Source organism: Xenopus tropicalis, chromosome 9 (genome assembly GCF_000004195.4).
Source record: "Xenopus tropicalis strain Nigerian chromosome 9, UCB_Xtro_10.0, whole genome shotgun sequence".
Classification (NCBI taxonomy): Eukaryota; Metazoa; Chordata; class Amphibia; order Anura; family Pipidae; genus Xenopus; species Xenopus tropicalis.
In genome coordinates this window covers 27,917,343-28,140,159 of record NC_030685.2, presented here as the reverse complement: position 1 = coordinate 28,140,159, position 222,817 = coordinate 27,917,343, and the positions used below count along the sequence as shown (strand labels likewise).

General features: G+C 39.8%; 4 protein-coding genes across 19 annotated transcripts; 2 read left to right on the top strand and 2 right to left on the bottom strand.

Moving 5' to 3' along the window:
• Window positions 1–4,589: 4,589 nt before the first annotated feature.
• sun1 (Sad1 and UNC84 domain containing 1) lies at window positions 4,590–39,482 on the bottom strand. Of its 15 annotated transcripts, none has more exons than XM_004917970.4 (23): window positions 39,307–39,405; window positions 30,239–30,335; window positions 27,815–27,970; window positions 26,050–26,243; window positions 22,779–22,805; window positions 22,335–22,673; window positions 21,260–21,382; window positions 20,780–20,863; window positions 19,431–19,541; window positions 17,951–18,049; window positions 17,442–17,535; window positions 16,348–16,406; window positions 15,321–15,463; window positions 14,837–15,073; window positions 13,750–13,827; window positions 13,609–13,649; window positions 12,750–12,891; window positions 12,067–12,312; window positions 11,626–11,710; window positions 10,771–10,886; window positions 8,250–8,417; window positions 6,691–6,783; window positions 4,590–6,531 (listed from the first exon to the last, which is right to left on the bottom strand). In XM_004917970.4, the coding sequence occupies exons 2-23, from the start codon at window positions 30,313–30,315 to the stop codon at window positions 6,418–6,420; spliced, it is 2,826 nt and encodes a 941-aa protein (XP_004918027.2). In that variant the 5' UTR covers window positions 30,316–30,335; window positions 39,307–39,405; the 3' UTR covers window positions 4,590–6,417. The 15 variants fall into 15 exon arrangements, with proteins under 15 accessions (XP_004918027.2, XP_004918026.2, XP_002941852.3 ...); XM_004917969.4 differs by lacking the exon at window positions 39,307–39,405 and adding an exon at window positions 33,495–33,758; XM_002941806.5 differs by lacking the exon at window positions 39,307–39,405 and adding an exon at window positions 33,561–33,758.
• A 5,940-nt stretch (window positions 39,483–45,422) lies between these two features.
• On the top strand, window positions 45,423–56,158 carry LOC100494072. Its single transcript, XM_002941808.5, has 6 exons — window positions 45,423–45,490; window positions 45,621–45,730; window positions 52,344–52,379; window positions 52,457–52,603; window positions 52,870–52,988; window positions 55,726–56,158. The coding sequence occupies exons 2-6, from the start codon at window positions 45,646–45,648 to the stop codon at window positions 55,849–55,851; spliced, it is 513 nt and encodes a 170-aa protein (XP_002941854.1). The 5' UTR covers window positions 45,423–45,490; window positions 45,621–45,645; the 3' UTR covers window positions 55,852–56,158.
• A 1,460-nt stretch (window positions 56,159–57,618) lies between these two features.
• dnaaf5 (dynein, axonemal, assembly factor 5) lies at window positions 57,619–85,251 on the bottom strand. The gene is made up of 13 exons (XM_002941809.5): window positions 84,565–85,251; window positions 82,943–83,127; window positions 77,017–77,141; window positions 76,310–76,428; window positions 74,115–74,347; window positions 73,313–73,525; window positions 69,980–70,123; window positions 67,937–68,105; window positions 65,990–66,137; window positions 64,612–64,762; window positions 63,118–63,274; window positions 61,673–61,864; window positions 57,619–58,375 (listed from the first exon to the last, which is right to left on the bottom strand). Exons 1-13 carry the CDS (start codon window positions 85,094–85,096, stop codon window positions 58,224–58,226), a joined length of 2,520 nt encoding a protein of 839 aa, XP_002941855.2. The 5' UTR covers window positions 85,097–85,251; the 3' UTR covers window positions 57,619–58,223.
• A 2,502-nt stretch (window positions 85,252–87,753) lies between these two features.
• On the top strand, window positions 87,754–212,170 carry prkar1b (protein kinase, cAMP-dependent, regulatory subunit type I beta). Of its 2 annotated transcripts, NM_001079454.1 has the most exon segments (11): window positions 87,754–87,807; window positions 91,396–91,580; window positions 108,660–108,830; window positions 112,365–112,456; window positions 157,601–157,662; window positions 162,016–162,062; window positions 179,327–179,485; window positions 184,101–184,161; window positions 190,834–190,955; window positions 207,842–207,923; window positions 208,525–212,170. In NM_001079454.1, coding segments are annotated over 10 exon segments (1,143 nt in total). In that variant the 5' UTR covers window positions 87,754–87,807; window positions 91,396–91,406; the 3' UTR covers window positions 208,698–212,170.
• The last annotated feature ends 10,647 nt before the right edge of the window (window positions 212,171–222,817 follow it).

Here is a 222,817-nt window from a genome sequence, read left to right as displayed (position 1 = left end):
GGCACCCGGCACCACACACATAGTTACATAGTTACATAGGGTTGAAAAAAGACCAGTGTCCATCAAGTTCAACCCATCCAAGTAAACCCAGCACACCTAACCCACACCTACCAATCTATACTCTCACATACATAAACTATATATACAACCACTAGTACTAACTGTAGATATTAGTATCACAATAGCCTTGGATATTCTGATTGATCAAGAACTCACCCAGGCCCCTCTTAAAGGCATTAACAGAATCTGCCATTACCACATCACTAGGAAGGGCATTCCCCAACCTCACTGCCCTCACCGTGAAAAACCACCTACGCTGCTTCAAATGGAAGCTCCTTTCCTCTAATCTAAAGGGGTGACCTCTGGTGTGTTGATTGTTTTTATGGGAAAAAAGAACATCCCCCATCTGCCTATAATCCCCTCTAATGTACTTGTACAGAGTAATCATGTCCCCTCGCAAGCGCCTCTTTTCCAGAGAAAAGAACCCCAACCTCGACAGTCTCACCTCATAGTTTAAATCTTCCATCCCCTTAACCAGTTTAGTTGCACGTCTCTGCACTCTCTCCAGCTCATTAATATCCTTCTTAAGGACTGGAGCCCAAAACTGCACTGCATACTCAAGGTGAGGCCTTACCAGGGACCTATAAAGGGGCAAAATTATGTTCTCATCCCTTGAGTCAATGCCCTTTTTTATACAAGACAGCACTTTATTTGCTTTAGTAGCCACAGAATGACACTGCCTGGAATTAGACAACTTGTTATCAACAAAAAACCCTAGATCCTTCTCCATTAAGGATACCCCCAACACACTACCATTCAGTAGATAGTTTGCGTTTATATTATTTCTACCAAAGTGCATAACTTTGCACTTATCAACATTGAACCTCATTTTCCAGTTTGCTGCCCAGTTATCTAATTTTGTCAAATCGCTCTGCAAAGCGGCAGCATCCTGCATGGAACTTATAGTTTTGCACAATTTTGTGTCATCAGCAAAAATAGAAACAGTACTGTCTATGCCCACCTCCAGGTCATTAATAAACAAGTTAAAAAGCAAAGGCCCAAGGACTGACCCCTGCGGTACTCCACTAACCACACTGGTCCAATTAGAAAATGTTCCATTTACAACCATTCTTTGTACTCTATCCTTCAGCCAGTTCTCTATCCAATTACAAATATTATGTTCTAGGCCAATATTCCTTAATTTGATCATTAACCTTCTGTGAGGTACTGTATCAAACGCTTTAGCAAAGTCCAAGTAGATGACATCAACTGCCATTCCAGCATCAAGGTTCCTGCTCACCTCCTCATAAAAGGCGACTAAATTAGTCTGGCAAGATCTGTTACGCATAAAACCATGCACACACACACACAACTACACACAGGCACAGGCACCCAGAATAGCCCACAGTATAACCCACAGTATAGCCCACAGTAAAACCCACAGTATAGCCCACAGTATCTGGGATCTGCAGAAGCAGCAGCAGAGCTGTGTGCGCTCCTTCATATGTGCGCTGGATGCGCTTCCTTTGCATGAAGCAGGCGAAAATATTGGCCTCTCAACTCTAAAGATGTTCCATATGTGATCTGCAGAGGCAGCAGCTCTGTGTGTGCTGTTTATTCTGAAGGACTTTTATTTTTATTTTTTTTTTTATGTCTTTTTGTGAGTCTGTTCAACTTTTGCTTTATTTGTTTTTTTCCATGTCTGTATCACAACTTTAGAAAAGTTAAGTGCCAGATAATCTGTGAGATATACTGCACAGGAGGTTTGTAGCCTATGGCTAGGACCTCCCTTACCACAGGAGACTCTTGGGAGTAATTTGCTAGTGCTAGTTCTTAATGCATGTGCGCGCTGGATGCCATTCCATTACCTGAAACCGGCGGGGAAGGACAGGCGTGCGTATCGTGAGCGCTTCTGCATATGTGTGCGCTAGATGCCATTCCGTTACCTGAAACCAGCGGGGAAGGACAGGTGCGTATCGTGAGCGCTTCTGCATATGTGTGCGCTAGATGCCATTCCGTTACCTGAAACCAGCGGGGAAGGACAGGCGTGCGTATCTTGAGCGCTTCTGCATATGTGTGCGCGGGATGCCATTCCGTTACCTTAAACTGGCGGTGAAGGACGGGCGTGCGCGCCGTGAGCGCTTCTACTTATGTGCGCGCTGGATAGCATTCCTTTACCTGAAACCAGCGGGGATGGATGGGCATGTGCGCCGTGAGTGCTTCTGCGTATGTGTGCACTGGATGGCATTCGTTTACCTGAAACCAGCGGGGAAGGACAGGTGTGTGTGCTTCTGCATATGTGCGCGCTGGATTGCATTCCTTTACATGAAACCGGTGTGGAAGGACGGACGTGGGGGGTGGGGTGCGTGCACAGTGAATGTCATCTTCAAATCCATATACTCGAGTATAAGCCAAGGGTGACCTTTTCAGCACATTTTTGGTGCTGAAAAACTCGGCTTATACTCGAGTATATACGGTATCTCTCCATGGGACATTAGTCTTCAAGTGGCCATACACATTCGGATATCGGTCCTATGTTTAAATACAATGATCTAAAACTAACATTGAGACTGTAATTGTCAAATAAAGCCCTTAAAACACAAATCAGAGGATGTTCTGTACTTGAAATAGTTGACAGAGACCAATTGTACGAAAGCAGCTTCCACTGTAGGTCCCCCAAGCATATCGTCCGATACACGTGTAGATTTTTTCGTAAGCCAACAGAAATTTCTAACCTGGCAGAACGACTAGATGGCCGATCGGCATGATACGAAATTATTATTACTCTGAGCCCACACACAGTCCAAAATTTCATACAATTTTATCGGTATGTGAATGGTAAGTTTAGAGTTTCACAAGTTATACAGTTACAGTCTTACTAACCAAAATAGGGATGTATTCTGATTGGGTGACAAGATAATAAGGTATCATAATCTTGTTGTGTAAGTCTGGTCATTTCCTTTTACTGTTTTACCATAACAGCCAGTTTACTTTGAAACCCTCTCCATAAGGGCTCTGGCACACGGGGAGATTAGTCGCCCGCAACAAATCTCCCTGTTCGCGGGCGACTAATCTCCCCGAATTGCCATCCCACCGCCAAAAATGTAAGTCGCCGGAGAGATGGCATACGCTGCGCAAGTGATTTCGGCAAATTGCCGAAGTTGCCTCACGAGGAATCGAAATTGCGCCGCCGCGTTTGCCATCCCACCGGCGACTTACATTTTTGCTGGTGGGAGATTAGTCGCCCGCGAACAGGGAGATTTGTCGCGGGCGACTAATCTCCCGTGTACCAGAGCCCTAAAGCATTCCAGAACTTAAGTAACTTAATTATAATTTGACTTACTATTTAAGTCTATGCACTATGTACATTCCTGCAATTAAATTATATTACCCTTATACACTTGCAGGTATGTATGCATCAGCCCAATAAATAGTGAGTGCCTATGGCATCTTACAGCAGCCTCTCTAGCATTGGCCAAAATCCACAGATTGCCCGTCCATGCCTGACAGCCAGTCACACGCTAGTTTTCCAACCTCAACACATGGGGCAATTGAGATATTTTTTTTTTTTTTTTGCAGCAAGTGCGATTTTCAGCGGGTCAGACAATAGCATTAGGGTCCAGGCAGAATTGAGAGCCTTTGCCACTTACCAAGCTGAAAATCATGTGGGCAGCAAAGCACTTGCAATTGCCTTGTTCCCCCAAGAGGAAACAAAAAAATAAATATACATATTTGGATAAAAAAAAAAAGTCACAACAATCATCCATTAAGAAAAATAAAGAGATTAGACCTTGTTGTGCCAGTTTCCATTTTTCAGCCGTTAATCAGGTTGGGAACATTTCCTGGGCACACATCCAAGACAGGCATTGTGTGCTCAATGTGACTTCCACTGAAGGATCCAAAGCATCCTGAACCTAAACTGCTCATATTGGCATCTTCTGTAGAGCTGTGTTTGCACCAACTTCCAAATGGATATTGTGATGCCTTCCTGCTGACAACTTTAAGGGGTTAACAGGCAGTTGGAAACCGCGTGTATGACATGTTCTATAGTGAGCAGGTACAGGTATAGGACCCATTATCCAGAATGCTCGGGACCAAGGGTATTCCGGATAAGGGGTCTTTCCGTAATTTGGATCTCAACACCTTAAGTCTACTAAAAAATCAATAAAACCCAATAGGATTGTTTTGCATCCAATAAGGATTATTTATATCTTAGTTGGGATCAATTCCAAGGTACCGTTTTATTTCTACATAGAAAAAGGAAATCAGTTTTACAATTCTGAATTATTGGATTATAATGGAGTCTATGGGAGACAGGCTTTCCGTAATTCGGAGCTTTCTGGATAATGGGTTTCCGGATAAGGGGTCCGATACCTGTAGTTGTTTCCTCCCACATGCTAAAACATACAGGAGGCTTCTGATTTAATTTGATCCTACTGTGTTCGTGAATATAATAGGCACCCTTAGATTGTAAGCTCCCCTGGGCAGGAATGGATGTGAATCATATATAAACTGCTAAGTAATGGGTCTTATACCTGTAGCTTTATACAGATGGTGCCAGACAGCAAACATTTAAAGGAAACAATAGATTAACAGAAAAGGATATTGTTTATTACTTTTTCAAATATTACATGCACTCAAAAATTAAACTCTTTATTTAAAACATTTCAATTTCTTTCCAGTATGGAGCAAGCAAAGAAAAGTCACTGAAAAACAAATAGCTGGAAAAGCCTTTACAAAAATACATTGCACAAAGTCCTATTTTTCATCTTTAAAAATAAATTAGTGCTCTTGGGAAAAAAAAGCTCCCCCCTCCCCTTTATACCACCTCCCAAAATTTGATTTACATAGAGTATCTGACTTATAATATTTAATTCTATACATCTCATGGGGCGCCATGACTGTTTTCTTATAAGTGGACTCTTGTGCAATATACACAGACTCTATTCAAAAAGCCAGTCAGCGGAATTGGCTCTCTGGTGCAAGGCTTTAACTCTTTAACCCGTTTGCAAAGGTGGTTAACATCTGGGATCATGCTTAAGGGTGCTGATATTATGAAAGAAGTCTATAAATACACATATAAATATGACACTAGACATAAGGTGGGCCCTCAAATAATTTAATATATACGTTTACATGGATAAATAAGACAGTAGATGTAGTAGAACAGTTGGTAAGGTACACTTTCTGGGTATTAAGAGGACATATACCGCCCCATATAACAATGTAACCATGAGCAGGGTGCTCTTCTAAACACTTTTTGCAGAGAAACCAGTCAGGACAAAATAGCAAAAGCTTGATTTAACATTGCAGGAATCGTCTCCTGATGTTGCCCGTCTCATTTCTGTTGTGGCTGTCACATTTAGCAACAGAATGCAGCATTTAAACATCAGGAGACACTTCCTCCTTGTCCGTCCCATAACTAGGCAGGATAGCAAGGGGCGCTCTAGTTAAGCACTCTTGATATAAGTAGCAGAAAAACTCCTAATACCATGAAAACTAAATAAGAAATAGGATTGCATTGTTATACTTAGGGTATATGTTCCCTTAAAAGTTGCACTATAAGTATCCAGCGTACACTTGTAAAGTACCATAAAGCACAGTTGGTATTTCAGCACAGGTCCCCAGAGTAGCCTGGGAATTTTTTTCATACCTGTTGCTTACTGTGGCATTTTTTTTTTTTTTTTTTTTTTAAACTTTGAGAGCAACCAAATTTGTATTCTGAAAAGAAATGCCTTTTCTCCCATTCTGTAGAAACAGTATCAAAATATTCTTATATTAAACGGGAACATGAACAAAGAAAGATATCCTACAATCTGTAGCTGTTCTTTAATTTGCAGTTTCAGTCATTAAACAGCCATAACAGGACCTGACAATGACTGGGACAGCTGAAATGTAAATGCCTAGGCCACTGGTTTACACCACCACCAATCAATGACAGATGGGTAAATCACTACCTGAGGCCAGCTGCCTTTATTAGTGACTGGCTGAGGGATGATATTAAGAACCAAAAGAAAAAAAAAACGTGTCCTAAACCGGACTGTAAAACCGTTTTATATCTGCAAATAGAAGAAAAAAAACCGTTTGCATTAAGTGCCTTTTTAAAACCATATTTTTGTAGCCGTCTTCCACTAACTGGCCTTTCAATCCTGAGTAATTCACATGCAGCATTTTATGGAGATAGGAGCCAAGCTGTAAAGCATACTGATAACAGCTAAGTGCATATCAAACTGGTTTGGTCGAATCTCTCGTTGGCAGGTTTTCCTGGTAGTGGCTAAATGAAGACTGACCGTGCAGCATATAATGCTGCTGCCCATATTTTAAATATTATTTATATATATATATATATATATTTTCCAGTGTTCCAGGATTGTAATATTTACAATACAAATTTACATTTCAGATAAACATTAGGGGTTATTGTACAGGTGTTCCATGTGCCCTAAAGCGATACAGACAGGTAAAGTCTTGGTGGCCCCAATTAGAGAAGATTCGCAGCTCCACAATCTGGAAAGGTTTTTTATATTCTTCCTAAAGAGGGGAAAACAATAAAAAGGTTGTTCAAACTATCAATTATCATAAATAACATTGTAAAGCTCAGATATACTCAAAAGTGTTTAATGTACAAGCTTGCAGCCAGATGAGAAGACTATGTTACATCTAGGACATGCGCTTAATAAAATAACTTACCATTATGTGGAATATTTGCAGGGGTTCCCCTTCTTGATCATACACAGCACGAATTAAAACTTGCCCATCTTCCTGGTACTCATCATCTAGGCCCTGTTTGGTAAGGAAATACAGAAAAATGTGAAGTCTAATGCCAAAAAGAGTAAAGCATCACAAGCAGAGTTTGCTGGATTGGATGCTAGGGAGTGCTATCATGGAGGAGATAATACATGAATACTTGTAATGGGTCCCAATAGAGATTAGTGAAATCATGTGTGCCTACTGTTCAGATGCAGCACCTAGTGAAAAACATGATGAGCTATGTAATAAAAGGCACTACGTTTGCCCAGGAGCAGAAACCCATAGCACGCAATCAGCAGATAGAATTTACTGGCCACCTCTTTAAAGTATTGTTTGGTATGGGTTACTGCTACTGGGCAAACAGTGCTTTTATTTCATATGGGCAACAGAATTTACTTCAGAACACACTGTACAAATGAGTGTTGGCTTCAACTTGGCACAGTCAAATGGGATCAACTGTTACATGGAAAATTGAAGTTATAAAACTTAAATCCTGTAGTGTTTTACAAGAATAATTTAAATGCAACCCACATGCCTGGAAAAGGGTCAGTGATTACCTGGACTCATAAGTAGATAGCCAAACTATGGGGGGGGGGGGGGATTGTGGTAAAAACCGCAAGCATTGTGTAAAATTGTGTAATTGTGTTTTTGCGAATGTTTAGTGCTGCTCGCAAACATTTATTACAATACAAATAATTAATACCTGCTTGAAGATGACGTAAATCTTAACATGAAAAGTTAATACATATACGGTGCACACTAAAAGGTTTCAGGCATATATTTATAAACAGAGAAAATTACTTATTATACCAGTTGCCAGCAACTTATCTTTTAGGCACCAGTGTTCTAGATGTACAAGAAAGAGACACTACAAAATCTATTGCAGATATTACAGGTATGGGATTGGTTATCCAGAAACTCATTATCCACCTTAGATACCATTTTTATCAAATAATTCAAAATGTTTAAAACATATTTCCTTTTTCTCCATAATAATAATAATAATAATAATAATAAAACAGAACCTTGTACTTGATCCCAGCCAAGATACAAAAAAAATTCTTATTGGATACAAAACAATCCTATTGGCTTTGTTTAATATATAAATCCAGCTTTAGTAGATAATGTATGGAGATCAAGGAAAGACCCCTAATCCAGAAACCCCAAGGTTCGGAGCATTCTGGATAACAGGTCCAATATCTGTACTAAACCTATAATTAAAACAGAAAAAAAAAAATTACAAAAGACCCAAGACAATCTACACATGCACATTTCACTTTGGAAAAAACAAAAGCAATGTAATTGATCAGTTACTTAATTTTAACTGTGAACATTTTGGTTCCTGGCACTGCAGAACAAACCATAAAGACTTGGACAACAGGGCATAGGACGTACCAGTTTCTCCATGAAAAATTCCAGCAATTGTAATTTGTAATTATACACAGCACAAGGCAAGACAGGAGCTGATTTTTAATAAAAACAAAACAAAAACCACTTACATAAACTGCAAAGTCTTTAGGTGCGCTTGTTATGTTTCCTAATGGTGAGAGGGACTTTGGTATGTGCTCAATAGAAAAGGCAGTTGGGTAAATCATCCTTGATAGGCGAACAACAAGGTATCCTTGGGTTCCCTTAAAAGCCCAACAGTTTCCTGGGTACATATCCGGCTATGAAAAGTAAAGAGAAAAGTTGTCAACTACAAAGACTTGGGCACACACATAAAAACTTCAACCTTAGTGCAACTCAGAAGCATAATACAAAATGTTATATATATATATATATATATATATATATATATATATATACACACACACACACATACAGTGGAGGAAATAATTATTTGACCCCTCACTAATTTTGTAAGTTTGTCCAATGACAAAGAAATGAAAAGTCTCAGAACAGTATCATTTCAATGGTAGGTTTATTTTAACAGTGGCAGATAGCACATCAAAAGGAAAATCGAAAAAAATAACTTTAAATAAAAGATAGCAACTGATTTGCATTCCATTGAGTGAAAGTGCATTCCATTGAGTGAGAGTTTTTGAACCCCTACCAACCATTAAGAGTTCTGGCTCCCACAGAGTGGTTAGACACTTCTACTCAATTAGTCAACCTCATTAAGGACACCTGTCTTAACTAGTCACCTGTATAAAAGACACCTGTCCACAGAATCAATCAATCAAGCAGACTCCAAACTCTCCAACATGGGAAAGACCAAAGAGCTGTCCAAGGATGTCAGAGACAAAATTGTAGACCTGCACAAGGCTGGAATGGGCTACAAAACCATTAGCAAGAAGCTGGGAGTGAAGGTGACAACTGTTGGTGCGATTGTTCGAAAATGGAAGGAGCACAAAATGACCATCAATCGACCTTGCTCTGGGGCTCCACGCAAGATCTCACCTCGTGGGGTGTCAATGATTCTGAGAAAGGTGAAAAAGCATCCTAGAACTACACGGGAGGAGTTAGTTAATGACCTCAAATTAGCAGGGACCACAGTCACCAGGAAAACCATTGGAAACACATTACACCGCAATGGATTAAAATCCTGCAGGGCTCGCAAGGTCCCCCGGCACATGTGCAGGCCTGTCTGAAGTTTGCCAATGAACACCTGAATGATTCTGTGAGTGACTGGGAGAAGGTGCTGTGGTCTGATGAGACCAAAATAGAGCTCTTTGGCATTAACTCAACTTGCTGTGTTTGGAGGAAGAAAAATGCTGCCTATGACCCCCAAAACACCGTCCCCACCGTCAAGCATGGGGGTGGAAACATTTTGCTTTGGGGGTGTTTTTCTGCTAAGGGCACAGGACAACTTATTCGCATTAACGGGAAAATGGACGGAGCCATGTATCGTGAAATCCTGAACGACAACCTCCTTCCCTCTGCCAGGAAACTGAAAATGGGTCGTGGATGGGTGTTCCAGCACGACAATGACCCAAAACATACAGCAAAGGCAACAAAGGAGTGGCTCAAGAAGAAGCACATTAAGGTCATGGAGTGGCCTAGTCAGTCTCCGGACCTTAATCCAATAGAAAACCTATGGAGGGAGCTCAAGCTCAGAGTTGCACAGAGACAGCCTCGAAACCTTAGGGATTTAGAGATGATCTGCAAAGAGGAGTGGACCAACATTCCTCCTAAAATGTGCGCAAACTTGGTCATCAATTACAAGAAACGTTTGACCTCTGTGCTTGCAAACAAGGGTTTTTCCACTAAGTATTAAGTCTTTTTTTGTTAGAGGGTTCAAAAACTTATTTCACTCAATGAAATGCAAATCAGTTGCTATCTTTTATTTAAAGTTATTTTTTCGATTTTCCTTTTGATGTGCTATCTGCCACTGTTAAAATAAACCTACCATTGAAATGATACTGTTCTGAGACTTTTCATTTCTTTGTCATTGGACAAACTTACAAAATCAGTGAGGGGTCAAATAATTATTTCCTCCACTGTACATACACACACATACACGGGACCCATTATCCAGAATGCTTGGGACCTAGGGTTTTCCGGATAAGGGGTCTTTCCGTAATTCAGATCTCCTACCTAAAGTCTGCTAAAAACATTATTTAAACAGTAATTAAACCCAGTGGGATTGTTTTGCCTCCAATAAGTAATTATAACCTTAGTTGGGATCAAGTACAAAGTACTGTTTTATTATTAGAAAAAAAGGAAATCACTTTTAAAAATGTGAATTATTTGATTAAAATGGAGTCTATAGGAGATGGTCTTTCCGTAATTTCCAGATAAGCGGTCAGATACACACACACACACACACACACACACATAAATGTATTTATTTTGCAGGAATATTAAGAATTCACACACAGTCAAGGTTTAGTGCAGGACTCAAATTCCCTATGCTAGAGGCTGCCTTGCATAGGATGCGCATAAATACTATATTGTACAAAAAAAAAATTTAAATGAATGATAGTAAGTAACTATATTTTATTGCTAAAAAGCAGTGTAAAATTCTGAAAATATCTGCTTTGGAAATATTGCTGGAATATCAGAGAGTTAAAAACTCACCTGTATAACCACTCTAGGGGACTGTGAAAAATACCACAAAGGAATTCCAAACAAGCTCATTAAAGCTGTTTTTGTCCCATAGGTCTCAGAACAACGTGTACCAAGGATACTGCCACCTGAAGAAAGGAAAACACAATCTCAGCACCAGTGAGAAATAAAAATCATTTACCATCATCATATTGTCCTGATAAGTCTCCTGTCCTCTTTCTTTACTCAATAATACAAGCCACTTACATAAGGAAAAAAAAACAAAAAAAAACAGTGTTTTCTTGGCAGGACGCAGCTATGTTTTTTTTATAAATGCCAATTAGGGCCCTTGACTGAAATCCCTTCTGGCCTCGTTGATAGCAGCCCTGCTTGGGAGTGGGTAAGTAGAGCGCACAGAGAAGAGATCAGCTGCAGACTGTAAGAATTACCCTGCTCCCACTTCTACATTCAAACCATTTGCCTATTCCAATCATGTATCTCTATTACTACTTATGGCACAGACCCATTATCCAGAATTCTTTGGTACAATAATATGTAAATCCTGCTAATAGATGCTTCCTGTTCACTTGACCAGAAAATAACAGATTCTACTCCAAGTAGCCATATACAGCTGAAGAATACTCTCTGGGGGAAAACTATACTAGATTAGGGAACACATGCAATGCTTATACAGGCCAAGTAGATTCCAATTTGTAATTCTATTCTGGTAGCAGCCAAAGTCTCAGGCCTGAAGACAAGCAACATCTGTGCAAGCAAAAGACTTCTAAAAATGCTGCATACAACCATATACTGCATGCAAACCCTACGAATGGAAGAACCCCTCCTCTATCCCATTAAACTAGTTAAAACATAAAATAATTCTCTTACCTCCAGATTCCAAAGCAAAATCGGCCATGCCAGTGCGATCTTGGGAGTAGAGTCTCAGAGCATTATTTATCATTGCCTGAGTTTCCTGCATATACATAACAGAACAAATATATCAAAGGGTTTTATATCTGCATCGTGCATACATGGCACACACAAGTATTACTGACTAAACTTTTCCCAGTATGACCCTGAGAAAATGCAGAATAACACAGTGGGACATGGGGCTGCCATGTCTGTCTGCATCTTTTCCTTGTCCTGACTCTTTGGGAGCAGGAGCATGCAGTTGGGATTGGCCTCAGTTGTGCATGGTCTGTGTTGGCAATTGCCACCAAACAGCTAGGCACGGCATGATATGGTCAGAAAGCGGGGCTTCTACAGGGGCCCTATGATGGATAAAACACTTTCTTTAAACCAAAAATCTAAGCAATGTGTTACATTTACCTGTTTAGAAATGCCATCTATTGCCCCAGTGATGGCAGTTTCCACCACTTTTGCAGAAGGGACCTGCTTTGTTAGGATGACATGGTGTGTAATGTTTTGGAGAATTTTCAGCTCTAATTCCTGCAGCCTGCTATTGAAATCTCCTTTATTCACATAATTTGCAGATAGCCATTGCAGTAAGGATTCTGGAATATTTTCCTGGCTGGCAAACATCATATGGATGGACTCTTTAACTCTTGCATCCACCTGTGCATTGAAATGCAGAACATGTAATTAACATGTCAATCAAACATCCAGCACATGAAGGATGTCAGTAACACAAAATGTGAAAGGTAATTAACAGAATTCTTTCCACACATTAACCACTGTTTAAAATATACCTACAATGATACAATTTAATTTTAGCACGTGAACATACATGTATAATTAGACATATCTAAATTAAAATAACTCATCGGTTCAGCATGGCAAGCTCTATGACTCAACTATAAATGACAGCAATCTCCTTCAGCAGAAAACCTAACTCAGACATTAGTATGTAAAAAAAGGACGCCCATAAAATGGCAGGTGCCCAACCAGCTAGAAAGAAAAGCTGAACCTTCCCAACCTGTGCTTTCTGACAAAGAAGGAAACACTTTGCCAACTGTGTGGGGGTGTACATAAATATTTTGCTTATTATATACCTTTTGCAGAAGGCAGTCTGGTAGGTCGCAGCTTGTCTGCGCCGTCTGTCGGTTTGTAAAAGCAGCTTTGTAGGTTTCAAACTCTTCTTCTAGACTCTCAATACGTCTTCGGAGGAGACTTTCATCATGAATTTCGCCACGGCTGAAACAAAATCCAAGTAACTATTGAGCAACAATGCCATTAATACATTTTTATTTACTGAACAGCCTGGCATCCAGGTTGGCATAGGGTCATGCTGGAGAAGAAAGGCACAGCAAGCCATTTGGACTGGACTGACACAGAAGCACAATATGGCTCTTGGGACACCAAGTGCCACAATCAAAAAATATTTGTACATTTTTAGATTGCAAAGCTCTATTGAGCAGGGCTCTTTTTTAAGAGGTAAAAAGAAACAGCACCTCTTGAACATACATTCATGTTGAAAAAAATGTTCTAGGATATTAGTCAGCTAATTCCAGGAAACAAATGAAGAACAAAATGTATATGCAAATAGTACTATGCTTACATATACCATTTACATTTTAGGAAATGAGGAGATTTGCATCAAGGGTTGTGTCAAATACAATATCTTCATGCAGGACTCCAATCAATGGCAGCTCTCAAGTGAAGGTTTTGTAATATCCCTTGCACACAAACAGGAATAGCCAATACAAAAAGTGTGGGCACAAGCAGATACCATACATAGTGTATTCCCGTATTGCTTACATGTAGTAAATTAATAAAAATATTGGCATTAATGTGTTTTAAATAAGCCCACTTTTTACTATATCCCCCCCCCAAAAAAAATATATAATCCAAAAATAAAAAGGTAAAGGTAGATTGCTTTTATCAAGAGTGACACTACATTTAGTTTTATACCTGGTTCTTGACTCTGCTAATTTTCTATCTTCCTCAATCGCCTGAGAATGAAAAAAAAAAAAAAGTGTGCATTAATGCTCTAAAAATAAATTCTATAAATGGAACACCATTCTAGCTGCATCCCCACAGCATTCCTCATACCTGTGATAGCTTTGCAAAGAGTGCCTCCAAATGAACAATACGGGCTTCATGGTTGCTGGCGGTGCTAGAGGACGCATCCTAAAAATAAAGAGGAAAAAGGTTAGCCATGCTGTTAATGCATTCCGTTTCAAAACTGACCTACATTTGTGTAAAATAAAGACACACTTATTGTGCTGGGAGTAAAAATGCTTAGTTAAGCAAGAATGACTATATAATCTTTACCATCTGAAGCATTTTAACAGCCTCCGAGCTTGTGTGTCATTCAGATGATCACATTAGGTAGTGCTGGTAGATGCAGAGGGGCAATATTCCTAGCAACTCCCTATGGCATGTGTTGTGCCCACAGCACTGGACTTGGCAACTGGTCCTAGAATCAGGGCAAGGTGGAAAGTATCGGCTATTCATATCCTTGGGTTACAAGTGCTTCATGGATGGCTCCTAAAGAGAGCAATTTTGTGCCTCTAAGGACACCACCACCTGTGACCATGTGATAAAGCAGCATTTAATGTTTTATATATAAAAATAAATATTTATCCATAGCTGCAATAAATAATTCAGAGGGTTAATTATGCCTGTCTCAAAAACACTCTATGAATCTTTGCCTTTGGCTATGCAGCTGTCGCTTACCTATAATAAGGTTACCAGATGATTTGAAACTGGAGACGCCTCAAGAAAAGGCTAGGAAAGCTGTACATATTGTATTTAATTTATCAGCTAGTTTTCAGCACTGCACTTTTTATTTATTAGAAATGTTCCTGATTTTTCCAATGATCTAGTAACCTTTTCCTACAACACCCAAGCATGCCTGTGTGAATAGAAGAGCAACTGAGAATGCACTGAAATAAATTAGGATATACGTGGAAACAGATTGAGCATAGTATGTTATGGTCTTATTTAACTTGTTAATTTATTAACCTTTCTATACAAAACCAGGAACATACAGTAGGCATGCCAAGCCCACACATCTCTTATATGTAGCGTATGGCGTTGGTGTAAGAGTATATGAACAAATACCTCCCGTTACACGTTAAGCAGGCGGGGTCTTTAAAAGATAAATAGTAAAAAAAAAAAAAAAAAAAATATTTACCACTGAGGGTTCCTTCTTTTCAACCGTGTGTTTAGCAAAATGCTGCTCAAACATGTTTGTAATAATCGATGACAAATGGCTTTCATCGTTCATCTGTTGGACCTGCTCTTGAATTTTCAGGACCAAAACATTTAATTTTTTGTAGTCTTCCATGTGACCATTGTGCTTACGACCCATTAATCCAAACTGCTTTTCCAGCTCTCTTATTCGGTCAGTATCATACGGCAAGCCCTCCTCCTTAAATAAATGTAGATGTACAGACAAATGATAACATGCTTATTAAAATTGTAATAGCACTGCACTTGCATGGTGAAGCTACAATATTATGGACACGGACTTGCTAAGCAATGATGTATTACAGACTCCACTAACACAGGCACATTAAGCTATCGTCACTTGAAGACAGTTCTTGTTATGGAAAAAAGTGCTATGCTATTGCTGAGGTCAAAGGGTAAATTGGAATGTGAGACTTATTCTGTCATACCTTGGTGCCTGGGCTAGATATAGTAGTGCTTTCTGGAGAAGGCTCGAGGCTGTGAGCGGTTTCTTCAAGCACATCGGATGAAAATATTCTTAAACCGCCGAATGCAGGAAGCAGAATGTAATCTGAACCCCATAAGTAAAGACCTAAAATATAAAGTTTTGAATTGCAACATATATTTTAAATAAGAAAGACACACATTGCCAGTTTAACTTTGAGAGGCTAATGCACAGGAGTCTATACGAGAAGCATATAATCAGCTGGGTGGCAAATGTAGGGTTATCTTATCTTTAGTGAAATACATTGGTCTAGCATATCAATGTCACTGACAAAAGGATGTATTTGGACCAATCCAATGATTGCTGCATATATCTTCAGAATACATGCAAGTTAGAAAAAGCAATTTCCAGCAATCTTGCAAAAGTCACCAATCTGGCCCTTGCCTTACAACTACTGCCACACGAGACAGATTTGGGCACAGTAACATGTTAGATAGAGGATTTTGCAACAAAAATACACACTATGTCTGGTGCAGTGTTTCTGGGTGCAGACTCACCATTAAGCAGATCAGAAAGGCGGGAGCTTTTACTGGGCTTAAACGCAGACCAATAAGCCCCCCCCCCCCCCATTTGGCAGTAGCTTAAAGTTATAGTTTATCTTTAAATTACATTTTAGTATGATGTATACCAGAATAATATTGAGTTTCTGCAAGTGGTCTTTTTTAGCTTTTTGTTTAGCCGTTTTGAAATTTCAGTAGCTATCTGGCAGCTAGGGTCCTAACTACCAGGTAACCAAGTGAGACATTGGCATATGAATAACAGAGTGTGAACAGAAAACTTAGAAATAAAAATGTATATTAACAAAATTGTTGCCTCACAGAGCAATAGTTTTTGACTGCTGGGGTCAGTGACCCCTATTTGAGAGCTGAAAATAGGCAGAAGGTGCCAAATAATTAAAAACTACTTGAAAATGAAAAATGAACTAAAAGTAATGAACTCTAGTTTGAAACATTATATTTGAACTAACTTACCAAGCAAAATGAGCAAGGGCAAAAGCAGAAGTAACAATTTAGACAGTTTTGAAAGGCATCTAGGAGCAAAGAGATAAGAAACGTAATTTATTACAAAGAATCCTGTGTATATAACATACATAGTAAGAACACAAAATATGCCTGTAACCCTGAATTTTGCCACACTGTACAAATAAAATGTATTTGCAAAACAAAAAAAAAAAATTATCAAAAAGATGCAATGCAGATAATCTTTACTGAAACCGTAAACTATATAGAAAGTTTAAGGCCTTTTAAACTTAAACCTTGTCTTTTAACATGTAGAACTTTTTCTAACAAACAAACAAAAAAAAAAAAACCAAAAACACTGATGTACCATTTATTATAGCTGCTGACATTCACATGCATGCTAGGCTATTTTACCTAGTAAGGGCACCTCATGCATTTCCTTAAGCAAGAAAATTAAAATCTAAGGAACACATGAAAATATCTAGATAGAGTCTTAATACACTGTTTAACACTTGCCTAGTGCAAGAGTAGAAGAGGATTTCAGGCTGGTTAGGTGATGGGTGATGGTTAGGAAGTAGTGGTTTAGGGTCAGGTTATGCTGATCATCATTAGCAGGGATGCACCAAATCCAAAGGTTTTTGGACCCTGCTTGCACATGTGCAGTTTAAGCAGATTTCCTGCTACCTCCAACTGCACACGCGCAAGCAGGGTCTGTGTCGCCGGTGAGACTCGAAGACTGGTCACTTGCAGGGAAGATGTCTGCAGGTACGCAGCTACGCTACTCTGCTCTTTTAGGTTGTGGTTAGCGATAAAGGCAATTTTAAAAGTTAGAAAATATGCGATAAGGGAGAGGTGGGGGGGGGGGGGGGGGGCAAGGCAGTGCTACTTAAGGGGACATACTTCTCCTTTAACAGTGAAAATTTTCAAACCTGCCCGATTGATTTTCAGCCCAACATTGGATGAAAGATCGCTAAATGTACGATCGTTTGGTGCACACTAACCTTAAGATAATTTGACGGTTTGTCATAAAATTGGACATTAAGGAAGAAAAAATTGTTACGTGTATGGCCAGTTTTCTCTTAATACAATACATGCTTCATACTGACCTGGTAAGGATAAAAACATTTAACAAAGAGACCAAAGTGGCAAGTTGATACCATCCAGTTCCCAGCCACCAAAGTAAGCTGGAGGCTGCTCTACCTGTAAGAGTAAGGGAGAGGTTGGACAAGTTGCATGTTGTTTATACAGAAAGCACAAAGCAATACACTTATAGCCTTACATGCAGAAGACCAGGAGAAATACATATAGCTTGGCTCTAATACTTGCAATGAAATCAAAGCCATGCAGATTAATGGGCAAACAAAAACTGGATATTTGATCCAACGGAGATCCCATTTATATCCATGAAACAAAGTAGCTGGCAAATAGTTTTGCAAACGAGTGTACAGACAACGATTAACCACTGACAGACTGCAATCAATATCGAAATAACAAAAGCAAGCACTGGAAAAGAAGCAAGGCTTTAAAGCACAAGAATGAAATTAACCTGTGCCAGGAAAGTGCACCAAGAACAGCCTTGAGAGCTCATAGCAATGTGCAAAATCAAAATAATAACCTGGTGATACAATGGCCAACCAAAGAAACGACAACATCTTCCGGGATACAAACCATCCTGCAGCTCCAACACTGCGCACTGCTTGTAGTAATAAATAGCCTAAAATACAGGCGAGAGGCAGGTTTACTTGTCTTGTTACACAGGATCAAGGAGAATCAGAAGATGCTACACAGCAGAGAAATCACAAACAGGCAGACCATTGGGAAAAATATATTAATATATCAATTTTCTCAAAGCCAAAAAAGGGTCCCAACAGATCAAGCTCAAGCTTTATGTGCAGTGCTACATTTGTGCAGTATTGTCATAAAACTGCTGTTCATGTCTGGTGGTCCTATAGCAAAACCAATTATTCTCCCAATCATCACCAGTATCTGCATTCAGGCATGACCATCTTTTTTAGGCTGGCATAATGAAAAAAGTTAAGAGGATGGGCGCAATATGTTACAAATAAAGTGAAGCACCTCCCAAGCAGAAGTACAGTAGAAAAACAGACCTTTTGCAGGCAGCCAGTAAAATGTACACTAAAGCATAGTAGCTTATCTCGTACTTGCAAATTAGCAGGAGTTTACCCTGTTTAGCCACCAGCACATCAGGTCATATTGGCATGATCAAGATAGGACTGTAACAGTACACTAATGCAGTCATGGCCCGATGGGATTTTCAAAATCTGCCTGCTAAATATCTGGATGATTTTCAAGTCTGGCAGTACATGGACACCTTTAGATGTCTCTAAAAGAAAATTGCATGTAGGCTGCATTTTATAAAGAGGAAAGAATTAGCCAGCAAAACTTATTTGACAGGACAGGAATGGCACCCCATTTCTCATCCTGCCCTGTACTTTGCACCCGGGGCCCAGGTGTCCCCTGAAATTGCAACCATTGGTGCTCTCAACCTTGCTACAGTGGCATAAGCAAGCAAGCTCTGTGCCAGTGTCTAACTTTCTATTTCTTTTTTATTACCTAGAAAATTGTGGGCAATTTGATGTGTTTGATGCCACATGGGGGATGTTTCTCAGCCTGCAGAAAAATGCCGGCCAAGAATCAACCCCTACGCCGGCAGCATCTTCTTTCTTTTTTGCCTGCATCTGAGACTACAGAGTCAGCCCCGGTGCAGCCACATGCAGCAGATATCAGCACTGAAATGTGAGAGTTTGCATTTTGGAGCAAATATTCGCCACGTATGCCCGCTTCTCGGACAAAGAAGAAAGCAGACGTTAGTTTAGAAGCAGATTAGTGGCCTGCATTTTTCCACAGGTCAAGAATTAGCCCTATTAGGTTCTTGTTTCGTGCAACAATTACCATTTCTTAAAAAGTACAAATATAATTTGATTACGTGTTAAAACCCATTATATGTGCAAAACATTTAATGCAGAAAGAATCACCAAGGAGAATTCACACAGTACATTAGGGTACTCATTAGGATGATTTATGGTTAGTAACCAGATATAAAATGGTGCAAACAAAATAAGGTGCATATAAACCTGTGTAATAAAGGGTGTGCCATAGGGTGCCTGTCACCCCTCTAGCCCATGAAGATTGCGTGTGGATAGTGGTGCGCATTTCATGGTGTTTCGTCCCGTTATAGTCATCACCTGTTGGTTGTTGTAACAAATAATAATGTGATTCTTACACCATAGTAAAGATTGTCACCAGGAGCTTTTTCATAATATTACTTTACATAAGGAGACTGAATGGGACAAACATTCCCATAGGAGTTTCTGACTGCTTGGGGTAATGGTTCTTAATTTGCCTCAGGCAAAATGTTTCAGCCAAAGCAAACAGTATGTTGTATATTAAATTACATATACAGTTGTATACTAAACATTGTGACAATCTTTACAAACAAATAGTGGTTAAAGGAACACTTAGCCTTGAAAATAAGTCGCTCAAAGGAGAACCAAAAATGAAGTTTAAAACTTAGTAGCTCAGTACGTGCTGCTGTACACAGCTCTGTGCAACCACATTTAGGCATCTATAAGGTCTTCTGGGCACTTAAGTCAACCACATACCTTACTGGCAAGATTTTCATGTATTATATGAGAGGAATTGGCAGGGAAACTTTAAGACAACAATGAGGACAGAGACTACGTAAAAGGAGCTAGCTGTGCACTACGGACATTATGGAAGATCCACTTTTAAGACAATATAGTCACGTTCACATATATTTCTAACTTATTGTCTATATATATCTCTATAAGACCCACATTAGACTAAGTATTCCTACATTATGGGATACCAATTACTACCCTTTAGTCTTCCTTTAAAAACGTAAATGTAAATTTACCATGACTATTATTTATCATTTAAGACACATGGCACCCTGAATCTAAACACACCCCCCTACAGACAGTGAATGGAATGTCCTTGTACAAAGCTGCCTTAGACAGCATTACTCGTGAACACTAAATTGCTAAATTATATTGCTGCATCCACATGAGTGTGCCTTGGGCATCAGGTTTCCCATTTCGAGAGGGGTGAGAAGCAACTATCTGCAAAGGAGTGTATATATGATTATTGCTTGGTTTGCTGCTGCTTTGTTGTAAAAAGACAACACCATGTAATAAAGGATAAGGGGAGCTGCAAACAATCATGTGCTAGGACAGTTTAGGCATGGTGCTTTAAGATATGGAAAGTCCCAAGTCCCTTTTGCCTTTCAGAGCACTATTAATATAGGCTGAGCTTCCCCTCTGACAGTTCTTGAAACTGTTGCAAGACTCTCCAGCACCATAAATGTATGTGAATGCCACTATGTGCCATATCCTTGAGCCACTTATTTCTGACATGATGTGTTCCTTCAAGAGCCAAGTGCATGCATGAGCACCATACTTACACAGGGATTTTCCATTTATACGGAGAAGTCCGTCCTCTTTTAGAAAGTCTCTTACATTCACACTTCCACAGTAATTCAAATGAGCTGCAACATACACACGTACACACAAAGGGTCATAAAAAAAAAAAAGCAAACAAGGCCAGTTTTGCATGAACCCTGGGAAACGTGATTGTAGGCAACACATGGCATTTGCTTATTGCTGACATGTCTTTAACACGTTTAACGCCAGGACCAATAAACATTGTTTTACCATTGTCCATGATTCAAAAAAAATGTCAAGATAACATGTAAAGCTGTGATTTGAATAAGTGACTACAGACCCACATATCCCAAAATAATGCATAAATCACACAACAATGGGAGTTTAATCCCACCACAAGGTGCATTACATATTCCAAAGCAGTGTGAGCAAAGCCACCTTTTCCCCACACCGAGAGAGTGAAACAAGTTTGATCCGAGTGGTATGAGAGAACAGGGTACCTTTGAGGTCACAACCAAGCTTCAGCATAACCATATGTAACAGGCGCACAACCACAGTTGCTAGAGATGATGCGGTATTTTTAAACAGCAGCATGGCCTTATGCATGTAAAAAGGAATTTCTCCTATTGGGGAAAATATAGAGTCCAATTATTTGTTAGGAAAAATAGTATACTGCACACTTTTTGTGGTGTCCCAATGTGTAATCCACTTGCAAGTAGCACTGTATACACTATTAGACCAGGCATCTCTGGATACAACTCCAAAAACAAATTGCTGATAATGCTGTAGAAAGTGTAAATCCACCCTCCCAATTTCATACATGCTAAATGAATGAAGCAGAAGCAATGCCCCATCTGTCAGTGCTGCCCCTACAAGGGCACAGGCAATACCAGAAGGCAAGGGTCTGCATTCACAGTGCTCAGGGAGTACTTGTGAGAAAACCAGTGACAAACCTGTTTTATCCTAGATTTGTGTTTATGGATAAATTAAATCAAATGTGTTCACTGGGTGTAGGTAAGCCGTGCTTGCCAAATGTTGCTGAACAACACCCTTCACTGTAAGCCATTGGCAGTGCCAAAAACTATGTTCTTGCAGGTTGCCGAATCCTGCCCTACAGCAAAAAGTTGCCTTGCATTGGCCAATATGCATAAAAGGACTCCTTAAATTAGGCTGATAAAACATCTATTACCACCATTTTCAGCAACACTGGAGGGATTTTATTCATTTTAAACTGTATATTTGCCACTGATTGAATACTTTCCCACTTGCAAAACATCTGCGTGAAAATATTAAAAAACAAATAAAAAAACAAGCTTGGTAATGGATATCAGGCAAGGCAGGAAACATTGTGGCACATGTACCAGTTTTATGCTACAATTACAGTGTGGTAGAACGCCATGTTAGTTAAAGGCAACCACTGCAACACCAGTTCTGAGATTACAACTCCCAGCATGCAGTTTTGCACCAGTTTTTGTCCAAAACTACTAATATTTTAGGACAGAAATCAGCTAATTAGAATTAAAAGAATATGGCCAAACAAAGCGAAGAAAGCAGCTGGCAGAACAGTAATCTTACTCGATTTATTTTTCTGGCTCCGATCTCTGGAGTACACTCGTGTGGATGATGTGTGCATGCTTGATGATGGAGTGTGCGCATTTGCAGAGCCTGCATGCACATTTCCAGAAGCTGCATTTGTGATTGTAGAGCCTGTGTGTAACATTCCACAGGCTGTGTGTGTTCCAGAAGTTGCATGAACCTTTCCAGATGAGGAATAAGATGCAGATAGGGCCGTCAAGGCATCATTTCTCTGAGAGACAATGCTGCAGTCACTGCATGTATAACCATTAACCATTGTTGTCTGTGTTTCAGCTGAATTAAAGTCTCCATTGGACTGAATCACTGTAGTGTTGCCATCTGGTAACCACAAAGAATGGAAGATTACTGACAGATTGTATTAATTTTGAAGAAAAATAGGGGTTAAAAAAAAAAAAAAAAAAAAAAAAAAAAAAATGTACTCACCCTTTATCAATTCTTCGTCATCAAGACCTAGCAAGAAAAAAAAAAAAAAATTTTAGTAAAGAATATTTGAGATATAGATATATCCCCCTGTATTGCAATTTATCTCATTAAAACCTTTGCTTTTGCCTTTTTCAAACAGTAAGCTCTGATAATTTAGCCTGACCAGGCCCAATTAATCATACAGTTAACACCATACTGGCCACAATTATCCATATTATAGAAACCGACATGCATACAGTAAAATGTCATCCTTCATATAAGTACCACTCACTTCACTGTTGCTTGGCAACTGCAAATCAACAAAGGAAATGCTAAAATTGCTTAAAAACAGTCTTTTGTATGAAAGTAGTATTGTAAGGTACATGTCACAAAAGCTCCAATACTACATTTCCCTACAGGATGCAGTCTGCTGAGGAGCCTTTATTGGCATTGTTCTGCAGTAAGTCTTAGCTCATCAGATGTTTAGACATATAACCAACATTATGTCCCTTATGTCACATTCCAGAACAGCATTTTAGCGGTGAGAGGAGCAGTTCAATATATAATGTATTAATCAGGCACTACAACTGCAAAGGACATGCAAGAAGGTCCGGCTGACAAGAGTTGTGTGCATGGAAAGTCATCAGTAGGAAGCCCTACAGCATCTAGGCAAGTCAAAGGCCTATGGAAAACAAATGCTATATAAGTGATAAAGTGAAAATTTGACTTCTTTGGCCACAATCACCAAAGGTTTAGAAAAAAAACAAAAAAAAACCTTGCCAACTGTGGGTTGACTCTATTATGCTTTGGGGTAATGTGTCAGCAAGTGGCACAGGAGCATTTGTAGAGGGAAGAATGGATTCCACTAAATATCAGACAAATAAGGTTGAGGAGACTGCCTCATACAGATAAAAGCAAACAAAAGGAATTCTGGGAATGAATTCCAAACTCTTAAAAAAATCCCATTTACATGGGTTTATCCTACAGGCTACAGCTCACCCACTGGGTTTAAGGGCTCTGGCACATGGGGAGATTAATTGCCCGCGACAAATCTCCCTTGTCACAGGCAACTAATCTCCCCGAACTACCATCCCACCGACGAAAATGTAAGTCGCCGGTGGGATGGCACACACTGTGCAAGCGTTTTTGACAAATCGTCGTAAATGCCTCGCGAAGCAACTTCGGCGATTTGCCGAAATCGCCTGCTCAGCGTGTGCCATCCCACCAGCGACTTACATTTTCGCCGGTGGGATGGTAGTTCGGGGAGATTAGTCATCTAATTGTGACAAGGGAGATTTGTCGCGGGCGATTAATCTCCCCATGTGCCAGAGCCCTAAAGCTGAAGCCAGGATAATAGCTGATCAGATTCTTTTATCTGTATGAGGCAGTCTCCTCAACCGTATTAATTTGTTTGTAGAACCAAAGGGTGACTCTACATAAGCTGATCAGAAAACCCTGCACTACACTGATGAGCCTCAAGAAAGGCCTCAAGAAAGAAACCAGTCTGTAGTTGGGAATCTGATCAGCTATTATCCAGCTTTAAACCCAGTGGGTGAGCTTTAGCCTATAGGATAAACCCATGTAAATGGGATTTTTAAGGAGTTTGGAATTCATTCCCAGAATTCACTAAATATCAGAAAATTCTTGATATGGTCAGCCAAGAAACTGGAAAGATGATCTGCCTCCTACAACAAGAATGAGCCCACATTGGGATTCAAAATAGGCCCTGGCACGTCAATACATAGAGAGCCAAACGTCCCCCAACCAGTCCACTAAATAGCGACTTTCTGTTGCATCTTATCCACAGACTGACAGTCCAGGCTTGGCCCTCCTAGTCCCGTTACTTACACATTATTAAAAATCAGTAGGTAGATATTAAAAGACATGTAAACGCACACACACACACAAAAAAAAAAAAAAAATTAGGGAACAGCCTCTTTGAAATCTTTAAATACCTGCCACTCTGGAAAGTTAAAAGTAAAAGCAACTGCATCCCCTTAATCAGCTAGGATTCCCTCTGCTCCTCTAACCGACATGGCCCCCTCCCTTGGGAACTGACTTTGGCTGTTGGCTACTGTGAATGCTCAGCATTTCTCAATTCAGGTTATCAAACACACCCTACAGTCTAGCAGCCAATGAAGAGATGGCATTGTTAGTTACCATAGAAACTCTGCTCTACCTGTCTGCCCCTATTTTTTTTCTCCTAACCTCCTCTCCTGAACTCAGCCTAACCATTACAGTGCCCAATCCAAGCATAACATACTGCCTGTGTAAGCCTGCATTTTTCATTGCATGAACTTTACAGAGCATATGTGCTGTTTGCAGATGTAAACGTCACTGATGAGGTCAGAGAGAAAATGGCTGCAGGGTGAAAGCTGCTATTTATCTTAGGAAATTGTTATGGTGCTGGCAAATGGAGGGATATATGTAGTACAAATCATGTGGTTTGAGTGGGGTAGATGTGCTATTTAAAATAAAAGATAGCCCAATAAAATCTTGGAAAATAGTAAGAGTTGTTGACCTACTCTTCAAACATGGGCATATTTCAGCTGACAGCTTCTCAACTTATCTGTCTGTGTATGGGCACCCCCAACAAGCCTGCCCTAAATTTGGCCAGATGCCAATCAGGCATGTATGATTTTTCCCTTGGACCGGGGACCACAATGGCTCATTCATTCAACAGCCCATTTACCTGGCAGTTTAATTACCCCAAGATCGCTCCGACCTTGCCAAACAAGCAGATTGCACCATGTATAGCCACCTTTAGCTGGATACAAAAGGTTTTTACAAGCGGTGATTTATGCCAGAGGGGGTGCTACCAAATACAGACTACTAGGGTGTCCTAGCTTTTTCACTATTACTATATTTAACTATATTCTTTTTTCCTAAGTTTTAAAGTTAGTGAAATAAAATGTAACTGGTGTATGAAAATTTACAATTTTTTTGTTAATTAAAACACAGATTCCTGTAGTAGTTGTTGCCAACTTTTCACTTACACAATTGACTAAATATGTAAATTGGCGAAGGGTGGCTAAATGTTTGATTGCAGCTGTAGCTGAAATTATTACAATGTATAAGTGCCTTTTACCAGCTCTGATGGAGTAAATGTTCTTGAATTTTGAAACACAGGTTCATCTCAGGACAAGTAGCAGTGAAAAGAATATCCAAGCAGACAAAGTCTGAGAGACCACGGAACTAGTATGACTGGAGGAATATTATGGGTAGATTTCAGGCTTAATGTTTTAGGAAACAGGCAACTCGACTTAAACGTAAATATTAGACTTGCACTCACCCCATATGGAACTCACTTCAGTCTGTTCCCGAATTACAGATGCATCTAAAACACTGGACAGCACCGAGGTGTCAGCGATCTGCGAGTTAAAGCTGCTTTGGCTCTGGAAGGAGGTATTTGTCACTGATTTCCTTGATGCAGACTGATGGCTGGATGATGACTGCCTGCTGCTGTTATGCTGCTGCCTTACAGATCTGGGAGGGAATAAACAATTCTGTGAGAAGCTATAAGAAAAATGTACACTCGCAGATAGAGGAACAAAAATACTCATTTACTTTTTAACCCAGCACGTAATATACACACAAAGCTGTTCAACATAATGAAATTAATGTTTATGAATGTAAATGTAATTTCAAATACAGTGTAATGTGGAAAACCAGTGCTTTGGTACTGGACTGTTGATCTTTGGCACACAGAGGGATAAACATTCAGTGGTTTTAATACAGTAAATAGGAGGAACTTTTAGATAAACAGTTTGCTCCACTAAACTAAGCTTTAGCATCTTGCAGTAAATGTATTTGCAGCTGCAAAATGAAAGCCTGTGCAGTTAACCTTTGGCATTCAGTGATGACACCTGGGTCATGGGCCGGTCCATGTGTCACTGCTGACCAAATGCCAGCCTCTCTTTATGGTGCCAACAAAGAGGGAAGATGTGCTGACAACCAGATCCCATCCCCACAATACCATTTTTGCTGTAAATATTACTTACATATCTGAAAAAGCATTGTAGAAATAGTTTGCTTCTTCTTTAATTTACTTATAAATCTTTTAAAGGAGAACTAAACCCTAGCCCATAATAAGCCATCCCTCCATTCCCCTTTGCTGTGCCCCCTAAAAGCAACATCTATTCCGTTCAAAAGATTGCTTGTGTGCTTGCCATAAACATGCAGAGCTGTGCAGTGGAGTTTAAAAGCACATCTTTCTCTGTCTTCTGTCAGTTCTACAACACAGATCTTGTGGGAGCATGCATAGTTGAATCTGATTCAGGACTTAGATATAACTGTGCATGCTCCTGCAAGATCCATGCCAGAAAACAGAAGAGGATCAAAAGATAGGGTGCCTCTGAACTCTGCAGGTTTCTGGCAGGTTGGCACACAGTGAATCTTTTGAAGAGAACAAGTACTGTGGGGAGGGAGTTTGGAGAGGGGGCAATTTGTGGACAGGCTAAGGTTTAGCTCTGAGGTGCAAAGAGGTGGAAAATGTCCATTTCTAAAACTATTGTACAGACTCACCTGTAGGATCTCAAATTAAATGAAGAAAGGGTCTGACAGGCAGGGTGATAGTCAGGGCCACATTTACCACTTTAGCCCTACTCATGCCCAGCATTTGTAGCATTACGCCCAGCCAGCTACAAGCAGCAACTACCAGGTTTCCTACATGACAAACAAACACTAGGGCAACAAATGAAACAGGCCAATCTGTAGTGTTCGGACAGCCACATTTCCCAACAAAATGCCATCTGTCACCTCAATGAGCATTTACTTAAAGTTCCAGCACAGATGCTAGTAGCGGAATTCTCACCTAGAATATGCACAGTACATTTGGCAAGACTGCAAAACTGACCAGCTACTGCATTCATATGGGACCTGCAGGTGCCCATACGCTACTGAGGGATCCAACTTTCCCATTCAGGCCTATGGATACACATTAATTCTGCCTGCATATGGATTGCCACAAAAACAACTGAACAAAATGGTCAAACTATAGCATGTTAATGCATAAATGCCACTTACCCAGCATAAATCCCATTTATCCTGCAGCTTACCTGTGAGAGAGCGTGCTGTCATTAAGACTCTCATCAGCATAGTTTCCCATGCTGGTCTTTAAACGAAGACTGCGCCGTGACATTCTTGGAGAATCAAAGACCGGAGCCAATTTATGAATAGTCTCAAAATCGAGGGCTTCTGATGAATAGCTTGAGCTACAAACATGAAAAACCACCAAGTGTTAAACTACTAGACATGCCTATTGGCCTCTTTTCTTTAGTCCTTCAGAAAGTAACATTGGACAAAGACTTCATAATGGGATCAGTTCTGCAGACCACTCCAACAATGGATGTGCATTCCTTAAAGTACAACTTGAACATTTTCAATGCAGAGAACAAAACAGGTTTTTCTCTGTGTATTGTTTTTTGCTCAAGGTCTGATGTTGGAACATACGCATGTGTGACCCACTGCCTTTCTGCAACTATTCATCCAGTCACGATGTACGGCTTATGGCACATGCAACATTTCACTTGGCTTGATATATATTATCGCTTTTATTTTAACATTAAATACCTAAAAACCTTCAAACTAAAACAGCATAAAATGTTATGGTCCTTCCCAACTGTCAGATATGCTGGGCTGAAGGCAGCACAATCCTTTAATAGGCTTGAGTAGTGTTTTCATTTGCAATCAGCCTATGGAAGGATTGCACTGTTCCCAGCACAAAGTGGCCTCTACAGGAGACATTACCCTTCTTAAACATTAGGTACTGCTGGGCTGGAGGCAGCAGAGGGGTATATTTAAGCTAAAAGATATTAATGCCTAAACTCTCCTAGTAAAACAAACACATTCCTTTGGATTTCACTATCATAAGCTTTAAACATGTACAGTGGCAGAGTGCTTCTCTACTGCTGGGCCAGGTGAAACATATCCAAAGCCTGTGTCAATGCCTTTATTATTCTAAGCCATCCTGCTAAACAAGAGCCATTTACATTTACCATTAAACATCTGTTTGCCTTCTCCAAATGGTGAACACATGCGGCTCACAGAGCAGCTGTCTGACACACTGGTACACTTGTAAGCAATTCAGAAAAACACAACTGTGATGGCACAGTCTCGCTCTTTCTTATAAGGGGCCACTGATTCTAGGCAATACAACATAACTACTGTTACAGGAGGTTACAAGTTACTGACACACTGAATATAGAAATACAAATGATGCATCCTACTGGTGCACAACCAACAGACAACTGCAGTCCAGTTGAATCAAAGGTTGTATTAAATGGGTAGTTCACCTTTAAATTACCTTTGTTAGGGCAATTTACTCATTTGCAATTGCAGAAGCTACCTGGTTACTAGGGTCCAATTTAACCTAGCAACCAGGCAGTAGTTTGAACAAGAGACTGGAATATAAACAGGAGAGAGCCTGAGCAAACTAGATAATGTGAACGGAACAATAAAAAATAGTTTGTCTGCCGAGGGGGAGATGCCTCTATTTTGAGATAAAAAGATAAAAAGATGCAGAAAAGAATGCAAATAGTTTAAAACAAAACATCTTAACATGCTAAGCATAGGATGATTTCCTATAAAACTTTAACTGAACCCATTTATGGAATAAGACCTTTACCATAAAAAAAAAAAGTCTCTATAAAAATATATTGCATAAAACAGCTCATATTTAAAACCCAGCTTCATCTAAATAACCATTTTCATAAACTTTTTCAGTACTATGTGCTATTGGGTAATCCTCAAACTGCCATTTTAAAAATTAAGGGACACCCCACTTGGATTGTATGATTCACAGCCAATTAATGGCCAAGGTTAAAAATAAAACACCTATGTGGCATAGGGCTGCCAGCCTAAGGAAGCAAAAAGTTCAATGCCACGAGACGGCTTAAACAGTTTGCCGGTCTGTGTTTGCTCTTTTAAAGGGATTGCACAAGCATATATTTTATATTAACCTCTAGCTATTCAGAGAATTACATGTGTAATACAAAGTGCAAACCCAGTCCACAGTGGAGTATATAAAAAGGCAAACGGATAGAGGGTAAAATTCTAAACATCAAAACCAACAATAACCATGGTAACAAATGTAAAAGCAACACAGGAACATGCGGGCAGTTCTTAGGGAGACTTATAAACAACTTCCTCCCATTAAAAAAAAAAAAAAAAAAAAGAGAATAGAAGCTCTTAAGATGAGATTAAAGATGGACTCAGCAGAAACATCATGCTAGAACAGGTTTCTCAGATAAATGGAATATTCCTCCTGCAGTTTATATAGAGCATACTGGAAATATCACTCACAGGGCTGCATACAATAAGGGTCAAATCATAGCTGCTGCCCATAATATACCAATATACCAGAAATTGCCCATTTGTGGCTACTATTTAATTGTTACATTTTGTTACTTAACTTATTATTATGTTCAATTTACGTCTGATAAATGACAAGATGGTGTTCAGCTGAAAGCATGGATTCTCACCTGAGAGCATAGGTATACCCAGTGTTATCTGGCAGACACTGAGGGGGAGCATAGGTATGAAGATGGGAATAATCCATTCTCACCGTTCTAGATCATACTGCAAGTATAATGGAAAGGAATTATTACTTGATGATGATGAGGATGATGATGATATTGAGTCACTGGAGCATTCTGCATAAAACATTCAAAGCTATTATGGCTTTCTATGCTGGTTGTTTAAATGCTACAGTGCAAATAGGCCTGTCGGAAACCTTTGACAAGATGAGCCTTGTCCTGACAAAGAGCCGATGTTTGAACTATTGTATTAGTGACAAAGGGCACGTACTACACAGCCAACCATACTTCTGTACAGCCTGTATAAAAGCAAACAGAGCTGCTTGATTATTCACACTGTTCGCTCATTGTAGTATCCAGTTTATGTGAAACACAAGCTCCCCGGCAGGAATAAAGTGGCACACCCATCCCAAAACAAAATCTGAGTCACCAAGACGCTGGCAACTTGTCACAAATTTGAAAATAGTGTGTTTCTTTCCTCTTTCCTTTGGGATTGTTTTAGGCACATGTTCAACCTGCTTTTGGCTAATGTAAAAAGAGAGAAAGGTTTTATAAACAAAAAGCCATAAACCTGTAAGCTGCATGCCGCCAGTTTGTAGCTTTCACAAGAACAAGTAAGTCCAGCCTGGGAGGGATGGGTACAGAATGATCATGCAGGCAGCCGCTGCCTTAGTCAATGCCTTAGTCATTAGTCATTAGCATTTCACAACTGAACACTCCTGTTTCCCTCGCTCTGCACAGGCCAAACAAGATAGTATGGAGGACAGCAGACTTAAAGCAAACACAGATAGGCAGGCTTCCCATTACAGGCATGTAGCCCACGTGTGTGTTATAATGGACAAGTGATCCTTATTGCAGTTGCAAACACTCACGTACATTTTTTAACAGCACAAATAGTGCTTTCTAATGCAATTACATTTACCAATAGCTTTAAAACACCTGACATATTTAAAGAAAGTTGCTTAAAATGACAATATTTCCATTATGCAAAATGCAAAAAGAAGAAACTACTTTGCCAGATGCCAACACAGATTTCACCTCTACACCAAACAAAGCAGCACACAGTGGAAAGAAAAGGACAGGAAAGACTGCAGGGCTATAGCAGAATGCACAAGGGATATAAATGTAGCTGATGTATGTTTTTGCTGCCAAGAAACACAGTAAAAATGACTGGACAGAAAGAAACAAGAATGCCCTTGAACCATTGTAAGGTATCTGAAATAGTTTATTTTCTGACTAACCCACCCTTGTACTATGATGCCTCTGACATAAAATGCAGGTAAGACATGCCAGTCCAGTATATAATGGGCAACAAAAATGCATATGAACCATTGTGTGTTTGTAGTAAGGACTGTGTCGGGTGCATTACATGTCTGTTTCGTCGTGCCACCATATACTCATATTCATCCTGTGCAAATTTACTGTAGACTTGGGGTGGCATCAGCTAGCCAATATGGGCAACGGGGTTATGCACACTACAGAATTTAGATCATAGCCCAACTTTCTTTGTACAACAGCATTTGCTTTTGTTGACTTAGAAGACTGTAAAGTCCACTGAAGATGATGGTGATGATGATCAGTAAAGCTACTCTGTGGTAGGCTATTGGTCAGGCGTAACAAAGGGAACTGGCATCTCGCTGCCAACTGCAGGGTTGAAACTATGCACTCTTCCACATTTCTTTTTCTGATTCTTTAGTGCATGTCTGCATTATACTTATTGTATCAATTTGTTACATATACAACAAGTTGCTTCTGCTACAGTACTGCTAAATATACATTATACACTGCTAGAATTCTATCGTCTTCACTATTTATCCAAAACAATAAAATGGGCCACATACCTGCTTATAAATACCTTAGAACTGCTAGATTTACACTGTAAATATGGATAAACTGAAAAATAATCATGAAAAAAGTGTTGAAAAGAAACTGTAAGGCAATTGGTACCCAAGGCATTCCACCATCCAGTGCATTGGTCTCAGTGGGAAAAGAAGGGGGGGGATAAACAAACACAAACTGCACTAACCCTTGAGAGCCTCCCTTGACATTTGTGACATTCAGCCATGCCATACAATAAAGGAACAGCGTGCAATCCCTGACCACATGGCTTGTCTGTTACCTCCCACTTGCTTATTTATACTTAAAACTGATAAAGAACTTGCTCACCAGCTTCCACAAGCTCTGCTAAATAAATCTAAAATCCCCTGCTACAAAATTTTACTGTTTGTATTTTTACACTATTTTCTTGATTTCTGTGCAATTCAATATTTCAGTTACTAATCACCCATGAACAGCACTTAACCTGGCTTAGGCACAGACATGTAACCATCACTGTAGTGTATGGCTGAGACCCAAAATAGAGAATTCCCTTTGCTAAAACACACGTAGACACAATTAACGGTAAATGATCAGCATTGAGTTTTTGTAGCGGTAAAAAGTAGCTGCTACTAGGAGCTCCATGTATCTTCCCCCTTAGGGGCTGCTGATCAAACAGGTTAAGGTAAGAAACACTGTTGCATGAAAAATACAAGCGGGGAACAAACAGGCAAACACAACTACATCCCAAAGTGTAGCACCGACAGGTGTCGTTACAATGTACTGAGGAGCTGGCAGGCAAAGGGTTACTCAGCCTGTGTATCTCCCTGTCACTTCCATTCAGAGGAAGGGGGGGAATCATTGCCCAGAAGGGAATTGCTCCATGCTAAAGTTTACATTGCCCAAGGAACAGTTTAGAAATCATTACAAATGCACCTCTGTAATTCTGTAGGTAGAAGGATCGGTGAATATAACAGGCTCAGGCTTTGGCTGGCATGCCCTGGGCAACAGTAAACCCATGTTTGTGCCAATTAATCCTGCCCTGCTTTGGAGGAGTTTTGGTAAACACCAAATGTTTCCTTGATAAAACTATTGCTAAGGTGGGAGAGAAAAGTGCCACACACACACACACACACACACAAGGACACACTGAGTTATACACACACACACACACACACAATATTGTGTAAAAACAAAACCAAAGCACATACACTGGAGACACAAGGTGCCTATTACTTTAAAGCAGCTGCTGAATGGGCTCCACATGACAGAGGCCACTCTCACTCACACATGGAGCAGCACTAAGGCTCGTATAATGCAAACCCTATAGGGCATTACTATACAACCAGCATAGCAACCGAGGAGCGGGGAACTATTAATAACTTGCTTAGATCAATCTGGACAAACAGCTCGTCACGTCGCTCTGAATGGAAGGGCCAACAAGCAATCAAACCTATGTCTCTAACATCCCGCTGCTGGTCATGTTCCCACAGAGGAGCAGTATCTGCTATATCCCAGGTGCGTTCATGAGGCGCCGGAGCGGTTTCCAATGGAGAAGTTTGGAAGTGGGCAGTGTTATCTATTCCACACTGCTGCAAGATCCCAAAATGGCTTCTTCGCCTCAACAAAGCCTGAAGGATCAGTCTAATCCGATCCACCCACTCCACAGCTCCTGCTGTCAGTCTCAAGCGGGCTTTAAATTCATTGGATAACAGGAATGGGAGCCCGCCCAGTTATTTAACCATGTACATACATTCTACACCAGAGAGAAATATGCCCACAGACAGGCTGCAGCTCTCTGCTATTGTTAGAGTGCACTTTGCTATGCAGAGCCCTGCATTCCTAGCTCTCTCACACACACATATATAGAATAACAGCCAGTGCATTCATTTAACCTCACATCCTGCAGAGCACTCAAAGATTTCTATTAACACATGGAAAATCAAAATACTACCTCCATGAAAGAAAAAGCAGCCTACAAAGTAACACAAAGCCTTTCTATGGAAATACAATATATTAACACAAATTTGCCCATGCAAAAGACAAAGTCATAAAGCTAAGCTACTCGTTTATCCTGTCTGGGAAGCACACAGGGCCAGACTCATAAGGGGACAATGTGGAAAGGCTAAATATAAACCAATGGAGATTATCACAGGGATACACGTGTGTGTAGTTTGAAATGAGAAGGGTTGCAGCAGTATGGCAACACTGCACCAGAGACTTATCTAAACAGCTGGTATTCAGAGATAGCAATGCAAAGGCTTCCGGAGGTTCATCTATACTCTCTCGCTCTGTGGGAAAGCTATTCTGGGGAAAATGAAGCAAATATGGGGAATGCAGGGGAGCACTGAAAATAGGCAAGCAGAAATTGTGCAGGGCAAACAGATCTGGCCAGAAAAAAACCCAGCATCCAGGATGATGTCTGTAAATATATACATATATAATCTATTGAAATTCTTTTCATTTAGTGCTACTTGTATACACACACACACTTTCCATAATGACAATTTTAGCATTTGCACACTAAAGTAAAGGTGGCCATACACACAGAGATCGTTTGGCAACCTTACCTGATATGCCAATCTAAGGTGGACAATTTTGGGCTAATTCAATAGTTCGGCCCTAGGGCCAAACAAGTTAAAACTTGCCCATCCGCACCCCATACACGGACAGATAAACTGCTGAATCTGTCTAAAGGACTCCAATTGGCAACTTAAAGAGATACGGACACCAGAAATTAAACATTTTTTTAATCTTATGTAACACCATCTATGCATGCTATTTATAATTTTGCCTTAATAGTAGTCGCCTATTGCTTTTACATTACATATATGATCCCCCATATTTCTTTATGAGGGGGCTGTCATATTTCTGCAGCAGGAAGTTATAACTGACAGGTTGAGAAGGGACAGTCAGGTTTAGAAACCTTACAAAAGCGGACATGACCTATAGGACCTATAAGTAAAATTTCATGTACATTAATATTTTGAAAGTAGTTTTGGTGCCAGTATCACTTTAAATCTGCCCGTGTATGGCCACCTTAACACACACACAGAGATACTGGCAATAACACCAGACAATTTTTCCTTTAGCAAGATATTAAGGAGTAGGATTTCCATATATCCCTTTTGCCCAACTGCAAGTTCCTTTACCAAGGTAAACAGAAACGTATAATGTTGGTGGTTCTGCATGCTAGCCAGTCACTCACAGACTTAAACTAGCCATACATGATCAGATTTGGCCAGTTTGACCAATTTTGTCTGATCATGTGGGTACATATGGCAAGTCAGGGGAACATCCTGCGATCTCATGATTCTTCTATTACTCATGCACAATTATAAACCTGAAACATGCTGCTAAGCACCAAACTATTACAAACATGATTTCAAATTAAAGTAATTAAAAGGAACGTGCCTTCAGAAATGTAATGAAATACATGTTTATGATGCAGTGCTACCGTGCTTTACTCAGTAATACAAAGGGTATCAATTCACACATTTTTGCATAATGAAGGCCAACCTGTACATAGGTTAAAGGAAAAATAAAATCCTTTTTGACATGAGGTCACTTAGTTGGGCTTATGTAAAATAAGGTGCATAAGAATGTCTGATTTACAGGATGGTAATACATACATATGTACCCTTTATGCCCAGCTGCAAGCACTGTATCTTAGTCATATCCAAGGTGAGCCATCAGCGGCTTGTGGTCCTGGTGCAGCAAGCACGGAGTAGATGGCTACACCAAAAGCTGGTAGCTTTGCAGCAAGACTTTACATGCTTTAGTTATTTAATTGCAGTAAAAAAAAAAAAAAAAAAAAAGCACCAGTAAAATCATCAAAAAGTGAAACCTCCCAAATAATGAAAGACAAACTGTGCGATAAAAGAAAATGTATTTCTAAGCTATTTGTCAATATAAATTAAAAGGATTTAACATTTTTAATTAAGGTTACTTGAAAACGTAATTGCTATTTCAAGCAGCATTTGACTGTCTCTTTCAAATATCTCCATGGCTTGCCCTGATTGTTAAAACAATGTAAGAGTAGGGCTTCTCCTACCAAGACTCCAAATCCCACATTGCTTTGCAGGATTCATTATAAGTCTGCAATTAAGAGAGCTTTGTGGGGATAACATTAATAGATAACTTTAAAACCACTGACAATTTCAGGGCTGTGGAGTCGGAAGCAATTTTGGGTACCTGGAGTCGGAGTTGGAGTCGGTGGTCCCATAAACTAATGAGCCGGAGTTGAAGGATTTATGTACGGACTCCATTGCCCTGCCAGGGCTGTGGAGTTGGATTTGTGGAGATGGTAGTGCCATTGAGTCAGAGTCAAAGTTAAGGATTTATGTACAGACTCCACAGCTCTAGAAAATTTTCAGTTAACATACACACAAGAATGTATTCTTCCCCCATTATTAGGGTATTCGTTTTTGTTTGTTGTTTCAAATCTAGAATACCACGGTATAACTCTGGAGAAGTACTAGGAATTTAAAATTTATATTTATAGGGGCATTTAACAGCAGTGTGGAAACTGTTGCCACTTGATAAATACACAATAACAGTCCCTTGCCCCGATAGAACCTCACATCTTTATACTGCCACTTGCATGTTGTGAGACAAAGTAGGGATCATCTGTTTGCTGACCACTGAATTCAGACAAAAGGAAAAGCCAACAACGCCTGGGGGAAGTGTTAACTTACTTGTTAGACCACCACTAAAAGCATGCAACTGCATTAGAAAATAACAGATTCATAAACTTTGAAAAAATTAATTTTGGAAGAAACGGCAGTGTTGGCAGCAAATCTTGTTTCTTTATTACAAGCAGAGCCTGAGATCTCACTCCAACACACACAAACTTCTGATAAACACACAGTACCATCCAGGATAGAGCAGCGATGGAACCAGCAGTCTCTATTCCTCATTATCCCTAGGAAAATACCTTGTGCAGGGGTCAGGCCATGTTTTGTAATACAGTAAGGCAAAATTGTCTGGTATGTTAGCAGTTGCACTGACTAGTGTAAAACAGATTCCACTGCGTGGATCAGCAGTGGTCCTCTCATTCACTCACTTCTACTGAAGTCACATGTTCTGTATAGGCAAGTAGGCAGGAGTTAGTAACATGACATTTAAGGAATTATGCAGCAGTTCTATTTCTTCAAGTATACCTGACAGCCTAAAAGCCACCAGCCTAAATTGCAGCTATTAAGCTGCAACAAAATAACAAGAACTGCCACCAGACAAGGGTGTGTGCCTTTTAATAACAGAAATCATATAACCAATTCTGGCTGCAGTTTACCAGTTAACCTTCTGTTTCTTTCTGTGCAGAGCAATGCTTGCTCAACTTTGATAAACTAGCATTAATTAACAATTAACCTCTCATTAAGCACATTTTTGCAATTTATTAAAAAAAAAAAAAAAAAAAAAAAAATATATATATATATATATATATATATTTTTTTTTTTTTATTTTTTTATTTTTTTTTTTATTTTTTACCAGCAAATCACCTATAATCCATATGTGCGAGCACTGTTTAACCAACTGTTTTGCCAACCCCACAAACCCCCTCCTATACTTCAGCCTGTACTGCCATTCACCCTTAATCTCCTGGTATTTGTTGGCTGCCTTCCATTTCTATTTACTCACTTCTGCTATATGATGCCAGTGCGCACTCAAGTGACTTGCTGCGGAATGGGAGACCAGCTTTTCTCCTAGGTTCAGATTTAGCATTGACACACTAAGGGAATGAGTGATCCCAAATCTGAATAGAAAGATAAAGTAACAATAACAATATAATTGTAGCCTCAAAGAGTCATCTTTTTTGGCTGCCGGGGTCAGTGACCCACCTTTGAAAGCTGGAAGGTCAGTAAAATCAGAAAGCAAATTCAAAAATAAAAAAAAAATAAATAAAAAATGACCAATTGAAAAGTTGCTAAGAACTGGTAATTCTAGATACTAAAGAGTAACTTAAAGGTGAACCACCCCTTTAAGTCATGCAGCCCTATCCTGGGAAATCAAAAGGAGAGGGCACCTCTTTTACATCCCTATTTTGACTCCCATTTTAAACACCATCAATAATACAAAAGCATAAAAATTCAGGTGTGCAGCTCCTAAGGTATAGGAACCGACATTAGCTGGGGATAATCTTTTGCATGTTACTCTATAATAACTCACATATAGTTAGTTGGCTACAAGAGGGTGTGACTCGTAGCCTGTGCCTATTGTCTGACAAAACACATTCCAAAGGCACTGCCCTCAGGGTACAGGTTTCCAGCACACAAGAGTACCCTGCCAAAAAGCATAACTCTGGCTAGGACTAAGTACTGAGCCAGGTAAATGGAAGTAGTAACTGTAGCCTTATAAGACGTTAAATATAAAGGGAAAAGGGAGTAGGAAACACAAAGTTTGCACAAAAAAAAAAATATGGTTTTGTTGGCCTATTACTTTCCTTTAAGTACTAAATCAAAATAAAAACTGTTCAGCATCCCATGCCTGTGCCATTTAAATGGGGTTTAGTGGAAATACACAGTGATATTGGATAACATTTTCCCATAGTGCCATAAACAGCACCTATACTCTCCCTGCCCCTTCAGCAGTTACTGCAACATCATAAATGGCAGATTCCACCATTATAATACACCCCACTGTAAACATGTTCAATCAACATGGATTTAGTGGTGACTATATTTTCCACAACCCAACAGGGGCCCCTGGCTATACAGGAATTGCATTCTAAGTGTCTGTTGGGAGGAGTCCATAATACAGAAACCCACTAGCTTTGGTGGAACAACTCCCACCATTCCCTCCAACAGTCACAGTTCAAATCTCAGCTGGAAAGCTGCCAACTTCGCCCCTTTCCAATGTACATACCGAAACCAACAAACACCACGTCCTGTTTTCTTTATCCCGGTAACCCCTGTTTTTTGGGATTGCAGGTTGGATATATCGTTAAAATTACCAAATACATAACATAAAAGCACATCCCTATATTGCCACACCTTTAACTAATGTTTGTTTATAACTTACTAGTATACTTAAGGTGGGGGGCTCATAAGAAAATGATATAACTCCTTGTGAAAATAATAGAATAATTCTTATATAAAGAGCCCCCACATAGGCATAGTAGTGCAATACAGCAAACAAAACCAAATGCCCAGAATCAGGCAGGACATTGAAAAATAACAAGCCACTAGGTCATACTCGCCTGCATCTAATAGTGGGGTGGCGTGGTGATGTAGAACCTGACTCACGTTTCGCACTACAATGGCGCTTCTACTGGGGTAAGTATATTGGCGCACAGCCTCTGTTTAAAAAGCTTATCTCACCTTGGCTACAGAAGCCTACATGGGTCACACTGCTGAGAAATGCACAAATCACTCAGTCATTCACAATTAAGTGAAGTGATTAACTGACAGAGACTGATGGGATTAGAATTTCCCACCTTTTCCACAGTGAATCTGAAGTGTTTGCTGTATTGTGCTAGATCCATTTAAGTGGAATTTTCTTCCACGCTCCTTATTTTAGGAATACTCTGTGAAGATGGGATTTTTTATGATACTATGAAATAGTTACTCCACAGATTCTAATAACAAGTCAGAACCACTACTATTAGAGCTTTCTGTTAATGACTGCCACCTGTTCTATGCTTTATACATACCTACCAATAGTCCCTCTGACTTAGTTAGACTGTATGTGTGTGTATATATATATATATATATATATATATATATATACTTCTCAAAATAAAGGGAACACAAAAACAATACATCCTAGATCTGAATGAATGAAATATTCTTATTAAATACTTCGTTCTTTACATAGTTGAATGTGCTGACAACAAAATCACACAAAAATTATCAATGGAAATCAAATTTATCAACCCATGGAGGTCTGGATTTGGGGTCACACTCAAAATTAAAGTGGAAAAAGCACTGCAGGCTGATCAAACTTTGATGTAATGTCTTTAAAACAAGTCAAAATGAGGCTCAGTAGTGTGTGTGGCCTCCACGTGCCTGTATGACCTCCCTATAATGCCTGGGCAAGCACTAACACAAATGGCTCAGGTAGTGCAGCTCATCCAGGATGGCACATCAATGTGAGCTGTAGCAAAAAGGTTTGCTGTGTCTATCAGCGTAGTGTCCAGAGCATGGAGGCGCTACCAGGAGACAGGCCAGTACATCAGGAGACGTGGAGGAGGCCGTAGGAGGGCAACAACCCAGCTGCAGGACCACTACCTCTGCCTTTGTGCAAGGAGGAACAGGGGGAGCACTGCCAGAGCCCTGCAAAATGACCTCCAGCGGGCCACAAATGTGCATGTGTCTGCTCAAACGGTCAGAAACAGACTCCATGAGGGTGGTATGAGGGCCCGACATCCACAGGTGGGGGTTGTGCTTACAGCCCAACACCGTGGAGGACGTTTGGCATTTGCCAGAGAGGACCAAGATTGGCAAATTCACCACTGGCGCCCTGTGCTCTTCACAGATGAAAGCAGGTTCACACTGAGCACATGTGACAGACGTGACAGAGTCTGGAGACGCCGTGGAGAACATTCTGCTGCCTGCAACATCCTCTAGCATGACCGGTTTGGCAGTGGGTCAGTAATGGTGTGGGGTAGCATTTTTTGGGGGGCCGCACAGCCTTCCATGTGCTCACCAGGTAGCCTGACTGCCATTAGTAACCGAGATGAGATCCTCAGACCCCTTGTGAGACCATATGCTGGTGCGGTTGGCCCTGGGTTCCTCCTAATGCAAACAATGCTAGACCTCATGTGGCTGGAGTGTGTCAGCAGTTCCTGCAAGACAAAGGCATTGATGCTATGGACTGTCCTGCCCGTTCCCCAGACCTGAATCCATTCGAGCACATCAGGGACATCATGTCTCGCTCCATCCACCAACGCTACGTTGTACTTCAGACTGTCCAGGAGTTGGTGGATGCTTTAGTCCAGGTCTGGGAGGAGATCCCTCAGGAGATCATCCACCACCTCATCAGGAGCATGCCCAGGCGTTGTAAGGAGGTCATACAGGCACGTGGGGGCCACATACACTACTGAGCCTCATTTTGACTTGCTTTAAGGACATTACATCAAAGTTGGATCAGCCTGTAATGTTTTTTTCCACTTTAATTTTGATTATGACTCCAAATCCAGACCTCCATGGGTTGATAAATTTGATTTCCATTGATAACTTTTGTGTGATTTTGTTGTCAGCACATTCAACTATGTAAAGAACGAAGTATTTAATAAGAATATTTCATTCATTCAGATCTAGGATGTCTTATTTTTGTGTACCCTTTATTTTTTTGAGCAGTGTATATTGTTACAACACTCTGGTTGATACATTAATTGTTGTCTATTATTTTCTCAAGGAGTTATATCATTAATATTACCCAACACTTCTAGTTTATTATATGTCCTGTTTTATTCACATTCTCCCCAGGCATATTTAAATGTGAGTGTCATACCAAAGCCACTAACTGAACCTCCCTCACCTGCGCCACAATATGGAAACCAAACCAGGAAACCACAAACCCAAGCCTTGAGCCCATACGACCATGTGTAAGAATGACGTGCCTCTTAAAGGCATTAGGCCTCTTACAGGTACTTGGGGCATATTCTTCACTGGCTAAGTGTCCATGGCCATAGGCCTTAGCTTGGTAACAGGCTTGCATTTATGTCCTGTTACCAAGCTAAGCTAAACCAGGAAACCACAAACCCAAGCCTTGAGCCCATACAACCATGTGTAAGAATGACGTGCCTCTTAAAGGCATTAGGCCTCTTACAGGTACTTGGGGCATATTCTTCACTGGCTAAGTGTCCATGGCCATAAGCCTTAGCTTGGTAACAGGCTTGCATTTATGTCCTCTCTGCTTTAGAGCAGGAGGGTATCTCCAAAAGCATGACAGTAATGCTAATTTTGTTGCTAGGATTGCCACCTGGCTATTTTACTGGCCTAGCTGGTAAAATTGTTGCTTAATTCCAATGTTATTAATAGGGAAAAAACATAAAAATATAGAAAGGCTGGTATTTTTTGCCACGTGCAGAGAAGTATGGGGCACAGTTGGATATAACCATAGGGTTACTGATGGGTGAATGCCAGAGGGGCTGCTGTGAGATTCCATAGACACTCACTGTTTATCGGACCTGAAGGGGGCTGTTTGCATACCTTAATGCCAGTGCCTGTTTTGACTTTTAGTACAGACATGCCCCCTCCAATCCATTAGTAATAATTCCAAATCCCCTCCTTGCTCCATCACTAACATAGCGCCTGAGTGCTTGAAACACCTTTTTTATTTCTTTGTAGAATCCAGGAGAGAAGAGACTTCAGAAAGTGAGTTTTGCAGTTTCCAGGTTCCTGCTGCAGCAACCCGATTCACCAAGTTCCTTGATAAATATGTAGCCCACTTTAGTTGGCAGTGCTGCTACCTGCTGCTACTTTTGGCGCTAACAGGATCCCTGAGCCCCGCTTACTATGGGGGACAGATGTTACTTTGCTGTTTGGCGTGCCTCCACCCAGGATAGGGACAGATTAAACTGTAACTCCCCTCCCTGAGAACTTGATATTGTACTTCTGCTTAGGGACTTCCAGCACTCCCGGTACCTTGCCCCTTCCCTTTGGGGTAGCTCCTTACCGAGCAGTGAGGATCCTCCTTGGAGTAAGAGACAGCACACTGGTGTGATGATGAACCAGGTGATTATGTTTATTTGCAGACACACAGGCAGGCTCTACAGGATTACAATGGTGAATCAGGTGACACTCAGTTCCTATGGAGATCCCTTCTCCTGCGGCCTACTCTCGGTACTTCCCGCCAGGTGACCCTCCTTGGGAGTTCCCCCCCCCCCGGTACTCCCGCCAGGCAGACACTCCCTTGAGACCTCACCCCGGTACTCTCGCCCGAGCACCCACCAGGAACCTCCTGATCTTAACACTTAGTGCCCTGACTCCAGCTATGAGTGCTGGGGGATCTTAATCCCATTAAATCTCCTGTAGGGGCGATGTCTGCCCAACTAGATGACCTATCTCCCACTCCTAGAGTGAGCTATTTCCTCAATCTGCTGTCTAAGCACCAGCCTGTCATTAACCTCTATCCAGAGGGGGTCCCAGGCAGAAAGACCTGGCAGCACATGGCTGCATTCCCTTATATAATCTAATGCACCACCCAATGGCTGCTAACTAAAACTGCAGGGATACTCCCTGTTAACCAACTACCTCCCAAACCACCCTTGGGAGCCTGTACCAGGGGAACCATCCTAGGGAGCCCAATTTTGGAGATCCCCTACAAATAGGAACCTGAAAACTGAGGGATCTTCTGCTATCAGCATGAGACTGAATACAGGTCTTAAAAGTATAATACAACATAATCCAACAAAGAACTGGATTAGGAATAATATATTATACCTAGTGCTTACCGTGACAGTCAAGAGGCCGAGGTCTAGTAGGCCTATGTCATGGATTCGAAAAATACTTTTTGAGATATGACCAGGACATAACACATGCGGGCAGGATGCACCCAATATATAAAAGTTGCTGCTTGGGTGGGGGCAAATGTTTAACTTTAAAGGGGGAAATTAGACAAAAGAGTTAAACAAAACCAACAGTGTGTGGCATTGTATTTTAATTTTAAAAGTACATTTAATTGAAATAGGCATCACATTTTTCTGTTGATTTGTTTCTTAGTTTTGCATATTCAGTCAAAACAATCACATAAATCCTGTGTTTTTCCCCTTTGTTTGTTGCTCTCTCCTTACACAGCCCTTCACATTCTTTGAATTTTTCCCAGAATGCATGGAAACAGCCTCTCAAGGCAAAGGTTTAAACAGCAGCTCCCACAGCAATAAGCTATTCCTAGCATTCACTGAATCCAACTATTTTGTCTTGTCATGCAGAATGTGTGCCTTCTTCATACAGCCACCAGGTGCTGCACAAGAGGGAGGCAGGCAGTATGTTGTACTTATATAAGGCAGGACACATTTAGTGAATTTTCCAAAATTTGGCACTTGAGCTAAAATGGAAACTTGGAAAGGGGAGGGTTGTGGCTAGGCATGTGCCCCCGATGCCTACCATAATGAAGAGTGCATAGGAGCTGGCCAGTAAGGTCATAATAATTATTAGTTAGTGCTGAATATTTATATTTTCTGTCGTATACAGCAGTGCAAGGTAATAAAGAAGTGCACACACTGCATAGTACAGAAATTATGGAAATTGAGTGGGTAGTGAATAGGGAGGGTTGTGACAAGAGGAAGGGGTGGTGAGTGGGACTGTCGAATATGTAGGCATCTTTGCCTAGGGCACAAGTACCTGTTAGCCTGGCTCTGGTGACCATTAAACACTACAATAAGAGCATCCTGCAAATTGCCTTTGCTTTCTAAAGAGTCCAGATATAGAATATTATAGAATTTGGAGTTTATAACAGAGCTGTTAAAATCACAGGCGGTCATTAACAAAGAGCAAGCAGGGTGGGTAAAGAATGCAGACACAAACTGCTCTGCCGTGCTCTTCTCTGAATTGCCACAGATCTCTGATTTTATTTTTATCTCTGATCTTGTTTTTATTCAACCAAAACTTGCTCCCAAGTCAGGAATTCAAAAATAACTACCTGGTTTGGGGGCACTGAGAGCAACATCCAAGGGGATGGGGAGCAATATGTTGCCCCTGAGCCACTGGTTGGGGATCACTGCTGTACTGACTTGGCAATTCATATGCTGCGAGCATTAGCACATCTAAGGATGCCTCCATCAGTCTGCAAATACTATTTGCAACTTGCACAGTGGTCTGCCACCTCACCCCTTTAATACCAGCAACATATTGAATAAATTTAGATGCATGCCTCAGATTGAACTGATTCATGTGCAGCAATGCAGTATGCAACTAAATTAACCTAACGCTAACCAGGCAAGCAGGATGTGGAATCAATATGTGGCTGATATTAAATGGGTGAGGTGGAAACTCAAGGAGTACATATGTTCTCTCTGTGTTCCCGTGGCTTTCCTCCCACATTTCAAAAACATACAGGCAGGTTCATGGGCTCCTGAAAAAACTGCCCAAAATGTGTGTGAATGTGATAGTGGCATAACCTCTGTAAAGTGCTATGTGCAATATGAATAGTAATAAAATCTTGTGCCAGGTTCATATAAACCAAGCAGATGCAAAAATTTGCATTCCAATCTGGGGGGGGGGGCAGGGGTGGCAAGAGTGGGCACCTTGAACTACTACCCCCCGCCCCACCACCTTGAGAGGATGAATGAGCCCGTATTTAAATTAAATAACCTGTAACCAGGTATGACAAACCAGTTCTAAAAGTGAGCGTTCCTCATTCCATACACTGTCACCCAAGCAATGTTGTTTCTAAGCCCTGTAAGCTGGAGTCACAGTTACCATGGAGAGTTAACTAAGGTGGAGTTCTGTTAGTAGTGTTTGTAGGAGACCTTTAAGAGTGAAAGGTTCAGATTTCGCCATCTCAAACACTAGAAGTTGTCTCTGCAACTTGGAAATTCATTTTTCTTAACAAATTTTTTATTTCTAGGATATAATTTATTTAGTACGGAGCAATGAATGGTGCATTGCTGGCAGTTTTATGGAGCTTTGTCTTTGCAGCCTGGGCAGATGTCGAGCTTCCACCTGGAGTTGATCGCAGTAAGTGACACATTACTTTTCATGTCAAGTCAACGGTTCAAGAAAAAAAAAAGTATGAGTTTTTAAGACTATTATTTGCATCTTTGGTCAAAATTGCCAGGGGCTGAATTTTGAAATTCCCCCACATTGTTCAGACAAGCTCTAAAATATACCAAGAATTTTACTATTAACTACGGTTAATTACTACTTGAAAGGAAACTGCACATCTATGGAGGTCTGCAGCTGAGGGATGGGTTTGCATCTGGCTATAAATTAAGTCGCTATGTTGCTTTGGCCAAGCAGGTTCACTTAAAAAAAAAAGTCACATTACAGGATAGTTTTAGTATGATGCAGACAATGGCATGCTAGGAAGATATTATGCAGTAAGTGTTCATTCTTTTGGAGTTTGAATGATTTCCATTTGATTCTGTAGCCCTGTGGTTAGCCTTTGGGCTATCTGGTAGCACCTAGTCATTTGTTTGAATGTCAGAATGAAGGATGATGGAGAGGGCGGCTAAATAAAATTATATTAACAATAATAATGTAGGCTCACAATTTATCTGGTTTCTGGCATCCTCTTTCCAACACTAGCATTGGGCAAATTCCATTAATGTAAATGACAGGCTGCTGACCATGTTTGGGTGCTTCCTTGCTAGCTGAAAACACCAACGAACAATACACGTTTTGTGTCATGGGGCTTAAGAAGAATACAAAGGTAGTGCCAGGATATGAGTAAAAACACTCAAATGTGTTTTTTTAGGACAAATCGACAACAGGTGAATATAATCAGGGCTGCCATTAGTAATAATACTACTAAGCTAGCAGGGCCCTCTTCCCCCTGTGGGCAACAGTTATTGCCTACTGGTCACCTAATAACTAGATAGCCTTGGAAGTTTTTGCATTAAAAAGAGTCATAATACAAAGGCAAAGATTCTAAAAGAAATGTACAACAATTACATCATCATGTTTCAAAATGTGGGGTTTAAGCATAACCAACCCTAAATGAGCTTTGATAACAATTCTAGGCCACCCAGTGAAATGAATAAAACGACTAGAACTTCTACCTGTTGCAAAACTATTTCTTCACCTCCCCCAGCTACAGCAGAAACAGATTTACAGGAGGAAGATTACAGGAGGTTGTATACAAGATGGGGATTTGAGAATTAGGACAGACATTCTCAGATTTCATGCTACTCCTATTGCCTTGTGAATAGAAAAGTTCTATAGTCATGTGATTTCTTGCTTTGACAAAATATTTATGATTTTGACCCGCACTAAAAATGTTTTTGTCTAACGTGGTCAAGATGTGCAGACTGGTTTAACCTTTAGAAAGGAATAACTTGTTTTTCTCTTGTACACGCCCCACTGAGAAGGCAAGAATTCCAAATATTAAAAAGGAGGAGTGGGCATGTTCCAATGGCGCCTGCCAGAAGCACAATAGGAGGGGGACAGCCAATCACAGCTTTGCAGTCACAAAAGCAAAGACAGGCTTCAGTTCCCTATGAGGTCAGCCTAGCTGGTTTCTATCCTACAGTGCAGTGGCCTGAGTGCTGCCACAGCCTGGGAAAGGAGGCAGCAGGAAGTGGAACAGATGGGTGGAACTAGTGGGGACCCATTATCCAGAATACTCGGGACCAAGCGTATTCCGGATAAGTGGTCTTTCTGTAATTTGGATCGTCATATCTTAAGTCTACTAAAAAATCAATAAAATATTAATTAAACCCAACAGGATTATTTTGCATCCAGTAAGGATTAATTATATCTTAGTTGGGATCAAATACAATGTTTTATTTTTAAAAAGGAAATCAATTTTAAAAATCTGGATTATTTGATTAAAATGGAGTCTATGGGAGACAGGCTTTCCATAATTCAGATCTTTCTGGATAATGGGTTTCCGAATAAGTGATCCCTTACCTGTATATGAACAAAACAATACTTTTTAAAGCACATTCCTTCTAATTTAAGAGAGTATAATGTGCTGGCACATACTTGTTTTTTTTTACACAATATGCCTCCTTTAGTATCTTTAAGATGAGCGCTGTCCAACTTCTGTGGTACCGGGGCCGGAATTTTCCGGCCTACATGGTGGAGGGCTGATAATGGAAGCCAGTTTTGACCACTCCCCTTTTTAATCCACACCCACTTGAAACCACACCCATGTTATTGCATGACCATACCCATATTAATGGTGGTAGTACAGCAAAAACCTGCCATACTCTGCTTTCCCTACCCTGGATGTGTGCCATACTCTGCCTTCCCTACCCTGCCTGCCCTATGCTGCCTGTGTGTGCTATACTCTGCCTTCCCTACCCTGCCTGTGTGTGCCATACTCTGCCTGCCCTATGCTGCCTGTGTGTGCTATACTCTGCCTTCCCTATGCTGTCTGTGTGTGCCATACTCTGCCTGCCCTATGCTGCCTGTGTGCCATACTCTGCCTGCCCTATGCTGCCTGTGTGCCATACTCTGCCTGCCCTATGCTGCCTGTGTGTGCCATACTCTGCCTGTCCTATGCTGCCTGTGTGTATGGCACACACAGGCAGCATAGGTCAGGCAGGGTATGGCACACACAGGTAGCATACAGTGACACAATGCTGGCACTGCTCCTACAGTCTGCACAATAACTATATATTAAGAAACTTTTTAATTGCAGTACCACCTCAGTATATGTTCTTTTTATAGTGTGCAAGGTTTATTTGTGGATTTCTACTGCTGTCTGAGGTGTGAACAGGGGAACAATGTGGGTGATTACAGCCTGAGCCTGAGGTGTGAACAAAGCAGGGGGTGAACAATGCAGAAACTAAAATGTGTGAACAGTACAGGGGATTACATTTTTAAACAATACAGGGGATTATATTTATTACATTAAAGGACATTTAAATTCTCTTTTACTGGAGGTGCAAAATAAGTTAAATAGATCGCTAAGCTTTTTCTTGTGCTGGTACTTCTGTTAGGAGAAAACTGCAACGGCCCATGGAAAAGCTATGTGCTGCGCTCGCATTTTAATCCTTTGGGGCTGGCAATCTGTGCATGTGTATATCTTCCAGGTTTACTTTACTGCGCATGCGCAAACAGGTATTTTCACAAGGGATGCTGGGGCATTAGTAGGATGGTACATAAAATGCCAGCGCAGTGTTTAGTGAGTTTTTTCCACAGACTGTTGCAGTTTTCTCCTAACAGAAGCACCTGATCTGTTTCACTGGGGGGGCCCCTGGCTAGTGCTCCTGTTAGGAGAAAAAGGATCAAGGCTGCATATTTATATAACGCTTCTCTAAAGTAAGGTAAAATATGCTCATATATTAAAGTAGCAGCTACATTATTTAATAATTTTGATTTCAGAAAGCCTAATCTTAGAATCCATATCTGGGTAACCGGCTAGTGAGCAAATAATCTTTTTCAATCATTTCATATATTTCATGACATGGCTGGTACATTCATCTGTGCATCTATAAAACCTGGACATCTGTATACAGGCAGACTAGCCAATGCTATCCAGTGATTGGCTTGGATGATTTACTAGAGCTAAAGAAACGTTGGTACCCTAGTTAGTACTTGCAACAATATAAATTAGGAAAGGAAATCACATTTTATATACACTGATAGGCCCTGAACCAATATACACATAACAACAGATAATTCAGTGAAAATAAAACCACATTTTAATGGCTCAAAGATTCTTTCAAAACATAACACATAACAAATTCAGATATATACTATACCAAACAGTGGCAAGGTGCATCCTAGTGCACCTTGCCACTGTTTGGTATAGTATATATCTGAATTTGTATATTCTTGTTATGACCCTTACTGCTTTTTTTACATGCATTTTGCCATGTGGTGTCTCCCATCACCTAGTATGGTATGTGATCAGTGGTCCTAGTTATCCCTGCTGGTCTGTACCAGGGTGGATAGAGAAGGAAACATACTCTGGGAAATAACAGGTGTTAACCTATTTCTATTCTGAGCCTTCACCTTGGTTTGGTCAGTCGTGCACATACCAACCCATTATCTCCTACAGTAGCTGAAACCTGTCAGCTAAGCTGCACTTGTGTCGTGAAAGCACAAAACTGGCAAGTGCAGAGGGGGTAAAATATATTAACTGCAATGTTCTAGAAATCATTTGTTAAGCTCACTGTGAAGTTGCTCATACATTCTTCCAGTTTAGCATGCACAGAAAAAAAGCATTTTAGCTAATGAGATCAATAGTTCAGACAGATTTACTGGGAACACATGAAATGTTTAGTAATTAGATAGAAACAATGCATTTAGCATATAGAGACACCTTCTGTTTCCATATCTCCCATATATTTGTCTAATGTAAATATTTACTACACATCTATCTATCTATCTATCATCTATCTATCTATCTATCTATCTATCTATCTATCTATCTATCTATCTAATCTATCATCTAACTACCTCTCCATTTTTCTTTTGCTTTATTTCCCTTAGGCTTTTATGAATGGGTTACTGACTCTTCTAATAGTTGTAGCTTTGCCACCTCAAGATCCCCTTCTTCTTCCATGGGCCATCAATTGTGTTATGATTCATTTCACAACCTTTAAAAACCTTGACAAATTACTAAAATAGAGCCATAAAAAATATATTTTTAAAAATGTTTTGCATGTTACGTTGTAGGTCATGCCCAGATCCTTACTGCCCTTGCTCTGTTATGCCCATCTCTCTCTTGCCAAGCTTATTAGATTAACTTTGTCTGCATAGTGACAGCCATGTTGTTTGCTATTCCTGTATTGCCTATATAGTACACATATAGGTGCAGAGCCCTGTATAGCACACAGATAAGTGCAGAGCCCTGTATAGTACACATATAGGTGCAGAGCCCTGTATAGCCCACATATAGGTGCAGAGCCCTGTATAGCACACATATAGGTGCAGATCCCTGTGTCGCACACATATAGGTGCAGAGCCCTGTATAGCACACATATAGGTGCAGAGCCCTGTATAGCACACACATAGGTGCAGAGCCCTGTATAGTACACATATAGGTGCAGAGCCCTGTATAGCCCACATATAGGTGCAGAGCCCTGTATAGCACACACATAGGTGCAGAGCCCTGTATAGCACACACATAGGTGCAGAGCCCTGTATAGCCCACATATAGGTGCAGAGCCCTGTATAGCACACATATAGGTGCAGAGCCCTGTATAGCACACATATATAGGTGCAGAGCCCTGTATAGCACACATATAGGTGCAGAGCCCTGTATAGCACACATATAGGTGCAGAGCCCTGTATATCACACATATATAGGTGCAGAGCCCTGTATAGCACACATATAGGTGCAGAGCCCTGTATAGCCCACATATAGGTGCAGAGCCCTGTATAGCACACACATAGGTGCAGAGCCCTGTATAGCACACACATAGGTGCAGAGCCCTGTATAGCACACACATAGGTGCAGAGCCCTGTATAGCCCACACATAGGTGCAGAGCCCTGTATAGCACACACATAGGTGCAGAGCCCTGTATAGCACACACATAGCTGCAGAGCCCTGTATAGCACACAGATAGGTGCAGAGCCCTGTATAGCACACAGATAGGTGCAGAGCCCTGTATAGCACACACATAGGTGCAGAGCCCTGTATAGCACACATATAGGTGCAGAGCCCTGTATAGCACACACATAGGTGCAGAGCCCTGTATAGCACACATATAGGTGCAGAGCCCTGTATAGCCCACATATAGGTGCAGAGCCCTGTATAGCACACATATAGGTGCAGAGCCCTGTATAGCACACATATATAGGTGCAGAGCCCTGTATAGCACACAGATAGGTGCAGAGCCCTGTATAGCACACATATAGGTGCAGAGCCCTGTATAGCCCACATATAGGTGCAGAGCCCTGTATAGCACACATATAGGTGCAGAGCCCTGTATAATACACATATAGGTGCAGCCATCTTTCTGGAAATCTTGCTACATATGATGCAAATATATAAAATACTGGAAAAAGACATTATAGACATCAGCAAGGAAATGCACAATCTATTTCATAACTAACGTCAATGGCTCATCCCAGTGGACTGCCCGACATAGCAGTTTACAGAAAGTGGGCGAAAATATTTCCAGCTGTTTATAATGTAAACACAGTCTTGTTTTAAAGCACAGAAGTTGTTAAAGGGGACGAATACAGTAGCATTATCCTCCTAATGTAGCATGCACATAATAATAAATACAGTCTCATTTAAATTGGCTAAAAGCAATTAACTTTATTATTACATGCTTAATGGAGCTCCACATTAATTGGCTCGGTCTATGTCACAAATTAGTGATGGACAAGTCCTAATAGTCATCTCCCAAAAGGACAATAGGGTATGGGAAGCCAATCACTGCATTGCTCAGACATAGAAAGAGTTATGTTAGCCCCCCACCATGCTGGAGAAACCATTGGCTGCCCAAGCACAAGATTGAAATTGGGGGGCATCTGTAACTGAGCTAAGATGCAAAATAAGCCGTTGTTTCAGATACAAAAATCCCAAAAAGCCTCAACAGTGAACCTCATTTGCCAGTTTGCTGGCCAGTTTTTTTATTTTAGTATAAATGCTAAACCATTCAAAGGCATTTAATAAATCATTACATTCCAACCTTATTTGCTCTTTTTTTTTCTTCTTCCCAGGAATGTATTGTGAAAGCTGCTTAGCAACAGTTCGAGGTGAGCTTTATCCTTCTTTCATGTACAGCCATTTGCTCCTCAGCACACCTCTCAACCTTGAATTGCGTGTCTTTCAGAACTGAAAAAATCTCTGAGCACTCCGACTAGTGAGAATAGTGGGACAAAGATCAAAAGCCAGGCCACAAAGGTGTGTAATGCTCTCACGTTTGAAAAGGAGAGTATCTCTACTGACAAAGCTGGAGTTGCCTGTAATCATTTACTTGGTGAGTGTACAAAATAAAGGCATGGCCATTTTTTTAAAGCTAGCTACTAATAAGACCAATGCTATATGTATAGCCTATACACCAACCCCTCGGCATTTGCCCAAATCAACAAATTGCCAGTCTGGGCCAGAACCCGCCAAAGTAATGTATCATGTTTTGTTTTTAAAGAAACAACAAAATATAACTGTTGTGAGTGGAAATACAAATGACAGAATGGTGGAGTGTATGCTTGTATCTATAAAATACTTCTCGTGTATCTGTCATAGATACATATGGAGATAAATTTGAAGATGCCTTTCTAAAAGAGAAAGAAGATGCCCTGGAGGGTACCATATGCCACATTTATACAAAGGCTTGCACCGGAATCAAGAGAGAGACATTTAAGGTACAGTCAAATACTGTTATTATGTGTTGGATTCTTTCTTATAGAAGTGTTCGTGACCATGTTACAGCAGCTGCCTGTGTCTCTATATAGGCTTGCAGTCTATTTTCCACAACATTGATGCACAAATGTCCTTATTCACATATGTTGGCAATATACTTATTTACTTTTCTTCCTCCACAAACTCAAACTGCATATACTCTTTACTTTCTCATTGACGCATATTGTTGTTAAAATAACAAGTCTAGAGGTGGTACTGCTGGAAATGGGATCAACCTGAGCTACTATGTCATCCCATGATGCAATGTGATTGAAGTGGATTGCACATTGGATAGCATTGCTGCCTTGTGGTACTGGGTTCCTGAGTTCCTCAGTTTCATCCAGGGCACTGCAAGAGTATGTTCTCCCAGGCAATTCATGGGTTTCCTCACACATTCCAAAACCATACAGGTAGATTACATATTGCTTGATGAAGACCAAAGAAGAGTATGAATGTGACAGGGATATTAGATACACTGTTCCACTGGGCCAGGGACTGATGTGAATGGTGTGTAATCCCTGTAAAGGGCTACAGAATATGCTTATGCAAATTTAAAAGAGAAGTGAACAGATGACTATAGAGTAATTAAATGGACATTATATTAAGTTTTAGTATGTTATAGAATTTCCTATTCCTAGCAACTTTGCAATTCAACTTCATTATTTATTTTTTTGCTGTTTTTTCAATTATTTGCCTTCCTACTTCTACATCTTTCCAGCTTTCAGATGGGGGTCACTGGTCCCAGGAACCAAAAAACTATTGCTCTGTGAGCTTATAATTTTATTATTGTCACTTTTATTCCTATTCATATTCCAGTCTCTTGTTTAAATGGCTGCCTGATTGCTAAGGTAAAGAAGACCATAGCAACCAGATAATTGCTGAAATTCCAAACTGGAGAGCTGCTGAACAAAAAGCTAAATAACTAAAATACCATAATAACCTTTTTAAAAATAAATCCTACCCTGTTTTAACACAAACATCTAATTGTCTGCTATGGGGGCCCCTGTGGGGGGTAAGGGGGTGCAGTGGGGGCCTCTAGAGGGTGTGGGGGACTCGGCCGGCAGGGGCACCTGCAGGGCCCCTGGGTCAGCAGCCCCGGTGGGCCCTGTACCCCCCAGTCCGACCCTGCACACAGTCCAGAAATCATAGTAAACTTGTTTATCGGTGCATGTATGGGCAGCTTTAGAGTTTGTGGTGGGCTTTGCCAGTCCCACCCTGATACTGAGCAGGGGAGTGTATTACAGCACGATTCTGGGGAAATAATGAACGGAGTCTCTGAGTATAATCTGGCAAAAGCGCTGGACATGAGAAGATTAGTACTTGTAATGGCTGTGACATCTGTCTCTTATCCCATCACTTTCAGCTCTCTGTCTGCTCTGTTGGGAGCACAGATTAAGCCTGCAGTCTGAAACATATTCACCGGATTTGTAGTGTAGGGACATGGAACAAATGAAGCCAGATATCTACTGTGAGTGAAGGAATCAGCTTATTAACAGTGAGCTATATTTAGCGCAGGGAACTGGAGCACTCACGCACCCAAATGAACCAAAATATACAGTTCTAGTACACTGCCTGGCTGATTCTTTCAACAGTCATTGCACAAGCAAAGCCTATATTCTACTGGATACTGCAAATCATATCAAATATAACTTGCCCTAACATCACACATAACACTTCATGGGGACAATGAGCTTCATACTCATTACCAAACTCTATACATAGTAGCAACCGAGCCCCTCAGGGACCCCGGTGCATCACACAAGGGACCTGCATTGTCACTATGCAACTACACACTTTTTGGATAATACTTTCCAGAAACCATGGTATCAATAGATGAGAATGCTCACCGTTTCACTGAGCCCTATACTAATACCAGTCAATTCTATCAAAATACCAGCAAAGGATGAGTCCCCTTTAAAGGGGTGGTTCATCTGTAAGTTAACTTTTAATATGTTATAGAATGTCATGTTGTATGATTTTTTTTTTTAAATGATTTGCCTTCTACACCTTTCTAGCTTTCAAATAGAGTTCCCTGACCCTGTTGCTCTGTGAGTTTACAATTTTATTATTATTATTTTTACTTTTTTATTTCTTATCTTTCTATTCAGTCCCTTTCCTATTCATATTCCTGTTTCTCATTCAAACCACTACTTGGTTGTTAAGGTAAACAAGACCCTAGCAACTAGATAGCTGCTGAAATTCCAAACTGGAGAGCTGCTGAACTAAAAGCTAAATAACTTAAAAATCACACATCATATAACTCAGTTGCAAATGTTTTGGAATATCATTGCCTTAATAATCACTTTTGGTATGATGTAGACAAACAACCCCTTTATTATTCACTTTCCAGACTCTCATCAATATACCCCTGGCTACTAGGGTAAGTGACCCTAACATGCTTATCATGTTTTAAACCCAGGGTACCTACCCACATCAAGCAAACTACATATGGTGGTCCTCTGGTCATATAATGTGTAGAATAGCCTACATGTCTGCTTTGCATTTGTCCCACTGGAGAATCCACTTCGGGTTTTTATAAGATTAGAGATGTCCAAGATCAATACGGCTATTAAAACTATAAGAACACATTTAAAGGGGCAGGCAATAAAAATATGGTTCAAGTCCTACTAAAAGTCCAACATTGCAGCTGTATGTGTATTTTAGTGTGTGACATCTTTGTCCCCTATTTGTTTTTAACAGGCACAGCAATTCGATGATGGGGAAGTCGAGGCGTTTCTCCAGAAACATGCCAGCAGCGTGCGTCGCACCAAGCCAGTAGTGCCGGAAGGCATGCCAAGTTCACAAGGCAGAAAAGAAGAGCTGTGAGGCGCTGACTCAGTCTCCTGTTTTATGGCCGGTGTAGCAGTGTCAGACCGTGCCTCATCCTCCTGGCTTTCTATAGTATGTCCTGAACAGCCTGTGTGTTTATGTTGGGCTACCAGGATACCAGGATTAAACCACACCCAGGACCATTACTAGAAAGATAGTCAGAACAGGCTCAAAGGCTGCAACACTGTAGTGTTCCAAACAACTGTGCTGCACTCCAGTAACCAAGTAAACTTGTTCATGGCTTTAGTATTAAACCAATACAGTCAACAAAATAAAACTTTTTTTATCGTGGACCTGGACTTTATCCTGGTGTCATGTTGAGTGAATCTGCATGGAATAAGGGATTTACATTAAATGGATAACCTTCCCTACAGTCCTGAATCTGCTACTACTCCCTGCATCCCTACTCTCTCCATTGATTGGGGGTGTGCCAGGTTCACTAGCATAGAGTGTTGCTGCTCTCTTATTTGGGAGTGATGTCTGATCGGAGGCTTGGCACCCCTACAGCACTGCTGACTAAGGTGAAGTTATTACCTTGCGTCATTCCAAAAGCACCCCTGTGCCTGCCAGCTCCAGCCATCAAAACACCACACTCCTTTGTAAATTAATTCTTAGGTCTTTTATGGGTTGATTTATTACATAACTGCAGTTGCCAATAGCAACCAATCAGCAGTTTGCATGGAACAGTCTACTGCATGTTACAAAATAAAAGCAGCAGTGTGATTGGTTGCTACAGGCAACCACACAGGTGCAGACAAGGTTAACTGAGCATGAATCACAAACAACTCAAAGAAAGAGAAATTATCTATTGAAGGGAAAATATACCCAATTTTACATAGAGGTTTAAATCAGTTAATTTTTATGTGGCATGTGTTGCTCAGCCCAGGCACACATATCAGCATGTATGTATCAGTATACATTTGTTTACTCATGAACATGAGCTTCTATGTCAGAGCCATCCATAGACTTAAACAGTTGCCAAATTTGTAGGAAGAAGGGTAGAACAATTGCCATAGGCAAATGCCCCACAAGGCTATTTCTCTGCCTGTGTTTATACCAACTTATCTGCTTTCATCTGTTCAGACCTGTATCTGCAATGACAGTGGTGTAACTAGATGTTGCTGGGGCCCACAGCAAATTTAATTTAGGGCCCCAAAACATGGTAATTACCTGATCTACTAAGATATATTTAAGCTGCTCAGTAATGTGGGCTTTACTGGCCCCCCTGCAACCGCAGGGTCTGCTTCCTCTGTGGTTACGCCCCTGTGCACTGAGAGGCACTGCATTGGGCTGCGTGCAGACATGGGGAGTAGATATCTGCATGAAAACCCCATTTGTGCACTAACAGGCCAATACCATGCCTGACATCGCCAGTGTTTAGCGGAGGAGGAAGAATACCACAGGGACTGTTTTCCACTCCACTGACCCCCAATGAACTGACCGTTAATTAGTGCATTAATTAATGGAACTCTTTATATGAACTGCTTATTATAGAACAACAGCAGCTGTTTATTTTGCACGCACAAGAGGCATGGCCAAAATTTTGGTACTGCGCACTTGTGTTTATGGGGGCCCATATAAGTCATTTGTATGGGGCCCCAAAGTTTCTGCTATCTAAGCTGATGTATGTTTACTGAGCAAGCACTAACTGGTGGCAACAGTCACATATATGAGGATCTTAACAACAGAAATGTTCTAAAGCTAAATTATATAAAAATAAAGCTAAACATTTTGTTAAGAAAACACAAGCAAATATAAAACTACTAACTGGTTAAAAATATAACATTTTTATTCAGCCCCTTGAGAATTATAGTATTCATTTTTTTAGTTATAGAAAAAATCCATGTGCTACTTATCTGTCAGATCGCTAAAGGATCATGAAGTACAGGCATAGGTTTTAAGTCTGACCATACACTTGAATGCTGGGGCAGGACACCAAATGAGTTTGTTTCAGGGTGATTATTATGCATAACTAATGGTGATCTCCTTGATGTGCAATCTTAATTCCTGCTGCTCTAAAATGCAACTAAAGAGAATGTACAAATCTAAATTTGGGAAAGTAGCTGTGCAACTTGTCGTCTCATCAATCGCATTTCTGTTCTGGGAGATGTCCATTCATATCCTCCTGTATTTCTAGGAAGCAGAAACGCATTATGATTGGCGCATGTGCAGAAACTGTCAGGATCCTTCGGAACAAATCCTCTTCTGTAACCCAATGGCTGTGCTTTCAGGCCACTGAATATGCATTTGGGTATGGGGAAGTTTTCATTATAGACAATGCAAAATAAATATAGGTTTAAAAATAGTACAGGAGGATGGGAAGAGCCAGCTGCTTGAACCTGAGTGACGTATTCCTGTGCTGCTGCAAACTATGTGCATTCTGTAGGCGTACTGCTTGTATACGTCTCAATGTGCTGTAAAAGCTGATCACAGTAAGCCGGAGATCTGTGCTTGTGTCGGACTGCTTCTATTTCTTGCACTAAAAGGGATGGGCAAACAGCACTTCCTTCCTTCAGCAGATCTGCATGATAAAGGGAGAGATCATTATTATTAACATGTATTTATAAAGCTCTTACACATTCTACAAAAGGGTGTATATATCAAACATACAAAATAGATACTGACCGGTACAGTACACTCAGAGTGCTACACAGTGTATACAATGAACCTACAGATCATATTCCAAAAATACAACCTATAACTGATACAAGAGGGAAAAGGGGCTCTGCTAAATATAGCTTACAATCTAAAAGTGTGTGTGCAGCCATTGACAGTAACACTTGGAGGCACAGACACAAATAAGCCTTCTTTGCAGGGCAACAGGGTGGTTGCAGAGGGTTAGTAAATCACAAACAGCATAGGCTTAAAGGCACTAAAAGGATCCACAGGGTCAAAAGAGTAAAAATGTTTTATCCAAAGTTACATTAAAACTGACATCTCCAAGACACCCTATGCGTTTCGTGTCTTATGGAGACTTAGTCATGGGCTGTAGTTGCAGGGGGTTGCCCACTGAGATATCAACCCTGACATGACCATGTCTATGAACAATAGTTTGTTCCCTAATGGAGATACAGTAGGGTCACATAACAAGCAAGTCTATGATTCATTTCTGACTATCCTCAGCAGCAGCTGCCATTTATGCTGGCAATAGCTGCTGTAAAGTCTTTTAAAATACTGCCACCTAGTGTTCATAATAAGAAAACACACAGCACGTTATATGTTCTGCAAACTAGAGGCAAAGCTGCAATGGTACATTTTCCCTGCTGACTTGACTACTCTTTACCAAGGTGGTTGCCTGTTGGCTCATATATTGGTCAATAAACATGGCCTCTACAGCACATATCTCACTGGGGCTCTTCAGATAGTTCTCCGGAAGGCTGCAAAATCTTACTATGCAAGGACTGCATCAGGTCATGGATGTGATTCTTGCCTGACAGGTCTGCATTGGCCCCGCACTTATGTGATCTGGTCATTGTATTATGGCTACTTCCACTTGAGTGCAAACATATAGACATGGAATATTCAACTCATATGGGCAGCTCCCAAAAATATGCAAGAATAACAAACAAATTAAACCCTTTATAAACGACCCTGATCTTCTCTGGCAGTGAAGTATTAAGAAGGTAATTCTCAATAGCCTGACACATGTAATAGGCTTTATGATCAATGGACTATGCCTGCTATCCTCTCAGGACTGTCTTCCTTACAAATAGGTCTATTAGCTTGCTGTTAGCATCCCATAGAAAACGCCACAGTGATTTATAGGCATGCAAAATGGGTCTCACTACATCAATAGATGATTCACAAATGGTACCATTATACAGTAGCTGCAAGTTCTTTTATGTGTAAATAGAGCTAATAAATATCCCAAACATCCAAGGAAAGGATGAAGTCAGCTAGCCTTCTAATGGGCGTTGGTTGCCTTCCCCTACATGCTCTGCAATGGATGTACCAATCTGAACTGTTTAGGGTGTCTGATTGGAAGCCACAGGGTCAGATCTGGCCCTCAGTGATTTTCTTTATGTTATTATTATTATTATCATGTTCTGTTAATGTTTACACTGTTCTTTACAGAGACTGGCCACCATTAATATCATCCCTTTCCCCCAGTAAAGCTTACAATCTCAGGCCCCTATCCCAGTCACATAAGTTACTATGGTTAATTTCACCAAGGGCCAGTGAGCATACAAAAAAACAAAGGCTTGGAATTCACTTTAATGGTAAAAAACATATATAGAGCTTGTAGATAAAGCTGTAGTCAGAACCAAATTCAGGACACTGTGCTGTAAGGCAGGGCTGCTGACACTAGACGGCTTATTTACAAGCCCAGGGGCGCAAGTGCACACCCCTTAGTGCTCATGTAACAACACCGATATCTGAAAATCTGCCACTCTGTTCCGAAAGCAGGGTGAGGAGATGCAGCCCAGCCCTGTGCTTACTATATGCCTTTGGGCAGAAGGTACATTCAGGGCTACAGTGCAGGCTGTGCCTCCTTCTGATCCCTAACTTGTGTGTGCCTATGTGCCTCTCCCTGCCTGCCCTGTCCCAAATGCAGGCTGTGCTAGATTCAAACAGCAGTCCACAAGTCTCTGCACTCTGAAATGGAACGCAAAGGCCTATGGCTATTCATACAATGCCCCATACAGTGGGCAAAGCGCAAAAATAAAATGGCAACTTTTTTTCTGTACTTTGCACACTGCGTGGGTAATTGTACATGGTGTTTTCTGAAGACAACATGTTCTCTCTAGGAACCTGCCTAGGGTCAAAATAGTTTTCATCTTATTTACATTCCACAGTTACTACGCCTTGTCCCTTAAAGGGGACCTGTCACCCTAAGAAATAATTTCAATTTCTTTTCTATTGTGTTTGTTAAGCAAAAATAACTTCACATACTGTATAAATGCTATAAATCTTGTTTCTTTTAGTTTTGGAAATATACAGTCACAGCCAGCAGACAGCTGCCATTTTGTGGGCACTGTTATTAAGGCAAGCTTTGTATCACCCCAAAATCTTGTGTATGTGCCAGAATGGGGGACCTAATGCCCAGGCCCATGCACTGGCTACACAATTAGATGGTGAGAAGGTAGGGTAGAAGGTAGCTAATTGGAAAGTTTAAGTAATTGTCTGCCCCGCCTCTATGCCTAAGGCATAGAGGCGGGGCAGGCAGTGTATGATTGACAGCTGGGATTTTTAAATGCATTTATAATCGGTTTGAATGTGTTAATATAAAAATGAATTTTGGTTTCATGTTTAATTTGAAAAGGACTTTTATTATACAGCTTTTCATGTCTGGGTGACAGGTCCACTTTAAAGGGGTGGTTCACCTTGAATTGTTATGGTTACATTACTTATTTTTCTATTCAGGTCCTCTCTCATTCATATATCAGTCTTTCATTAAAATGCACCCGGGTTGCTATGGTAATTTGGATCCTAGCAACCAAATAGCTGCTGAAACTCCAAGCTGGAAATGTTTTGCCAGACAAATACAGAAATATTTAAAAAAAACTTGAAATAAAAAATGACGACCAATTGCAAATTGTCTGAGAATATTACTCTCTACATCATACTAACAGTTAACTCAAAGATGGACAACCTTCTTTAATGAAGCTATCAACAAAAATAAAGTATTGCAACCTAGGAAACAATATTTAAGCGTATATTTCTGTTTTGAGGCTGCCAAGGTGTTCTTACCAAAGTGTTTGTGAGAACATCCTAGTCAGTGTCCCATGCCTTCAGTTAAACCCACAGAAATGTTGCCACGATTATACCATTGTATACATACTGTAAGATATACCAATAATATGTGTGCTTATCTTACCTAGAACAATAACTTGGAGACTTGCATCTGGATCGTCAAGATGTACCAGCAACCCTCTGTATAAAAACTCAAGATGGCCCTTATATGTAGTCCTATCATACTCATCGCTGATGCATTTAAACCAGTGACTCAGGGTTTTAGCAGCTGCAGCTCTAACCTCGTCGGATGCATCGTCCAGCCTCTTTAAGAGTTCTGTCAATGGAAATATTTGGTTGAAAGAAAAGCTAAAAAATAATGCAATTCGCACCAGCCACATTGAGTTTAACCCTAAAAATGGCCAATCAAGTCTAAATTATTTATTTCTGCCACTTAAATTGAATTGTTCAAAACCGATATTTAACTTTGGCCCAAGCCTTCCATGGATTTAATATGTGAGACCCACAAAAGAACAAGTGTAAAATGTTAAATCCCATATAAATTGTTCATTTTGTGAATGTTCATTTTTTCCATGTTTTTTTTTGCTGTGAATTCCCTTAGTATTAATACTGATCAAGTAAAACCACATACAAAATGTCTCAGGGAAACAATCTGATTCAGGCCTGAATGATTTGTTCTAATCTCAAGCTGTGATCTTCATTACCAAATCCCCCAACTGTAAGGGCAAAACTTAGTAAATCTGCCCTTAGAGGAGTGATTCACGTTCAGGTTAACTTTTAATATGTAGAATGGTCTATTCTTAGCAACTTTTAAATTGGCATTCACTTTTTATTTTTGTACAGTTTTTCAATTATTTGCTTTCCTCTTCTGACTTTCAAATGGGGGTCACTGATCCCAGAAGCCAAAAATCTAATTCCTCTGTGAGGTTACAATTTTATTGCTATTGTTACTTTTAATTACTTATCTTTCTTTTTAGGCCCTCCTCCATTCATATGCATTTCTCTTTCAAAGAAAGACCCTCTCTTTCAAAGAAAGACCCTAGCAACCAGATAAAGGCTGCAATTCCAAACTGGAGAGCTGCTGAACAAAAAGCAAAATAATCCAAAAACTACAAATAAAAAAATGAAGACCAATTGAAAATTATCTCATAATATTACCGTCTACATTATACTTAAGGCAAACTACCCCTTGCAATGTTTGCAGTGCCTCATTAGTGCTGTAGAGTTATTATTATCCAACAAGTTACACAGCACAGTGATTGTTCATAATTCATACCAATTTCTTTCCCAGTGGATCTTATAGTGTAAGGCACTATAAGTATGCACTAGGGTTAGTATCATTAAATGCCAATTCATCTGTATTACTATTTGGAGTTCCCCAAACAGGGGAGAATACTCCATTTTTTGTATTATCCTGTACTTTAACACAAAGCTATTAATTTAAGAAAGAGTAATATAACAGATCAGATTCTGATTGAATTTTTAATATAGTTACAACTGTCTGTCCTTCGATATACAAAGCAGAACTCAGCTGAAACAGAACAATGCAGAGCATATAAACCAATTTACCAGGATAAATCTTGTTCAGTTTATCAGGGTGCAGCTGTCGCTCACAAGCACTCAGAAGGGCTCTGATAATGCGGCAAGACATTAGCCGACACATCTTTGAATCCTCTTCCAATGTCGTGATGACCTGAGGCATCAAATCGTCTTCTACCTGAAGAACCTGTTAACAATAATAATAATAATGAAAAAATAAAAGAGGAAAGCAATTTTGTCTTGTTCCCACAAGGTCTTCTGCTTGCTGTACACAAACTAATGAAAATGTCCAGCGCTATAACAACTGAGCTGTAACATTATTTCCTTACGCTGCATGAAATGTTAATCATATACAGCACGAGTCAGACCTGACTACAGTTAACAACTCTAATCTTTCTTGATTGTTGGTGTGTATATCACAGGACAAGAATGAGCAGCCTTGGGCCAATGGGACATGGTTTACTCCCAAAGGGTTCTGAATATTACAACTTATTGCTCTGAGGTTATTATGTATGTGTGTCAGGCCTGGACTGGCAATCTGTGGATTTTGGCAAATGCCAGAAGGGCAGCTGTAAGATGCCATAGGCAGTCACTATTTAGTGGGCCTGTGCAGGGCTGTCTGGGCCTATTTTGAATCCCAGTTCAGGCCTGCCGCATGTAACCTAAATTTGTCTAAAGAGGAAAGCGTGTACAGTAGCAATAAAAAGTCAATGTATACTTTAGTCAATTATTAGATTCCGAATGCTATAATTCTTACAGCAAATTATCCATTAAACCCTACATTGCAGCTCATGTTGGTAAGTGAACTAAATGTTTTACCAGGGGAGGCCCAAACGACCAGTTGGTTAGGCTCAAAAAGACAATACTAAATGTGGGCCCTATACTAAATATGGATATTGACCTGGAAACAAAACTGTAATGATCTTGCTCTTTAAGTAACAGTCTATTTGACTTCCATTACTTTTTTTGTTTTTGCATGTGAGCAAGCCAGGCTGTAGGCACATTCTCATTGCTAAATAAAGAAGTTTTTTTGATTTGTGCCTGGGGGTCCCTAGGCAACAGCAGGCATGAGCAAACTACGTGCCTGCTGTTGCCTGCACTTCCTGAACCCCCCAGCGCTGCCCCCCAGACTGGATCCAACGGGACCAGCAGTTTCAGTCAGATTCTGCTTACTTTGATTCAGACTTATTCACTATTTACAAGGAGTTTATATGTTCTACCTGTGTTCTGCATGTGTGTTTTTAAATTGAGTGCTGTCTTCCTTAGACACGCCACAAATATACAAGCAGGTTAAATGTGTGCATGGTAGTGTCCTTTGATAGTAAGCTATATAAGGGCACGGAGTGATGTAAATAATAAAGAACCTCTGTGTTGTCCCTAAATAAATATATATATTAAATAATTATAATAGGTGAATAAACCTTGATATAAAAATATCTAACATAACATAAGATAAAGCACAGCATATTTTGTTGCCAAACAATTCCCATTATGTGTGAAGGTGCCCCTTCAGACTGGCTGTACCTCTTGATGTGTTAGAGTTTCACTCTGGAGAAGAACCCACAAGCATGATACTGCGACAGTTCGGATGGCTCCTGCTGTTCTCCCAGCTTGCCACTTGAGGTTTGGCATTATCATATTCTTTATAAAGCTTTCAAAATATCTATGGAGCTGCCTATTGGAAATAAACAAAATTATATTAGCAAATGCCTGCTTCTGGAGTCAGTAAGACTCCAATCCTGCCTTCCGGTTCTCACTAGTAACTTCATCCTGGCAACAAAATTATATTTTTAAGTAGAAAATTAGAAATAGAAAAGACAAATGAATTAAAAAAAAAACTGAATGAAAAGATGCTATTTATACTTAAATTGGTATATTACCATCTGCAACATTACATACACAGGGCAATAGCATACAAAGTAATTATAGACATTCTGCCACCCAAGTGTTTAGATGCTCCACAGGGGAGTGAGAAAATGCCTGGAATCAATCCCTACTGATTTCAAGAAACAATACTCCAAGGTTAGAAGGGACCAGGAAAACTCCCAGTGTGCCCAGGTGGCATTGGGCCCTCTGCTCACCCAACCATTTGCCTTTTATGTCTATCCATGGCCATTACAAAAAAATATATTTTCCAATATATTTTCAGCTATAATAATAAAAAAAAAAAAATAATCCAGAAATTCCAGTAGGGGGCAGTAAAAAACCAATGCCGATATTAAGGAAATATATTTGTGGTACCCTGTGGTGACCTACTGTGGTCTAAACTAAAAGGCCTAACTTATTTTAAGCCCAGAATAATAAAATATTGTTATAATAATACACAGAACTCTTCAAAACAGTGTGGTCCCTGTTCTATCAAATATTAGCACTGTGTGTATTAAACAGTGGAAGAAAAAATAATTCTAAGTAGCTTTCCAATAAATACTCAAAAAAAAAAAAAAAAAAAAAAGCTGCTTAGAATTAAATTTCAATTATGCAAAAGAAGAGAAAGTATCTGAAATGCAGACCCCTTTCAAGAGAAATTGTATAAAGGTTTCAGCTGCTAGGGGAAACACTATAAGACAATATACTTGGGAACACAAGGAAGTATATTCGTTTCAGAAACAAAATGGTTGCTCCATACCATATTGATACAACAGATATTTACTTTTTCTTGGGTTCCAACAAACTGCTTTAGTGGCAGTAAAGCACATAAAGGGTAAAGTTGCAGGGAATTTAGAAGTCATACTTGCACACTGTTGTTTTAATAAGTTAATTAAGTAAAATTTCTGTGTAGGACTGGAGAGAACAATATGCCATTGAAACATTCCTGTTGGTGCAGTTGTGTGCTGAGTGCAGAGATCTGTGAATGAATGTCCATTGTCTGACAGTGGAAAGGCAAGGCACAAGCACGACCTACCCTTGGGAGTTGACTGTTTCGCTTGCTTTCAGCAGCAGTTTTGACAGCATTGTAAAAAGCTTCAGGCGCATCTGTGGTTCTCGTGTTGGTTGAAGGCACGTCTTCAGAATTGGCACGAACAGGTGAAGAGTTTCTCCCATCACAGGACCTGAAAAATAATTCACAGTTTGTAAATAGTGATGGACCAAAAGTCCCCCTTTGGGCTTTGGTTCTGAAGTCCTAGCCAGGTCAAAGCTCTTTACCTATACCTTTATACATATAATACATATAGTACATAATTCTTTACTCAACATATTTGCTGCACCTATTCATGCAGGGTGCTGAGGGAACCTTGGTGTTACTGCCTGGTCCAGAGGTGGCGGTAGCTCCAGGGTTCCCATGTCAATAGGCAAAGTGACTGCTGATTTGGAATAGGAGGCAGTAAGGACTAAATGGTGCCAAGCACAACTATACAGAAGTGCGTAGAGCACTTGGTTTTTGACGCAACACACTGCTAGGAAAAGCACAAGCTGCTCACTGCACTTGAGAATGCAAATAAACCCTACAGATTCACTGTCAATAGTTCTTGTCATTCTAGTAGCTGTCTGGCTTGCCAAGCTACAGTGTAAAGTCTGCAAATATCATGAAATCTACAAAAACAAATGTAAAGTTGTTCACTACTTTTGAGCACATTTGCAATTTAAATTGTTTTAGAGATGGGTGTAAGGCCCCTTTAATTTAAACATGACTTGCTCTTTGTAGTTGTACATCTAGTATTAACATTATTTCCTAGTAGAAAGTAGAGCCACATGAAGGCAATGTGCACATCCCACAGCATGCAGAAATCCTGCTTGCCTAAGCAAGCACCCACAATTGTGATGGTATGACATTGGAAGTGAGTTTCATAAAATTAAACCAGGAGTGAGATACTCACCATCAAACAAACAGGACAGGTTTCCCTCTAAGTAGGCCTATACCTAATATAGGAGGATTGAATCCAATCATAATAGGCTGAATTAAGGCAGTTTGGTTAAGGGGGGTTGGATGTTTCATCTTTTTTATTTCTATCGATATGTTCCTGTACTACAACATAAAATGCACAATTCTGTAAACTAGCTAGTTTAGCCAAAGGCCACTTGAGTATGGGGATGCGCCGAACCCACTTTTTTGGGTTCAGCCAAACCCCCGAACCAACCCCGACAGATTCTGCTGAATCCCGAACTGAATTTGAATCCGAATTAGCATACGCCAATTAGGATTGAAAAGGGTAAAAATTGCCGCAAGAGCAGCGCACGGCGAAAATTCCCCCCCCTACAATTTAACCCTTCTGAATGCTAATTAGCCTATGCTAATTTATATTAATTAGGATTAATCCTTCAAAAAAAAGGCTGGATTCTGCCTGAATCCCGAACCAAATCTGAGGATTCGGTGCATCCCTACTTGAGTACCACATTTAATAAGAGATTTACTGTAAAAGATACGCAACAAAGGACTACAAGCATCACCTTGATGCACTTATAAAGAGAAGATATCAAATTCCTGTGGATTTCAGACAATATTACAATAAGAAATGTGTAACCCATGCTAGAAAGAATGAGCAGTAAAGGAACAAACAGGTTTTGCAGTCAGACCTTAATTAGCAAAAGAAATTCTCTGCTTGTGTCTATGGGGAAATAATTAATGCTGATTGTGGCAGAGGAAGACATTTGCTCCTGGGCACAACGGGCAAAACATTCCAGAATATCATTCAGAAAAATTACATACATATTTGGATGTGATACAGTACAAAGAGAACACTGTGATCCTACGGTAGGATATTAACTCCTTATCTATGAAGAGCAGATATCAGGTTAAAATGTTAAAGTTTAAACAGTTTAAGGCTAGATCTTCAACAAGAGTCTAGGAGAAGACTCCTGTAGAACAGGAAACTATTTTGTGCTCAGATAAAAGTTGGAATACAGTACATACCAGACTCAACAGCAATAACTTCAAACTGTATTTGCTCCACTGAATAACTGGTCCAGTGATTGTGACTTTCTGATACCCAGTCCAACAGCTGTTGCATGTGTTGCCTGTAGAGATCATGGGGCCCATTCAAACCTTGCACTTCTGATAATGACAGTAATGTATCCTGTACCTGTGTTTGTCCAGAAAATACTATTAGAACAGTGGCATACATTTACAGTATTTTTCAAATAGTGAACAATTAAACACTGGAAGGCCATTTAGATCTCCAGTAAAGTGACCAATAACACCAAATAGTTATCATTTCATTTACACTAGCATAACAGTTACTGCATTCCAGTACAAGTAAAAATGGTTTCTTGAAAGGAGAAGCCTGTAATCTTTTGCCAATGGGATTGTTTTTGCTGTGAAATTAATTTTACTATGTTCAGTCATCTTATCTACTGCCTAAACAAGGGTCAACCTCTCTACCAGCCTATTGTCTTTTAGGCTGGACATTCATTCCCATATAAAGGTCCCCATACACGGGGCGATTTCGCCAAGCGAGCGGATCTCAACGTGTATGGGGGCCTTAAGCATCATGGGCACAGCTATTTTTAAATTTTCAAAAAATTGTGGCTAGAAATAATGCAGAATTGCCATAAAGGCTAAGAGGCCAAAAGATACAAGTTATTATATAGCCTTACCTGCAGTCAAATAAACAGTGCTAATGCCCCTAAATGCACCTGAAACTCTTCATTCCAGCCAACCTTTGGAACTAGATTTCATGCCTCCTTATCAGAGCACCACATAGTGGTTCCGCATAAAGGGTAAAGGGCCAATACTAAAAGGCAGCCTAAAAGGTTTAGCTATCCTCCTGGACTACAGATCCCTGTATTAAACCTTTAACAGATGATGTGTCTGACATTTCATAATCTTCAGAAAACTGCTTTGCACCCCTAAAATTTTTTTGGCAACTGCTAATAGTATTGGTAATGCCGAGGTCAGATTCATACACAGCAGATCTTTTCTCAGCCTGTAAAATTGCTTTTCTTTTTGGGCCAATCTTTTTTTTTTTTAGGGGTTGTTTTTTGCCTGATCTTTCCTCTGTGTAGCTGCATTCAGGACGACGCTGGGCCTGTCAGTGCAGTCACATGGAGCTGCAGATGAGTGAATCCAGTTTTCTCGGCCTATGTAGGAAACAGAGGCTGATAAAAGTGGATGATCCTCTGTGTGTGATTTTTTTCCTAAAGAAGGTTCCCAAAGTAGTACCATATTTAATACAAGGGTTCCTCTGCACACCCTTCTAATGCCTAAGGAACTGCTGTGCATTTGAACTCTCATGGAAACTCATGTACCACATCCTACAAGTTGCAGACACTTAAATGTCATTCATATCTGGGTACAAATATTTGAGCCTCCATAAAAGGATCTGTGTCTGACAGCTGGAGGCAAAGATGCAAGGAAACAATGCATTGTGGGTGAAAAACATTTTTCTTAACACTTTATTTTGCCCACTATAAGAAAATGAACCCTTTCCCTGTGTACCAAACATAAATTATTATTATATTATTACATATTAATAAATAGAACCATACAAATACATCACTTTTGGAACCAGGTCCTAACCACATCCAAAACACAACATGCGTACCTAAAATATTCAATCCCAAGGTTTACCTACTTGGCATTGTGGATGACATTATTCACGCATCCTCTATAGAACATTACTGTTTTATGCCAGGAAAACTATCCTCTTTCAATGGATGGCACACTCTCCCCCAACAATTGCCAGTTGGCTCAATTTACTTAAAGCTCTTCTGCCGCTGATACAACTCACCTACATAGCAAGAGGTTGCCCTCAAAAGTATGACAAGGTATGGGGAACATGGGCTGAAGCCATGGAATAACGTCACATCCTGAGTAGGACATTATTGATTATTTAACCTAATGTACCGTTTGTACCCTAGCATGAAAAGAACGCGCTTGCAGAACCAATGTCAAATGTTTTATGTTGTTTTATGTTACAAATGCATGAATAAACACTTTGAATAAATTAAACCATACCTTATTATTAAGGCTTTCAGACGCTGGGCTGGCAAGTATTGCGATAAGAACTTTCATGCACGGTAAGCTAACCTCTGTACAGTCCTGCCGGCACATTCCAATTAAGGACTGGATGCAGCACAGCATCTGCTCTTGGTAGAGAACCTGTTAAGGTATAAGAGGAGACATATTTATCATACCAGGAATATAAAACTATGGGGTAATTCAGCGTTTTTCAACCGCTGTTCCGCGGCACACTAGTGTGCCGCGAGATGGTGCCTGGTGTGCCGCCCCTGGTCCGCCCCTCCACACTTTGCCAGCCTCTCATTTCCGTGCTTCTGCCCACACTTGCTTTGCCGCCTCCCTCACGTCACGCTATCCGGAAGCAAGTTTATCCCTGTCTCCGTAGCGGGGGGGGGGGCGGGGTTCTTTTCAAGTCCCGCCTCCCTGTTTGTGGACTTTGACAGTGACACATGGAGGCTGACGGCGGCTCCCGCTTGGTGCTGGGGATTGATGTAGGCACCAGTTCTGTGAAAGCCATGCTGCTAGATGTGCGCTCCGGGGATGTAGTTGATAGCCAGAGCCGGGACACCCGGGCTGCAGTACAGAGTGAGTGCGGCCCACAGGTGAGAGGGACAGGAGCCCACCCTCGTACCCCATGCGAATCACATCTAACTTGCCCAACTAACAGTGTTGAGTGGAGGAATGTGTGGAGGAATGTGTAGAGAACCCAGGTAGCGTGTAGGTAGAGCAATTGGATAAAATAGTCAGTGAGGGCAGCCAATATATTTCAGTTCATTTGCCTACAATAAAATGATGTGAATTTCTACATTTATGGTTTGCTTCCTAGATGGCCTGATTCCCCAATAGATGTAGAATGGGATGGTGCAGTTCATTCAAGCACTCATTGCTTAGGGGGGCACTGCTCTTGGCACCAATGTACTAGGGGGGCACTGCTGCTGGGCACCAATGTACTAGGGGGGCACTGCTCTTGGCACCAATGTACTAGGGGGGCACTGCTGCTGGGCACAGAGTTAAATTTTTTAACATTTTCTAATGGTGGTGTGCCTCGTGATTTTTTTCATGAAACAAGTGTGCCTTTGCCCAAAAAAGGTTGAAAAACACTGGGGTAATTCACTGCAGTTAATCAGAACCAACGTGCAAGCAGAAATAAGAGCAGGGTGTTATGTGTGCCCACTTGGCATCCTCTATTAATTACAGTCAATAGGACCATATAGGAATGTCTGTCACTTTATTTCTAGGCACTTAGGACCAATGCATATGAATAGTAGTTCTTCTGACATTCAGAAACAAGACTCTTTAGATTTAGCTGGTGCCTAAAGCCAGAATAAATTTCCACCTATGTTCTCTAATGTGTTTATATATAGCTACATAGTTAAGTTGGACTGAAAAAATACCAAAGTCCATCAAGTTAAACCCTTCTAAGTGAACCCTGGCACACACAGACCAATACTGACCTAACCATATATATCATCATCAATACTAATTGTAGATTTTAGTATCACAATAGCTGATATTTGGATATTATATATATTTATCACCATGCCTTGCAGAGCTGCCCTTGCTTACTTTATACCACCCCAGCTGTTGGCTCCCTGCAGTTCATGTGAACTTATAAAAGTGGTTAGCCCGTGTGCATATCACTAAGAAATGGAATGTGACTATTAAATAGAACAAAGAAAACAGACTGCACTAAAATGGCTGCTCAGAATTTTAACTAGGTGTACATATGATTAAGTGTAAAATAGCAGAAAAAAAAGCTAAAATATTTATAATGTGTATTAATGTTAACCAGAGCAATGACTTACACTGAAGAAAATGCTTTTTGTAACATTCATCTTGTTTCTTTCACTACACTACCAGGTGCAGAATTTCTCTTTATCCACCTGGGAATTAACCTTTCCCTATAAAGTGCTGCCTGCTATTAAGCCAGATCAGAGTGATTGCTGCTTGCAATAGGATATTCTGCTGACAGAACATAATTTTAGGCTGACAGACCCAATTCGCCAACATGTCTAGTTTTGTTTATGAAATAGCGTTTCAACACTAGTATAAGCCGCCCGCGTCAATCAGCAGCACCATATTGAAATAGCCAGTGGCCAAGAGGCTAATAATAACCATTATTCAGAAGGATGTTGTGTCTGAGAACAGATGCACAAAAACGTATTGTCATATAATATCTGGTGTATCATCAGCCTGAAAATGACTTTAATTTTAAGGGCACATAACGGCTCAAAGACCTCAGGCATATTTTAATTCTGCACCAATATATCTTATTTACCTTTTTGTAGTGATACCCTTCCCTGACCATCTACTTCCTCCCCAGCTGATCTGAAACTCAACAATTCCAGTACCACAGGGGTCAAACCCTTCTTGCTACCTGTGTGTTTGTGGCTACCCATATTGCCTGCAGCCTATTGCCTAGATGACTTCATTTCTGAACTTGCCCCCACTACCTTAAAGCACTCCATTTGATCTTGTTTCTCCCTTGCTGTTCCATGTTACTAAAAATGTAGGCATTTAGGACATGTTCAAGGACAGTGATTTTCAGATGGCGCACATGTCCCAAACCCTCTATTGCTGCCTTCCATGCATTTGAACAGGTAACATGTTACAGCCTTGGACTGATATTTTATAGCCCAAAAATGATCTAGTGAGCACTAAAAAGAGCCAGTTCCAGCAATGATGCATATTTTCTCTCTTGCTACTGCCCATCCATTTGAATCACGTGTTTGATACTGTGCACCACAAATGACTGCTTTCTAAGCTAAGGTCTGTTGGTCTTAATAAAGTTGTTTGTACATGGATAGGAAACTGGTTACAGGATCTTGTAAAGAAGGTGGTTTTGGTAATGGTACATTCTCTACTACTAGTATTTTTGTGGAGTCCCGTGGGGCTCTGGGTTGAGTCCACTTTTATTTAACTTGTATATTGATGATTTAGGGGAAGGTATTGGAAGCAATGTATCAGTGTTTGCATATGACACAAAACTACACAGCCCAAGTAATTCCATTCAGGATGTGTCATCCCTGCAGCAGAATCTTGAGTAATGTGCATTGCAGCAATTAGTGTATAATTACATTTACGTTATTTTAGCTGCTTTATTGTGCATTTCATTTCCCTCAGCTCATACTTCAAAAAGTAATTTGGGCTGTGCCTATCCAGTACATATGCAAGAAAAACTATAAAAGCTAGTACTGAATGGCAGCCAATCATGCTGCACCTCAGAGTGATAAATTTCTCATATATTTTACAAATAATGCAAATGGATAAAAGTGTATATGGACATCTCAGCGTCCTTTATTAAGCTTCCCTAAAAAGACTGCCTCTTACCTTTTCTGATCCTTGGCAGATCTCTGATTGAGAAATGACACTGGCTATCTTAGTTAAGTGGGTCTTGAGCAATTCCCTTGAACATCCTCTTATACATGCAGCCAGAGTCATTAGATGAGATGCCAGTGGAGATTTTTGAAGTGCAGGCAAAATCAACTTCAGAAACACCTCAGGGTTCACAAATGTTCCAATTAACTCAGCGGATTTTACACTCTGCGTATAAAATGATTTTTTTGTGAAATTCAAAAGAGCACATTTTTCAAAAACAATGTTTTCCTTTTTAAAACTTCATATTTAAAGAGGTAGATGCACACTGAAAGTAAGTGTCATCCATGTGATCCTGTGTTCATGAAAGAATATATTTATTACATAGTTTAATTCTAATTAAACTAGTCTGATTGATTTCCATTGGTTACAGAGGTTATGATCTATATGAGACTGATTGAGTGCAAGGAGAAAGGGGCTTTTTTGATTAAATGCTTACGTATCCTTTAGATATATTAGAGGAATTCTGAGTGACTGAGTATCTTTACAATACTACACATTATAAATGGTAATACGCTATAAATACCAAAACATCCAATTTTTTGAAAGACTTTAGAAAGGAAAAATACCAATACAAAACTTGGTAGAGAAATGTTTGAAGTTGGATTGCACTGAGCTGGTGAGCAATAGGGGACATTAGACTGTAAGCTCCACTGGGGCAGGGTCTGATGTGATTGATATATAATATCTGTAAATAGCTGTAAAACAAAGATTAAATTTAATAATAATATCTGCTTGTACAAAGACTGCTACTCACATTGATCACAACTTGCGGCTCTTCATCCAGGCATGAGCGGTACAGAGTGCTAAGTAAAAGTTCCATGTGCTGAGTAATATGATCTTCTCCGTGTAGCAGCAGCACAGCTAGAAGCTGGGAAGCCTTAATCCTTGTTCCAGCAACCCAGTCTGTTACATCTCGACTGATGGCTGGCAGAATTTTGGAAAGATTTCTGAAAATTAGCTCCCGGCATCCTAATCCAGGTCTTTGTACTGCAAATAAAATTAGAACAAATTAAAACAAAAATAATCAAATGAAAGTGGATCTCCACCCAAAAAAAACAACTATTCTTTGCATACAAGAAAATGTAATATTAAGCAACTTCCCAATATACTGTACATGGATAAAACATTTCCAGTGGTTTAATGGAAGTATATAAATGTACATGGCACTAAAAGCTGTATTTATTTATCATTTGCTGTTGCCTGATTACAACACTTACAACAACATTGCATTTTCTTAAATTGACTAATTTTGGAAAGTTGCTTTAAATTACATTTTCTTTCATTATGCAAAAATCAGTGTTTGGGTGTATGCCTTTACGTATATAAAATATAGGATACATAAAAAACAATAGTGCATGTACTGTACTTAAAGTGAATCTCATCCAGTTCTGTTTGAGCGTGTCAAAAATTTGGGCTAAATGGTTGCATCATGCAATAACTGCACACAGAAGATGTCTAATTCAAATCTGGAAGGCTTATTAATACATTTTTTGTGATTTTGAGGAGCCAAATAGTTCTGAAAAACACATGGTACATATGGAAAACTAAGAAAAAAAGTTGTTACGGCTATTGCAATTGTTGTCATAAGCACTAAAATCAATTTTAAAGGACAATCAATCACTGGGGAAGGGAGTGGGTGGTACTTAATATTTTCGCACCACAGTGCCCTACTTTGGGCAAGGATGCCTTTTCTCCACAAAACACACCTACCCTGGGTACCTTTTATTAGAACTCCAGGAATTCCTTGTACCTCCCTGGTCCAGAGAAAGTGTAGAACAGTACAGCTGGAAAAATGACAGAAAGGGGTGTCTAACAAATTGGCATCCCCAGTGACGTGGGGCTTTGTTGTTTATTGTCTTTTAACAAGTTCTAACAATATTTCCTCTCATTGTATAGAAATGTATGATTCTCCTATCTGCTGACCCCAAAGCATATATACATATCACAGTATGTGAAATATTACAAAAAAAAAACAACAAACCATTGACAAAACTTCATCATGGAAAGTAAAACATTAAGCATTCATTTCTTTAAGATTACCGCTAAGTGTGCTTGATGCTGCAGGAAAAAGTTTAATACCATTGGATTCAAGGTTTGTATTATGCCACAGTTACTGGCATGTTTACGGGGCAAACATCAGTTCAGTGTAAAGCACGTATGCTGCGCAGCACTGGGTTCTGTACTGTAAGGAATTGGTATATTCTTTGTGTGTCCTGTGTGGGTTTTACCTGGGTACTTTTTGTTTTCTAGTACATACAGGTAAGTTACTTAGCACCTAACTGAACGGACACTAGTGTGGAAGGCACCTTAGACTGAAAGCTTAACTGTGGCAGAAACTGATGTGAATAGCAAAAGGCTGTGTAAACGTCACAGCACTAAATAATAAAAGTATCACAAATGTAAAAAAAAATAAATACATAAAAAACACTAATGACAAATCCCATGCTGAGTAAAACAGCAAGCATTTAGCACAAGCATATTAATCACCTTGCTGAAACCCATTCAAATACACACATCCCATATCTGAACAGAACACCTACTAAAAGTGATTCAGATCGTATGCACAAAACATCCCTTCAAAGCAACACCAATGCATAATTAAAGATAATGCACCTGTTCTCTTTCCTGTACATTATATTTCATGCTGATAACTCCATCAGCTACTCCAGCCTGTTACAGATGTAAGCAGGCCCTCTCCTGTGACTTTGATTGGTCACTTTCCCTGACTAATTTACATTACTGGCACGACAGAACATAAGTACCACTACCTGCCTTATGCTGTAACTAATAGAAAGAAGGTTATAGCACTGTAATATCCTACTGTTATAAGAATAAAGAGCTGTGTTGCTATGATAAGCATGATACATTTTAAAATAAACAACCCAACAAAACTCTATCCCATGGATTCAATTTCCTTTATTTCTTAGTATAATTGAAATGATTACTCACCCCCTGCTGGGTAATATAAAGGACATGGAGCACTGAAGTCAAGTTTATCTTTTAAATCCTCTTCGTTCTCCTTTTCCCACTGTGAACCAATTTTCTCCCAATAATCAAGAGCCAATTTTCTAGGTTGAAAAAACACTGTCTATCATAACATTTTAGGGATAGAAAAGAAAATCTAGACACAGAATTGTGTCTTATGTGGAATGTTCATCAAAAATGACAGTTATGGTCTGTTTTAAAGGAACACTACAGTTAAATTCCCAGATATCTGGGTGTAATTATTTTATTGATAAGGCTGCTGTACAAGCAAACACATATACACATATAGTGCCCTGCGCTGGTAAAAGTTGTGTATTTGCTACAGAAACCCTACTATAGTTTATTTACCCAAAGCTGCTGTGTAGCCATGGGGGCAGCCATTCAAAATGAAAAAAGGAGAATAGGTGCAGGTTACCATTGGATTCTACAGAGCTGATCTGTTATCTGTTATGCAATCTATGTCTTTTCTCCTCTTTTCCAGCTTGAATGGCTGCCCCATGGATACATACAGCTTTGCTTACATAAACTATAGTAGGGTTCTAAAGCAAACACCCAACTTTTACCAGTGCAGGGCAACAGTACAATATATTTTAATTACTTTAAAACACTTACATTTTTTGGTGTTACTGTTCCTTTAAAGGCCCTTAGCACAAAACTGACTGTACCCTTACCTGATTTCAGGAATTTCATCTGTAGTGCTGCTCAGCAGAAGAGGTATCAGTTTATGGTAAAAAGAATATCGGTCTCGCAGTTGCAAAAGCCAGTCCCCTACTACAACAGTTACTGCTTGCCTGACCTGCAAAACAAATCTAGATTATTATGTATAAAACAAACACACACTATAAAAACAATAAAACAAATACACACTATAAAACAATATTTACATATGGTGGGGTTATAAGCAATTACTAACTGGTGGCTACATCTTTGCATTCAATTTCTAGTCAATACATAGTGGAAAATGCATTCCATGGCACATTTGGCTCTGGCTACAAATCTCCCTAAAATGCTTTACATTGGGGTTGGTGCAGGTAAAACATATTACAAATGTATGGCAAGGCATTTTCAGGAAAATTTGTAGCCAGCAGAAGCTATTTTTTTAATGCTGGCTGTAATCTCCCCGTTAGTCAGCTATCTGGTTGCTAGGGTCTTTTTTTACCCTAGAATCCAGGCAGTGGTTTATATGAGAGATGGGAATATGGATAGAAGAGGGCCTGCACAGAAAGATAAGTAACAAAAATGAACAATAGTAATAAAAATGTAGCCTTACAGAGCAATAGTTTTTGGCTGTCGGGGTCAGTGACCCCCATTTGAAAGCTGGGAAATGGCAGAAGAGAAAGGTAAATAATTACAATTCTATAAAACAATAATGAAAACTTATTGCAAAGTTGCTAGGAATAGGGCATTCTATAATACAATAAAAGTTAAAGTAAAGGTTAGTTTTAACAGTACATTCTTGTTAAAGGACTTTCTAGTTTATTTGGCCTGCAAGAATGGATGTCATTTTACCTGAAGTAAGAAAATTGTATATAATGATTTCATGCTTGCAATGGGTAGTGCTGCATGTTTATATACAAATAATTTTAATAAACACTGATTTGTATCATATACAAGGAACAGTGCAATAAAAGAATACAACATTGGATAACTTGTTTCCTAGCAACTGTGATTCATTTTGCCGAAGCAACCCTGTTTTAGTTGTTACCTTTTTATTACCTTGGTAACTAATTAGTCATCATTTTGGGTAAAACAAAACAAAAGCTATGCTGCATTATCTTATCCATTTGCTGTTTCCTTTAAATAGGCAGCAAAATATAATGGCTCTAGTAGTGTAGTCTACCCAGAACATTGCTTCCCTGTATATTTGCAGTTATGTCTAGGAGTGGGAGGTTCCATATGGATTGCTTTAATTGAGATAAACCTAAACCCTCTCCATAGATAAACACAGCACAATCTATTTATGGCCACTAGTTTGAAACATTCTGTGCTCATACTTCACTGCTACTTGAAATAAAAAATACAACACAAAATAAACCCTAGGGATAATCACAGTATATTTAAGTGAAATAAAATTGTAAGGCATATTTCCTTTAAGTGGAATGTAGCCCCCCAAGCATTTTAACCACAGACCCACTTGTCCCCTTACCAACAATATGTTCCAGGCCCTTTCTGCAAAAAGCTATTAAAATATGCCCATTCCTTTAACCAAGTAGCTTTCTGAACAGAATGTCCTGTCTGTATGAATGATGTCTTCACATCCTCATTGCTCCCCTGCCTTATATTTCTTGTGTATTTTTAGGGATTAGCAAATCTTCCAATTATCTTATATAAGAGCTGCTTTCAGCTTCTTTTTGTATCTCCTATAATTCTCAGCTCCAATGGATGAGTATAGTAGGTCAGCACTGTAGTGATTTGCAGGTCAGCTTTTGCTTAACCCACACCAGACCCTAACCTGCCTGATCCCAACATGACCCAGTGAGACACCTGTATTTATAGACCCGTTCCCAACCTGTCAATCTTGAACATCACGGTAGAGGCAGAAGCAGAGCATTGTAAGTGGTGGGTGTAACAAAAATTTTAAGTTTTAAGTCTTTCCTGTTTAGTGCAAGAAATAACAAAACCATATATATTTCTTATGTATCTTAATTAAAACCACAGGCAAAAAGCATGTTTAGCAAGAGACCTATTCACCAAACTCATGTTAGAAAAGGGGACATACCATCCCTGTAATGGGAAAAACCAGAATGTATTTTTGTGCATTTTCTAAAATACTACTTTATGTTTATATATAAAGTGGTGTATGTCCCCTTAACTGTCAAAGAAAAGTTTAAGAAAGAAAATTATTGGATGCAAGTTATTTACAGGCATTTAAAACTTGCTATATGAAGCAGCCCACTGATGGCACACAGTAGCACTTCCCCTTTGGCAGGCATTTCACCAGCCTACTCACTTATATTCAACACATGCAGTGTGACTGAGATTTAATCACAGTGGCCCCAGGAGCCCTGGACAGGAATGCATTATGAAACACTGCAAACACAATTAAGCAGATTCCTTAGTCTGGGCAAACAAGGATAGAAAAATAATATGTGAAATAAGTATCAGCTTTGGTATATAGACAGGGTACTCTTGCTAAACTACTGTACCATCATGCAGGATACAATTCCTTATAACTTGCCTGCCCCTACTCTTTTATTAAGTATCAATATAAATATGCTAAAATAGGATACTGTGAAAAGACATTACAAAAAAAACCAAGATGCAGTAGGCCAATCGATCAATAACTACAAAGTTACTTTTAATATACTTGTAGACTTAATTATTGCAATGACAAAAAAGGTGATAAACCAACCCATGTGTGCAGCCATTATGTCTGCCTAGGGGGATAGGTTGGTTTGCAAAGCTCAAATAGATTTGGTTTTAGTGTTTACACTGGTACTACCCTATTAAACTGGTACATATAAGCTGGCAAGCACGAGGGCCACAATCTGACATTTTATGGTATCAGTAGGCAATAGGAAGGTAAAGGAATTCTTATGCCCTGTATGAAAGGACAGATGAAGAGAAACTAAGAAAGTGAAAAGCCTAAGGGACAGATTTGGTCTTGTACAAATATGAAGATGTAGGAGCAAAAAAAGGAACTTTTTTTTTTACACTTTTGCAGGGGTTCTCAAAGCAGTGGCTAGGGAGCACAAAAGGTAGACTAGAATCTACCAGCAGATCTTGATCTGGTGAGCAGATCCCAGCAGAGCGAAATTGGGTATTTGCTTTAGAGTCAACTGACAATCTTATTTTACTATTTTTTACTAGACAAAGGAATTTAAAAATGGATCAGGGAAACTCACCTAAATCAACATGGGGACCCAAATTTAAATACCACACCAAGTTTGGCAGCCCTGCTCTACAATTACTACCAGGCCCGGATTTGTGGAGAGGCCACAAAGGCCCAGGCCTAGGGCGGCAGAAGTTTAGGGGCGGCATGCAGGAAAATTTTTAAATTTGGCTCCCATACGGAGCAGTCGGGACCTCTCCCCACTGCTCCGTATGGGAGTTTAAAGGAGCGTTCCTGCATGCGCACTGGGGAGATGGCGCGTTAGCACATGCGCACTGGGGGGGCACGCGTTCGCGCATGCGCACGGGAGGGACACCACAGGGGCAGCCGCGGGGCGCCCAGGAGAGAAATCCGGCCCTGATTACTACAATAGTTAATATACCTGTTTGCAGCGTAAAAGGAATGCCATCAATTGTAAGAGCTGAATGCATCAATTCAATGTACAGGTATGGGATCTGTTATCCGAAAACCGGTTATCCAGAAAATTCCGAATTACAGAAAGGCCATCTCCCATAGACTCCATTTTAAACAAATTATTCTAATTTTTAGAAATGATTTCCTTTTTCTCTGTAATAATAAAACAGTACCATGTACTTGATCCAAACGAAGATAATATTGATCCCAATCCTATTGGGTTTCTTTAATGTTTAAATGATTTTTTTAGTAATTTTAAAGCATGGAGATCCAAACTATGGAAAGATCCCTTATCCGGAAGTCCCCAGGTCCCGAGCATACTGGATAACAGATCCTATACCTGTACAAGATTTTACTGTGGTAAAGATCCTTTCAGTTCCCTGTCCGTGTTTCAAATGATGGGTGGGGCGTGTCCTAATGGTACCTGCCAGAAGCACAGTAGGAGGGGGATAGCCAATAACAGCCCTGCAGTCGCACAAGCAAATACAGGCTTGAGTTCCCTATCAGGTCAGCCTAGCTGCTGATTAGTTCCTATCCTACAGTGCAGTGTGCTGCTGGCCCCCCTGCACAGCCTGGCAAAGGAGGCAGAAGGAAATGGAACAGATGGGCGGGACTAGTGTGGTTTGAAATAGTCAATAAATCAGCCTAAAACACTACTTTTTAACGCACCTTCTTCTATATTTAGATGAATTGAATTAATTTGCCCAGTATTGTTTTTCATACAGTATGTCCCCTTTAGTAAATTCTTTAGGAAAAAATTAAAAATCCATGCACTTTGGTGCTTAGTGGAAGTAAAGAAAGGAGCAGTAGTGTATGACTAAATCATCTTTCTATCTTTGTTGCAGTTCTGTTCTGTGTAAGTTCTGGGAAAATATGATCAGACATTGTGTGGTTGGAAGTGATGTGTAAAACTGAATTTCCTGAAGATTTCAGGGAAATACTTTTGTACAGGATATCATCACTACTGCTAAATCTGAATCCTACAAAGAGTGCTAAGAGTTAAGATTTACCTAAATTATAAATTCCATGTATCCCTACAAAGGGAAACTATATGTGACTATCTTTGCATATTATTAGTTTTATAAAAGGAATACAGCTTTAATTTTCAGTTTTTCTTTAAGCTTGGATTGGGGCACCAAAAAAAGTTCACCTTCATCAGTCAAAAATGTTACAGGACAAGTGGGTAGCATTTGAGGCTCCACAAAGCCAGTGTCAAATGCACATTCAACTGATGGCAAGTGTAAAAGTGGCTTTAACAAAAGCAGCCAACCTGACAACATAAAGCTGGCCATACACGTGGCGATCTGACGATGTTTCGTGCGACCACGAAACATTGTCAGATCCGCCACACACCATTCAGGGCTGAATCGGCAGGTAAGGAGGTAGAAACAATAGGATTTCTACCTCCTTCTGCCAATTCAGCACTGAAGGGAGATTTTGGTCAGGCGCCTTATCAAAATTTTCAAACTGGTCCGATCGGCGAGTCGGCCGATATCAGCAGCTTCCTGCGATATCGGTCGACTCACCGACATACCATACACGCACCGAATATCGTACGAAACGAGGTTTCGTACGATGTCATTGGTGCGTGTATGGCCACCTTAACTCAATCCGCAAACAGGACAATCAGTGACAACATTACAACAAACCAGACTAATTTAAAAGAACTGCAGAACCTGCCTACTGTGATTTGTGCATCAGATGAAACACAAAGAATGCTTCAAAATAGTGTTAATGCAACACTGGCTTGGAGTTAAAGGAGAACTAAAGCCTAATAAAGAAGTAGGACAGAAATGTTGTACATTATGTTTTGGGTTTCTGTACCAGCCCAATGTGACCACAGCCCTTTAGCAGGGAAGATCTGTGCCTCCAAAGATGCCCCAGTAGCCCCCCATCTTTTTTTTTGCTGCTTCCCTAGACATGCTCTGCGCTGCTGTCAGTTACTAAGCGTAGGGACCGACTGAAAATATACTGCATAAAAAGAGTATAAATGTAACAGTAAAAAGCGGATTAGTAATTCATTCAGATTCACATTACAATTAAATGACATTTGCATCAGAATTTAATAATCAGCCCTGTAGCAAAAGCTTATATGACAGACAACCCTCATTTTCTGCTTGATTTGCAACGACCCCTAAGCTTAGCTTCTCAACAGCTGTCCAGAGCTCACTGCCTCAGCTTTACTCACAAATTTTGGTAATTAAAACTGAATAAAATTAAACAAGAAAAAAATAAAACTCCATCAACCACAGGGGAAGCGCAATTAGATATTGTGACTGAATTTTTCTAATGGAACCAAGAATTTGGCAAAACTAGGCATCAATATAACGGGGATCATGTAAAACACCTACCTGGATTGAGTCATCAAAAAGTCTCTGTGCAAGATGGGACATAACATCATCAACAGATTTCCCACTGCCAAATTGTATAACTGTTCCAGTTGTCTGAATAACAGCGACACGGACTTTAGAATGCTGGTGTGAAATTGTTTGCATCAGGGGCTTAATCAGGGACTCTGCTTGCATGTGAAAGTGCTCTGTGGATAAGAAATGTAAACAGGTTACCGTTTAGTATTACAGCATTTGCAAGATGTAAAGAAAAAAACAATCGATCACAATTACTGACATTTCAGAACAGCGATGTCTCCTTTGGTTATTGGTTACATGCTATTGGGAAAAGCACCCAGTCATTTGTTTTGTCCAGGAGGAGTGGGGGTAATTTAAGATAATTTACAGTTTTAGAGGCACAGATGCACATTTTATGGATGGCAAATGTTCATTATTGGCCTCTTCACACACCAGAACAAACACACAAATATATAGATGAGGGCAGTACCCTCTAAATGCAGCTTGGGTGGTACCAATGTTACTGCAAGTGCATAGACACAGGTACACTGAACCTTTCTGGGCATATTTAGCTCTTTGAGGCAGAGCTAGTTATGTTGTAATTGGAAGTGTCTTACTTCACCTGCAATAACATTTGTACGTACAAAATGTATCTATAAAGTACTGCTTCATATGTGTAATTGTGTCTTTTTTATCACTATCTCTTAATAGAGATATCCCCACGTCCTTTCAGCATGGTTTCAACAGGGAACACACCACAACAAATAACAAATGCTTTCTGTGTTTAAAGGACAATGAAAGGTTAATATAAATTAAAAGTAAGTCTAAAGGCATTCTTTTTAAGTACTTAAATCTAAATTCCCAGATCCCTGCTTGCTTCTCTGAGATATGGTGCTGGCAGCCTACAGCAGTGTGAAGACTACAGTGACATCATTGAAATCTCTCTCCCCTTCCTGTAGGTGCCAGCGGCAGCCTTCCTATTCTCTGAGCATGTGTGTAACTTTATCCTGTCTCCTGTTCTGAGCTACACATGCCCACCAGCCAATCAGAAGCGGATCTGGCAGAGGGGAGGGAATGAAACACATGTGCAGTATGAAGCAAGGAGGGAAAGGAAGGGAGAATACCTTTTTAGAGATGGCTGCCTGTTCTAGAAAATGTGACGTGAGTGTGACTGAGTAAATATTTGATTAGGTGAGCCAAAAGTATGGTGTTTTTACTAAACAATAGGAGGACTATTGGGCAGTATGCTTTTTAAATTTTGACTTGCATTCACCTTAAATGCTACATTTGTACCCATAGCATACAGATCTATAAACAGCAGGGCTGGGTTACAACCAGGGCCGGAACTAGGGGTAGGCAGAAGAGGCAGCTGCCTAGGGCACAATGATTAGGGGGCGCCAGGCAGAAGCCTCTGCTGCCTACCACTAGTTCCCCTACTTTGCCATTGCCCCCGCCGCTAATGACAAGCGGCGGGGGGGCAATGTCCCACGGCATCGCACCCCCCCCCCCGAACTGCTCATGTGCCCCTGGTTACAACAACACTGTAGTGTAAACGCTCTAGGACAGGTAACAAAACTCTGGAGGAAACAACAGTGGTAGAAACGATCCTTGTCATTGTAAATCCCAACCTGGTATACATTGGGCACAGTTTGAGGCACACTTGCAGCTCTCTTTCTTCACATCTGGGAAGGGATCTACAATCGTCCTCTGGAAAATTTTAATCATCTCATCCAGGTAAGGGGCCAACTTCTTCCCACACACCTCCACCACCAGACTCAATAGCTCGACCATGGATAGTCTCAGCTCTTCAGAGGGTTCTACAACTTCCTGTTGGCCCAGACGCTGGGAGAGAGCTGGCATCAAGTAGGGCAGGGAATCCTCTGGCCTGGGCACATTACTAACGCAATGCACTATGATTTGGACAGACAACTCCCGGCACTTCTCCATGGGGTCTGACAGGCACCTGAGTAGGGGTTTAAGCAACTCCAAAAAGACGTCCTGCAGAACAGCACTGGACAGCCGTTCGTTCATGGCTTCTTTCTGAATGGCAGCCAGTGCCCTCTTCCTTGTCATTTTATTCTCATCGTTAAGGCAATTTAGATGCCGGGCAAGGGCCTGAGTCACTTCGGAAGTCGCACGCTGCTCACCGTCCGCCGCCATTGTTGGAACTCTTGGTAACCAAGCACGCAAGCCGCCTGGGCAACGGCGCGTACAAAACAACACAAACTTTATCGACAACGCGCAGCGTCTCAGCAACAGGAAGGGAACTAGCGTGTTGCTAGGCAACAGAAGCGTCAGGACCTCCTCCGGCAAAACTCATGCCTTGTAATAAAATAACGCGAAGGAAGGTCCTTCAGTGGAACTGAAAAACTTGAGCAACTTACAAGATACATTAATTGCACGTTTTCTGTGATTTTAAAAATTGTTCTTGATAGTAGTCAAGGTTTGCAATTTCTAAAATGTCATTTAGATATTGAGGGTAAAAGGTGGGATTGGAATGTCTGTGGTTCTGGGGGTGGGGTGGCATGGATGTTTCAGCAGGACCAGCAAATGGGAGCTGCAGAGTGTTGGAGTGTCCTGCAAATATATAGGCAATATAGATATGTCAACTTGTTCTTTTTTGAATACTTATAGAAGGAAAGGTAAAAACTAAGTAAGCTAAATCAGAAAGATCTATGTAAATAACGCCATAAACACAGAATCCTCTATCAAAAGACACACAGCATTTCTTGTCTTCTTTTGTATACACATGTTCTTCTGTGTCAGACTTCCTTCTATCAGAAAAATCCTTTAGGCCAGGGCACTGCTCAGTTTGCTTCTCTCTCCCTCACCCCTCCCCTTTCCTCCTCCCACTCCCATTATCTCTTGGTCCCTCTCCCAACTGTGCTGTTGTGACAAGTTTTTGGGTAGACTGTCCTGGTCAAAACTGCCTGCCCCTATTTCCAAGTGAGGAAAATAAGACAGGACTCTATTAGGCTGATGCAGCTACCCCCATACTACTGGCATTATATACCATTCCCCAGTTTTTATGATCTCCTCTTCTGAGTAGGATGTATGCATGCACAGTGTGAATTTATTGACATGAGAACGGTCCTCCCAATAGGCCATGTCCCCACACCAAATAGACTTTTTCGGTGAAGTGCTTGGACTACCCCATTAGAAAGTAGATATCTCTGAAACAGGTTGCTTTTGGTTGGCTGACTTTTACCCCCCTAAAAACTTTTGCGTGATACAGAGGCAATAAGCATACAGGCTCAGATAATGCCAATGTGTATCCAATACAGAAACAATGTAGGGAGCTTACAGGCTAAGGTGGTACCACTATGTGGGAGATATAGAGGCAGTGAACTGGAAGCTTACAGGCTAAGGTATTGTCAGTGTGTGTAATAGAAAGGCAGTGAGCTGGGAGTGATGATGAAAAAGAAACAATTCTGCAGCTCTTAGGAAGGATGGAGGAAAGCTGAGGCATGACGTGGAATGGAGGAGGGCCCATGGATGATGTTGTATGGAGGTAGACCCAGGGATGACATCTCTGGGAGAAGGATGAATTGGAAACTGGGACCTGTCAGGGAAAAGTAAGAGCAGATCACATAACTGTTACAAGCAGTGGGGGAGGTGCAATAAAGATTTCTTAGCAGTACAGAGATTTTAATGGGGGCACAGGACAGAATCCACCTGGAATTAGTGCACAAAAAACCATAGCTGTCCTAAGACAGACAAAGTAAATGTGCTGGCTGGGAGCTGACAGACTCAGCTAGTGCCATTATATGCAATAGAGATGCAATTATCTGGGATCTGATAGGCTTAGGTAGTGCCAGTGTGTGTAATACAGAGGCAGGGAGCTGACAGGATCAGGTAGTGCCAGTGTGTGTAATACAGAGGGAGGGAGCTAGCAGGATCAGGTAGTGTCAATGTGTGTAATACAGAGGGAGGGAGCTGACAGGATCAGGTAGTGCCAGCGTGTGTAATACAGAGGGAGGGAGCTGACAGGATCAGGTAGTGCCAGTGTGTGTAATACAGAGGCAGGGAGCTGACAGGATCAGGTAGTGCCAGTGTGTGTAATACAGAGGCAGGGAGCTAGCAGGATCAGGTAGTGCCAGTGTGTGTAATACAGAGGCAGGGAGCTGACAGGATCAGGTAGTGCCAGTGTGTGTAATACAGAGGCAGGGAGCTAGCAGGATCAGGTAGTGTCAATGTGTGTAATACAGAGGCAGGGAGCTGACAGGATCAGGTAGTGCCAGTGTGTGTAATACAGAGGCAGGGAGCTGAGGATCAGGTAGTGCCAGTGTGTATAATACAGAGGCAGGGAGCTGACAGGATCAGGTAGTGCCAGTGTGTGTAATACAGAGGCAGGGAGCTGACAGGCTCAGGTAGTGCCAGTGTGTGTAATACAGAGGCAGGGAGCTGACAGGCTCAGGTAGTGCCAGTGTGTGTAATACAGAGGCAGGGAGCTGACAGGCTCAGGTAGTGCCAGTGTGTGTAATACAGAGGAAGGGAGCTGACAGGCTCAGGTAGTGCCAGCGTGTGTAATACAGAGGCAGGGAGCTGACAGGCTCAGGTAGTGCCAGTGTGTGTAATACAGAGGCAGGGAGCTGACAGGCTCAGGTAGTGCCAGTGTGTGTAATAGAGAGGCAGGGAGCTGACAGGCTCAGGTAGTGCCAGTGTGTGTAATACAGAGGCAGGGAGCTGACAGGCTCAGGTAGTGCGGCGCCAGTGACAGTGCTGTTGGAAGCTGCAGAACAAGAGATGCTTGAAAACGAGGTCGTGTGACGTCAGCAGCAGTTGATACAGCAGCCTCTACAGCATCAAAAGGAGCGTAGGGAGCCAGGGCCCCGGGCACCCACATCCCCTGCCACCTACACACCTAAAGGGTAAGTGAAACCGTACCGCATGTGCAACCACTACCTCCCTTACTGCCAAATAACACCCCGGGCTTCACCGCAGCATCCGCCTGCAGATGCTTCCGCCTGCTTTCCTGGATGCGGGGCTAGTTAAGTGCGGCTTGCCAGCTGTTATGAATGGGCCACTCAGATCTTTGGCCGTCCGTACTTGGAAGCTGTAGTTCCACAGCGGCTGGAAACCACTCCGGTCGAACATCTATTTATAAAGCGCAAACAGTGTTGGTTCATCGCAGCAGCTTCAACCACACGCACTAGGCTGTAACACTGTAATAATGGGATCTGTATAGCAAGTAAACAAGCCCCCTCCTTATCTCTGCGCAGCCAGCATTCCTGCCATGCCTTTTGCTCCTATGCTTTGCCTTTATATGCTGGGCTTATATCCTCATTCCCACTGCAGTCCCTCTTCCACCATATTCATTGTACCCATTCGATAACCCTCTGTACAGGGTACCACACTTTCCCTTTTCTTATTTACACTGTCTCTCTCTGGTGCTTTCAGCTATGGCCTGTAAGGGAAGGCAACATAGATTGCAAGCTCTAAAGAGCTGGGCCCTCCTATATGGATTCCTGTTTGTATGTTTGATGCCCCCTTCTATTGAACATCCCTGCAGCATATGTTGGTGCTTGATAAATTAATTATAGTAATAATAATAGTGAATCACACTGCCAGCACCATATAGATTGTAAGCTCTTTTGGGCAGGGCCCTCTTCACCTCTCGGTTATTGATTGCTTTATATGTTACTCTGTATGTCCAATGTATGAAACCCACTTATTGTACAGCGCTGCGGAATATGTTGGCGCTTTATAAATAAATGTTAATAATAATATAAACAGGTGCTGCTATTATTATAGATATAGTGGATTTGGCATGAATTTCAGATGATTTTTTTTACAAAAGGAAGAGGTTCTAGCTTTTGAAGAACCTCCTATTTATCTTGGGCTTCCAGTGGAACAGCCAGGGCCAGTTTTAGGTTGCATGGGCCAGCCCCCAGCATCCAAGGGTCCCTTTAGGAAGAAATACTCATAACACCTAAAGTGTATATTATGTTGTGTAACAGTTGTTAGCTTTTGTTGCACTTCATCTCTCAGCATCGTAATGGGGTTGTGCAAACCAGGACTGGCAGTCTGTAGATTCTGGCAAATACCATAGACAGTCACTATTTATTGGGCCTATGGGGGGCTGTTTGGGCCTTTGTGTACTTGGGATGCCAAGGCCCACTTTGAAACCCAGTCTGGGTATGCGGTTGTAGTTCAACAACATCTAGAGGTTTTCAGGTTGGCTGTCCCTGATTTTCATACAGTTTTTTTCCAGTAGATTGGGGCTTTAGCCTTCTAGCAATGGCAAGTGTCCCTTAGATCGCATAAGGGTTTTGCGTTAGGCTACAGATTTTCCTGTTGCTTTTCTGTATTCGATTGTCATAAATGCATGTATAGAATCTGTCATCTGTAAAACTGTTATTCAGAACGCTCCAAATTAGAGGAAGGCCATCTTCCATAGAGTCCATTTTAATCAAATAATTAAAATTTTAAAAAATTATTTTCCCTTTCACTGTAATAATATAACTGTAACGTGTACTTAATATAATATAATAATTAATTCATTGTATAATTATTGGAGGCAAAAAATGTTTAAATAGTTTTTTTTAGTAGACTATCCTAATTAAGGAAAGACCTTTTATACAGAAAACTCCAGGTCTCAAGAATTCTGGATAACAGGTCTCATACCTGTACTATATTGTAAAGAGAATGGTGTGAATAAAGTCTTGCCAGATTTATGACATTTTAGTTTCTGGTACTAAACTGGTACGGCAAACATTGTACAATATTTACCCAGGGGAATCTCAGTATGTGTTCTAGCGAATAGTACAGAACTCTTTGTGCTTTCGAGATCATTTTTGAGAGTGAGAGTTTCTTATGTCTAAATATATACATTGCGGTATAAGCCATATGTGCACTGAAGTCTTATGGTAGACATACACGTCAAGATCCGATTGTTTGGTGAGGTTGCCAAACGTGCGGATCTTTCTCCCGATATGCCTGCCTAACTTGATCGTTTGCCCCAAGGGCCAAATGATTGAATTCCAACGACAGGTATAGGAGCCGGCGGAGTGAGGGGCCGCGTCAATGAGCTGATGCGGTCCTTGAATCAAATTTGCCACTTAAATCTGCCTGTGTATGGCCACCTTTACATTCAACTAGTTTGCTACGTGTGTTACTTTTGTATAATAAGGGGCAGTTGCAAAATAAAATGATGGATATGTTTGTCCTCATATAATAACATAGGGTTGATTTACTAAAGTGTGCTAAAACGAGCGCTATTTATAGCATGCGTTAAAAATGTTATTGCGTCTAATTTTTCACGTCTTAACGCACTATTCACTAAAAGGATATTTGCGTTAATTTAGATGCTGTTTGCGTTATTTAAGAACAGAATAATAAAAGCCAAAGTCTGTTTACAGGCACTCCAGTACAGGTACCCCAGTAAACTGTCAAATCACCTGCTGGCGAAGTCCACTATGTGGCTTGCTTGTTTGAATGGGTCAGCGTTTAGTTTTAATTGTAGGTGTTGCTTTCAGGGATATTGGAGGGGTGGGGGGGCAGTCCTCCTTATGGCTCCTTAGTTTTTATGATATGGAAGACTACCTCCCCTGTAGCTTAAGAGGGCTTCAGAAAAGGTAGGCAGCAACAGAACCTGTGGAAGTCTGTGGAAACAAATGTGTGTAGAACCGGAACCAATAATTCTTAACACAATACTGTCAGGCCAGGTGGCCCAGGTGCCCTAGACAAGACAGCCAGCCGCAATTACCAGCAAGCAGTGGGGGACAAGGTCCCAGACTAGGGTTAGGTGACAGACGGGGTAAGTGCCCTGGCCTGGACTGGGATTCAAAATAGGTCCTGCCATTTCATGAACATAGAGGCCCAAACAGCCCCCCACCAACCCAATAAATAGTAAATGCTGATGGCATTCAACAAAAAATACTTTTTCTTTTAAACTTTTTTGTATTAAATTTACCTGGCACTTAGAGATATATTTTTATTTGACTAGTAGTATGTCCCACTGTTGGCATGGGGGTGAAGAGAAACTTTTTCTCATTTTTCTCATTTTACACACTGTTTTGTGATCCCACCAATATAAAATGCATTTCTCTGACTTACCATTTCATTTTTTTCTGGTCCCTGTATTTTTTTCTGGTACTGTATACATGTCCAAAGCCGCTTTAAGGTACCAGTGGGTCCAGGGCAAAGATCTCATTGGTTGGCACATGCAGCCCCAAGACTTTTGTGGTAGAACTACCATTAAGAGTGAACTTGCATATATTAAGGTTGGCAAATGTCTTATACTCTAATGCCAAAATTACCTGTACTTACTGACCTCAGATATCAGGTCCAAATTTCCAAAGTTAAAGTTTTCATTAGAAAGATCCATTAGGAAAATATATTCCAATAGAAATTTCAAGTAAAAAAGAAGAATTAAAGTGACTATTGCATAATTTGCAGTATTGATTGACATCATCCACTTTCTCTGAAATAAAGTCTGTGTATCCTTTTTTCTGCAGATAGGGCCAAGATGGCTGCTTCTTCCTCATCCAACTTAGAAGATGAAAGCTTGAAGGGGTGTGAAGTCTATGTTCAAAAATACAACATTCAACAGCTACTGAAAGAATGCATAGTGAACCTGTGCATTGCGAAACCAGACCGCCCTATGAAGTTCCTCAGGGAACATTTTGAAAAATTAGAGAAGGTCAGTGGATTTTGTGTTCTTGGTCCAGCTGAAAAAGTAGAATAGTACAATACTTCTAAACAGAAAATTGTTAAAGGTACAATAGGTGAGGTTAAAATTTTGTTTATTTTTAAAGGGAGTTTTATGTTTAAGGATGTTACAGAGTGTCTTATTTTTAGCAACTTTTGATTTGTCTTCAGATTTTTTATTTTTGCTTATAGTTTTTGACTTAACTGCCTTCCTCTTTTTTGTCTGTCCATTGTTTTTGTCAAATGTGGATAGTCCCCTATCAGTCTATATTTATTTGTGATCTGTATGCTTGATGTATTCTACCAACTGTTGTACAGTGCTTCAGAATATGTTGCTGTATAAATTCATGTTAATATTAATGCTCAGTCTAGATGCTGTGGCATCCTAGTATGCATATATTTAAATATATAAGGAAAACCTTTTTTGTTTGTGTTTACGCTTAATTATGATTCAGAACAAAAACTTCATATGTTATGGGTAGAAATATTGTATTTTATATACTTAGCTTACTGTACCAGCCAAGAGGCTATAACAGTAATGATCAGTGTCTTCTACAGCAGCTTTTCATCTTTCATTTTGTTGGTCTATCTTTTGTGTGCCAGTGGCACTGCACATGCTCAGTAAGAGTTTTGTGCTGCTTTGTAGAGGCTAAGATAAAAATCTCAAAACTTTGATTGATGTTAAATCTGTAATAGCAACTAATTAATCTGATGCAGAATTGACTGTTTTTGACTGTCATGCCTTTAAAAATACATACATGGTATATATGGTTTTCATTTAATTCCATTGACAGTAAAATATATTTGTTTAATACCCTTTCTCTAAATAAATGTGAAATGTATGTAAAAACAAGTGTAGATTTTTAATTCTAAACCAGTGTAAAGAGATAATCTGGTCAGTCTTTCCAAAATCCATTCTAATTTATGGTATGCACTGGTAGATGCTATATTTACTTGGTAAACTGTACCTCAGGCCTTATATGCAAGCCTGAATACTGTGACCACATAGGTAATAGGTGACCCCCTCTCTCCAATTTGTTTTTTACAGTTTTAACCATTTTCTAGAACCCAATTAGCATAAACAATTTAATGGCCATCCTGTCTGGTTAACTATGTTGGTATATGGATTTAATGCATCAGGGAAGCAACATGGCAGCTTGCATCCATATTTCTAATTCCAAGCTAGAGCCAAGGCATGTTCTTTCTATTTGATGTATATTTAAAGGAGAAGGAAAGGCTAAGTCACTTGGGGGTGCCAAAATGTTAGGCACCCCCAAGTGACTTAAATCGCTTACCTTGTACCCCTTGCTGGTGCCCCTGTTTGGAGAAAACAGCACCAGCCCGGGGTAACTGCAGCGAGCCTTCCTCCTTCCATCTTCGCGCTGCCGGCGAAATCCGTGGGCCGGCGCATGCGCAGTAGAGTGAAAAGCCGACTTCTATGTTTAAGTTCGGCTTTTTCACTCTACTGCGCATGCGTGCGCAGCGAATACGGAAGAGGAATCGCTCGCTGCTACCCCGGGCTGGTGCTGTTCGCTCCGTACAGGGGCACCAGCCCGGGGTAAAAAGTATGCGATTTAAGTCACTTGGGGGTGCCTAACAATTTGGCACCCCCAAGTGACTTAACCTTTCCTTCTCCTTTAAGGGATATTCATAGAACATAAACATAAAGGTATATTTAAAACTATATTTAAAACTAATGCAGGCTGCTAGGAACTCCTTTGCTTTCAATGTACAGGTATCGGATCCCTTATCCGGAAACCCGTTATCCAGAAAATTCCCAATTACGGAAAGGCCATCTCCCATAGACTCCATTATAAGAAAATAATTCTAATTTTTAAAAATGATTTCCATTTTCTCTGTAATTATAAAACTGTACCTTGTACTTGATCCCAACTAAGATATAATTAATCCTTATTGGAGGTAAAACAACCCTATTGGGTTTATTCAATATTTAAATGATTTTTAGCAAACTTAAGTTATGGAGATTCAAATTACTGGAAGATCCCTTATCCGGAAAACCCCAGGTCCCAAGCATTTTGGATAACAGGCCCCATAACTGTACAAGAAATATAAATAACACTTACAAATTTATTATTTAAAATGTATTTATTATTTTAAAATGTATTTATTTATTTTTTTACATGTAAGTACTTTGGGTAAAACATAGTAAAATACATACCAACTCTGTCCATTAGCACTTGTTCCATGAATATGATTGCTGGTATATCAGCAATACTTGCACCATTAATGCACTGAAAATTGACTACAAAGCTGTGTATATGTGCTTAATAATTTGAGATATGTGAACATAATATGTCCTTTGCTAAGTCCTGATATTGAGTTCAACAATGGTGCTATTAACATGATCATGAATGCAGGGTTTATCCTAGAGGAAGAAAATGTCAGACTGATAATTACAATACATGACATTGTAAACACTCATGAAACATCATCAGCACTTTGGGCCAAACCATTGTGTATTAAAAATAAAGCACATATTCAATATTAGAAATAACCATGGATTTCTGTGACAGTATGTATGTATGTATGTTTGTATATCTTTATTTATAAAGCGCTACTTATGTACGCAGCGCTGTACAGTAGAATACATTAATACAAACAGGGTGTTAAGATAATAATAGATAAATACAAGATAAATACAGCTGCAATACGTTAAGAGTCGAGGACACAAGAGGAAGGAGGTCCCTGCCCCGTAGAGCTTACAATCTATATGGGAGGGTAACTTACAGACACAAATAGGCAAATGCGGTATAAGTGCTGTAGGTCACAGTGACATTACAATATAAGTGCTACTTCCCAGATCAGGTGCTGGGTGAGTGCTCCAAAAGGTAGTCTTTAAGTTTAGTTTTAAAAAGACTGAGGGAGGATTCTCTCTGGAGGAAATTAGGGAGGGCATTCCAAATGTAAGGGGCAGCAAGGCAGAAAGGTTTAAGGCGGGAAACAGCAGTAGTAGTGGGGGGCACAACCAAACGATTTCTCTGCTAGGAACGAAGGAGCCGGCCAGGAACGTACGGAGACACAAGGGAAGAGATGTAGTGAGGAGCAGAGGAATGGAGGGCTTTGAAGGTTAGGAGAAGAAGTTTGTAAGATATTCTTTATATAAAAGTAAATGTACAAAGAGAGGTGCATTATTTCAGATTTTTTGTATAATGAGGAGCAATGTAATCTAAGCAAACAACCTTACAACATACATTCATTTTCAGTTTCCCGACAGAAAAATCAAACCTGCCCGATCAACACTTTGGTCGACAGATATTAATTGAGGAGGCCCAGGGCTACCATCAAAAACTTTGGGGCCCCTGACAAGTTATTTAATTTTCATGGGGCACCCCATGAACACAAGTGCAGTGCCAAAATTTTGGCACCACACCCCTTGTGTGTGTATCATAAACAGCTGATGTCCCCTATAATAAGCGGTTCATAGAAAGGGTTTGATTAATGAATGTGCTAATTAACGGTCAGTTAACAGTCAATGGAGTTTATGCTCCTTCCTGCCCTGGCTCTGCGCTGCCATTGCTTGATTTGAAAGTTAGGTAAATTTTTGCATAAGTTACATAAACTGCATAAGTTTAGGAGCCCAATAACGACTCCGTAATAGTTTGTATAGTAATTATAATATGGTAATAAGTCTTTTCATTGGGGGAAGTAACGTAAGTTTTTGCACCTCAAACCTCAACTTTTATTCGTGTGTAAGTAATTGGATGTTTTTCAGTTTTTTTTACTTTAAAGTTCTGTAAACTTTTGGTAAGGGGTGGTTCAAGCATGCCTGTGACTAAGGGTCATTTTGCAAGAATAGCATAAGGCTGTTCTTGCCCACTCAAGGATGTCTGTGATTCATTTTATTCCTCTTGACATTAGCAACTGGATAATCTGGGTTCCATCCTGGGGTGCCAGTCGGAACTGTAGATGTATTAACACAAATGGCTATATAATTTAAAACTGGAGCATTTGCTTCAACTTATATTGCCTCATTGGTACCAGTGCCTTTAGAGAGTAATGTACAAAAGGGGCTGTAATTATAGAGGTTGTCCGCCTCTGTAACTGCTTTGCCTGACAGTTTGAATGCATGTCCCCACTGTACAGAGTAATCTCTGCTACTTCAGTAAGCATACAGTAGAATTATGTTCTCTGAGTGTGGTAGATGCACACACTCAGGTTATGTTGTGCAGGCTGCCATAGAAGGTCACTTTTTTTTTTAGTTGTAGTGGAGTGATTATGGTATCCAGAGGAGGTAAAGTAATATTACTTTTTATTATATATTAAATGGAATTTAAAGGCATATTATTTTTGCAGTATTAATGATTGAGAGTGAGGTAGACTAGGCAGTTAGCATGGGGCTCTATTTAAAAGATTCACTTACAAAAGGAAATATACTGTACCCTGTGTAAGTTAAGCCTAATACATTTCACTAAAATAAGTTCCTTTCTAACAATGAATGTTGCTATGAAGGGCTTTTTAGGGTCCATCCTGCATATAGTACTTTCTTAATTGACTTCCTTCTGGATAAAAAAACCAAAGCTGGCATTTTATAAGGTGGCATTTTAATGAGGCTCACATATAATTGAACCAATACAGTTCTCATAATATAGAAATATCATCCACAAATCCGCAAATCAGGTACTTCCATTCCAACAGTGTCATCTACAGCCTCCATGGCCCTCCTTTGTCCCAGATGGGGGCATGCACATGTGGCACCCATGGCACCCATGGCAATCCCTCAAATGTGTTATGAACATTTTTTTTCTACATAGCAAAATTTTGTTGTTAATCATTGTCATCCTGGTCAGTAGCAGAGCATATGGCTGTCTGTGATGCATACCTTCCAGCTGTCCTGATTTTTGCGGGGCAGTCCTGATTTTAGCAGCTCAGCCTGAAGTTCCGGATTCTTATTGAAAAGTTCCTCATTTCCCTTTGATCTCCTTCACTGAATTCCCAGAAAGCCCAGACACCTGCACTTAGTTACAATTGTAACTAATAAGATAAACAGGTCTTTTGGGAGAACTGAGACTTGCATCATAAAGGGCAATTTCACCTTCATTAGCAAAACTGTAATAACACATAAAACAAGACCCAAAAACCCCCAGAAATGTGTTCAAACTTTACATAACAGCTCTTGCGAGCAGAGCCCCCCCCTAGTGTCTCCGATACTCATCCAATGTATCCGCAAACCATTTTTGTGATTTGTTTATATGTACGTGTTAACTGTTCTGTCTTTTGTACCCCTCTATTCTGTAAAGCGCTGCGTAAATTGCTGGCGCTATATAAATAATAATAACATAACCTGCCAAATTTTGTAAAATGGGTGTGGTATTTAAGCTGTGTGTTAACAAAACTGGGCGTGGTCACAAAGATTTGGCATTTTGGCATGTCCTTTTGTTCCTCTTTCCATTTTTCAAATATTGGGAGGCATGGCAATGGGGTACTTTAAAGAGCATGTTAGGGATAGTAGAAGCAGACATGTCAACCAAAATGAATATATAACTGGATCATATATTTGGTGATGTTATATGAACATATATTCTGATGCTTAAGCCAGCTCACATTAAGGTAATTCCATTGACATGGAAAGCAAAGCAGAAGGAAGGGCGTGCTTCCTGGTATAGAAGATTTAAAATAATTTATTAAAGAATAAAATATTGCACTTACACGGTTTTGACATAATAAATTGCTCATCAAAACATGTCACAGTACAGCTCAGCCCAATGCGCTTCATCCAGGACTTCCTCAGGGGGACAAAATTCTAGGCTTGCCTCCATTGACCACCTGTAATGCTTTGCAATTCATTTTTTTTTAAAGAATACCATGCAAATAAACAATTTTAAAAGGGGAAGTTCACCTTCCAAGCTCTATCATCAGTTCAAACCTTTTATTAATATACCAGAAAAAATGACTTTTTGATGCCAAATTTATTGTCAAGCAGTAAAGTTTGTGTGTGATCAACCTTCCTCCAGTTCTACTCCTAATAAAGTAAAGCATAATTAAATTTGTATATATATATTAACTTGGCCAATAGATTTTTCTTAAAGGACATGTAAACCCCACGCACAAAAATGTAATTAGTGAACAGCCTCTTTGAAATCTTTCAATACCTGCCACACTGGTTGGAGGGGATACATGCTGTACAAATGATGCTATGTCCAACTGATATACATTGTTGGCAAATGTAGGCTTTACATGTCCTTTAAATCATATCATGCTGGAGCATAACTGATATGTAAAAGTACATATATAAGTATAATTACTTTAAAGGAGAACTAAAGTTTAACAAAGAAGTAGGGCAAAAATGCTGCACTTTATTTTTGGGGTTCTGTACTAAACCATGGCAACCACAGATCTGGGTCTAGATCTACAAGGTATACATGATAGCCCTATGGTATGTGCTGGGTAGGACCACCATGAATGCTGTATAATTGGCACAGAACATGGAAGAAAACCGCCAACCCCCCTATCCAGATTCTTTTGTGATGAAATGACACACTAAAATTATTCCAAAATAAGTTCCAACATACCGTTCCAAGATGAAAGAAAGACAATTTTGCCACTTTTTGGTTGGAGTGCCAGTGAAGGACTATACGATTTGGTGTGTAGTTTAGAGAATCCTGTTTTGCATTTAGTTTAGTTCACATGCTGATCTGAGACTGAGAAAACCCTTCTTTACTAGAAAATGCTGTCAAACATATTCCTTAATAAAAGACCTGCCAAGCCTAGGATTGTCATTACTCCGAGTATCCTATTGAAATTCTGTCCAGCTAATTATAATGCATTTGTCAACAAAACACTATTACTGTGAGTGGTAAAATGAGATCTACAGTTATCTCTCCCTGGCAAATGTTATGATATTCTCCCAGCTCTGGCCTGACGTTTAATTATTAATTAGTAATATGATTTGTATTACACTATCTATAACATAATGACTAAAGTAAATGTTAGAGGGGTGGATTGTGGGATTTGGAGGATGCAGGCTGAGGACAGCCAACTACTGTTACATTTTTTTTTGAAGTCATGAAAAGGCTGCATATTTTTAATTGATGTATATTGCAAAGTTGCTTGAAATTATGTTTACTTTTTAGAAAGATGAAGTTTTGTTTGAATCTCTGCAATTGGTCTTTATTTGCCTTCCTCTTCTACATCTTTCTAGCTTTCAAATAGGGGTCACTGACACCGGCATAAAAAAACTATTGCTCTGTATTATTATTATTGCTCTTTATTATTATTACTTTTAATTCCTTATCTGTCTATTCAGACCCTCTCCTATTCATACTCCAGTCTTTTATTCAAATCGCTGCTTGGTTCTTAGGGAAAATAAGACCATAGCAACCTTACAGCTGCTGAAATTCCAAACTACAGAGCTGCTGAACAAAAAGCTAAATAACTGAAATAAAGAATATCACAGCAGCAGCAGCAGCAGCAGCTGGAAAGCAGTTTACTATTAGCCTTTAAAAGCCTTCTATATTGATCCTACCAAGATTCATTGATTTATTCCACTTGCCTTTTTGCTTTTTAGTTTCCTTTAAAAAATTGCTTCTGGATAGTATGTACAGGGCTTGAGCTGCTCCCATCTTGACTAAGCATGCCCTTTAAATATGTCATGTATGGTGGATATGGAGCCCCGTGCCCTCTTTATCACACCTTTCATATGGTGGCAAGATCCAGGCATGAGGTGTTCTTGTAAATTATTTTCAGGAAAAACAATTGCTAAATCAGCAAAATCAAACTGAAATACAGGTATGGGATCCCTTATCCGGAAACCCGATATCCAGAAAGCTCCGAATTACGGAAAGCCCGCCTCCCATAGACTCAATTTTAATCAAATAATTCAGATTTTTAAAATTGATTTCCTTTTTCTCTTTAAATATAAAACAGTGCTTTGTATTTGATCACAACTAAGATATAATTAATCCTTACTGGATGCAAAATAATCCTATTGGGTTTAATTAATATTTTATTGATTTCTTAGTAGACTTAAGGTATGAAGATCCAAATTACAGAAAGACCCCTTATCCGGAATACCCTTGGTCCCGAGCATTCTGGAAAACGGGTCCTATTCCATACCGCGGGACAGTCCTGGTTTTTATAGTGCATCCCGCTGTCCCGGATAGTTCAATGATAATAGATTACGGAAACGCAGGACATTCTTTGAACAAGCACAGCAGGATGCGCTGGCTTGTTCTGCAGCTCTGCTTCTTGTGCGGTGGCGACAGGCCCTTTTATAGCGTTGCGCCCCGTGCGTACGTGTGACTTCAATACGCATGGGGCACAACCTTATAAAAGGGCCTGTCGCCGCCACAGAAGAAGGAGCGCCTACGGGGGCTACTGTGTAAGGGGGCTACTGTCTATGGGGGCATTGTGTATTGGGGGCACTTTCTATGGGGGCATTGTGTATGGGGGGTACTTTCTATGGGGGCACTGTGTATGGGGGCTACTGTCTATGGGGGGGCACTGTGTATGGGGGGGTACTGTCTATTGGGCCATTGGGGGCAATGTGTACGGGGGGTACATAGTTATAACTCACTTATAACTGACTGCCTTCTCTCTATATTTGTATTTTATATGTAGGAGTTGGTATATTGTTTTCCTTGGGTAGTACGGTATGAGGGTACAGTACATTTTGCGTCTGATCCCGCCATTTCAACTATATTAAAGGAGTATTTTTTGAAAAAAAAAGGTGTGGTAATTGGGGGCATGGCCACAAAAGTGGGCGTGGTCAAAACAATTGCCACACTGCGCGCGCCAATTTTTTTTGTCCCTCTTTTCATTTTTCAAATGTTGGGAGGTATGCTATACTTGTACTAGACCACCAAAATGTACCTGCTTAACTGAAAAAAAAACTTATTTAAATATTGTAGTGGGATGCTTTGTATTCAATCCAACCCTGTAAGCAAGGTTTACATTTCCCAATGATATAGTAAGTGCTCCCTGGCTTTTATGTGCACAGTCTGAATCAATTGTTAGTACTTGTAGTGTACAGGCTGTAAAGACTGAGACTGGTTTTATGATGGGATTGTCTGTTTGAGCATGGAGGGTGGAAAAAATTGTGTTGGGTAATTAACCTTTAAACGTATTTACATGTGCTATGTTTGGTGCTCTGCCTGCTTTACATTTAACCCTTTCAATGATGTTGCTGGGCTGTGCGGTGCCACTAGACACATGACAGAACAGAGAAAACTCCTGGAAATGTAGAATCTTTGGTGCTAGTATACTGGCACTTTGGTGTCAGTGCTGTAGATTCTATATTGGTAGCTAAATGCCATAGAGACAGGGTTAGGCCAGGGTTACAGCTGGATATGAGTCAGGCCTGGACTGGGATTCAAAATGCCCTGCCAATTCAAGTACACAGAAGCCCAAACAGCCCCCCACCAGCCCACTTAATAGTGTCTGTCTATGGCATCATACAGCAGCCCATCTTGCATTTGCCAGAATCCACAGATTGTCAGGTATGAACCATAGGATTTCTAACTGTATGATTTAAAGGGACTTAATGATAACATAGCCAGTATATTAATCTGCTTTTTTTAAATTAATAGGTAAGATTCCATTTAGGGTGAAGTCACGTGGGGCGATTACTCTCCACGGCTTTTTTTTTTTTTTTTTTTTTCTAAAAAGTCGGTCGTGGCTACTAATCCACCATTAGGGTTGCCACCTTTTCTTGGAAAAAATACCACTTTCCTATATTTTTAGAATTTCCCATGTTAATAACATTGAACTCAAGCTCAAAATGATCGCCTATAGAGCATTCTGCCCTGGCCACACCCTGCTAAATTTCAAAACATGCCCAAACCTTGCCAATCCGGACACAAGCTCTGTCTCTATTGTGGACTTCTCTCTCTTTTGACAAGATTCCCCCTGATGGTTGCCTTGTACTTATTAGAAGGACACAGGATAGGAGATACCACTCATAAATAAACATGCATAATAATGTGCCTATATCTTTATTGAACATTGGTCAATGTAAACCCATTTAATAAATAGGAAACCCCTTCTCTTTAGATAAATAAAGGGGGCAACCAGGGGTTTATGATGCCCTCCTTGTGCTTAATACCACTGTGAAGACTGGGGGCAAGGTGTGGCAGGTTTGCTGGTGTTAAATGGGTAGTTCAGAATGAAGTTACCTTTTACTATGTTGTAGAATGGCCAGTTCTTAGCAGCTTAAAAACTGGTCTTCATTTTTATTGTTTTTTTTTAATTTTTTGCCTTGTTCTACAATTATATTGGGATTGTTACTTTTAGTACTTGATTACTGTGTCCGAAAACACAGCTTTGAAAGCAATGGAAGATTATGAGAATAATATAGTAGCAGATGCCAAAAAGCAGGTAGCATTTACAGGTCTATGATCTGAAAGCAAACATTTGACAAGGGCTTGTTTATAAGGTGCAGTTATTCCATTTCAGACATCAATGTGTTGTTTTTAGGAAAGATCAGATTATGGCGCTGTTCTTTTTGAGCCTATGAAAAAAAAAATGTCTGTTGGCTGAAATTGGTGAGAGGTGAAACTGAAGTTTATAATCCATGAATCTGTTTTTCGTAACTTTTATGTGCCATAACTTTTAAACAAAGCCTCTCAAGGTAACGGCAGAGAGTATCTATCTCTCTCTGATAAGAGGCATATTCAAATACAAATGATACGCTTTCAAGATAATAATTATAGCGGTGAATGTGCGCGTCGTTACTGATAAATTTCCATCTCACCCCACTCATTCGTCTCTCTGACCAAACAAATTGCGCTGCTGGCACCCCAGGTATAAGTGGCCCTTTTTGTTCGCTGTGTTGAATGGTCTGTGGAACAGAGAGAGACTGGGTCTGAAGGGGAGAGAAAATGAGAAATAGCTTGTTGTCATGGCAACTCAAGGATTTTAAGCTGTTTACTGGATGAAAATTCCACACAAGGATTTTTTTCGTGAGCCACAGTGCGTCCAATAATTGGCATTTAGAACTAATCACATGAAAGATTATTTTCCCGTTAACTTACTCGTTCTTCACTGCGACTTGGTGCATGGGACATAAGGATGTGTTCTAAAGGAGTTGCCCATGGGCATGCCACATCCGCTGGTGCAAATCAAGAATGGAAATTGTACCTGAGCGAGAAGCAGGGGATGCACAGGTCACCAGTTATGCAGCTGCTGTAGAGGACTTGGAGTAGCAGCACAGTCACATGGTAACTCCTACTGAATTTATGGTCCTGCATGGTGTAGAATGACTGATTTCATAGCTTTATATTAGGTTTGAGAGCACTGCAACATCTAGATTTTGCTAACACTTTGAGGAGACTATCTTAAGTTTTTTAAACCAAGCTACAATATGGATGATGGGAATTCTAGTTGATAGTCAGCCTTTGTTAACAGCATTTCATATTATATAGGGGTTGTTTTCCAGCTGTGTAAAACTCCCATCAATCTCCCTAAAGTATAGTTGGGTTAAAGGAATATTCTCCCTCTCTGTATGGTTTTTATAAGGTTTTGGCTTTAGTGAATTGTGTTAATGTGATAAGGACCTTAGATTGTAAGCTCACCTGGTCAGGGACTCATGCAAATATATAATTATAATAATGTATAATCACTGAAAAGTGCTGCATAAATGTGCAGGTATTATATAAATAAATGATCATGACTAAAATAATTTGAAAACTAGTTATTTGACCAACTGACTGTAGCAGGCTATGGTTTAAATGGCAGATTGGAATAATAGTATGAAGAGAAAGAGTTCAACAATAGAAAAATTCTTCGACATGCCACTCACATATCTCCACAGGGTGCTTCAATTCCTTGGCAGCTCCGTAGCCACTCCATACACTTTACAAAGGGAAGAAGCACACCAGATTGTCGGCTATGCCTTTCAACGCATTTATTGCAGAAAATAAGTGGCACAATCTTTCGGGGGTTACCCCCTTCTTCAGGTGTGTGAGAGGCATTGCCGACAATTTGGTGTGCTTCTTCGCTTTGTAAAGTGTATGAAGAGAAAGAGAACAGAATACTGGAAAGAGAAGTGAAAAAATAAAACACTAGGAATAAAAATAAATAAAATCAACTACCTAAAACTTTTATTTATTTTTAGGAGATACTTTGAGGCCATTTTTGTGGGAGAAAAATCTTTTCTGAAAGTTTCTGTATGAGATCCCTTATCCAGAAACCCGTTATCCAGAAATCTCCGAATTACGGAAAGCCCGTCTCCCATAGACTCCATTTTAATCAAATAATTCAGAATTTTAAAACTGATTTCCTTTTTCTCTATAGTAATAAAACAGTGCCTTGTAATTGATCCCAACTAAGATATAATTAATCCTTATCGGAGGCAAAACAATCCTACTGGGTTTTATTGATTTTTTTAGTAGACTTAAGGTACGGAGATGCAAATTAAGGAAAGACCCCTTGGTCCCGAGCATTCTGGATAACAGGTCCTATACCTGTTCAAGAAAGCATCACAGGTTTAGCCCAGCATTCAAAGTTGATGTTTTAAATAGAACATTTTGTAGAAAGCATGAAGAATTAAGAAACAATTTTTCTATACAGTCCCCTTTAAATCTCTTGTTCCAGAAGGTATATAATTAAAAAAAGAGAGAGATAAAAAGTTGCTTAGATGACTTGTAAAAGGTTTTTTCTTTTTAAAGAGAAACTTTTTATAGTCCTATTCTGAAGAACATTTTAATTGGTCTCCACTGTTTATTTTTATGGTTTTCAAATTATTAGCCTTCCAGATCTGCCTTTTAATGTCCTGTAACTAAATAAAAAGCTGACCTCTGTATCCAATAAAAACAGATGAACTGTTTTTTTATTGTTGCTTACATTTTTTTCAGGCCCTTGACTATTCAGCTTTTATTCTAACTTACAAACGCTTGCTTGCAGCCAGACAGTGGTTAAACTTTAAAGTGTGACACTTGTATAGCAAAAATAAAGAAAGTCCAAAGGGGTTATGTCATAAAAGGCATTACATTTGCCCAGGACCAGTAACCCATAGCAGCCAATCAGCAGGTAGAATTCTCTGGTCACTTGTTTAAAAGAAAACATCTTATTGGTTGCAATGGGTTACTACTTTTTTATATATGGAGGATAGAACATTGCTGTCTAAACCTTTTTAAAAGTTAATACAAAATGAAACTGTTCTTTAAAGGAGAAGCACCCCCAAGTGACTTTAATTGCTCACCTCGTACCCCGGGCTGGTGCTCCTGTTGGGATAAAACCGCACCAGCCTGGGGAACCTGCGAGTGAGCGTCTCCTCTTCCTGCTTCCTTCTTCTCGCGCTTGCGCATGCGCAGTATAGTGATAAGCCGAACTTTAACAAAAAAGCCGGCTTTTCACTACTGCACACGCCTGGCCCAGGGATTTTGACAACAGAAGGAAGAAAGAAGCACTTGCTGCAGCTACCCGGGCTGGTGCGGTTTTCTCCTAACAGTGGTACCAGCCCGGGGTACAAGGTAAGCGATTAAAGTCACTTGGGGGTACCTAACATTTTGGCACCCCCAAGTGACTTAGCCTTTCCTTCTCCTTTAAAGCTAATAATTAAGAATTTTAGAACAATGGGCCACCTGTCACTGCCACACGTGCTTTAGGCTGCCTTTTCATATAGATAACTATGGGAAGTGGTGACAGGTAGATAGGGCTATTTAGACAGCCACTTAAATAGTAAAGTTGTATGCACAGAGGAGGGTATTTACTATATTGGACTTGCTGCCATCAGGCAGACATTATTGTGAGCTTACTTGTATATGGGACCATACACCTTAAAATGCATAAAGGTTGCAATTTCTATACAGATATGGCTGGGCCTATTCCAGCCTTATCTCCTGACCATTGGTGCAAGCATGAGTTCCGCAGGAGATACAGACCATGCTGTATTCTTTTTTCCCTTAAAAACTATCAGCGCACCAGAGGCCACCCCTTTAGATTAGAGGAACCGAACTTTCATTTGAAGCAGCGTAGGTTGTTTTTCACAGTGAGGGCAGTGAGGGTGGGGAATTCTCTTAATGCCTTTAAGAGGGCTTGGGTGAGTTCTTGAACAAGCAAGTATCCAAGGCTATTGTGATACTAAAATCTATGGTTAGTATAGATGTTGGTATATATAGTTTATGTATGTGAGTGTATAGATAGGTAAGTATAGGTTTGTGTTTGCTGGGTTTACTTGGGAGGGTTGAACTTGATGGACTTTTTTCAACCCTATGTAACTATGTAACATGGTAGGATTCTAGATAACAGGTCCCATACCTGTACTACATTGACTCAAAACTCTCTTGTAACCTTACTGCTAGAAAACCCTAGAAAACATATATATTTTATGTATACCCTTATTCAGAAACAGTTATATAGGATATTCATGCCCTGTTGGTGTGAGCACACATATTTGAGTTGCACACATATTTGACTGTGTAGAGGCTTAGACGCTATTATGCTTTGGGAGGGCAGTCAGCATTTAAATGCACTGAAAATTTACAGAATTTATAATCCGTACATTGGAGTTTTTTATTCAATTGATTTAGTTCATATACCACAATAGTAAAATGCAGTGCTCACAATCTAACAACTGTCCTTGTGCGCCGGCAGGAACATTCACTACAGGTATCGTTTCCCTTTTAATAACTCAAGAGCTGTTTCAGTGCTCTGAGATATCTAGCTCTTGCACACAGAAATTGCTTTGACATTTAATTAGGAAATATGAGTGCTTAATCAAATTACAGGGATCGGCACTGCCTCATTGAATCCATGGACGTAATCACAATGTCCAGTCGTCAGAAACAGGTCAATCTCCTTGTCTGTGAAACACCAACACCAGTCTGTGTATTGTACAAGGTAGAAACTCCCTGGTAAGACCCAGTGCCTCCCAATGCATCAGATGGGTTTATTTGTTCAATTATTCCTTCTCTAAATAGGATAGTACTATATGGTATAATATCACCTGCCAGGGCTGGAACTAGCAGCAGACCTAGATATTGTGGGAAAAAGGGTGCACAAATCCAGAAAACATGTTTATTGCACATCCATTTATCCAATGATAATAGTGCCCAACCTTCTTAAAGGGGTTGTTCACCCTTGAGTTAACTTTAAGTATGATGTAGAACAGGGATCCCCAACCTGTAGGGGAGCAACACAAGCATGAAAAACGATTGTTTGGCACCTGTGGGTAGAGGTATAATTGGCTACTTAATAGCCCCTATGTGGACTGGCAGCCTACAGAAGGCTCTGTTTGACATTATATTTGGTTGTTATGCAACCACAATTTTCCTCCTTAGCAGAAATTAGAAAATGAACACCTGCTTTGAGGCCACAGGGAGCAACATCCAAGGGTTGGCGAGCAACATGTTGCTCACAAGCCACTGGTTGGGGAACAGTGATGTAGAAAGTAATATTCTGAGAAAATTTGTACATTTTATGTTACTTGGATTGCAAGCTGCTGCCAGCCAACTGATGATCCCACATTGAAATTCCAAATTGTAATATATACAGCAATAGAACGCTGTATGTTGAGTCGGATTTTATGTGACTTGTGAATTGTTATAGAAGAATGGTCTTTGCTATACTTTTCATAATTTTTTTCTTATATGTTGTAGTTTTGGGGGGAATAAATGGCTTATCAGTGAATCTCCTCAACTCAAGTGCTGTTTGTCAGTGCGGTATAAGACCTGTTATTCAGAATGCTCGGAACATGAGGTTTCTGGAAAAGGGGAAAAGGGATCTCCATACCTTAAGTCTGCTAAAAAAATAATGAAACCCTTTAGGATTGTTTTACCAACAATACAGATTAATTATATCTTAGTTGGGATCAAGTACAAGGTGTGTGTGTTTTTATGTGCTTGTGAGCACTCAGCATAGCCATGAAACTCTTTTATTTCTTCAAAATGCCCTTGGTATTCATGGCCTTTCTTTTCCTCTCTCACTGTTTTATTTCATGGGTCCAGAACTGTTTAAACCTACGTACTGTCCTTCCCATTGCATTTAATTAACTCCCTCTTGCAAATAGTTCCAGATTTGCTGCCATAATAATTCATTTTTTATTCCTCAAGCAACTTCTCATGATGCTCTAGTCACTTTCCTGATTGCAGAAAAAAATCTTCCATTTCAGTTACAGGGCCCTGTCTTTACACCTTTTTTGAAACCAACTTTTCTCCCTTGCTACCCCATATATGTGGAAAGATTTTCTACCTGCATAGGTATATGAACCACTGACATTGATAGTCTTGTGGAGACCATATGTTCCTGCAGTTTCCTTGTAATAACCTAGAATTGTATACATTGCATTTCAAGCTTGTCAGCCAGCGTGAGCATTATAAGAGCTTAACTTATGGATTCAGTAATGTGCTATGTAGTAGAATGAGTAAATGTTGTCTTATTCTAGCATTCAATAGCAACCAGCAAGCTTTCAGTTAGAAAGCTGAAATTTATGCTTTTGGCACTGGGATTTGGAGTGGCTGGGTGGCCCTAAATTGTGGCCTTTCCACAAATCTAGGCCTGGTGCTATTGTATAAAACCAGATGACTACGTCTAATATCAGTTGTTTGTAAACAATGCTGGGCTGCTAAATATCCTAATCCTTATCTTTTCAGCTCCTCTACCTTATTCTTTACCTTGTCCCCTTCTGGGACATATTTCTGTGAGTGTTTTCATTTATCTAGGCCATGATATGCAGTATCTAGCAGTTATCAGTTTAATACAAGGGGACTTATTTTGAAAACACTTCACGTGTCATCCCAGCTGCTTTGACTGAAAAACCACCTGGATAAGTGGTGAAACATTTTCAAGATTCATGTCCAGATACTTTAGATTTATGCCTGATACATGTATATGTTTTTGTGACACTATTTCCTGACTGAGAATTCTAGAAGAAATAGTTCAAAAGAACTGGAGAGCAAAATTGACATTACTTATCTAAATTGCAGCTCTCACCAGCGGGGGCCTTCAAAGAGTTTGTTCTGCTTCTTAAATCATTTGTCTTAATGATGTTTTGCATTGTTCAGTGAAATGGAAAGCCTTTATGGAAATGCTTCATAAATGCATGTTCAAAATAAGAATAGTTTGTAACCGAAATGAAGCACTTATTTACTTTTTACTGTATTTCATTTTCTTGCAGGAAGAATGCAAACAGATTTTAGCTCAGCAGAAGTCAAACTCACAGTCAGACTCTCATGACGATGAAATCTCTCCCCCGCCTCCGAACCCTGTGGTTAAGGCCCGTCGCAGAAGAGGAGGAGTCAGTGCAGAGGTTTACACTGAAGAAGATGCAGTCTCCTATGTTAGGAAGGTAATACAGATAATAGTAGACATTTAGTAGACATTTGCCACAGGAAAGTCTCCCACAAAAGTACTAATGCACCCTGCTACCCTGTCTTCTTCAACTGTCCTACAAAATGCTTGGTTTGGCTGCTTCCTATAAAAGTCTGGCACTCAAATGCAATTTACACCACGCCTACTTTCTGATTCACCCTTGACCACACCCACTCAAGGTCACAGCCGCAAAGTTCTATTTAACTTTGAGGCTGCTATCACTGGTGCTGAGTGGTCAGCTTTTAGCAGCTTTAACTTAAAGGGGTTTGTCACCTTTGAGGAAAGTCTTAAGCTGGCATACACTTGGCGATCTAACGATGTTTCGCGCGACCATCGGTCGCACGAAACATCGTCAGATCCGCCACACACAGTCAGGGCTGAAACAGCAGATAAGGAGGTAGAAACAATAGGATTTCTACCTCCTTCTGCCGATTCAGCCCTGACAGCAGATTTTGGTCAGGCGCCTTCTGTGGCGCCCGATCAAAATTTTCTAACCTGGACGATCGGCGAGTCGTCCAATATCAGCAGCTTCCTGCGATATCGGTCGACTTGCCGACATGCCATACACGCACCTAATATCGTACGAAAGCCAGCTTTAGTATGATGTTAATAATAATATTCTGAGACAATTTGTTTTGTTTGTATTATTTTATTTATTTTTAGTTTGGAATTTCAGAAGTTATCTGGTTACTAGGGTTCAAATTATCTTAGCAACCAGGGAGTGGTTGAAGGAGACTAATATGGTCTGAATAGAAAAATAAGTAATAAAAAGTAACAATTACAGAGCAATAGTTTTTTTCCTGCTGGGGTCAGTAACCCCTAAGAGTCAGAAGAAGAAGGCAAATAATTAAAACACTATAAAAAATAGTTAATGAAGACAAACTGAAAAGTTGTTTAGATCTGGGCAAAAACAAATCTCCCTCGTCCCAACCTTGGAACTAAAGATAAAGCTACTTAGGTGTGGGTTCTTATTGGTTTTGTTTTCATCAAAGCAGCCAAAAACGACACTCTTAAGCAGCCGACCCTTACAGTTTGATATATTTGGGTGTTCTCAGCACAAATTGGATTTTTTGTGCAGAATGATTGCTGAGCTGAGCTTGGTTTTGCTGTTTTCTTGCCAAGATGCTGATAGATTTTGGTCAAGCATTATTAACATTACAAGAACCAGGAATTTTTCATTTCTGGAAAATTTTGCAATTATATCAGCATCTTCACATTCTTTAGGTACAAAGTTACAGTGTAGGAACCATCTGTGCAGATCAAATTCACATTCTCTTTTAAAAAGCTGTGCACCTTGATAGATAGGATAATTGATATGATTGTTGAAAAATATAGAGATGGCTGTATGTGAGCAGATTTGGTTGGTCAGTTTGATCTGTCCAGTTTAAAAATGTAATCGGCCAATGCACCATATTAGGGAGTACATGGTGCATCAGTAGCTTCTCTTTGAGAGCAGCTTAAAGGAAAAGGAAACCCCCAGGTGAAATACTTAACCAACAGATAGTTTATATAATATTAAATGGCCTCTTAAAGAATCTTACCAAACTGGAATATATATATTATTAAATATTGCCCTTTTATATCTGTTCCCTTGAACCACCATTTTGTGATGGTCTGTGTGCTCCCTCAGAGATCACCTGACAGGAAATAATGTAGCTCTAACTGTTAAAGTCGCCAAGCGAGCGGATCTTCTCCCGATATCCCCCACCTACAGCTGGGCAATATCGGGAGAATCCAGGGTAATTCGATCCCCAGGGCCAAACGATCGAATTATAATGACGGGCATAGGTAAAGTCGGTCCGGGGACTGCATCAACGAGCTGATGCAGTCTCCGATCCAACTAGATTTTCTAACCTGCCCGATTGAGATCTGCCTGATTTCAGGCCAGATATCGGTTGGGCAGGCCCATCGGGAGTGCCCATACACGGCCCGATTAGCTGCCGAATCGGTCTAAGGGACCGATATCGGCAGCTAGAATTGGCCCATGTATGGGGACTTTAACAGTGGGAGTAAAAATCAGAACAGGCTATTAATTGGCTGATATGACCTAACATGTATGTGTGTCCTTGGTTTGTTAGTGTGCACCGTAAAATTTCAGGGGGTGGCAGAAAGAGTGGCAATCCTACTCACATAGTGATCAAGTGATTTAATCACATTCTGTCCAGTTTCCAAAGTTTTGGTCCCCGTTTGAGAACAGTCCCAGTGAGGACCAAAACATTAGACACACATCTGAGATCAAGAGCTGAGCTCAGTATTGGTTGGAGGAGTACAAATATATTAGGGCATGTAAAACCACTTCAATTAAAGGCACTCGCATAAAAACGTGCTTTTCACACGTCTGTATAGTTTCACTTGGTGCAGCTCAGTCAAGTCAATCCTGTTCTGAGTCAGGCGCTGTTGCGTCTATTGATATAGGGGAACCTACATCAATAGGGTGATATGGAAACCCAGGAGCTACTTCCTGGTCAGGAGGTTGTGGTAGCACCAGGGTTCCCACAGCGCCCTTTGCAATGACTTTTTACATCTAGTACATCAACGAGACCCAATGTTGAGCAACTGTAATCTGTAAGCAGAGGATAGAAGTATATAAATTAATATGTTAGAATGTCCAGAGTAGCAGATTAGCATTCATTTTTATAGTTGGGTGCTGCTATCCACAGTTTTCAGTCCCTTTAAAGGGACTATACTGCCACTTTGAGAACCAGAAGGTTATGTAGTTTTCCATAGCAATAGTTAAAGCAAATTGCAGCCTTTTGTTTTCCCTTTGTTTGTAAAGTGTTATTTCTGCAAATTCTATTGGGATGTCTAGTGGAAGGTCTGTGTTTGTGCACAATCCTAATTTACATTTTAATTTTTACTTATACATCACCAATCCCATACACATTCCAAAAATATTTAGACAAAGGGTAGACTACATGGTTGCTTGGCACTCTTTCCTACTCAGTGGTACAGAAAGCAATCTTACTAGCTGAAATGGCTAATAAATATGGTTGTATGATTATTGTTGTTATTGCTTAAAAAACAAATTCCCGTCCAAAGGTTCTTTAAATTCCAGATAGCATGCCAGTAAATTTAGGTAATTCAATGTATTAACCCATAGTCTGCCATAGATTCTGTTGGCATATCGTATGTGCCTGGAAGGAAATGAGTTCAAGTGGTTGAGCATGCATAATAGCGTGTGTCTTACAGAGTAAATTAAACCAGAAAAGGTACTTTATTTCTGCATAGAGTTATGCCAGACTGATACAGTGATACATGAATTAATTATATCTTACAGGAAGGCAGTATTCATGCATTACCCACAAAGAATAAAATATTCCTTGTTCGTAAGAGAAATATCACAATGGGTAAAGAATGTTATATATTATCTCTAAATATCTTGGTTCTATTGAAAAATAAGAGGCTTTGCCCATTTGTATATTAGTACATGTCCTGCATTCTTGATGGAATATATTGGTTGCCCATGCCAGGCTAAATATAATAATATGCTTCTGTGTTTTTTTTAACACAGGTTATTCCAAAGGACTATAAGACGATGACTGCCTTGGCAAAAGCAATCTCCAAAAATGTACTTTTTGCCCATCTTGATGACAATGAGAGAAGGTATGTGGGCATTCCTGTATGTGAACCTTTTTAGGTCTTTTCATGTTAAAGGAAAACTATACCCCCAGAGTGAATACCCAACAGATAGTTTATCAGAAAGTATATCATATTAAGTGGCCTATTAAAGTGTCTTACCAAACTGATATATATATCAGTAAATATTGCCCTTTTACATTTTTTCTTTGAGCCACCATTTTGTGATGGGCTGTGTGCTTCTTCAGAGACCACCTGACAGAACTTGGTCCAATAATTGGCTGATGTGACCTAACATATACGTGTGCCCTTGGTTTGTTTGTGTGCACTGTGAATTGTATGATCTTAGGAGAAGGCCCTTTATTCTTAAAATGGCAGTTTTCTCTTTAGGAGTACCTAATGGCATATAATACTGAAAAGTATATTTTTATGAAAAATTGTTTATTTAGATGAAGCAGGGTTTTACATATGAATTTTTTATGCAATATATTTTTATAGAGACCTACACTGTTTAGGGGTATAGTTTTCCTTTAAGTAAGGGATGTGTACAATCATTATTAATATTAATAACACAGATTTATAAAGTGCCAACATATTCTGCAGAGCTGTACAATAGATAGATCTATACAATGAACATACACATTACATACAAAACCAGGAGGTAAAGAGGTCCTTGCTCTACAGAGCTGCCACTATAGGTCTACTCATATTGTGTAGGTGAATATGAATATGGGGTTTTTTAATTGTATATAGGGTTGTTTGGGTTAGTTATATATAGGGATGTTTTGGTCTACTCGTATGTAGGGTTTTGTAGGTGAATATGAATATGGGGTTGTTTGGGTGTAGTTATATATAGGGATGTTTTGATCATATGTAGAGTTGTATGGGTGAACATGAATCTAGGGTTGTATAGGGCTGTTTGAGTATAGACTTATATAGGGTTATTTAAGCAATCCCCTGCCGGTTGCCATAGCTGCTTTGCAGCCACATTGTCTAGAAACATGTTTTTTCCACTTATTTCAATAGTATGTGGAAATGTAGAATCTACATAGTTGGCACTCTCTTTTACATCCAAATAGATGAAATGTCATTAGCACAGAAAGGGTGGAAGGAACTTTGCACCAATGAAATTTTGGGTTTAGAAAACCAACATGTATTTTACTGGGTAGAACAAAGGTTTTACAATGACTGGGAGAAGCCTGGCGACATAGTTATTGCTTGTTAACATTTGAAGAGCGTCATAACCTCATCCAAACACTGTGTGAGTATTTGGATGCGGTTGAACATAAACATAAGTATGCAAATAAATAACGCTCTGTACAGATTAACCTTTGCTAATATCTTTTATTGAATATTTAAAGTCAAAGTAAATTGTATCTTTACTTATAATGAGGGTCATGTTTCCACTTTAGCCTACTAATACTAAGGTACTTTCGATGATTTTTTCGCGCTTGTGCGACTTTTTCGTATGCTTGCGCGAAAAATTTGGAAAGGTTCTGCCGCTGTTTACAATTGTTCAGTACGAAAATTTTGTGACTTTCGGATCGCTAATGCGATATTATCATGACTAATGCCATTTTTTCGTAAGCATTTTCGTGATATTTGCGATCTTCAGAAATTATCGTATCCAATCCAAATTCTTCCCATTTGGGATTCGAACTCGTGTTTTAATGAATCGGCCCCTAAGGTGGTGATTTATCAATGATCGAGTTAGATTTTTTTCTCGATTTGATTTTTTTTGTGCTCAAAAAATTCTAGAAAGTCTGGTATTTAGTAAGTGCAAAAAACCCCAAAAAGTCAAATGTGTGTTGATTTTGGTTCACTTGACTTATGAAAAGTGAATACTTGTACAGGTATAAGATCCATTATCTGGAAACCTGTTCTCCAGAAAGCTCTGAATTACGGGAAGGCCATCTCCCATAAACTCTGTTTTAATCAATTAATTAATATTTTTAAAAATGATTTCCTTTTTCTCTATTATAATAAACAGTACCTTGTATATGATCCCAACTAAGCTACAATTAAAGGAGAAGGAAAGGTAAAAACTAAGTAAGCTTTATCAGAAAGGTCTATGTAAATACAGCCATAAGCCCACACAGAAACGCTGCCTCTGTCAAAAGATTTGTTGTCTCTGTTTTCCTGTGCCAGAGACACACAGCTCTCTCCTCTCTCCACTCTCCTGCTCCCCCCTCCCGAAAGAATGCCAAGAACTCAGTTCCCCCCCCTTAGAAATGTGGATCTCAGCCAATCAGCAGGAAGCTTCCTCATAGTCTAACTAACTGAGCATGTACACTGGTCTTGGTCTCTGTGCAGGAGCGAGGCATTATGGGAACTTTCTTTACAGAGCACAGCGTTTTTTTTTCCTATGAGACTTCTGATCATCTGAAGGGGAGAAATATGGGGAGACTTAAGGGCATTATTGAGAGAACTGAAAGCATGCCTGCAGCTTGATATTAACTCTTTATTAGCCTTTCCTTCTCCTTTAATCCCTATTGGAGGCAAAACAATACTATTGGATTTCTTTCATGTTTAAATTATTTATTAGTAGATGTACAGTATGGAGATCAAAATTACAGAAAGATCCCTTATCCTGAAAACCCCCGGTCCTGTGCATTCTGGATAACAGGTCCCCTAACTGTACATAAAGTAGCCAGTGAAAATGTATCTCAGGGAAGACTCTTCTAGGTGAGCAAAATATTATATATCTTTAAAATAACTCATTTCTAAAATATGCAAACAATGTGCAAGTTGAATTCACAATGATTTGAGACTTGCACAACTCTGACACATAAATTCAGATAATATGACTGCCTGTAATTCATGGCAAAGAGAGACATCCGCCTGTTTCAGTAAACATCACAGAGCAAGGGAAACATCCCGGAATGTCACAAGAGGATCACAGTCTATAGGATCAGACAGAATGAGACACAAGTCAAAGCTGTTCATGTGAAGTACTTGGTGCCAGCCATTCTGCATAAAACAGACTTCAAGAGAAAGCAAACATAACATACAGTAAATGTTTAGTTGTAATGACCTGGGGCCCAGCATGTATGTCTTGTTCGCTGTGCGTGTTTAGGTAGATGCCATGCTAGATCTAGTACATAATCAGCTTTGATTCTACACTGACCAGCAGTTATAAAGAGAATAATATCAGGATTAAGCTGGCCATACACGCACCGATACTATCGTACGAAACCTCGTTTCGTACGATATTCGGTGCGTGTATGGCATGTCAGCGAGTCGACCGATATCGCAGGAAGCTGCTGATATTGGACGACTCGGCGATCGGCCAGGTTAGAAAATTTTCATCGGGCGCCATAGAAGGCGCCTGACCAAAATCTGCCATCAGGGCTGAATCGGCAGAAGGAGGTAGAAATCCTATTGTTTCTACCTCCTTATCTGCTGTTTCAGCCCTGACCGATGGTCGCACGAAACATCGTCAGATCGCCACGTGTATGGCCAGCTTTAGGCATTCGGCACATCAGTTTAGTACTTGTCTGTGCCTTCTGTGGCCCACCAGAGAACATGACCTCTCTGCACCATTAGCCATAAAATGTACTTAATTATACCTGTATTACACGGCTTAGTGGTAGAAATCAGAGAGCTGGCATGATTTGTCATAGTCTGATGTTGCAGAAAATGAACATGTTAAGACTCCATGTAATGTATATGTTTTTATATATGATTTTTGAGGAAAAATATATAATTTTTATGTAAAGTTGGATCGGTTGTGTAATGAAATCCATATTATATCTTCATTTTGGGACTAGGGTTGCCTTTAGAGATATAAGACATAAGCATATTTAATATGTAACTTGTGCCTTCTCTCCTTTTTCCATCTTGAATGCTTCTACCAGTGCAGGACAATAGTACATAATATATTAATTACTTTGATACACTTTCATTTTTTGGTGTTACTGTTCCTTTAAGGTTCTGCTAAAGCAATTAATATTAATAGCAGATTAAAAAAGAGAATCTGCAAGTTATATCCCACTGATAGGTCCTGAATATATATATAATCAATCAACAAAGCATTCAGTGAAATAAACAACCATTTATTGCCTCAAAATTAAACAAACAATACTAGTATGTTTGATTTTGTTTAATTGTTTGTTTAATTTTAAGCCAATAAATGGTTGTTTATCTCACTGGATGCTTTGTTGATTGAAGGTTCTGCTGAAGGCCTGATTTTCTCTACCTGTCAGTAATTCCAGGGTTCTCCAACTTGGGACTGTGTGGTAATCTTTTATCTTCTTTTTGAATAATCAAACACTTTTTTTTTTTTAAATTTGACAATTTTTATTGTTTTCCAAAAACTATTCACAGACAGCAAAGTAATACCTGAATGGCCTATAACACGCTTGTTGTTATAATTGGTACTTACACTCTTTATAGAGCAAGATTAGGAAATAGAAAGAGGGGAAAAGAAGGCGCTAGAGAGGAGCGTGGAAGAAAGAGAGGGAGGGGAAAAAAAAAAAGGGACAGAGAATGAATCAAGGGAGACAAACACTTTTTTTTATACCTTTGTGTAGTAGTGCAGTGTCTTGTGCACATTATACTATCCCTATACCCCCAGAAGGTTGGCTGATGTGTGGCGCCTAAAGATGTTTTCTTTTTGGAGTTACACTTTCCAGACATCAGAGCACATGGATTTCTGTTGTGTAGCTCTGAGGCCACTTCAAAAATAGGAAAGATTCTCACACATGAACTTCTGATAAAATGCACAATTTACACAATTACATTATAATATTTAAATTTAAAAATGCTCCTGAACACACCAGTGAATGACCCTTTGCAGTACAGCAGGGAAGCCCACATCACTAATCAGATACATAGGGATACCAGGTTTGGGAGATGGTAGTGCACAACCTACAACAGGTCCATTGTTTTGGTCTAAAAACTCCTGGTTGACAGAAAAGAATGCATGTGTAGTGGCCTGACACAGCATGTGTAAGATGAATGAACAAATGGTCTCAGCTACCTCATCCATATTTACACGCAGTTACATAAACACAATCTGAACGTTACCAGATTTATGTAAATCTAAGCCTAACATGGACACACATTTACTCAGGCTGGAACCTGCACTTCCTGATTCAGGCCTACCAGGAGTTTTGTGTTTCTTTGATTGAAATTACACAAATGGTGGGATAAGAATTCAAAATGACCTTGGAGTTCCTAAACGAAGCAGTGGTTATAGATGGGCACTATTTAACTCATTACAAACACATATAGTTAGGTAAGAGTTGATTTAGTCCCTCTCACCCTTGCTTTCCCTTTCACAAAATCCTTCTTGTTTATTATGACGGACACCAGTCTAGTTAGCAAGTGGTGGAGTGAGTGGAACTCCTTATTTAGGGTAAATGAACCCTCTTTAATTTATTTACCCTCCTTGGACAGAGCAGAATATCTTTAGGCTACTGTGGGTGACTGACTGCTCAGAAATACCTTTCCACCGGCAACAATAGGAGTTGCCAGTGAATAGGCCTATGCATCGCTTCAACTTTCTGAAGTCATGCAAAGTTGCCTGCAGGAGGAAACTGACTCTCTTGCATGACCTAAAAATTATGTTTTTTAAGCCAATACAGTGGTGATGAGTGCATTAAACAGGCCCAGGTGATGTATGCACTTTCCATTTCCAGTACAACTTGGGCCTGTGTGCCAATATAAATGGCCCATTGGTGCTTTTGTAGCCTCACATTGCTTGTTAGAATCATCACGCGTTGTTTGTGAATCATTTTAGACATAACACCTCCTTCTTTGGAAGCAGACTATTATGCTTAATGCTTTGATAAAAGCTGCGTGTGAATAAAAACTCCTGGCGACTCAAACAGCAGTTTTACTTTTGTTTTTTTTTTTTAAATCAAGGTTGACCCAGTTTTATGATCCTGGGAGGTACAAGCTGGGTTTTCCTTCTCCTTGGAAAAAAAGCGGCATTAGCTAAAATTTCAGCTAACAAAGATTGGCTTTGAGTTGGCAGTAACAGCTGTAAGGGGCTTCCACATACACCATGCACTGTCAGCTGCTACATTTACACATACAGACTGTCCGACATTTAATGCTTTAACCCTTTGGCGCCAGCATGCATATTTAAATGTGTGGTGTGTGTGTATAATATGTGGCTTCTTGGCTTGGAGCACTGTGCCCAGCTGCTATATTTCAGTCAGCTGGACTTAAGTTGGGAATGGGAAAAAAATCTTATTTTCTTATTTTAGTCATTGTGTAAGTATGTATAAGTCTTTATATAACCCAAACTGTCAGTTATGTCTATTTACCTAATTTTGCAGCACTGATCTTTTTATTTTCACATACTCGTATCTTGCCCTAAAACCTCCACTTAAATTACTAGAGCTAAGGGCACACATTGCAGTATGAAAAAGCAAAATGTACACTACATTTCAAAGTTTTATATTTATGTTCAGTATCTGATAAATAGCCAGTATGGTGTACTCTTGGCTCAGAGACGAATAGTCATGTTCTGTTATGCAACATCACAGCAACTGCAGTAATTCAGCTGAATGAAAGGGACCTTAAAATAAAGATCATGCTAAACTTCATAGGGATGTACTGGAATATTCTAAAATCTGTTTGCATGTGTGCCTTTGTACACAAATGTTGGAGCTGCCATGCTGCTTCTTTTGGTAAGGCATTTAATTACAAACAAAGAGGGTCCTGCTCTTTAGAAAGGAGGTAACAGGATAGTTACTCAGGAAAGTGTGAAATGCAGCACTCTTTGTTGATCTTCTCCAGATGGCAGTGGCTTATTGTGTATTATGGAAAGACAAGGTAAAAAATTGGGATAACTGAGTGTAACATCCCACATGCATAGTTATAAGCACATTTCTTTCTGTTTTTAATATACCCATTAGATGTGGCATTATTTTAATGCTGCAGTGCAGTTCCTCATGTCTTATGTACAATGTATTGATTGGGTTTGTACTTTCATGCAATAATGTGTAGGTAAGACATGACTACATGAACGGTATAATACTTTAAATTAATTTTTCATGAGTTTATATTGTGATATTGTAAAATATAAGGAGGAGGAGTTCCATGGCTCCAAATTGACCTTTACAACAGGGGGTACATTATTTATTATAATACACAAGTTCAGTGAGCTATTTCACAGAAATTACGTCACTAAGCATCAATTATAATTGATGACATTACCAAGCACCGTTTATAAGGATGTATGGATATCATTTACGGCTCTTGTGTATTATATTCAGGTTATACTTCTGTTGTAAGTAGCCCTCTTTATGACCCCGTGTCTAAAGCTGGCCTTACACATACTGATAAAATTGTATGAACCTAGTTTCATATGATTTTCGGACCGATAATTTTCATACCATGGCTATCAGTTATTTAGTTGATCAGACAGGTTAGAAAAGCGGTGGTGGAGGCAAGAGAATCCGGACTAGGGGTAGGCAGAAGAAGTATTTACCTATTGCCCCCTCATCATTAAACCCCTACCCCTAGTTCCGGCCCTGCCTAGCACCAACAATGTAGCAGAAATAATGATGGATAAGTCCAGTGGGTTCCCTATGCACCTGCTTAGACGCCCTTCTAGACACTGGCTGTACTAGTCCATCATAACAGGACTCAAGGATCCAGTTTCATAACCTTGGATCCCCAGATATTGTTGAAATAAAAGGCCCAGAGTACTTTTCCTTTGATTATCTTCTGGAAGTTGTAGTCCACCAACCTGAGGCTAAGAAGCAGGGCTTTAGGCAAATGCTTAAGATAAGTAACAACATTCTCTGAGCCTCATCCTTATTCTGCTACCATTTCCAGAATATATAAAGCACAAAGCAGAAGGTAATTTCCTGCAACAGGGATAAATTTAATCTGAAGTGGTATCCTGCAGTCAGCAATAAGATCTAATGGGTCATTTGTTTGTAATGTGCTAAAAATAAATTCTTTTTTTTTTTGAAAAATTTCTGCTTAGGATCCATAGCCAACTGCAATGATTATTTTAAATCATTAGAAATTATTTTCAATATCAAAAATAACCATTCAGATGCATAGTATGTGGGATTACAACATTTTACTGGAAAGCATGGAAAATAACTTCTATTTAGGTAGGTATTTTCTTCCAACCAACTCCAAAACTTGGCTGTTATAAGGGCCACCACCTGGGGTCACTGTGCTCAAGATGATGAGGTGCTGCAGCATGTTCCTAGCATTTGTACCAGCTAACCTTAATACAGAATGTAGATAGCAGTTATTAAATGTTATGCTTTGTCAGGAATGCGTCTCAAAATAACTTTACTAATCACATATTTCCCTATTTAAAAACAGTTTACATTTTAGCCAAAATAAAGCATCAAGAGTGCCAGCTGATTATGCATATTGGTATCTGTGTGAGCCTTTTTTCCAGGTAGAATTGTTGGGCCCAACAAATTAGATTATCTAGATTTTTCTCCAGATGTCTGACAGTGTCTCATGCCTTTTTTTTAGAATATGTAAGAACCTAGCATGTGTTCTAGATACACATTATCTGCAACTGCTGTATCATAAACAGTCCATAACATTTTCATGTTTTTTCTGCTATATAGTCAGTTTTCCCTTTTTCCCTATAATTTGCTAAAACTAGTTTCCATGGAGTTAGTTTCTAATATCTGGGCACATGTTTATCTTCACAAAAGCAGCAGCCAACTCTCTCACAGGGTAACTTTAAGCCCCCGAATGTGCCTAGGAATAAAACTGTATTAAAATAAAAATTGTATTGAAAACACAACACCCTGAAACAGCAAATAATTTGTATGGTGCTGCACAATAAGTTGCTAATACTCTTATTTTAAATACAAATGTGTCAGTCATTAGTTGTTAAAACAACGTACCTCTGTTGAAAAGTGGTGGGTGTCTTGTTTTCATATTTTCACCATGAGGTGAAGGATAGGGAGAAATATTAGGCTTATTTCAGCTGAAGGAGACAGCTACATTGGTTTCTTCTATTTTTCTATTTACAGCAGTTAGAGGCTTCATGGGAAGCTAGGGCTGACAATTTGGTGGCTTGTCAGCTTCCTTAGTTAAGGTGGCCATACACGGAAAGATCTTCTCCCGACATGCCCACCGCTGGTCCTAAGGGTCAGAGGTGTCTAAAAACACAGAAGCCCTACAGCCAAATGATGGAATTACAACGACGGGCATAGGCACCATTGAACCCAGGACTGCATCAATGAGCTGATGTGGTCCCTGATCTGACAGGAAATCAAACCTGCCAATCAAGATCTGACCAATTTTAGACCAGATATTGGCGGGTAGGTCTGTCAGGGGTTCCCTGGCAGATAAGCAGCCAAATCAACTTTAAGGACCCAAATCGCCACCTGAAATCTGCTTGTGTATGCCACCTTCATTGAGGCTACTGCGTTTGCAGACACCTCTGACCTTTTGGACCAGTTGTGGGCTCAGGGCCCACGTTCCTTAATGAGTGAGGCTTCTGTGTTTCAGACACTTCTGACCCTTAAGAACAAAAAATACAAATAATACAACAGCTATAGCCCTTACAAAAGTCTATATCATTATCAATACATGAAAATGAAAATGTAATAATTAGCATATCCCTAATGCTTCCAGCTGTATATAATCCAGGTCGAAGAACTCAGGCACAGCCTACTCATTGATTGGCCTAACTGGAAACTTCTACAAACAAGCACAATAAGCTGGGTGCACTTCCATAGTGTCAGATAGTAAAAATAATGTATTTAAATAAAAGTATTACACTTACAACAAAGAAATCTGCATGCAGCTCAGTAGACACAACAGAAAAAGTCCAGTGTGTTTCATAATAGAATACAAATTCCTCGGAGGGCGCTTGAAAAGAGTAGCAATCCTTTGGTGGAAAGAAGCCTGAGAACAGCTGTTCTAGTTTTTCCTATACCTGTATAGAAATATACAGAATATAAGAATATGAGCAATGTTTGATAATGGGACATTACCATTCCCAAGCCCATCTATCCTGGACTATGCTCTGCCATCCGAATAGCTGCCATTTTTACCATTGTGAAAATGGGATTATTATTATGCCCACTAGTCCTGTGACATGCAAAACAGCCGCCAGCCAGATGGCTGATTAATTTAGGCTGTATTCCAAGTGAGTCCTTTCTGAACCCCAGCCAGTCCATACCATCCCAACAATCTGATTACATGGCTGATACGTTGGCCATTCTGGAAAGATGTCTGTCTTTCTGCCAACTATTATATTTCCTATGTGCTTGTTCGTACAGAAATATTTCACTTGACAGATGGCTGTTTCAGAAAGATTGCACTCCATGTCAGAGTATTATAAATTATTATAGTTTATACAGCGCCAGCGTTTGGTCCAGCGTAGCAAATCAGTCATCCTTTGTCATTTTAACAGTTTGCTTGGCTGATTGCACGGTTGACATTTAGCTCAATATTTAATCATGGGCAGTGTTCTTGGGCCAGCTAATAATACTACTACGTGTAAAGTATTTAAAGTGAGCTCCATTCTTTTAAAGAATTTGTTTTTTTACTAAAATAAATCATATTTGGTACAAAACAATGTATCTATATCTATGAAAATAAATATAGTAGTGTGGTCTACTTCTCTTGTCATTGGAATAACAAAGTATTCCTAATACAGTTTACAGAACAGATATTACTGTATATGACTGTATATCCATAAAAAACTAAAAACAGTGTGGTTGTTTGTGGTCATGGCGCCGTTTACTTATGTAATGTAGGACTGTCCAACCCATGGGCTGCTGCTGAAGTACAACTCTCAGCACCCGCCGAGCAAGTCCTTGGAGTTGTTTATTTTCATCCAGGACACTTTCTGCAAGGAATTTGTATGTTCTCTCCATTAGTAAAGGCCCTTTGTGTACTTAGGGCCCCTGAGAAACTGCTGGATTGGCTTGGCATACTGTTACGCATGTGTGGCCAATTGTTTGGGCTTGTCTATTTTCAGAGATTTCAGATAATTTCTGTGAATGAGGCAGTAAAGCACTATAACAGAGCTACAGATCCTAGTCTACTCCCATTGGCTGAGCTACCAGGGGACACATATGCTGCCTCATGCAACAAAAACCAGGGGGCAGCAGAGTCCCAGCTTGCCCACACTTGCAGCAGCATTCCCAGTGCAAGCACAATCAATGGAATGTGTGTAATTACTGCATGACACAAAGGAGGTTGTTACTTACAGAGTTTGTAAGTGATTTGGCTGCTTATTAACCTCAATGTGTATATAAGGGTACCTTAAAGGCTAACCGCTAATTACATAAGTAGCATGCTCCAGACCTGCTAATTGATAAGGATAGCTTCACTGGTAAGCTCTCTTAAAACTACTTCCTAAGTAAATGTTTGGCACAGTCAGCCATGACTTACCTCTCCTGATAACAGGCCATTCACATTATCTGTATGACAGCATGCCAAGTGAAACTATGGGCAGATGGGCAGTGGGTAAACAGATATTTAGGCTAATGCCACACTGCACTTGTCCACAGACCAAGAATCTGCCCCGTGAGGCATTAGCCTTATGATGCACATGGTGTTCGTATAATTTTGTGACACCCTGTAGCACCTAAAATGTTCTGCTTACATAAGGCTGATGCCACACGTGGCGTTTTTACGCTGCGTTTTTTCTCAGCCTAAAAACGCCGCACAAGCCACACAGCCCCTGACTATGGCGTTTTTCAGCCTAGTACTGGTGACGTAGCAAATCCCGTTTCCATGGTGCTAATAGTGCAAAATAGGTCTAGGTCTGGCAGTTGCCTTTGTGTATACATAGGAATAGCTTGCTTTGCAAATACTGGCGTATTTCAGCCAACGCTTCAAAAATCCGTGCTAAGGCGTTTTCTAGCGTATTTCTGCATTGTGTGGTTTGCTTCGAGTCTTTTCAAGTTATTTCTATGGATGATGATATCAGGCGTTTTTCAGCTGCTGAGAGAATTAGAAAATACGCAGCGTAAAAACGCCACATGTGGCATCAGCCTAAAGGCAACTAGATCAGAAGAAAAGTGGCTGTGCACCTCATTAACATAAAACAACATGGAAGCTTGCCAACACCTCTGTAAGGGTAAAAGCATATGCTGTAATTTCAGGTGTTTTTTGCCCACCACATTTTTTTTTTCATGATGGCTCTTTCTGGTGATCCCTATAGTGAGCCATTTGAGCTTTTTAGGCATTTTAAAGGGGATCTGTCACCCTAAGAAATAATTCCAAATTGTTTTCTATTGTGTTTGTCAAGTAAAATAACCTTCACTTACACTATAAAAATTATTTTAATCTCATTTTCTTTAGCCTTGGAATTCACAATTGCAGCAAGAAGACAGTCGCCATTTTGTGGACACTGTTAGTAAGGCAAGCTTTGTATCTTGCCAAAATCTTATTTCTGTGCCAGTATGGGGGGGACCTGATGCTCATACCTATGCACTGGTTACAAAATTAGATGGTGAGGAGGGAGGGGGAATGTGAGCAGTGCAGCAACATCTAAGAAGTTCTGAATTCAAAGTGAAAGTAACTGTCTGCCCCGCCTCTATGCCTTAGGCATAGAGGCGGGGCAGGCAATATATGATAGACAACTTAAATGCTTTTATAATGGGTATGGATGTGTTAATAAAAAAAATGAGTATGGGTTTCATGTTTAATTTGAAAATGACTTTTATTATACAGCTTTTTATGCCTGGGTGACAGGTCCACTTTCACCCATGGGGAAAATAAATTGAATTGTGGTGCCCCTGTGTATGATAGGCCTATGAGTTTCTGTTAAAATTGGTAACCCACTGCATGGGTGTTATCTCGTGCAAAATGTGTGCTGCTGGCTTTGGCAGTATTGGCTGTTGCTTGGTCTGGTGAGGCAGGAATGCAGACAGAACTGCCTATATACTCCCTGGTAACTGGTGGGTGTCTCTGAGAATTTGTTTTCAGCTAGGTTTTATAAGCAAGACACAGGTTGGAGATCCATTATAAACTGGCTGCATGGAAGCATTTGCAGACAGGAATACAGTAAATACGTATTATTTCTATTAAAGTAACTATTAGATTGTGGTTAACAATAGCTTGGTATGCAACGGGATACCTACTTTTATTTGGAATTATGTTCCATAGACTCTGGAATCAGCTGTTTATTATATCTCCCAACTCCATGGAATGAGATTTACCTGGGGGGGGGGCTGCAGACATCTCTATTTTATCATTTGGGCAGAAGCTTAAAAATCAACTCTCTCAATGTGCATACAACAAATCCCCATTCACTGGTGCTATTTAAAGCTTAATTGTATCACATCCTTAGCAAGGGTACACATTTATGTAAAGTATGGGAGAACTAAATTGCATAAAATGGGAACAATTTTACATTTCTTTCAGAACACCAGGATGTTGCTGAATAATCCCCCAATTATTGTTTCATAGGATTGATGTGCTGTGATGTATTTGGCTCCAGCCATCTAACATACCTTGCTTTATTACTATATTATTCTTCTACAACATGTCTCCTGCGCAATTAACAATACCCGTCAGTTTCTAATTGTTTCCTGTTATGTCTCTTGAATATCTGCTTAATTTGAGCAATTCAAATCATTTGAGCTAATTTCTTTCATCATGCAGTAATAATTTCTCTTTTTCCCCTTAAAATAGATTTGCCAAATATTTATATATCCACTAAGCTAAAATTAATAATATATATGTTTAATAAAATAGGAATTATTATTTTTACCATACAGTCTTTAATATTTTAGTGTTTTTTTGTTGTTTAGCCACAACATTGTGCAAACAAATGACTACTGGTCAGTGACTAATGGAATGAGTAACATTAACATAAGTTAAAGGGGAACTCCAGCTTCGGAATCAAAATTTGTTAAAGAGCCCCACACAACACAGAAACCACTAATATACCTATCACTGTAATCTGTTCCTTCAAAAAGTATGTATAAATACCATTTTATATGCTAAAATCCAACTGCAAAACAGTTCTTCTCTTTCTGCATCATTTAAAATTCTGGCAGGGGAGAGGAGAAGGGACTAAAACATTGTGCAGGAACTACATAACCCACAGTGCATTGCAGTGTGATGTTCTGTTTTTTATTGACATCACGTGTTCAGAGAATTGTGGGATTTGGAGGATGCAGACTGAAGGCAGGCTGAGGACAGTCGACTACTGTTACATTTAAAATCATAAAAAGGCTGGATATTTTTTAATTGTATATCCCAAAGCTGCTTAGAATTATGTTTACTTTTCAAAAAGCTCAAGTTGTGTTCGGGTGGAGTTCCCCTTTAATTGCACTATGGTGAGGTGAGGGGCCACAATAATAAAATACATTTCAGTAATTAAAAGACATGCTTTTTAAATAATGTTTGTAAAACAGAATTAATATGCATGCTCTAACACTTTGAGGTTGGCAACTAATGTAAATCCATCTCTGCTGACCATCTGGCTCCATCCACGAAGCTAAAGAGTTCCGCAGGGGTCAGTGTTCATGGACACCTTTTTTGGGCAACAGCAGTAGCACTAGACTAAGTGCGTTATTAAGACTTTAGTCCAAAGGGTTATGGCATGTGACGACTGACAAATTCAAATTCCAGTCTAAGGGTCATGGTAGGCGGCACACATCAAAATGGAAAATCCAGGGGAGTGGGAAAAAATTCCTGTAGCAGTAGTTAGCTTACTAAGGAAAGACTTCTTCCTAATACCTGGGTGTAAGGTACTTACAGCCAATATTTCATTATTACAGCTGGTATCTGCTGCCATGGTACAGAATGTAATTATTACACACAGTGGACCAAGCCCCACTTATGGCCACCAGGGGGACACAAGGGTCACAGGGGCCACTGGGCTGGTGTTTAAAGTGTAGACTAGGAGGGAGTAGATTGCGAAAAAGACTGGAGAGAAGTTTGCACACAAAATACTTTTTTAAGCTAACATAAAGTGAACAACTACTATTGTACAGGGACAGGCAGGGTAATGAAAGTAAGCAAACTTACTGACTCAGCAGGGTTAGTTCAAGGATAACAAAAGTCCCAGGAAATGCAAAAATATAGTTCAAGGTAATCAGGATCAAAATGCAGGAAGAGGGTCAGGGGTGCCTATCTGGCAATCAGGAACAAGAACAGGTTCAGGGTACTCGGCATTCAGGAACAAGATTAGGTTGCCCAACCCGGCAGGGTGACAAGCAGGTTCAGAGACCTAGGAACTGGTAAAGTGAGGAACCAGGTCAGGGTTTAAATAAGGGCTTTCTGCTGGAAGCTCACTGGGGATTGGCTGCACCTGCCAGTTATGCAGAGCAGCTAAGTATAATAAACAGCACTAAGAATAGCCATAGGAATTTCAGAACATATTAAACCTATACCTCTAACCTGCCTAAATAGGGAAGAGGTAAGGCAACAGGATGCAATATACCAGATACCTGGTTCAAACCTAGCAGAGGAATGGACAGAGGAAAAATACTTTACAGTAATGCTGTAATGACCAACATTGCTGGAACCTTGACAGATACGAAACATCTATGTGGAGGCATTAGAAGCTATGAAACTGGCAAACTGAAATATGTGATCCCTTTAGTTGGTACTGGATTAAGCATTGATTCAGAAATAATGAACCAGTGGAACCCCTGTGATGATGTGGATGGACTGGAATCTGTGTTTAATCCACACTGGCACACTGGAAGTTGAGCTGACAGCAAGGAACGGAGCCACCTGAAACTGATGGGCAGAAAGATGCTAAATAATGTTTGAGAAGTGCATCTGCTGAACAGCCTGATTCTCATTACACTGTTCTAAGGCTTCCAAAATAGCCTTCTGAGGAATCAAAGACTACTCTGCCTCAAAGGGGCACAAGTTAACCTCCTCTGAAGCGCCACATGGTGCGAAACGCGTTAGGAGATTAGGATGCACCTGGTCATTGTTTGGTATAGTATGCTTTTCATATGAGTTATGTTTTTGTTAATTTGAGCCAATAAATGTTGTTGTTTTTATTCCACTGAAAATCTTTGCTATTTATTCTTATACTGATTCAGGACTTATTCAGTGGGATATAACTAGTAGATTCCCTTTCTGAAACCTATTTACTATTTATTAACTGTAACTTATTGTAGAGGTAGTTGTCAAGCCTAGAGTGCTCAACGCGTGCTGTTGTTCACCGATATCCTTTTGGAACTTCAGCCTTACTGCAGAAGTATTTATGAAGACCATACCAGGGGTTAGGGAAGGTAGCATTGTCAATGTCCAGGCAAAAGGTCAGGCAGGCAGGCCACATTTGTCAGAATTCAGAATCCAGATAAAGGTCAAAACTTAGACAGGGAAGAATATGTAGGAAAGGCTTCCACAGGTTCCATAAAACACAGTCACGGGCAAATTTGATTATCATTCATATTCTTTACTGGGAATTTGAAGTGTCTGCATGTCACCAGAAAGGCTAGAGAACATACAGAGCATGGACAAACCAATGTGCAGAGTCTAACTAATTATCCCTCAGGACAATCAACTGCATATTAATGCATTGTGGCCTTACATGTGGCTGGCTGACTTTATCTGATCAATTATCCCACAGGCCAGTAGAAATACAGATGGAGAAGAAAAGCCAGTGCTTTTCTGGGTCAGCTGATGATGTTCCAATACTTAAGCACATCATCATCATGTGGCATGGATTTTCATTTTGCCTGGTCAACTTTGGTTGACGTTTCAGACAGATTCCTTATAAATAGATGCTGGGAAATTGCGTGACAAATCCACTGGTGCCTCACATTACAATCTACCTTGTAGATATTGTTCTTAGAGATGGATGCAGCCTCTTAGAGAGTTGTTATTGTCAATGGACATTACTGCTTGTTGTGTTAATAAGTTTGTCAGTCCTTTGGCCACTTATCTCACACCATATAATTGCCACAGGAAAGTTTGTGTCACTAACCTTGATGTTCACAGAATCTGGTGGTGATTTAACTTTAAAAAGTAATTTTTTATCTTGATTTTAGGATTCGCATTTAAGAAAAATCAGGCAAGTTTTGCATTAAAGTTCTTCGGGGGGAGGAAGATATATGAGCTTGGGTAAATAGCTCTTCTTTGCTAGTTATATAAGCCACCTGTACTAGTTTATGTGCTGGCAGATACACTTTAGCATATTTATTGTTGTAGGAAGCTTTGGATATCTTTAATTGAGAACAGAACACTCACTTCATAGAAATCGTTTATCCGTAAGAAGCTGCTTGGCTTGGAAGGTGCTGTATCTGCTACAGACATGTTTGAGGAAGGTCTTAACACTTGACCTGCAAAGTCAACAAGAGAGAAAACAACTCCATCTCTGAAACACATTAGAATCCTTTTGCTGTAATCACATCCTGACAACACAAAAACTCATCTCTCATTTCCTTTTTTTTTCTTCTTTGTCTGGAGTTCTAGCAGTAATGTGGAACTGGGAGACAGCTCCAGCTTAGCCTATTGTCTTTCCTCCAGTTACTGCAGTAGAGTGTGTTTGTTTTTCAACTCTCCGACAGAGAAAAAGTGTGTTGTCCTTTAACCCCATGTGCTCATCTGGAGCTGCCTGTACCTTGCTCAGCCACAGAAAGTATTCCCAAGGCCCAGAGATGTTGTTACAAGTCAAAATGTAAACATTTGCCTCTAAACATACATCTGCTTGTTTTATATGTTGTTATTCACATTGTACTCTTGTGTATACGCTTTATCCTTAACTATCTAGATACAAAATCTTGTTCAATGAACACACTGAATTCAACCTTGCTATTTCAGGCTAACATGTTTCCCTATGCACTAATAAAACAAGGGTTTTGCCCATTAGATACATTTGTACTTAATTGATATTAAAATCCTGCTAACTGATGTAAAATTGGTGCTAAAAGTGCCAGAAAAAGCATTAAAATCCACACATAGACAATGGACACCAGATAAATGTATTTGGTGCTCATTTTTAAAACAACCTAAAACCTAACACCTAATACCTAATTACTAGAAATGTGTAGCAATCTCTTTATTTACAATATATTTTAAATATAAATATGTCAATTGTTATCATTTGGTTTGGGGGCTGAAAGGTTGGATTGCGTGCAATTAACCACAGTAGTAGATGGACAAATTGTCTGGTCCAGGAACTAATGACGATTGGATGGGGGATGAAGTCCCTGCCATGCTAAATAAGGGCTGTATGAAAGGGAAACTATACAGCCAGAATGAATACTTTAAGCAGAAGGAAAGGTAAAAACTAAGTAAGCTTCATCAGAAAGGTCTATGTAAATACAGCCATAAGCACTCACAGAAACGCTGCACTGAGTCTTCTATCAAAAGAAACACAGGATTTCTTGTCTCTTTTTTTGTGAACATGTTCTTTGGGTATCTGACTTCCTCTCTCAGAAAGATCCTTTATTCCTGGGGCCAGAGTCTGCTCTCTCCCCTATTCCACAAGAATGCTAAGAACTCCCTTCCCCCTCTCTTAGGAATGTGTGATTTGAGCTACCAACACCTAGCTGCAAGCAGGAAGCTACTTAAAATGGCAGCTGCTGTATTAAGCAATTAAGCAAAGAGAAAGTTCTAGACCTGTTTACTCAGGTATGATAAAGCTTTCTGCAGAATAAATATAGTGTTCTAGGTGGTACTAATGTGGCAAATCTATTGGCAGTAAAATGCCAAAATGCCTTCTCCTTTAACCATCAGACAGTGTATATCATGTTAAGTGGTCTATTAAAGAATCTCACCAAACTGGAATGTATATATAGGTATAGGACCCCTTATGCAGAAACCCGTTATCCAGAAAGCTCCGAATTACAGGAAGATCATCTTCCATTATAATAAAAAAATTCAAATTTTTAAAAATAATATCCTTTTTCTCTGTAACAAGAAAACAGTACCTGATACCAACTAAGATATTTATCTTTATTGGAAGCAGAACAATCCTGTTGGGTTTATTTAATGTTTAAATTATTTTTTTTAGCAGACTTTAGGCATGGTGAGCCAAATTACAAAAAGACATGCTGATCTGGAAAACCCCAGGTCCTGAGTATTCTGGATAACAGGTCTTATACCTTTATGAGTAAATATTGCCCTTTTACATCTTTTTCCTTGAGCCACCGTTTTGTGATGGTATTACCTAACATGTATGTATGCCCTTGGTTTGTTTGTGTGCAGTGTGAATCCTATGATCCAATTTTCTATTTAGGATTACCCAATAGCACATACCACTAAAAAAAGTATATTTTTACCAAAAATGTTTTTTTTAGATGAAGCAGGATTTTATATGTGAGTTGTTTTTATAGACATCTACATTGTCCAGGGTAGTTGTCTAAGAGATCTTCGTAATATTAATGGAAGTTGGTGAACATCGTGACAGAGGGGCATGATTGTTGGTGTCATCTCCTTTCTATTATTGTTGTTGAAGTGTTGTGCGTTGTAGTATAACAGCAACTCACAGCCATATGTCAGACATTGTACTTTGTTAAAAAATAGTTCTGCTGCTCCTCTGATGAGCTGTGAACCTATGCCCTGCTCTTTCATGTCTGCCAGGGGTGATTGAAAATTATCACAGTGACCATCTTCCTATTTATTAGTTGCATACCAGTTACATTTCCTCAAAGTGAGGACTCATCTTTGTAACTTTGTCAGTCTCCTGTCAGTGGTGCATATTATACAACATTGATGTTTTCACATTTGGGACATATTAACCCATGCCCATGTCTGCTCCTTAACAGCAACACTAGTCCTGGGAATCTGTAATACTGTAGTTTGCAAAGACATGTATATCCTGGTATGTATTTTTGAATTGGTATTAATTTACCCAAGTTGTAAATCAATTGCAAATGTTGATAAATTGAGGCCCCACACCTTTAGGCAAAACTGCTTAATGGCGCGGCAGATCCTGTGAGACTAAAGTCCAACAATTGTAAACCAATCACAGTGTGATAAATGGGCGCACGTATGTTTGTTAGCTCAAGCACACTCAAACCAGTTTCCCATTTGTATTTACTGTACTTGTCATTTTTCTTCAGTAGGGGCATAGACATCCTGAGGCCCTCAGACTTACTAAGTGGAGGATATGGATACAGGCTAGCAATTTCTCATTTTACATCATTTGTTTATTTGTATACTACAGTTGCCTGCTCTTTTTGCTTGATCTTTTCTATTTACAAGAGATTCTGAGCTACAGGTAAATAAAAAAAATTAAAAAATGTAACCAATAATGGAAAGTAAAAGGATGTTATGGTTGCTATGTTAAGCTATGAACTCAATTGAAAACCATCTTATGTAAACACTAAGGGGCTGATTTACTAAGACACGAATTCCGACCGAATTGGAAAAATTCCGATTGGAAAACGAACATTTTGCGACTTTTTCGTATTTTTTGCAATTTTTTTCGGCGCCTTTACGACTTTTCGGAAATTATCGCGACTTTTTCGTTACCAATACGATTTGCGCGAAAAAACGCGAGTTTTTCGTAGCCATTCTGAAAGTTGCGATTTTTTCGTAGCGTTAAAACTTGCGCGAAAAGTTGCGCTTTTTTCGTAGCGTTAAAACTTAAAAGGCGCGACATTTCGCGCAAGTTTTAACACTACGAAAAAAATCGCAACTTTTTGCGCAAGTTTTAACACTACGAAAAAATCGCAACTTTCGGAATGGCTACGAAAAACTCGCGTTTTTTCGCAAAAATCGTATTGGTAACGAAAAAGTTGCGATAATTTTCCGAAAAAATCGCAAAATACCGATCATTACGAAAAAAACGCAATCGGACGCATTCGGCCCGTTCATGGGTTAGTAAATGTGCCCCTAGGACTGCCTCATTATTTAAAACTTAGGTTCCACTGAACAGAAGAAGTATACAGTAGATCCTTGGCACAGGCCCCTTTTCACTGACTACATCACCCATATTCCCAAAAAAAGCAGTCAAGTATTGTTAAAGGACTATACCCCCAGAATAAATATGTGACCAACAAATAGTTTCTAGCATGCATATTTAGTGGCCTATTAAAGAATCTTACTAAACTTACTGGAATATATATATATTAATATATCAGTAAATATTGTTCTTTTACATTTTCTATCTTGAGCCACCATTTTGTTATGTTCCCTCAGAGATCACCTGACAGGAAATAATGCAGCTCTAACTGTAACAAGAAGAAGTGTGGGAGTAAAATACAGAACTCTGTTCTTTAATTGGCTCATGTGACCTACCTAGCCTGTGTGCCTGTGAATGGTTTGATCTTAGTACTTAAAATTACAATTTTCTATTTAGGATTACCCAGTGGCACATGCTATTAAAAAAGTATATTTTTATGAAAATGGTTTATTTAGATAAAGCATGGTTTTATATATGAGCTGCATTCTTCAGATTTTCCCGAAATCTCCCTAAGTCCTGCGGTGAATTCCGGGCACACATGCGCAGTAAGCATTTGGTGATGTCCTTTGATGCATTTGATGCATTTGCTTAGGCACAGGTAGAATATTTAGCTTCATTTGCAATTTTGCACATGCGTGTGACATCAATTCTGGAAGTGTGGGTCACGTATGTGACATAACTTCCAGGTATTGGAAAAAAATGTCTTTCCTTCCAACCGCTCCAACTTAAAAGGTTAACAGCTCTGAACATGCAGGCGAGTGATCTTCTTTCTTCGTGCCGGCTGTGAACCGGTACACCGGTGCAGTTTTCTGCTAACAGGAGCACCGGCCGGGGTATCAGGTAAGTGAATACAATCACTGGGCGTTGCCTAACCGACTGATTTTAACTTTCCCTCTCCTTTAAATAAACAGTTACGTCCCAGTATCTAATAGGTACTGTATTCAAAAGGTACAGTAAAAGAATAAACTAGGAGCCACACAAACACAATGTATTATAAAGGTGCTTCACCCATTTATTTGCCCACATAGATAAGGTTTCCCTTGCAAAGCTTCCCTTTGTCAGAGTTCTGACTAAGAGAGGCTTGCCCACATCTAACATTTATTTTTCTACATTCCATTTAAGCAGTCATTGTTTTTCTTCCTGATTTCACTAGATTTGTTATCAACTTTTATAGCCCTCCTATTGTGTTAATCCCCTTACAAAGCAGCAGAAGGAAACTTTCTATTGAACACCAGTATGCTGTATGAAGGGAGACTTCTTCCTGTGATGTTTTTAGGTATACATATTCACAAGCAAAGAGGTACTGCTGTTCCTGATATATATAGTAGTGCTTACCTGTGGTGATTGGGGCAAATCAACCTTTTAAGATCACCAAAGTTTAAACAATAAATAAGGAATATTTTCCCTAATATATTTTCTGTCATAAACAGTTATGTGGCAGTTTGATGCTCAGTTATATTAATAAATGTGTCTTAGATTAAGCAAGCATGTATTCAAATACTGGCCTGTTAGGGATGCCTGGGGCTTAAAAGCAGTCTAGACCACGTATACTGTATTTATCTGTTTGATTGCTTTTACAGCTATAAGCTTTAATAAATCTGCTTTTTATGGTAATTGCATTCTCGCAATTACAAGCCAGCCTTTAAAGTTCATGTAAAATATGTGAGAATAATGATTTATAGATGGCAAGAGCTTGACTGCTAAGTATGGCTGTGCTAACAGTCATTATTGTGACTTCATATTCACTATACCGTCTTCTTGTAATTGGGATCTGCATCATGAAGCTCTTTCTTTCATAATAATGCATGAGTCAGAAAAGGCCACGCTGACTTCAGGTGAATTTGTGTTCCATAGCCTTTATCCTGGGTAGCAACATTTAGAGGTATTTTAAACATATTGCACATTTGATTTGTATGGATAAAATATGAAATAGTATAATAGTATACACCTATTAAATAGTATAATATAAATTAAATAGTATAGACCTATTAAATAATATAGTATAAATTATAGTATTATCATGATAGTCCTGGAGTTTAAAGATTAATACATAAAAACCTCACCCACATTCTCTTTACTCCTATGGGAATTTTAGAAGCATATTTATTGATGGGTGAAAGTTCACCATTTGATAAATTTACTTCTAAAAGTCTCATAGGAATAAAAAAATGTGGGTGAGTTTTTATGTTTTTTTTGTAACTTATATTTTTATTGTTTTTCACAGATTTTCACAGAAATAAAGACAGTGTATATAACAAATTGGGTAAAGAAAAATAAAAAAGGTGGGGAAGGTAGGTTACAAAAGGAGATATGGAAATGGGGTGAGATAAAAAATAAAGCAAGTAATTAATCGGGTACTCTAAGATTTTTCTGATTAGCTCTTGGATCTGCTATCCATGTAGAGTTTTTATGGATTAAGCTCTAAACTCATATTTTGATAAATGGCATGCAGAGCTGCAGCACACTTAGAGGGGTGGCCATTGATTTCTCCCTTCTGTTTAGATCCACTCAGTTGGCCCATTGGGCAGATGAAAGGAACAGTGAAATGGGTAACTGTCTGACCCATGGGCCTGTTGGTCAAAGAACACAAACTTTGCCTCATGTATGGTTGCCTTTAATTTTGCCTAAACTCCTATTGTCTCAGGCCACTCTGCCATAACCATTCTCATCACCTTTCATAACACTCTTATTCTATTATAATCCAATTATATAGAAGCCAGCAAGGGAAATGGCTTTATGTTATTGGGAACATGCACTTTGGAAATAAGAAAAGATGGTTTAGCATTAGAACATACAGCCTCTGAGGTAGCTCAAACCCTATACAGAAATATCTTATAACACCATGCCAAAATAAGTACTGCATTCCCCAGATCTTAGCATGGTTAATCAGGAATGACATAAGACACTACATGGAACTTTATAGTGGTTTTTATTGGGCTGCTGTACTTCTGGCATCATGACTCCGTAGCTACCATGCCAGGCCATACAGCATCCCAATGAAAACCCCATAAAGTTCCATGTAATGGTTGAGATTCTCCTACTATTTAAAATTTAGACCTTATTATGGGAGATGTGTAAGTTAAAAGTTACTCCTTTCCCCATTCCAGTTATTTTGTCTGCAAGACAACTGTAGGTTGAAATTTTGCCCAGATGCATTCTGTAGAGAGATCTGAACAACTGAGAAGTAAGACTGCAAATGCAATCACTAGTAATGTTCATCTTCTGGAATGTAGGATCTTCCAGGAATAACAAAAGCCTCATTTTAATGTTGTGAAAGAGTTCAACAACATCACTATTTGGAGAAAAAGCTATGTATTCTCATACAAGAATAATGAAGTAGTGCCCTGGCACTGTACTGAGATTCAAACCAAGAAACCCTAGTGAAGTCAGACTCAACACTGCAGTGCATTTTCTTACCCTTATATTAGTTATCTCATTACTCATTTAGCAGTTATACATTTCTATTGCCATTTTCATCTTTATGCCTAGCTATTTCCATGACATATTCTCTGAGCACTCATCTCCTCCAACACTGCCTACAAATGGTGTGTTTTTTCGGTATGACACATACCCTGCAGTTAGTTTGAAGTGCAGCTTATCGCTGTCAGCAATTGATTCATAGAGTTTTGTTTAAATGGACGAAAACATTCCTTTCTGCTTTGCCAAAGGCCAAATTTAACAGAATCCTCTAAACTAGGGGATTTTCTGTGGAAGGCGGGCTGTATGACAAATAAAATGCATGACCTCATAATGTTTGCATGTTTCAGTGGCGCATTCTCTTTCATAGTGGTATTCAAAAATGTTCCCACTGAATCAGAATTGCAGCCCTTTCATTCTACATCTGTAATGTGTTTAAACTCAAATTTCAGGTTTAATTTTATGTCAAAGTAGGGTTTTTTTGTCCACTTTTTACTTCATATATTTGTGAGGAGGAGTCCTGGTTACTTTGATAGGAAAACCATATCTAATAAACAGTGCTTATCAGTATCAAGTTCTCTTAATGGAGTTCACCTGTTTTTGATATAAACCTTTATCTTTAAATATATTGAAATACCCGTGGTGTAAATTGAAGTTACTGCATGCCACAGAAGAATCAGAAGATGATCTGTATCATGCATACAGTATGTTGAAATTGCTGATTGAAAATCAGTCAGGGCCCTGTACACTCCTTGACCACTGCCTGTCAGAGAATCTACTGCTCTATGTTGTTGTTCCATTGTATTTTACCATTTAATTACTGCTTGGTGCTTTGTAACATGGAATAGATGTGGTTTAATCTCCAAAGTAGAACTATAACACTCTTTTCCATTGAGAGAAACAGCCAGTTGGGCTGATCTAATACATTTCCTGAAGACCCAATGATTGCATTACATGATGGACCCATGCAGGACTGTTGGTCAAATCCAGTGGGGCTGAGATGGATTTTCATACTGCCTGATGGATATTTGAAGGAGCCAATCAAATATTGATCAGGCATCATTTAGGGCCCATACACAGGGCAGTAGGCTTCTGATGTGGTCAAAACTGCCCATAGGCAGTATTATCTGCCCAGCTAAAGGAAAATTATGGTTTGACTTTTGGGTCAGTGAGTGGCAACACCTAATTACAAGTTTCTTTTGGTACTGCAGGCCACTACAGATTATTTATGAACCATCATCAACAACGGCAAAGGTGCAACAATGTCACTCTGGTGACCCCAATCTCAAGAACCAGCTTTTTGGTAATTGTACATATACATTAAAGTGCCCAGCTACCTCATTGAGCCTTGTCAACACATTAATTAACCCATAAATTAGCATTGTGGTTGTAGGCTGTGTTTTCAAAATTGCTAAGCATAAGTGATATAGGCAGTGTGTTATGCTGTAGCTAAGGGCTGGTATGAGGCATATAAGCAAGAGATCCTCAGGGTTAGATGCGTCACATCTATTATCTCTTTGCAGATTATTGGCACTGACTCAGTCTAGCCAATTTCCAGTACTAGACTATGACCAGCAATGCAGATAAGGAGTTTAATAAGTGGAGTGAGGAAAAGATTTTCATTCATACAGACAATCATTAATTTGATTGGATTTCGGTATGTTTGAGTATAAATAACATTGGAGAGAATATGCTAGAAAATTCAATAAACAGAAGAATTTGAATACAAAATACCTTTTTCTGGCAAGAACTAATCAAATTATATATCTATCGATCTATATCTATCTATCTATATACAGTATATATATAATATATACACTGTATGTATGTATGTATAATATATATATATATATATACACGCACACATATATTTCTTTTTTATAACTACCAGATGGGAAGTGGGAGCAGTGGCTTGTCAGACCTAGAGGCTAAAAGCTACCCTCTCTAAGAACAAATTGTTTTCCATTTACGTGTGACAGTCTGTTTGGACCAGCGTTAGAGAAAATAATTTTGCAAATCACCAGAGGGCAGAGCAACTTCCTGCCACCAGTTCAAAAAGAGACCTGAAGAATAAACTGTCTGTTAGAGCTGGTTGTTTTTCATTTTTTTGTTGAAATTACTATAATTAGGTTTTTAGACTCTTAACCACCTAACTGTTCTATACATTTAAGTCCTTCAGCTATACAAATTATACAACCCAAGTCATTACCCTCTCTCAAATATGCGAACAGACTTAGGCCATACTCAACATATTGGTCTACAAGTATCATTGAACTACAAACCCAGCATCCCCTTAGTACTCCAACAACTACTGAAGGGCTACAGGTTGGCCAACTTTAATATGAAGTGTGGATGTACATGACTTGAAAAGCATGTCAGACACGTGTATAGTTTAACAACCCACCTAAGTAATGGATACTCATATATTATATATATGTTATATATATTTATATTATCTACATATTTTTCCTTAAATAAAAGCAATTTTTTATAACTTTCTGAAAGAGCAGAATATACATCCTTTGCATTTATGGGTAGGAGCTGTCATTGTATTATTTCATGGAGGTTTAGTCCAGAATGTCCATTAATAGCAGTGTTTCTTCTAATTTCTAAAATTATGTTTGTATGAATAAAACAAAATGGGGTGCAGCATTTGGTTGATCCCTAAGGCTCTTCTCATTAACATTAACAATTGGCGGGCAAAGTGCAAAAACCAGATTGAAGCCACAATGTTTTCTACACTTTTCATCTTGCCTCTACCATAAGGGCTCAAAGGCATAGGTTTGGAGCACAAGGACCCACATTTTCCCCATGAATAGAAAACTGCAGTATTGCTACAAAGTACGACCAAGGCCTAGGCCAAAGCCAACTACATTAGGTGATTTTATTGCAGTGAAAAACGTAATAGTTTTTTTTCCTCTTCTGAAAGTCTCAAAAAGATCAAAAAATGTGTAAATAACATTCAGTAGTATCTTCCAGCTGTGCCGCCCACTGACATTTAAAATAGTTTCCCATTAGTAAGAAAGCAGGGATGGTCTGGGGGACAGATCATTTCCTATCTAAGGGGAATAGGAAGTGTGCAGTCTGTATCTAGATACCGTAGACAGTTTATGATTTTTAATTTAGCTTTTGCTACCAGTCACTGCCCCCGTTATTTCTCTATTTTTAAACATTTGTGGCAGAGATTTCCCGCATATCATAAAGCTTACAGGTCATGGCACTTCCCAGTACGATAAAAACATGATTGTTTCTCACAGTCATTATACAGAGTTTGCACACTTCCAGGTTGTGAAAAGAGCAGGACTTATAACTGCAGCGATCACTTCTCTCATTTGTCATCCCAAGCCGGCACTTTTGTAGACAGCAGATATGTTTTACAGGTCTGGCCCTAGACAATAAGTAACTGATTTTGTTTTTCTGGTCCTCGATGCATCACCATTGTTCTACAACTCTAAAAAGGAACCATGTGTTCTTAGCTCTTATTTGGTTTACAGGAGAAATAAACTCAAGAACAAGGCAAGCCCTATAGATGTAATGATCCATGGAATCAAAGTTTTCCACAGCTTGGCTATTGATGGAGTAACTTATCAGTGTCAGTGACAATGCACTGCCGTTGAGAATCTCATGTTAGGGGTCATGGTAAATCATCAAGATATAAGCAGAAAATGAGGTTATATCTGTCATAAAAGCAGATGATACAGGGCTCATTATTAATCAGGTTTCTATGCTGCCATGTAATAAGACAGTAGCTCAGCAAAAAAGAAGATGGAGAGCTACTGGGGGCATATTTGGAGGCATATTTCTTCAATTCTTATATCTGCACTTCACAGATCTTTACTTCTAAGGGTAAAGACACAAAATACCCTGCCATAAACAATACTGAGAATTGCCTCTGCTAAAACACTGGTAGAGAAGATTACCAGTAAATGATCAGTATTGTCTATTTTAGTAGCCAAGTGACAAGTAGCTGCTACTAGTAGTTTTCCGAAGTCGCCTCACAAGGAAACTTGGGCCACTTCAGCAAACCGAAGTGAGGCGTATTCCATACCACCTGTGATTTTCATTTTTGGCATTTTGGGGAATTTAGTCACCCGTGGTAAAGAAGATTTATCATGGGCAACTAATCTTCCCATTTGCCACCTCCTAAAGCACTGTGCGGCTTATTTATAAACACTGGGCAAATTTGAACATTGGCAGTAAGTCATAGCAAACAATCAGTCATTAGCTTTTTTCACCAGCTGTAAGTAGCAAGCATCTGATTGGTTGTCCTGGGTAACTGCACAGGTGCAAATTTGCCCAGTGTTTTTTCCCTCTTCCGTCATTGGCATTTCTAGCCTAATTCTCTTTTGTGTTTTGTAAAGTGATGCTAATACAATTGTCTATGATAAAAACCTTGTACAGGTATATGACCCATTATCCAGAATGCTCTGGACCAAGGGTATTCCAGATAAGGGGTCTTTCCGTAAAAACATAATTTAAACATTAAATAAACCCAATAGGATTGTTTTGCATCCAATAAGGATTTATTTATATCTTAGTTGGGATCAATTACAGGTACTGTTTTATTACTACGGAGAAAAAGGAAATCAGTTATAAAATTCAGAATTATTTCATTAAAATGGAGTCTATGGTAGACAGGCTTTCCGTAATTTGGAGCTTTCTGGATAATGTGTTTCTGGATATGGGATTCCATATCTGTAATTATAAGTACCAAAGAATCACTGTGCAATTATATCAATGCAAATCCCCCTTATCCAACCACAAGCATCACTGGAGAGCTTTGACAGTCCTATACATTCTAGTGCAATTCTCCTATAGGCTGCAGGGCTAATTTAGTTACATTGGTCCCAGGGCAAAGATCTCTTTGGTTGGCCCCCCAATGGCTGCCCCAGTACATTTCTGATAGTGTTACCCTCAAGCATGTAAACTAGGTATATAATAAGGTGGGCAATAAAGAGATGGCCTGTTTTTACCAAAGCAGAATTGAGGTCCAGGTGTCCTGAACTAACAGCCATGGGTAAACCATTAAAACAACATGGGAAAAAAATTAAAAAGTGAAAAATGATTTTCTTTTATAGAGATAACTGCTGTGCTCTCTCAGTGGATTAAAACGAGTGGTCTGCCATTTCAGGGGGATGCTTCAGTGAAAAGGTTGTAGCAGATGAAAGGTCTGATAGTCATCTGCTGTCCTTGTTGGCCCTGGGCAAATGCCCCTTTTGCCCATTTAGTAAAACAGGCCTGATAGGCTGGAGTATAAATGTAAACAGTATATAAGCCTATAGGAGGACTGAGCGCTCTCCATTATGCTGGGCTGGTGGCTGGGAAAGAGGAGAATTATATATATATATATATATATATATATATATATATATATATATATATATATATATATATATATATATATAAATAATAGTGCCGTGTTTATTTGGTAGAGATACTAATATGCTTCCTATCATAGTTCTTAGGTGGTATAACAGGTTCAAATGACTGCAGCATATTGTAATACCCTTCAAGTGCAGAAATCAAAGGGACACAAAACTTTAAAATACTCTTACTGTATTGTGCTTAGCACAGGGGATTACATGTGCTATGGATCATTTTCCAGAGTCTTACTAAAGGCAATTAACCAACTAAAAGAATTGTGCTTGATGTTGCTTTGCATGGGCTTTACCGTGACAGACCTTCAGCTTGATGACGTCAAACAAGATCCTCTTGGCCACAGGCCCTGTTTTTTTTTGTTTTTTTTTGTATGAGGATTAGCAGACTTACAACAAGGCTGTTATATATTCTATACAGAAGCTATGTTCAGCCTATGGCTCTCTGGGTTCTTAATAAACTTCTGCTCTGAAGGAGTGTCGTGGCAGATGTAACCGATCGGCTGCTGTTGAGTCCTTTGAAGATGTTGTATATGACCTCTGAAAAGTATAAGCTTTAGGTTATAGTAGCTGCCAGTAAATGCTGGAGGTTCAGTGATTTTTAGGTTACCGATTTGTGTTTTTATTTCTGTTGCTTAACTACATTTCCCAGCATCTACTGCCATCCACTGGCTTACAGGAAATACTGGAGGTTGCACGAGGCACACTGGGACTAAGAATATCAGTCTGCTACAGGCACCTGCGTGTCCAGTCCACACCAATGTGCTATGTTATTATATCACTTTGTTGCTGTGCATTCATTTACACCGAGACAGGGACTGATCCAGATGATTGAGTTGCTAACATGTCTACAGACATTATTATCCTGTAAACTTGAGTAAATGGCACCTCTTACTGCTCACCCCAGACAGCCCAAACCTCAGCCCTGGCACACACACACACACACCAGACTTGCTAGGTGCTCTAGAACTTCTGAGCTTTACTGGAGACACACACGCAAGCTGAGTTCCTAGCCTGGAAATGTATTCTTTAATCTTACAGTACTGTCCTCTCTTGTTATGCAAACACATGAAAACAAATGCATTCATCTGAAACATTAGTGACTAAAGTCGAAAATCACTTTCTGTCAATCAAATCTAAAGAACATTACTCCATACTAATCCTCCTTGACCTCTCTGCTGCTTTTGACAAAGTGGATCATGAGCTTCTCAGTACCATTCTATTCTGCCTTGGAATACAGGCTACAGCACTCTACTGGCTTATGCCATGTCTGTCTTAAAGCTCTTTTATGTCTCTTTCCAAGATGAAAGCTACTCCACCTCTGCTTAAACCTCTTTGTTGTGGTTCCTCAAAGCCCTTGTTCTTGTTCCTCGACTCTTCTCACTGTACATCATTTGTTTCCAGTATCATTGTATATGTTGATGACACTGGAATGTACCTCTCTTGTCATGATCTTTGCGCTTCTGGCATAGTGCAGATATCCAGCTGCCACTCTGCTATATGCTCTTGGATGTCCTCTTGCTTTCTAAAACGCAACATAGACAAAACAGGACTGACCATATTCCTAGCCTGCCAGACATTCCTTACATGCTCTGTCGGGTACTGTAAAATACAGTATAATAATTAAAGTACATATGTTCAATACCTTGGGGTCATATTTTATTCTGCACCGTCACCCATTCCTCATATTCAATCCCTCACAAAATCTTGGGAAGCACAAAAATACTAATCCACTCATTAATTGTCTCTCGCCTACTCCAACTCTCCAGAATTAGAGAAAATATACCAAATTAGCATTACTTTGTATATGAAATCACACCGTTTTGTTAAAATTGAGTAAAGCTCACTATATATGTGCCAATAATATTATGCAAGTTATTGTACATATATGGTGCCCTGCCAAGTCCGGAGTCCGACTGATATCCATATACTATTGATATTGATCACCTCTGAAATTGAAAAGGTTAGAGCAGGGATCCCCAATATGTTTTACTCGTGAGCCACACTTCGATGTAAAAATTGTTAGTGAGTCACACAAGCATGCAAGCCATGTTAGCACAGCATGTCAGCACAACAACCCGTGTAGGATTTAGGACAGTTCAGGTTCTCCAATGGCCACTTCCCAACTGATACAATCTTGAACAGTACCGCTCTTATTTTTTTTACAATAGAATGCCTTTATTGCACACCCTGAAAGTGTTATTTTATTTTAAAAGAATAAAGGTGGTGCTGTTCCAGATTGTATCCAGAGCCTCACAAGTATGAAAAAAGTTCTTTGGGGATGCCAAATAAGGACTGTAATTGGCTATTTGGTAGTCCCATGTGAACTGCTGGCCTGTAGGAGGTTCTTCTTGGAGTAAAACTGTCTCTGTGCTTCCAAAACTTACTTCCAATCCAGAAATTTAAAAATGGGCACCTACTTTGAGACCACTGGCAGCAACATCAAAGCGATTGGTGATCAATATTTTGCTCATGAGCCACTGGATGGGGATCCATGGGTTAGAGAATGCCAGCCAGTTTATGGTTCATCGACAGCTCGTCTTCAGTTCCTGTTGTTCAGATTGTTCATGAGCTCTGCACAAATGATCTGAACAATAGGATGGCGGCCATACTGGGTGAGGCTCCTCATGCTCTCTGTTCATTCAGCCCGATGGCTCATCAGGTGAAGAGGGTACCTGTTCTGCCCTTGTATGGCCGCCTTAACACTGTAGGCGTGTCCCTACACTTCAGAAAGATATCAACTCATTCACTATATCTTCAAAGATCATTTTTGTGAAGAAGATTCTTGCAAAGCCAATCCTGCAGGTAGCCAAGAAAAATGTCACGTTGTAGTTGTTATTAATGCTTTACATGTTGATATTGAAAAAAAAAAAATATTGCCAAAGGACAAAGATTCATAGATCACAATAAAAAGTTGTGACAATACATGAAGGGATGTGTTGGACAGATATACAAGGCTGCTATTTCAAGGACTTCAGCAACAGGTGTTTATGCAGTGGTGTTTTAGAATGCTTTATAATATGCCTTTGATCTTCTTTTTCCCTTCTTATGATGAAGACAGAAGAATTTAAACCTGCTAGCTTGAGACTGAACCCAGAGAAGCACTAGCTAGACACAAAGTGCGTCTGACATACACACACATATATTATCCAGCCTTCAGACACACAGAGACAGCCTGGCTCCCCATGCTGCCTCTTTCTTGCCGACACAGAAATGCAGTGCCAGTCAGGACAATGGCAGAATATTATTATTCAGTTGCTCAGCCAAGAGGTAACTAAAACTATATCTTCCCTGCTTATACCTTTAGCTTAAAAATTATCAGGTCTCCTTAAAAGTGTAATAAATGATAAAGAGGAGCATTTTTGTTTTCTGAATGACAAAACATTATAAAATGGACTTTTATAATGAGTGGAAGTTTAGCTTCTGCTGTTTTACAATCTTAAAGTGTTCTGCCTTTGTTCTCTGTGGCAGGCATGCTACTGCACTTTTATATGCACTGCGATTATTATTGGTACCCAGTGGAAAGCTGCAAAGTATTGATGCCCATGTGAATTAATTCTTAATACAAGATGGCAAACACAGTAACAAATAATACATATGTATCCCTTTGAGGTAACAGAATCTGTAAGGATTTGTTTTTCATAATTAAAGGAAAACTATACCCCCAGAATCAATACTTAACCACAGATATTTTATATTATGGTAAGTGACCTATTAAAGAATCTCACCAAACTGGAATATATATTACCCGTATATACTCGAGTATAAGCCGATCCGAATATAAGCCGAGGTACCTCATTTTACCTAAGAAAACTGGAAAAACTTATTGACTCGAGTATAAGCCTAGGGTGAGAGATGCAACCGCTACTGCTAAGTTTCAGTAATCAAACAAATAACAGATAAATAAATAATAGGTAACTTTAGGGAAAGAAAAATGCTACAGCAGCAGACAAAAGAAAGTTTGGGAAGGCTAAAGGTGGCCATACACGAGGCGATTTCGCTCGTTGTGCGATGAACGATTATATCGACAAACGATCGTATGGCGATCGAGTTCCCATACGATATGCCATCCACGGGCAACGATAATTCGGGAAAGATTTTGTCGCATCATTATCGTAAAATACCTACGATCGTACATCTACGTACGATCGATGTCGTTGCTGGCAATCGTGACATGCGCAGAGAACAATCGTTGAAAGACAAATGTCTGACACTCACACCAACTGGCAGATTTTATCGTTAAACGACCAAAATTTTTAAACCTGGCCGATCGATTTTGGGGACGATAATGTCGGCTCGTTTAGTGGGCCGACGATCGTTCGTACACCACCAACTATACGATAACTTAACGATAGCATCGGATCGTTCGGGAATCGGTCGTTTGTAAGTAAAAAATCGGTCCGTGTATGGCCACCTTTAGGAAGCTGCCATACTAATTATCAAGTACTTGGACCCCAGTGTACAAGTCTTACCACAGTACTACAATAGTAGTTACAAGGGCAAAATAATTCTTGATGCTGGACTTAGTACAAATTTAATTTTTGTAAATAACAAGTTATTGTACCAATTACTTAATCTGGCTCGTTGTGCAGATGGATGTGCAGATGTAACATGCTCATTGCGCGCATCCACCGTCCCTCTATTATTTATACCCTGGATTTTATCCTTGTACTCAGATTTTTGACCAAAATTCAAAGTAACGCTTTCATTTGATCCTGTGCCTGATAGCTATATGAAGCTTATCTGCCCCTACTTATATTTTTCTCTGCGTTTAATGCAGGCCAGTGGCAGTTAGTATTGTGCAGTATATTGTGACACCATGGAATGTCAATAGAGGATAAAAAAATGACATATTATCAAGTGCCCTGCTGCCTTAAAGGTCATTCCATGGGTGCACATAAAAAGTAATATGACAGTCACTTGAACTGTATTTGCTTCCTCCGCTGACCCTCCACCCCAGGCTCATCACAATGCTCACACGCACACACTTCTCCCTGTAGCCGGACATACCTTTGAAGGACATACTTCCCTCCCTCCACATGTGTCCGTGCTTACCTGGCCTAACGCACACTCCTGCTGACTCTGGATGAGCGCGTGTCTCACTCAACTCTCCTGGTTACTCGGGATGAATGCGCGTCGCACAGAACTCCCCTGCAGACTCTGGATGAACGGGCGTCGCACATAACTCTCCCCAAAGCCGGACGTGAAGTGTCGCACATAACGCTCCCCGCATAACTCTCCCCAAAGCCGGACGTGAAGTGTCGCACATAACGCTCCCCGCATAACTCTCCCCAAAGCCGGATGTGAAGTGCAGGTATGAACAGACGCAAGTCCGTCCACGGGGGTGCGTTCGAGTGTGTTCTGCCTGGAAGCCAGAGTGCGCGTATGGCCAGGTATGCACAGACTCGACTCATATACTCGAGTATAAGCCGAGGCTTACTTTTTTAGCACATTTTTAGTGCTGAAAAACTCGGCTTATACTCGAGTATATACGGTAGTAAATATTGCCCTTTTACATCCTTTCCTTTGATCTACCATTTTGTGATGGCCTGTGTGCTCCCTCAGAGATCACATGACCAGACATAATGCAGCTCTAACTGTAACAGGAAGAAGTGTGGAAGCAAAAGGCAGAACTCTGTCCATTAAGTGGCTGATGGGGCCTAGCATGTATGTGTGCCTTGGCTTGTTTGTGTGCACTGTGAATCCTATGATCCCAGGAGGTGGCCCTTAATTCTTAAAATGGAAATTTTCTATTTAGGATTAACCGCACATACTACTAAAAAGTATATTTTTATGAAAATAGTTTATTTAGATGAAGCAGGGTTTTACAAATGAGCTTGTTTATGCAATATATTTGTATAAACTTCACTAAGTTTTACACTTTGTGGTATACCAGTTGCATTTTCCTTTTGTCACAATAATTTTAAAGAGACCTACATTGTTTGGGGGTATAGTTTTCCTTTACATAAAAGCGGTATTATAGGGCATAGAAGGGTAGGCAGCTTGAGAGCACATGAAAAGCAGTGGCATTCCATTTTAGGCATATGCCATAAAGATTTCCCACACCTCTCTAGTTAAACTCATTCTCTTAAATCTGTGCTGAAGGCGACCTGAGGAAAACTCATCAGGTAGACATGCTTAATAAATTGGCCTCTTAGGTACTTTGCCTATATCTGAAACATAACTTCAAAGATCAAAGGCCCTTCAGGTCTTCCAATGGTTTTTACATAGTTGGAAACTGTCCACACTGCCTCAATATATACTCATTTATCATGCTTAGATTGAAGGATCATAAAATACATTTTCTGTTCATCTTTTTTATTTTAGGACAGAATGTGGTTTATCCATTCTTTCACTTCTTTGAAAGAGTATTTATGTGATGGAATTTCTGGCAATACACTCTTAAACTTTCTAAGTAACTAGAGCTCACAAGAGTGGTTTTTAGATGGAATCTAATATTGTTAATGATATTTCCCTCAAGTACTGCATCTTTATTAAAAAACCTGCCAGGCCTCAAGGCAAGGGTGGTTGTGTGTTCTTTCATTGTCAGCAGTGTCTTCATTAAAATTAATTTGGCATTTTCCTTTCCTTAGATGATAGTCCTTTTGTGCCTTGAGGAAATGCACAAAAATGTGCTGTCCTCAGAAAGGATTCCAAATGTCTGAAAGTTTGTACAGATAAGGAACCTGCAAGCTGTAGCTCTTCATTTAGTGTAAACTGTAATACCAATCATCCTCTAAAGCCACACCCAGATGCAAAAAGTGTTGGCGAGCCACATTAAAAAAGTAGAGGATGCCAAATAAGGCCTTTGATTGACTATTTGGTAGCCCCATGTGGACCACTAGCCTGCACAAAGATCTGCTTGAAGTAAAACTGCATCTCTCTGCTTCCAAAACTGCCTCCAAGCCAGAAATGTAAAACTGGGCACCTACTTTGAGACCACTGGGAGCAACATCAAAAGGGTGTGATGAGGGATATGTTGCTTACGAGCCACTGGTTGGGCAACACTGCTCTAAAGCAACAGTTAAGAAATTTTCTTCTCCGGTTTCTGTCTAGTCAAACACCTGCTAGAAAAAGACACCAAGGCAAATTCTAAACATTGGCATGTCTTGAGCTCAGACAAGTTTGCTTTCAGACAAAAAAAAGGGACTGTTCACCTTTGTGTTAACTCTTAGTATAACGTAGAGGGTAATATTCTGAGACAGTTTGGAATTCGTCTTCATATTTTATCATTTGTAGGTTTTTAATTATTTCTATTTAAGCTTAGCAGTTCTGCAGTTTGGAATTTCAGCAGCTATCTGATTGCTAGGGTCCAAATTACCTTAGCAACCAGGGAGTGATTTGAATGAGCATCTGGTATATGAATAGGAGTGGACTTAAAGGAGAAGGAAAAGCAAAATCACTTGGGGGTGCCAAAATGTTAGGCACCCCCAAGTGACTTTAACCACTTACCTTGTACCCCGGGCTGGTGCCCCTGTTCGCAGAAAAGAGCACCAGCCCGGGGTACCTGGAGCGGATCGCTTCCTGCTTCCGTTGGCTGAAATGCCAGTGGTCGGCGAATGCGCGGTAGAGTGAAAAGCCGACTTTAATGTTTAAGTTCGGCTTTTTCACTCTACTGCGCATGCGCGTGCAGCGAATAACAAAGGAGGAAGCGATCGCTGCTACCCCGGGCTGGTGCTGTTTTCTGCGAACAGGGGCACCAGCCCGAGGTAAAAGGTAGGCGGTTAAAGTCACTTGGGGGTGCCTAACATTTTGGCACCCCCAAGTGACTTTCACTTTATTTCTCCTTTAAATAGAAAAATAAGCTATAACATGTAACAATAACAATAGATATAGATAGATATAGCCTTGCAGAGGAATAGCTTTTTGGCTGCTGGGGTCAGTGACCCCTATTTGAAAGCTGGATAGAGTTAGAAGAACAAGGCAAATGGTTCAAAACTATAAAAAATAAATGATTGAAAAGTTGCTTAAAACTGGCCATTTACAATATACTAAAAGTTAAAGATGTAATCGCTTCAAAATTTCTTGAATGTTCTTAATATTTACATAGTTTGGAAACACCATTCTTTTTCATTGAATTTCTCTGATCTAATTACTGATCTGTTGGGGATTGTATAACCATGCTTCAATTACTACTACAGCCATGCCAATGTCAGAATTAAGGTGCAATCTGCTCCATGGATTGTATTCTGATATACCCACCTACAGTGGGTGATATCTGGCTAATTCAATCATTTGGCATTAGGAAAAAAAAAGGTGAGTATGTGGCCCGTCGGACCAAGGACCGCATCAACGAGCCATTGCGGTCCCTTATCCAATGGGAAAATCAAACCTGCCCAATTTTAGGCTAGATATCAGTTGGGTAGGCCCATTGGGGGTGCCCACATATGGGCAGATAAGCTGCTAAATCTGCCTGTGTATGTCCACCTTAAGACTCCAACCACTCAGCTCTCTCCTCACATGGTAAATAAATTTAGATGACCCTTGGAAAATCTGGGTGGGTTAAAATCTCTGATTATATAGAAATGCATTCATACGCTACTGTTGTGATATTTCCTACAGAGCAACTTTGCCAACACATAAATACACAAATAAAATACGATATATCTACCTTAGATACCCACTGATATGCTCGCACCACCTAGTAACAAAATGTGGCTTTGTATATTGCAGTTAAGGAGGTCAAATCAGGACCAAATCCACATTTGTTTAGAAATTATTCATGGTTCTGCATTTTTGGGACATGTGGTATCTGTGTTTAAGTCATTTTCTCATTGTATGAAAATAATTAAAAATAAAGAGGGGAAACTCGATCTGCCTCGGAGGATAGACTTAAACATAGGTCTCATGGCCTACAGCCAGGAAGGGTATTGCAAGTGTACAGATTCCCTAGAGCAGCATATTTTACTGCTACCATTTTAACATTTAGTACATTAACTAAGAACAAGCTTAAACATGAAATATTTTGCAGATCTTGTTCTGTGACTGGGGTATTATTTCTTACAGAATTTGAATGTGGTGGTCTCCCATGATGCATGATCTCAGGAATGAACAGTATTATCTGTATCATACTTTAATCCTCGGGGAGTTGCAAGTAGGCACCAGGACATGAATGGGGCCCACAGACACAAAAACTTAATATACCCTACATTTTTTTCTGCAGAACAGGTCATATATGCTGGCCAGATATCGGTCGGGTAGGCCCGTCGGGAGTGCCCATACATGAGCAGAAAAGCTGCTTAATCGGTCGGAAGGACCAGAATTGGCAGCTGAAATCTGCCCCTGTGTGGCCATCTTTACTCAGGCCTCAAGTTGCTTGTTGTTTAGCTTTGATTAAAATGCATAGACTTCATTATTATTTACTTATTGACATGTATTAAACACAATTTCTTGAGTTTTGTTTTACATTAGGCTTTTTCTTTGTGTATTATATATCCTTAGTGCATGCTGTGGGAAACAAAGAAGAGAGAATCATGCTGTGCTCATGAGTTTAAGGCTGTGTTTTGAGGCTTTTTAGGAAGAAAACATATTTAATAATTTATAAATTGGGCAAAAGGTAGTAAAAAAATAAAGTAGTACAAACAATCTTTTCTGCCTTTGTTTTTGTGTATATGAGTAGTGATGAGTGAATTTTTTCGCCAGGCATGGATTTGCAGCGAATTTCCGCATTTCGCCATTGGCGAATTGTTTAGCGAAACTTACGTGAAAATTTGCCGCGGAAAAATTTGTTGCACAGATTTATTTTCAAATTGGGCACTGTTGCGTCAAAAAAAAAAAAAGGGTGCGGTTGCGCCAAAAAAACCGTGGGACGACAAAAAATAGACGCTGGCAACAAAAAAATTGTGCGACAAATGCACTTAGCGAATTTTTCGCCGTTTCTGAATTTTCGGGCCATTTTGCAAATTTTATGGCGAACCGAAATGGGACAGATTCGCTTACCACTATATATGAGCACTAACCTGTGCTAAATGGATTTTTCTGCCTTTCCAGTAATAAAACAATTTAAAGTACAGGTATCGGACCCCTTATCCGGAAACCCGTTATCCAGAAAGCTCCGAATTACGGAAAGCCCGTCTCCCATAGACTCCATTTTAATCAAATAATTCAGAATTTTAAAATTGATTTTCTTTTTCTCTGTAGTAATAAAACAGTACCTTGTAATTAATCCCAACTAAGATATAATTAATCCTTTTTGGATGCAAAACAATTCTTTTGGGGTTAATTAATGTTTTATTGATTTTTTAGTAGACTTATGGTATGGAGATCCAAATTACGGAAAGACCCCTTATCCGGAATACCCTTGGTCCCGAGCATTCTGGATAATGGGTCCTATACCTGTATAACTAAAAGAGCTGAAACACGAATCATTGCTAATTCAATGCAAGTTAATGTCACATAAAAGGGTATCTACAAATGGATTTATAATAAAGAGGCAATGTCAACAAGAACCTAATGCTCTCTTTTCAGTTGTATGAACCACAGTCCGCCTTGAGCTTTGTGGGAAAACATGTGTAACTTAAGCAGGTTGCTAATAAGTAGGGAGTGACAAATGCAATCAGTGTTAGAGAGACGAGAATTTTGTTTTGACCAGCTTGCTTTCTTATTGACCACACACAGAACAGAAAACTAGTTCAGGTTTCTGTCTTTGGGGATAGTGTTGCTGTTAGACTATGGGGCTGATTTACTTACCCACGAACGGGTCGAATGGAGTCCGATTGCGTTTTTTTCGTAATGATCGGTATTTTGCGACTTTTTCGTATGTTTTGCAATTTTTTCGGATTCTTTACGAATTTTTCGTTACCAATACGATTTTTGCGTAAAAACGCGAGTTTTCGTATCCATTACGAAAGTTGCGTAAAAAGTTGCGCATTTTTCGTAGCGTTAAAACTTACGCGAAAAGTTGCGCATTTTTCGTAGCGTTAAGTTTTAACGCTACGAAAAATGCGCAACTTTTCGCGTAAGTTTTAACGCTACGAAAAATGCGCAACTTTTTACGCAACTTTCGTAATGGATACGAAAAACTCGCGTTTTTACGCAAAAATCGTATTGGTAATGAAAAATTCGTAAAGAATCCGAAAAAATCGCAAAACATACGAAAAAGTCGCAAAATGTTCGTTTTCAAGTCGGAACTTTTCCAATTCGGGTCGGATTCGTGGGTTAGTAAATCAGCCCCTATGTATGTGTGAATGTGTGTATATATATATATATATATATATATATATATATATATATATATATATATATATATATATATATATAAAACAAATACACACAAGCTTCAGTATCGTGACTTTCCTTGGACCGGGTTGGAGCTGCAGAGTGCCATTGAGCCCTATGGGAGACTTTCCTTGGGCCAGGTTGGAGCTGCAGAGTGCCATTGAGTCCTATGGGAGGCTTCCAAAATCATGCAAAGTCTGAAAGGTTTGCCCGCCGTTTACGAGCGCTCAATACAAAAAAGTCGCGACAATATACAAGCAAATCGTAATGGCTACGAAAAAGTCGCGGCAATTCGCGCAAATCGTAACGGCTACGAAAAAGTCGCAACAATTTACGAAAAAGTCGTAACGGTGACGAAAAAGTCGCAAAATGTTCGTTTCCAATCCGAATTTTTCCCATTCGGATTCGTGGATTAGTAAATGTGCCCCATGGAGTTAGAAATGAAAGCATGACTATGCAATTTTGCTTTTGTATGGAGGTTGATGACCAACTGCTTTTATTTGTAATGGAAGGAAACAGGGTCAAACTGGGGGGTGCATGGCCCACCGGGGCTGCCACTACAGGGGCCCCGCACCCCTCAAGGTACCCCCACCATGGTCCCCACCACCCCCGGCCCCACCGCTCACCCAGCCCCCTCCCCTGAACACGCATACTTAGGCACATTGGGAGGGGGGACCTGCAGGCCCAGCAGGGATCGCTTTTTTCACCGGGTATTTTCCTGATGTCCCGCTGGCCCAGTCTGACCCTGGAAGGGAATAGCAGTGTGTAGACCAGATCTTATCCTTGTTGCATATTCTAAGAGGATCATTTATTAATTTTATGAATTTGAGCTTTTTTTTAAATTTAAATAAACTTAAAATTGTACCAAACTTAAATGTTTGTATTGTTTATTAAAAATGTGACTGTAAAACACTGGATCAAATTAAACTGTGGAGAAAAAACTTGAATGCATTGAATTCATATTCTTCTCATCATTTTCAATGGGTCTACAGACTCCCCCCAAAAAAGTAAACCCAAACTGCTAAGAAACTCTGGGTTTTATATATGTCTATACCTAAAGTTTCTCTTTGTATTATTGCATTAACGTTCATGTTTAAGTTCCTTAGTTATTTATATTTTGCGCAACCAGAATCCTAAAAGATGTATAGGTCTCTTGATTTTTTCGGACAGATTGGAAAAGTAATTTAGTTTGTATTATGCCTGAGGCAGCAAAAAGTAGAAATCAATAGGATAAAGTTGATAGGCAGCAGAAAAGGCTCACTCTGTCCTCATAACCTGCAGGCCTTAAAGAGCATTACTAATTACATCTGTTGCAGGTAAAAAAGAATGTCGTTTCTTACATTTCTAAACCATTTACTCCCCTGTGTAACTCTTGTCAATTAAAAGATAACCTTTCTCCCATTACGGAGTCTGACCTAGGTCACGTTCAGTTTTGCAGTGTAGGATAGCGGACACAAAGTACATGTACGAACCTGCTGCTAGAGAGCTAAGCATAACAGTTTTATGTGCCCCACGGGAAACAGATTGGATAAATACGTAGAGATGCTTTAAGTTTCATGTCTAAACCTATAGAGTCAAGCTCACCACCAAGCCTCCCACAGTGGTCACAAGCTAGCATATTCAGGTCCAGACTGTGATTCAACATAGGCCCTGACATTCCAAGTACACAGAGGCCCAAACATACCCCCTCAGCCCCCCTAAATAGTGACTGTCTAGGACATCTTACAGTAGCCCCTCTGGCATATTCCATAATCTACAGATTGCCAGTCTGGGCCTGAGCATATTAGATGATTGAGTTGGTTCTTTGGTGATAGAGTGGCATTGAAACACCAAGACTACAACTGAGGCCAAGTCACAAGTCATATTCATCATATTTTGCAAGCACTTAATTAGGGCAACCCATTAGAAATTAGTCAGCATAGAGGCATCTATTGTATATGTTTGGGTTATGTCTAGGTTATAGGCTTTCTGTAACCCTGCCTTAGAAAATTTGTGCCAGTGGGTTAGAATGAACAGTAGGTTACAATAAGAAATGCTTCTTGACCAAAGTTAACCTATCTTTAATGCAGAGTGTACTTTGCATCATAGGCTTTGTTAGCAAACCATTCCATGTATCTTTGTAAAGCATCTTATTGACATGTAACGAAACTGTCAAACTATTATAGCCTTAGGTAGGAATGTTAATTTAGTGTTGGTTTATAAATTTGAAGTAACCAATTAGTAATTATAAAGACAAAAGCAATTTTCTGATTGGATGTTTTAGCTTGCTGGAGTGGATGAGGTTCTGTGAGTGGTCGGGCCTTAGGGTATAGCCCCAGTGATGGATTGTGTGATACCTTATTGTGTGTATGAAAGTGACTTTCCCTTTTTATATTCAACATGAGGATACAAAGCTTGGCCTGTAAGCTTCTAAATAACAATTTCCCTTTATTTCTCTCAATGTCTGTGTTATGAATAGATAATTACCCAGTGCAGGCTATTTCAAGGAGCTGGGTTGAATTATCTGCAAAGCGTGGAATGACGGCAATTTGTTCTAAGCCTGTGAGAGATGTGAGTGTCAGATCCAGCTACCTGGGGCCTGTCATGTGCTCGACTCGGAGAAGCTGCTGATGTGTCACTGCAATGCAACTTAAAAGGCAGGCTCTTTCTCAGCCGTGGGTTCTGTCTGTTTAGCAAGTCCAAACAGATCAAGCTTTGAATAAACATTAAGAAACCATACAATCTCCTGATAGACTCAGATGCTTCTCCCACTCAGACCCTGAGCATGTGCAGCGTCACACTTTCTGCAAAGCCATAAAATAAATATATTCTAAATATGCATTTCAGTACATTCCTTTTAATAGTTTATCCAGGTGTGCTTCTCTTATGAGGCAAGGTAAGAACTTTGCTTCAGGGGGCATTTATCCAGGGGCAGCAAAAACCCATGCCTATTTAAGAGGAAATTAATCTTTTTCCTTTTTAACAGGAAGTTCAGCTCTTTGTTAGGGCTATCTCAAAGGGAAAATCCCTGGTAGGAAGGGGGGTCTTTAAGGCAAGTGACAGAGGGGCAGAATAGGCTAAGACACGATAGAACCGACAAAAATCTTTAGGCATTGGAACAGGACAGAAGATGATGGCATAGAAGAGGCAGAACAGGATGCAGCGGACTAAGAAGCAAGAGGAGGCAGGACAGGATGGAGCACATATAGAAGCAGGACAGGATGGAGCACATATTGAAGCAGGACAGGATGGAGTACATATAGAAGCAGGACAGGATGGAGCACATACTGTATAGAAGCAGGACAGGATGGAGCACATATAGAAGCAGGACAGGATGAAGCGGGCATAGAAGAAGAACGAGTTAGGAGTGAAGTGGGCATAGAAGCAAGCATGGAGATCAAACATAGACAGGAGATCAAACATAGAAGCAGGACTTGGCAGGGCAGGGCAGTTACAAGTCAAGGCAAACCACTGTCTGGCTTTGGGGCCCCTATACAGCCTTGCTACACCATATGATTACTTTGAAAACAACTAACATCATGTACCGATTGGAGCCATTTTGGTTTTTCATTACTGTTGTTACTGGGGAGAGCTATTCGGTATTTTTCTTCCTCATTTAGTTTTAAAGGAAACATGCAAAATTTAAGTTTTTTAAGGGAAAAACTTATTTTATAGGGAAAGAGTGTTTGCATTTTTAAAATCCAAATATTTGTAATCTTTTGGTAAAATAGTAACTGGTCCTATAACTATGTGTAGGGCTGCCATCTTTTTGAATCATTTTTACTGGCTGGTAAGAGGGAACAAAAGGTGACAGGCTGTAATATAAAGGGAGTGGGCTGTGATGTAAAAGGGGTGGAGTGATGACACATGACAGCCAGAGGGCAGGGCATGGAGTGAAAAAAAAAGTACATTTGGGGTGGGTTGGGGGATCAAGGGTGGTCCAGGAGCTCATTGTAAGGGTTTAAAGATTTACCAGCAACTATCTTGATGTTAAATTTGGAATACCGGCCCAGGCCTTGGCAGGTGTTTTACTTGCTAAAATACCATCCGTGTAGTAACTATGCACTGCAGGTGAACTATGTCAGATTACATAAAATGTTATTTATTGTGGAGAATTGCTTATTTTAGAGTATTAATCTGTACTTGAATATAGTACCTCTTCAAAGTGTATAGAATTTTACTTGTTGAACGTAAATGCATTGATCACAAAACCTGGGGCTGCCCAAATGAATACAATGCTGGCTGCATTTGGCAGTGCTACATTCATAAGAAGCAGGATGAGGGCTGGCAAGCAGGACACAGGCTGCAATTTTGCTGCATGGACATTAATCACCAAGGAAAAGTCACCTAAAATATGACAAATAGATAACATTGCTCTGTTTTCTCTTTCAGTGATATATTCGACGCCATGTTCCCTGTCAATCATATTGCCGGAGAGACAGTCATACAGCAAGGTACGTTTGGGTTTCTATTCGCGATTGTGTTACACCGAGTGATTTACTCCAGCTGCTAATTCCTGTTGTCTTAGATGGGAATTTCCACTGCCATTCTGCTAGCGTTAGAGAACACATTGCATGCCTCTTCAGGTTCATTGAGCCTAGTAAAATTGCAGCTGTATATGCAGAGGCTTAGGAAAGCCCACTACAGTGTTTCATTGTAGAACATAATAATGGCACCAGTACAACATTATATCTAACTAACTCTCAGTGAAACTAAAGTCTTATGAAATAATAATGTGCCCACTGGCTTGAGTTAACATGATATGCCTAGTGTGCCAACAGGTGCAGCCAGTGCTAACAGCAAATCATTCTCTTGGATAAACAGTGGTGATACTATATATACACTATATATATATATATATATATATATATATATATATATATATATATATATATATAATGTTTTCTTTTTATGCATTGCAACTGATGATAATTATACTGTAAATGTAAATTGTTGCTGGAAATGTAAAAACATGTTGTACTATACAGAAAATCCAGTGATGTAAACATTATACATATTTAAAGGGGCAAAAAAAAAAAACTACAGGTAAACATCTATCCAGAGTGCTTTGGACCTCACGTTTTCCATATAAGGGGTCTTTCCATAATTTGAATTTCCATAGTTTAAGTCTACAAATCATTTATATATTAAATAGGATTGTTTTGCCCCCCATAAGGATTAATTATATCTTAGATGGGATCAAATACATTTGTTGTTAGTATAGACCAAAGAAAATCCGTTTTAAAAAATGTGAATGATCTGCTTAATATGGAGTCTATGGGAAATGGCTGTGATTCAGAGCTTTCTGGATAATGGTTTTCCAGATAGTGGATTCTTTACATGTATATATTTTTTTCAAGATTTTTATTTTATTTCATGCATGAAAAGTCAAACAAGTAAAATAGCGCAGTTGAGGTAAAAGTGGATGACAATCATAGAAATCACACAGTACAGGTATGGGATATGTTGTCTGGAAACTATTCAGAAAGCTCCAAATGATGGGAAAGCCATCTCCCATAGACTTCATTTTAATCAAACAATTTACATTTTGTTTTCCTTTTTTCTCTGTAATAATAAAACAGTATTTTGTACTTGATCCCATCTGAGATATAGTTAATCCTTATTGGTGGCAAAACAATTCTATTGGGTTAATTTAATGTTTAAATTATTTCTTAGATGACTTAAGGTATGGATATCCAAATTACGGAAAGGTCCTTTATCAGAAACCCCCCAGGTCCAAAGCATTCTGGATAACAGGTCCTATACCTGTACATATTTCTGGTGGACTACCTGTAATTTTTTTTGTAATTATTTGTTCTACCAAATGGTGCAGAACAGTGGAATTGAAGCATTTTAATGTTGTCCTTGTTATGGCTTAATAGCTTCCGTTTAATGACCTCCCTCCTCAGACCATGCATGTACGAGAAAAATATTCTCTTAGCTTTCATTCATGGTTCCCATTTGTATTGAGAAGAGGGATTTTTTTTCTAGAAACAGTAGTGTCAATATTCATTCACTTCATCAAAATTAGGAGATACATAAGAAGCTGTGCCACTTGTACTTTACATGGTTAGCAGCACATGGTATTGTAAACAAAGGCCAGCAAAGATAGTGAGTGGCAGATGTGCTGCCTGGAGAAGGCTAAATAGACTGTAGTATCTTAGCCTGAGCTCTGTGTTCTTGATTGTCACCTATTCAGATCACTACCTGTTCCTGATTCTGTTTGATCCCTGTCTGTGAGTCTGGTTCTCTTAAGCCTCACTTGGGATCTACGTCAGCTTCATCCTGGTCCATTTAATGGTATTATCCCATAAAGCCTAAAAATTCAGGATTTCAACTTGCACCAACGATTAATTTTGGAAATATGGAAGACTGCTTAAGACTATTACAAGCTTCCGAAAACAGGATGCGGTTTGTGATGTCTCTCCATAATTTAAGCTTTTTCGCAAACATGTAAAAACCAGATATGAAAAGTGTTTTCATTTTTTTTTACTTAGAAAAAAAAACATCACCCACACAATTTTGTAGAGAAAGTCCATAGAGTAGATAAATGTATATTCCATGTTAGCTAACGTATCCTTACATGCCACCACAGAGAGTTTGCTTACATGTAGCTCAGGAGCAGGCATTGAGCAATAGGGTATACATGCACTTCATCATTTACAATACTTTTAACAAAGGCTGAATTTTCTGAGTATAACATTTCATTTTCAGAACAGTCTCTCTGTGTCAGCTCAAGTTACCTGTCTTCAGTGTTTATAACTGGGAAATGATTGACTTCTTAGATAATCGTGTTCTCTTCCCAGTAATTTACTCTGCCAGTGCCTGCGATACAGAGCAAAAACTTCACTGTGGCTTTGGCAAAGAACCCTGACTTTAACAAAAACAATGTATTCAAACCTCGGGGGACCCAGCTGTCTCTTGTGACAGAGCCAAATATGGTATCATTGTATTGCAGAGACCTTGAATTCTTGTTTCTTGAGATGTGTGTTCCTTTATTTGACAAGGTTAAATGATGATAAACTTAAAAAAAACAAGCAGGTTTGTTCAATTTAAGTACTGGGTTCCCTACTTTTAAATTAGGTGTTTGTTTTCTTATAATTACCTATTACCAACTGATTTTACATTTTCCAAGGAAACACAAGGTAGCCTCCAATGGTTTCTCAGTGTATACATAGACGTAAACCAGTGGTTCCCTGATGGAACATACATATTTCATATATAGATATGTCTATTCATTTTACTGTTTGCTTGTTACAGTCATTCAGTAACACAACCAGCCCTTTACCAAATGAATTGAAGTACTATGTTTTAAAAAATTGTTGTAATTATTTTTGTTTAAAAAGGTTTATTTTCTTGGTGAGTATTTCTGTACACATGGTCTAATAAGCAGATCTTGTGAACATCTGAGTATATAGTATTTAATGGGTCAAACTCCTGTCTTTGGAGAAGATCTAGAGCTAGTGACCAACATCTCACAGCAACCCATTACTGTCTACTGTGTAACCCTTCTGTGTGCTTTCCTTTCCGATTTCTAAACCAAAATGGTTATAGGTCCATTAAATATAACATTTAAAAATCCTTTGCCAAGGTTCTGTAACATATGATGTTGTAGTTTGATAACTTCACTAAATGTAGACTATACATCACAAAAGTCTGGACACCCTTGGGATAAAGTAAATAAACCAATTGTTTATTACTTAGACTGCCTTAGATCCATTTGCTATATCTTGCCCTTCTATATCCCTCTCTGTGAGTTATGTGTCTTAAATACAGGGCAGAAGCAAGTCATATTAGTTACTGTCCCCCAAAGCAAGTCTGGGTAGGAACCAAGACGGTTTTAGTTACTGTCCCCCAAAGCAAGTCTGGGTAGGGACCAGGATGGTTTTAGTTACTGTACCCAGAAGCAAATCTTGGTAGGAACCAAGAAGGTTTTAGTTACTGTCCCTCAAAACAAGTTTTGGTAGGAACCAAGAAGGTATTATTTAAAGGCCTAATGACAAGGGGAAGATGTAAGTTGCAGTTTAAATGCATTTCCTTCCTTATTGTGTTCTTTGGTGACTTCCCCTTTCATAAATTATTACAGGAATGGATTTGCCACCTTTCCTGATTTATAAAATAGTGACATGAAGGGGGTGGGGTGACGATGTCACGCTGCACGGTGATGACATAAAGGGCTTGGGAGATAATGTAGGGGTGGAAATTGGGCAAATCTAGATTCCTAGGTTATTTTGAACCATGATTTTCAACCAAACAGCCCAAACAAAAAAATAGTTTTAAAAATAGACAGGTGGCACCCTAAACATCTGTCAAGGGACAGACAAGCACATTCAGAAAATAAGCTCTTTTTCAGTACAAGAACAAAATATTCATATGCAAGCTGAAGAGGTATCGCCCTCTGATCCCATTTGTATTCTGTACCCCTTGTTTATTTAATTAGCCCAATGTAACTTGCTGGTGCTATATAAGTAAATGATGGTGAGAGTAGTGAGTGAAGATTTATTCAAGCACACCAGCACACTCTAACAGCCAGATTTAGAGTGCGAGACGCCTGTGCTGTCCTTTGTCTAAACTGTTATTCTCTAAGTCACAAAAATATCCTTATTTATGCAGCAGGCTTTTCCAACACTGCTGTCTCTTACCACTGGCTATGCTACAGGCCAAGCACTAACTAGTTTATGTTAAATAAACAAATAGTTCCAACAATCTGAACAACAGTATAAAAAAGATCTAATAACCTCACTTTGTCAGAAATGCCTGAAGTTTATGTGCTTATTTATTCATTCTTTTTTTTACTATCCCCTTAGGTGACGAGGGAGACAATTTCTATGTCATTGATCAGGGAGAAGCCGATGTGAGTATCTTACTCTCTGAACATTGTTTTGTGCAATATCAGTATTTACAAATATGGATTTGTTATTAATGTGCTGTCTGTTAAAAAAAAAAGGATTCAATTTAAGATACAAATTTTGGGGGCAGATATGTCCATTTGGAGTTTGTTGAGAAAGCTACAACTCTTACTATGCAAATTCTCCTAGGGTGGCAGGAAAACTGGGCAAGGTCATGGGTATCTTTTTTTTTGTCATTAACCAGCACTGAGTATTGGTTGTTAGAATTTCACAAATGTGTAAAAAAAGAAGCATAATAACAATTTTAATGCCTTTTCTCAAGCCCATTTGGGATTACACTTCTAATGTCTCTGAAGCAAATAGAGTTTGCAAGTATATATATAATATATTGTCTTGCTTGTTATTAAGCTTTGCTCTTGGGGTTCATGTCCTGTTCTCCCCAATCCTAGCTTCTCAGCATTCAAACATTAGAATTAGAATAATGGGGGACCCAGCACACACCAAAATTCAATGTTTTTTGTGCTATGTCACAATTAACTCTAACATGGCATGTTGCTGTGTGCTGGGCCCCCTTTATTTTAATCTTGTGTATTAACTTTGTGTATACGTTTTGGAGTCACACCACCACTGCAAAATTTGGCTAAAGTGCTAGGAGTAATCCAAAATGTTTCATTGTAAACATGCAGATAGGCCTGATGGGTCTTCCTTACCTTTTGGCCTTAGATGGAAGCTCAATCTGCCACATCATTAATCTTTGTAGACTATGCCATTGCTGAAGGCAAGAGAGAAAAGCATAGGTAAAGAACAAAATGTCATATTCAGTGATGGAGTGAATAGAGACTGAGCTTGTAAGTCAATTTTATGAATAATTATAATGAAGGATTGGGTGGGGGTGATATGATATATGTGTTATTTTGCCATTTTGGATATCACTGGAACTGTAGAATATTAAGTATCATGGCCATGGTTTGTATATGTCTGTTTGAGAGGCCTAACTGAATTCAGGACCAAAAAGGAAGGGTCGAGGTTTAAAAACATTCATGGGGTATATATTGCTGCTAGACTAGCACTGCACAAGTGAAGACTTCTTCACCGTAGTCTATGCCAGAATTTTGCCCTGAGCTATATTTGTCAGTAATGTAAATTGATTCTGTATAACACAGTGTATGTGTGCCTTCTATTAGTTATGCGGATGGTTTGTGAAGTGGCTTTCAAGCAGAATGTATTGGGCTGCGAGCACTGAAATGTAATGGACTGTTTTCAGTTTTAGGACATTGTGCATCATGGTGAGTGTAATGAGGTCTGTGGTGTGTCAAGGGGAGGGCCGTAGATTGCCCACCCTGGGGCTACTTTTATATAACATGTCAAACATTTCATTTAGCAGGTTTCATTTAAGATGAATCTGCCAGTGCCTAATTATTTAAGCGTCATTGACACGAACACACTGATGTTCTGACAACCACCTGCAACACCAAAACCGCAACAACAACAATTTACACAAATAGTAATCATTATGTGCCAGTGCTACTTTGCTTAATGTACCTGTTTTTCCCCTCCTCTTAAATTTGTGATGGCCCATTGCCACCTGTGAAGCCTGGAAATGAGAGCAAGCTTTTCCTGTTTTCTAATAACTTGGCTCCACAAAACTAATATTTAGCAAGCGGCAGCATATAATTAGCACTGTTTCTAGGACAATATAGATGATTATTGTAATGTTCTGCTTATAACTGATACAATTACATAAAGGGTTATCTTTATTTAAGTGGCACCATCTAGTCACTGAATAAACAGTGCTATGATATTGTTATAATATTCAGTGCCCAGGTATATCCAGTATATATATATATATATATATATATATATATCGAGAGGCGGGAAAATACAGAACCAAGACGTGTAGTAGTGATGTCACACAACCCATGTATAGACAACAAACAGAGTAAAAGTACAAATACCAGATACAATAATGTACATTACAAATCTAAATCTATCCAGAGTCCCTAAATAACTGTGTATGTACAACAACGAAACGAGTGTAAAAGTTACACTCTTTTACACTCATTTCGTTGTTGTACATATATATATATATATATATATTGGAAAGTTCTTGGAATTACATATTTTTTCATTATGCAAAGCAAAAAAAAAAATGTGGGTGGATCTCAATGGGACTGTAAAGGTCCCCATACACCTTAAGATCTGCTCGCTTGGCAACGTCGCCAAGTGAGCAGATCTTCTCCCGATATCCCCCACCTACGGATGGGCGATATCGGGAGAATCCAGGCTAATTCGATTGTTTGGCCCTGGGGAAAAACGATCGAATTATAATGACAGGCATAGGCAAAGTCGTTCCGGGGACTGCATTAACAAGCCATTGCGGTCCCCGATCCAACTAGATTTTTAAACCTGCCCGATCAAGATATCGGTCGGGCAGTCCCGTCGGTAGTGCCCATACACGGGCCGATTAGCCACCGAATCAGTCTAAGGGACCAATATCGGCAGCTAGAATCGGCCCGTATATGGGGACCTCTAGTGAGGCTGGAGATACTTTGTTCATATAAGACTGTACCTCTAGGAACTTCCATGGCCTTTTCCACTTTTTGGCTTTTTTCCATGTAGGATAAAGAGATATTACTAATGACTGGTTTTCAATGTGATGTATAGCAACAAGTCAACCATGTTATATGGTGACTTCCAGGACCATGGCCAATAAGTACAGCTGCCATGAACACTCTCTTGATGGGAGGGCATGGCTAGCTGTTGTCACAAATGAATGTTGAAAGCCAAAAAAACTCAAAAAATTTTATGTAAAATTTTTCCATCTAAAAGCTTGTTTTTAAAGTCACTGGGATTTATCCTAGGCAAAGTCAAGCCATATGGTAAAATGTACATTTTTCGAATTTTTCAAGTTTGTACACTCAAACAATTGAAGGTATTCAAGTATTTTTTATTCAAACAAGTTTTCCCTATAAATAAATAAGCACGCATTCCGTTTAGAAAAACAAACTTGAAAATTGATAAATAATAATTTCCAGGATATAATTGAAAGGGCAAGATAAGCCTAACTGAATACTTAAGGCTACACTGATAAACCTCTGCTGCACCAGCATTTTCCATACAAATAAGATGTTGGTGGTTAATGATATAATCAGCAAAGGCAAGGGCAAACAAGCATTATATATGCTTCTCTCTGCCTATGTTTTGTAGACAGGTGGAGAAAAGCTACATGGAGATCAGCCCAAAAATGCACGCTTTCATGCTTTTGTGTTTTTTTGGGAGCTGAATCTCCGCTCCACATAGCTGCACTTAGGCCGACATGGTGCTTGTCAGTACTGCTAGACACAGGACCCAAGTGCTTGGCCCACGGTCAGGGGCGACCAAGGCATGCCTCCCCTGCCCTTGATTGCCCTCCTTCTGCAGTCACAGTGAAGTAAAGACTGCAAGGGTCGAACTGCTGAGGAACAGGGCTTGTGGGGTGGGTTTGCAGCGCATTATAGTGAGGAGGCAGTGTGACAGATTCCGAAAGCCGAACTAAGGGTTGGCAAAGCATGGCCAGTGCGCCCCTTTCTTGTTCCCTAGGCACGTCCCTTTTCTGTTCCAGCCCTGCAAGACCATGTTGGAGCAGACCCTATGCTTAGTGTGCCCTTAGAGAATACACCAGTACCATTAAGTCCCTGTGCTGTACATATGGTACAGCCTCCCAATTTAGCATTAACCAGAACACAAACAAGATATCGTTTTACCTTTCCTTAAGTAATAGCCCTCGGGGATGTATCTGTGCACCAAGGAGGCCACCAGGTTGGAATGCACCTGAGGGCAGTCAAACAGGAAAAGGGCTTCCGTAAATGCTAAACCTAATGCTTATGCTGCTACTGATATTTTACTCATCATACGTGTAAGGAAATTACTAATATGTACTGTATGTAACCCCTTACTATCGTTGGTGAACAGACCACAGCATGCACACTGTCTGTGAGTAACACAATTGATGCATATTGTCCACCCTGGACTGTGGTTTTCTCTTCCTTATTCTAATACTGGAAATTACACAGTATACGTAGTAGTTACAGTTAAATGAAAGTTGGGCATTTAGCCTTGTTTTTTCCATTCAGATTTCCTCACGGCTGCAATATATTTTCACTAAAGATTGCCTAATGTCGATTGAACAAGAAGCCACGGATTTGATTTCTTTCCCTTTTGTCTGAAAAAGAAAAGCTGCTAGAGCAATATATATATATATTTTTATCCGATCTATCAATATTATAGAAAAACAAAATTTAATATTTATCGTTAAAGGAGAACTCTGGCTTCCAAACCAAAATTTATTAAAGAGCCCCACACAACACAGAAACTCCTTATATATCTATCACTGTAACCCACTTCTTTTAAAAAGTTTGAATAAATACCATTTGTATATGCTGAAATCCAGCTGCAAAACAGTTCTTCTCTTTTTGCATTATTTGAAATCCTGGCAGGGGAGGAGGGACTAAAACTCTGATGTTACAAATTGTAACAATTTTTCCACAGTTTACAGACAGCATGCAGGAACTACATAACCCACAATGCATTGCACTGTGATGTTCCTTTCATTATTGACATCATGTGTGCAGGGAATTGTGGGATTGGGAGGATGCAGGCTGGAGGCAGGCTGAGGACAGTAGTCAGCCAGATCAGCAGGGGAACAGGGGGCTGGGATTAGGGAACTGTTCTAAACCATATTATTGTATTAAAAAATCATGAAAAGGTTGCTCAATTTTTAATTTATGTATATTGCAAAGTTGCTTGAAATTATGTTTACTTTTCATAAAGCATAAAAATGTAGAGCTTGCATTGGCTGTTTGGGTAAAAAAGGAAAAAGGGGCGTTTATCAGAAATCAGAAATATGAGGATGTCTACAGATAAAAACCCAGTGCCTTTCACATATTGACTGAGTACGCCCATCCGAAAGCCACTTGGCTCTTTCAGTTTCTATATAACATGCAGTGGCCCCTATAACTCACTTGTTTTTGAGGACCCGATAAGTAAGAGAGCCTTGTATTGTTGACTCCATTTCTTTACTATTGCAATATAAACTCATTGGTCTGCATTTACTAAAGATTGCAATATATGATTTGTTTAAGAACACAGCAATTAGCCCTTATATATAATTTGTCACCTACATTAGAATATAGCACTCTTATTTTATTCATATAAAGCATTTTTTCCACCAAGCAGTTCCGAACCTGCTTAATTCTTTATCAAAGGTAATGCACATGAAAAAAAAACTGGCTTTTTTTAATCCATATTTTGGCATTCTGATAAATGAAGTAAGTACATTTATTCCTAGAAAAGAATGTTGGGCGGAACAACGTGTTCTTCAGGGTCTCAGGAGTCCTTGAAAAGGGACCATGCTAGACATCTCAATCTCATAAAATCCAGAAGGTTTTGCTGCAGCTGTAAAATTTAGCACAGACTGGCGCTGAATCTGAGCATTATGGCAGCTCCCTCATGTATTAATATAAATCTGCAGATAAAGAATGTTCTCCGCAAACAATAAGTGCCACATTTTAAATGGAAGATAAAATCTATTAAGGTATATAAATATTCTTCGGGCCACTACATTGTCATCAGTGTCAGACTGAAGTGTCCAGGGCCCACTGGGGCTGCCACTTTGAGGGCCCCCCCACAAACTCAAGGGCCCTTCACCTAGCATCCCCCACTGTACACTGCACCTTTTGGCTCCCTCCTTTTTAATGGCTGTGATTGTGGCAGAGACGACAATCCGTGTGGGTGAGTTGGCCTGGGTCAGCAGGGCCCGCCAGGTTTTTTCCCAGTGTCCCACTAGCTCAGACTGACCCTAATTGTCTCTGGCAATTAGCATAATCAAACATAACGAGCCCTTAATAACTGCTTCTCATTGCTCTAGGCAGGGTTTTGTCATATTTGTAATGCAACTCCATTTTCTGCTGGCACATCCCCATATGTTTAAATAAATATCTTTTGTGGCAGAAGTCGTTTTCTTCATTTTTAGTCCAGCGTACTGTTAAAATCACATAAAAGGACACATTTACAAAAAGCAAGTATAATTGCAAAGTGACAGTTTGGGTGCTAAAATTTAGTTGAGAAAACTGAAAAAAATTGAGAAGATAGCAAATTGAGCCTACTTGCATGGAGCACCAATGTGCCTATCTATGCTTCTCTTAAGATGGAACCCTGGAATTACCACCACATACAGACTTGACTTGCCCCAAGGGAATCCAATGCTAATTCTGTTATTAACACCGCACTCCAACACAAATACAGCAACCGGGGGCAGGCCAAGCTGACTGGGCACCCTAGGCAACCCAGTCGGCCACTTCGCCCCTGCACCGTTCCCGATGCGATAATTCATTCCCCCCACCGTGTAATGACAAGGAGAGGGGGCAATGACAAAGGAGCTAGGGGTAGGCAGGAGAGGCTCCTGCCTGGTGCCCCCCAATCGTTGCGCCCTAGGCAGCTGCCTCTTCTGCCTACCCCTAGTTCCGGCCCTGGCAGTAACCCATGGTAAACAATCAGAAGTTTGCTTTTATTGTTCTTCCTGCAGCTGGCTGGAAAAAACAATCATAGATTGCTTGCTATTTGCCCAGTGTTTATAAATGACCCCAACTTTAGAGTCCACTTTGATAAATGGCTGGAAAGTTGATGTATTTGCATTGCTATTTTTTAGGTACTAAATGCCACTACTACTTATACCCAGTGCTGACCTGTAAGGTAGTCACTGCAAACTAGGTGGACAGCATGAGGGCAACATACTTATCCCTGTGCAACTTGATTTTGACCTTCCCCTTCTATGAAACAAAGTCTAAAGTCACAAAGCTCATACTATGAAATAATTTTGAGGCCTTGGTGAAGACTTGTACTGAAAGCAGTTAGTAAAAATGTATAAAAGCACACACACATATATATATGATGACAGGACCCAAATGCTGCAAGGCAGCAGCGATCACCACTCAACCACTGTGCCACTTACCTATAATGTGTTTTCCCCCAGAGAAACCTCTTAATTCTCCGGAGCTATGTGAGTATAGATTGGTAGGTGTGGGTTAGGTGTGCTGGGTTTACTTGGATGGGTTGAACTTGATGGACACAGGTCTTTTTTCAACCCTATGTAACTATGTAACTATGTAACTATGTAACATACTCCTCATGTTACTTGTGCTCCCACGCAGCTCATATAACAGTGATATAACTTTAAGCCACAACTTTAGTTTACCAGAAGTCTCAGCAAAGCAGCCTCGGGAAGAGAAAGGAGGCTGCCGTAGCAAGTGGTATCCCAGTATCTGTCCCTTAGGTGTCCGAATGACGGTGCTGACAGCTTCAAGTAATGATCTGACAAGACAAAGATAAGCTATAAAGAATAATTTAAGCAGTTTCAATAAGAAAAATATTTTTTAACAAACTTACATACACACACATATAAATGTGTATGAGTATATATATGTGTGTGTGTGTGTGTGTGTACATGCATTTAAATATATACAAGTATGGAACCTGTTATCCAGAATGCTTAGGTTTTCCAGATAAGGAGTCTTTCTGTAAGTTGGATCACCATGCCTTAAGTCTACTAAAAATTATTGAAACATTGGATTAATTATATCTTAGTTGGGATCAAGTACAAGGTACTGTTATGAAATATTTGCTTAAAATTAAGTCAATGGGAGATGACCTACCCGTAATTTATAGCTTTCTAGATAACTGGTTTCCGGATAACAGATCCCATACTGTATATAAAATACACAGAACCTTAGCTTATCCTCCTGTTATCAGGCTACTGTAATCCAAGTGCAAAGGAAGAGAGTCAAGGCAGGTGTTTGAAAACCCATAGCATCCCAAATAAATGTTTGTTGGTTGGGGCAGTTGACTGGCCATCTTCCATTTGTGTATATTTTTGTTAATACACCTTACTGCATCTTATTAAATATCATTCTGTATATACTTAGAGATTGTAGGGCTCATTTACTATTGCCCTGGATACTGTTTGAAAAGCAGCAATGCTGGCCTTACATAAGTGGTCTAGTTTGGCCAGTTTGTACAATGTGTGCTTTCTGTGGCTGGTCAGAGATCAATATATGCTCACTTTAAGGGGTCCAAAATTGCTGCACTTGGTGCATAGAGCACTTGTGTCTAAGGCAAAGGCTGTGCTCTGTACCTTGTCCAGGCATTTGAATGACATGCAAGCTAGGGGGCATTCCAGGATACACGACCCACTCTCTCTTTATACAGTTCTGCCAATTCCAGGGAGCCCTGTATTCAGAACACAGAAATGACAAACACAGAAAGACAAAGGTTTGCACCTTATGGCCCCCAAAATAATAATAATGGTGCTTTTCATAACCTTTTTTTATTTTGGGGAACTTATATCCATATAACCACTTGTGTATGACAGTTATTAAAAGAAAAGTGGCAGTATTTTTCCCTCCTACCTCTACAGCTGGGTTGAACTAGAGTGCCTTTCACTTTTGAAAGTAAAAGTCTGGAATCTCCATTTCCAGCATATTTCCCACTCATAATGCCAACAGATAAAGTCACTCAGTTCTTCCTGAAAGAGCTGATGCAAATGGAAGGAATAGGTGTGTTCCTCTGACCACTAACTAACCAGGAAGCAATATCTGGGCCCTTTATGTGTACAGATGTTCTCAGCTTTGTATAGTTTGCATGTCAGGGAGTGTGACTCCACAGCTTCTCTGTTTTAGCCACCGACCTCAGGAATGGTCAAAGCCACATTAAGGCTGCTGTAGAGAAACCACACTGAGCTAGAAGTCTGAAGAATGAGACTGCCTTGCAGCCTTGAAATGTTCAAGCCATGCTAACTGAAATGCATAATATAATGGTGCAAATACCATTAAGAGTATGTTGATGAGTTATGACTTTTTTATACTTAGACAGAACTTGGAATTTATAATCTGCCATTTGATAGGGTCAAGTTCAGCCATGTTTGCCCGGGCATTACCTTGAACAAAGGTAATCAGAATGTGCTGCCACTGCTAATGGGTGAGGGATCAGGTGTTTCTTCCTCTGCCCACCACTTTTGGTGCCTAACACAGGTAGCACTTGATCCAAGGGGAATGGTGCAGGTCTCTGTGCTCTGAAAAGGAATGCAGAACGCAGTGTAAACAAGGAGGAATAAATATAGGTGACTCTTGAGAAATCTGGGAGGGTTGATAGGACTGCTACAGTAGCCTTTGCGGAGCCACAAAGCATGCATTTATATTATGCATTTATACTAATTATCTATGTTAATCACAACAATTACAACATTTTTCCCTGGAGAAGCAATCTCTGATCTCGTCATGTAGGTATCACTGCTTTACTAGTTTTATTGTCTTTAAAGCAAAGTTATACTGAAAACCTGTAACAAGGAACCATGAGCTACATATCAAAGTCTGCAAACAGTGACGCCTGCTTTGCTGCGGATATGGTTTAAGGGCAGAAGCCATCAAATATCTTTAAAAACCACCCAATCTTTAGATGTGGTTTACCACAGGCATTAGGGTATGTACTGCATACATATGTAGCAAGCAAGCAGACTGAAATCCTGCAATCTGACGAGACTGAGTTTTCTCTTCTGTCTCTCCTGTATGGGACGCACATAAGATAAAATTTACAGCCAAATCAATATGATTCTAATGGGGGCAATATAAAAAGTGTCATATGTTGTACACTAAATCTATTAACTTGTGTTTACTCTCAAACAAGTGAACAGTAAATTCATTGTTCTGATTGGTTGTTATGGGTTTCTGGACAAAATGCAAAATTTGCAACTTTTCTGACTTTATCCCATGAATAAGACATTCATGTCCATTTCATAATATTTGTTTTTTAGTTAATACATTCTTGGACACAACAACCCACTAAAGAACCACTTTGTTAAGCACAGTGCAAATGATTTGCAAAGACCTGCCTGCGTCTCATTGGGTAGATCCACACCCATAGCGTCAACTAGCTTTTTACTTGCTCAGACCTATTTTATCTGCAGCCTGACATCAGTGACTTCAGTGTAGGCTGGACATAATGTCAATGCATGCTGGAGATGCCATCAGAGGGAGGTAAAAATTTTGTAAAATATGCTTATATTGTGACCCACACCCACAGATCAAATAACAGTAGAGCTGTACATGTTTCACCAGTCTTCTGACTTCATCAGGATTTCCCTGATAAAGTCAGAAGACTGCAAAACGCGTTGGGCTCTACTGCTTATTTGATATAAGTATGACTCTTTTATGAATAAATTGTCCTCACTGATTTTATGCCATGGGAGTGTGTCCCTCTATTTTCTTGTCTATTTGTAGAAATTGGCAAATTGACCTGCTATATATTAAGTTTACTGTGCCCTTCATTAATCACGCACTTTTGAAGCAGTACTTTTCTATGAACTTTAACCGATAAGTTCCTGCTTGATGGCCTGCACATTTATCTTTTTGATATAGCGTCCCTTTGGGTTCTGCTTTATAATTGTGAAACTTACAAATTTCATTAAGTTTTAATCCCGATAGCTCTTTTAAAGTATGATACCCCTGCGGTCAGGTTTCAGACAACATGCTAGAATAACCTTCATTTTCAGCAGTGACTTACAGGGCCTCAGCGTTGTAATGTGATGTCTGTCATTCAGCACTTATATGTGACAATACTGATGCCATCTTCAGCAAGTAGATAGCCCTTTGCTCCTTCCTGCCCTGCTGAACGTTGCTGTGTGGGAGGTTGTTTTGCTACTGCTGATAGCAGTTACACTGGGTGACACATTCCATGAGGTCCAGACTCCTGAGACCAATTCAGGCTTTCATTAAGCCACCTCTTGTTTTTGGTCATTTTATTTTTTCATACATTTCTTTGATTCTCTGTAGGACAGAAGATTTACTGACTCATTTGATCTTCGTCCAAAATGCTTTGTCACAAGGCAGTTTTTAGAAAGACTCAATTCCCAGATTTATATGGAAACAGCCAGCACGAATCTGGCCTAGACAGCTTTTGCGTTCCAATTTACAAAAACACAATGGAGTCGCCTGTGCCCAAAATAACATTGTAATTTCCTATATATCTATTTTTTTACTGTTATCCTCTCAAATTGTTGGAATGTTTGGTGTGTGTCAGACGGAAGTATCTTCCTTTGTTTTTAAATTTGGCATATAACTATACAGTCATAAAACTGTAAAGCTTAGCTGCTTGTATTTCTTACTAATTAAAAGACATGGGGGCATGCCCTGGCCCAGTGTAGGTGCTTAATTGCAGTTAAAAGACAAGTGGTATATGACATATCCCAGTAGAGGTGCTATATTGCAATTAAAAGACAAGGGGGCATGACCTATCCCTATGTAGGCGCTATATCCCAATTTAAAGACAAGGGGGCATGACTAATGCCAGTGTAGGTGCTATATTGCCATTAATAGACAAGTGGACAGTCCCAGTGTAGGCGATATACTGCAAATTAAAAACAAGGGGGGCATGACCAATAGCAATGTAGTTGCTATATTGCACTGGTGCAGTAACCCACATCAGCCAGTATGTAGTTAGCTTTAACAGACCAGTGCAACATGCAGCCTCCAGGGGTTGTAGAATTACATCTCCCAGCAGCCCCAAAACCCAAAGTCACTAAGGAAACATTAAGAACTGATATCCTTCAATCAAATCTGGAAAGCTTGGATATGAAAAGCAAAAGCAAAGACTACACCATGATTCTTTGTAGCGCCCACAAAAGTTATCGATCTTCCTTCAACATCAGCAATAACAGAGCAGTTACTTGCCCCCCCAGCCACAAACATAACACTCACTCTACACAAGATCGCTGAAGTGAAGTGGGCCTACATATTGCTGCACTGCCCTGTGTGATGATGATATTATTGTGAGATTTAAGCAACTTCGCATCCTGAGAAAATACTGTAGGGTTTTGTTATATTGTAGTCTTTATTGATTTTTGGAATTCACAAAAAGTAGGGTAACAAAAAAAATAAAAGTATTTTGATTGAAAATGAGTTACAGGGGTATAGAAGATAGGAGGAAAAAAGGTTGTAAGGTTTTCTTACAGCATACCTTACTAGGCCTACATTTTAATACCATACATTTTCCCTGCACAGTGCACCCAATTTTGACCACCATATGCACTTTTGTAAATGAAAATTCATACTTTGTCCTGTTTACCCCATAAAATGCAAATATAAAAGGGAACAGTTACTGTCAACATGAAGTTACATAGTTATTCCCGGCATCAGCTTGCACAGTGACCCCCAGCATTAAATGGTACAGAGACTCATAAAATAAAATAATTTCATTTTGCTTGTTTCTTGTTTCACAAGGACTCCCAAATCCCCCATCGAAGGACTGCATTGTGATTCCAGCCCTAGTTTTGGATGTGATGCCTTGCATAGAACATCTCCCAGTAAACACAGCATATAATGGCAGCATATAGGACAGCTGTGCCTCGGAGCCAATACAAGACAAAATGACACTGCTGCCCCCAGCAAAATGACAGAACTGTGATCTCTAGTACTTTGTGACATAGTGGCTTCTGGGGCATAGTAACAGTACTGCTGCTGAGCCCAAACACCCCACACAAAATGAAGACATGGTTGGCACAGCAGCTGGTCATCTTCAAGTACATCTTGTCATGCTATTGCTTTATGGTACACTCCAGTTGCGCTCTCCTGGGTCCAGACTGGCATTTTAAGTACACTGAGGCCCAAACAGTCCCCAACAGCCCACTAAATAGTGATTCCCATACAGCTCTAGAGCAAACTGTGGGCCATTAAAATCCTTTGAAGGGCCACATCTGGCCTGTGGGCCTCCAGTTGGACAGCCCTTGACTATGGCATCTTACAGCAGCCACAGATTGCCAGTCTGGGCCTGCTCTCTCTCTGTTGAGCAGTCAGAGGGTCATACCTGTCGTCTTAGACAGAGCAATAATAAAACTGTATGAAAGTATTTAATTTGCCAAGGACAATGAGCAGAGGAACTGATTGTTTCATTTATCCAAGTGAGCTAACACCTAAAGAGGGTTTTGTGTGATTTCTCTCAGCCTGAAATTGCCACGTGATAGGAAGTAGCATAGTGGAACCAGTCTTACTGGTGGTCTAAACTGAGGAGATTTTCTTCCCATTATTAAGGCTATGGGTCAAAGGATAATGATATGCTTGGTGAAACAGTAATGCACTTGTGATGTAATACAAGACCGGTGGCCAACTGCTCTGCATGCTAATTCTATTTATAACCAGGATTATGGGGAAAGAATAATTTAATTTGGCTCCATGCTTACTGAGAATGTTAGAGCTACGTGAAAGTAAAACAAGACATACTCAGCCACCCCTCTTTAAAACTGCAAAGCAAATTTCTTGATGATTAAATCATATTTAGCTTTAAGCAAATCTCATGTAAAGGCCACAATAATAAAATCATTTGTTTATTAAAGACTCTTCTATTGTACATAATCTGACACCACATCGTGTGTGATCACCAGAGTAGCAGCATTTAATAGAGTGAAAGTGCAGTCAAGCAACTAAGTAATAAAGTGATTAGAAGCCATGCCATAGGATTATAACTATAGGCAGGATTAGTACAAAAAAAAAGAGTCTTAAAGTTGCCATACACAACATATTAATAAATACCTTTTTATATGCTGAAATCCAGCTACAAAACAGCTCTTCTCTTTCTGCATTATTTACAATCCTGGCAGGGGAGAAGCGACTAAAACACTGATGTTACAAATTTTAACAACTTCTCCACAGTTTACAGACAGCATGCAGGAACTACATAACCCTCTGTACATTACACTGTGATGTCCCTTTCCTCATTGACATCCTGTGTGCAGGGAATTGTGGGATTTGGAGGATGCAGGCTGAAGGCAGGCTGAGGACAGTGGTCTACTATTACATTTTTTCCCCCAAAGTTGTCAGCCAGATCAGCAGGGGAACAGGGGACCAGGCTTAGGGAACTGTTCCAAACCATATTATTTCATTAAAAATCATGAAAAGGCTTCATATTTTTTAATTGATGTATATTGCAAAGTTGCTTGATATTATGTTTACTTTTCAAAAAGCTCAAGTTGTGTTTGGGCGGAGTTTAAGCTTCCTATTTGACCCATTCAGACTGAGTAGGCAGCTTATCTGCATGTGTATGTGGCCCTTTTATGGGCCTGCCTGACATCTGGCCCAGAATTAGTCAATTATTGATCAGGCAGGCTTAAAAATCTTGTTGGGGCAAGGGCCACATCACAGCTCATAGATGTTGCCCTCACCCAGATGGCCTGTATTCCCGTCGCTGTGATCCGATTGTTTGACCTAAGGGCCACACAATGAGATCACCCACCTCAAGGTCATTCGTTAGGGACCTATGGCCAGCTTTAAGCTTGTGCGCAAGAGACACATCTCAGGCACCCATTACAATGTTGTCAGGTTGAATGCCAGCTGCCACCTACATCAGGGCTGTCCAACTGGCAGCCCGCAACCCCCCTTCTGTGTGGCCCCCCACCTGTCTGGCTGCTTTGATGGTTTACCTTTGTGTAAACTTTAAATGGTATCAGTACTGAGATTAACTAGCCCCCTGCATTGCTCACACCTCAGATTCAGGCTGTAATCCCCCTGTATTGTTTAATCATGTAATCCCCTGTACTGTTCACACCTTTTAATGTCTTCATTGTTCACCCCCTGCATTGTTCACACCTCAGGCTCAGGCAGAGTATGGCACACACAGGCAGCATAGGGCAGGCAGAGTTTGGAACACACAGGCAGGGTAGGGCAGGCAGTACTCTATTTTGTGAGTGAAAATTAGCCCTATATTCAAACACAATAAACACACACAGAGGGCATGCTCACACAAACCACAATCTCATTTGCGAATTTCTATGCACAATTCACTGGGCATAGCAGTGCAAAATGGAAACGTGCAAAACAACCATTTGCGAAAAAATATGCACTACGCGAACTTTATAAATGACCCCCTTTATGTCTGGACAATGACCATGATATAGGGCTACCTTGAACCACTGGATTCTGCACCTTAATTTTCTTTCACCTAGGGCCAGAGGCGTTTTAAAGTGCACAAGTTTGTGAATGTTTTTGTCCCTGGGGCTGTATTAATAAAAGCGTTAATTTTGGCCTATATACATACAGAAGTGTGAGATAAGGCATTTAATTATGCATGAAACTCATTGCAACTGCAACTCACCTAAAATCTCAGCCACCTTTGTTTCTTAAAGTAGATATCTCAAGTGAATGGTTGGCTGCCTGGGATTGTCCCTGTGCATCAGATCATTAAGAACCAACCTGAGACAGCACCAGTAGCCTCCTGACATTATCACCCATGCTCTAAAGAAGAGGGGGTAAAAACCCGTTGAATATTAGTAACTGTTGTGTTCACCAGTTTGTGAACCTAACCTAACAGGACATGATTTGAGGATATCCTGTCCTAAATTTGTGCGTGTCAGTTACAATAAATGTGCATATAATTGTGTTACCTGAATGGAAGCAAGGATATCCTTAAATAGTGACAGTTAGACATACCTTGAGCAGGAGGTAATGATCAGGAGTCCACATTTGTTCCACCTTGTAGTTCTATATATCCTGTTAATTCAGGATATTGATAGTTTGGCTTGTAAAGCAGCAACAGCTCAATTCCAGAGATAACAAAAAATTGTTTCTCATTCCTTTCCCCTCAGTCCTTGACAATTTCCTCTCTGAGATGGTTACTCACTTTAGAACTCAGGCCATAGTAAATGTTGTTTTCTCACTTAGCAGACCTCTCCATTTACCAAACATTGTATTTCTTATGAGACACATATGCGTACTCATCAAACAATAAAAATGGATTTCTCCGCATCTCTCTATTCACATGTATAGAAGTTTTAAAAATATTTTTGTAGGACATGATTAGAGGGCACGATTACTGCCATGGTTTTCCTTCAGAAGACCGTGGTAGATACTATGATGCTTACAGTGTATTGATTTGTGTTCCTTAACATATGTAATGGTCTGAATTTGGCCAGTTTTGGAATAATCCAGGCATCAACATTGCTAGTGAAATACTATGAAACCATGTCACATAGGTATTCCCTACAATCAAATACAATTGATCAGAAAGCAATTAAAGGTGATTGATTTTCACTGCATACCCCATAGGCATCAAAGAAATAAGTACATAGTTGTATGTGACATCAGAGAAATGGGTGAAGAGTAGGGGTTTTCAACTAACATTCCGTTGATGCTCTCAGGTGGTATGGTTTGCTATTCTTGCAATGCAATTACTATTTAACTTGATATTCAAACTTTTTAGTTTGTGTGGCAACAGTTATTGTTTTCCATGACCAATGGTTCTAATAAGTGGGAATGGGCAGGAAGGGAGTTCTCACAAGACAATTTTGTGGGAAAGAAGTTCCTTAAGGCACTACAAAGGATCCATTAGAAAAGGGTCAAAATAAATCTAGTCTGGGGGCTATTCCTGGTTACTGAGTCTCCCACGTATATTGATACATATCTGCTGAAGGATAGAGGTAAGTTCACAAATGCAATGACAAGGCTGAGATTATTATTTTAGTTTATGCAATATGTAAACAAACCTCTTCTTGAATATGAGAAAGGTTATCTGTGATATACTTGTAGCAAATGGTTTACCTTTAAATAAAACGCTTTCGGGTTCTATTTGCAAATAAACAGTGTGACACCTTGTTTCTCAAGAGGTTATTCTATGACAGACTTGATAAAAGGTAAACAAGAAGACATCAGGCTGGAAGGCAAGTATTTGAGAGCTAATTGGTTTAGGAGAAAGAAACGGCCCTGATGGGACAAAGACGAAGAGCCATCAAAGGCCACCCTGAGTTTCTTCTCCTTAACTCACAGGGATGTGGTTTGCTTATGACCCTCATTATGGCTATCAACACAGCTATCAACACGTCTCCTTCCTTTTAGGTCTGTCAGTGTAATAAAAGGTCACAGTTGTGACAGTTCTGCTTGTCGATTCTGTGAGTGTTCAGCGCTAGGAAAAAGAAATAACTTGGGCCCAATAAACCACAGGAGCTGAAAATTCCACAGCAAATACACTTATTGTGCCAAAGCAACAAATGCTGAAACTCTATCCTCAAAGTAGGTTGTCAACCCTTTGTGACCAAGTGAGGAAACTATTAGGCTATTGTTTGAGCTCCTATTCTTTGCTTCGACTCATTAGACAAGAGATTATTAATAGGTTTTCAGATAACGGGAGATATAAGGAAAAAGCAAACAATTTCCTGCTAGTAAGCTCTTTCTTCTCTCCCCCCCCCCCCCCTTTTGTCTAGGTCTATGTAAACGGTGAGTGGGTGACCAACATTGGAGAAGGAGGAAGCTTTGGAGAACTTGCATTAATCTATGGCACACCAAGGGCTGCAACTGTCAAGGCCAAGACAGACCTCAAGCTTTGGGGCATAGATAGGGACAGCTACAGAAGGATTCTAATGGTGAGTGGTCGGGTTTCAGTCCAGCATTTTGTCTCTATTCTTACATTTAGGATCTTCCCAGATCTTCAGTTTACTTTGATCTGCTTCCTCCTGGTGATTAAATTTCCAAGCCATAACCTTAACAGTCAAACGTCATATTCCATTATAGGATATATCTTTAAAAATGTGGTAAATTTTGATGGTTAAGGGTTTTTTTGTGGTCTGATTCATCTAATAGGGAAGGGGGGGTCATAGTTCTAAAATTTTTTCATAAACAACATCATATTTATTTTATATAGTAACATTAGTCCTAGTGCTTCACTGGCAGTCTCAATTTTGTTCTTCTATAGTCGAAGAATAATGCTATAAGCAATATAACTATTCCCTGTCTTATACAAATATAGAATAAAGGAATATTTGCCTATAACTAACAAACTTGCCAGGCCAGGTTGAGAAGGGAAGGGCAACGGTCATTGTGATTTGTAAAACTTCTGGCCAATGCATCAATATGACCCACCCATCACTACTATATAAAACGGAGACAAAATGTTAAAATGTCATGTGTGGAGAACAGTAAAGTTAAAATATTTCCCTTAACCACCAGACATGTTCACAAATATAAAGATTGCACAATGTGTGTGTAACATCTTGATTAAGGTCCCAGACCAGGACCGAAACGTCGATGTGATGTATTTTTATAATGCAATAAATTGAAGTCGACATTAATGGAGTGCGCAGTACTTTCAGTGAGATATATATATATATATATATATATATATATATTTTTTTTTTTTTTTTTGAGAGAGCGAGAACAATCATTATGAATTTCAACATCAATGTGTTTTTTATACCTGCAGTGAAATAAAGCAAAAGTCGCATTTGCGGGATGTAGTTTCTTTACAAAATCCCATCTATTTCTATACATTGAAAGTTTTAAGTGCCCATAAAACTTAATGCTGAACCTCTGGGATCGATAAATGATTTTACATTTCTGCAGCTGGATTAATGACTTAGTATGCAGTGCAAGGCCACAGACTTCTGTTGGGTGCTTCTCACTATATTCTGTGCAACAGTCTTAGTTCTCAGACATTTGGCATGGAGAAGGGGGTGCTTGGAAGGCATTTTAGTTTGGCAGCGTTTCTGAAAACCTGAATCCATTTTAGTACTGCAGAGCTTTGAAGATAATCTAACCTCGCGATCTTTGGGTTAGAGATACCTTCTCATAGTGCCATTAGAGTTTTTCTCGCTGCATAGAGTTACAGACCTAGTTCATGTTTAGTAGAAGGCTTTCACACGCAATAATTTTTTCTGGTTTAACTCCTTCAGTGTAAAGAGCATGTAACTCTCTTGGAGATGCTCAGAAAAAGTGATTTATTTGGCCAACAAATCGTAAGGCTAGTGTTACAAACAGTGTTAGATTGCTGTAATATCTCTGTAAAGTATCAGTAACACAACATGAAGCAGTGTCTCCAGACACTTACCATTCTGTACAAAGGCTACATATTTAGACGACAGCTACATGAGCTATACCCATGGCCATTCCATAGTATGCAAAGGGGAAGCAATTGGAGGCAGTGGGCCTGATTTAAGGTGGTTAGACATCTGTTTACTCATGGTTTTACCCATGGATACCGTACGAGTGGCCATACACATTATTTTTGCATTTGCATTGTTTGTTTGTTGGGGCAGACAGCGAATGATCAGAATAGCAAGAAGTGAGGATGAACTGCAGGTCCTCTTCGTTTCTTCGTCTGCTGCTGCACCGTCCACTGGCCAATATGGTACTTTTTCCTGAAAAAGAGTCACAGATTCTTGCTGACAAATCTTAGCCTTACATTAAACTCATTTAATTACATCAGCATTTCATTAACCAGGTTTCTGTTCAGAAGCTAGTTTTAAAAACCCATGCCCCCAACTGATATTAAAATGTTATATCTTTTATTCTGGGAACCGGCTACCATTAAACTAAATCCACTGCTGGATTGGAACTTGCAGCTATGATCCTTGGGTAATTAGATATTCACACAGCAGCCAAGTGGTCTAATTTCCAATACATATATCTGATTCTGTGTTTGTGTCCCAGATCTTTTAGCAGGTGGATCTTATATGCAAGCCAAGAAATTTATTTGCAGATCTTTATATGATGGTAAAAGTAGAAGAAGAAGATCTTCTCAACGATCTTGATCATGTCATGGTTTCCCCAGGAAAAAGGGAAATTTGTGCTCACCACTATACAAGATTAACACATTTTGTGCATAAAGCTACTAAATTGCCATCCCCCAAATGCCATTAAACAAAAAAAGGATTGTTTGTCCATATACTTTAATGTATTCAAGTTTGACAAGTGCGCCAAAGTCATCCCTGGTCTGGCCAGTCCTACACTCCAAGCAAGAATTCTGCTATTTTCATTAAGTTTTGGCCACTATAGGCCACAGTTTTACTTTATAGTCTAAGTGCACCTGTAAGCAATAGCTGTGTCTGTCTCATTTGCAAATCTGCTAAATGTAGGTAGCCTGTTTTCCCCCTAATACCTGGCAGCAGCATCGACAGCACCTTTATAAACCAGTGCTTATAACAGCAGTGCTTTACAAAGGCTGGAGCCCATCATTGGATTCAGCTTGAAGCCTAATCAATTACTAAAGACAGACAAGGCCTCATTTACTAAGTGCAGGGCAGGGTGCAAAGTTCATAAAATGGGGCCAAAGAACCATGTCTTTTGCACTTTTCATCCTGCCTTGTTGTTTGTGCTGAAGGGGCAGCTATTTGCTCTTCCAGAGTGGAGCACAAGCAGTTTTGCCTTCCTGTGAATACAGCTTTCCAAAGTTTATAAGTGTTGTATTCATAAGGGGTGGTTGGTGGCACATGGGCATCCCTTTGAATGCTTGCCCATTAGAGTGGCCACAATCACCTGTTGTCAGGGAAAGACTGAAGAGTTGCTGCACTTTATATAACTACATTTGGGATTTTTTGACTTAGCAGTTCCAGTAAGAGGGGGGGTGGTGGTGCTCTAAAAAATAAATACCAATCCTTACAGTAGACTTTCTTATTTAAAAATATAGATTTGTGTAGCCTTTTTTTGGCCAAATTTGTGTGCTGTAAAAATGAATGAACTTTGTGACAGCTTAATCAGATACAAGGTATTTCTTAACATTATTCTAGAAACCTGCAGATACCAAGATATATGTTTATATATATATATATATATATATAAACAGTTTGAGTGACATCTATGTATCTTGCAGCTGTTAATATAATGTAACTGCCTGGTAAAAAAATTACATTTTACTTGCTGGAGATAATGCATTAAGAAGTGTGACAAATCTTGTAGAACTAACCTTACTAGTGTGAGGGAGAGAATGTAATTCACTCTTAATCCAGGTCCCAATGCCCCACACACTGGGCAAAGAGCTTTTTTTTTTTTGCAATTTGCTCATTGTGTGGGCGTTGCAAATAAGCCCTACGGTATATAGGAAATAATGTACACTCTAAAGCAGTGATTCCCAAACTCTGGAGGCCTAGAAGGGCCTGGAGCTATAGTTGGGGTTGGGACAGGGTCGGACTGGGCCCTGGTGGCCCAGACCCAACCCTTGCCAGCGCTCCCCCTGCCCGACCGTTCTTCCCCCTGAAGCGTTAAGTATATGCCCTCGGGGGAGGACGTCTGGTGGAGGGCCCTGCGAGGGGGGGTTAGGGGGGCCCCTGCGGGGGGGTTAGGGGACGCGGCCGGCGGGGGCACCTGCAGGGCCCCTGGGGCGGGAGCCCTGGTGGGCCCTTCACCCCCCAGTCTGACCCTCGGTTCAAATCCAGTGAAATCCCAAGTGAAATTTAGGAAAATGCCTATTTTGTAAGAAAGCGATTGTGGATAAACACTGTTTTTTTGTATGTGATTGACTAAATACCAAAAGGGGATCCGGAACTGAAAAAATCTGGAAACCAATGTTCTAAAGTTACATATAAGTATTTAAAAATTCCCATTAAAAGGAACAAGGCCACAGGATAAATATAACTATACTATACTATACATGGGACATCATTTTCAAATCAAGGTCTGATTTTATATACACAAAGTTTTTTCATCTTTTTTACCCTTTTAGTAGTATCACCCGCCTGGTTATTTAATACTGCTTTGTAAAACTGCAGAGTGACACAGTGTGGAGTTTTCTGCCCAAAGGTGTTTTTAGAAGCTTAGTTTGGGTAACTAATGGAAGCTTCATATATCCACTTGTGTTAAGCTTCTTAACATAGAAAAAGCATTCATGCCCTCTTTGTTTTATGGGTCACTTGCATTCTTTATTCTAGAAGCAGCCACTGTTTTACACTGAAAATTTTGAATTTATGTACCTTATCTATGTATGGTTATGCACCAATTTCATTGGCTAACAAGTGTTTATGGTTGAAAATGTATTTTAGATATTCCATCACATGCTCAAAGCGTGCACTCATTGACTGCTGAGCAAACAGCACTGACCTCGTTTGCCCTCATATTTTTGCTAATATTTGTACCTCAAGGCTAAATGTGTAGTTGGGTGTGACCTTTTTGCAGAGGAACCAGAGCATCCAGTTATGTGTAAAAACCACAGAAATGTTGTGAAATCATTTTTTTCCTCTTTTTGTTTTTTTTTTCTTCCCCTAATAACAGGGCAGCACGTTGAGAAAGCGGAAGATGTATGAAGAATTCCTGAGCAAGGTCTCCATTTTAGGTCAGTTGTCCTCCCTGCCGCTGATGACACTAGGTGCACGAGCCATTTTTAGACTCCGAAAACACATGCAGTCAAGTTACAAAGACCACACAGCAGCCACATAAACGTGCATGGGGGTCCTGCATGCTAGGGATTTTATTGGTTCATGTAGGCTCACATCTGTTACTGAGGTTTTTCTTTCTTGGTATCTGATCTCACAGACCAAACCTAAATGATTTTACATGTGTGAATATGAGAAGACGTTCTTCAAATCCCAAGGTTTCAACATGGGAGGGAGCATTGCCCACACCCTTGTGGTTAAATAATGTGGTTTGATAGATGGTTCCCTTCAGAACTGTCTGGATATAAAATGTTTGGGGGGAAATTTCCAGTTTATGGTCCACTAACTAAAATATGACTTGGACGTATATCAAGGAGCATATGGTATAATTGACAGGTATATTAAACTATATAGCATAATGATTTTCTTTAGCAGACATGAGGAAACTGTTTCTGTGCTCATAATTTCTTTGTTAGCTATATAAGACACAGCAAGAAACCAGGGAATGCAATAGTATTACTACAGCTTGCAGGGAATCCTCTTATATGAAGGGTATTTGGTTGTACTATGTGCCTCAGATCCTGAGAGGAAATTATTATTATTTATTTTCATAGCACCAGGAATGGTGCTATGAAAGAATTTTCACATCACACCCTGCCCCAGTGGAGCTTACAATCGAATGTCCCTACCACTTTAATGCACCATAAGGTCAGGATTCAATTAACCTGTGTATATTTTTTTGCGGGGTGAGAGGAAATAAAAATACCCAGAGGAAAACCCATGCAAGCATGGACCCCAGAGTTGCAGGGCAGCAATGCTTAGCACCATGTCACCATGCTGAGCAACATGATATACATTTCACCCTACAACCAAATAGTCACTATAATTTTTTTTTCAGAAGGAAGTAAACCTTTTTCATATCTACAGTACTTTATAAAATAGTATGCATTGTTTCTGGGTAAATGCTTTGTATTTTGATGACATTATTCCTTTAATTTCAAACTGTGGGACTGGCCTCCCTTGGGGGCCCCTGAAATATTGAATAATGATGATTGGTTAGGATGGAATGTGAATGGTTATATAGTTGTCTATCCTTGTCTAACCAAGGATCCCCAACCTTTTATACCCATGAGCCACATTTAAATGGAAAAATTGTTGGGGAGCAACACAAGCATGAAAAAAGTTCCTGGGGTACCAGGAAGAGCTATAATTGACTACTTAATGACCTGTATGTGGACTGGCAGCCTACAGAAAGCTCTGTTTGGCATTATACTTGGTTTTTATGCAACCAAAACTTGCCTCCTTACCAGAAATTTAAAAATGAGCTCCTCCTTTGAGGCCACTGGGAGCAACATCCAAGGGTTTGGTGAGCTAAACTATGCAATAGTTATTTTTACTACCATATTGGGGGGGGGGGTCTAAATTTTTACTGTAAAAAGGGGCCTTTTAGTCTGTAAAGCTAGTCATACACTGAAAGATCAGCTTGTTTGGTGCGGATCTTTCCCTGATATGCCCACCTGCAAGGGTCTAATTCAGTAAACCTGCACCAGACCCGCTTACCCACACAGCTGCTTTTTCACAGGTATTGATATTGCAAAAAACGGAAGTGTCATCAAAGCTGGCGAATCTGTGAGCACTGCAGAGATTTTCTAGGTTTCTAAAAATAAACCCACCCCCCCCCCCCCCCCCACTATTAAACAGCCCGCAACCTGCCCAACTACCTCTGCAGGGTACCTGCAGACCACCTGTGTGGACAGAAGACAGGGGTTTTCCAACTGAATTCTCACTGCTTTTAGATATTCTGCATGCCTGACCCCATGCAGGACTCTACCTTGAGGTGGGTGATACTAGATTGATCCAGTCTTTCAGCCCTTTGGCTAAACCATCAGATCAGATTGACTGGGTGCAGGCCGTTGGGGTGAGGACTGTATCGACAAGCTGATGAATTCCTTACCCTGATAGGATTTTCAAACCTGCCCTATTGACATCTGCCCGATTTTTGGCCAGATATCAGGCAGGCCTGTGTAAGGGCCCAATACAAGGGGCCAATAAGCTGTAGACTATGTTCATCGGCAGCTTTTATTGGCCCTTGTATGGCCATACCTATTAGGTGAACAATCAAAAATCTCTTAATATTTTCCCTCTTATGCTTGGTGTTTTGTTTTGTCATGATGAATGTCATAATCAGAATATGTTCACATACCATTGATAGCCTTCTGCAGAAAGAAACAACAAAACCCAAGCCTCTCTGACCAATCAATCACCATTAGCCCAAGACAAAAGTTTGCTAAGTGGGGCAGCAAAGCCCATTACCGCGTTACTCAAATTGCAGCGTGGAGGGGTTTGCTTTGCTGATTACATTAGGTTACATTTTAGCAAATAGGTTAAAGCAAACACGATGGGAGATTGAACAAAACATCAATACATTTGCTGCTTAAGAAGCAAACATTCTTATTTAAACGCAGTCATGGTGGCTGGACGGACTAAACCTGAGAATATGTTCTTGAACTTCACAAAGGGTTTTCTGGTAGAAGTCAGTTCAAACACTTTCATGTTTTGACTCATGCCTAATAAATCATTATTGCATTCTCTTAATGTAGAACTATTCTATTGATTGTCCAACCATCCCCCAAAAAGCCAACATGACCATGTTAAGATCTGACCCTCTATTTGACTCAGTGTTCAGTTACATTCATTATTGGGATGTTTAATAAAACCACCTTTATTTAGATCTTAGTTGGGATCAAATACAAGGTACTGTTTGATTATTACAGATAAAAAGGAAATCATTTGTAACATTTTTAATTATTGGGTTATAATGGAGTGTATGGGAGATCACTTCCCGTAATTCAGAGCTTTCTAGATAATGGGTTTCTGGATAATTGATCCCATGTGTTCCAATCTGTTATTTATATATATTATTTATATATCATCAACACATTTACTCCATGCACAATGTTTACAGAACCATTAAAACCTCTTCTAGCAAGGCCAGGACAGCAGACCCGTTACTGATACGTGAGGGAGTGATGAGAGTTGTTCTCACTGTTGCCCTCTATGAGATTTGTGGCCAGTAAGTCTATAGGAGCTTATATATTCATACCTACCACATGAAGTTTTTTTAATTCTTTTACCAAGATATTGAAATTCGTGCACAAAAATGCTCATTTCTAAGCTTATAAAGAGGGCCATAGAGTGGCTGGGTAATGTCTCCTGGCTGGACTGCCTGTTCATCTGGCCTGTTGTATTACACATAAGCCAGTGATCCACAACTACAGGGAGCAACAGAAGCTCACACGGTACTTACAGAGCTTGCTTCAGGGCTCTACTGGCATTTGTGATTGATTCTTCAGTAATTTGCAGTGAAATAAATCAACGTGGTTATTACAGCAATAGCAATAGCACAGCACAAGAGAATGCCAAGTCATAGGTGGCCATTTTTTAGGATACATTGGTGGCGATCTAAGATTTAAGGGTTTGCTAGCATTAATTAGAGTCCTATATTTTGGTGCTTTGAGGAATATTTCTTAAGGGGGCAACTGATGGCTGTATTTTTAAGCTCAGAAAATCAAAACTGCTACTTAAATTACTACAGCTATTAATAACTGCTAATGATCCTATAAATCACTGCTTCTACTGACTGATGTGACACTTCTGTTACTCAGTATCAGTAGTCTGCAGTGATGCTAGGAGTCTGGGTCTCTTTTTCTGTGTAAGTAACCAAAATTGCTTTCTTAAAAATAGCAACTGTAGTACCCATGTAACGTAATGAATAATAAATATAACTATAATTAACTTTAAATGAAGTAGACATTGGTTTTCATTTGTTAGTTTCTTGTGGTTATTTAATTATTTAGATTTTTGTTCATCAGCTCTCCAGTGTGGATTTTTAGCAGCTATCTGGTTGCTAGGGTTCAGTTCACCCTAGCAACTTGGCAGTAAGTGAGAGACTGTATAGATAAATATGAATGGGCTGTATAGAATAGAAAGGTAAGTAATAAAAAGCAGCAATAAAATTGTAGCCACACAGAGCACACAGAAAGCAAAAAAAATAATAATGTGAAGACTAATTGAAAAGTTGCTAAGAATTGGACATTCTATTACATAACAAAAGTCAACTTAAAAATGAACAACCCCTTTAAAGGGTAACTTTTCAAAATACAATTAAAAAAATATGCAGCCTTTTCATGACTTTTAATATAATAATATGGTTTAGAACAGTTACCTAAGCCTGGCCCCCTGTTCCCCTGCTGATCTGGCTGACTACTTTGAGACCCCAAAAAAAGTAACCGTAGTCAACTGCCTTCAGCCTGCATCCTCTAATTCCCACAATTCCCACAATTCCCTGCACATGTGATGTCAACAAGAAAAGTAACATCACAGTGCAATGCATTGTGGGTTATGTAGTTCCTGCATGCTGTCTGTAAGATGTGGAGATGTTGTTACAATTTGTAACATCAATGTTTTAGTCCCTCCTCCCCACCAGGTTTTCAAAGGATGCAGTAAGAGAAGAACTGTTTTGCAACTGGATTTCAGCATATAAAAATAGTATTTATACACACCTTTTGAAGGAACTTATTACAGTGATAGGTATATTAGGGGTTTCTGTGGGACTCTTTAACAAATTTTGGTTCAGAAGCCGGAGTTCCTCTTTAATAAACAGCAAAGATGTTGGGGAAATATTTTCTTTACTGTGTTATTGAATTGGAACTGTGTACCATTGCAGAGATCCCATGTAAGGCTGCAGTAACTATTCCTTGAACTGGATGTATCCCCAAATACAAACCAAGATCACAAAATACAATCTATGCATAGCAGGACCTGTGCTGTATCCATGCTTATCCCATAGAAATGGAATTTGTTCTGTATATTTGTAGATTGTAAGCTCTTTTGGGAAGGGCTCTCTTCACCTCTTGTATCGGCTATTGATTAATTTATATGTTACTCTGTATGTCCAATGTATGAAACCCACTTATTGTACAGCGCTGCGGAATATGTTGGCGCTTTATAAATAAATGTTAATAAATAAATAAAAATATATACTGGACCCTTTCACATCCTCAAGTTTCACATCCTCAAGTTTTATTTACATCTTTAGAGTGCATTACTAATGCTTCCCAGCCTATGGCGTTTTTCGCCGACTTTGTCTGACCCTGTCGTGCATTTCTTTATATCAGAATAATAAATATTAATGTAACACTGGAGCAGCCGACCTACAGATGATCACGGAAACCTTATATACACAAATGATGATCAACCAGACAATTATGTCTGGTTTATATAAAACCACATTTTTCCTGCCATTCATGTACAGTTAAACATTATCATTCTGTATTATTATTTGCTGGAAAAGTATGCTGTTAGTAAACAACAAGAGAGAACTATGTTAAATTACTTCTAGCTGCTCCTTCCACATTTTCCCACAGTATGGCTATTGACACGTAGTCTATGAGAACTGAACAATGTTTAAATCTGTTGGCAAAATAGAAGGGCCTTTCAATATCATCATCCCCTCCACGCAGCTGTGCTGTGCGGCAGTATTTATGTTAGCGCCCTGGTTCAGGGGACATTGCCGTGCCACGCTTGAACAATGGTGTATGCACTAATTAGCAGGCAAGTCGGAGCAAGCAAGTCCAAAGCTAATGTACCTGCTTGTGAGAGGTTATAATTCCTAGTGGGATTAAGGGCTTCTAACCCATCCAGCAGGTGTGCAGTTCAAATCAATAGGTTATTTCCCCCTCTAAAGATGTGCCTTGCGGCTGGCTCTGCTTATTGTCTCCTATGGGTGAAAACAACACTAGTCCACAAGGTTCCTTTAGTAAAAACAGTCAAGCCTGTTTGCCAGCTACCAGTTCCCTCCGGGACATTTTACTTTGTTATCTCTTTATATTGCGTCAACATATTTCTGCAGATTTTAGATCATGGACATCAGTCCTTGACCCAGTGGAGCTTACAATCTAAGGTCCGTATCACATGTACATACAGTAGGGTCAATTTTTATCAGCAGTCAGTTAACCTAACTTTATATTTTTGGAATGAAAGGAGACAGAGTACCCAGAGGAAACCTACACAGACACACACATTATTTGCTCTCCTCAGGTGAAATGTTCTCAGAAGAACAGTACAATGGGCCAGATCCAATTCCCTGAGGAGAGGATGTTTAATGGTTTATCACTTTAAAACATATGGGCGAGATTCAGTTTGAGGAGAATTTTTTTTTTCCCTAATTTAGTTCCAGATTTACCTTTCAGAGACTTGAATAGAGTTTTTATGTCAAAAGTCTGATAATGTTTTCTCATTGAATTGAACCTGGGACTGTGGAAAAATCTGCAATTGAAATAGGAGATAAGCTTTTGTTATCAAATTGAATCTGGCCCAATAAATTTTGACTAACTAATACAAATCTAGAGGGAGTACCTCTACCAAGGCCTGCAAAATGAAAAATTCCCATGATATCTACATCTAAATATGTTTAAAAGTCAAAAGATGTTGATTTAATAAACTACATCACCATCCAAACTTCAGTATTTTATCGCTTACTTTATAAATTGTACTGCCATTGCACTTTACTGTACTTTAATGTCTCAGCATGATACCTGATTGTTATTGACTCTTTGATCCTCCTTGTTTAGAATCACTAGACAAGTGGGAACGTCTGACAGTGGCAGATGCTCTTGAACCAGTTCAGTTTGAAGATGGAGAGAAAATCGTTGTTCAGGGCGAGCCTGGGGATGATTTCTTTATCATAACAGAGGTAATTGTGCGTTGCTTCATTCGACTGAGTTTTTGGCATTACGTCATTGCTGTTAGAAAAGCAGGATTACTATCTGCTATTTAGAGATAAAGAATCACTGGTAGTGTGGTTATGAGCACAATAGCAGGGGTATCTAACCTGCAGTCCTGTTAAACACAGTTGCCAGCATTGATGAAAAATAGTAGATAATAAAATCTAAAATTAAAAAAAAAAAGGCATATGAATTGTTCACTCTGTGTTCTATCCTGTTATGTACTTCAGCTGCAAGTGCTGAGAGTCAGCCATTGGCTGGTTGCTATAGTTCATAACAGAGCAACCACCTTGGTCCTTGTGTTAACAATTGGAAACTGCCCTCAAAGTCTGATGCTGACTGTTCAGGGGTAATTTTTCCACTTGGTGCTCCAGTATTAGGTACAGCTACTACTGAAGAGTATTGGAGAGATCACTTTTGGTTGGGAAGAGGTAAGTGTATGCTGTATAAAAACAATTATATTTAAAGGAGAACTGAAGCTTATCAAAGTATTAGGGAAGAAATATAGCATGTTATAAGGCTCATTCTTCAAGTGCATTGCGTCAAAATGTGCTTTTTGGACTCAATGGTGCTAAGTTCTTTCTGCCTTCAGTTCAGAATCAGGTGCTGCTGGGCATATTGACACAGGGGAACCCCAGGTGGAAGCTCCAGGGTCTCCACAGCCCCTGCATCAACAGGCACAGCACATTTGCCCCTAAAGAATCAGGGACAGGCGTCATTTGCATGCCAAATGCTGGAAATGATGCCAGGCAGGCTTACAATATATTTAGTGCAACTGTGCCCAATTTGAGATAAAGTTCATAGGCAATTGTGCTCATTTGGTAAATCAAATGTATCTGTGGTGGGTGCAGCACACTGGAATGGTAAAAAATGTTGCATTGTGGGAAAAATACAAACACTTGAAATTGCACTTTGCACACTGTGTCTAGTTAATTGAATGCTCCCTTATGTTTTGGGGTTCTGTACCAAACCAACAGACCTTTAGCAGGGAACATCTGTGCCATACTGATCATGTGCAGTGTCACTGACACTTCTAACATAATTCAAGATGGGGAGCTCCTGTGCACAACTCTGAAGGCCTGGATCAATACTGTTATAGAGATGCTGAACCTTCGGGCTGGTGCAGCAAGTTCAGTGTATTCAATATTCTACAGCATTTCTAGCTATATTTGTTAAGTTCTCTTACTGTTAACATCACATTTAACAGAAATTCAACTTCTGAACTGAAGAAGCCGTTTGATTTACCACAACCAGGTACCGCAAGGGCAGTATATTTTCTAGCAGCCATTACCTTGATGTTCGGTAGCTCCTAACAATACATAGAATGCTGATTGTGTGGGAAGCCTCTTTCTATTGCGGTTACAAATGCTCTATTCCTATGTACATTTGTCTCGCAATGTCATCCTATTTTCGTGTCTATGTTGGCACAAACCAACTAGTAGCAACCTAAAGGGTTAGTAGAGGCACGTGATTTATCTAAAAAAAAAAAACACAATCTAAATATAAATTCTATATTTAACACAATGTAACTTTATGTGTGTGTGTAATTTGACCACCATGCTCCAATCCCTTCATAGTCCCCCAGAGGAATATATGCCAAGTAATGTTAATGAAGCTATTCACAGATGCCATTTTTTTCCAGTGGGTGGATGCCTAGTAACAGACTGCTGTTAGTTTGTGGGAATTCAGAGCAGCTTCTAATGTGCCAACATGAAAAGACAATAGTTGGAAAGATATGGGATTTTCAGGGATTTCACTAAAGAATGAACCGCCCTCAGGCCATAGTTTTGAATCACTTTGCATAGTTTTCATAATATGGAAATGTATAGTATGGTAATAAAATGGCATAGCTGTAATCATGCTGGGTGATGTTCAGGCACATTGATGTCAAACACCATGGAAAACATTCATATTAGGGCCCCTTCAGAGCGTTATTACTGTGTGTAGTGTTTTGTCAAGTTGAAGGGAATATATGTTTCTCTAATAAGCAGCATTTAAAAAAACTATAGGCACATAGTTTATATCATATTTAGTGGCCTATTAAATAATCTTACCAAACTGGACTATATATATCAGTAAATATTGCCCTTTTCCCTTGAGCCACCATTTTATGATGGACTGTGTGTTCCCTCAGAGATCATCTGACAGTAAATAATGCAGCTCTAACTCTTAGGGGCACATTTACAAAAGCACGAATGCTCCGAGCGTATTTTCGCCGATTTTTTCGGGCGTCCGCATGACTTTTCCGTACGGCATACAACTTTTTCGTATGCCGCACGACTTTTTCGGACGTTTGCATGAAAAAATCAGAAAGGTTTTACAGCTGTTTACAATTGTTCGGTACGAAAATTTCGTGACTTTCGGATCGCCAATACGATATTATCGTGACTAATACGATTTTTTCGTAAGCATTTTCGTGATATTTGCGATCTTACGAAATTTTCGTTTCCAATACGATTTTTTCCCATTCGTGATTCGGATTCGTGGATTAGTAAATGTGCCCCTTAGCATCTTTAAGTCTGTAGCTCTTTGCCCATTAATTGGCTGATGTGCCCTTGGTGTGTTTGTGTGCACTGTGAATTGTATGATCCCAGGGGGCAGCCTTTAGTACTTAAAATAGAAAATTTCTATTTAGGATTACCCAATAACACAGACTACTAAAATACTTTTATGAAAATGGTTTATTTAGATGAAGCAGGGTTGAAGAAAACAGATAAAACCAACATGGTTAACTTTTCTTACAGCCCCTTTTCTATTATAGCTGAAAACACAGTCAAAGCTAAAAATGTATGTTGACATCAACCTGTAGGTATAGTGTCTGAGCAATATGGCTGCTCCTATGCTTATGTGAAAATGTAAAGACATTGAACCCAAATGAGCAGTGCTTTATACTATAGGTTGCCAAAAGGATGGCACATAAGCAGTAGAAGTTGAGAGGAGCGGTTTGAAACAAAGGGTGAACACTTATTTGCTATCCTAGATGTTCTTGTTATTATAGTCAGAGACTTACAAAACAAAAGGGAATATTTATCAAATGCAGAGTGCAGAAAATGGGTGCAATCCATCATGTTTTCTACACATTGTTCCCTACCAGGCCTGAACTGGCAATCAGTGGATTCTGGCAAATGCCAGGTGCTGCAGTAAAATGCCATAGACAGTCACTATTTGTTGGACTGGTGGAGGCTGTTTGAACCTCAGTGTACTTAAAATGCCAGGGCCTATTTTGAATCCCAGTCCAGACCTACTTCCTGCACTTCAGACCACAGGTCTCTGAGCACAGAGGGGGCATATAGAGTTCCTCTCTTCTGCCCCCTACCTGTCTCCTAACCTGAGTATTATTCAGACATGCAAGTTAGGGGTTAGACCCTGTTCCCTGTAAATTAAAAACAGTGTTTTCCTAAATCTGCAACCTAATTGTATGTAATGGCATACAAGAAGATTTGGGCATTTTACCACTTGCTATTTTAAAAACCAAAGCACCCTTTGCCCCTTTAAAAATCAGTTTAGCCCAGTTAATGACTTTCTGGTGATGCCCCTAGTTTTATTTTTTCTATGAATATCTTATATAAACTTGAGAAGTATTAGCCCTGTGATACATTGCCCAACTGTGTAAATGTGCATTTGTTCCCTGAAAATATGTGTTCCTCTTATCACTGCCAGCTATGAAAAGGAACATAATTATAATTTCAGCCATTGAGATGTGGGAATAAGCTTGTCTTTGAAATTACCTTCTGTAATAAAACCTAGACGTGATTATGAATTGTGCGCTTAAAAGCCCCAGGTAGCATTTTTCTCTTAACCGGTTCCAAAACTTGAATTGTTTGGGGAGAACTCTCCTGTAAAATGGCACGTTATATGAGAGATTATGATGTGATTTGGCAGAAACCATTCCCCGACCAACTATGGAGTCTCTAGTGATCCTCCACATTTCCATGGATATAAGAGCAACATTGACTGGCACAGCAAAACTGATGTGGCTGAAATCCAAGTTTCAACAGCTGTTCTGTTAAAAAAAAAAGGTTGGTAACTATTTATGGGTGTTGCCAATTTTCCACAGGACTTTATCTCTTTATGAGGTGCCTGAATTAAGGAAGGCAACAGAATCTAGGAACAGTTGGACATACTCTGCTGAGCTGTGATCTGAACTCATATTCAGCCCAGTGCTGATTCCGACCAAGGAGAATAACCTGAGCACCTGATAAAAATGATCTCATAAGTACTGCATTTATAACAGGAAACATGTCGAGGCTTGGGGGAAAATGTTGATATAAGAGCATTCTTATATCATGAGTATTCATAAGTTAATCACTTACAGACTTCTGTGGCAGCGTGAAAGGAGACGGGAGCCTACACGGCTTATCATCGGTACAATTCTGTGTTTGAACAAAGATTAAGGGGACACTTACACTAAATTATAGGTTGGCCATATATAAAAGAACTTTAGGACTTGCATGTAACGGGTTTGCATTCCACAGTGATGATGATCTTATGATATATTGTTTTATATGGTGCTATTTTCGAGAAAGTTAAGGAAATTAACATGGATTTCTTGTTTTGATATCTTCTTGTATATATTTATTATGCATTGTTTCCTGACCAAGAAGTCATCTATGCAAATGTAACTTGTGGCCCCCAAGCTGGTGATCAAATATCACATGCAGCTTCCATCTTTCTGGGCTCGCTAGGTGGTGCTCTGAGTGCATTTCATATGATATAGGGACAGCTGGCACGAGTGGTAGGAGACAGAAACGTTTGTTCTGGTTTTCTCTAGTACCAGTTCCCAAAATCCACCTCACAACCATTGTGAGAACAGTGAATAATTTTGTTTACTGAGTCCAGATACAATAAATGGGGCAGTCCTCCTCTGCTGCTAAGTTAAATGTGCTGGTGTTTGCATATCTTAGCAGGTGCTTAAAATGAGGGACATTACCAAATAATGCCCAGAAGTCCACATATAAAGCTGGACACAAGAGGGTATGTCTGCCATGAAGACACCATTTGTTGCAGAATTTGTTTGCATCTTACCAATAAAATATAGCTTGTGGGTTTGTAGGACAATTGGGACAATAGTTGCTCTGAGAACAACCAAGGACTTCTGAAATGTCAGCTAGATTGCCCCAACACTATATTTTGTATTTGGCCATTTTAAGAAGGGAAAGACACAATTCCTATACCCAAAAAGGTGTGCTTTTATAAAAGTGTAGATTAGGGTGGATCAGGGATTGGGTGTATTGAAGACTGACTCAAGACTGATCTCCTAATTTTTGGTTTTTGAATGTTGGTAGGTGTTCCGAAGCTTCCCATATTACACTTTGCACCAGAAATTCAGCATCAGTATTTTTACAAAATAATAAAGATAGCCTTCCTAAAAGTCATGGTGGGACATTCCATCTGTATGAAAGTGCCTGCTCTCAGTATAGTGCATTGATTCCCCTGTATACTCAACTAGAGAATTCTCTTTATTTAATCAAGATCCTTTCATTTTGTTAGTTATGCACACTGTCTGTGTTTATGGTCTGTTATATGGAAGAATCCATATCCAGAATCCAGAATTTGTATTGGGCAGACAGGTTATTGAGATGCCAGAGTAGGGGAGGATATAATTGGTGAGCGAATTAAAATCTTCAAACGGTTTTTGAATCAGTGCTAAATATATCATGCAGCTTTTTATGAAAGAAAAGTGAAGGAGTGCTAGATAACCCATCATATTGCAATTTTAATGATTATGAATGGCAGTGCTAGGGAGTTCAGCTGAGAAATTGCATTGTAGACTCATCCAGGAAGCATTAATCTATACATAGAATACAAAATAAAGTAGTACCAGGACCTAAAGGGCCTCTAGATATCATCATTTTTTATTTGTTTAAGGAAAATACATAGAGCTAAAAGTATCTTTTTTCATATCCCAAGCTTTTCTGAAGTTATTACTGAGCTTGGAGTTTTAGCTTTGCATAAGCAACAGCTGACTCTTTTGGAGAATAGCCACAAGTTCCTTATCACCTCTCATAGGCCTTTTATTGCATTATAATTCCAATGCAAGAACCTGTAGAAGGTGAATACCGTTAATGTATACTACATACAGTAGGTAGTCCTCTTTACTTTGCAGAGTTTGAGGGCTCTTTAAGGTAATAGGAACCCTTTAAGACCTATGTGCCAGAACATATCCAATATCTGTTATTATTATTATCTATCAGAGCAGTTCCCACTAGCGTTATAGTTGGCCAGATTCCTGTTATGTAGAACATGGATGTGGCACAAGTACAAATTACATTTCCTTTCCTATAAACATTTCTTTCCTGCTATTAAACTGCTAATCTGGTTAAAATATTTTACAGGACCACAAAAGTGAAAGGTGGCTTGGGGTGCCAATTTATGAGGCACAACCCCAGTGATTAAAATCCATAAGCCTTTAAACTGAGCTGGCATCACATTATCCCTGTTGCAAGGTCTCCATTGCTTGGAATTAAGTTGGGTACTTGCGGAATACAGTTGGCTCTCAAGATGTACCGTACTGTGCAAGCACCTAGCCCAAGGTGGGGCAGGGGAAACATAGAGACACAGTGTTCTGTACAAAGGTGCTGCTGGTTGGTTCCATTTTAAGGAGGAGGTGCGTTGGGCCAGTGTGAGGGCTCTTACATGTGGGTGTTTCTTCATCAGGAGTTAAACCAATTACAAAGGGCCCTTTTTGACTTTTAGAACCCCTGATAAAGACCCTGTATAGGTTGAAAAGCATTGGGCTGATATATATTATTATGTATTTTGCTTTTGACTAATGAATTCTGTTCATTTTTGTACTAACCGGATTGTGCAGTCCCTTTTGATCAAATGATTGTCCTCTGGAGCAATTTCATGGCTTGACTCCTTGGACCTGCACCTCCCTTTATCTTTGGGTGTTCGCTCTCCTAGTCTCTAATGATATCTCCTGGCCGAGCCAATAAGGGAGAATGGTCTGTTTCATACGATTCTCCCCTTGCTCACTTGCGATGAGTATGTAAGAGCCCTAAAGAGTTAGCAATTTTAGTAATTAAGGTGCTTAACCAACTGGCACTTTCTAGTGTTTTTTTTTAAATTTTGTTGTGCTTAAAAGTCTTACATTCTGCATTTTTTTCCGCTGTGAGACATAGATGCAGAATGCTATGCATGCCTTCACAAGCTCTTATAAAAACCACAACAGTGGCAAAAGAGCGAGTAAACAAGTATATATCAGCTGTTGTCCTGCTGGGGAATATGCAGCATTTTATCACAAATCAACGGAACAGAATCACTTCAGCAAGCCTTGCGTTTCCCTACATTCCCAGGATCCCAGCCACAGAGCCAATGGGGAAGTGGTTTATATTTAACATATTCTGAATAATCTATGGCTTCGTAGGTTTCATACGAAGGGTTTTGTTTGCATGCGTAGTACATCTCTGAGGCAGAGGCAAATTTTATGTGACATTTAATAGCGAGATAAATCTATCAGCACTCGCCACTGGTGCTGGGAACTCCAATTGTATTTGGGAGGGAGTGTTTCAAACTTGCAAAGATTGAGAGGGGAGAAGAATTTTTCAGACGGTTCAAGATCTTGTTTCCCAGTGCAGTTCACACAAGCAGATCCTTCTTTCCCAGACTGGACAGATGTGGAAAGTATCTGAGCCCAGGGTCATGGTATTATCCCATGTGAGCTTCCTGGCACAAGCAGGAAAAACCCTTAAGTACCATGCAAATGATTACTGAATGAGAATTTGGCAAGCCCCGGCCACGACAGATGCACAGTCCTTCACAAATAAAGAAACACTTACATTACTACAGATTTTTATGTGAATGTATACGTATGCATAGAGCATTACTAATTCTCCACAATTTTTTGGGGCATTCAGGGTTCCCGCCTTGTCGATCTTACAGTCTTAAAGTTTGATACTTGAGGCACGGGGAGATTACCGCATTTTCACAAAGGCAACATATCAGTGACACGAGAATTAAACGCAAGCCTCTCTGAATTAGAGCTTGGTCATCTGAATGATTGAATGGCTGGGATATACAGTGGTGCTTAAAAGTTTGTGAACTCTTTAAAATTTTCTAGATTTTTATAGTTAAACAGGTGAAACAAAAATGATTATATTTGGTGATGTATTTATTGGAAAAAAAAATGATCCAATAACATAACTGGGTGTGGCAAAAGTCCTGCTCTCAGTATTTGGTGTGACCCCCTTGTGCAGCAATAACTGACACTAAACGTTTGGGGTAACTGTTGATCAGTTCTGCACATCCACTTGGTGGAATTTTAACCCGTTCCTCCATACAGGACAGCTTCAGCTCTTTGATGTTGGTGGGTTTCCTTATATGAACTGCCCGCTTTAGATCTTTCCACAACATTTCAGTTGGATTAAGGTCAGGACTTGTCTTGCTGCATGACCCACTATCTCTTGAGATTCAGTGTCTTGACATTTTCCTTTGGAATTCTCTGTTATAGTTCAGAATTCATTGTTCCATCAATAATGAAGCCTTCCACCAATCAGCTACTGGGGAAGGCTTTATAGAGACTGTGCCTCTGTGCATTTTTTGCCTCAGCACATATTTTGTGTGTTGAAGTGGGGTGTTGGGGAACACTTATTGCAATTAGTCAGTGAGTTCCCGCTATCAGTTACTATCTAATCTTGACCTGTACGACTTTGATTTGCGTTATCTAGATTTTGGGACTCAGTGCTGTTCTAGTTTCTACCTCCGTGTAATCCCTGGTACTCCCCTATCACCTAGCCTCCTGACTATGCTCCTGTCTCAACCTTTATACCGTTCCTCCTACCTTGCGAATTTGTGATATGGGGGTTGACAAAAAGTCAATGTGCACCCAACCCTAACGTGCCCATTTCCAACCCTAGCCCAACTCAGCAATGCACCTTTATTTATAGACCTGCGCCTGACCCAATCCATCTCTGACATCATGAAGTGGGGTGGGGCAGGTGTGCGCCTATAAATAGAGGTTTCCGAAGGCGCAAAGCAAGGCACTGTAAGGTCGCAGGCAGGGAGGGGAAAAGAAAGAACACTGCCCGAACCCATTCACTCACCGTCAATTTTGTGCGAATGTTGGAACCAACCTGTCTGACATCTCCACTGCCTTCCCTCCCGGTGTTCTCAGTGACACCGCTCACTTTCTGCTCTTCTGGACTCTTGTGAGTTATAGTTCTGCATCCAGCTATACTCACAAGAAAGGAGCTGGGGCACGTTAAAGTTATTAGTTTGGTAATACAGTTGTAATAAGCATCTCACGTCTCTAGGGTCCCACATTCTGTACTGGTATTATAGGCTCAGCCACTGGGAATTTTTTCTTAGAGCTACTTGCATAGGAAATAACGGCATCCAATCTGGCATTCAGACACCATAATAAAATACACATTGATAATATAGCTATTTATTTTACACAGCTTTATACCTGTTTTTTTTTTGTTTTTTTTTTACACAGCATAATAAATAGGACCATAATTGTCTTAAACCAGGCTGCCATTTAACTTTGCAAACAGGGATGCCCATCCAGTTGCAGCTCAGCTGTTGCTGAACTATAGCTGGTAGCAGCACCTTTGCTGATGTAGTTTAACTACATGGGAGATGCCATTAAATGACTGTCCCTTATCTGTGTATACACGAAAATCACTATACGTTGAAAGAAGTGAGTAAGGCAAGGCTAATACTATAAATAATGTTTAGCTGAGTCTCCCAGCAGCAGCAGTGTGAGCCTCCTCTGGCAGCAGGATCATTAAGCATACTTTTCCTTCCTTTCAGTGACATTTTTACATGTGTTTTTTTCCCTAAAATAACATTAGTAATGTTCTTGCGATTAAGTATGATTTGGATTAATAATGCTCGCAAAAGCAAACGACCCGGAGTCGTACAGTAGTGTGTTATTCAATCCGGTAGCTAAGAGCAGTTTAGTGTAATCAAGGCCGTTTCCACGTATGCTGGAAACATTTCAACATGTGCTGCCTTTCTGTGGGTTCAGTCCAACGCGGATTCCCCGGCTGGCTTAGCCTCTTGAGAGCAGCCTCTGAGTAAGGACCATTTGTTATGAAAATAAGCCTGGCGGCTTGGCTGTCTGGATCTCATAGCACAAGTGGCTTCTAAAAGCGTGTGACTTTTACAACTTACCAGCGAGGAATGGATCAAGTAAATGTTAGCCTGTAGGCAATTTAGCTAGGTTGCAGTGCAAAAACTAGTTATGCATTTCCCAGCAATCCCAGTAGAATCCATGGAGATGGTGGGATTTGGGATTTTCCAGCAGTCGCTGTTCTGTAGGTTATTTTTATTCGCTCTTTGATTCATTCTGGATTTAAGTCTATACTTTGGATAAGCCTACCAGATCACCAAGGCTGGACTCAGACTCAAAATAGGCCCTGGCATTTTAAGTACACAGAAGCTCAAACAGCCACCACCAGCCCAATACACAGTGACTGTCTATGGCATCTTACAGCAGCCCCTGTGGAATGTGCCAGAATCCATAGATTGCTAGTTAGGGCAGGGCCCCCACACCCCAGGGGACGGATCTAGTTATACAGAACTAACTATCCCTCCTTTCTCTAGGAAGGATTAAAAAGCATCCATATAGGTATAAAATGGCTATGAAGGGATGAAATCACAAATGGAACCATGTTTCTTGCATTGTTTACAATTGAGATTCTCACATATATATTTCAACACTGGCTGGCACAGCATTTCAACACCATAACCTGGAGATGAGCCTCTAAAACATCCAGCAACAATTGGGATCTCTCCAAAGAAGCATTTTCTATACTGATTAATGAAGACACAGCCTTAGGCACACTTGGCTATCACACTGATAATCTCGTTTCCAAAAAACCCACCATGATTAATTATTAATCAGGAAGATAAATGCTGTCTAGCAAAGAGCTAGAGTAAAGCTGCTGCAGGTATGGTGAGGTTACATTCAAAGGTGAAGTTAAGCTAATGCCTTGCTATTATTCTATTTTGGGAATTCAGGCAAAGGCCTATTCAAAATAGGACCTTTTAGTTATGCAGTGGTCCAAACACCCCACCAGTCCACTAAATAGTGACAGTATATGGCAGTCCCTCTGGAATTTGCCAAAATCCACAGATTGCCTGATGGAAGTACACGTGAATAGACACACCATAAAGCTGATGAATGAATTTCTTCACACAAAGGTTTTACCTATCAAGCACCCAACATTTTACCTGTGAGCAAGATTTAAACATGAAAGTTGGGGAGCAATGCAAGCATGAAAAAAAACTCCCAATAAGGGTTGCGATTGGTTATTTGGTACCCAATGTGGACTGGCAGTCTGCAGGAGGCTCTGTTTGGCAACACACTTGGTCTCTATGTCTCCAAAACTTGTCCAAATAAGAACCTGCTGTGAGGCCACTGGGAGCAACAACAAAGGGGTTGGTGACAGCATGTTGCTTGTGAGGCACTGGTTGGGGATCACTAGACTAGTAAGTTCACCCAAAGAATACCATTATATATGACTTGTAGCAGAAGGACAGATATCTTGCCATTGGTTGCATTGTGGAGCACACATTGCTTAGAGCAGATTAGGACAAGGCCAGAATGCCTAATTTTGGTGTGCTTGAACCCACTCTATACATCAAGTCCATGGCTTGGAAACACCTTTTCCTAGGAGTAACTGCTTTTAGTTGATCAGCAGTGATTTAAATGTTACATAACCTGTTTTTTTAGGAGTACAAAGGCACTAATTAGTAGTTTGACTGTTAATTTGCAGTCAATCTCTCCACAATCTCACCATATTTTCTGCCTTGGAGGGTTTTTTCAGTAATATCATTGGTTGATAACATCTTCTGTGACTTTTAAGGATAGACCCAAATATGAAGAGCCTAAGAATAACACACTGTTACATTCAGTTTTGTGTTGACTCAGAAGACATTTTCTGGCTGCTGAGAATATGAAGATAATAACTCACATTGTGTGGGGAAGGAATCCTTAAAATGCAACATTTCGTTCTACGCTTTGTGACTTTTCCTGGCTTGGGTAACGATACGTCTGAAGGAGGAATCAGAGGGCAGCGCTGGCGAGATGCCAAGCTGGCACACAGAGACATTAAAACCTGGCAATAGAAAAAAATTCTGTTCGGCCTTTTTCCCACAGACGTTCCTAACCCATTCCTTTGTGAGCGCCAAGTTCCTTTAGGAGGATTCATTAGAAGCGTGCACCTGCATCAAACCTTTGGAAGTACCTTTCCATAATCAGCAGAGGCACACAATAGAAAGTAACCCTTTATTCCAGAAGCCTGGAGATAAAGAGACTTTAATAACAGAGGGTTGGTTGGTGTCTTATTTCATCCACAGCATAATCCTCCAAAGAGAATACAATGTACAATATGCACACACACATATATATGTTGTATGTATGTTCTATTGATTTGACACAATGACAAACAAGAAAAAAAGGTTTTCTTTCCTTAAGCTCTCTGCTTCGGTGCTTTAAATACTTGTTTTTCAAGGCAATGTACTAAACTCAACCTTTAATTCAGATTATTTTGATGTGCTATAAAACATATTTCTTACAACTTTTGGCATACCAGGAGTTCAGCATTGAATGGTGTAACAATAGCGACAGCAGATATGCCATCTGCTGGGGTGTCTAGGAATAGACTAGGGCCCAGGAGACATTCATGGTCTTGGCTTTAAACCACTCCAATGAGTTTAGGGTCTGTATGTTAGGGTCTTTTTCCTGCTAATAGCTGGGCCCATGTCCCAGTCTCAGATCTCTTTCAGCAAAACATTTTGCCTATCTGAACTTTTTTACATGTGCCTCTGCGACCTTAAGCTGCCCATACACATACCAATAAAATGGTACGAAATCTAGTTTATACACCAGCCATACGGTTGTTTAGTCGATCAGGCAGGTTAGAGAATTTCGGACGGCTAACGAAAAAATCTGCCCATGTATTGTGCATTGGACGATATCCTTAGGATCTACAACTGAAATCAGTTTTGTACGATTGGTGTCTGCCAACTATTTCATGTTCAGAACACCCTCTGATTTGTATTTTTAGAGCTTTATCCTACAATTTCAGTCTGAATGTTAGTTTCAGATCATTGCATTTGAATGTATGACCGATTTCCAAACGTTTGTCGGAAAAAGACTAAAATCTGAACGTGTATGGCCACCTTTACCCTAGTTCCAGTTCTTATGGCTGCTTAGTATCCATCTCACAAAAAGACCATCTCAATGAGCCTTTCCAGGAAATTAGACATGACATCCTTGGAAACCTTCTTATGTCCACCAGCAACTACTTTGAGTAGCTGAATAGTGTGGATGAACAGATGCTGAATCTCCATAGGCTGCAGACTACTGGCCTAAATATTAATTCACTGTTTCCATGTAAAAGATCCCCCAGGCACAAGTAAGATCTGCTAAATGTAACAATTTGTAATTTCTCTCAGCTGGCTATGGCAGGGTTAATAGGGATCATAGCTCCCCAAGGAATAACTCACTAAAAAAAGCTGTGGTCTCACTCTGTTCACACAGGAACAGTGCCCATTGACTGCCAGTATATGTCTGAAAATAGAGCGATAAACGTCTGGTGGATGTTAAATACACAGCACATCCCTCACTGGGGTAGCTCTGAACATGAACGCAATAGTTGTGCTTTGTGCTTACCGTGACCTGATTGTAGTTCCCTTGCACCACATCCCTTTTACTGCTGCAGTTGTTGTGTGATCCCTACGGAGGTTTAGGTTTTCTTTTCCCTTTAACCTTTGACAGCGTTCTCTTACTCTGCAGCTCACTTCTTTGATCTATTCACTCATCACTTTGGGTTTGGGCGCATGTAAAAAATGGTGGTAATTATTTCTATTTCAGCGCATAGATGTGCTGTTTATTTATACAAACTTGTATTGGTTTTTTTGTGTATGGATTTCCTTTATGAAATTTGCAGAACGCAGTCAAAAGAAGGATGAGGTAATGTCTCCATAAAGCAGTTAAACAAACTCTTCACCTTTACGGTTCTGATTTGCTATCTGCACTTAAAAAGAATTAACACAATTCTAACATTTACTGGTAAGTGCTGCTTTCAACTACATTTGGGCTGCAAATTTTGATCAGATGTTATCTCTGGGGTGCTATAATTTCCTACAGGGTAAGGGCTCACACTGGCTTTTTAATGAGCCTTTCTTAGTATGACCCAGAAATCGCCTCAACAAGGTGAAATGAGTCTCGTTGCAGCTGTATATGCTTGCTTATAAACCTATAAAAATGAACAGATTTTCAACCTACTAAAGTATACTAATTAATGTGGCAATGTGAATGATTCCATTGCCTAATATTTGCTTGGTTGTCTTCAGAACACTTTGTACTGGGCACCAAAATATAGAAGAGGGTTCCCCAACCTTTTCTATCTGTGAGCTACAGTCAAATGTAAAAAGAGTTGGGGAGCAATGCAAGCATGGAAAAGCTTAATGGGGGGTGCCAAATTAGGGCTGTGATTGGCTAGCTCCTATGTGTGTTTGTCAGTACACCTGTTTTTTTATGCAACTAATGCTTGCCAAACATGCCAGGAATTCAAAATTTTATAATAATTTTCTTCTGCCTTATCTCTTTGGAAACCAAGTAAGGAATAAGTGAGAATTTGCAATGGCAGCCCTGTTTCCTCCACATGAGCCACAGGCAACAAAGTCATTTGCTAGTAAAATTGCAAGCAGTGTCATTCTCTCAATGATACTGTGTCGTCTCTGGAGAAACATAAAGACACAGATCTCCACTGTGTGCAGGAGGGAAGAAGCAGTGATATCCTAGAGCTCTTCTAATTCTCCCCAGCCACACCCTCTCCCTCTGAATCAAAGTTTAGTTGTTGCTTGTTTTAGAACACTAAGGTCCGACAAGATAGCTTTTACATCCCACAGCGGAGCTTAAAGGGATTCTGTCATATTTTTTATGGTGTACTTTTTACTTCTAAATTACACTGTTTACATAGCAAATAATTCACTCTACCATTTAAAATTTTATTCTCGAACCAACAAATGTTTTTTTCAGTTGTAATATTGGTGTGTAGATGCCATTTCAGTGCATTGTGCCTGAGTCTGAGCTTTCAGAAGGAGCCGGCGCTACACATTAGAACTGCTTTCAGATATCCTATTGTTTCTCTTACTCCCATGTAACTGGAGGAGTCCCAAGCTGGACTTAGATTTCTTACTATTAAGTGCTATTCTGATACCTACTAGGAGCTGCTATCTTGCTCCCTTCCCATTGTTCTGCTGATTGGCTGCTGGGAGGGGGGTGATATCACACTCCAACTTGCAGCTCAACAGTAAAGTGTGACTGAAGTTTATCAGAGCACAGGTCACATGGCTGTGGAACTCTGGAAAATTAAGAATATGGCTAGTCCCATGTGAAATTTCAAAAGTAAATCTAAAAAATCTGTTGTTGTGTTTTTGAAAAATGGATTTCAGTGCAGGATTCTGCTGGAGAAATGATATTAACTCATGCATTTTGAAAAAAAAAAACCCGTGGTTTCCCATGACAGTATTCCTATAAGTTCTCCAGCAGGTAGCCCTCATAAAGTTATCTCCTAAACAGAGAACTGTTTTGTCCTAAAAATCAGCAGACATTATATTTGCATTTTCAATAAAAAAAATCAAGAAAAGTCAGCTGAGAACTTATTGGCTTGTGTAATATAAATGGTACCTACACAGGCCAATAAATAGCACTCTGTAACTTAGCAACCACCAAGTTGTACCACAACAGCCCTTCTAGAGTTTCCGCTCCTAGCTCCTGCTATCTGGAGAAGCATCAGAGCTGAGGTTCAGTAGCAGCCAGGGAACCTGTGTGAGATTGTGTATGTTAATTCAGGGCCGCAACACATTGTAGCAGTAATACAATCAAGTATGTGTGTAATGCAGGACACTTAGGGGTATATTTATCATGCTGTGTAAAAAGTGGAGTGATGCATTACTGGTGATGTTGCTCATAGTAGCCAATCAGATGCTTTGCTTTGGTTTTCTAACTGTTGAAATCTAATTGCTGCTTGGTTGCCCTAGGCAAGAAAACCAAAGCAAAGCAGTGATGTTTCACTCCACTTTTTACACAGCATGATAAATATACCCCATAATGAACTGAATGTTTGGGATTTTCAGGGTACCTAAAATGGATGCACAGAGAAATTTCTTGGGAGTTTATTCTGCTTTTGGCACCAAAACCTGTACAAATGACCCCTTATTTTATACCAACTTGGACCTCATGTAATGTGTTATTAGGGGGCATAGTTCAAGCACATAAATCCATAGATTGAGTGCAAGTGGCAAACAAATTCTGGTGTAAAATGTGTCATCAGTCAATGCCGTGCTGCTTGTTACATGAAATGATTATGCTGCTTTAAGAATATTGTGTTTGAAGTATTTCAGCTCTGTTATTACATACCTCAATAAATTTGCACTCATTGAAAACTTTTTGGTATGTAGATGGCCATTGTGGAAGAAAGTCCAGGCTACAAAGTTAGAGCTTTAGCACTAAAGTAATTATATTCTATATTCTTATTATTTGCTGTTTATTATAGAGTTTTCTACTTATTATGCAGCATCATAATCTCTGCTTTAAGTAGCTTACGAGCAAAGTTCAGTGCCTGTAAGGCAGAAAGATAGATCGGAAATGGAGTTTCCAAGGGCCACAGCCCACAGTGAATGGACTTTCCCAAAGAATTGGCAAAGAAGCATAGGAACTCGACCTAGCGCTCCCTGAGTCAGATACTTAACCGCTGATACAAGAGCAATGCTGGGAATTGTAGCCTAAAAAAAAAGCTTGCATTTTCAAGTTTAACAAAAAATGTGGGTTTATGTAATATAAATAAATAAATAAAACACATGCTCTTCAATATTCTTCTGTTGTGTCTCATAGGGCACAGCATCTGTATTGCAGCGCCGATCTGACAATGAAGAATATGTGGAAGTTGGAAGACTTGGGCCATCAGATTATTTTGGTAAGAGTCTTATTGTGAGTAATACATTAAAAAAATGTGTTAATGGGGGCGTAGTTTAAGCATGTAAATAGTCAAAATACGAAGTCATTAAACAGTGCAATTTTGCTTCGCTTAGTGCCTCTGTCCAGTAATAGAATCTTACTATAGAATCTTACTATGGAATCTGCAAATGTCTGGAACTGTACTGAAGTGTATGCAGTGCTGTTCTTCAACAAGCAATTTTGTTACTGACGGATTGCACTGTATAGGCTTTAGTCCATAAGCTACTATAATTGTTTCAGTATTTCCAAATCTGGGGAAGGCTGGCAGTAGTTTTTGCTTTGCGCTGTTTTCATATTCATCAAAACATTTGGCAGCCACTTGTGCTATGTGATGTGGACCTTGTGGGGCACTATCAAACGGTTATAGAACCCCAACCAAAAGAAATGGAAGAACTCGGCGACCAAATACTTCATCTGATGGCTTTTACAGCTAACAGGAAGTTTGTTGTTTGTATCCAAGCACTCTTATGAGTGTAAGTGACTACTCATGTGTGGTAATGTACGAGACTCTAGTCAGATGTTTATAGATATAAATATTTTGTGTTGTTTTCTTTTTCTAGGTGAGATTGCCTTGTTGCTGAATCGTCCCAGAGCAGCAACTGTTGTTGCTCGAGGGCCGCTTAAATGCGTCAAGCTGGATCGACCTCGCTTTGAACGAGTTCTTGGACCATGCTCGGAAATCCTCAAGAGGAACATTCAGAGATACAACAGCTTCATTTCTCTCACTGTCTAAGAGCGTCCTCTTGGGAATGTGATGTTTGTTTTACCCTGTGAACTCCAGTTTGACCTGTGCAGTTACATAGCTTTATAAGAAAAGGAAATTGTGCATTCAATGTCAATTTTTATGGTCATGTATGCTGCATCAGTCATAAATTTTCATTTGTCATTATGGGTACACAGAAATATCATGCTTGGGATGGGATAGGCCAGAGATTGGCAAACTGCTGTTTTCTAGGCATTGGTATAAACTCAAGGGTTTTTTGAATTGTACTAAAAGGGACTTAAAACTGATAAAAAACTACCAATTGTGTAACAGGAACTGCTAGAAAAATACAGAAGATACATGCACACTCACAGTCAGATAACACAAACTTTTGGTTGCCAACACCAACTTTATTATTTAATTATTTGGGTCCCCCTTCTAGAACTACCATTGCTGCATCTAGGGAGCCTTGCATCTAGGGAACATTGCTCCTAAGAATTGTAAGTAGTGTTACGTAGCTAAAAACAGAAAAAGAACCGCTAATATATAGCCTCTATCTATTTGCCTGTCTTCAACCCTGGATCTCGTGCTCTTGTACAGTCCTTCTACCTTCCATGCACCTTTTATCAGTAGTTGTGGGAGTTAATTCACTACAGGCTAGGGATGGGATGTAGGAGATAATGTGTCACTTTGTGGTTCCTTCCTATTCTGTAAGGGTTAAACTAGCATGGGGGTTTATGGGCCATGTTTATTAAATTTAATACAGGAAAATGTCACTACTTCTTAGAACCACTTCTGTGACAGGAGATGAGGAAAGTGGAGCTTTACTCATGGCTATAGGCATAATTTTTCAAGTCATTGGTCTCATTTAAAGCTGGAGAGTTTAATTGGATATAAATGTTCTCTCAAACTAAAAAGAATTAAGCTGCGCTTGCTACAATCTCTCATTTGAAGTTCCGTATCCCATAATGCACTTTTAATGATGCCAAGGGATTCAGGCCCTCCTGTATAAATGAGCAGTATCCTGCGACTCAGAGCAATGTGTAGGGGCCTGTATGCCATGGGAGCCAAATGTGTTTATTTTCTTTCCTACAAACTTGATCTGCGGAGAGGTTACGTATCAAAGTCGCCTGGTCTCACAACCGTGGAAAAATGTTGAATATTTAACAGGGAAAATTCCTTCTTTAAAAGCATGGCATTCATTCTTATTCCTTGATAAGATCTGCTGCTACATTTCCTAGTTTTCCAATAGAATCATTCATATGTAATTCCCTGAGCAATACCCCATCCAAGGAGGGTTTTTTTAACACAAGTTTCGCTTTTGAAGTTTCCATAAGAAGCTGGGCAAACACAGCCTGACAAATCATTACAGACACCATGGAGGAGGAAGTACTAAATAATCTCAGGGGCCCTCATTTTCCAGTGGCATATAGGGAATTCTGATTAATAAAGTAGCCCTCAAGTAAATACATCTAGTGCAGATTAATCAAAGTGCATTGGTAGGTTGTTCCTTTACTAGAAAAACAAACCCACACTGGCAGCTGAAAAGAAAAGTTGTCATGGGGGAAATAGTTTTACCAGTTGAATATACGGGGTGATAGATGTCTGTAGCTTGGGCAATAGTGATCTTTAAACTGTAGGCTTTCACAAATGTAATCACTAAGCTTGACCTGAATTTTTCTCTGCACCCATGTATATTTTGCCCTTCAGTTTCATAACCAGGCCTGGACTGGGAATCTGGATTCTGGCAAATGCCAGAGGGGCTGCTGTGAGATGCCATAGACAGTCACTATTTATTGGGCTGTTTGGGCCTCTGTGTAATTGAAATGCCAGGGTTTGTTTTGAATCCCAGTTTGGACCGGTTCATAACTGCCCACATTTTCCAAGTGCTTATGTAGGTAAATTTGGAATGTAATGCTGGTTTTTTACACATGCAGCTTTCAAATGGGCCCCTCTCTTTAATTTTGAGCGGGTCTCTAAGCTGATACACACACTTTTGAATTGATCACAATAACATGGGCACCAGTGGTTTATTGAATGTCATCTCCACTTAATACACTACCAAATTCTTCTCAGTAAATATAGGGACATTAAGTTACATGGGTATTACTCACACACACAGGTGACCAGCCCCAGTGTACCAGCTTTAGCGGTGTTGCCTTAAAAGGAATATACACTACCAGGGTACTAATCACTTAAACCCCCTACTCTGGCATGTGTCACCTGGGGAACTGACCCAACACTGCTACTTATAGGCCAGCTCATATCAGCTACCCTACACCTGCCTCACATTCCAACGGTGTAAACACGGGGGCTAATTGTACATTGGCTAAATCCTTATTCACATGGCTACTCTCCCTACTTTAGTAAAGGTGGTCTTCTCGTCTTAGAGTTTTTCCTACTGAGATCTCCTGCCTCAGCCGCATATAGGGATTCCCTCTTTTAAATAGTACTCATAATTCCCCTGGGCCAGTAAAGACCCACACACATACACACTGCTTGCCTACAGTAGGGGTGATTTACATTCTCACATTTCTAAGGAAAGTGGGAATCCCCCTACAGCCATACTGATGACACTGAGACCTCAATTCATATAGGAACCTATATGATATATTACATGGAACCAAAATTGCAATTGGTCTAATTTTGAGGTTGTGATGCCTTACTTAATTCCCCTACACCAAATTTTATAATGGTAATGTAAATGAAATCTATTGAGCGTTTCTTCACATTGTCAATGTTCATGTCCTGAGATGTGAGAAAATAATTACCCCTAAAATAGAATTTAGCCTAACATATATGTGTGGGTAGTGCATACTTTAAATCACACTCCTCATGAGAGTCTCTCTTCAAGCCATGCAAGTTGCTAAAAAGGGCAGGCGAGGAGGGGCAGCAGAAGCCCACCAGCTCTTCTCCAGAAGTTAGGAAAAAACTTGACAAGTATGGATAAACGAAGAGAGATTAACCACAGCCTAAGTGATACATACTTTGTAAGAAGATCTCCAGTCTCCCATGTCAGTATGACAAATCTTCGGACTTAAGCTGCCACGTGACAAATGGACAATTTGAGATGATGGGGGCGTCTATTGAAAAAGCCAGGCTCCTGACACACTCTTCGTTTATTTAAACCTACAGGCAGCTTTCAACCCCTGCATTGTAACTGAAAATTTCTAGTTGTGGTCCTTTGTGTATTTTTGAGAGTTATCATTAGTGTCTGAAGTAGGTGGCCCTTTCCAGACTTTCCAAGCAATGCTTTTTTGTATGAGTTTTATATGTCTGCACTATATGTTCAGCTCTTGTAGCTTTTTTACATCAGCTTGGCTAAAGCCGCTGGAAAGATAATACTGCAAGCATGCGAGGCACACCGCAGACATGCATTATTAGACGTTCCATATACCTAAATACTATGTTTTAAATACCAGGTTGGGGGGGGAATGTTTGCCTTTTGCTTATGCTTAAGACGGTTATATATTTGACAATAAATGTCACTTCTGCACTGTAAATGTAGCATCTCTTCTTTGTTTTATTGTGTTTGTATTTGTGACACCACAGAGACAGTGACTGTGTCTTGATATGTCCAGTATTGGAACGGACAGTCTATTGCTGAAGAACAGATCTTGTGTTTAGTATTTTTTTTCTCAATACAATCATTTGGTTTATAATGATATTTCATAGGCTGAAATGTGTTTTTAATGTTTTCAAAGATAAACCTTTTTTGGGAGCTGTGTGGTTAGTAAATCTGAACTTAAAAAATGTGGTCAACTGCTATTGTTTGGTTTTGCCTAGGGTCAGTAGTTTGTCCTGGGCTGTTTACCTACATCAGCTTTCATACATCTAGAATACTGAATGCAACGATGTGATTAAACCAGGGAAACTTTCCATATGCTACAGACATTCCCTGAAAAGCAATTCTCATTGACCATCTGAAAACATGCCATTCCCATTACAATGTGTCTGTGACAATAATCTCTAACCCATTGAAAGAAGTTTCAAAGAGCCAATAAGAATTTCTCTTTCTGGTCCATAGTCAACAAAGGAAGATTATAGTTAAAAAGGAAAAGTTGTGCTCAACACTATATTTTAAACCATTAGGGGGGGTGGAGTGAGTCTATGCCAATAAAACTCATACACACACAGACACAAGGTCCTCTGCACTCACCAATTATGAATACATATAGGACTAGGAAATACCTCCCCTCTTTAAACAAAACAGGGATTGACAATATATTATAATATATTCTAGCTGCCCAACTACATCAAAGTTATCCCTGGTCTGGCCAGGCTGATTAGGTGAGTATTGCTAGAGCAGGGGTCCCCAACCTTTCTTACTCGTGAGCCACAGTCAAATATAAAAAGACTTGGGGAGCAACACAAGCATCATAAAAGTTCATGGAGGAGCCAAATAAGGGCTAAGATTGGCTATTAGGCAGCCTCTATGCACACTATCAGCTTACAGGAGACTTTATTTGGTAGTAAATCTTGTTTTTATTCAACCAAAACTTGCCCCCAAGTCAGGAATTCAATAATAACTACCTGGTTTGGGGGCACTGAGAGCAACATCCAAGGGGTTGGTGAGCAACATGTTGCCCCTGAGTCACTGGTTGGGGATCACTGAGCTAGAGGGACAGAAAATGAATGAAATGAGTGTGACAGATAATGATAGGTCTAGTACCTACCATTAAATGGGCCAGTTGATCTGGGAAAAAAATCTGACAAAATATAAAGTGCAAAGATAGTAATGGGTCAGAGGCCAATGACATTTTCAGTTCATGTGCCCACTTGCAGTTAGACATTTGGCCCTAGAAAACCTACTACCCTATATTTTGAGGAATTCCTAAACAGTAAATAATCATTTATCCTTAAATTTCACACTAATTAGTTTTGAGCCAGCAAAAAAAAAACAAAAAAATGTGCAATTGCAATAGGGCATTCAGAAACTTTGTATTATGCAGCATTTTCCATGCAGGCAGATTTTCTTTAAGGGGGGAATCATTTTTTCCTACACCCTCTCTGTTCTAAAAATGGAATGTTTGTAGTGCCAAACCTAACTTAATAGCAGCCTAGAGTAACATGCAACCCTGACTTATGGAATATTTAGAACCTAAGCTTTTTTTTTGTAAATTAAGGGGCTGATTTACTAAGACACGAATTCGAATCCGAATTGGAAAAATTCCGATTGGAAAACGAACATTTTGCGTCTTTTTCATATTTTTTGCAATTTTTTCGGCGCCTTTACGACTTTTCGGAAATTGTCGCGACTTTTTCGTTACCAATACGATTTTCACGAAAAAACGCGAGTTTTTCGTAGCCATTACGATTCGCTCGTATCTTGTCGCGACTTTTTCGTATTGAGCGCTCGTAAGCGGCGGGCGAAACTTTCAGACTTAGCGTGATTTTGGAAGCCTCCCATAGGGCTCAATGGCACCCTGCAGCTCCAACCTGGCCCAAGAAAAGTCACCATACTGAACATTTTGCGCAACTTTCGGAATGGCTACGAAAAAGGCGCGACTTTTCGCGCAAGTTTTAACGCTACGAAAAAATCGCCAGATTTTACACAACATTCGGATGGCAACGAAAAAGTCACGATAATTTTCCGAAAAAATCGCCAAATACCGATCATTATGAAAAAAACGCAATCGGACACATTCGGCCAGTTCGTGAGTAAGTAAATGGGCCCCTAGGTGTTTACTATGGGGTCAAAGTGAGTAGTATTTCTATAGTGTCATTTATTGGCATCAATTCAGCTACAGGGATATTCATTCATTCATTTTGTCTATTGGACAAGACCACAGTGACCTTAAAACACAGGACAAAAATAAATCCACATTATATATAATGTAAATGCATTAATACGAATGGATAGTCTGAAAACTGGAATGAATATTTCAGAAGCAAAATTCAACTAAACTGCCTGACAGATAAAGCTAGGACTTGTTTACAAATCAGTTTGATATCCTAGATTTAAAGTTTATTACTTGCGGTATGTTTTGTCTGCTCCAGCCATATCCAGCAGTTCCTATTTCTACCAGCTCCTATTGTATATCTAGCTGACAGATCAGCAGGAATAAGCAGGAATTGGATTGGTGCATTTTGCTGAGCTTTGCTTAAGAAATGACAAGGGCTCTGGTTTGTTGAACACTTAGACCTCACTTGGGTGGTCTCTTGTGACTAATACTTTATCTTGAACATTTACGCTCTACTTCCCAGCCTCTGCATTTCTCCCTGTATTAACTATTTTCTGATGTGTGCGGCTTTCCAGTTCAAAGCTAAATGGATATTATAATGTATTCTATGTATGCTGACATATTCCTAAACACTAGATCTACTAGAAGCAGAGCACAATGGAAGTTTCGAGTGTATAATTCAGATTGGGAGCAATAAGACCCATTTTTCAGGAAAATTTATGAGAAGTGACACATTTATAACTAGGATTTACTTTTTCTTTAAACGTTGAGTAAAACATCATGGCTTAGGAAACCTTATTCATTTGCTCAACTGTGATTATTCTACTGGTCTAATAAGTAAAGCTGGCCATACAGTGACAGATCCACTTATTTGGCAAGGCTGCCAAATGAGTGGATCTTTCCCCGATATGCCCACCTTGAGGCAAAACAAACTGTATGGCCCTTGGGACAAAAAATTGGATCACATTGACAGGATACAGGCCATAGGGATACGGACTGCATCAATTGGCCAATGTGCTCATCATCCCAGCGAGATACTTAAACCAGTGGGGTAGGCCCGTCTGAGGGTCCCATACACAGGCCAATAAGCTGCTTTTATTGGCCCCTGTATGGCCACCTTAAAACTCATGCCCAGTATACATGGTATCACTTATTCAAGTTATGTGTACATTATGCTAACACTGGTTTTAGTTCCCTAATATGGTCATGATACATGTATAGGAACCTTTATCAGGAAACCTGTAATCCAGAAAGATCCAAATTATGAGAATGTCATCTATCATAGACTTCATTTTAATAACATAAACAGTAAACAGTACCTTGTACTTAGATATAATTGATCCTTATTGGAGCTAGGACAATCCTATTGGGTTTATTTTATGTTTAAATGATTTTTAGTAGACATAGGGGGAGATTAACTAAGACACGAACACTCGCACAACTTTTTCGCGTGCCCGTGCGAAAAATTCAGAAAGGCTCTGCCACTGTTTACAATGGTCAGTACTAAAATTTCGGGACTTTCGGATCAACAATACGATATTATCGGGAGTAATATGATTTTTTCGTAAGCATTTTCGGGATATTTGCGATCTTCAGAAATTTTTCGTTTCCAATCCAAATTTTTCCCATTCGTGATTCGTATTCGTGGATTAGTAAATCTGCCCCATAAGGTATGGATATATTATGGATATATTATGGAACGATCCCTTATCCAGAAAACCCCAGGTCTTGAGCATTCTGGATAACAGGTCCCATACCTGTACTGTATAACGAGGTGAGCTGCCCAGCCTATATAGACAAACGCTCATCTTCCTTACTTGCTATACATTTCTTTTTAAAAAAAATAAAATGGACACAAACTGCCATTATGTGTCTTTATTACTTGAGTTAATTATAATTAGAATCTGTAGTATTCTAGTTCTCTGCTCCTAAAGTATTACAAGTACTGAAAAGGAGGGTTGAACTTGATAAAGAATATCTGCAAATTCAAAAAGCACTACCTGGGAGGCTGTAATAAAATCCCCAACATGGTGCCTTCTAATGGGAGGAGTAGAGTTCTTCTGGCAAATCCATACTTTTGCATTATAGATGTTCTTCCTCAAGGTGAAAGAGTTGGAATGGTGACAGCGGTGCTGCTTCCTGGAACTTGGCCACTAAAAAAAGATGGGTTAGAATGTACAAGGAGTTTCAGAGCATAAATCTTACTGTACAGGTTGATTATTTATGGAAGCTTCAGGAATCCACACCCATACTTACACGTGTAAATGCATTTATATACTTAGGGGAAACTAGGATGTTGGAAATTGCACATGCTTGTTGAAAATTGCACAGGTTTGAGATGATCTATTAGTCTTTTATATCTTCTCTCCATTTATCAAGGTGCAACCTGATGTTCCTTACAAGTACGAGATAGAACAGACAAACAGAATAACAGCTCTGTCTAGAGCTCTTCCTATTAGGAAATGGGGATCTCAGCAAAGGATAAATGGCATGATTACTTGAAGAGTTGTGTAATAAATTAGATAACTAGGTATAATAAGTTATGACACCAAGATTACCCACTGCTTAACCCCAAATGGTTATAACCCATGAATCTAACGATACAGAGGCCACTCCCCTGTAAGGGTGAAGACACACAGAGCAACTAGTAGCAGCTACTTTTTCACGGCTACTAAACACCAGAAAATCCCCTGCCATAGACAATACTGAGAAATGCCTCTGCTAAAACACACGTAGAGACAATTATCAGTAAATGATCAGCATTGTCTATTATAGTAGCCACAACAAGTAGCTGCTACTAGTAGCTCTGTGTGTCTGCATCCTAATATCCAATGAATACGCCTGCAGATGGATAATGTATGAAGGGCCAAGCATGGCGTGTCTGCCTTTCTATTGTGCAGCACATTCAGGCTGCCCAGTCAATTGGAACATCATCTTATGATGCCTGCAATGTGCATCAGCATATTACATTTTCAGACAGAATCAACAAACCAACTAATATCCATAGAATATAGATATTAGTTGGGATCATCAGGCCACCATACATTTACCTAAACAATTACAGCCAACTTAACAGCCAACTTTGACTCCATAGTAAGGCTTAGTACAGGTGGGATTTGTATAGCCCTCTATTTGCCCCATAACTTGTTTGTATACAAAAGAAACCAACACAACTGTGTTTTGTAGAACCAATAGCTTTACCTTATGCTACCTAACATTAATAGATTTATTTAGAGGAATAGTGGAGTGAACTCATGAGGATGATGATGGTGCAGCTGTACACAATGCCGTGTTTGTAAGGTGGATGATGATTTGGAAGTATAATCCCCCTAGTAAAAATCACCCTTGAAGGCTGGGTCATGATCTTGCCTTGGATTGCCAGATTACCTCCAGTATTATCAGGTCAGCATAGGGCCAAATAAAACCTTCACTGCCTGCAAAATCTCAAATTACAACATAGGTAAACAGAGGTAATGCCCTGCTTGAACCAATCATTGCTAATTTGTAACTCAATACCTTCTGAGCCCATAACTGGCTAATTTTTTTGGTTGGCTGTGTCCATGAAACCAGCCTATGTAAGAGCGTAGTGTTAAGCGGTGTCACAAAAAGAGCCTGTTTAGTATCACCCCTTTCTCTATTTACGTTTTCCAGAAATAACAATCAATTCAGGAACAATTCATAAACATCAATGCAGCTTTCCCCCAATTATTAACATTTTCCAGCCAATCAGTTGTAAGTTTCAGTTGATCTAACGCAGTCAAACAAGTAAAAGCAACTTCCTGACTGGTTGCTGAACTATAGTAAAAAATATTTGCCATCAAAGCACAATTTTTTTTTAGTATATGTATATTTATAATGCATATATATATATATAGCCATGATTCCATGGCTGCTATGATATACAGTATGATCCTTTTCCTGTGCAATATGCGGAACAATGAGGGCGCCTGCCAAGTCTTAAGGGCTACAACTTTTTCATGCCAAAAGAAATAGTGACATAACAGCCCATGGGGATATTATTATTATCTTTTTTAAATATAGTAACTATATGCTTTAGGTCACTCTTGCTTGCCTTGTGCTACTAGGGTAAATCTTTCCATTGTTTTTTTAAGCAGCAATAGTACATTTTTTATTATTTTTCTATTTAAAAGTTTCAAAGTTCTATGGTTTGGTCAATGTTGGCATTCACACAAAGCCTTTTTTTATCCTAAATCCATACTCTGAAGCCTCGTGCCTAGACCTTACTCTGGCCCAACAGGTGCTTTATATCCAGTATTTAGAGATTACATTTTCTGATTTGCTCAGCCAGCTGGGAAGGGCTGTTTGATCTCCCCACTACAGAGGAAACAGCTGCCCACTATGTCCCCATGAACACACTGTGGGGAAGACAGCAACACAATTATCAGAAATGGGAACCGTGATTTCTCATTTAAAAAAAAAAAGTGGTTCCTGGGAGTCACAAACTCATAAATAGGTTGTCGGTTTAGGAGTGAAGCAGATGATTCAGACTTTACAGGATTGATGATGACCACTCTGAGAATCTTCTGACCATATCACAGAAATAGGATCTGACTGTATAATTTCAGGAAAAGGTGAGCAATCATTTGAAGAAATTCATTTTTTTTTTTAGCCATAAAATAAACATTTTTTAATAACTATTTTGGCTGTAGTGGGCATTCTGTAGTGGGAATCCACTTACCCGGTACAGTAGCTCATCATTAAGATACAGAGTTGCCCAGAGTGCCCCACCCTGTGACCTCATTGGAGCGGCTGGAAAGGGTTTGGGCTGTCACTTCCGATCTAAACCCTGACTGGGTTGGGCCTGGTTGAAGAAAGGGCAGGTTAGGGTGGGTTGGGAAATTCCATACCTCAGCATCACTGGATAGCTGTGTGGCTATCCACATATGCACAAATGTCACTAGCCATAAGCAAGTCAGTTGGCTATTGGCAGTTGGCAATTTCAGCAAATTTATAAATGTATAATTTATGTATTTTTATTAAAAAGCTATACATTAAATAATCAGAAAATGGGGCACCACCACAGGGCAAAGAGTGTAAATAATTTATTCGGTATACTGTATATCAGGGATCCGCACACTACAGCCCACGGGCCGAATCTGGCCTTCCAGGGTAATTTACCCCACCCCTGCTCCATCCTCACCCCTGGCAGTGGGAGGGGGGAGCTGGTAGAGGGAGGATGAATGAAGCGGGGAGCGGAAGGATGCAGCGGAGAGCAGGGAGTGGGAGGACCCAGGAGTGGGCCGTAGTTCGACCCCGCAGCATGGAGCTGGATCGGGGGGTGGGGGGCATAGTTTGAGGACTATAGTCCGGCCCCCCAACAGTCTGGAGGACCATGAACTGGCCCCCTTCTTAAAAAGTTTGAGGACCCCTGGTATACATATTTAAAGTTAAGATGCTGGCATATTAGCATCCCTTTAAAACACCAGTGTAGTTGAGCCCCTAGTCTTGTAAACCAGAGACAGAACTAGGGGTAGGCAGAAAAGGCACATGCCGTGGGGGCGCTAGGTACATACTCAACTACCCGCCTAGTTTGGCTCAGTAACCTCCGGCCTACCTCTAGTGTGGCGCAGTGTGGCACCCTCACACTCCTCGCTCCTCTCCTGTCTGTGGCAGGGGGCAATCAGGGGCAGAGGCATGCCTAGGGCCACCCAGAGATTTGCCCGGCTCCTACAGGGGTTATACTCCGCACCTGAAACCAGCTTTATTATCTAGTATGAGGTACAGTCGCAGGCAGCCCCCGGATGCAAGGCCTTTTCCGTTCTCCCTGCAGTTGCACTTGCATCTGGGGTATCAGTAAATGCCCCCCCACACAATATTTAGAAAAAGTTGTATAGAGATTCCAAGTGACACCGTGACATCACCAAGGACACTTTTTATTTTGAATATAAAGCAGATATCGCGTATGGATTCATGAACACCAAAATATTGTGTATCACATTACAAAAATATAAGGTTTGTTTCCAGACAAAATCTCGTGGCCTTGAAAGGTCTCTTTGTTTTTATTAGGGAAAAATTCCCTAGGGTTGTAGCTGAGATTCTTCTGCCATAAATCACCCCAGACACGTACAGGGAAATGAAAAGAGATACAGTCATTTATTTGTGCCGATCATTCGGTAGCGCTGCAGCTGTGTATACCAGCAGCCCATGATATTGTAATACCCCCCACCCACACGCCCACCTGCTTTCTGTTGGCCCCGGCTGGACTGGGTCACTAGGGCCCTCAACTCAAACAATGACTCCCACTTGTGCTGTGAAGGAGTAAAGGATGGAAGGCCATTCCCTGTGCCACAGTCATTATATATTTCCTATATTGCTTGGCACAATCATAAGGGAAGCGGAAGGGTAATGTGGATTCCCACAGACGCTCCAAAAGGGTTAAATCAAAGTGATTGGACTTGGATCAGTAGAGACAGGGAATGCGCAATGGCCCACAATGCAACTATAGGGAAATGCAAGGAGCATGTTTGGATATAAATACCTTTAATGAATAGCATTTTAGTGCAACTGCACTTGCAGCTGAGTTTGTAATTGAGCCCCTATTTGTTTATTAAACATCCCCCAAAGTCTAGTTAATTTCTTTTATGATGCAATGGTTCTCCTTTAAGTCTATACAGTGGTGTAACCTCACCTTCCCACCCACCCCTTTGGCTCTCCCCCACTTGCTCATTAAACTGCAAGAAGGGGCTTGTCAAACCATAGAGCAGACCCTGCGGTCTGGGCCACCCTGTCCTTTCGTTCCCCCCTCACTCCGCAGGGACCAAGCTGTATGGTAGTTAACACCACTGCTACACAACAGCCATTTAAAGGGGAACTCCACCCAAATTAAGCTTTTTGAAACGTAAACATAATTTCAAGCAACTTTGCAATATACATCCTATACATACATACAAAATGCAACCTTTTCATGATTTTCAATTAAATAATATGGTTTGGAACAGTTCCCTAAGCCCCGCCCCCTGTTCCCCTGCTGATCTGGCTGACTACTTTGACACTCAAACAAAATGTAATGGTAGTCGCCTGTCCTCAGCCTGCCTCCAGCCTGCATCCTCCCAATCCCACAATTCCCTGCACACGTGACGTCAATAAGGAAAGGAACATCAAAGTTCAATGCATTGTGGGTTATGTAGTTCCTGCATTCTGTCTGGAAGCTGTGGATAAATTGTTACAATTCGTAACATCAGTGTTTTAGTCCCTCCTCCCCTGCCAGGTTTTTAAATGATGAAGAAAGAGAAGAACTGTTTTGCAGCTGGATTTCAGCATATACAAATGGTATTTATTCATACTTTTTAAAGGAGCAGGTTACACTGATAAGTATTGTAGAGGTTTCTGTGCTGTGTGGGGCTCTTTAACAAATTTTGGTTCAGGAGTTGGAGTTCCCCTTTAAGTGAAGAAGAAACCAGTGTGTCATGATTTGCCTTTTGCTAGATGACCCCTAATATTTTATTCAGTAAGGAAATGCATTGTAATGAATATTGATTGAGACGGTGCAGTATATTGCAGATGCTGGCTACAGTTATGAACTGTTTTCTACCAGGGCTCAGGCTACAAACCTCTACATTTCCCCACTACAGAACTTGCATAAAAACATAATTACGAATGCAAGAAAATTCACCTTTGAAAAATCTCCCCACCTAATTACATATGCAAGAGAATGGACCAATGAGAATGTAGCTTCCCAGCACTGTTTCAGGTACCTTGCTGTTATCTTACAGAGATTGTTGTGTCTTTTGGCTTCACTATATTAAACTGTAATTAAAGGTGTGTAGGGATCTCCAAAATTGGGCTCCCTAGGATGGTTCCCCTGGTACAGGCTCCCAAGGGTGGTTTGGGAGGTAATTAGTTAACAGGGAGTATCCCTGCAGTTTCAGTTAGCAGCCACTGGGTGGTGCATTAGATTATATAAGGGAATGCAGCCATGTGCTGCCAGGTCTTTCTGCCCGGGACCCCCTCTGGATAGAGGTTAATGACGGGCCGGTGCTTAGACAGCAGATTGAAGAAATAGCTCATTCTAGGAGTGGGAGATAGGTCATCTAGTTGGGCAGACATCGGGATTAGGATCCCCCAGCACTCATAGCTGGAGTCAGGGCACTAAGTGTTAAGATCAGGAGGATCCTTATCTGGTGGGTGCTCGGGCGAGAGTACCGGGGTGAGGTCTCAAGGGAGTGTCTGCCTGGCGGGAGTACCGGGGAGAGCCCTAGAGAGGGTCTCCTGGCGTGAGTACCGGGGGGAACTCCCAAGGAGGGTCACCTGGCGGGAAGTACCGCGAGTGTCACCTGATTCACCATTGTAATCCTGTAGAGCCTGCCTGTCTGCAAATAAACATAATCACCTGGTTCATCATCACACCAGTGTGCTGTCTCTTACTCCAAGGAGGATCCTCACTGCTCGGTAAGGAGCTACCCCAAAGGGAAGGGGCAAGGTACCGGGAGTGCTGGGAGTCCCTAA

Coding starts and splice junctions, on each gene's coding strand:
- dnaaf5 (XM_002941809.5), bottom strand. CDS start 85,096: ATGGCGGCGGACGGTGAGCAGCGTGCGACTTCCGAAGTGACTCAGGCC. Junction 83,128..84,564: donor CTGTGCCCAATGTATACCAG/GTTGGGATTTAC, acceptor TCTTATCCACAG/AGCACTTTCACATGCAAGCA. Junction 76,429..77,016: donor GATGAAATTCCTGAAATCAG/GTAAGGGTACAG, acceptor TTTTCAACCTAG/AAAATTGGCTCTTGATTATT.
- sun1 (XM_004917970.4), bottom strand. CDS start 30,315: ATGGATTATTCCCATCTTCATACCTATGCTCCCCCTCAGTGTCTGCCA. Junction 27,971..30,238: donor GGGTATACCTATGCTCTCAG/GTGAGAATCCAT, acceptor TCATGTTTGTAG/CTCAAGCTATTCATCAGAAG. Junction 20,864..21,259: donor GCTTGGTTGTGACCTCAAAG/GTACCCTGTTCT, acceptor TGTATGTTGCAG/CTCATTTGAATTACTGTGGA.
- prkar1b (XM_031892755.1), top strand. Junction 184,162..190,833: donor GAGCAAGGTCTCCATTTTAG/GTCAGTTGTCCT, acceptor CTCCTTGTTTAG/AATCACTAGACAAGTGGGAA. Junction 207,924..208,524: donor TGGGCCATCAGATTATTTTG/GTAAGAGTCTTA, acceptor TTCTTTTTCTAG/GTGAGATTGCCTTGTTGCTG.
- LOC100494072 (XM_002941808.5), top strand. CDS start 45,646: ATGAATGGTGCATTGCTGGCAGTTTTATGGAGCTTTGTCTTTGCAGCC. Junction 52,604..52,869: donor TGCCTGTAATCATTTACTTG/GTGAGTGTACAA, acceptor TATCTGTCATAG/ATACATATGGAGATAAATTT. Junction 52,989..55,725: donor TCAAGAGAGAGACATTTAAG/GTACAGTCAAAT, acceptor TGTTTTTAACAG/GCACAGCAATTCGATGATGG.